General features: G+C 57.0%; 12 protein-coding genes and 2 long non-coding RNA genes across 44 annotated transcripts in view; 5 read left to right on the top strand and 9 right to left on the bottom strand.

The window, feature by feature from the left end:
• Window positions 1-13,046: 13,046 nt before the first annotated feature.
• RPS4X (ribosomal protein S4 X-linked) lies at window positions 13,047-17,382 on the bottom strand. The gene is made up of 7 exons (XM_055727672.1): window positions 17,248-17,382; window positions 16,972-17,049; window positions 16,243-16,423; window positions 15,733-15,830; window positions 14,550-14,721; window positions 13,771-13,928; window positions 13,047-13,205 (listed from the first exon to the last, which is right to left on the bottom strand). Exons 1-7 carry the CDS (start codon window positions 17,248-17,250, stop codon window positions 13,104-13,106), a joined length of 792 nt encoding a protein of 263 aa, XP_055583647.1. The 5' UTR covers window positions 17,251-17,382; the 3' UTR covers window positions 13,047-13,103.
• On the top strand, window positions 17,343-21,313 carry LOC129737429 (uncharacterized). The gene is made up of 3 exons (XR_008735282.1): window positions 17,343-17,451; window positions 19,824-19,896; window positions 21,179-21,313. It is a non-coding gene; the product is annotated as an uncharacterized LOC129737429 (long non-coding RNA).
• On the bottom strand, window positions 20,753-59,077 carry HDAC8 (histone deacetylase 8). Of its 2 annotated transcripts, none has more exons than XM_055727668.1 (11): window positions 58,947-59,077; window positions 58,402-58,454; window positions 56,902-57,032; window positions 54,823-54,964; window positions 51,729-51,841; window positions 50,610-50,687; window positions 50,077-50,185; window positions 44,026-44,198; window positions 42,447-42,541; window positions 27,952-28,057; window positions 20,753-21,286 (listed from the first exon to the last, which is right to left on the bottom strand). In XM_055727668.1, the coding sequence occupies exons 1-11, from the start codon at window positions 59,025-59,027 to the stop codon at window positions 21,264-21,266; spliced, it is 1,104 nt and encodes a 367-aa protein (XP_055583643.1). In that variant the 5' UTR covers window positions 59,028-59,077; the 3' UTR covers window positions 20,753-21,263. The 2 variants fall into 2 exon arrangements, with proteins under 2 accessions (XP_055583643.1, XP_055583644.1); XM_055727669.1 differs by having other exon boundaries at window positions 58,990-59,072.
• Window positions 59,078-60,682: 1,605 nt separating this feature from the next.
• On the bottom strand, window positions 60,683-84,048 carry PHKA1 (phosphorylase kinase regulatory subunit alpha 1). Of its 8 annotated transcripts, none has more exons than XM_055727659.1 (33): window positions 83,040-84,048; window positions 82,690-82,862; window positions 82,184-82,231; window positions 81,468-81,636; window positions 81,011-81,093; window positions 80,731-80,811; window positions 80,198-80,296; window positions 79,937-80,083; window positions 79,564-79,617; window positions 77,943-78,065; window positions 77,732-77,827; window positions 76,906-77,013; window positions 76,624-76,702; window positions 76,064-76,198; window positions 74,887-74,996; window positions 74,073-74,217; window positions 73,073-73,151; window positions 72,503-72,678; window positions 70,408-70,584; window positions 69,959-70,053; window positions 69,625-69,764; window positions 69,322-69,478; window positions 69,078-69,157; window positions 68,799-68,877; window positions 68,583-68,712; window positions 68,107-68,208; window positions 67,581-67,696; window positions 67,250-67,288; window positions 66,117-66,161; window positions 65,699-65,869; window positions 65,123-65,176; window positions 64,780-64,980; window positions 60,683-64,530 (listed from the first exon to the last, which is right to left on the bottom strand). In XM_055727659.1, exons 3-33 carry the CDS (start codon window positions 82,214-82,216, stop codon window positions 64,357-64,359), a joined length of 3,477 nt encoding a protein of 1,158 aa, XP_055583634.1. In that variant the 5' UTR covers window positions 82,217-82,231; window positions 82,690-82,862; window positions 83,040-84,048; the 3' UTR covers window positions 60,683-64,356. The 8 variants fall into 8 exon arrangements, with proteins under 8 accessions (XP_055583634.1, XP_055583635.1, XP_055583633.1 ...); XM_055727660.1 differs by having other exon boundaries at window positions 81,468-81,632; XM_055727658.1 differs by having other exon boundaries at window positions 82,704-82,862.
• A 4,637-nt stretch (window positions 84,049-88,685) lies between these two features.
• Window positions 88,686-90,293, bottom strand: BMP15 (bone morphogenetic protein 15). Its single transcript, XM_005435811.2, has 2 exons — window positions 89,975-90,293; window positions 88,686-89,461 (listed from the first exon to the last, which is right to left on the bottom strand). The coding sequence occupies exons 1-2, from the start codon at window positions 90,291-90,293 to the stop codon at window positions 88,686-88,688; spliced, it is 1,095 nt and encodes a 364-aa protein (XP_005435868.2).
• A 3,289-nt stretch (window positions 90,294-93,582) lies between these two features.
• Window positions 93,583-105,966, top strand: SHROOM4 (shroom family member 4). 8 transcript variants are annotated; one of them, XM_055727644.1, is made up of 11 exons: window positions 93,583-93,755; window positions 97,135-97,286; window positions 98,477-98,608; window positions 99,147-101,133; window positions 101,341-101,402; window positions 101,814-102,413; window positions 102,655-102,770; window positions 102,924-103,077; window positions 103,162-103,345; window positions 103,959-104,231; window positions 104,310-105,966. In XM_055727644.1, the coding sequence occupies exons 1-11, from the start codon at window positions 93,630-93,632 to the stop codon at window positions 104,577-104,579; spliced, it is 4,056 nt and encodes a 1,351-aa protein (XP_055583619.1). In that variant the 5' UTR covers window positions 93,583-93,629; the 3' UTR covers window positions 104,580-105,966. The 8 variants fall into 8 exon arrangements, with proteins under 8 accessions (XP_055583619.1, XP_055583618.1, XP_055583617.1 ...); XM_055727643.1 differs by having other exon boundaries at window positions 99,189-101,133; window positions 102,655-103,077; XM_055727642.1 differs by having other exon boundaries at window positions 101,847-102,413; window positions 102,655-103,077.
• Window positions 105,967-110,751: 4,785 nt separating this feature from the next.
• On the top strand, window positions 110,752-132,438 carry LOC102052029 (diacylglycerol kinase delta). Its single transcript, XM_055727685.1, is given in 30 exon segments — window positions 110,752-110,892; window positions 111,103-111,347; window positions 120,706-120,816; window positions 120,934-121,014; window positions 121,240-121,344; window positions 121,564-121,696; window positions 121,889-121,995; window positions 122,439-122,564; window positions 122,709-122,811; window positions 124,776-124,938; window positions 125,022-125,130; window positions 125,317-125,456; window positions 125,597-125,678; window positions 126,158-126,249; window positions 126,496-126,595; window positions 126,891-127,131; window positions 127,436-127,534; window positions 127,636-127,735; window positions 128,227-128,334; window positions 128,894-128,990; window positions 129,076-129,183; window positions 129,362-129,475; window positions 129,677-129,811; window positions 129,904-130,070; window positions 130,180-130,297; window positions 130,386-130,507; window positions 130,509-130,698; window positions 130,789-130,894; window positions 131,412-131,542; window positions 131,991-132,438. Coding segments are annotated over 29 exon segments (3,561 nt in total). The 5' UTR covers window positions 110,752-110,892; window positions 111,103-111,149; the 3' UTR covers window positions 132,066-132,438.
• Window positions 132,439-132,711: 273 nt separating this feature from the next.
• On the bottom strand, window positions 132,712-137,338 carry CCNB3 (cyclin B3). 2 transcript variants are annotated; one of them, XM_027800523.2, is made up of 12 exons: window positions 137,233-137,338; window positions 136,573-136,721; window positions 136,406-136,489; window positions 136,117-136,235; window positions 135,544-135,625; window positions 135,102-135,200; window positions 134,852-134,944; window positions 134,440-134,577; window positions 133,833-133,988; window positions 133,370-133,519; window positions 133,047-133,177; window positions 132,712-132,887 (listed from the first exon to the last, which is right to left on the bottom strand). In XM_027800523.2, exons 2-12 carry the CDS (start codon window positions 136,660-136,662, stop codon window positions 132,815-132,817), a joined length of 1,215 nt encoding a protein of 404 aa, XP_027656324.1. In that variant the 5' UTR covers window positions 136,663-136,721; window positions 137,233-137,338; the 3' UTR covers window positions 132,712-132,814. The 2 variants fall into 2 exon arrangements, with proteins under 2 accessions (XP_027656324.1, XP_027656322.1); XM_027800521.2 differs by lacking the exon at window positions 137,233-137,338 and having other exon boundaries at window positions 136,573-137,207.
• Window positions 137,339-141,279: 3,941 nt separating this feature from the next.
• Window positions 141,280-151,390, bottom strand: LOC102049809 (protein eva-1 homolog C-like). 2 transcript variants are annotated; one of them, XM_055727228.1, is made up of 8 exons: window positions 150,111-151,390; window positions 146,851-147,050; window positions 144,472-144,595; window positions 144,103-144,255; window positions 143,793-143,936; window positions 143,568-143,639; window positions 143,134-143,223; window positions 141,280-142,434 (listed from the first exon to the last, which is right to left on the bottom strand). In XM_055727228.1, exons 1-8 carry the CDS (start codon window positions 150,190-150,192, stop codon window positions 142,049-142,051), a joined length of 1,251 nt encoding a protein of 416 aa, XP_055583203.1. In that variant the 5' UTR covers window positions 150,193-151,390; the 3' UTR covers window positions 141,280-142,048. The 2 variants fall into 2 exon arrangements, with proteins under 2 accessions (XP_055583203.1, XP_014132738.1); XM_014277263.3 differs by lacking the exon at window positions 143,134-143,223 and having other exon boundaries at window positions 150,111-151,389.
• A 1,002-nt stretch (window positions 151,391-152,392) lies between these two features.
• CLIC2 (chloride intracellular channel 2) lies at window positions 152,393-161,835 on the top strand. Of its 2 annotated transcripts, none has more exons than XM_055727230.1 (6): window positions 152,393-152,666; window positions 157,547-157,656; window positions 158,115-158,240; window positions 159,294-159,409; window positions 159,825-160,006; window positions 160,174-161,835. In XM_055727230.1, exons 1-6 carry the CDS (start codon window positions 152,610-152,612, stop codon window positions 160,333-160,335), a joined length of 753 nt encoding a protein of 250 aa, XP_055583205.1. In that variant the 5' UTR covers window positions 152,393-152,609; the 3' UTR covers window positions 160,336-161,835. The 2 variants fall into 2 exon arrangements, with proteins under 2 accessions (XP_055583205.1, XP_005435866.1); XM_005435809.4 differs by having other exon boundaries at window positions 152,423-152,666; window positions 159,294-159,400.
• Window positions 161,836-172,232: 10,397 nt separating this feature from the next.
• LOC106630930 (interleukin-22 receptor subunit alpha-2-like) lies at window positions 172,233-180,897 on the bottom strand. 11 transcript variants are annotated; one of them, XM_055727222.1, is made up of 9 exons: window positions 178,201-180,897; window positions 177,615-177,735; window positions 176,644-176,819; window positions 176,425-176,530; window positions 175,680-175,732; window positions 174,931-175,084; window positions 174,504-174,628; window positions 173,731-173,753; window positions 172,233-173,471 (listed from the first exon to the last, which is right to left on the bottom strand). In XM_055727222.1, the coding sequence occupies exons 1-9, from the start codon at window positions 178,253-178,255 to the stop codon at window positions 172,710-172,712; spliced, it is 1,575 nt and encodes a 524-aa protein (XP_055583197.1). In that variant the 5' UTR covers window positions 178,256-180,897; the 3' UTR covers window positions 172,233-172,709. The 11 variants fall into 11 exon arrangements, with proteins under 11 accessions (XP_055583197.1, XP_055583199.1, XP_027656316.1 ...); XM_027800515.2 differs by lacking the exons at window positions 173,731-173,753; window positions 176,425-176,530 and having other exon boundaries at window positions 172,234-173,474; window positions 175,554-175,732; window positions 178,201-178,372; window positions 179,994-180,897; XM_055727221.1 differs by lacking the exons at window positions 173,731-173,753; window positions 176,425-176,530 and having other exon boundaries at window positions 172,234-173,474; window positions 175,554-175,732; window positions 178,201-178,372; window positions 180,043-180,897.
• A 139-nt stretch (window positions 180,898-181,036) lies between these two features.
• FAAH2 (fatty acid amide hydrolase 2) lies at window positions 181,037-188,858 on the bottom strand. Its single transcript, XM_055727220.1, has 11 exons — window positions 188,649-188,858; window positions 188,424-188,506; window positions 187,946-188,079; window positions 187,422-187,631; window positions 186,868-186,987; window positions 186,213-186,348; window positions 185,269-185,386; window positions 184,409-184,528; window positions 183,336-183,447; window positions 182,771-182,965; window positions 181,037-182,114 (listed from the first exon to the last, which is right to left on the bottom strand). The coding sequence occupies exons 1-11, from the start codon at window positions 188,823-188,825 to the stop codon at window positions 181,939-181,941; spliced, it is 1,581 nt and encodes a 526-aa protein (XP_055583195.1). The 5' UTR covers window positions 188,826-188,858; the 3' UTR covers window positions 181,037-181,938.
• Window positions 188,859-189,055: 197 nt separating this feature from the next.
• Window positions 189,056-194,305, top strand: LOC106630932 (uncharacterized). 2 transcript variants are annotated; one of them, XR_003558699.2, is made up of 4 exons: window positions 189,056-189,413; window positions 189,985-190,091; window positions 191,093-192,856; window positions 192,952-194,305. It is a non-coding gene; the product is annotated as an uncharacterized LOC106630932 (long non-coding RNA). The 2 variants fall into 2 exon arrangements; XR_003558698.2 differs by having other exon boundaries at window positions 189,985-192,856.
• A 46,625-nt stretch (window positions 194,306-240,930) lies between these two features.
• Window positions 240,931-245,108, bottom strand: part of TSC22D3 (TSC22 domain family member 3) — a 16,650-nt gene continuing 12,472 nt past the window's right edge. Inside the window, exons 1-3 of one of the 2 annotated variants that reach the window (XM_014277274.3) lie at window positions 243,090-243,276; window positions 242,773-242,824; window positions 240,931-242,192 (exon numbers count right to left, since the gene is read on the bottom strand). In XM_014277274.3, the coding sequence (XP_014132749.1) occupies window positions 241,947-242,192; window positions 242,773-242,824; window positions 243,090-243,211 (420 nt within the window). In that variant the 5' untranslated portion in view covers window positions 243,212-243,276 and the 3' untranslated portion in view covers window positions 240,931-241,946. Of the gene's footprint in view, window positions 242,193-242,772; window positions 242,825-243,089; window positions 243,277-245,108 lie in introns of those variants that run through there. The other variant, XM_055727469.1, reaches the window with a different exon arrangement.

Genomic DNA, 245,108 nt, shown 5'->3' with positions numbered 1-245,108 from the left:
AGGATTTAAAAATGGAATCAGGGAAGGGGGATGTGTTTGGAATTCATGTACACATGTTCTCCTTTACGTTTGTCAAGAGATTTTGAAATGGCTTTTGCCAACTGAAATAACAGCTAGAAACATACTTGACATTTCACTTATTTTTCAGTATTTGTAACCTTGGTGCAAATGTTTCATCTCTTAGATTATCTTGTATGCTAGGATGCAGTTCATGAAAAATTGATCTTCTGTGTTGCATCCAATATTTGGAGATTATACCACCTGGAATCTACTTATTCCAACACACCTGGTGCTGTCTCTCTTTTTAGCCTGTAATATGACTTAGCTTTGCCACTACCATGAATCATAGTTTCTGGGCTGTAGAGAAGCCTGTTTACTTTTTTCCCAATGTGTTACATACCATATAATGTGGAAAATGACTGCAAATATATGGATACCATGAACTCCCAGTGTGATTCTACTGGAATTTCTCTGCCAAGGTGAACAGGACTTTTGTTTTCTATTTTTTATGTTTGTTTCATAAATGCCAGCGATGGTGAAAAGGACTAGGCACTTTCAGTATCAGAAGCCAAACTTCTGTTACCACTGAGTATCTTAATTGTTTTGCTTTCTGTTTACTTTCACTGTTCTCCAAGCATTTCCTCATCAGTACACTTCCAGAAGAAACCACAAGTCCTGAAATAAGAGGGGTTTTTTTCTACAATCACATGACAGAAGGTACTTAAAACCCTGTGCACCTTAATGCAAGTCTTATTTTGGCAGCTCATATAAATTCCCTCTGCTAGGACCTGAACATGAATGAAGTAATTGCTTGAAAGCCAAATACCATAGAAATCACAAACCACACAGAACTGAATATAATGTACATCGTTAGAAGTAACACTAATCCATTTATCATCTGGTGATTCGTCTTTGCCCTTCATTTCATTACAATGGAAAACAATCTGTGATCCTTTTCCAATACTTTGCCATTATAAAGTCCATGCTACAATATTTTATCAGTCCACTTTTGCCTAGCCAATTGTTTTTCAGGTCATTGCGTAAAGAAGTTCAGTTTTATTTCAAAATTGCCAAATGTTTAGTATAGAGTCCAATGAATGAAAAAAACCTCTCACTACTACTACCCAAACCCAAATTTTTACATATTATTTTTTTAATCATTCTCTCTGTAATTTCTTCCTATTTCTTATGCTGTCTTTCTGCTATTGGTTTGTCTGGCAAATAAATTTTAAATCCTCACAATTCTGTCCTCTGTTTGTTCACAAAGAATTAATAAAATGTAATAGGTGCATGTTGATCATCCATTTTGCAGCAAGTACAGGATTTTTTGGCCTGAAATATTCCCTTGATGGTTTGGGGGGGGGGGGGGGGTGTAGATTTTTTTCCTTCAGCCCTAATGGAGGTTCCAAAGCAATTTGTGAGAACATTTCAAGGTTAGTTATTTGGGGCTAGCCTTCCTGAAATACTTCTGTTCTCATTTATCCTGTATCTTTAAATCTTTTAGCAAAGAAAAAAAAGTTAGTGGTAATCAAGATTCTGCCTGAACACACACTACTTAGATCTCCAACACCAACCTCCAATATCATCAAGCTCCCACTGCAAAGTCATAGCAGTAACCTACAACACTATAACATTCATTCTCTTGGTGTCACCACATCTTGACTGTCACACAATTCAAGCATGTTGAAAGTTACAGTAACTTAACACCCACAGTTTCATGGTTGCTGCTCCCATCAGGCTTCATGAGTTTGACCACTTCTTTCTTAATGAGCACTTGCAGGTCTAATAGAATGTCATCCCTGGTCAGCTTCCTTATCTGCTGTATCAAGAGTTGTTCCCAATGCTCACGTGAGATTTGGACTGTAATAGTGGCTTTTCCAGCAGATGTTCAAGCTGACAGTAAGGATGAGTGCTTATAATCATGACGCTTTCTCCAGTTCTCCAAAAAAAGGCTTCATCTAGTTTTTCTTCTCGATCAGACTGTCTATAGAAGATGCCCACCAAAATTTCACGCATGCTGATCTGGTCCTCAGTCTTAAGTTCCCAAATGGCTCATCATCTGTTCTGAAACACAGTGTCCAGGCTCCTCACTGGACAAAGCACATCTCGTCTTCACCTTCCTGATCCTTCCTAAATAGTGCGTATCTGTCCAAAGCAGCACACTAATTATGTAATCTATCCTACCAGCACTGATTCCAATGAGATCATAGCTTTGCAACTGTGCATCAACTTGCCATTCCTCCTGTGAGTTTTCCATGCTGCACACATTCATGCACAGCATAAATGAAGCTTAATAAAGGGAAGTGCAAAGTCCTTGCATTTGGGATGAAAAAACCTGTTCAACAGGACAGGCTAGACAGTATCTCATAGAATCACAGATTCACTTAGGTTGGAAAAAGACCTCTGAGATCATTAAGATCATCCAACCATTAACCCAGGACTGCCAAGCCCACCACTAAACCATGTCACTAAGCACCACATCTACATGTTTTTTAAACACCTCCAGGATGGTGATTTCACTGCCTCCCTGGGCAGCCTCTTCCAATGCTTGAACACCTTTTCAGGGAAGACGTTTTTCCCAAAATCCATCCTAAACCTCTCCCGGTGCAACCTGAGGCCATTGACTCTTGTCCTGTCACCACTTATCTGGGAGAAGAGACCTGCCCCCACCTGCCTACAGCCTCCTTTCAGGGAGCTGCAGAGAGCAATAATGTCTCCCCTGAGTTTCCTTCTCTGCAGGCTAACAACCCCAGTTCCCTCAGCTGCTCCTCATAAGACTTGTGCTCCAGACCCTTTACCAGCTTCATTGCCCTTGTCTGGACAAGTTCCAGCACCTCTACATCCCTCTTGCAGTGAGGGGCCAAAACTGAACACAGGATCCCAGGTGTGGCCTCATCAGTGCCAAGTACAGGGGAATGATCACTGCCCTGGTCCTGCTGGCCACACTGTTTTGGATACAAGCCAGGATGCTGTTGGCCACCTTGGCACACTGCTGGCTCATGTTCAGCCAGCTGTCAAACAGCACCCCCAAGTCCTTTTCTTCCAGGCAGCTCTCCAGCCACTCTTCCCCCAGCCTGTAACGTTGCGTGGGACTGCTGTGACCCAAGTGCAGGACCTGGAACTTTCCCTGGAACATCATGCAATGGGCCTCAGACCATCTAGTCCAGCCTGCCCAGATCCTTCTGCAGAGCCTTCCTACCCTCAAGCAGATCAACACTCCTTCCCACCTTGGTGTCACCTGATCAACACTCCCTCCCACCTTGGTGTCACCTGCAAACCTACTGAGTGTGCACTCAATCCCCTCATCCAGATTGTCAATGAAGATATTAAACAGGACTGGCCCCAGTACTAAGCCACGGGGAACAGAATTTGTGACCAGCTGCCAATTCAATGTACCTCCATTTACTACCATTCCTTTACCCCAGCACAGAGTACACCCATCCAAGCCATGAGCAGCCAGTTTCTCCAGGAGAAAGCTGGGGGAGATCGTGCCAAAGGTTTTACTAAGGTCCAGGTAAAGAAGATTCACAGCCTTTCCCGCAGCCACTAAGTGGGTCATCTTGTCATAGAAGGAGATCAAGTTCATCAAGCAGGACCTGGATTTCATAAACCCATGCTGCCTGGGCCTGATCCCCTGGTTGTCTTATATATGACGCGTGATGGTGCTCAGGATGATCTGCTCCATAAACTTCCCTGGCACCCGGGTCAGGTTGACAAACCTGTAATTCCCCAGATCCTCCTTCCTGCCCTTCTTGTAGATGGACATCACACTGTCTAACCTCCAGTCTTCTGGGACCTCCCCAGTTAGCCAGGAGTGCTGATACATGATGGAGAGTGGCTTGGTGCGCTCCTCTGCCAGTTCCCTCAGTACCCTCAGGTGGATCCCATCCAGCCCCATAAACCTGTGCACATCTAAATGGAGCAGCAGGTCATTAACCATTTCCTCCTGGACTGTGGAGACTTCATTCTGCTCCTCCTCATCCCTGCCTTCCAGCGCAGGGGGCTGGGTACCCAGAGGGAAGCTGGTCTTACTGTTACAAGCTGAGGCAAAGAAAGCATTAAACACCTCAGCCTTTTCCCCATCCTTTGCGGCAGTGTTTCCTGCTGCATCCAATAAAGGATGCAAATTATCCTTGGCCCTCCTTTTGTTTCTAATGTATTTTTAAAAATATTTTTTGTTATCTTTTATGGCAGTGGCCAGCCTGAGTTCTAGCTGGGCTTTGGCCTTTCTAATCTTCATCCTGCATAACCTCATGACATCCTTACGGTCCTCCAGAGTTGCCTGCCCCTTCTTCCAAAGGTGGCAGACTCTCCTTTCCCCCTGAGTTCCAGCCAAAGCTCTCTGTTCAGCCAGGCTGGGGTTTTTTCCCCACCGGCTTGTCTTTTGGCGCATTAGCACAGCCCACTCCTATGCCTTTAAGACTTTCTTCTGGATAATGTCCAGCCTCCCTGGACGCCTTGGCCCTTCAGAACTATCTCCCAAGAGATGCAGTCAGCCAGTCTCCTAACCTACCATCAGGCCACTGCTGGGCTTCAGGCCTCTGACATACCTGCCCCCCGTCAGGCCGTTGCCGGACTTCAGGCTCCAGCATACATGCCTCATCTGGGGACTTCGCCAGGCTTCAGGCCTCTGACAAACCTGCCTCCCGTTGGGCCACAGCTGGGCTTCAGGCCTCCAGCGTTCCTGCCTCCCCTCGGGCCACCACTGGGCTTCAGGCCTCCGACGTACCGGCCTCACTTTGGCCCTTCGCCACGGTCCAGGCCTCTGACGTACGTGCCTCCTGTCATGCCGCTGCTGGGCTTCAGGCCCCCCATGTACCTCCCTCACCTCAGGCCACAGCCGGGCTTCAGGAACACCAGCTGGGATGATCCCGAGCAGCAGAACCGGAAGGCCCAGGGTGACGGGGGACATGGACAGGGGGAAGGCACAGGGGGAGGGTGGTGGGTGAGATGGACACTGCTGAGGGAGGGAGGGTGTTGTGTGTGTAGAAAGAAGCATGGATAGGGGCACCGTAAAAATAGGGAGTTTTGGTTTGGGGTTTTTTTGCCTGAAAATGCTTTCCATCTACACAAATCCAGGGAGATCTGGCTTTCCTGGGAGCTCCAAATTGTTTTCCCCGTTGCAGACCCAGAATCAGGGGGGTTGGAATATTTTTGTGCCATGGAACTGGCTCCCACTCTGTGTGTGCATCCCTGCAAGGGGAAGTCCCCATTTAGGGAAACTGGCCACCAAATCAGGGTGGCATAAGGGTGAAAAGGAGAGGGGGCAGCTTCTGGAAGTGCTTTTCTGCCTTCAATAGAGAGATATTTAGAGGGGGCTTGAGTTTTTAAATCCCTTCTGTGACTAGAGTTTTGTTGCATTTTAAAACCCTTCTATAGCACAGACATTTACACATAGGGGCAGGGAAACGGCTAGGAAGAACCATAAGAAGAAAATTTTAAAAGCAGCAGGGTACAAGAAACACAGAAAAGCATTGAAATATAAGGAGAGAAAGACAGAGGAGAAAATTAATAGACAAAGTGGTACAGGGCAGAGCTGGCAGAAAAGTCACAAGTTTTGGGGAGCCAGAAAGGTAGGTAGGCTGGCAGAGAGGGAGACAGAGGCGGCGAGCGATGGGCAAGGGCAGCAGAGGTGGACCCAGACATGCACGAGAGAAGGCGAGACTCACCACAGCTCCTGGCACCGGCAGGGGATGTTCACTGCCCCAGTGCTTGTCTCTCCACCTTGATGTTCCTCTGCTGTGAGGCTTCCCAGCAGCTCACGTGTGCAGCTGGCAGAAGTGGCTCACTGCAGGGCCTGGCTGTTCCTTGCTGGAGGCACCTGCCTGCATGACCCCCTTGGAGTCCCTCCCTCAGCCAGTTCCCCTTTGCCAGCTGCTTTGGGCAGGGGTGCCCAGGCAGCCCCTCTGCAACTGGAGCCCTTCACACAGTGGGGCTGGCCTCAGCCTCACTGGGTGCACCTGGGGCTGCCCCAGCCCCAGCTGGAGCCTGTGGGGAACAGAGGCCATTGCCCCAGCCCCACAGCACAGCGGGGGGGGGGGGGACACACAGGCATAGAGGGCTGGGTTTTAGGGGAACTGGGGGACCCATTAGGATCAGGGGCCACTGCCAAAGCTCCACAGCACATCACCCCCTGCTCTATGCCCAGGGACAGCAAGCACGTCCAGGGGCACAGAGGAGGCAGGAAGTATTTGTTAATTAATGGACATGAGATACTGGCAGTGAGTTGGCCACAAGTGCCCAAATGCAGCAGCACAGGGAGAAAAGATAAAAGAAAAGCAGGAGGAAGGACAGAGGGAGCTGGAAAATGGGATGCTGCAAACAGGAAGGGGACAGGGAGTAGGACAAGGTTGTCAAGAGAGGAGAGTGGAGATACTGAGCAAATAAACACAGAGAGAGGAATAAATAAGAGATGGAGAGGTGAAAAGGACCAGCAGGACAAGAGACAAGACAAGGGATCAGGAACAATTCTAAAGTGAAAGGGGAAAAAAAACATAGTCAAGAAATGTAAAATAGGAATGGGGAGCTGGATAGGGGTAGATGCAGAAAGAAAATGTTGAAGAGCAACAGGGTACAAGAAACACAGGCAAGACCTAATGAATAGGGACAGGGAGGCAGGAAGAGTGAGATGCAGAAAGAAAATGTAAAAAGTGACGGGGGTGCATGACTGAGAGGGAAGAATTAAGTATTCTAGGGAGACAAGACAGAGGGAGATGGAGAAAGACAGTTCTGAAAGCGAGAGAACGCAGGAATCAGACAAGAATTAAAAAATAGGTAATGGAGCTGCATAGAGGAAGATGTAAGAAGGAAATTTGAAAAGCGACTGGGCTCAAGAAACAGGCAAGAATGAAAAAAATAGGGATGGAGAAGCAGAAGAAAAGTTTCAAAAGCAAAAAGATGTAAGAAACATAGGCAAGAATTAAGACAGGGACAGGGAGCCTGATGGAAGAAAACTGATGGGTTGACCTTATCTGGCTGCCAGGTGCCCACCAAGCCTCTCTATTGCTCCCCCGATCAACAAGATGGGGAGGAGGAGGAGAAAATCCAACAAAAAAGCTTGTGGATCAAAATAAGGACAAAAAGATCACTCGCCATTTATTATCACAGGCGAAACAGACTCAGCTTGGAGAAAGTAATATAATTTATTGTCAATCAAAATTGGAGAAGGACAATGAGAAATAAAAGCAACTCTACAAAACACCTTTCCCCTGCCTCTTTCTTTTTCCTTGGCTCACCTTCACTCCTGACTTCTCTACCTCCTCCCCCTAAGCAGCAGAGGGGGACAGGGAGTGGGGGTTGTGGCCAGTTCATCACGTTTCTGCTGCTCCTTCCTCCTCATGCTCTTCTGCTTCTGTGTGGGTCCCTCCCACAGGTCCTGCCAGAGAACCTGCTCCAGCATGGGCTCACAGCTTCCCTCGGGCACATTTACCCGCTCTAGCGTGGGGTCCTCCATGGGCTGCAGGTGGGTATCTGCTCCACCATTCACCTCCACCAGCTGCAAGGGAACAACCCGCCTCACCACGGTCTTCCCTATGGGCTGTTGAATCTCCACTCCAGCACACAGAGCACCTCCTCCCCCTCCTTCTTCACTGACCTCGGTGCCCGCAAGGCTGTTTCATGCTCAGATTTTCTCTGTCACAGCTTCTACGCAGCATTTTTTTCAGCCCTTCTTAAATATATCACAGAGGTGCTGCCAGCACTGCTGATGGGCTCAGCTCTGACCAGCAGCAGATCTGTCTTGGAGCTGGAACCAGCTGTGCCCAGCCTGGGGGCAATTCCTGGCGTCTCCTCACAGTAAACCACCCTGCAGCCCCTCCCCCTCCCCAGCCCAGCTATCAACCCCCTGCCACGTAAACCCAATACAACAGCCACCAGCTACAGGGCACAGAGCAGGACTGAAAATAGGGAAAGGGAGCTACTGAAAGAGGCAGAGGGGGAAAGAAAATAATTATGGGCTACAGGCCAGAGAGGGGGAAGGGACAGGGAACCAGACTGAAAGAGATGGAGAAAAACTAAAAACAGCGATGGGCCACAGGGCAGAGAGGGAGGAATAAAGAAAGGGGAGAGTGAGCTGGACAGAGACTGAGAAACAACAAAAAAACTTGATCAGCTAAAGGGGAGAGACATTGGAAATAAAAATTAGGGAGCCAGAGAGAGAGTAATAAAACTGGGGTAGAAGGACTGAGGGATGTAGAAAATGGGTGAGGGCAGGGGAGCCAGAAGGTGGGATACTGCGAAAGAGAGAGGGACAGGGAGCAAGGCATCAGGCGACAGCAAACGGGAGCAAGAGAGGACAGAGGTGTGGCATGAGAGAAGCCAGGGACAGCGGGCAGGGACACGGGAGGGGCCGAGAGCCGGGCAGGGAAAGCCGGCGGTGGCTGCAGCCCCGGTCGTTCGAGGCAGCTGCGGCTGCCCCTGCCCACACCGGGCAGCGCCCGGCCGCCCCTTCCCGCCCCACGCCGCGGGGGGGGCCGGGCCGGGCAGGGGCAGCCCCCGGTGCCCCCAGGGCAGGGACTGGCAGCGGCACGGCGCCGGGGCGGGAGAGCAGCAGCGGCCGCTCGCAGCCAGCACAGCTCGGTCCGGCTGGGGCCCTCCTCCAGCGGGGCTCCGCAGACGCACCTGGGGCCCAGGGCAGCTGGGGGCTGCGGGCCCGGCTGCAGGGGAGGGCCTGGGCTCAGCCGCGGGGGGCGAGCGGGGCGGGGGAGGCTCAGGCGGACTCTGGGGGTGCCCACCTCAGCCCGCAGGACCCCCGGGCCAGCCTGAGCCAGCTCGCCACCACCCGAGGGCCAGGAGCCCACCTCAACAGGTCCGGAAGCTCCGCTTGCAGCCCCCACCGTGCAGGCGGCAGGCAGGAGCCCCCGCGCCCCTGGCCCTGAGCCTCCACCGTCCCACCCGCCGCCGAGCACCCGAGCACCGGCTGGCGTTCCCCAGCACACCGGCCGGCCCCGCGGCCGCCCTGCTCCTCCCTTGGCTCACGCCAGCCCCACGGTGGCCACTCGTGCCACGGCAGCACCGCTACAGGCAGGGGCCGCCGGCACCAGCCTCCCCCCCGCCCCGGCCCTCAGCTGGAGCCCGGTGGGGCCGGGGGGCCATTGCCTGACCCCCGCAGTGGGCCCTGCGCTCCCCTCGGGGCCCCTCACCTGGTGCAGAGGGAGCGCGACCACAGCCGGGAAGGCAACGGAGAAGGCTGGTGCTTGTTCAGTTGCAGACGTACTGAGTGAGTGCCGGGAGCAAGCCTGCTCTGGGGTTCAGGCCCCAACTCTTCCCCTTCCTCTGCTCCCGAGACACCTCGGCATCCGTTCCCGGAGCCACACTCAGTCTGACAGGGAGCTGGCAGTCAGCCGTCTGGCTCCTGGGGCGGTGAGCAGAGGTGGAAGCTGCCAAAACCGAGGAATAGGGCACAGGACCCTAGAAGGGTGGAGAAAAGTCACAGCTGGCTGTGCTGGCTTGTGCGGCGAGAATGTATGTGCCTTAAACTCACCCCACGGGGAGTGGAGGGGCTCACATGCAGGCGCGCTATTGGGATGGGGTGACCCGTGAACCTCTTCTAGAACCTCAGTCTAGATGGTGGAGGGCTAATTTGGAGGGCCCAGATGCCCACGTTCCCCCACGATGAGGCAGGTGGGCACCTCAAATCAACGGGGGAAGGGGGGTGGGTGGAGGGGCTTGTACTCCAAAACCACTTTGTGGGGGTTGGGCGGGCTCATACATGGGGGTGCTGTTGGGATGAGGCAACCCCTAAACCCCTTAACCCATCTGTGCGAGGGGAGAAGGGGTGTTGGGAGGCTGCTCTAGCCAGATGCCTAGGTCTCTCAAGCATGACAGATGGGCCTGGCAGGATCTGGAGGGCTTTGCCCCAGTGCACCCCCTCCCCCCATTACCCAACCCCAATCCCTTGGCAGGGGGGAAGTTGTTGCAAGCAACTGGGGCAAAGGCAGGGGAGTGCACTCAAACGCCTGGGTCCCTTGGGAAACACCCTTAATTATTTGGGGAGGGGGGACACCTAAATGCCTTGGTCCCCCCTTGTATGTCCCCCCAGAAATGGGGGAGCTCCCCTGTACCCTGAATCCTTCACCCCAGGATGGGGCAGGGAATCCATGGGACAGGGAGATAGATCCACAGCCATGAGCAGCCAGTTTCTCCAGGAGAATGCTGAAGGAAATAGTGCCAAAGGCTTTACTGAAGTCCAGGTGGAAACATCCAAAGCCATTCCCTCATACACTAAGCGGGGCAACACGGCCCCAGAGGCCCACAAATCACTGCAGTTCCCACTCTCGGAGGGAGTACCACACACCTCTTGCTCCCACAGCACAGGAGGCGGTGAAGGAACTGGCTTCTCCTCTCTTCAGCAAGCAGGGCACAGCAGCACAGACAGGGAGCCAGGCACCTGCCCCACACAGCCCCACAGCCCACACCGTGGCTCTGCAGGACGCAGCCCAGTGGGACGTGAGCAATGTCCTGCACAAGACTGGGGCTGGGACACAGGAACCCAGCCAGCAGCCGGTGGAACAGCGGCACTCGGCACAAAGCATGGATGCGGCGATGGCAGTAAAACCACGTGCAGCAACTGAGGATAGCGAGTCTACATTGGCTGCAGAGCCTCGGGGAGAGCCCAGCACAGCCTCTCCTGTCCCAGACGAACGCCAGGATGGAGAACACATGGCTTCTCCCATGTCTGGAGACCCTCCAGGAGAGGCTAGTGCAGCCATCGTCTCCCCGGCAGCACACGATCATGAAGGGGCTTTTTTGTTGCCTGAAAATGCTGTGGACAACACCGCCACACCACACCTTGCCCCAGCAGCAGAGAACGGAGACAATGAGACAGCTTGTCCCCTGCCTTGGGAGCCTTGGCACCAGGTGAGCCAGGGGCGCGTGGCCAGCACCGAGCATCCCCAGGTACCGGAGGCAGGCGCGGCGCCCGGGGCATGTGTGGCAGGGACATGGCTGGTGGACATCCTCTCCATCTCCTCCCCACCACCACCACCCCCCCGGCCCCCGCCCCCGCCTTTAGTCTTGCTCTCCCCATGCAGGCGACCTCCCAGCACAGAGGCGACACGCAGCCCTCCTCTGGCTGCAGGACCGTAAGCCCAGCCAACCCGACACCTAACACTGCCAAGCCTACCACGAAACCCCATCCCCAAGCGCCGGTTTCTCCCCGCATCCAGTGACGGATGCTTAGCTCTCCCTTTGTTGTTCCTGTTTTTATAGGAGGCGCCAGGGGTCTTGGCCAAGGAGGACGACAAGTGGGAAGACAGCCTGGAGCTCTTCCAGGACCCCCACGCTGATCCCCCGGAGGGCCAGGCAGCCTCTGAGCAGAGTGGCAACACATCGCCCTGCTCCGGCTCCAGGGATGAGCCCGAGGATGAGCCAGGTACGTCCGAGTCGAGCGCTGCCTCGGCCAGGGCAGGCCCGGTCCGGCTGTCCCGGCGCCCTGCACCCAGGCCAGGGCGGCAGGACTGCGTGCAGAGGGGCTGGCCGCTCCCTGGACACCCCTCCCTGGGGAAAGCCCTCGGTGGTGGGGAGCAGGCAGGACCTTGCCCATTACCTGCCCAGCCCCTTGCCTACAGCTCTCCTTCTTCCACAGGCATCGCCGCCCTGCCGCACACCCCAGCTCGACGGCGACGGCCCTCCCTCTTCCGCAGGGTGCTCAGGGCTCTGCGCAGGGCTTTCTCCTGTACCTGCATCACGGCACAGCGAGAGCAGCAGCGCCCTGCTGCCAGCGGGGCCCATGAAGGTGCCGGCTGCCCCTGAGCCCGTGCTGCATGCGGAAGGTGCAGCGCAGGGAGGCACTGGAGGGATGGCTGCCGGGACTGCGCCCCACGCATTCAGCTGCCCTGAGGACATCGTGGCGCCAGCCTCTGCTGGGCCCTGCATGCTTTCTGAGGCCAATAAAAGCTGACCATTTTCCCCCAGGGCTCATGTGTGCCTGCTCCACCCTGGCAGAAAGACCCGCGCAGGCAAGGCCCACGCCAGCAGGCAGAGCTGGAGAGCCGCTGTGCTCCCTCTTCTCCACGCTGAGCAGAGCCTGTGCCCTCGGCCTCTGCCCATGCCGCTGGCATTCCAGCTCCCAACCAGATGGGGCCTCCGCTGGCCTCGCCCCACGGGGCCCGTGTCTGCCCGGACTCGCGCAGCCGCAGCCCGCACCCAGTGCCCGGGCACGCACTGCCCTGTGCCCATGGCACAGAGGAACCCCTTCCCCGCAGTGCCGCCTGTGCCCTCGCTAGCGCAGCCCGGGCTGCGGAACTGCCCTTGCTGCCCGGGCACGCCGCACGCCCCTGCCCACCTTGGCCTCTGGGGCCTTTCCCACAGGCACTGCTGCTCTCCAGCCACCCGGCCACAGCCACAGCCCCTGGGCAGGGGGCATCAGCCCATCCCCGAGCCGCTGCTCAGCACCTGCCTTTGCTGGACTTCCTGGGGCCCGCAGCAGCCCATGCTTCTGGCCTGGCCAACTCCCTCCCGAGAGCTGCCAAGCCTCCACCACTGCCACTGCCACCCGCAGTGCGGGGGCCTCCCCTGTCCTTGCTGTCATTGTGATTCCTTGCATGCTCCACCTCCAGAGGAAAGGCACTGAAGAGCAACCCATGACCTCCCCAGTAAGCAGCTGTCAGCTGGGCTCAGGATGCTGAGCACCGCCCCCCGCCAAAGCCCAACTCACCGGCCAATGCACCACCCACCCCTGGCACTGGTCACGGAGCCTCCCCTCTCTGCTCAGTCCCGCGGCCAGGGGCAATCCCAGAGAGCCTCAAGCCTGTCTGGCACCACTGGCCCCAGGGAGAGCCCAGCCGGCTCTTCCAGAGCCCTGCTCCTCCAGCATGGCCCTGGGAACGGTGTCCAGGAGCGTTTCTGCCAGCACCTTCCCAGGAACGGACCAGCCTGGAGGGTCTCCTACCGCTCCCCCTTGCCCTTCTGGAAGATGGTTCTGGTGATTGGTCGGGTCACCAGGAGTCTCCCCGCATCAGCAGGCCCTTCTAGAGAGCGGAGTGTGGCTTCACACTGGCACAGCACGGCTCCCTCCAGCCCTTGGATGCTCCTCAGCCACTCAGACATTTGGTAAACGGTTTAATTAATACACTGAAAGGACCACGGCTGACCCGAGCTGGAGCTCACCCACTGCTCTGCTTGGCTGCCAGTCTCTTGTCTCTTTCTTCAGCAATGGTCAGGCGGATACCCTTTCCACGGGGCAGGGAGATCCATGGCTTGTTGCCCTGCAGGAGAGAGAAGCACCACCTCACATCATGAAACACAGGCTCTCCCTCTTTGTGGGGGGAAAGCAGCACAAGCCCCTTAGGAAGGTGCTGAAGGCGTACAGGCCTACATCTGCCCCTTCTGGTCGCGTCCATCAATTACGCACTTCAGCCAAGACAGAAACGCCACCCCCTTCCAACCTGGCAGGAGAGCCCATGGCAGACAGCGAGACAGCAGAGGCATCGCAGGGGAAGGGCGCTCTCAGCCAGAGCAGCTGCCCCGGGCACACCCAGAGCCCAGCGCTGCTCGGCTCCCAGTACTCAGAAGGTTTAGAAAACCACAGGGCTGCTCCTCGGAAACATCCCCATTCCTACACTCATGGATGCTTCCCCTTCCCAGAGCGCTCAGCCCGGAGCAGGCAGAACCACCAGGAGCAGAGCCACAGCTGATGCCAGTGCTGAAGCTTCACCGTGTGGGAAGGCAGCTGCCCACGGACAACACCCACGCCTCTCGGTGTCAGCCAGCAGCCCCCAGCAACGGGAGAGAACCCACGAACCCACCCGCATCGTGTCCGTGCAGGCTTACTTTGCCAATAACGAAGATGTTGGAGAGCCTGGTGGCAAAGCTATTGCCATTGGCATCCTTCACATGAACCACGTCAAATGAGCCAGGGTGTCTCTCCCGGTTGGTGATCACCCCAATACGGCCCAAGTTGGCACCGCCGGTCACCATGCACAGGTTACCTGGGGTGAAGGAAGATGGGCATGACAAGAGCTGGCACCAGGGGATCTGGTGAAGCCCTTCTGCTTGGGCTCTTTGAGGTGCACTGCTTGAGAAGGGCAGGGAGACAGCTGCACTGGCCCCCAGAGCACCTGGTGACACCTGTATCCCACAGGAACCTCATAGAGCCAAACCGCTCTCTGAGCCCAAGGCCTGTACCAAACATTCCCCAACACCGTCTCAGTTGCACGAGCACCAAGGAGGTGCTCCCATACCACTTGTCCCAGCACTGCTCATGGCTCTGCAGCTGAAACCTCCCACAGCAAAGACAGGAATCTCCCTATGGCTGCCCAGAGCCACAGCCCTGTAAGAGCCAAGCTCAAGCAACCTTTCCACCAGCTTCCTGCTTCTATATGGCATCTGCTTGCTCTCAAGATCACTCCAAATCTCTATGCCAAATGCCTCCCACTGCCAGCACATGGCAATGGGAGAAATCCCTGTTCCAGCTGGATATGCCTCAGGGAAACAACCCCTTTCCCAAGGCTGTCACCACTCTATTTCAGAGCAAATATCTGGCATTAGCATTTAACTTCCATAGAGCTCTCCACAGTGGGCAAGTGTTTTACATTGGATGCAGGACGTACCTGTGTCAAACTTTATGAAATCTGTGATCTTGCCTGTCTCCAGGTCAATCTGGACTGTATCATTCACCTTGATGAGGGGGTCTGGATAGCGGATGGTGCGGGCATCATGGGTGACCAGATGAGGGATTCCTTTGGTGCCCACAAAGATCTTCCTTACCTTGCACAGCTTGTACTGCAAACAAAACCCAACACTGCTCAGCTGAGGCAGCAAGCGGCACCACAGACCAGAGGACTATTGTCCCCCAGAGAGCCACCAGCCACAGCAGGCCTCAGACCCCAAGCAAAACACCTAGACACTCCAGGGCTTGCAACAGGAGCCTAGGCAGTGAATTTCCCAGGTCACTGCCCCAGCAATACCAGGGCAGTTTCCTCATTTTGCCCTGAAGCCTGCAGTCAGACAGTGGAGGCAGACGCTGCCTTTCTTCAGGACCTGAGAGAGATCAGTATCCCTCCTCCAGGGCACCCTGGCTTCCCCCTTGCCCTTCACCTCCAACTCCTTCACAGCCACTTTGGGACTCATGGGTCAACACAGAGCGGTAGCCAAAGGCAAAAGCTTATGATGGGGGAGTGAAAAGGCCCCAAACACACATCATACCTGGCTACAGCACAGTCAGCTCTCCCCTCAGCATCACTGTGCTCCTGCACACCCTGCCCTTAGGAAGGACAGGCGAAGGAGAGTGCACTCTCGCAGCTCAGGCACATCACATGCTTGGGTTGGAATATATATGCAGGAGCTGCTCCCCGACAGCCAGGGTAAGAGGGCAGTTTTGTCAACACTTCTACAGCAGACTGGGAAGGAGTTCAAGGCTTTTGCACCACAGGCAGTAAAATGTTTCTGATCCCTGTTAGCCTGTGGAGCCCTATGCTAAGGCTCACCATGCTGCAGCAGAGCCATCCCCACCCAAAGCTCCCTGTGAGGATAACCCAGCCCTTGCCAACAGTGGTTATTCCAAGCACCAGACAATGCACCTGCAGTCATCTGGGAGTTGCTCTCGTGTCACAGATTTCCACCCACCCAAGGCTTCATACCCCAGCCCTGAAGGCTTTTATCTTCTCAAGGGTGGCATAGACACAGCTCTCAAGGAAGACAGCCAAAAGCCCCCATTCAGGAGATACCAAAGAGGAAACACCACCCTGACCAAACCAAACTGCACCCACACTTGCGCCAAGCTGAAGCCCCTACCTTGGCCTCTTCAGCTGTGATGCGGTGAACAGCAAACCGGCCCTTGGTATCATACACCAAGCGGAAATGCTCACCTGTCTTCTCGATGCTGATGACATCTGATTTCAGAGGGAAACAGAACAGCAGATGTTATCAGCTATGTTATCCCACACTGTAACTCAGCACACATTTAAAAAGAACTAGGGACAGCTAAATGCTTCAGGCTTGAATGATGGCTCACACAGGCTCACACCTTTGACTGTGATACAGTGCAAATTAGGAAAAACTGCCACAGGCTGAAGTCTGAACAGCAATTTATGCATATGCAAGCAGGCTGCAGTTATCGGCTACAGATATCTGGCTTTGGTAGTTGTTGCAGTGCACAACTCCAAACTAAAAACTGCTTATATTTATCTTCAATTCCACTGGGAAAACATCTTCCCCTCCCCCAATCGTGCCAGCCCACAAAACATCCCTCCACCAGTGCAACAGAGCGGCCTGGGGTACCTGCCCCCAGTCCTCCCCGCTCACCCATGAAGCCCGCAGGGTAAGTGATGTCTGTGCGGACTTTGCCATCTATCTTGATGAACCTCTGCATGCAAATCTTCTTGACCTCATCTCCTGTCAGGGCATACTTCAGCCTGTTCCGCAGGAAGATGATGAGCGGAAGGCATTCTCTCAGCTTATGAGGGCCTGTCGATGGACGGGGTGCCTGCAAACAGAAGTCTTCTGCTGGATGTTCCAAGCACAGGAGCAGCATTGACGGTCCCCAGGAGAAGAATGCTACCACCCTGTCAGCTCTTGCAGCAGCACCCAAGGACAGCTGCATGGAGCCTAACTGCTAAGCAGGCAGTGATAGGCTGGAGATATCTTTTCTTGCTATTCACAGCGCCCTTTTGCAAAGTCTTGCCAGCCTCACAAGGCACTGCTCCCAGCACAGTACAACCATCTACTAACCCTCCCCCCTGTGAAGGAAAACCACAAGCAGGTTAAAAGAGAGCAGCCAACCACACCACTGCCATATCCCTTGCAAACGGGGGAAACACGGAAGCCGTTTGCAAAGCCCCTAACCGCATGCGTCCCCTTCTCCCGGGAACTGGCCAGCTGCCCCTGCGCACTCCAGAGCGGCATGCCCGAGCAGCGCGGCTGAGCAGTCCCTTGGTTAGACCGCAAAGCCGCCTAGGCCCGCAGACAGCGGGAAAGGCCGCTACCACGGACAGCCCGTCCCCAGCCCCGTCCCCAGCCCCGTCCCCGACTCACGAAGACACCCGTCAGCTTGTCCAGCATCCAGTGCTTGGGCGCAGCCACGCGCTTCAGGTGCTTCTTAGGTCCGCGGGCCTAAGGGGCAGGACAGGACGCGTTACGGGCCGCGGCCAGGCCCGGGTCCCCCCCCGCCCCGCGCCGGGCCCGGCCCGCCCCGGCCCCGCGCCGGTGGGCTCTCTCCCGCGCCCCTCGACGCGGCGGGACAGCGGCAGCCCGCAGCGGACGGTGGATGGCGGCGGATGGCAACGCAGAGCGGCCGCGCCGCTCCCTTACCATAGCTGCGCTCCGCCGGAAAGGGCCGCCGCTTCCGGGCCGCCGCTGATATCCGTGAGCGCGGCGGTTACGCCGCGGGGCGCCTCCTACCGGCCCGGAGGTCCAGCACCGCCCAGTGCTGGGGCTGACGGGGTGCGTGCGCCCTCCCCGCGGGACAGGCCCGGCGCTCCCCGCGGTGCCCTACTAACGTGCTGCCCACGGGAGGTGAGGGGGGGCGGGCATCAGACAGGTGGGGTGGCCCCGTCGAGGCCGCTTGCAGGGGGGAAGGGACGGGGCGCCCCGCTTCCAGCAGCGGGCGGCTGTCCCGGTGCCGGGAGGGGAACGGAGGCGGAGGGCGGGGGACCGGATCCCTCCCGGCCCTGCCGGTGCCGTGGGACAGCCCCCCACGTTGTGCTCCAGCGGTTTGGGGGAGGTGTGAGAGGGGCGGGGGTGGCGCGCGCATAGACACCCCCTCCGGGTCGCAGGGGCTCGGAGACTCCGGGTACCCCAGCTGCTCCGGGAGCCGAGCCCGGGATATGCGTGCCAGGCCACCGCCCGCCCCTCGCCCACGGATCCGCCCCGGGGTGGAGCTGGGACCCCACGCAGACCCTCGAACCTGACTCCGGGCCTGAGCGCCCGCTCTCGAAGGCTGCTCGGGGGCCAGCTGTGCCCGGCTGGGCTCCCCGAGTAGGCTGGCGTGTGCCCCCGCGTGGAGCGCCCCCCGCAGCATCACTCCCGCAGCGGGGCGCAGGCGGGAACAGAGGTGCCATCCTCGGGGGTGACATGGCGGGGACACTGCAGATGGCACCTCTGGCGCCACCATAAAGCCGGGAGGAGGCACGGAGGCTGTGGGGGCAAAGCCTCCTCAACCCCGGATGGGCCATTTTCCACGGGGTCCCCCGGCAGAGATGGACCGCCCTTTGTCCCCACGTCCAACGCTGAGGTGAACAGGGAAGGGGGCAGAGGGTCCTTCCAGATTTTATGAAGACAGCAGCTTGAGACCTCTGCCTAGGCGGCTTCGCGTTGGGGCGGGCCACCCCTCCTCCAGCCCCGAGGTCGAGAGTCCCCAGCCTGCCCGCAGCGCCGGCCCTCGGCCCCGGTGGGGCAGCCGGGGCGATCCCCGCGCCCAGCGGCACCGACGGCGAGTCTCCCGCTGGAGCGACGCAGAAGGCCTCCCCCCTCCCCAAGCGCCCTCCAGCCTCAGCAGCCGGCGTGCGGGGAAGATGAACTCGTGATGGGCGAGCCAGGGCTCTGGTAGCTCGTCCGCTCTGTAGAGGCCAAGCTCCAGCACCAATGCCCTGAGCACCTCCTCGTCCACCGGGTCCGAGTTGATGATGCCGGGGCCGGCGGTGGCGGGGGGACGACCCCCCGTGCCCCGCAGCTGCATCGGCTGGCCCCAGCTGGGCGGCGAGCCGGACTGCTTGGGGCAGCGCCCCCCCGCCCCCCCCCCCCCCCCGCGGTGCAGTGCTTGCTGTTGAGTTTCTGAAGGGGCACGCTGGCCAAGAGATGGACACCCGCCCGCAGGACCACGGGGGCCGGCGGAGCCCCCCCAGCAGCGGCCGGCAGCTCCTCGGCCCCGGTGCCGGACGGGTAGCGCAGGGTCGCCGCCACCTCGCGGTCCTTCGTGCTCCGGGGGGCGGCCCGCAGGGAGTCCATCTCCTCCGGGGCCTGCGGGGACACGGCAGCGCTCAGCGGGGCGCGAGCGCCCGGCCCCCCCGCCCTGGACGGTTGAACGTGTCCGACGGGGTCCCCAGCCGGGGTGGGAGGCTGGCGCGGGGCGGGGAGCGGCGCCCCGGCTCCCCCAGCGCTTACCTGGGCTCGGCCTCACGCCCCGCACCGCCCGGGCCGCCGGCGCCGCTGGGAAGGGCGAAGCAGACCGAGGCCAGTGGGCAGCCTGGGAGGGATGAGACGGGGCGGGACGGCTCCCGGGGCGGTACCAGCACCGCCTGCCCCTCCTGTGCCCGGCCGGACCCCCGTGCACCCCGCTTCCAGGCTCAGTCCTTCCGTGTCGTCCCAGTTCAGGCTGGGACCTCTCACGCTTCCCCCATCCAGCCTGGACACCCCTAACCCCCACATGTTCTCCCCCTTGCCCTCCAACATCTTGGGCGGGAACCCCCATGTGCCCCCTGTCCAGGCTGTGCCCCCTGTCCAGGCTGGGGTCACACTTGTAATACCTATCTAGGGTGGGGGGCAAGAAGGGGGTTCAGTTGGTGCCAGGGCTGACAAGGGTGACATATGTGGGCTAGTGCCCTCAGCCAGCTGCAGGGGAGATTTGGGTGTGATGGGGCCAGCTGAGGGGGCACTGCCTGTACCCCCCAAACCTTTGTCCCACCCTTTGCAGTTTTCTTGGTTTGCGCCAAGCTGAGCTCCAGTTGCCTCTCTGCTTTCAGGGCTGTGGATGGAGACAGTGCAGGGGGTGCTTTACCCCCTTGCCTCCGCTTCCCCAGCTGTCTGTGGGTGGCCAACCTTCCTGGTTTGGGGTGCCGTGTCCCTGCAGTCCCATCCCCAAGTACAGTTCTCCCTGCACCACAGCTAAACCCCATTTAATGCCACAATGCATGACACTTGGGCTTTTTCCTATTTATTTGTTTTCCCAGTTGTGTTCCCGAAGCAGTGCCTGTGCTGAAGCACCTATGCCTGGTGCAGGGACAGAGCCCGTGTGGCCCTCAGGTGGGTCGGAGGGAGGAGCCAGCCAGCTTCTCTGCTCTCTCATACCTCACTTTTCTCCTGGCTGAACTGTCTCCAGGGCTGACATCTCCCCCAGACACCGACAGCCTTTGCTGTGCCAGTGGCAGTGCCAGCCTCCTGCCAGCTGTCACCAAACAAGGCCAGTCTTCCGCCACCCCATCACAGCAGGTGTGGGGGGCACATGGGGGGGCAGCAGGGAGGGGGTCGGGAGTCACTGTGGGGACACCGGAGCTACATCCAGCTGAAATCCCCCCATGCTGGATTTCCTGTTGTTTGGATTGGCAGTGAAAAGCAAGAGATCAAAACAAAGCCAGACCAGGCTGGGAGTCCCTTCATCTTGCTATTTATTCCAGCATAATCTATTAAAGCAACAGGAAATATACTTTCCCACAGTGACTAGACATCTTTAAAAAGAAACAGCACAAGAAAGCTCTGCGGGCCAGGCAAAGGAGGAGACAAGGTACTGGGAGAGATCTGCCCCAGGTACCTGCCTCCTCGCTGAGAGGTTGAGTAGCAGCTCTCAGGGGGTGCTGGGATATCTGGAGGTTCATCTGAGACCTGGGACAGGAACTGCCCCCCTGCCCTGCATCTCCCTTGACATTCTGGCTAGCGTGCCTGGGGTCTGGCCCCTCTGCACAGGATTTCAGGAGCCCACCCATCACCCTGGGTGGTGGTCTGTGCTGCCTTACGTGATGGGGCTTAGAAGGGACAGTCACAAACGTGACTGTTAGATCTTTGCTTTCCAGCACTGGCTGGACCTCTGCTGAACACGTGAAGTACTGTGGAAAAGAGCACTGGCAAGCCAGGGTAGGCTCCAGAAGAAAGGAAAGGGCAGGAAGAGTATTTCAGATACTTTATTTTTTTAAAAAAATCCCAGTTAGAAGCACAATGGCTGTGCCTTTCTGTGACTGTGAGGCACAGCCCATGTCTCAGGCCCTGGATGGTCCTCAGCACTGCTCCCCAGGTGGGCAGCTCAGAGGCTGTGCTCCTGCCAGAAAGCCAATGTGGCACTGGGCTCCAGCTGGGGAAGGTTCACAGCTCCAAGAAGTCCCTCTCTTAAAAAACATTTAAAACCAGTTGTGAGAATAAACTCTGTGGTGTTAAGACGAAGGAGCAAGGGAGGCTCTGCTGCCACTGGAAGGCTGTGGCTGAAGGGCCCACGCTCCTGCCTGGGTAAAGCCACGGTGCTTGTGGTGCGCAGCAGCTTTTCTTCTTGAAAAAAATCAACCAACCAACAGTAATTTCTTCCAAATTTCCCCTGCAGCCACAAGATTCACCAGCTGCTCACATAAACACACTGTCTTCCCCACCGGAAATGCTCTTGTGGAAACCTGAGCCTTTCTTCTCCACTAAACAACATGCTTCAGATTCCCTGCAAATAAAAGGAGGCAGAAAAGGATATTTCCACTGATACTTCAGCCTGACGGCCTGGTTGGGGCAGGGGTGCCACCCACTTGCCTGATGGATCACACAGTGATACAGGAATGCCAGCCTCGGTGCAGACCTGGATCCCTGCTGGCCCCTCACTCCTTTCGCAGAGGTTGTGAAAAAGACTTTGGGAACTACCAAAGGGAGATCCTGCCACCACTTCCGTCTCCTGCAGGCTGATCACTGATTTAGGATTCATGGGCAAGCACCAGAAAGGCACGTGTTCCCTGCTGCCTCATCCTTCCTCCAGGCTAGATGCACTGCCAGGAATGCACACCATAGATGCCTGCCTTGCAGCTCTGGAGAGATGCTCTTCCTCTCCTCCTCTCCACCCTAGTGCCATGGGAACTGGTCCCAAGGACAGTACACATGTTCCTGCCAAAAGCAGACCAGGGTCTCACCTTAGGCTTGAAATAAAAAAATTTTAAAAATTTAAAAAAATTAAAAAATTTAAAAAATAAAATTTTAAAAAAGAGTAGCTGCGGTTTTGTGGGACCCCAGGCAAAGCACTGGGCAGTCAACCCTCAATTCTGGAGCAGCTAAGTGTGCTAAAGAGAGCCTGCAGGCTGGGCTGGCGGTCCCTGTCCTCTTCCTGCTGCCTCCCACCCATAGTTTCCCTTTAAACACGGTGGTTCACATCCCAAGCAGATGATGATGACTTTTCCTGCATGCTGGGGGACTGGATGCTCTACACTTACATGAGCTGCAGCTGGGGCCACAGATGCTGGAGAATCAGGGGATGGAAAGCCCAGCAGGCAGCAAAGCAGCGCTGGGAGTCAACAGTTAAGAGCAGGAGCCACAGCTCTACTGGTGTCAGCCTGTTCAGCACCCAGCAGGCCTGTTCTCCCAGCACTGGTGGTGCCACACACCTCTGTGCAGCCTGGGGTAGGGGCTGCAATTCTGCCTTGCTCCATCTGTCGCCGTTTCACTGCCAAGGAGGATGGACCCTTCTCGCCCCACTCGCTCCTGTTGCCTCCAGCATGGCCGCGGCAAGCCCAGTGGAAAACTCACTGCAGGGAAAACCAGTCCTGGAAAGCACTGGGCTCTTGGACCAGCTTCTGTGGTGGCTGTGGAGTGAGGAACAGGGTTTCTCTGCTCTCCCCTCTGCCACGGGTGTGAGTTTTCCTCTCAGCAGGTGGTGTGACAGAGGGAATCTCGCTACCCAGCCCCTGAGCTTCCTGCTCCATTTCAGCCACACGTGATGCTGGCTGGGAAGCCTTTGGGTGCTCACCCACAGGTCTGGATGTGCATGGGAGGTATCCTGGCCACTGCGCAGGAAAACGCAACATTGCCTGGGACTAGTAGAGCACTGAATGCAGGGCTGACCAAACTTGGGGTCTCAGACCCCTTCCCAAGCAGACAAGCAGCCCATCCGCACCACTGACCACGCTCAAGCCACCTGGTCTTCAAGTACACATCTGGCTTCTTTGACAAGTACTATCAGGAAAGACAAAGATGTCTGGGATCCACCTGTCTCCCTCCCTCCCCTAGAAATCCACAGCTACTAAAACCATTTCCTTCCACAAACATGGAAGGTTTCCTAGGCACAAAATATACGTCCTCATCAGATGCAGTGCTTGCAGCAGCTGTGACATTGCAGTTCCTTCAGGAATGTGCTCAGCTCCCAGGGGCAGTGGCTGTGAGCTGAGCTGCAAGTGTCACTCGAGGGTGTGGAGGTGCCATCCAGGCAGAATACAGCCTGCAGTGCCCTGCTCCCAATGCTCAGGGGCCCTGGTCCTTCTCCTAAGTCTGATGTTGAAGAAAGGACACTAAGGAGGGCATGAATTTCCAAGCCTTTTTGCTCCTGAGACAGTCTGTTGAGGTCTGACAGCAGAAGAGAGGGGTTCTAGTTAAGCTGCAGTTGGGAGATTGTAAGTCAAGCATCTGTAGGGAACAGGGTTTATAACTGCCTCATGCCCCACACAGCATTTCTAAATATGACAGTAAAGAAGACTTATCTTTTCTGACATGACAGCAAAGGAAACAAAAATTATCATGTGTAGCAGAGAAAAGGAGTGGGGGAGCTATATGTAACAAAGTGCAGCAGTTGTGATCAGGTGTTGGACCAAACATTCCCAAAGTGTTTCAACAGACCCACACTGAAGTCACCTGTCTCCAAAGGATGGGCACAAATCAGTTCTGCAGGTTTGCACCTCCTAGGAGGCAGCGGTCCCTCGAACAGGCTGGGGTACAACTGCCTGAACGTGACCCAGGTGCAGCTGGTAGTGTGCCATGTTACAAGCCCATTTCAGCAAGCATGGCGTCTAACCACTTGCCTGTTGTTCATCTCTCAATAAGTCACTACAACACATTGTTGCTTCCATTGAGTTGAAGTACTCTCTTGGGAGTAAAGGATGGGAACATTGCTCCAGAGCAAAGCACCGTCTCAGAGAAAACACTTTCACTAGGGCTGACTCTGTGCCAGAGATATTTCTGCATTGCAGGGTTCACTCTAACTGACAAGCTCCAACCAAACTTGCACGTAGGAGGATGTGAGTTTATGGCATAAACATGCAGAACTTGGACTTCTGATGAAACAAGTGGCAATTTAAACCAAAGAGGCAGAGGGGGGCAAAATACTCTGTCAGGCTTTTAACAGGTGATGAGTGTACGCATGGCAAGTGATAGCTCCCCAAGCTGTGGTAATGGGATTATCAGCAACTGGGAAGCATGCCTAGGAGTCAGCACTGGACTGGGGAAAAACACTGCTGGGGAACTGAAAAGCTGGTCATGGTGCAAGGGAAGAGGTAAGTATGTAAGCTCTCCTCTCCTGAGCTCAGACACTGTGGTACAAAAAGGAATGAAAACCATGCATCAGAAGCAGCTGGAACATATTCCCCTGAAAACATCTGCCTCTCATTCAGCCCTACACAGTCTCCAGGTCTTCCTGCACCCAAACATCAAACCCCAGCTCAGGCAGTCCACTAAGAGATTTCTCTCTTACTGACAAGGTTAAGCCATGGTACCATCGCTGTATCCAGGCTGAGACCTGGGCTCACACGCCCAGCTTTTTCGGTCTAGCTGTATGTAGTTAGCTGCCCTCCTCTGCAGGAAGCCTCTGTATGGGCATGTCTGAGGCTGATGACACTCACAACCACATCCAGAATTCATTTCATCTCATCAAATGAATCACAGAAGGGTTTGGGTTGGGATGGACCTTTGAAGACCATCTAGTTCAACTCTCCGGCCACCGGCAGGGACATCTCGCACTACATGAAGCTGCTAAAACCCCCCCCGCCCCCAGCCTGACCTTCAGCAGTCCCAGGGATGGAGCATCCACAGCTTCTCTGGGCAACCTGCTCCAGTCCCTCAGCCCCCTCATCGAAAAACGTTTCTTCCCTATGTCCAAGCTGAATTGCCCTCCTTCAGGTCAGAACTGTCGCCCTTGTCCTGTCGCTACAGGCCTGGTAAAAAGTCTCTCTCGGCCCTTCTTCAGATGTTGAAACGCCGCAGCAAGGTCTCCCCGTGGAGCCTTCTCCAGGCTGAGCAACCCCGGATCTCTCAGCCTCTCCTCCTAGCAGGGGGGTTCCAGCCCTCGGACCATTTCTGTGGCCGCCTCTGGCCCCGCTCCAACAGGTCCGTGTCCTCCTTGCGCTGGGGACCCCAGAGCTGGGTGCAGTGCTCCCGGGGGTCTCACCAGAGCAGAGCAGAGAAGGAGAATCCCCTTCCTCGACCTGTTGGCCACACTGCTGGTGATGCACCCAAGACAAAGCTTTCTAGGCTGCAAGATCACATTGTTGGTTCACATCTGTTTTTTCATCCATTGTCTCCCTGAGTCCCTCTCCGCAGGGCTGCTCCCAACCCACTCATCCCCCAGCCTGTATTGATACTGCGGGTCACCCTGACCCAGGTGCAGGACCTTGCACTTGGCCTTGTTGAACTTCATGATGTTCACATGGGGCCAGTCCTCCAGCCTGTCTCAGTCTCTTGGGAAGGCATCCCTTCCCTGCAGCGTATCAACTGACCATTCAGCTCGGTGTTATCTGCAGACCTGCTGAGGGTGTAGTCAATCCCACTGTCTTGTCATTAATAAGGATACTGAACAATATCAGTCCCAGTGCAGACCCCTGAGAGAACACCACTCATTACTCATTTTTACTTGGACATTGAGCTACTGACTACAATTCTTCGGATGCGCCCATCCAGCTGATTCCTTATCCATCTAACACTCCATCCATCAAATCCCTGTCTCTCCAGTTTAGAGACAAGGATGTTGTGTGTGACCAGTCAAGAGCCTTATGGAAGTCCAGGTAGATGACATCAGTTGCTCTTCCCTTATACACCAATGCAGTCGCTCCAGGAGTCACCAAATGAGTCAGGCACGACTGGCCTTTTGTGAAATCATGTTAGCAGTCTCTAATCACCTCCCTGTCATCCAAATGCCTTGAGATAGCTTCCAGGAGGATCAGCTAAATGATCTTACAAGGTACAGAGGTGAGGCTGACTGGCTGGTAGTTCCCAGGGTCATCCTTTTTACCATTTTTAAAAATAGGCATGACGCTTCCCTTTCTCCAGTCACTGGGAACTTCACCTGATTGTCATGATTTTTCAAATATGATGATGATGATCATATTTTTCAAGTATAGCCTTAACACAAGAAGGGGTTCTTCAGACACACGAGCAGTAAGCAGAAGCCCAGGGAAGACACAGGCCCATTGGTAACATGGGCAGGGAAACCAATGACTAAGAATGCTGACAAGACAGAGGTTCTCAATACCTTCTCTACCTGTCTTTACCAGCACAGCTGGATCCCAGATCATAGGAACATCTACAATGCACGTGTCCACTCACCAGCAGTGTTGGGTGGTCCGTGACCTCTTGCAAAGGTTCAACCAACATAAATCTATGTTAAAAGAAGTGTCTGACGTTGTTTGCAAGGCCACTGTCCACAATATTTGAAAAGTTGTGGAGATCAGGGGATATCCCCGATTACAGGAAGAGGGCAACTGTCACACCCAACTTACAAGGAGGGCCCAAAACAGGACCCAGAAAACTAGAGGCACATTAGTCTTACTTCAATCCCTGGAAAAGTCACAGAACAAGTCCTCCTAGAAACTATGAGCAGCCTAAAATCAAATTAAGCAGGTGATTAGGAAAAGCGAGCATGGATTTATCAAAGGCAAAGCATGACAGGGTGATCTGGTCATCTTCTACAACAAAATAACATCTTTTGTTGCCATGGGGGAGAGCAGAGGATGTTGTTTACCTGGATTTCAGCAAAGCATTTGACACTTGTTTCCCACAGCCTCCTCCTGGAAAAACTGGCAAGATACAGATTGGACAGGTGGTCTGCAAAGTGGGTAGGGAGGGAACTGGCTCACAGGCAGCACGCAGAGGGTGGTGATCAGTAGTTTTTACTCAGGCTGGCAGCCTGTCACAAGTGGGGTCCCCCAGGGATCAATACTGAGCCCCACACTGTTCACCATCTTCATAAATGATCTGGAGGATGGGACTGAAAGCAACCTCACCAAGTTTGCTGCTGACACCAAACTGGCTGCTGAGGTGGACACGTCAGAAGGGAGAGCAATCTTACAAAGACCCAGACAAGCTGGAAGAGTGGGCTAACAAGAACAGTATGAAGTTTAACAAAGACAAGGGCAAGGTCCCACACCTGGGACAAAATAACCAAAGAGCCTAGTTCAGGCTACGATCTGCGTGGCTGGGGAGCAGTCTTGCTGAAAGGGGCCTGGGGTCCTGGTGGACAGCAAGCTGAACATGATCCAGCAGCATGCTGCTGCAGCAATGAAGGCAAGTTGGATCCTGGGCTACATTTGCAGGGACTTTACTAACAGAGACAGAGACGGGATCAACTCACACGGTGCTTGTCAGCCGCACCTAGAGCGCTGTGTCCAGTCCTGGTCCTCACAAATCAAAAGAGACATGGACAGACTGGAGAAGGTCCAAAGGAGGGCCATGAAGATGATCACAGGGCTGGAGAACCTGACCTATGAGGAAAGACTGATGGAGCTGGGCCTCTTCTGCCTGGAGAAGAAAAGGCTCAGGGGGACCTCATCACAGTATTCCAGTACTTGAAGGGCAGCTACAGAGAGGAGAGAGGTTCTCTCTTCACAAGGAGTCACATGGAGAGGTCAAGGGGCAATGGGTATGAGTCACACCAGGAGGGGTTTCACCTCATTATAGGAAAGAAATTTTTTACAGTGGGAACAATCAATCACTGGAATAACCTTCTCAGGGATGTGGTAGAGTCCCTACCGCTAGAGGTTTTCAAGATGCAACTTGACAGGGGGTTAGATAATCTCATCTAGGCTCCCTTTCCCACAAAAGGTTGGACCAAATGATCTTTAACATCCCTTACAACCTGGGCTGTTCTATGATTCTAACAAGGATGAGGCCTTGTGCTCCTCTGCCCAGCCAGAGGAAAGGCAATGGCCACTTTTGCTGACAGGGACCCACAGCTCTAGGCTGATGTGCTACTAACATTGAGAATCCCAAGTGAAGCAGGAAATGGATGATGTTGTACGCAATGAGCAGTCAAGTGAATGTGGTTCATCTTTCTAGTCAGCAAGAAGGACTCCAACAAGCTTTCCTGAAGTCTTCTCTAAAAAGACCTGTAAGCCTGAAGCAGGAGCTTTGGCTTGGACAACTCACCTTTGATAGTGTTAAGAATTTCTTGAATTCTCTGTGGTTCGTTGCGGTCTGGTCTGCAGCTCGGTGTGATCTCCAGCACATAATCAGGACCATACTCTGTGAAGAACTGCAGGAAAGAGGAGAGGAGAGTCAGCAGAGAGGTCTCTGGCTGGCTGAGGCTGGAGTGAGGGCTCCCCATGAGTACCTGTTTGTAAAAAGGCAAAAACCTTTCCTCCGTCTGACAGGTACATGTAGCTTAACTACATGAAAGAGGTGCTTCTGCAGTGTCTGTGCACACCTGAAGTTTACAGCTGCTGCCAATTCAAGAGCTTGGGAAGCAGAGCTCAGCGGTGCACATAACAGCAGTCAAATGTCTATCCCAATGTTTTATTTGGGAAAGCTGTTGACACTAATTTCACACATGGTTACCTGCAAACCAGATTTTTTAATGAACAAAATTCAAGTGCTGCCTATCAGATATCCTTCCTTTCATCTCCCTGCCCCACGTTGCAGAGCACTGCATTGATGTGACTGAAACACCTGGAAAGAGCAAAATTAGTGTGCTTCAACATTAATAATGTGTCTTTCCTGGCTGAGTGCTCCAGGTATGCAGCTGAGTCTGAATGAGAAAATCTGCAGCACATGGCCTCTACATGGTAACACAGAATCACAAATTATTGCCAGCAGTTTTGTTTCACAAGCACACAGTGCTGAGCAAAGCAGCAGGCACACCAGGGTTAAAAATTCAGCACTGAAGTTGCAACAGGTTCTTTTGCTGCCCCCCCGGAAAGCTTCACCCCATGGAGAGCTAGTCCAGACTTAAAAGATACTGTACCAAAGACAGGGAAATTCACAGCATTACAGTCTCCCAATTATTAATGATCCAAAGGGCTGGGGTTTTCTTTCAGGGTGAGATTGGAGGTGGCAGATATTGCATCCCAGCACTGACACCTCTGCACTAGCAGGGGCAACGAGGGCTTCTCCAAACAGACCTCAGCATGCTAGGACTGATGAGGAAATTAAATAGCTCCTGAATGCTGCAGGTTACAGTCCAGCATTTGAAAGCAAACCTGAAATCACACCGAGTTTACCACCCTGTGAATCACAGCGTTAAGGAGCTGCCCACTCTTTAAGCACATAAGCTATTTACACAGAATGGGCAAGGCAGCTGGGTCAGGACAGGCAACATGCTGTCTGCCCAACTTTTTTGTGGGCCAACACAATATTCCACTAAAAAGAGTGTAAAAGGCAGATTTTGACAGCTGCATTGTCTCATTTGTGCAGTGCTCAATTACTGTAGACCCAGCCAACTGATTTAAAAAATGGGGAAGTATTTCCTTTTTAAGCAAGTCAGGGTTTTGATCTATGCTTTCAATGCTGTGAGAATGAGATCTCATTTGTCCCCCAAACCAATGTGGGGCAGCAGGAAGCAGGAAGTACATTGTGGCTGCTCTTAGCTCATTAAAAAACTACCATGACTATTCAGAGCAGAGATGGACCCAGGACCAGCCTGAATTAAGAGCCTTATCCAGTGGTATCATGCAGCATGGGAGCACATGTTTAGCTAATTAGCAGGCTAACCCTTTTTCTTCCAAGCTTCTCCATGGCCAGCCCAAGGACTGATGTCTGTTTTTCAAGGAGACTACTTTCACAGTTTTCTCAAGTAGTCTCCTTGATAGCTAAACATTTTCCTTTCTTCACCTCTGCCCAGAGACTGCTTTGGAAAGCCCCAGCTGAAATACAGACATGAGAGAACACTGACATCTTTCCTTCTTAGAAAGCCTGCAAATGGCTGGAGCAGAAGCAACCAACATGTTTTGGGAAGTCCTCACTGAGAGCTGATGCCTCCAGTCAACTTTTTTGCTCTTATGGTGTGACGAAGAGACAGCTACTCCCAGAGCACACAGGTTCTACTGGCAAAGCCCACTGAACTCCACAAACCAAGCAAGCGGCCTTATTTGCAGGAAAAAAGGGAAATGCACATAAAATCTGGACTGCAGCATCTGTGAAAGAGCACAAGGAAAACGCACACCTCTCAGTAACTCGTCTCAGCTGCACAACCTGCTGATTACACAAGTGGCACAGCGGATTTTGTACTGTGGGTCTAGCACATCCAGCCTAGGAAACAACGAGGCACAGTTAAATCCTATTGAAGGCATCATTTTGTACTTCCTTCACCAATACAGCTTCATGCAACTGTTTTTCAAAGTCTATGTTAAACGGCAAAAATACCTGGGTTTTTGCACTGATGTAGTTTGTAACAGTTGGGAAGCTTTAGGTATTAAATAACTAAAATCCTGTAGAGCTGCTCCATGCAGTGGGCCACCCAGTACGGGTTGCAGAGCACTGTCACGCAGAAGAGCTTGGGGCCAGCAAGGTTTTACACCATCCACCGGAAAGCAGGTCAGTAGGGCAAGCCTGGTAAACCTTGAACTGGCTTATCCAAGAGCTCTGATGCAGGTGCTCTGAAGCAAACAGCCCCAGCTGTTCAACACCTTCCTACCCCTCCACAGCAGGTTCCTGTGCAGGTGGCAGCAGAAAATACATGTCCAGCCAACCCAGGTCACAGACCAAGACACAAGGGCTGAGACGCAACCTGGCAGGGCACAGGGGCAGCGGCAGGAGCCCCTGCTCCCTATCTGCTGCCTTGTTCCAGTGGCAGGGTGGCTAGGGAGGTAAGGACAGGACCACTTCTCCTTGCAGCAGCTAGAAGTGCTTATTGTCTCTGAGGAAGCACTAACAAAAGAAATTACTTCAACCACTCATCAACTGACAAAAGCAACAAGCAGCACCTGGGAATCAGCTGAGTTTTGACCCACCACAGGGACCCAGAGAGGCAAATCCACCCAAACTAACCAATAACTTTGATTTTCACTTTGAGGTGGGAGGCCTAAGCCTCAGTATTTCTGAAGACAGTATAAACAAGTCATTTGTACAAGCACCTTGTACCCACGCTCTTGCTGCCTGGAGGGGATACAAAAGGCGGTTTTCAGTGCTCCAGGAAAGACTTTCTGTTTCTATATCTCTCATAACAAGGAGGATGTTACAAGCAGGCAAGCTCATGCTTCAGCAACACAAAATGCCACGCTACTCATTCATCCGTTTATTTGTGGCAGGGGAAAATGTATCTTTTTCATCCCTGCAAAAACCCTGTCATTTTCAGCAATGAAAAAAACCAGCATTGAGAACCAAGACTCACAAAGAAAGCTAAAAATCCCCTCCTTATTCAGCAGCTCACCTGGAAACTTACAATTGCTCCCTTCTAAAACACAGGCCTGCCAAAACTGAGAGAATCACAAATGTCCAATGCACAATCCTGAAGCCCTGAGCAGGCCAAAAGGAGATGAAGTTTGAACCAGAGGGAGGCATACCTGGAACTGCAAATGTCTTCCCTCCCATCAGCAGGTGTCCCAGAGAAAGGAGCAGTGCACGACCACCAAGTGCTTTGGTGGTCTGAAAGAGGATGGGCGTAATGGTTCAGGAGATGAGAACATGGAACGACTGAAGGGAAAGAAGTGTTGGAGGAAGAAAAGAGTAGGCATAGAGGCCAGGAAAAAAAAGGTGAGAAATGGAGAAAGGAAAAGGTAAAGAGGAGAAAGAAAAAAAAAAAAAGAAAGAAAAAAAAAGGCTAAAACAATAATGTTCTTAAAGGGGAAGGATATTTTCTCCTGAATAATGCCAGATCTGACAAAAGTACTATGTCAACAGCAAAAAAATTGGGCATCTTATATAACACTAACTTCCGTCACTGATTTTAGTACAAACAGTTCATGGGTGGACACTGCTGCAGAGGGACCATGACCCACTGCACCATTAGCACTGGATGTTCAAAGAAATTCTATGTTGGTCCTTCCAGACATCCTAAGACTATTTAAACACCATTACAGTTTAGTCTCAGTCAGATGCTTTGTGAATCTCAAGACCACAGCTGTGCTGTTTTCAAGCCCTTCTCTACAAACTCATGAACAAAAAAGAATGACCAAAAGACCTCCATGCTTCTGAATCCTGACTTTCTTTCATAGTGACTTGATTCCAAGACCTGGAGCTGTAAAGAACAACCCCAAACCCCTCAATGGTGGAAGAGAAGCAAAGAGCTGAATGTAACTGGGTAGAATTTGGTCCATCATCACCAAAAAAACATGCCAAACCTGGCTGATGGAAAGAAATGCATTAAGAGCAGCACAACTCAGCCGCTTCACAGCAAGGTGCTTCAGCAATGCTCTGTCCCAGGCAACACTCTCTCACAAGTTTCCTTGTGAGGTGAGCAGAGCCCTGGGGTTGTACAGCAGGAAAGCTGTGCCTAGACTGCCTTCAAGCTGCTCACAGTCAGGAGCTTGCACTGGTCTCACCAAGCTGACTGGTCTGACAGCTCAATTTTCAGGTTTCATGTTAATCAGAATGGGAATTCCTATTTAAAGCAAAGCAAACACAAAATTATGAAGTACCAACCTTTGATTCTGTGCACAGGCACTACTAAGCTATTAAACCATTAGTGTTTTTTTGCCAAAAGCAGCAAAAAAACCCCTGGAAATCTGACAAAGAGACATCAGCCCTATGCGTGCACAAATACATACATACACATATACAAAAAGCACATGCTGTTTCCCCTTCAGATTATCGCACAGCTGTGTAAATATTTCATACCCACTAGCTTCCAAACCAGTTGTCTTCCTTCATGACTTTTCTTCCTGCCAAATCTGCTTCTACCACTTCACCTTAAATATGCTGCCCCATCCCAATAGCACAATGCAGGCAGCCTGGAGCACCTCGTGGAGAGATTATAGAGGGTGAAGTATACTGATTAGCTGGACTCTAAAAAGACACAAAACCAGTCAGCTGTAGCTTCTTTGGGAGTTCCTGTTAAGAATCTCTGCAGGATTAATGCAAGATGACGTTATCTCATTCTTTATCACAGAAAAGGGGCTACCCCACAAAGTGCTAGTCTGAAACTTGCACCAGCGGCAAGGTGAGGAACTACGTTACCTTTGACTAGTTCCATCTAAAGGAAAAAATAAAGCCTTCTCTAAATGCAATGACTCATGGAATGAGAGAAGGGAACAGAAGAATTCCCAACAAAGTGAAGTGCCCCATACTGAATACATAGTAAAACACTCCTTCCTCTGCAAATCTGACATCTGTAAGGTTTAAACCAATTTGACAAGTCAAAAATCCAGGTGCAAAAATCACATAGGAACGTCCCTGTCCAGGCTCTGGAACAAGGCAATGGCAAAGCACTGCCTGGCATCTGACTGCTCTCTGTCACACTCTGATGCAAGAAAGCCTGCTAGAAAAGATAGATAGCACATTTTAAGTTCAACAAATAGCAAAGCAAGATGGGCTATGGCTCCCAAGGATGGTGTGCAAGTACTAATCCAAACAGTGTCCTCCAAAAAACATATTTGCCATCAACCATCTTTACTACCTTCTGTTCTGACAACTGTGACCAGCACAGACCGGTCTTCCAGATAGCTCTGTTGTAAAGCAGAGCCGTGAAGAGGAGCCAGAGAGCAAAAGGTCCTCAATGACTCTGGACGTCAACTCCAAAGTTGGCTTCTCCCTTCTACAGACAGCTTGCAAAGAGCTGTTTGACTTTAAACAGACTCGGTTCCCCTCGTAGAAAGCGCAGCAGTGCAAAAGCGGCAAGCTGCTTCCCAGAGTGCTCCGTGGGCCTGTCTGCATTCACATCTGTACCCAAGGCAGCTGATAGAGATGCTGCCCTGCACTGCACACCCTGCCTCCATCTATCAGCGAACCTGCCTGATAGCTGGGAGCCTTTTCCCTTAGCAAAGGCCAAGAACAGAAGCTTCATCCTAACTTTGTCCAAGCACCTCCACAAGGCAACAGTCATCTTATGGATGTGGAGCTGGATAAAGCTTGCTTTTGTTTACACGAGGCTTTCCTGGTTTACTCCATGACTTTTTAAACAGAGCCAAGTCTTGATGTGCCCCTCTCCGTGGTTCAGAGGAAGCCAGAGGACATGCCGCCATCCCCACATCCAAGCTGAAACACAGCCAGGCAGGAGTAGGGCCCCAGACAGACTGCACAACACACGGACACCCTTGAGGGAAGGCAGAGGACACCTGCATCCTGGGGATCAAATTGCTTGATGGAGCCTGCCTCTTCCACATAGTCACCCACCCATGGCATCTCAGAGTTAAGAGCCCCAAACCAAGTCTCCACCATTCTCTCCTGAACATTAAGTGGGGGAGGGGGGGGGGGGCGGGGCATGTGCTGCCATGCTCATGTGCAGCTCTTCATCATGAAGGGGCTGGCAAGCAGTGGCACAAGAAGCCAGGTTTTTATGCCCTTAAGCAGTACAGAGGTCTCAAGGAAGCCAGGCCTGAGATTTTTCTCCCCATCAGCATTGGCACAGGGAGCGACGTCGGCACACTCACAGCAGAGAGTGCTCTCTGCAGTGACTTCTCTCCAGACAAGTACCAGCAGTTACCTTATTATAGGGGCATCTCTCTCTGCTAAAGGCCTTTTCCGCATGTGCCATTGGACATGGGTACTTCTGACTGTGCTGTGTCCCAAAGGCAGGGGTCAGCAGCAGGCTTCCAAGAAGAGACTGGTATCTGTACATACCTCACAGCTTTCATCAGAAATCAGGCTTGTTTCAGTGTTCCTGAGAAGTGGGAGGTTCCCAGCCCTGGAGGAACACTCTTTCTTGAGGGAGAAGCACAACATGATCCAGTACAAGCTATCCCACGCTGGCATGAAGGCAGGGTTTGCACATTCACCCAAGGGTGAGTGGCTAGTAGATCTCAAACTCCTGCTCTTGTGCATGCCAAAGCCCATGCCATCCCTCACCAGAAGACACAGTGATATGCCGAAGAGCTGAACCGCAGGAAGCCCCAACATGGGGTGTACAAGGACTCTCCCACGAGTGTCATCAACAAACTGGGATTCCCACATCAAGAGGAATAGATTCACCAGGCATAGATTAATACACACAAAGGCTGGGATGTAACAGAGGCAGAGACTGCAGTTGCTAAAACAAGAGTTGGGAAGAAGTCACACACTGGCCCTCACATGCTCAGGCTACTCATGCCCCCTGCAAATGAGCAAGGTAGAGGATTTTCCCAGCTGGCCCCTCCTGGTCCCAAGCTCTAACCATCACATCCAACACAAAGACCGGCCTTTTCACAGCTTCACTGGTTTATCAGCCTTGGCTATTAATTTCCTGCTGACAAGTAAACAGATCCAGTTGGCAGTGTTTCCAGTTGACTGTTCTTCCTCCATTAGTGACAAGACCATTTTGACAAACTGTTTTAACAAAAGTTACCAGTTTGAGCAAAGCAGCCACCAGACTGTAGCCTCAGTTGAAAGCCCACAAAAGAGCAGGATTGGGCAGTTTGCTCTGTGTGGAGAGAAGCCAGCTTGGGGACAGCATCCAAATTAAAAAGGCATTAGCTGCAGCAAAGACAAGCCTACAAGTACGTGGGATCTGCCATGGCTTCTGATCTCATGGAAAACAGGACAATCTGTGTGAAATGTGTTCACTTGATTCGTGTCAATATAGAACAATGCTAGGACCGCATGATGAAATGTAACCTTCTGTCTTACATACCCTTGTATAACCACATGCTTAAGAAAAATGGAGTGATCAATGTGTATAGCTCCTGTATCTTGCAAAGAACACCTGGCTACATACCTAGTTCCTGTATCTTACAAAGGACATCTGGTTACACACCCTGACATGCAGGCTGAGCTGCTAACCGCATGGTGTTAGGTAAGAGAAGTTTACAGGGCGCATGCGTAAAATCTAGGGTCATCCTAAGGGTGAGCCGAGGAAGACTGCTGACTTCATCCACCGGCCACCAGATACCCTCGGAGACAGAAAGAGCATGCGCCACGAAGTACACGCCTATTCCAAGGATCCATTCACATAAACCAACCCTTTCTTAGAAATAGCTATGAATATGTATTAGTTTAGGAAATACAAACCAAAAATAAATTTTGTACAGAGCGCGTCTTGATGGAGTGGAGACTCCCGGTGCACCCAACGCTGTTTGCTTGCCTCCATTTGCTTAATAAATTGCAAACTTTGATTGTAATCCTGTTTTGGGACTAAGTTATTTATACAATCGGTAAAAGGATGTCAGCTTCACTGTAGATCACCTGTGGCTGGCTGACTGCAGCAAGGTTCCTGCCTCCTGCATACGGCAGTGTCACTGTGTTGAAAGGAACTTGCATTTACCTAAGCACCCAAATTTAGACTGGATCAAGAGGGGATTTTGTAAGCTGAGCTTCAACAGAGCCTTCCACTCTCGGAAAACAATTTTTCTGCTCCTCAGGCCAGGGCAGTCTTTAGAAACCATGTCAAAGAAGGTGTTTATTGCTGCTGTTATGTTATTACAAAGCCATTCTGTCAGACACCCTCAGCTAAACATGGGACCAAGTAATCAGAAATTGTTGTATTTGTCTCTACCTCAGAGACATAACAGCAACCCCCAAAGCAACTTTCTTCTAAGAGACATACAGGCACTGACCCAAACCACCGTCAAGCAACTGAGTACAAATCAGCTGGAGAAATCACTCTCAGGTTTGCTGCACATCTGTACTGCTTTCCATTTTATTTCAAAGTACGAAAAAAGCATAAGCTATAAACCCCAAGACGCAGTTTCTAATGAGACTGAAAGCTGGCCAGAAAAGCTTTACCAAGGAAGAAAGGACGGGAAGAACAAAAGTTTTACACTGCAACAGGAGCTGCTGGAGTCTCCAGCTGGGAGGTCTAAGCCCTGAGAGTTGGTTAAAAACAGCCTAGATGGCACTAGGGATACTGGGACAAAACCAAACTGATGGAATCAACCAGAAAATCTGAGTGTTTCCTGCAACAGAAATATTTTTGAAAAGTGGAACTTCCTAGAGGAAGTGGTAGAAGCCTAACTGCTTCCATTATCTCAAATCAGATAAAGCCCTTGAATGTAAACAAAAAGGAACATTCCTGTATTTGGTGCCAGCTTACTTTGAAAGGGGAATTTTGACAGCCAAAAGTAATTATTTTTTTCCATATCCAGTTTTCATTAAAATCCTGGTAACTGTTACTAGCCCAGTATACCCCACCCCATAGGTATCTTTTAGTAATCCTCTCACACAGAAAAAACCCACCACATTTTCTCCACACTGTAAAGAGTCACATGCTGTGTAATACACAAGCTAGGGGGCAACGGGCAGGAATACTTACCCATGACTCCTTGACTGTTGAAGAGTATCCAGAAGACAGAAAACTTAGACAATGCAGACAGACTGCTGCACATATGTGAATTCAATCCATTACAGGGGTATAGACCTTTGCATCACCTGAAACTTCGGTGCTATGGACAGTGGACCCATCACCCTCGTTCAATGAGGGGGATGAACCTGCTCCAGGTAAGTCAGGCCGAGGTGGCAGAGCAGTAATGCCCCTGCCTCATTTATAGTAGGTAGGATTTTAATGAAGAACTGTGCGATTAAAGCCTTTTGTGTCACCACATGCAAGGTGCATATCAGGTCACAACTTGGCATACAACCAGGCATCTTCACCTTGCTCCAAACCAGAGGCTCAGCAAATTCAGCCCTGTCAAATACCAGATGGAGCGCAAGGAATTACAGAAACCAAAAGGACGTCCCCAAACATGCCACCCTGAAGAAGCAGCTACCTGCTCTCTTGCATGTACTCAGCAAGGCGCGTAAAGCACACCGTGAACAGCTAGTTGCTTGCCTTGTGCTCTTCTTTTTGCCCAGAATCTCACTTGACCAGGATAGGTTTGGAGAAGTGCTGAACACCCACAGCTGCCCCCAGGACCAGCATAAACACGTAAGTACCATAATAACGTTGAATCACAAACCAAGCCTGACACGTTACCAATGGGACAGAGACAGCAGGATACTTCTTGGCCACACCACAGAAAATTGGAAGAACACCCAGAGAAACTCTGTGTTTGTACTTTTCTTTATACTCTTCTCCCTGCATCTGCTATCAGCTACTGTGGCAGAGAGGAGACAGAGACTGACAGCTTCCTGGACAATACCGCTTACTTGACATGGTGAAGGAGGTACCATTCTCCAGACTGCATACTCCCATGCTACGTAAGACCATCGCAACATGCCAATCAAGGAAAGTCTGGTGTCCAGGCCAAGGGAGAAAGAGAAACACACACAGTGCACATAACCATGACACAACTGTTCCTTGCAGCACATAGGGAAGAAAGCTCTTGTGAGCTGGGAAGGGGAACTGGCTTATGCTACAGAAAGCTCAACTCCACTTCCTAATTCTCTTCAGCTCTGCAGAACAGCTGTTGCCTTTTGGCAATTGCTGTCTGCAACACCAGACACCCAGCTCCACACCACCTGAGTGGCCAGCAGACACTGGAACATGCCCAAGCAGACAGGCAAGAAACAACAAAAGAGCTTCACTTAACCATCAGGGCTTTGTGACAACTGCCGCCTATGCTCACCCCCACCCCCCCAAATGCAAGATGTCCCACTTCCTGCCCCAAGCCCCTTGCATTCCCTCGGAAAAGCCTGGCCTCCTGTTCACTCACTTCTGGGAGCAGTGATGGCAGTTGGTGGAGCTGGGGGTGGAGCTGAGGTTGTTCAGCAGGTACAAAGTGCTTCTTGTTCCCTCAACAGGGCTGAGCTGCTGCTGCTGCTGCTTTTAACCCTCCTGGAGTCCCTGGGAGAAGGGGCAGGGGCAGTTCAGGAACGTGACTGTGTTCAGTTTGCAGTTTCTTAGCAGGGCCACAGCTTGCCTCTGATGCCCAGCCATGAACAGCACATAAAAGACTGAACCCAAGAGCCAAGAGTAAAGACCTTTACAAACTGGCATAGACTGTCTGCCCCAGCACCTCCTCCCACAGTAGCAGCACCCTGTATTACCACCACCACCCCCTGTGCTGGTCACTGGCTGGTGGTCCCTTTCCTTTAGCTGCCCACACCTCTCCCCTCAACACATTGCACTCAAAAAGTGCCCTGCGAGCACCACTCCAGGGCCCCAACACCAGACATGCCACAGGCTTGGTGCTGCCTGGATGTACACAGTATCTCACGCAAAACACTTTACTCCTGCAAAAGCAGGATCACACTGAGGCAAATCTCCCCAGCTGGGTGCTAAACAGAGCAACTTTCAACTCCTCCCCAGTAAATAATCTTCAGGAGGGCAGCGGCAGAAGCCAGAAGGCTGGGGCTGAGAGCACATTGCTCTGCCTGATGAGCTATGGCCCACCAGGCCATCTTGCTCACACCACACACAAGGATGCTGTGCTCCCTCAGCCTTCCTCATTTTGCAACCCCCACCAAAATGAAATCACACCTTATATAAAGATCTCAACATTGTTTATGAAAGTATTTCACACTAGTTTACTAATGCTTCATTCCATTTCCGTGTGCCCTATATCTGGTCACCAGAGAGATCAGCATCTCCCCCTCCACTGCTCTCCTTGATGAAGTCGTAGACCACAATAAAGTCCCCTCTCAGCCTTTTCTTCTTCAAGCTGAAGAAACCAAGCGATCCCAGCCACTCCTCCTAAGTCTTATGGACATTCAGAAGCCGGTTCAGCACTGCATGCTGCACTGTCTTTAGTGTTACGCTATGTGTAGCAGCCTGAGAGCAAGTGTGGGTCAATGTACCCCATGGCTGCTAGGCACAGCTTCCCAGGCTCAGCGCGAGCAGCCAACCTAACCCTTCAGCTAGCAAAGTTTGGACATCTCTGTTTCAATGCAAAGAGCCTCACTGCGTACAACAGGAAGACATAAGAGGGACCCTTACTCCTGTGCAAGTAAATACTATGTTCAGCATTATGAAATAATCCAGCTGAGGAGGAAGGAGGCAACAGGTAACTGCATCAGTTATGTTAAAGAAAACAAAGACAATCCTTCAATATTCTTGTCAAGACAGCTGGTTTCAGAAACTGCTGATCTTGGTTGTGGTTCAAGAGCTAAAACCACAGACCAACAATGATGGGAAGAAGTAAGAAAACATTAAAAACTGATAAAGGAAATCTCTTGCAAAACTGTAAGCATCAGTCTGTGGCTTTGCCTTTCAGCGTACTTGACATAAACTGCTTAATGCCTTTCAGAACAGGATTATAAATGTAAATGGAAAATAACATCTGGTGCTACTGGCGAGGCTAGAAATGAAGCACTTGATCTCCTGCCAGAGGATATGAGCTAGTACCCATCTAGGAGAGACAAAAAGTTCACACCTGACCAGGGACACCCACCTTCCTGACTGTGAAGCAGCCTGCAGTGGCCACTTGCAGGCCAAAATACAAGTGTGGCAGCTGGCTTGCACCTTGGTCCAGCGCAACCCCTACACGGCTGCAGGGCGTTCTGTGCTCCTGGGTAACACACTATAGCCCAAGATCACCCCTTCACCTGCAAGACAGTCCCAACCACCAGCAGGTTCTGTAGCAGATAATAATGGCATAAATCTGTTGACAGGGAACACCCGTCCAAATGCCTTTTAATTGGCAGTTCATCAATGCCTCAAAGCCAGGGTGCATACATCCTTGTTCTACTACTTAGGAGCAGAGCTGTAAGGAGAGAGTTTCAAGAGTTTTGTATGCCAACCTAAGGGCCATGCTTCGGGGTACTTTACCTCCTGCTATTCAAACACAATGTCACCACTCCTCAACCCTGGGGAATCTGAACCTCACTGCAGTTTGCTTACCCACTTCTTCCAGGTCCCAAAAGAGATGCAGATTCCCTGAAGGCAGGCCACTGCTCCCTGCTTACTGACATGAAAATCTTTTAGCTGGTGTCTGATCCAGAACCATTCAATTCATGTACCAAGGCTATTTCTTATTACCAAGGTCACTTTATCACCAAGGCTACTTTATTACCTTTGACAAAGACCGTGGCTACAGGCTTTAAAACAATCGGACAACTCGCATGCCATTGTCTCCAGCATTCTTTTTGGACCCGATGTATATTCTAGCAGAGCATTGTGGACTTCTGACTGTTCCCAATTCAGCTACAGCAAATTCCATTCACCTAAGAGCCTTCTAGCTATGATGAAGCATTCAGTAAGTGCTGCAGCTATTTTACTGATCTTCAGCAGCTGCTTTGCTGGCTACTGTCACCACCCCAGAGATGATTCTTACTAAATAAATCCTCTCCATGATGCAGGAGTCAAGATGCACCTGCTTATGGCAGGCACTTGGTTTTAGAAGCCTGCCATAAAAACTCTCCTATAGGTGCCCAAGTGGGAATAGCAGCGCTTGGTGATTGCTTCATCCCAGGCGGCCCACATCTCCCCTCCCTCCAGCTCATTTCTCTTCAAGTGCTGCACCAAAGCTCCAAAACCGAGGCTGGCCTGATCTCCAGGAACTTGTTCCTCCAGGGTAAACCCTGAGCAGCTCATCTCACCTCTGGAAACAAAACCATAAGCACAGTTTCACTGCAAAGGGAACCCGAACAGGCGGCCACCAGCATCACCACAACTTGCTCTGCAGCCCAAGCGCTGGCCAGCCCAGGAGGGGATACCAATACCTTTGAGAAAGAATAGCCAGAGCAATCAGGACCCCACCGTGAACCTTGGGACATCCTGCAATCAACTCATTCCCACACTGCTCTTGTCCTTCAGGGCAGGAATCATTAACACAACAAATAAATCATTCAGGGCAACAACACATAACCAACCACCTTCAGCAATTAATTCTTACAGACAGCCTCGCCCTTTGCACTTCCCACATATAGGAAAAATCCAGTCTTGTTTAAAACCTGTTTCTGCAGGAAGTTGGTTAAAGGATCATATTTAAGCACAATACCTCTCAAGAAACACCTTGCATGTCTAATCACCAGGTTCTGTAATGACGGATCTCCAGTTTCAATCCACATAAATGCTTTACTTCCTCATGCATACTGGTCTGTGAGATCCTTAGACAAAGGCAAAACCATAATTCTCCTCTAGTCGCTGTAGGTTTGAACTGCTTTTCACATGCAGGTTTGTTTCTGCAGGGTCAGTAATAATGATCTGTAGTTTGAGACCTAATGTGAGCATCCTCCACCCCAATTCAGTCTAGATTGTGTCCCTCCAACCAGCTGTCCAGCCCCACTCAAGACTTTAAAAGCATCAGCACTAGACCTGAGACAACTCATAGGTGATCGCAAACAGCACCCGGCACCATGGCCCACTGCGAGACTGCTGGTCAGAAAATCTTCATAGTTGCACCTGGTACCTTCTGTAAGCTGATGAAAGCAGGGCTAAAATTTAAAGCCTTGAGAAAGGCCTGGCTCTTTCCTGGCAAAAGCAAGTGCAGATCCTAAAGAGCTCTTTGAGCAAACAGGTGACTTCCCCTCCCCATTCTCTCTCTAATTATCTGAGAGTGGAGTTTATTGGCACCTGAGATCCCTTGCAAAAAGATACGGCCAGCCTCAGGTTTGGGGAACAAGCATCCACTATGCTGCTAGGATACTGTGTTATTGTTACAGGACTGTCTCAACAAAACATTGAGCAGCAAGGATTCCATCTGGATTAAGGAGAACAACTCAGCTCTCACACAAGGAGTGGGAAGGGTTTCTCAAAGTTTTACCTCGTGATCAGGGATCTCAGAGGACAGCGTTCTCCCAAGGATGACCCCAGTCAAGTATGTCCAGCAGCGAGCTGTGTTGGCAAGGTTGTAGCCTCCTGTCACCAGCAAGAATTGTGATTTGGAGGAGGAAAAGTGGGGAAGGGGAAGAGAGGAAGAGATTTTAGTGGAAGGAACAAATTGCAGGTGCAACACATACAGTTTACGTGAATTCAGTTTACTTCATCCACTCAAGCTGTGCCCAAAATCTGCATTTTGCACCTACTAGTTCAGGAGGTCAGGTCTGCAAGGGCAGACCTCCCAAACTGAACCCCAGTCATACTCAGCGTGGCACAGGCCAGGCTCTTCCAGCCACCATCTCAGACCCAGCATGAGCTGCCGGCCCCATGTGCTTGCCTCTCCCCAGGTAACAAGGAGAGAAGAGCAAGGGCAGCTGCAGAGATGGGGGATTCCTGCTTTTTAATGCCACCTTTGACCCACAAAGGATAATGCACATGCCCAGCCATTTGCTGGTGAGCTCTTCAGCACTGTCATGTTTGAGAGGACAAATGTGAAGCTCATTAGTACAACTTGCAACTGCTTTACAAGTTAATGAGGTTTCAGCCAGTGTGGTAATGGTCACCTCCATGGTAACAGTACACAAGCCCACAAGAAGAAACCTTAGCTGAAAGCAATCCTGCAAGAGATTCAGAATAAGATTTTTTTCCAGCAAGGATGACTAAAATAGTAAAGAGAGAAAGCCACATTTAAAAAGAGAGGGAAACCATATTTTTCACCATTCCCTCCCCTTCAGGTTGGGCTGGTTTGGAGGGTTTTTGTGGGGTCCCCCCGCCAAAGTATTGGCTCCTCCCCCAATTTCCACTTCAACAAACTGCAGTGGTGGGAGACTCCTTCGATGTTTTCATGAGTGACAAATAGCTGTTCCCCATTTTTTTAACAAGGGTTTTGGGGTTTCTTTTTTCCTGACAGGTGCCACCTCCAGCATACCCAGACATGCCACAGCAGGATTGAACACTCTTAACCTTTTCAAAACAAAGTGCATTAGGCACACTAAATTTTAGGCTTAACATGCTATACCTGATCTCCCCCGTCTCAAAAAGGACAACAGCTAGAGCCAACACAGCTCAGGGACAGAACTGGGGGCTCTCCCTGGCACACAGTGGCTCTTGTTGATCTGAAATGTTCTGTTGCAGAAAGTCTTGTCTGTCCTGTGCTCTCCCTCCTGGACAAGCACCTGGTTATGCAACATGGCAGAGCTGTGTCAACCTTAGCTTTCACGGGATATCACAGCCCTGCTGCACTATGCAGGCAGCCATTCCTTTTCCCAAGCCTCTGCTTGAATCCAGATGAAATCATTCATTGCCTGATGCCCGAGGTAGGTTTGGGAACACAGTGCTCATTTTTAAAGAGAAATGCAGAAGGGCTGTTCAGCAGAGATGGGAATTAACATTAGGGTTAACACTGCCCGGCAGTCACTCTGCCAAACTCCAGTCAGTGCCAAGCCCAAGGGTACACACTTGAGGAAGGGTCACAGGACGACAAATCCATTTCCTTGTGAACAGCAGGATGTGCATGCACTCACCTCCTCCCAGGATGAGAGTTGCTAGCTGCCACTGCAGGACATACTTCAGGCACTTGCTCACTCCCTCGGGTGTCATGTTGAAAGAGCACATGGGATCTCCAGCGATGGTGTCTGCCCCGAGCTGCAGCACAACTGCATCTGGGTTGAACGCAGCATACACCTCCTTCAGCACGCTGTGGAGAGGAGAGATAGCGCTGGTCACCGCTGGTAGCATGGTCTTAGTTCTTCAGATCCACTGATGCCTTTCAAGGTTTCCACATTCTCTGCTCCCACTACCCTCATACCACTTACGCTCCCCTCCTTGCTCCCACTTAGTCTTCTGCCTCTGCTACTCTCCTGCAGTAAGTTTCACTCTCAAAGTGCTCATCACAAGGCTGATGAAAGCAAAAGCATCACAGAGAACATGGGGGAGGGGGATCCAGTCCTGATCAGCTTAGTGGTAGAACCAAACCACACATTTACATTGGCCGCACTGAGCAGAAGGGCTACAAGCCAATACAGAGGCTTTTTTCCCCTGTAAAATTCATGGTGAAGAACACAGTCTGGAAAAAAACCAAAAACAAAACACAATCCCTAACTCTCAGACAACTCTCACCAGGACAGGACAGAACAAAGAGAGCAAGGCTGTCTAGGTTCTCATTCTCCTCTCTCCTGTATGGCTCCTGAAGCAGGAATACCTTTCCCCCGGCTCTAGCAGATGCTAGGGTGCAGCAGAGCCAGTGATCTGGAGATAATTAGAACTATTCTCCCTTGCAGAAGGCAATCAGGCATGTCAGACATTTGACTTTGCTCCAGGAGATTTTTAATATTATAAACACCACAAAGAGAATAATCCTGTTCTCAGCACTGTGCTCCAAAGCCCCAAATACAGGGCAAATAATGGAGAAAAGCATGTTCCTTTCACAATAGTGTTTTTACTCTGCTCAAGTAGAAACAGATGTGATCCCTGAGATAAATGCTTTTGCCTTGGTTAAGAAAATCCAAGCACTGCCAGTTCTTATTTGATAGGCAGTTAGAAACCACTGCAGTGCCAAATGAGAGCTGCTTCCCTGTGACAAAGAGGTTGCATTTACCAGCAGTCACCCCAAGAAACTTAGCCAGTCACTGCACCCAGACAAAGAACCCCACTGAGCTTGGTGCAGTCTGCCAAGGCAGATGCCTGCAGGGCTGAGGCCATCAGCTCTACAAGCACCACAGATTTACTACTGAAACACTGGCGCACACTGGGGAAAAAATCAACACACCCCCACCTGAGACCAACCATGGGAGCCTGGGGGGAAACAGGATTTCCATTTCCCCTCGGGTATGGCAGCACTGCCTGAACACCCCAGGTACCCAGCAGGGCCAGGCAGCCAACAGCTACTCACATCACTCATGTTTTGACAGCTACCAGGCTGTTGTCCACACAGTCCCAACAAACTAAGCAAACTGAGGCAGATGGTGAAAATCAGAGTGCCAAGGAAAGAGCAGTCAAACTGGCCTAAGCTTCCTTCTTGAAGTGGACTTGCAGGCAGCCTCTCTTTGGCAGATGTCAAGGACAGGATGGATGACAGGGGCTTCTACCTCTGCCCAAGGCCTATGTTGTACCACCCTTCCCTGGAGCAAGGAGGACCGAACCAGCCTTCTTCAAACACTGTTTGGCTCCTTGACACTGTCTGCTGCCGGTGAGGGCTTTCACTGCCGGCACTCAGACCTCTCTGCAAGCACATCTAGCTCCTGTGAGCTGTCTCTGGGTCTCTCTTCCCCCACCTCCCTCAGACACACTTCTCTACTTTTGCTAGGCAGGCAGCTGACATTAGCCAGTTCCACCAGCTCACTTTTTCTCTAGGAGGCTTCACACTCCTCAGGGATCCATCATAAACAGGCAGATGCATATGAAATAACAGAGAGAGAGGAAAGTTTATCTATCATTAGCCAAGACTGGGAGTCCCCTGCCCCCTCACCAATCTCAATCTGCAAAAACGGCCACTTCACCAAAATGCAGTCACTCTCATGATTCCTTCTATTATGTCCCCTGTGAAACTCACTTCAGGCCAAGGTTTCCTACTGTTTCTTAGCAAGGTCTCCCAGCAAGCACTGAGAAAAGTCTTTTGGCTCATCCCTGCAGGTTTTTGCTTGGTTGCATGAGGAGTTTTAAACAAATTTTACTCACTCCCAGGGCTTTTCATTTTCAAAGCATGCTGCAGACATTACCCAAATGATAAACATCTCCTTGATGTGACAGCATTTGTCTGTAGCTGCTCGCATCTCCCTTCTTGCTGCACACTGTGCTCAGCACTTTTCCCTGGGTTAAAACCTGGGACCTTTCAAAAGAAAGCAGGGGTCTGGAATTTCAGCCCAAGTTTCAGAATTTCTTCCCAAATCATTAAAAACTCAGAACATGAAATTTCTGCAAAGTCTGTGGGACTATGGATGTATTGTTAACTTTTAGAGTCTGGAAGAACATTGCAGATTTGTTCTCTGCTGCACAATGAAAAGCAGCCAATGAAGTCCAGATGGTGGGCTAGGTCTCCCACACCCACTGCCCACCCCATACTGTATTCAACCCTTACAGCAACAGGATGTGAAAGACCAGTCCCTTCCAAGAAGATCCCAAATCCAGCTGTCAATCACATCCCTAATCTCCAGAGCTTCCCAACAACACAGTCTCTCTGAGGTCTGTACAGTTCAGTGCCTACACCCAAGGACCAGATTCACAACCAGCCTCACATATTGCAGGACTTCCAGGCCACAGGGTGATTTTCACGCCACGTACACCCAGCACCTAGAGGGAGCAGGCACACTCCCCAGAAGTCTCCATTTATACCTGCATGACATGAAAAAGTCTTGCTAGATGCTGACAGTCACACAGGAATAGCTTTTTATCACACACTCCATTTTTTGGATCTTATTTTCCCCCACCGTTGTCTGCTTTAGCCTGACAGTTCACTGGGAAGAGGCCGCTCACCTCTCTGCTGGCCTCCCCAACACTGAAACAGGGGAAAAGATACATCAGTAGACACCTTCAACCCATCATAGCTAGGAACAGGCAAAGCTGGATGCACTGTGAAAGCAATACTGCAGCCTCCCAGAAAATAGCAGTCTCTGTTTTTAGTCTTATTCTTGCAAGTGGGAAACTTTTGCTTAAAAAAAAAAATCCTAGCCTCGGTTTTCTCATCTGGTGCTTGTCTAAGGGCTTCACAAGACGCACGAAAAGCCAGAGAGCTGACCATCAGGAGGCTGAAATTGGACCTACAGAGCCATGCTGGGACCCTGCAGGTGCCCACATACCGACAGAGGTTGAAAACCCTCACTTAGAAGGATTTAAAAAAACCAATTAAAAAGCCACACAAAATATTCTTCATCTTGCAAAAAGCCTGCAGAATAGGAAAAAGCAGATCAGATCAGAGGAGGGGGAACTGGCCTCACTGCTCCCGTACTGTGCCCTGAGAACAGTCAGCCTCACTCTGCCTGTGCCACTATGGGGAGAGGCATGACAAGACACCAGCCTGTGGTCCCACCAGAAGGCAGTATCACACATGCTACATCACACCTATGGCAGCTGAGGCCAAAGGAATTGAAACAGCTGGCTGCTGGGATGCAACGCATCCACCACAGTCATCCTGTTTTCCTTTACTAAGACATTGTAAATAGAAAAACTATCTTTCTAAATAGCAGACAAGCCTTTGGTGCCACAAAGGTCCCACATGCTTTCCTTGTAAATGACCCATGTTACTAACTGGGTTTTCCACCAACGTTATGGACACATCACAACTTCCACCTGAGCAGATCTTCGTCACACAGTCCAGCCTCACCAGCTAAAGCACAGTTTTGCTAGATCCATGCCTACACACTAACACAGCTCCCCTGCATCACTTATAATGACAGGTCACACAGCATTCAGATTTTGGTGTGTATTTGTCTGGGGGTTTTGTTTGGTTTTTTTTAAAAAAACAAACATTCTGGACAATACTAGAGAACTAATCAGCTATTTGTCATCTCTTTCAGCTATAATTAATTGTGAGTTTATCAAGGAAAACACTACAGCCATTTAAAACAACTCAGATTTCTCTTTGTGTTTGGAGCAAAGATAACGCTTTTGAACGTCTCTGGACTATTTCTAAGTTTACTTTTCTGCACTTGCAATGTTTCTCACATATTGCTTTTTTTTAAAAAAAAAAGTCTTCAAAAGGTTAATAATATTACCGACATCTTTTCATAACAAATTTCCTTCATTAATTTGGGCAGTTTTGGAAGGTGATCAAGGAAATCGGCTATTCCGGATGCTTACAATTAGCCAGACCCATCACAGCTTCCTCTTTTGATGGAGACACTATGTGAGCAGGTAGGCTCCCAGAGGGCTCTTAGTGGGAACATGCCTTGGGACACACCTCTGCACGAGCAGAGCATACCACAGAAACTCAGCATCCAGCTTTGGTGTTGTCTCTCTCATGGCATCTCAAACTTTTCATCCCTGGTTGCCTCTGTCTTCAAAATTTTAAGGATATCAGACTTCCCAGAAAATACATAATGTCACATTTTGGCCCCCCTTCCACACAGTAGCTATTAGTAACAACGTACTGCAGCAGTACATTTGGAACAATTGGAACCTACATTGTTCAGCTTCCAGAAACAACAGGCAATTATCCATGTGCCACACCACCTCAAAAGCAGGATAGTTTATCTACTAGAACAAAAGCAATCAAACGTAAGTCCTGTAACTTACAGAGATGTAAGTTCAAAGTGCACATGCTCTGAGACTCCAAGTACAAACTTCCTACCCACCTATTTATATCGCTCTGCTACAGCAGAGCAGCCTCCACCGAGACAGGGGAGGCAGTTGCCCCCCAATGCCAAGGGAGGTGCGACTGTTTTGAAGTGTCTCCCGGGCTTTTTGCTTGGGAATGCTTGATCTGGCACCACCTCAACAAGGGGCAGAGAGCTGCCTGGGAGCAGGTCTCCTCTCACCATGAACATGGTGACACAGCAGAAGAATTTGAGGAAATGCTCTGCACAGGGTGTAGCCTGTCTGCAGAAACCCAGGTCAGAGGCAGTCACACACTCCAATCTCACCATGGGTTTGGGAGGCTCAGGCAGTCATCCTCAGACATTAGCTGGACGAGACACCCACAGTCATGCACACGACTGTCTCCCAATCAGGACAGAACTTTCCGTCTTTGCCCATGAGATGTCAAAATTTCTTTGTAGATGCTTTGGTTATGTACAGCTTGGAACCTATGGTAGGTTTTGGAGTCCTTCACCTGGGAATACATGGAGTGGGCTCCTGACTGGGCCCCTAATCCCTACTCAGCCCCTAAGGCTGCCATGCCTTTTGGAAACACGTCCCCTGGCAGGAGGAGGGATGCTTTACCACCAGCAGTGACACGCACCAAGAAGCTAGCAGGAGGCATGGCCACAGCATGACTGCCCTAACAGGCTACAAGTCTGGAAAGGTTTCAGCACTCAAGTGTTCAAGCTGAGAGATGGATGTGCTACCATGTCGTGCAGCCCTGCGCTGAGGCTCCTCTCTTGAAAACAACAAGCCCAGCAGCCCAGTTTTGACATGGGCAATGGCTTGTGAGGTCCACCACCAACTGAGTGATAGTGGAGCCTGCCAGGAGGCAGCTCAATCACTGGCAGATGTTCAGCCTTGCATTTCTCCAGCATAGACAAAAGGTGCTTGGAAAACACTTTTACCTCAGCCTCAAAGCATATCTTCCACAGATGGTCAGGGCTCAGAGCATTTATTTGAAATAAAAGCATCTAGTCCTAAGTCCACAGCTAAAAAAATACTTGTCCCTTCTCAGTCTCTCCTTAAACACAGAAGGCTGGTCCATGGCAAAGAGACCCTCCAGCCACCCGTAAACGCCTCTGTATGTTCAGTTTGCCCACGGATTTTGACAAGACCCCTAAGACCTCTTTAAGATCCATGTTTGTTGCAATCAAAAACTGTAACAGGGGAAGGAGCAAGCCTTAAGGAAGGACTGTAATTAAAAGTAGTAAATAAACAAAATCTGCGCAGTCTCTGTTCTCTAAAAATCTCATCCAAGTAAACAGAGCAAGAGGGCTTACGTTTCACAGATCTGGTAATATTTCTCATCCTGAATGCCATCTTGAATAGGTACATTCACGCTGTAATAGCGACCTTTCCCCAGACCAACATCTGTCACATCACCTGTGCCTGAAAAACAGAAACACCCCATAGTTAATTACAAGGGAAAGGGAATCAGCAGCAAGAGAAATGTGTGGGATGTCTCAGATGACAGCAGAGCGCCAGGCACTCTGGCTTACTTATGGAGAAGTTCACTTATCACCACTGATAAAGGAGGGGTTGAACAGACCTGGTTCTTGTCCTCTGCCCAGTTCTGTCATGCAGCTTTCAAGGGCTGCAGGTGGCCACCCAGCAGTGGCTCTGTTCAGATCTTAGCCACAGCCAGAAAGGGGGAAAATGCAACCATGTTGTTCCTCCCGCTTTCCTCCTCCTGCGACAACAGGAGAGGCCCCAAGACACCTCTGGTGGAGAGATGGGATGGGATTTGCCTGGGCTGGGGCCTCGTCAGTGATGCGTGAAATCAATTAGCACAAACCTCACAAGTTCAACTTGCCTGGGAAAAATCCTGGTGAAAACTTGTGGAGCGAAACAGTCATGACTTTTGAAGTAAAACTAAAGGCATCTTCAACACCTATCACAAAAGGGAAAAGAAAAAACTTTTCATACATTGTTCACATAAATGACAAAGTCTAAACACACAAATGAGTCACTCAAACACAGGGCAGCAAGCAGAGCAGGAACAGAATGAACAAAGCAGAAAACCAGATATGGCTCAATTAATCCATCCTTAATCAACAGAGACCTGAATTCACCTGCAGCAAAGGTCACACAGAATTTGGCAGGTCTCATGCCAATCAGTACTGAATGGATCTCACTACCTCAGGTCAACACCCACATTAGCAGCCCTCGCCTGCACTGCTTGGCCTGTGAGGCTGGCTGAGGGACCTGAGCAGGGATGCCTTGGCCAGAGCTTGGCTCTGATTAGAACCAGAGTTATCGGGCTCTCTCATTTTTTCCCAGAGCTGCTGAGGTTCAACATGCCTTTTCTTTTCCTTAAAGTTGTATTAAAATAGTAGGGGTGAGGAGAGAAAAAGAAGTGACAGAAAACTTAAAAGAAACCAAATGTGAGGAGAAAACGGAGCAAAATGAAACACACCGTAAAATTTAGGAGAGCAGGAAATGTTAAATGGTGTTGAAATAATGTGCCTGAAGGAGAAAGCAGTTTCAGCAAGGCCAGCTCTGGCTTTAGTTTTATAGCATCAAGCCTTCTTTTAAAAGCACTGTTTACTACTAATTGCTTCCCTCTTGCACTAGTGGCATTAAACAATTAAAACCCTGTCAGCAGCTATTCTGCTGGGATGGGAAACAAGGGGCTAAGGGAAGTCTGTTGGAGAGCCACTGGCCAAGAGGATTACTGGAATGGGAACACACGGTTTGTTGTTTTAGGTACAAGACTGCTGTCTAGACCCTCGAGAGGTTTGATGAGCTGCACAGGGCAAACCCATAAAGCAGGACAAGGCAGAAACGGACTGAAGGAACCTGACTGCATGGAAAGGAGGCAAAGCCATGGCTGTTGCAGCAGGTAAAGCCCTACTGCCCTGACAGGCTTTGACTTCCCCCATTCCTCCGAGTCTGTACGGCTGTGCCATTTGCAGCCTGTGCTGGGCCTTACCATCCCCATGATGCAAATCCAAATCGATATAAAGGACACGGTCAAATTTCTGGCGTAGCCTCAGAATCCCCAAGACAGCATCATTCAGGTAACAGAAGCCAGAAGCTTCATCTCTGTGAAAACAACATCTGTGAGGATGAATATTGCCAACATAATTGCCACTGACCTCAGTGTTGTCATTTTTACTTTGCCAGTCTCCACCTCGCAGGGGCACAGAGGAGGATGAAGAGCCTTGGCCAAAGGCCCAGCAGCAACCAGGAGATGGGGCAGGAGCAGCTCAAAGCATGGCTGGGAAGCACAGAGAACATGATTGCTTGTGCCTATTGCTTCTCAACCCTGGGCTTGCTGCAGCTGGTAAAGCATCAGCTGCCTCTGCTGCAGAGAGGCCCTGACCCACGGGGGCTTGGCAGGGTACCGCTGACCATTTCACTGCCGCACAAATAAAATGTTAGCTTTCTGCACCTGAGACATTTTAAAGAAGTTCAGAGCCACTTGACCCAAAACCACTCTCTGCTGTACCTCCTCTCCCCCTGCAGCCAGAGGACAGGCCCCAGGACAGTCCTGCTTGGCCATCTTCCTGCAAATGACAGACAGGGACAGGCAGGCAGCCACTCCACAGCTGCTGTCCAGGTCACAGCTCCCAGGAAGGTCCTGACAGTGAAAGGCAGGTCTCAAGGCAGTCACAGCATTCTGCCACTCTGTTCCAAAGTCTTGGCGTATAAAGGTTAAGCCTCTACTCAAAGCACCACTCTCCCTTCCTCCCCATGAAAATGCAAAGAGGATGCCCCACATGCAAGCCCTCACAATACAACTCCTGGGCTCAGCCAGAAGAGAGCCCCAGCAGCTAAACAGAGGACAGATGTTGCATGGAAAGGTTGATCCCTGACATACATCAGGGGGCAGCTTCTGCACTGCTGGCATCAAAGGAACAAGAAAGTTTCTTAATCCCTGCTCCAGACTTGCTTCAATGTCAAGTTCCCATCACCACTTGGCACCAGCCCATATACACTCCTAGGTCAGCCCTGGACAGCAGATATAAACCAAAGCTTTATACTTTGCAACGGGAGCATCCAAACCCCTCTTCCCCAGGCTCAAACAACTCCAGGAACTAAGATGTGCCTCTTGGAAATGCTTCTTGACTTTCACCCACAGCACTTGGCTCTTTTTCCCCAATACTTCTCTGCTCAGCCAACAGCTGGAAACAGCAAGGAACAAGCACAGCGTGGCAGAACTGCACTTGTCTCGTTCCCTGCAAATGTCACAGAGCACAGATGCTTCCCAGTGATTCTGTTCACTTACAGTGATGCTGAGAACTGCGATGTTAGCAGGTATGTTGGGAACCTTCCTTAACTGTGACTACACACCATAGTCCTCCCCCCCTTCCCAGTTTGGAAGGAAGCAAAGTGAACTATGCCATCTCACAGATACTCTCTCCATGCTGTAACACACGATCTCTTTCAAACTCAAGGCCAAGCAGAGCAGGACACCAGCTCAGAGGCTGACCAGCATCAGAGCTGCAGCTCCGGGCCAGCACTTGGGACTTCAGCCCCCTCCAGATCCACGCAGCAGAGCTCAGACTGTCACTGCTGGAAGGCTGGGCAGGGCTGGGTCAGGAAAGGCACCAGGTCAGCATCTCTCCCTCTGTTCCAAAGGCATATCAGGGAACTGGGAGCTTCAAAAGCCCCAGGTGGCACTGGTTACCACTCTTACCTTTATGACCTTGGAAAGTAACTAAGCCACCAGACAGCAGGTCTTTTTTAACAAAACAATACATATTTTGCTAGGATGCAGGTCCTAGCACCAGGCACCTGCAGCTGGGTGTCAGTCTGGCTGGACCTTCACGCCAGACTGGCACCTACCACAGCTGCTGCCTACCCTGCAGCATCCCACGCCACCTCACTGGAGTGACTGGGAAAGCTCCTTTGGGATCAGTAAACATTAAACACATTTTTTAAACAAACTGTTTGCTTCCCAGAACAGTGCTAATAGCACAGCTCAGCAGCAGGAACACTGCTAAGATTTCTTCTGTTACAGGCATTTTGCAAACCATGTAATCAAAGACAAAAGAGAACAGAAGGTTTTTAAAAAGCCATCCCTCCTGTGAAGAGCAAGAGGGCTCAGCTCAGCCAGGCTAAACTCTCTCCTTTCTCAGCAAGCCATAGCTGAACCCACACTTGGCAAGTGCTGACAAGGAAAAGGGTCCTGATGAGACGTTTTCATTGCTGGCATTTGCACACCACTGTTACATCTCCAGAGTTTCTCTGCCAGGTCAGAAAAGTCACTGGAGCAAGAAGACAAACCTGTGCACTCAGGTACAAGTTGTGAGAGTTAGACATGTGATTCATGCTCATTTCTGGAGCTCCCCAGGGAAACAGAACAGCACTGCAAAGGCCAGTTAGCTGGGGGTGGGAGTGCTTTCCTGTCCGCAGTTGCAGGCAGGTCTCATGTTTTGGGAGATGGGAGACCCAAGTTAAAATAAAAAAATACATCCATGGAAATGGGGAAGCTATGGAAACAAATTATCTTGCCACTACAGAATCACAGGATTCAGGGGTGAAATTTTTACTACTTCTCTTGTTCTGGAAGATAGCTACTGACATTACAGTTCAGAGCAAAGAGCCACTCACAGAGCATGGAGAAAACCAGAGGTCAGTCCTGCACTGTTTCAAACAAAAAGTGCCACACAAAACAAATTGGACAACATTTTACCATGTTGCCATTCTCTTCTAAGCTGGGAGCCACACCAATCACTTGCCGCTCCACAGCCCTTCTCTATGGACTTTGCAAAATCAATTCTCACTTGAACTCCCCAAGATAACCAAGTATCAATGGATGGCAGGACACCTATGAACATGTCTGCCCTAGACCTGCCTCATAATCCATGACAGCAGCAGGACTGAGCAGTAACCAGCCTACTCTCAGGCCCCTGCCCTACACTCTGCTTCTTTCCTATCTGCCTCCTGCCTTCCCTCACCCCTCACTCTCTCTTCCAGCTGGATTGCTGCACCCTGAGGGTTCACAGGGAAGCTGGGAGCTAGGAGGCAGGGTTCAGACACCAGGTGAGAAAACACAAGGGAAGAGATTGTTTTCTTACTTCTTTGCATGATGCCACCCTCCAGGCCAGTTAATTGCTACCTTGCACTTGCCGTCCAGCAGGCATTGGGCTGCGGTGATGGTGGCTCCTCCCACAGCTGCTGCATACTCAAAGATCCCTTCAGTAGCTGGACAGTCATAACCTGCAGGTAAGAGTTGGTGTGTCAGATAGAACAGACCTTTTCCTCTGGGGACAGCACATTCTCTTTGTCTTGAGCTATATCTCTTTGACCACTGCTATAACTTTCTGATTCAGGCACAATAAAAAAGCTGCAGCATAAAACCGTCAGAACAGGCACCAGATCTGGACTCGCACAGCAGATTCAAGGGGGTGAAACTAGGACAAAAAGTTGTATTTGGTTTGTGTGGCAAACGAAGGGGGCACAGGGGTGGCTTCAGTGAGAAGACACCAGGAGCTGCCCCCATGTCAGACACACAGCTCTAAGACAGACTCGCCACTGGCCAAGGCTGAGCCCACCAGCAATGCCAGTGGCACCTCTGGGATAACACTGAAGAAAGGATAAAAAAACCTGCAGAGCAGAAGTGAGAATATATGAAACAACTCTGCAGACACCAATGTCAGTGCAGAAGGAGGGGGAAGAGGTGCTTTGAGCACTGAAGCAGTGATTCTCCAGCAGCCCATGGTGAAAACTAGGGGGAGGCAGGCTGTACCCCCTCAGCCCATGGAGGTGAATGGTGGAGCAGATATCAACCTGCAGCCTGAGAAGGACCCTGTGCGAGAGCAGGGCAATAGTGTGAGGAGGAAGGAGCAGCAGAGACAATGTGTGATGAACTGACCACAACTCCCATTCGCAGCTCAAGGGGGAGGGAGGTAGAGGAGCTGGGAGTAAAGTTGAGTCTGGGAAGAAGGGTGGATGAGGGGGACTGTGATTTTAGTTTTGTTTTCAATTCTCACTATCCTACTCTGTTATTAATTGGCAATAAATTGAATTAATTCCCCTCAGTAGAGTCTCTTTTGCCCATGGTGAGTAATCTCACTGTCCTTATCTCGACCTCTGACCTTTTCCATTATTATTTCCTCCCCTACCCTATTGAGAAGGGGGGAGAGAGAGAGCATCTTGGTGGGCACCTGTAGGCCAGCCATGGTTTAACACACCACAAAAATCAATAATTAACACGTTACCTTGCCCTCAAATCATCCACAGATGGGTCTTGAACCACGTTCTGATCTGTGTGCCTGGTTCACCCAACCTACTGGTCCCTCATACCAGTCTTGCAAAACCACCCTCAATTCTCTGGCTGCTCTACAAGGAAAGCCCTGACACGGTCACTGGTCTATCTCCCCAGTAAAAACAGACATCCACAAAGGAGACGGGCCTAGGTACACTGCAGGTCTATAGCTAGAATATGATCTTCACCTATAGCAGCTTGCCTGGAGCCATTCTCCAGCAAGATGTGACCCCAGGGCTGCTCCTCTGCCTCCAGACAGATCAGCTTCAGAAACGTAAAGGACAGATCTAGGGGAGACTCATGAGATCAGTGCAGAACCTGCACCACTGCCTCAGTGCTGGGTCACTCCTCCTGTTCCCAAGAGTAAAGACAACACTCACAGCCACCTCGCCTGCTTTAACTACTGCATCACTCAGGCTGTTTTAAGTTCAGGCAGGCAAGAGCCCTCTGCTCAATATGTAAGCAAAGCCACCAGACAAAGAGCAGCCACTCTGGTCCCTGGCTGTAGCTTCAGGCCATTGCTCACACGTGCTGTCGGCCACCGCAGGCTTGCAGCAGCCCATCTCAGCTCTGTTCCAAGGGCCTTCTGTCCTGCCAAAGATCCTCAAAGCAGCAGCAGCTGGCTCCCAGTACACAAGGGACAGGCTGAGCTGCATGGAGCAACAGTTTGAGGCTGACAGTACCTTCTGCTGGCAACAGTGAAAATGCCAGCCTGACAGGTGATTGCTGGGTGTCGCAGTTCAGCAACACCCCATCAAAGAGTGTTTCCCTCCACAAAAAAAACCAGCAGCCCACCTGAGCTCACCCCCCTGTCTAACCTCAGCTCCAGCAAAAAAGCATCCTGGACCCAACGCTCAATTAATCTCTCACTGAAAACATGCATCCTTACCCAGTCCATACTCCACAGACTCCGGATGGTCATCATCCCCCTCCTCACTGACCTTCTGCAGGTGCTGCAGGTAGGCATCTGTGTGGAAGCTCGCCATCTCCTCCATGGAGGCCACTTTTGGCTTGACTATCCTAGGTAAAGAGCAGAAAGGCAGCATGTCAGGACAAGAGGCTCTAGAGTTTGCCTGGAACACCCAGATTTAACCTCCTCAGATTAGAAGCCTTCTTTCAGCAGTCACTGTTGAAAAAGCAAACAAAACCCCCTCCTCCTCTTGCACTGAACTATCACTTTGAGTGAGAAAGCTATTCACTGAGCTGGAGTAGGCCTTTCCCCCAGCTTGGCACTGTCTGCTGTGGCCTTCCCAACAAGGAACTGACTTTGTTCACAAGGTGCTGACTGCATTAACCTTTCCACTTTGCTTCAGTTTTTTTTCCCTTTTCTGCACCCCCAGCAGATCCAACATTCTGGTCACGCACAGAGGAAATAACAGAGTAAAAAAACCTAGAGTATGCTATCCAGGCCCAGCACACTGCTGCGGCAAGACACCAAGTGCTGGGTCAAGAGCTGAGCAGCACTTCCACATGCATTCAAAGCAGAGACCATCTCCGTCCTCACCAACTCGCACACCACCTTTCCCAGGTTTGGGCACTTTGCAATCTGCCTAAATAAATCCTACAACATGCTCAAGCCCTCTCCAAACCTCAGACTCCAGGGGTACTGTCAGGCAACCCAGTACAGCTCCACTGCTACTGGAAGAATGCAGAAGCTCCCAGCTCTAGCTAGCCCAGGTGCTGAGCACTTCTCACCCCATGCCAAGGCAAACAGCAGCCATTTCCCAAGCTACCAAATTGACCAGAAAGAAAAAAAATCCTTTAAAAGAGGAAGAAGTGCCAACAGGACTTTGTGGCCCTGCTGAACTGCAGCATGGTCTTTTTTAAAGATTTTATGAGATGCTACGCAAGAAGTTGAACTAAGCCTTCCTCCCATCCCTCTTACCCCCTTCATATCCCCCAGCATCAAGGGCCTAATGGGGCAGGAGGGTTCTCACTCTTCCACCTCAAATTCATCTGGTCATCCCTCCTGACCGCTGCTGAGACCTCACAAAAAGTCTCCCAAACCAATCGCAACACAGCAAAACAACACAGTCCCTCTCAGCATCAGCACTGGCCAGTGGATTCAGAGCAGCACCAACGAGGACAGTTAGATCGGTTCTGCTCAGAGCCACAAGAGCACTGGGTGACAGCGTGCTCTAAGGAGAAAGCACAAGGCAATTTGTACTCCACTGGACCAGGAAGGGTAACCCTAAATTGCACCTGCCATAACACCACAATCTTGCCCATTTAGCAAAACAAGCAGATTTTCCTTAGGTCCTAGAAATATACACTGCGTGGGGTCCTATAATCACGCTGCCAGCAGGGACAGTTACTTGCAGCAACTCAGTTACTTCCAAACCTTAGCAGAGAAGAAAACATTCTCTTCACGGAAAACGAGAGCACTTACTTCATCTGGTCAAGTAAGGAATATGCTTCAATCAACGAATGTACCATACTGGCCTAAAAAAGATGAATAAGAGCGTGAGAGCAGCTCTAGGGTAGCAGGCAGACGCACAGCGACCGGGGCTTGAATGACTGGCGGGGAAGGCACAACCGTGGCTGCCCCCAGCACCGCGCCTGCACGTGCTGCGCAGGCCCTGCCCCACGGGGGGGGCGCGGGGCACCCCCGGCGTGGCGGGAAAAGGCGCGGCAGCGCGCGGCGGCGCGGGGCGACCGGGGAGCGCCACTTCCGCGCGGCAGCCGCGCGCTGCCGCCCTGCCCGAGGCGCGGCGAGGGGAGAACCGAGCCCCCTACACCGACCCCGCGCTCCTCCTGCCCGGGGCCGGGGTCGGGGTCGCCCCCACCGCTGCCCCTTCCCCCACGCTCCCCGCACCCTCCCGCTGTCCCGGGGCCGGCGGCCTCCCTGCGGCGCCCTCCGCCCTCACCGCCGCGCTCCCAACGCCCCGCTCCCCCCGCCGGGGCCCGTTAGCCGCCCCTCGGCGCGGCGCTGACCCGCTTGGGCACTTTGCAGAGGGAGTCGCAGAGGGCCACGTACTCCGGGCTGTACACATAGACCGGCGGCGCCGCCGCCATCGAGGCCGCCACGCCGGGACGCCCGGCACAGCCGCCCGCGCGGGGCACGCCGGGACGGCCGGCTCGAGCCCCGGGGCACGCCGGGAGCTGTAGTCCCGGCCCGCGCGGTGCGGCAGGCAGCGCTCGCCGTGCCGGTGCCCCCCGCCCCACGGAGCCCCGCCGCGGGACAACACGCCGTGCGCTCGCGGGAGAGCCGTTTCATGGGGAGCCTTCGGCCCGCGCAGCTCGAGGGGGCGGCTTTCCGTTAGAAACGCGGTAACCGGCGTGAAGAAAGGCTCGAGGCCAGCAGGCGCCCCCCCAAGGGGCCCCGTCGGCGCCCAGCGCTGCCCGCGGGGCCCCCGCGCTCGGCCGCAGCCGGCCCAGGACGGAGAGCAGCGTGCCCGGGGCGGGGGGGGGCGCCTGTAAGCACGGGCGTACGGCACCCGCAGGGCAGGCGCTGCCGCCGGGAAGCAGCTCCGAGGGACTACGCGGGAACCGCTGCACGGCCCAGCCCCGAGGCCAAACGCGCGGGGAAACATCAGCGGCAGGGGGGGAGCCGCTCCGGGGCCGCAGATGCGCGCGCGTGGGGCCGTGGCCACCCCGCACCCGCCAGGAACGGCCCCGGGGGCACGTGGCACCTGGCCAGCTCAGGGGGCAAGTTCAGCTGGTGGCCGTCACCCCCAGGGGGTGCTTCGCGGCGGCATCCCCCCGGCAGCGCGCGCTGTGCCCACCCGCCCGGAGGGGGCAGCCCCGTGGGAACCGCTGTGTGAGTGCGGCCCAGCGGACGGCCTGTTCAGCCGGGTGGCAGAGCTGCGGGAAGAACGAGGAAGGTTAAGGAGCATCAGGCGGTCAGTCTGAGAAAGACCTAGACTAGCGGAAACATGCTCCACTCTCCCTGAGGCAGCAACAGCCACCGGAAAGAAAAGATGACGACCAAGGGGATCCTGTAATCCCCTTGCCAGGCCAAAGGCAGTAGCTTAAAGGAAGGGAGCGAACAGAGGCAAGTCCATGCTTGGGGCAGCAGGCAAACTCCCTCCTTGCCCATCTTGCCTTCCCAGGTGCCTCTGTACAACAGGTATGAGTCTCTAGATGTGGAAGGCCAGTCAATGGATGATCGTCCATCTACACCAGAGGCGTTGTCAAGGTCAGAAAGGCCTACCCCTGCATCACAACCACCTCTCTAAGGAAGAAAAGGTCGGTTATAGTTGTGAGTCCCTTCTGAGGGGAACAGAGGGTCCAACGTGCCCAGCAGACCCTCATCTTAAGGAAGCCTGCTGCCTCCCTGGGGCCTGGGTTAAGGACATCACTAGGAAAATTCCTAGCCTGGTACAGCCCTTGGACTATTACCCATTACTGTTTTTCAATCTGGGTGGTGATGAAGCTGCAGCACATAGTCCAAGGGCTATCAAAAGAGGCTTCAGGGCCTTGGACAGCTGGTGAGGGAAGCTGGAGCACAGGTTAGTTTTCCCTCTGCCCCTTCAGTTGTGGGTAGCAACGTTGGAAGAAACAAGACAGACCCAGTGTATTAATACATAGCTCTGTGGCTAGCATCACCACCACAATTTTGGGTTTTCCAATAATGGGATGGCCTGCCCCCCTGTGCCACTCGAGGGGAGAAGGTAGACAAGTTGGGAGTAAACTTAAGCCTGGGAAGAAGAGAGAAGGGAGAGAAGGTGTTCTTCAGATTTTGTTTTATTTCTCATTACCCTACTCCATATTTGATTTGTAGTACATTTTCCCCAAGTAAAGTCTTTCTGCCTGTAATGGTAACTGGTGAGCCACCTCCCTTGTCCTTATCTCGACCCACAAGCCTTTTGTTATATTTTCTCTCCCCTGCCCAGGTGAGGAGGGTGGGTGATAGAGTGGCTTTGGTGGGCACCTGGCATCCAGCCAGGGTCAACCCACCACAGCAATCCAGGAGACTCCTGGAATACATTGAGGACGACTTCTTAAAGCAGGTAATAGACAGCCCTGCCAGAGGGGATGCAACAGTGGATCTGATGGTCACCAGCGCAAGTGATCTCATCAGTGACTGCGTCAAGACTGGAGGCAGCCTGGGCTGCAATGATCGTGCACTGGTGGAGTCTTCACAGTCTTGAGGGATATGGGTCAGGCAAAGAGTAAAGTCAGGGCTCTGAATTTTAGGAAAGCAAACTTCCAGCTGTTCAGGGAGTTGGTCGATAGGACCCCCTGGGAAACTGCCCTCAGGTACAAGGGATCAGGACAGAGCTGGCAGATCTTTAAGGACATTTTCCACAGAGTGCAAGAGCTCTCAGTCCCTGGGTATAAGAAATCAGGAAGAGAAGGCAAGAGACTGGCATGGATGAGTCAAGACCTGCTGGTCAAACTGAAGGGCAAGAAGGAAATGCGCAGGCAGTGGAAGCAAGGACAGGTATCCTGGGAAGAACATAGGGACACTGGCTGGTTGTGTAGGGAAGAGGTCAGAAGGCCAAAGTGTAGCTGGAGTTGACCTTGACAAGGGATGGGAAGACTAAGAAAGGCTTCTACAGGTATGTCATCCAGAAAAGACAAGTTGAAGAAAGCATTCCCCCATGATGAACATGACTGGCAAACTGGTAACAGTGGATGAAAAGACAGGTGCTTAACAATATTTTTGCCTCAGTCTTCACTGGTGGCCTCCCTTCCCACACCTTTTAAGTAAACAGACTGCAGGACAGGGACTGGGGGAGCAAAGTCCCTCCCACTCTAAGAGATCAGATTTGTGACCAGCTGAGGAACCTGAATATAGCCAAGTCTATGGGACCTGATGACGTGCATTCCAGAGTCCTGAGGGAACTGGCCAATGTAGTTGCCAAGCCACTCTTCATGGTATCTGAAAAGTAACAGCAGTCAGGTGAAGACCCTGGAGATACTAAAAAGGGGAACATTGCACCCATTTTTAAAAAGGGTAGAAAGAAGAAGGTGGAAACTACTGGCCCATCAGCCTCACCTCTGTGCCAGGGAAGATCATGGAACAGATCCTCCTAGAAGCTATGCTAAGGCACATGGAGGACAGGGAGGCGATTCAGGACAGCCAGCACGGCTTCGCCAAGGACAAGTCCTGCCTGACCAACCTACTGGCCTTCTATGATAGAGTGACTACATCAGTGGACAAGGGAAGAGCTACTGATGTCACCTGTCTAGACTTCTGTAAGGCCTTTGAGACAGTACCCCACAATGCATTTCTCTCTAAATTGGAGATGGATTTGATGGATGGACTGTTCAGTGGATGAGGGATTTTGGCTGGGTGGTCACATTCAGAGGGTAGCAGTCAACAGCTGAATATCCAGGTGGAGACTGGTGACAAGCGGTGCCCCTTGGGGATCCGTACTGAGACCAGTATGTTTAATATCTTCACCAATGCCACAGATACCATGATCAAGCACACCCTCAGCAAGTCTGCAGATGACACCAAGCTGAGTGAAGCAGTTGGACATGCTTGAGGGAGGGGCTGCCATCCAGAGGGACCAGCACAATCTCAAGAAGTAGGCCCATGTGAACCTCAGTAGGTTTAAGAAGACCAAGTGCAAGGCCCTGCATAGGGGTTGGGGGAAACCTTGGTATCAAGACAGGCTGGGGGATGAAGGGATTGAGAGCAGCCCTGCAGAGGAGAACTTGGGGATACTAGCGGATGAAAAGCTGGACATGAGCCGGCAATGTGTACTTGCAGTCTAGAAAGTCAACCATGTCCTGGGCTGCAAAGTGTGGCCAGCAGGTTGAGGGAGAGGATTCTGCCCCTCTACTCCACTCTCATGAGACCCCACCTGGAATACTGCATCCAGCTCTGGGTTCCTCAGCACAAGAAAGACATTGGCCTGTTGAAGCATGTCCAGAGGAGACCACAAAAAATAGTAAGAGGGATGGAACACCTCTCCTGCGAGGAAAGGCTGAGAGAGGTGGGGGGTTTCAGTCTGGGGAAGGCTCCAGGGAGACCTTATGGCAGCCTTTCAGTACTTAAAGAGGGCTTATAGGAAAGATATAAGATAGAAAGGGGACAAACATTTTAGGACCTGTTGTGATAGGACAAGGGGTAATGGCTTTAAACTAAAAGATTCACACTAGATACAAGGAAGAATTTTTTTTACAATAACGGTGGTAAAACACTGGCACAAATTGCCCAGTGTTTACAGATGCCCCATCCCTGGAAACATTCAAGGTCAGGTTGGACGGGGCTCTGAACAACCTGATCTAGTTGAAGATGACCATGCTCACTGCAGGGGGGTAGACTAGATGACCTTGAAAAGTCCCTTCCAACCCAAACTATTCCATGACTGTATAACCCTACTCCCACCATCACTTTGTGCTGTGTACACCTGATCCCCACCAGTCCAACCACACTATCCTATGTGGGGTTTGACCTGCAGGATAAGAGTGGAGCTGGGACTCACTTCTAAAGTCACCACCCTTCTCTTGTGCAAGGCTGTGGAAGCTGGGGCAGAGGCCAGAGCTGAGCATTAACAGCACATCTGTGATGGGACAGCTAATGCTGAGCCAGCCGCCAGCTAAATGGTGCTTCACAGGGCACATACAAACTCAGAAACCTGCAACTTAGCCATCAGCAACACTGCCAGGCACAGAGCAGATGGCATGGAGGTGCTGCCATCGGCATACCCCACCCAGCCAGAAGCCCTGTCCTTGTAGCTTAGTAGTAACAGGGATCTGTTACCACCTTGGGATGTTCCTGGCTCCCACAGCCTTCCCAGCTCTGCACGCAGGACCCCTGAGGGGGAGCATGATGGGCTGCCAGCTTCCAATCAGCACAGCAGTGGCTGGGTTGAACTGTTTTGATTTTGGGTCTGCTGAGAGAAAGGCTCAGGCAGCAACCCCTTTTCCTCTAATAAAGCCTTTCCATCACCAGCAGGAAGAGCAAGAGCTCCAGTCTACCCTAGTATTAACCCTGCAGATTTGGAATAAAAAGCAGCACAGAACAGGTTAAAAACCTCAAATCTGCTGGAGCCAGGGAGACTGTGAGCTGGCCGGGAAGCACTGCAGTGCTGAGCACACAAGCCTGGTGAGGGGGGCCCTTTCCATCTCCCTCAAACACAGGCCCCTCTGGAGCTGATGGCCCAGGAGAAACCATGCAGGCAGACACTTAGAACGCAAGCAGGCTTCAAAGCTCAGCCTTTCCTTGCCAGCCCTTGCTCCACAGTCTGCACACAGGCATAGGTCAGCTTTGCATGCATGCCTCCCGTGGAACTCCTGGAGAGAGCCATTCACCCACCAGAGGCCAGGACTGGGAGGAAAGATGGCCACACAGGCTGCCTGCAAACTAGCCTAATGCTCATCTTTAAAAGGTGTGTGAAACAACTATCCTGTGGCATCTGCAGCCTGGGGAAAGGAGGTGTGAGAGCTACTGCATGGAGCAGCCATCGGTGGGCAGGAAGTCATACACGTACATGGCCACCGACTTGGACAGGTAGGTCATGGTGCCAAACCGACCACTCGGTGCACTGTCGTACAGCAGGCTGCAGATGCCCGTCGTGGGATCCCTCTCCAGCATGTGGTCATCAGCACCCAGGGCTTTCTGGATTTTTGACAGGGAAAGAGAAAGGCAGCATTAAGAATAAGGGAAGCCCCCTCACCAGCTTCTACCCCAAGCATCCTCCATTGTACTCGCAGTGTGACACATCAGTGGTGAGCACCAGGAGGACACTGCATCTTTGCTGTGTCCCATGAACATGATGGGGGCAACAGGCAGGTCCCTCCAGGTGCGTGAATCCTGTGCAGCTGTGGGGAACACAGACAGCAGCCCTGGGTGAGGCCTAGCCCCTACCTGCTCCTCATAGAAGAGGTCGTTGGCTGTGTGCAAGATCTTTTCCACAGCTATGATACCGCCAATGGTGTGCACCTCCATGTCCACCAGCATGGTGAGAACTAAGATAGCCTCCACCAGCAGCTGCCTGTACTCTGGCTGGGGCACACGGTTGAGAACAGACTCAACATGCACAGCAAACTTCATTTCCCCTGGGGTCATCTGTGAGGAAGGAAAAACAAATGCACCTAGAAGGCCATATCATCAGCACAAGTCCTGAGCTATGCTGGACATTCACCCAGGGCAACCCAGCACCCACCACCAACCCACCTGCCCTGTTTCCCCTTCACATAAACCTTCCTACCTCTCTCGTTGTTGAAGAGGGAAGAATGAAGCCCTCTACGGAGAGGCCATGGCACTGCAGAACAAGGAGAGACTGTGATTACGGCCTGGAAAAGCACCACACTAAGACACATAGGCGCAGCCCACCAACCCACTTGAGCATTAGTGTATGCTGCTCACATGCTTCACCTCCACCCCGACTCTTTGCACAGCAGCACTCCTTTCTCATCAGTTCCACATCAGCTGGAGCCCTCCTGCACACAGCACAGGGCTCTGCTCCCTGGCTTACCATGCCAAGCACAAGCCGTGGCCAGAGCTGCTTCAGCTGAGGCTCCAGCACTGCGCTTGCCTGGTGAATGCATAGAGAACCTGAGCAGACCTAGCCCTGCTCTGCAAGGGTCAGAACAGCATAAGGTAGGTCCCGCATGCCTACAAAGCAGCTCCAGGTCCTCCCCAGCTTTCCATGGCCAGCTGCAGGCCTTGTCCACAAAGCATGTATACACAACATTGGGGACCAGCCCCAGATGCCCCTCAGCAAGGCTAGTGCCTGAGCAGGTTTACATGCATGGAGAGGAGCCAGCCAGACATTTAAGCTCACCTTCTGTAGGACCTTCCAGACATTCTGGTAGAAGCCCACAGGGACACGGTTGAGGGCCCCATCCAGCCGCCGTCTCCGCTGCCACTGGCCCTGGCGGCTGTCCTTGCTGCCCTGGTCTTCCAGCATGCTTGAAAAGGAGCCCTTGCCCAGCAGCTCTGAGGGCCCATCAGACTGGGCAGACAAAACAAGGACCACAGAGATTGCTGAAAAGTTAAATATCCCACAAGAATGCAGCCCACTTCTGCCCAAGAGTTTATGCTCACCCAGCCTGGCTCCCAGGGCAAAGCTGTCACCCCCTGCCCCCAGCAAAGCCCCACCCTGCAGCCCTGGCTCCCTGTGGCTCCCCCTGGAGCACAGCTCCTTTCTGCAGCCACAAACAGGACAGACCCCATGCATACAGCCAACAAACGTAGGTTACCAGAGAGGACTTCAGGTCAGCGTCCCCAGACTGCAAACTTAGGGGCTGAAAGAGAAAGGGAGAGACAAAAACCATACCGTACCAGAGCAAGGCAACCATCACGGCAAGCAGAGCAGCAGCAGCAGCACAAACCAAGCTCAGGTCATGGGGCAGTTATCCCAGGGGCTGCAGTTTGCTGGAGACTGAGGGGTAGTTTTGACAGGTGAGCTGCAGAAAGTCATGTTAGCATCAGAGGGGAAGGACTGTGCTAGTGCATGGAGCAGCTGTGGGGCCCCAACACGTTACTGCTGCAACAACAGCCAGCTTGTGCTGGCTGGCACACAGCAGTAGGGCTGTTACTGCTCTGTTGGCATGGGCAGGTATTTTAGTCTCAGGCAGACTGGAGGGCCAGCAGCAAGGTGACTGCCCACAGATGACCCTCCTCACCCCATACACAGTCCCTCTGCAATGCCAGGTTTCACACTGCAGCAGGTTGGCCATAAACCTGCTCCACCACCCTGGTCCCTGCAGGCCACCTCTCTGAGAACAGGACCCCTCCTGGACAAATGCCAGGCACCAGAGAAAGTCCTTGTTATTTGTAGCTGGGCAGGAGCCTCTGCCCCGAGAGAAGAAATTGCTGGGGAGGCTACAGGCAGGATCCAGAGATCACCAGTGAACACCAGTGACAGGGCCACTGCTAGTCAACAGCACTGGAAACATCGTGCCATCCTGCTCAGCAGTTTTTTGTGGGTATAATGGAATCTATTCAGCCATAGCAGCTATGGAGCACAGCTCCCAGCTGGTTGTAATGCCAAATACACCCACAGCTTAGAAAGGCCTTCCTCCCTGCCAGTCCAAACACAGCAGGCCCCACTCAAAGGGGAGCTCCCCGAAGGCTGGGGGCCAGTGCCAGCTCTGGGCCCCCCTCAGCACATTAAGCCATGCCAACCTCTTCCCAAGGAACCAGCCTCCCCCCCTGCACTGAACAGAGCAACCTTGGGCCTGCCAAGAGGAGAAGCCAGCTCTTTGCTGCAGTAGCTTGCTCAGTGGGTTTGTTTAGGAAAGCTCATTAACTCATGCATGCTCAGAAGCTGGCCTGGGATGTGACATGAGGGATGAAAGCAGAGGCTGCAGGAAGACCAGGATGGCTTCACCTTACTCCCGGTCAGAGACTGCCTACGTTTATCCAATTGCTGCAAGAAAAGGAGGAAATTAAAGTTTCTGCTGATGGAAGAGGCCCACCAGCCATACCTGGGACACTGCGTGTCCCCACCCCCATGCCTTCTCAAGCACCCCTGTGCTCCCCCTGTGCTGCACTGCCAGAGCAAGCCCTGCTAACAGATTTACCCCAGTTCTCCCCCCAGGGCAGGACTGGAGCCCAAAGCAGCTCCTGGAAACAGATATAAACTCTCTGAAGCCCAGAAGCAAGCAAGCTTCTGCTCTCCCATCAATCCTGCCTGTGCTGCTTGCACTACCTGCCCTCACCTGTTTGATTTCACTTTTCAGCCTGACAATGCCAGCACGCTCAGGCTTGGTGGCCCCAACAGCCCCCACTTCACAGATGGAGATAGCAGGGGTGAATGACAAGTCGGCCGATCGCACTGGAGGGGAAGAGAGATCTAGAGTGGGTACCACGGCTCAAGAGCACAGACATCCCTCGTTGCTGCTCAAGCACTTGTACTCTGCACACCCTTGCCCTCTACCCCAACCAGCACCACAAATCCATAAGCACAGCACAGAACCACTTCAATTCAGGCCCAGCCAGGCCAAGCACCAAACTAAGCAAAGCCCCAGTAGCCACAGATCTCAGGCTCAAACCCTGGAAATAAACTCAGCACCACCCTGCCAAAGAGCATGGCTTCTTGCTGTACTACTGCAGTGCATAAACAGCTGTGCTGAACACACAGGGAGATGGGGACATCCCCCAAAGGCAGGAACCCCCAGAGCTGGCCATGCACCACACTAGGACCCAGCTTTGCCCAGAGAGTCACAGCCCTGCTGAAAGACTCACCGCTCCTTTCCACCGCAAACTCCTTGCCAGACAGAATGTGGTAGAGAAGGCTCTTCATGTCTGATGGGCTGAGATTCATCAGGTTCTCAGTGGCTTCTCCAGCTGGAGAGAACAGAGTTGTCGCACCCCACTTCACAGCCCTCCTAGGACATTCCTACCCTGCATCCCATCCTGTTAGCAGGGGAAGCAGCGGTATAGGAGCTCATCCTCGAAGGATGTACGCTAACACGATGTGTTGCCTACAATGGGGACTCTTCCTCATGCCAGCCCAACACATGCCTGAATAGAGATGGCAGTGAAGTGCCCCACCTGTGCTGCCTGAGAACAGTCCCAGCTGCAGACCCTGACACTTTCATGCAGGGTCTCACGCTGGCCCTGAGCTGCCCCTTTTTAACAGCACTTTTACTTCCTGGCTGACAGGGGCCCAGGCACTGCAGCACCCACACCAGCCCGAGTGCCATCCATGCCACACATACCTGAGCAGCGCAGAGAGTGCGCCAGCTCTGTTGCCATCACCTGGATGATGAGCCCGATGCGGATACGGAACATCTCAGCAAACAGTGTGGGCTGTGTGCGCATGTACATGGCCAAGTACACCATGATCTCCTGGAGGGAAAGAGGCAAATCATCCCACTGCTGCTCCCCAGGGCAGATACCCAGCAGTGGGGTCCCTCGCGGCCCCAGCCCCTCACCTGCGTGAGGATGGACACGCTGAGGTTCTTCTCACTGGCTTCATCAATAAGGCGAACAAGCTCCTCATAGGGGATTGGGCTGGGAAGGGAACAAACAGCAGAGCAGGTGAGAGGCAGCAGAGTGAGCCCTGCATCCCTCCTGGTCTGTACAGCTCAGAGAGGAGAGATGCAGGCCTCGTAAAGCCACCCAGAGCCGCTCCTGCCCTTGGACTCCAGAGCAGTGGTCTCACATCCAGCCCCAGCACAGCACATGTGCGGCAGGACAGGTGCCACACTCACGCAGAGATCGTCTTCTCACGTGGCTCTGGGGGCAGCCCCACCGTCAATTGCTTCTGGTGAGACAAGAGGTCAGTGCAGGCCTGGGGACAGAAAGTATCACAGGCATCACCAACAGCTCAGGGCTGGGGGTCTCAGCACAAAGCAGAGGGAGACAGAGCTGATGCAGCCACGGTTCGCCTGCTTAGTCTGCTGCCTCCTCCCTGACAGACCTCAGTCTGCTAGAGGTCAGGTACAGAGTCATTACCTCGTCCAGAGCTTCCACCTTCTTCTTGAGTATGCCAGAGATGTAGCGGATCAGGGCCCACTGGCGTGTGTCCCCCACGCGCACATACAACTCAGTGAGGAGCTCCTTGACGGTGGGGCCAGGCTGGCTATCAAGCCCGGTGTGCCACTCAGGCCCCCTGCAGTAAAGGAGATGCCAGGTTACAGCCAGCGATTTGTCCTGCAGCAGCTTCCTGGCAGCCCCCAGGTTTTGTGGGCTGGGACACGTGCACAGCTGCGCTGGCCCTCTGCTCAGCGAGCCAGCAGGACTTGGAGCTTATTGTACTTGAGAATAAGGAGCAGGTAGAGGATGTCCGCTTGCTCCTGCGGTGTAGGGCAGACACGCAGCTGGTCCACCAATGCCTTGCAGTTCACATTGCCATCCTCATCACGGGGCAGGTTCATCTCTGCATAGACTGCGTGGCTCTGGGGGGAGACCCACGCTCCTGGTTAGCATGCCAGCACCTTGCACCAAGTGCAGTCTGGTTACGGAACCATTTCACCCGTGGATATTCCCCGTTGACAAACACCAAGCCTTCCCCCTGCAGCCCTGCAAGGGCCCTCTGGCTCCAGCTGAAAGGATGGCACTGCTCAGCCAGCCCAGGAAGGACAGGGCTCACCTTGCCATCCGTGTCATGCTGGTGGGATGAGCTCAGCAGCTTGACCGACTGCTGGGACGCCTGGAAGATCTTGCTGGGGACATACATCCCAACATCTAGAAGAAAGCTAAGGTTGGCGCAGACACTTGTCAACCCCAACTACCACTGCTGTGCCCCAAACCACCTCACATCTGACACTCAGCTCCCCTGGCAGCCCCTGCTCACCCAGTTAAGAATGCCATGGGGAGCTACCATCCCTTATCATTCAGCAGTTTTCATGAGGACTGCAGACACCAACTCCAAGATACTCCATGGCCAGGACTAGCATGGTGGACATAACATGCCTTCACCCAGGCAAAGGCTAGGCTGCTCTGCAGTCCATGGGGTCACCAGCATTGCACAGCTGGGAAAGCTCTGAAAGCACCTCAGCCTCACCCCCGGGCTTGAGCAAAGGTGCTGGAGTTACTCACTCTGGACATGAAGGTCCTTGGCCTTGGACGCTAGGGACATGAGGTCACGGGTGGTATGGACAGCAGCCCGGAAGCGGGTCAGCCCTCCCCGCTGGGCAGTGGGAGGGAGGTTTGACTGAGGAGCCGTGTGCTGCAGCAGGTGGTCCAAGTACTGAGCAACCTCATCATACATGTCCGCTGGAAAGGGAGGCAGAAGAGGTGGGGACTGAGCTGCTTTGTACTGGGGCACCCCCAGAGCTCAGAGAGCTCCCCAGCTGTGCCTCAGCAAGGGCAAAGCTTTGCTGCCTGCACAAAGTGACAATGTGAGCTAGTGCTGGCAGCCAGCCAGCCAGCACCAGCAGCTGGGCTCACAAAGCATAGCAGCCACAGCACCCCTGCTCCTGCACTGCTCCACTGCCTGGGGTGCTGGTTGCCAGCCAAGGCCAAACTGGGGCTCCCTCCAAGTCCCACCTGGACAAAAGAAGCAATGGGGCTGCAGCACATGTCTGTCCAAGCCTGCACAAGGACAGCAGGGTCTGCTCAAACCCTATGGTGAAATGCTTGTGCTCTTTCCCTCCACAGAAGAAGGGTAGGTGTGCCAGGGACTGCTTGTCCAAGCAGAGACCACTTAGGAGCACCCCAGCATAGCAAGGGCCTCATCCAAGCAGGACTCCAGCATGAGAGCAAGGCAGGATGGTTTTGCCACAGTTATTTCCAATTAGAAGCTACCAGTTATTCCTGATTAGGCGCTAGAGGAGTTACAGCTCCTGCCCTGTTCTTTGCCCAGCCTCCAGCAGCTCCCATTGCTCCCAATGCCACATCAGGAGCGCCTAAGCCACCACTCAGTAACTGCAGCATGGAGGGTGCTCAGAGGCCACACCTCTGCTCAGCCGGGAAATAACAGCACTGCCCAGCAGTGAGGGGGATGCCTTGGCAGAGAGATACCCCATGCCAAGGTAATGCAATACAACACAGAGCTGTTGATGCACTTCCAGCCAGTAGGGCAGGGCAAAGCCTTGCTGCTCTCCAGCTGGCAGACAAGCTCCATGGCAAGCTGCAGACTGCATCTGAGGTCGATTGCACAGCATGCTCTTTCTACGCCCAGTGGGGATGCCTCATGCCAGTGCCTTGAAGACTCGGCTGGAGTCACACAGACATCAGGCTTGAGAACATCATCCTGCCTGGCTTCAGCACCTGACCACAGGAAAAACTTAAAATTGAGCATCTTCTAGCAGCCGTGGAAAGGCCAGGCAGTCCCTGTCTCTCATTGCAGCTGTGGAGGAAGCAGATACCTTGGAGACGCCTAGGTGCAGCCTGCAAGCAGACCATAGGCAAAGCAAGAAGAGGGCAAGAGAAAAAAGTATTCAGTTACATGAGCGCAAACATTGGCTGCAGGAGCAGCAGAGGCAGAGCAGACTGATGGGAAGGCTGGGAAGATGGCCAACACTTGTCAGGCAGGAGGAGGATATAACCAGGCCTGCTTGCAAGGGGAGTAGCAAAACCGGCAGCCCACCATGGCCTCAGGACATCCATCACCCTGGGACAGGCCAAGGCCCTCTCGGGCTCCCTGTCTACAGCAGCAAGGCCTCAATTTAGCACCCACTGGAACAGTTCTCCCCAGGCAGGGTCAAAAGCTACAGGAAAACAACACTTCAATTGCTTGAGGACATGGTGGTTCTTTCCTGCTGTCTCGGGTACTGTACCACCACTTTCTGCACCATCACTCGTGCATCAAAGATTCTCAACCAAATCTCCTAAGCAGAGGCAGGTTTGCCAACCCTTCATCTCTTCCCCATGCAATAGCCTATGAAGGTCAAAGTGGCTTGTTCCAGAGTGTCCTCCATGCTGTCCACAACCATGTGCACCAGGTCAGTCCCATCTGGCTGGGAAATCCCTCTGGCTAGGGGGCTACAACAGCTGCATCAATCCACCCAGTCCCACCCCACTGGTGTCACCCAAAAAAGGTTAATTGATGAAGGGTCAGATGGGACTAGAAATATGGTGAAAACCCAAGTGTATGAAGAACACAGTGGTGGACGCTGGCAGGGAGTTTGGGTGTTATTGATGAGTTTGACATTCACCACACCACAGCAGCTATTGGCCTGTTCCCCCTTACCATCCTCGGCTACCTGCAAGCCATGCAGCCACTTCTCGGTGTCTAGCTCCTCAAAGCTGTCAATGCTGAGCTTGTAACTCTTGGCAAAGACCTTACCCTCTGGCCCAGGGTCCATAAAGCTGAGGTGCGTTCGGCATGATGTTGTCAGGAACTCCGACAACTTACCCGTCTGGGTCCTGGGCAAGAGGAGGGGAGGTCACACAGTAAGGAAGGGAGAGGCAATACCCTTGGTTTTGCCACCTGGATCCAAGGCAGGTCCTTCAGCAGGAAGGGACGCAATTGCCCAGGACCATACACATGCCCCAGTGCCTGCAACTCCTCCAGCCACAAATGGGCATGGCAGGGCTGCCCAAAAGCTATCAGAGGGATCCTGCAGCCATGGTTTAATGATGTGAAGAGATACATCCTCTTTCACATCTCCTCTGTTGGGACTGTAGCCCCAAGGCGCACTTACAGCCTAACACACCCCAGTGTATCCTCCCCAACAGCCAATGCTCAGGACCCAGTATAACCAGGCTCTCCGAGGCCACGAGCCCTCTCCCCTCCTGCACCCCAGGAAGCTGCACTCACCTTGCACCACCGAAATACCCATCCTGCAGCTTCCGCAGTGTTGCCAGTACTGTGGGGTGCACACTGCTGCCAGTTTCATCTGTTGGTTACAGACACAGGTAGTCAGGCTCACCCACTCAAACAGGCACCCAGAAGGTAACACAGGGCCAGGTGGGCATTCACACACACAAAGCACCATGGCATTGGCCAGACCCTTGCTTTGGGGTGCACAGCCAGGCTGTGGCACAAAATGCCCCATCCAAAAAAGGAAATTCAGGACTGTCCAGGTGGATTCCAGGAAAGCCAGGCCAAAGACGCCCTCCAGGCTTCAGGGATTTCACCTCTGACTGAAGCTGACAGTACCAGACAGCAGCACCCTGCTCTGTCCTTGGCTCTCACACAAGGCAGTGGAAGGGGGTGCCATCAGGGGCAGAAGACACCACATCTAAGGGCACACCCAAGACACTAAGGGGATTTCAAGTACACAAGGAGAGCCAAAAAGGCCTGAAAGCAGAACAGAGTCCCTTCCCTGCACCAGGCTCATGGGAAAGCTCAGAGCTGCTCCAGAGAAGCCAGTTTTTCTCTGCAGCATCACACAGCTATTTGCTCCTTCTGGCTTGCTGTTTTCCCCTCCCTGTTGTTGAGGAAAGCCTTTAGCAGGTAATTAGTGAAGAGTCAAGGAGCAGGAAGAGCCCCAAGAACACTGTAACAGGGGGATTTCTTTTTTGTCTTGCTTCCAAAAGACCTCCCAGCAAGCCTAGCTGCCTAGTGACTGAATGCCTTCGTGCCAGCAAACATCCCTTGAGCTGCAGGCACTAGTACTTGGCAGGCAGCCCTGCTAGCTGCCAGGGTGGCTGCCAACTCAGTGTGGCTGCTTTTTTACAGGATGTTACTGGCTGTTCAAGCCCCACCATATCCTCGTCACCAAGATGGTCCCACATCTGCCCACCCCCTTCCTCCCACAGAGACAGCTTCCTGGGCTGCTCTAGCCAAATGCCTTGCAAGGCCAGAGGATCTATACCGAGCATAGTGCGGGAGATGGGAAAGGTGACGGTCGGACGCCCAGTCATCCTCCAGCGGCTGCAGAGGTAAGAGAGGTCCGTCCTCAGCATCTCCACAATCATCTTGTTGTCAAGAGCCAGGTAAAACTGCTGCTGGTCTATGAACTGCAAGGACAGTAGGAGACATGAGCAGCCCTTCCCACAGCCACCAGGTCCCTTTGATGCCACTCATATTCTCCCACAGGCGCTCAGCCAGGCCCACCACACAGTGCACCCAGGGGACATTGATCCTTTGCACCAACAGCTCATCCCACCTTACCTACTAGGTGCCACCACAGTCTAGCAAGGGACCCTCAACCCCTAGGGCAGCTACAGGCTGGTAACAACTATAAGGAGGTTAACGCCACAGCTCAGCAGCAGCGTCATCCAGGCCCCACACAAATGGTCTGTGCTGTGCCTATCCCAAGTGAATACAGACTTCTCACAGTGCCAGGCTTGTGACCCTGCTCGACACAGCATGTTAGACACAGGGGACAGAACAATCCCAGTCCTGCCATCAGCCTCCTCCTGGTGTCCTTGTCAGGGTAAGCAGAGATTTTCACCCAACACTGATCATCAGAAGGCTGAAACCATCTCCTTCCAGCAAGCGCAAAGCCAGGACCACCAACTCTGCTGCTTCACACCAAGGAGCTGGGGCTGCTCCAGCCTCTTAGGCTTTTCAGAGGGTGTTGGGCCACCCCTGAGAATAACTCAAGCACTCAGCCAGTGGAGAAACCTCCAGCCCAATTCCAGGTCACATGACAGCTGGGAATGAGCCTGTGCAAAGCCACCCACCTGTGGGGTAAAGGTAAAGATGTTCTTCCTGATTTTGTAGAGCTTGGAGGTCCCAAGAACACCCATGTGCCGGTAGGGCCGTCCAGTCAGGCACATCTGCTTGTTACAGCCTGGGGGGGTCGGGGCACAAGGAGGAGTTTTTAGTGCAAGCCTCCTCACAAAAACAGGATGCAGCAGCAGACAGAGACAGGCTTCTCTGCTACTAGCCAGCAGGAGCAGGCTAGTTTGTGGTTGGGGTACCCCAGGACCCTGCATCGAGCTGGCACAGCTCTAGGGGACAGTAATACTCTGTCCTGCAGCCCTGCTCAGGGGGCTAGGTAGACCCAGGCCATCCCCACAGACTGTTACTGGAACAGGGAGGGACATACAGCCTCTCCTGACCTCCACAACATGCTGCACCTCCAGGTCTTTGGGGATGTCAGAAGCTGGGGCAGGGCCAGGGACTCCCCAAAAGCTGACAGCTGACAGCATCCCCATTGCTCCTGGATTGCTCCCAGAGCCCAGGATGGTGCAGTAGCAGCATTGCCCCTTGGTCACGTCAGCGCTGGCAGCTGCTAGTCTACTCCCCGCCCTCTTTGCCCATGTCACACTTGACCTTTTAGTAGCTTAAATTAGCCAGCATGTGCAGCTTACAGTGGATCAAGTTTCTCCTTTGGCCCAGGCTGGGTCTCCAGTTCCTGCACAACAAGCTCCATACCAGAGGGGTTGCAGCATCAGGAAAGGAGCACACAGAGCTGAGCACACCCAAACGCTCCCCTCGCACTCAGCCCTGCTGACCATCCAGCAACAGCTATTCCAGGTTCTGTCAGCCAAGGGGACCCTTCTCTGGGGTCTGACTTGCCTCCTCCATTGAGATCTGAGTACAGGAACAAAAGGTGGCTCCTGCCTACACCAGGTCCATTCCTATATGGATCAGAGCCTCTGTTTGTCCCTGGAGAAACCATACAACTGCAATGCCAAAGGTTTATCCCTTTCAGAACCACCCTGAAGAGCACTGCCTGCCCACCCCAGCTCCTCTTGGGCAGAAGTAGCCTCACTGGGCCCAGGAATGGGTGTCAGAGCCCTCATCAGCCAGGCAGACAGCAGCAGGGCAGAACATCAGTATCCATGAGCAGGAGTGCCAGGGGATGGGACAGACCCTCCTCCTGTAACACTTTCACTGTGGAGCCCAGCTCACCCAGCCGGGCGTAGATGTGGCTAAGGATGCGAGCAGGCTGCACTCTGATGGGGTAGACGTCCGCCACGGTCTCCACGTCAATGTCTTCCTTCCTCAGGACAGCCTTGATGTCCTCTGTCTCTGCGAGGATGCACACTGGAAAGGGAGGATGACATGCTCAGTGCGGCAGGGGCACAAGCATCCCTGGCCTTTGGGGACACATACAAGGTGTCACACCAAATAGAAGCAGCTGCCTGGGGTCCCTTTGGGAACAACTTCCCATTGCAGAGGTCTGCCTTGCTCCTCCTAACACTCTTTACACCCAGCCTTCCCTGCTGAGCGGCAGGAGGGCAGGACAGTTTGCAGAGCTGCAGAGGAGGCTGTAGCAGGTGATATTTCCCTGGGGCAATGCAGGATGGGTGGAAGGACTTGCACCTCATCCTATAACCATCTTGCCACGGTTGAGATCTGGCTGCACCAGCAGCCACCCAGCAAGCAGAGCCACCCCTGCGAATTCCGCAAGGGTAGAGTCCCCAGACCTGCCAGGCCACAGGGGTTTGGGACCAGTCCCTTTCCCTCACCTTGGACCACCACATCAGGCTTGGGGACGGTTGCAAACCGGCGGTTGAGGGGATCTATTTCACCAGGAGCTAGAAACCCCTGAGGAAAAAGAGGTATGAAGAGATGAACATTTCATGGGCAGGACAGAAAAGGTGATGCCTATAGACAACCCACATTTAGGAGTCTGTGGGGGATGGAGGTCACAGCTTCCTCATGGTAGGTGTCTCAGGGTGGCAGCATTTGCTCTTTCAGAGCTCAAAGCCTGACCCCACAGCCCTCCCCAGCACCAGGGGTGACCATACCTCAGCCATCAGGCAGCCCAGGATGTAGAGGGACTGCCCCCACATGAGCGGAAGCTTGCCCATAGGTATCCTGTCCACAGTGTGGGGGTTCCTGTACTCCTCATCTACCTGGAGGATAAACCAGGAGTTTAGGGAGGGATCCAGACACAGGATGCTGAAGGAAACATCACCACTGCATTTTGAAGCCCAGCAGTTTAAGGCTTAAAACAAGAGCCTATGAAAGGATTTGCCACAGAAGGTCCAAACCATGCTGGCTACATTCCTCCCATCTTCTTTCACTCTTCTGCACGATTGCCCCAGGCATCTGCGTCAGACAACAGATCAGCTGCTCAGACTTTGTTTGGGTTCCCAACATGGGTCATCTCACTGGAACAACTGATGTGCTGACTGACATCCCCTAGGAGCACTAGAAGCACCAGGGTGATGTTCTTGGATGCTGACAAGAAGAGCATCTCTCCTGTACCACCTGGGCACCAGGAGGCCATTGCTCTCAGCCCAGGCCCACACAAACACTCTCAGCGCTGAATAGGAGCTCAGCACAACCTCCTTAGTCTAGGTCCATGTGTTTTGAGCTATCAGAGGACTCCAGGCTAGCAGACTGTCAGCAAAGCACCCTTGTGTATGGGACAAGAAATGCTTTGGGGAAAAAAACCCACTTTATTTATTCAATATGGTTTTATAACAGCTCCAAGCCACGCTTTTTTTACATGGGGTTTCCACACACTACATGTGCTGTTTTACCAACGATTTGGATAAATAAGCAGTTAAAGCCTAATTATCTGGCAATAAGGCACTCCCACTCCCACCATAGCTCAGGACTACTTACTTTATCTGGCGGGACGCTGTACAGCTCTGGCATCAGGCACACCCCATTCTTCCCCTTGATGAGAACCCCCTCAAGGGCTTCCCGGTACTCCTGCGCCTGAGGAAAGAGGAGAGGGGATCTTCCCCAGTCATGGCTGCCTGCATCCTTCCTCCACATGCCTCCCTTGCCAGGGACTTCTTTCCACCAGCCTGTCAAGTCCTACCTCCCTTACCTGCTCCATGTTTCCACTGAAAATTCCATCAATGATCAAATACGCCCAGAAGAGAGGCCACTCACACTCGATGTTCTCAAACAGCTTCAGCTCAGCAGGTTCATAGTAGAGGCGGTTGGGGTCCTGCAGGGAAGGAACAACAGCCAGGGAGGTGAGGAGTGGCAGAATCCCCTCAAACTGACAGGACTCCTGCTCCCCCTGAAACCACAGCCTCAAATGCCCTCCCAGTCCTTCTCTGCAGATGATGGCTGAGACAGAGTCGAAAAGCAGTTTCACTTCCAGGCTGTGTCCTTGCCATCAGACATCCCCTCCCAAGCCCCCTGCACTGACACCAAGGGGACTCACCCTTCCTGCGCAAAGAAAGCCTACCCAAGCCCAGAAGAGCACCCCAGACCCTTGTACAACAGCACATCATCCCCCTTGCACTGGGGACATCTGCATCACTGTTGCCTCGCCTGCTCTGCCCCAGCATCACCAGGCTGGGCCAGCTGGGTGTGAGGGCTTGGGCTGGTCACACGGGGCCAGACAGCAGGGTCCCTCTTGCCATTTGGTGTGGCTGCAAGCCTGACACAAAGGAAGTGGTCAGGACAGAGAGCCACCTTCCCTGAATCCTCCCACCCCAGATGTGCAGTGTTGTGCCCTAAAGGACCTATGCTCGAACTCCCTGCTAACAGCTTTTAACTCTGTTTGCTACACAAAATGGGGAACACTGGCCTTAGTGCAAAGAGGAGAGCAAGGACAGAGGGAGCAGATGTTTTCTGTAGTGCCTGCACATGGGCCACAAGCTCCCAAACTGACTCCAGCCAATTGCAGTGCAGTGCCTCTGCAGGCAATGCTGCCCTTCCCGTGCCTCACAGCTCCCTGGAAGTAATCCACAGCTTTGCAAGCTGGCAAAGCTCATGAGTGATGGGAGTCAGACTGGAGATGCTGCTCTGGCGAGACGCAGCCACAGATGCTGCCTACTATGGTCAGGTCTGAGGAGGCACAGGAAAGCAGCATTTAGAGGCACCAGATTATTCTACCAACAGCCGCTGATGATTTAAGAGTCTCCAAGTACCATTTCATGGTTCTGTGGTTATCAAATGGAACAGTTGCTTACAAAATGTTCCTGTTTTCCCTCCCCAGAGCAGCAGAAGAAAGTCTCTGCTCACTCCAATGAAAGCCAAGTGTGGCAGCACACAAGCTGCATGCTGGTTCCAGGAGAGGCAGAAGCAGCTTTGTGGCCTCCAGTGCTGCCACAAAGCCAAGACCATCAGGGAGAAGCACTGCAGTCACCTCCACAGGCTTCCACCCTTTGCTCAGGGCTTGTGCAGCCCCGGGAGAGCCAGGGAAAGAGCCCACTTTGGCAGGACTCCCATACAGGGCAGTGGTCCATCTTCCCACGGCCTAATTACTACAGGCATGGGTGGGATTGTACCACCTCTGCAAGGGGCTCTGGCATTTTGGGAAACCTTGCCCAGACCCATGACACTGCCTGGGACTACTCAGGGCTCTCGTTTTCCCAGTCCTCCCCACCACAGCCTTTGTGCTGCAACCTGGGGGTGCTCGCTGCAAATGCTAGTCAGGTCAGCTGCTGCTTGGCACTCAAGTTCTGTCAAGTGGCCAGGCTGGGGACACTGACCTCTTTGGGGGTCCTGTATCCATCCCGGAGAAAGCGGCAGCAGCCATAGCGCCCCTGGAAGGGAGGGAAAGAGGTGATGAGCAGGAGGCACATGGTGAGATACCTTGTACCCTCAATGCAGAAGCAGGGCAGGGGTCTCCTCCAGCCAAATATCCCCTCACTTGCTCACCTAGTGCTCAGACACCATGACCACTGTCTAGGGCCACAGCACACAGGACAGTTTCTTTGCTCACCCCCTGCCACAGGTCATGAAGACTGGGAAAGGACATGCCTCAGCAACGCCCTCCCCAAGCATGTTTTTGGGGAGAAAAGAGCGACAGTTTGGACTGCAACTGGCTCCTGGGCAGGACAAGACAAAGGCAGAGCCACTCACCTGCAGCTTCGTGATGATCTCTTGCTTGGTGATTTCCACCAGCTCACCATCCTCCACAGCAAACGCCGGGTAGGAGATGACAGAGAGCACACTGGCATCCACCTCCTTGGATGTGGAGGCTCTGGGCAGCATCGAGTGTAGGATGGACTGGGTAAAGGGGAAGGAGGGCTGGTTAGGTTGCCAGACCAGGCATCATTCACAGTGCAACCCCAGTGGATCACAGTTCATCCTGCAATGGCGTAAAGCCTGCGCAGGCCTCACCTGGCAGTGCTGCACCTCATCTGACAGCACCCGTATCACTGACTGCGGGCCTCCCTTTGCTCCAAAGAGATCCAGCTCATCCAGTGCCTCCAGGGCAGCCTGCAAGCAGGGCAAGACCCAAAGCAGCAAGCACTTCACCACGCTGCTCATCTGTAAGAGCTCTCGCCCCATGCCAGCCCCTCTGTGTAACACACTGCCCAAATTTAAGCAAAATTTAATCCCTGCTGTGGCTGCAGAGCACCCCTGGTCAGAATGAGACATCTCCAAAGCCACAGGTAGCCAGACATCAAGAAGGCCCTGAACATTTCTGCCACACACCCCAATTAATTTCTCACTCTGAGTTCAGACAAAACTTAGGCAAGAGGGGCACAGTTTTATCCCCGCACACAAGAAAGGTCTTCCCCCTGCAGGAACCTGTCACTGCATGGGGCATTGAGCCTCAGTACCTCAACATGCCCAGCCTTCCCCATAAAAAAGCAGCATGGGGCCAGCAGTGCTCTCCGGCACTTGCCCAGCACTCCTCCCTGGCTCACCTTGGCCATGCCGACAGAGCTAGCATTCAACTCTGTGATACCCTGGTTCGTCTTGTCCCCGCGCTCCCATATCCCGAAGTCCTGTGCAGAGACAGCAGCACATTGCAGCAGGCAGCATTTCAAAGCATGCCCAGAAAGGCTTTGAACCCCACACCCATCGGTGGTGCTCCCAGCAGGTGCCATGGGCCTCTGGGATCCACTGGGGCTTCAGAAGGGGCCAACCAGCCCACTCGCCTACACCCCTGGGGCATGCTCCCCTTCCCCAGCATGGGATACCCACCGCAGTTTTGTAGGCTGCTTCAATGTAGAACACGAGGTTCTGGATAAAGTTGACTTCATCCAGGCTGTGAATTATGTGGAGGCCTGAAGCAGGGGAAGGAATTCATATTAGTCGCTCCAAGCCCACAGGCTTCCCTAGGAATGGGCTGCAGTAACCCAGGCCAGACACCTCTCCTCATCTCATGCCTGCCCCACAGGAGCCATGTCCTGGATGGCTCCCATCCCTGCTCCCATCCCACTATGGCAGCTCTGGGGCTTCAAGCAAATGGGGGCTTTTAGAGAGACAGACATCAAGGGGCCCACATCCACCTTGGGTGCTGTGAGTGTAAGAAAACAGCAAGGTCAGGGAGGTCATCGCAGCGGCTGGGCACCCAGGAAGCTGCACCCAAACTGAGAACATGGAGAGCCCTGCAGACTACCACACTCAAAGCTGAAATGGCATCCCCCAGCAGCATCACCTGAGGCCGTCATCTGTGCCAGCATAAGCAGGTAGAGTGAGGTGGCATCCATCTGTAGGTGACCCCACTCATGGTCCCCCACCACGGTGGCACAGGTGCGGGTGTTGTACTTGGCATGCAGGCAGTCCTTGGTGCTCTGGTTGTACTTGAATGCCTCCACCTTGTCTACCTTGAGAACAGCAAGGAGATGCAAGGGTTTATCAAACCCTGTCTCCAGAGAGGTCTGGCAGCACCAGAGCCAAAGGCTGCCCCATGCCATCAGCCCAGAATATGGAACCATGCCCAGCAGGGCAGGAATCCTATAGTCCCCAGGCTGAACCCCTCCACAAACCAAGGTGGTGAGCACAGGCTCATGTGCCACCCTAGTGCAGGGCTGCAGCTGCGGGGGGCCCATAGCCACAGCTGCGCTGCATGGAGAGAAAAAGGTCACTCCAAATGCCCTCAGGGAGATCTGCAGAGTCCCAGCACCAGCCAGGCCACAAGACAGAGAGCACCTGGAAAAGGCTCCACTGGCCACCAGTCTGCAGCACTGGGACTTCCATCACACCAGGGACCAATGCCAAACTGGAGCATATTTCAGACTTACTGGAAGGAGGCTTCCCTTGCTCTCAAGGAAGGCTAGCAAGAGCTGGCACAGCTGGGACCGACACTGTTTGTGGCAGAGCTAGGCCCTGAGGAGACCGCTCGACTCTCAAGAGGCGCTCCCCAGCCCCTACCTGTCTCATCATGCACTGAAGCAGCCCCCGCATCAGCTTCACCACACTCTGCAGGAGCAAGGAAAACAACCTCGTTAATCCCCACGATGCCAGAATTCCTGACTCAGGATCAGCTGGCCACTGACCTTTGCAGAGCCCCAGCTCACATTTCCATGGCCCTGGCCCCAAGGCAACAGCAGAGGGAAGTGAGATTTCTCAGCCTGCCAGCATGGCCAAGCTGCTGTGCCACGCAGGGGGAGGGAGAGCACAGCTGCAAGGATGCAGCTCCCCAGCCCTTGGGGTCTCCCTGCATCCTCTGACCACCCCAGACCCAGAGGGCTGGACCCTCGGCTGGGCTCCTGCGTGCTCCAGGAAGAGTGGACTCCGACATCGCCTGGGGACAGCCCTGTCCCCGTACCCACCACGTGGCCTCCCGCTGCCTTTTGGCTCCAGGGCTGGCTCATGCCAAAAGCAGACCAGCCAGGTGGCTGCCGGCGGCACGACAGCCACGGCGGGCTCCCTCTCACCGGCTCCCCGCTACCTGCTCCAGTTCGTAGGCTTTGGCCTTGTCCTCGTCGCGGTCGGCATTCTTGCGGTAGGCCAGGCCCAGCCCCCAGACAGCCAGGATGCTGTACACGTTATCCCGGACCCAGGCGTCCCGGTGATCAGCGCTGGCCGGGAGCAGGCCAGTCACCGCGTCCTGAGGAGGGGACACAGCGGCGGGGGACGCGGCCCCCCTTCCCAGTTAATTCCGTCCGATCCGGCCTGCGGGGCCGCGCGGCCCGCCAGGCCCAGGGGCCGCCGGGGCGCATCGAGACCCCGAGGCCCGCGGCCAGGCGGACCCCGTCCCTCCTCCCCTCACTGGGGCGGCCCCCACCTGGTGCCGGAGGATCGTCTGCTGCACCAGGCGCGCGTAGCCGTCCAGCCGCACACCCGAGTTGCTCCGGCTGCGCATGGCGGCGGCAGCAGCGGCGGCAACGGCCGGACCGGACGAGAGCGGCCAGCACCGGCGCTGAGGCGACCAGCGAGCCCCGCCCCGGATCCTGCCAGCGCCCCGCCCGCGGCACCGCCCACTCGCTGCCGCCCGCAGCGCTGCCCCAGGCGCCGCGCCGCCTCCCGAGCGGCCTCTCCTCCCGCGCTGCCCCGCGGCTCCCCGCCGCCGCCGGCGGTCCCGGTCCGCGGAGCGCTCGCTACCGAGAGGCCAGGAGCCGCCGCCGCGGCGGCCCGGCCAGGGGGAGGCGGCGCGCGGCGCCCCCTGCCGGGCGGAGGCCACACAGCGCTGCGGGCAGTCACACGACCACGCGTGCGCGGGTACGGAGCCGCGCGAGCCGCGGGGTGCTGCCGAGTGCCGCGGGCCGTGCGGGCAGCTGGGCGGGGGGACGCGCTGCACGGGCGGACGCGCACGCACACCCGACTCGCGTGGGCAGGCGGCACGGGCAGACCCCGGCGCGCACCGCCCGGCTCCTGACGCGGCCGGTGCTCCCGGCAGCTGGTGCCGTGCCGCGCGTGGGGCTCGGTGCGAGGCACCGCCGGCCGCGCGCTGTCGCCCCGTGGCCGGTAGCAGCCGCTTGCTCTGAGCCCTCCCGATCCCGCGTGTGCTGCCAGCGAGCAGGGCCACAAGGGGAGGACGCAGCCAGCGCAGCTGACCTGAACTGGCCGAAGGGCTATTCCATCCCACAGAACGTCATGCTCGGTACCTAAACTGGGGGGAGCTGCCCGGGAGCCACCGACCGCTGCTCGGGAGCGGGCTGGGCATCACTCAGCGGGGGTGAGTAACTGTGTTGGGCATCCCTTGGGGGTTTCCCCGTGGGTTTCATTCTTTTCTCTCCCTGTCCTCTTCATTCCAATTACTATTGTCGTTGTTGTTTTACTTTATTTCAATTATTAAACTGTTCTTACCTCAACCCCCAGGCTTCACCTTTTTTTTGATTCACCTCCCCATCTCACTAGGGGGGGCAGGGAGTGAGCAGACGGCTTCGTGGTAGTTGCTGGCTGAAAGTTAAATCACGGCACACACGCGTCCATGCACGTGCATGTGTACACACGATGCATACATACTTTTGCATTTCTATGTATACACAGCACATGCGCAGCACATACAGGCACACACGCATATGCACAGGAATCCATATACACATCTACACATGCATAGACATACATACACACAGGCACACACATATTTCCTGTGCACATACATAATCTATGCATGTATGCAAACACATAGGCACAGGCATATATATCCACACACATGTATAGGTGCAGGCAGACATTCATGCATATGCACATTCACACACACACAGAGGTACACCAGCAGTGAGTGGATGTGGTGGGCTCCTGGGGACCCCAACATCCCTTGCCCTGGGGACACATATGGGCAGGTGGGGGCCAAGCAGGTGCTGCGACAGACTCAGCACCCATCGGGTGATAGGCAGGAGCCCACGGGTGCCACGTACCCCCCTGTGCCACCTTCAGGCACGTGTGGCCCTGGCACCTGTGTAACCTATCCTCACACAGGTGGGCAAGGGCAAGAAGCTGCTGGATGCGGGCAGGGAGGCAGTGGGTTTATTGCCTGCATAAAGCATCCAAAGAGGCTGAGCTGCACCATTGCCCTGGGGCCATGGGGGCACAGTCCTTCCCCCACGCAGCCCCATGGGGTGCATGTCTGCCAAGGAGTCCTGTTCAGGCAGTGAGCACACAGTAAACCCTAGTTTCTGGTGGTCCCAGTGCAGGGGGTGCTTTCCTGGGATTGCCAGTGTCTGTCAGCACTCATCCTGTGGTGGGGCACGGCGCCCAGCCCTGTGGGACAGAGCAGCCATGAGCATTGTGCCAGGGTCCCTGGAGCAGGGGCATCCCTGGGTCGGGGGGGTAAAGCTGGGCTCTGCTGGGACTCAGCCATAGGGCGTACCTAGGCTAGGGACAACGGGACTGGAGGACACGGGGATTGAGGTGCATGGGAGGTCCCTGTGCTGAGGGCAGCGGGGAGTGGTGTAGGGGTGGGAGGTCAGAGGATGCAGAACTCCCAAAGCTTAAGAGGCTGGTGGGGTTGGGGTACTTGTGGGGCCCCACAGCTGGGGATTTTGGGGTACATGGGGGGATCCCAGGGCTGGAGACACTGTGGGAATGGAGATAGGTGTGGGGTCCCATGGACATAGACTAGGCTGGGCAGGGGGTGATGCAGGTGGGACGGGCAGGGGTCCTTGCTCACCTGCAGGCCCTGGTGACGCACTTGAGGCTGTGCCAGCAGTGGGCACCCAGGGGTCTGCTGCCCACCATCCTCCAGAAGGGTGTCAGGCGTGGCAGCCAGGTGGCCACATGCCCTCCCACCTCCCGGGGCTCCCACAGCACCCAGAGGGGTGGATGGGGCAGGGAGGGGGGGGGTGAGCCCCTTGGCCCCCAGCGCCCACCCCCCATGCCCAAACCCACCCGGAGGGTGCTGGGGAGAAGCAAGAGGAGGGAGAGAAGCAGCACCAGGCCGGTGGCAGTGCATGGGTGGGCAGGGGAGGCCCTGCCACCTTGGCCAGTGCTCAGTGCAATAGCAGCTGAGGCTGCCATGGTACTGGCAACTCTGGCCGTCCCATGCCTCCACTGGGCACTGCTCCTGCCCGGTCATGGCCTTACACAAATATGGCCCCCACCCCATCTAGGGGCTGCCAGCATCTCTGCAGGGCACCTGTGAGGGAGGCATCTGGAGCCTGGGCATCACTGTCTGCCTTCTGCTACAGCTCCCAGCAGGGTGCCTAGGGCAGGGGGCAGCTGCGCTCCGCAGCTGGGTAAGCTCCACACCCTGTGCCCCTGCACCTTGCCCGGCCCAGATTTTCCCCAGCACTGCTAGGGCATGTGGGGCAGGTCACCTGCTCCCTGCCAGGTGTCATCCCAGAAGATGGGGCATATGAGGTGGCAGTGCCCACTTGGGATGGGTAGCAAGAAGGGTAGTGACTGGGGACCTGGTGGAGACAGAGCAAAGCCCCAGTGTGGGTTGGGGGCAGGAGAAGGGGCTTGGAGCAGGGCAAGAAGGGCCAGGGATATGCTGGCTGGCCTAGGGGAGAGCAGGGGGCCAGTGCAGCCCCAAGTACAGGCGGCAGCCCCACAGGCAAGACTCCTGCCAGAGCATGGGGTGGAGGCATGTCCTCAAAGGCAGGGCTCCTGGTGCTCTCCACAGGGCTGACGCCAATGGGGTGCCAGGCTGTGCTTGGGGGATTCACACAGCTGTGGGATCCATGGGAAGAGCCACCCCCCAAGGTGCACCAGGACACTGGGCTGGGGGCTCCGCACCCTTCACCCAGCTCTGCCCTGGCAGCCCCGGTGCTGGCACAGTGCCAGGGTCAGCCGAGGGACAGCAGCTTTTTCCCTGAACTGCTGCTCCTCTGTCCCTTTGGCAGTGTCTGCCCCACCACCAGTGCAGAGATCACACTGCTGGGGCAAACCCTTGGTCCCTGAGGGTATCCTAGGAAGGGGTCCAGCCCAACAGGCACAAGATCCCACCAGCACAGTGCATATGAGAGCACAGGGCTGGGACAGACAAACCCAAGTGCCCATCTGTCTCTGGGCTCCTGGCAGATCCGAGGGGGGGCACAGCAGTCTGGGGTGCAGGTCCCTGACAGGGCCAGCACTGAGCACTGGCACCCAGCGGTGCCCAGAGCTGGGACAGTGCCCAGCGCCTGCATCTTTCATCATCACTTGCCTGGATGAGTCGACACTACGTGCTTAATGATTGACAAGGGAAAAATCTTTCCCCTGGGGTCAGGTCCTCGAGATTCCAAAGAAGCTGAAGACAATCCCTTCCCCACAGTCTCCTGGCTAGAGATGGCCAGGATGTGGCCAGATAGGGACAAGGGATAGGAGAGGAGACTGGGGCTCTGCAGCTCCTCACACTGCCAGGACACAAGAGAAACTTTGGGGCTGGCAGCCCCCTGCCCCACAGCAAACACCCACAGGAGGGAGTAAGTGCTGAAACATGCCCACAGAGCTTGGACCAGCAATATTACATGGGACTGGAGGCCAAGCAAGGGATGAGACCCTGGAGAGAGCCATGAGATAAGGATGCAGAGGCAGTACCCAGCTGGTAATGCCACCAAGCACTGGGAACAAGGATTTCTGCTGCCACCTATGCCTGCCTCGCTGCTCAAAGAAGGGTAACTTTGCCCCAGCTTTACAAACACGGGGCATCATGCCCAGGAACAGGCAGGTTTGCCTCAGACACCTTCCTAAAATAGCCCTGGAAGCCAAATGCCCTGATACAGTAACAGATAGCCTGGGGAGACCCAGCTTATTGGCCCCCTGTGGTCCCCCAGGAGCTGCCCAATACAGAGGGATGTGAGGCATCTGATCCCCAGCCCCACTGAGGCAGCTGCCTGCAGCCACATCTGGTCCCCCCCACCCCAGGGCAGGTCTACACTGCAGAGGAGGCTCTTCTCACAGCTCCTGCTTGAACAAGCTGGGATTTACCTGCTTTCGCACAGCAGGAAGCAGCACCCACCCCTGCAGTGCAAGCACAAGGAGTGCTGCACAATGACACAGTCTGTACCAGCCTGTCCCAGGGGAGCAGGGGGAGCCTGCCGTACCCCAGAGACAGAGCAAGAGCAGGCCAAAATGGTCTTTAGCAAAATCCATCAATTTATTTATTTACAGTCAGCAATAAATAGAGGGAAGCCAGGTGGCAGGGGTGCTGGGAGTGGGACTGACCCCTCCAGGAACAGGCCAGGACACCAGCAGATCCCAAGGCCCATGGGACAGCAAGGGTACCAGAAAGCAGAGGGACACCATGACAAGGGTCTAGCCCCTGGGATAGGGTGAGACCCGAGCCCTGCTATAGGGCAAGCCCAGGAGTGGCAGCAGCAGCAGTGAATGGAGCCCAGCATAGGCAGCTGCCTGGCCTCTGGCACTGGGAGAGGAGCTGACAGCTCAGGTCCCTCCAGTTTTCACAGCCCCCCTAGAGCAAAACTGCAGGGGAGGAAAGGGTTTTCCCCCCTGCCAGCCCAATTCCCAGCCCAGTGAGATGCCACTGCAGCTAGGACTAGACAGGATGGGGTGCACGTGAGCTGGGAAGGAATCCCGCAGGCAGGGTTACACCAGATACAGACAGCACCAGCTTGGTGCCAAGCATGGGGACACCTGGACCCCTTGTCCTTCCAGCCCCAGCTCCACCAAGAGACACCCAGCCACCTAAGAACTTTGTGCTCCAGTCCAGGGACCCAGCTTATCTCTGGGAGCATTGGGCCAAGCCCTGCCTCCTGCCTGCCCACCCCCCCCCAAAAAAAAAAATCCAACAGGCAGTGGCCATGGGGCTGCAGGAAGGACAGATGCCATGGGTCAACTGCCCCAGCACAGACTCCTGCCTTTAAAAACCTACAATTCACATAAAATTGCCATCGTAAAACCTTCCTGCAGAGCAGTGCCACACAGGGCTGGGGTGGCAGGGGGTGGGGGCAGTGAGCCTGCCCCAAGTGGAGCAAGACAAAACCCTGAAGTCCGGATCCAGCAGGCATAGGCAAAACCTGGGTGTGATATGCCCCGGCAGTGGGTGTTACCGGCAGGTGCAGGCCTCTGCAATCATGTTCTCATACTCCTTGTAGAGGATGCCACCGTCACGCTCAATCATGAGGACGCTGATGGGGCTGTAGCGGTAGGGGACACAGGAGGGCCAGGGCACGCTGGCATCCACCAGCTGATGGATGAAGCTCTGCACCACTGCATGGTTGGGCACGTGGTAGTCATAACGGAGCAGACGGGGACAGGCACCCTTACAGTAGCGTGGATTGTAGCGGTGGGGAGCAATGATCCAGTGGTCCCAGCCCAGCTGGGCAAAGCTGACGGGGAACGGGCGCAGGGAGCAGTCACTCTTCTTCTCTCCCTGCTCCCGCAGGTAGCCAGGCAGGTCATGGGCCAGTGTCCCCATGTCACGCCGGTGCCGACGGTTCTCCACTGCTGGAGGTGCCAGTCCAGCCTGTGTGTCATTGAGGTAGAGGAGGAGGAAGGGGTGGCTAGGTGCCACTGGGGCATCACGATCCCCCGCCCGGCCAGCACGCACACAGACATGCCGCAGCTCCAGGTTCCCCATGCTACCATTCCCTGGCACCAGGTAAGGGGTGACATCTGCTTCAGCCCAACCACGGCGAGGGTGGGCAGCAGGGCTGAGCAGCACCCCGGGTGCCTTGCTAGTGGCTGCCAGCTCCAAGGTGCAGAGCAGGTGACCATGGGCCAGCGGTAGGCTGGGCAGGTAGACTACAGTGGCTCGGAGGAGGTGCTCGGCTTCAGGTTGGCCCTCCAGGCGGTAGGTGAGGGGCTGCACATACCAGCGACCTGCAGGGAAGCAACAGCCAGTCCACCTTTAGGTTGACACAGGAAGCACTGTGCCAGCACAGCCCTCTCCCAGGGTGCTGCGGTGGCCCCACACAGGGCAGCTGAGCCCATGACAGCCAGGTGCCCCAACGGAAGGCAGGAGCCTTAGCAAACAGCAGCTGTGTGCCATGGCTCACTGCTGGGGTGGAGGGCAAAGAGTGGTTGGCGCAACTCCCATCCTCTGCACCATCACCACTGGCCTGACATAGCATCAGGCAGGATGGGATGGGGTGAGTGGCACACAGGGCCAGCGATGCACTTGCCCATCTCACCCCAGGGGCAGGGCAAGCCTGGCCCACCCACCAAGGGGGACCCCACAGCCAAGGGCAGCCCCGCAGTTCACAGGATGTGCCAGTCCTGGCCAGGACACTGAAGAGGGGAAGGAGGCAGGCAGAGACTCCCCTCAGGGCTCAAGTCCACCCCACTGGCTCTGCTAGGCCCCCACACTGCCCTTGCTGCCCAGCTGCTCCTTACCTGCCCAGGGCTGACGCTCATGGGAGTTGGCCTGGACCAGGCGGATGGTGTTAGTACCCAGGCTGCGGCCATGGCGCGGTCGCCCTTCACGATCAGCAGCACGCCAGTACAGGTTCAGCATGTAGCGCAGGGGCTGCCTGTTTGCTGGCCCAGCTCGCCAGCCCTGGCTGCCTGGTGCCCGCACTTGCAGGGCCTGCAGGAGGGGCAGGGGGGGGATGGCAGGCAGGGAGCCAAGGGGCAGTGGGGGCTGGTTTGCAGCCTGGGAAAGGGGCACAGCAAGGAGGAGGAGGAGGCTGATGAAAGGATGGAGCAAAGCCATGATAAGTGTGAGGGTGGGTGGATGAGCACTACAAGGTGAGGCTGGCTGGCAACAAGATTAGGGGGAGCCTGGAGTCATACTTCTTTCCCCTGGAGAGGCAGACCTGGTTGTAGCCACTGCAGGATGCTGCCAGCTGCTATCAAGCCAGGACAGCCATGCCAGCTGCTTCAGCTCAGCACATGAACAGAAAAGTGGGGGGGCTCTGTATTCAAAAAGGAGCGCAAATTACGGACTAAAACCCAGACCAGGGGCCAAGCCAGCCAGACTGAAGCCTGGCTATGGGGGCTGTAGAAGTGCCAGGGTAGGGGGGTAGGGGAGAGGGGGGTGAAGTGGGGTGCGTGGGGAGGACCAGCTCACTCAGCCCACCTGCTCCTGACCAGCCTCCTCCTGCAGAGTAAGAGGCCCTAGCTCTCAGGGCCCTTTTAAAGGCATGGCCCCAATCGGGGTTTAAAGGGCCAGGAGCTCCCTTCATCCCAGGGGAGAATGGCTGGAGCCCAGCACTGCGCTCCACGATGGTGAGAACCCCTCTAGCTCCCCCCACCCCACGCAGACTCTCTGGCAGTGGGCTTGGCACCTTTGTGCCCATTGCTGCGAGCTGGCATGCATTGCCCAGAGCAGGCACAAAGCCTGAGGGTCTGCTCCCAGGCCAGCCCAGCAGCACAGCCAGGCTGCCCAGTAGCTTACTTAGCCCAGCTGAGGGATGGGCATCAAGCCTAGGGACCATGGCACTGAGGCCCACAGGTGGGCAGAGTGACCCAGACTCCAGTGTTGTGGAGCACAGGCGGGTCAGCCAGTGGTACCCATGCTGTGGGCACCACCATGCCTGCAGCTTTACTGGGCTTGGCTGTCCCAGCTCTGAGGTCTCTGCTCGCACTTGCCAAAGGTCGAGAATTTGCAAGGGTGATGCCCACCCTGTTGCTGGCATGGGTCATTTGAGGCATTGCCCTTACAGGGGACATTGCCCCCCAGCCCTGGTGCTGCTTCATGGTGCTTATTTGAGGCAGGCTCTATGGGCACACCACAGGGCAAGGTGTGGGCAGCTACAGTCCATGCCCCTGGCAGGGCACCTGGTACACTGCCCAGCCCCACAGGACGGTGCTGCTCTCCTGCTGGGCTGGAGAGGGTCAGGGGAGTTGATGCTCTGGTTGGGAACCACCGGTGTGGGCACAAGGACATGGGGGCAGCTGTGGCATGTATTGATGCCTGCCTTGCCCTGGGAGCTGCCCACCCTCCCCAGTGCCAGCTGGACACAGCAATAAGGTCTGGAAGGGCCGTAGCGGGGGAGGCCAGGGCAGGGAGGGATGTGGTGCTTAATGGGGTGTGGGGCCACACGTGAGCCAGGGTGCAGAGCCCTCACGCCTGGCCAGGCAGCCCTGGTTACTTATTTGAGAAAGGGCACAGCAGCAGCCAAGCCCACTGGAGTCTGGGAAAAGTCCCAGGCATGGCAGGCACTGGCAGTGAGTGGGGGGCACAACAAGGGGGGGGGGGGGGTTGGCAAGGCCAGTGGTGGACATGCCGAGGCCATGCAAAGGGGGGCCGTGTGTCACTGCTGGATGGGCTTCAGTGCCACAGTCTGAGGACCGCCCCACCCTGGTGCCCTGGGACCCCCCAGCCTGTGCAAGGACCGGGCTCATGGCCTGGCTGCCTGCCCCCAGGCTGGGCTGGGGTTTGAGGCAGGCACCGGTGGACAGGGCTGCCAAGAAAAACTCGAGGGACTCTTCCCGCGCCAGGGCTGGGCATACCCGGGGGTAGCTCGCCTGCCCCGTACAGCAAGCCCACCCTCCCGGGCCACAGCGCTGTGCCCGCCCAGCCTGCCGGCATCCGGGGGCCGCGGGCGTTGCTGGCAGGGCTGAGCTTTCCCGGCCGGCTGGGCTGTCTGCAAAGGAGATGAGTAAGAGCCGGGCCCCGGGCGGGAAGGGGAGGAGCGGGACTCCAGGGCTCCCCGGGGAACCAGCGCCGATCCACTTCCACCACTCCCAGCTGCTGCCCACTGCTGCTTTGCCCTGCCTCAGTTTCCCCAAAGGGGCACAGCAGCCCCTCCTGGACCTCGTGGGGGAAAGGCAGAGGTGAAGCACAGCCATGCTGCCACGCCTGCCTTGGGGCACCTGGCAGGCCAGGGTGGGGGCCGGAGTGGGCAGGCCAGACAGGAGCTGGCATCGCGTGCTCATCTGCAGGCAGCAGGGCTCAAGGCGCCAGCGTGATTGCTGGGGTGGGGTGCCACGGGGAGCCTTCTGCCCCAGGGAGCTGTGGTGGGTGCTGCATCACTTCGCTGCCACTCAAACAGGCACCTCTTGCACCTGTATGAGCACTGCCAGGCTGCTGGCCACACCATGCTGCTGGGCTGGGCTAGGCTGTGCCAAGCCATGCTGTGCCATGCCATGCCAGGCTGAGCTGTGCTGAGCTGGCCCTAATGGTGCTGGTCCCTGGAAGTACCATACTGTGCTGGGCGTAACTGGGTCACGCTGTGCTGAACCATCCCAGGCCAAGCTAAACCAGGCTGGGACATGCTGTGCCAAGCTGGACCATGCTTGTCTGTGTCAACCTGAGCTGAACTGCACTGAGCAAAATCAGACCAGGCTGAGTGGAGCCAAACCAGGTCAGGGCCCTGGCCGTGCCACGCTGTACTGATTTGAACCATACCAGCCCTGTGCTGGGCCACACTGAGCTGAGCCAAGCCGGAACACACCAGCCTAGCAGAGCTGCACAGCACAATGCCAGGGCTGAGCCATGCTGGGCCAGCCAGCCCATGCTGGCCCCCTTGCTATCCCATGCTGAACCAAATTGTACCAGGCTGAGCTGTGCTGTGCCAGTCCTCCATGTCACACCATGCTGGGCTAAGCTGGACTGAGTTGAACCATGCTGGCTGGGCTCTGCCAAGCTGAGCCAAGCAGCTCAGTGCAGGTCCCTGGGTCCAGCTGTGCAAGGCCAAGCTGAGCTGAACTAAGTAGCACAGTTCTGTGCTGTGCCATTGTGTGCTGAGCTGTGCCAAGCTGTGCCATGCGCTGTGCTGAGCTGTGCTATGGCTGTGCTGAAATGGGCTGAGCCAAGCCGTGCCAAGCGAGGCTGTGCCGTGCCATGCCATGCCGAGAAGTGCCATGCCGTGCCTTGCTGAGCCAAGCTGACCAGCGCTAAGCCGTGCCGTGCCTATCCGAGCCCAGCCGTTCCAGCTCAGCCGATCGCAGCCGTCCCCCCGCGCCTCATTGGCGGCGGCGGCGGAGCAGCCCCGGTGCCGGGCCGGCCCCGCCCCGTGCTCGGCCCCGCGCCGCTCAGCCCGGGCGGCGGGGGTGTCATTTCCTCCGCGGTGCGGGGCCGGGCCGCGATGGGGCAGTAGCTGCCATGGAGCGGGCCGAGGGCCGGCCCGGCGCCCCCCAGTACGTGCATGTGCAGCTGCAGGGGGGCGCGCCCTGGGGCTTCACGCTCCGCGGCGGGCTGGAGCATGGCGAGCCTCTCATCGTCTCCAAGGTAGGCGCCGCCGGACGCGGTCCCGCGTGGGCTCCGCGGCATCCCCCCCGCGAGGGGCCTCCGACCCGGGGCGGGGCGGGGCGGGGGAACACGACACCCGGTGCGCGGTGGCGATGGGGACACGGGGAGTCTCGGCCGTGGGTTCGCATGTCCCGGCGCGGCGGGGCCGTGGCAGGCTCCCGCACCCACGTCCCCCCGCGACCCGCCACGCCGAGCCGCGGGGGAGAGTGGGAGCGGGGACCGTGGGGGCCGAGGAGGCGGAGGGACAGCCCAGGCCCGGCGGCAGGAAGAAATTCCTCCGGCACATCCGTTGGGCTGGCGACGGGGGGGCCCCCCCCCGGTCCCGTTCCACGGGGCGCGGCCCCTCCCTTCACGTGCTCACCCGTGGGTGCCGCGCCCCCGGGCACCCCCGGGACCGGGCTCTGCGGGGACGTTGGAGGTCACGGTGGAGGGGACCGGAGTCCGTCCCGTTCCGGCACCCCCTAAGCGCTTGGGCAGGGCCGTGCCCGGGAGAGAGGGCTGGTGTCGGGGTGCGGTGCCGCGCCGGGGGGAGGCGCGGGGGTCCATCCCGCCCCCGCGAGCGGGGAGGGCGAGGGTGGGGCCCTTACGGCCGCAGCGTCCCGCCGCGCGGGGGTCACCGATGCCCGTGGCCCCGCCGGGGCATCGACCTCCTGGGACACCCGCTGGGACCCGAGCGGCAGCCGGGAGTGCGTCCCCCGCGCCGCGGAGCTCGGCCGAGACCTTGTCACCGGGCGGTTTGGCCGCCTCCCCGCCCGGTGCCACTGTCCTGCCGGGGCCAGGGTGCTGCCGGGCCGGGCTGTGCCGCGGCCCCGGGGCTGCCTCCCTGCCCCGAGCCGGGCTGGCTGCCCCCTCGGGCCCTCCACGCCCTGCGCCGGGACGCGGGGCAGCGCGGTCTGGCTGGGGGAGCTGGAAAAGTGACTCCGGTCCCTGCCCTGCGCCCTGGGGTGGCACCGGCGGCGGGCGGGAGCCAGAGCCCTGCCGGGGGCTGGGGGCTGGGGGCACTGCCCGCCCCCCCGACTCGCTACCGGGCCTCGGGGTGGGGGCTCCCGGTGGGTCCGCCGGCTGCTGGCGGAGGGGATAGGGGGGGCAGGGGATGCTCCCGACTGCCGCTGAGAATGGGGGGTGGATCCTTGCGGAACGGGGGTGCCGGCTCCCGCGCTCCCCCCCCGGTCGGGCCGCCGCCACCGCGTGTGCTCTGCAAACAAAGGGGGCTTGTTCCAGCGCTCTGTGCTTTCAAGGGAGGGTCCCCCGGGGCGCCCACTCCGCCGCCGCGGCCAGCCGAGGTGTGTGCGTGCTGGCCCGTGTGGGGAGGGCGCAGCCCCCACCGGCAGCACAGGGGCCCCCGCGCCGAAAAGGGGAAAGGGGTCCCGGCGCTAAGTGGGACAGTTTGGCCCCTGAGCCCGCTGCGGGCGGGATCCCTTCCTGCGGCAAGTCCCATGGCACGCTGGATTCTCTGTGGAGCTGCCAAGTGTCCCCCAGCACAGGCCCCCTCAGGCACGTTGGGAGCAAGGAGGGAGTTCTGTGTGGGGCAGGGTGGGCACAGCTCAGGAGCTGCCACGGCTGCTGTGCTTTCTAGGACAAGTCTCTCCTGGGGCAGGCAGATAATCCTGTGAGCCAGCCAGTGGCCACCATTAGGGCCCAGAGTGAACACCGGGGGTGATGTCAGGGAAGCACTCAGGGCTGGCCCAGCCAGGCAGGGCAGCAGGCAGCAGGGTTTGGCTGCCAGCGCTGAGTTTACTGGTGGTGAATGCAGAACAAGAGGCTGTTTGTGCCAGTTTTAGCTCCTGGTGAGCAATGCCAGGGCTGAGCTGTGTCTGTCCGTCCTGGCGTGTGTGGTGACCCAGACATGGGTGCAGACCCAGTGGTGTCCTGCACTGGAGGGGGACCTGTCACAGCTAACTCAGCCCTGTGGCCATGGCAGGTGGGACTGGGTGGGCGCTTGGCTGGGCAAAGGGCTGGGGTGAAGGTACAGCCTGCCCTGCCAGCCCGCACTGCTGGAGCAGCCCAGTGGTGGGCAGCAGCATGGCAGAGGTTAAGCCCAGGTGCTCCAGCCAGTGCCCTTGCAGGCAGCTGTGGACGCGGTGCCCAGGAAGGCATCCCCACAGCTGATTCTGGGGTGGGAGGGCAGCCTACCGGCACAGGTAGGCGTGTCAGGCTGTGCCCAGCCTGGGCAATGCATTGCAGTCCCCAGGTCCCTGAAAAAATGGGGAGTTGTGGGGTGCTGGGCACAGCTGTGCCAGGCAGAGCCATGGGGCAGTGCTACACTGGGCAGGACCGGGTGCCATGTTGCCCGTGGGCAGCAGGTTGCTCCTTGAGCCCCTGTCCAGCACCATGGCTGCGAAGGGGTGCCCAGGGCTGTGTGCCTGGTGGCCAGCCCACTGGGAAGGTGCAGGTGCCACCCTGCAGCAGGGCCTGGCTGCCGAGATGGCACCACAGGCATTGTAGGCAGAACATGTTTCTCTACTGGACTGGACGTGGCAGGGCAGGGTGAGGAGCTCTGTCACAGGGCAGGCCAGCTTTGCCCGTCACCTTGCGGGCAGCTGTAGGGTCTGGCCAGGTCAAGCTCCACATCCACACTGGGCATGGGGACTTGCACCCCAGGTCCTGCCCCATGCACCTGCATACCCCATGCCACTGTCACCATGCAGCCCAGCAGCTGGGCTCGTTTGTCCTCCTTGCAGTGTGAGGGGCTAGGCACGGTGGTACCAGGCCATTGAGAGTGGCAGGATGGACAGAAATTTGTGTCAGCCCCAGACACTCTGCCTGTCCCAGCTGGGCACTGCTCACCCCAGGACTGCCCACACTGCACCTACCTGCTGGGGCAGAGGGGACTTGTTGGGACCCCCCAGTTCTGGCAGCGCTGTGTCGTCCACGCCATGGCAGTATGGGGTACCAGGCTTATTTTGGCTGTGGGTGGCAGGATGGGGTAGGCATGTGCCAGGGCCAGGCACAGCTCGGCACTTCCCCTGCTGTTGGCTTCACTGCGTGCACACAGCATGATGGCATCCTTCAGGCACTGAAATAACTGCGGGTGCCCAAGCAGGGCTGACGTGGGGCTGGGAGCAGCAGTGGGGGGCTGGCACCCGTGCTGGACAAAGAACCCTTGTGCTACCCCCGCCTGCGGGGGAATCTGCTGGGACAGGACATTTTTCTTCTCCCCCCGCTCCCTGATGCCCTTTCCTTGCTCAGAAATTCATGTGACTGGGGCAGGGGGGGAGCCTGGCGCTGCAGATCCCTCTGCAGTGCCTGGGGTGCAGGCACCCCTTTCTGAAGCCTTTTTCTCCCCTGGCACCACCACCCCCAGGGTGTTCTGGGGGCTGTATCCCCCCCCAACACCCCACCCCTCTTTGTTGCCCAGGTGGAGGATGGGGGCAAGGCTGCTCTGTCCCACCGGCTGCAGCCAGGCGATGAGCTGGTGAACATCAGCGGGACGCCACTATACGGGTCCCGCCAGGAGGCCCTGATCCTCATCAAGGGCTCCTACCGCACCCTGAAGATGATTGTCCGCAGGTTGGCTGCGCTGCGTGTTGGGGGGCGGGGGGGCGGAGGGTGGTGCCAAGGCCTGGGAGGCATCACCTGCCTGGGGCGCTGGTAGGAATCTGGCAGTGCCCCCGTCCCCAGCCTGGAGGTGCTCCGTGCTTTGGCGTAGGACTGAGTAGGGTAGTAACTGGGTAGGGGGCAGCCCCACCATGGCTGCCAGCACCCCTTGGTGGGCGGGACACCAGCCCAGGGTGCTGCCAGCAGAGCCAGGGCAGTGCGGCAGGCTCGCCACCCCCTTGCTAGGCGGTATCCTCAGAGTGTGGCCGCTCCTCTCCCTTCCTGCCTGCCTGCCTGCTGCCTGCCTGGGAAAGGAAGGAGAGGCAGGGCTGGGCTGTGCAGTTGTCCGTCCACCCCCCTGCCGACCCGCATCCACTCCCTTGGCTGCATCCCGACCGGGCTCCTGTTCCAGCGGTCCCTAGGGGTTGGGGCAGCGCAGGGCGCTGCCCACGGGACAAGGGGTGCCATGGGGCTGTGCTGGGGCTCAGCATCATCCATGGTGAGTCTGGGGGCTCCGGGCAGGGGGTGGGACCACTGTGCTAACCCCACTGCTCACCCCTGTCACCCAGCAGGTGTTGGGGCAGCGCTGGGCACTTGGCGGGTACAGGAGGTGGCATCTGCCCGTGTGTCTGTGCAGTGGCACTGGACGTCGCTGCTTGTGTGCGCTAGGGTGGCTGGAGACCCCCACAGCTGCTTTACACAGGGGGTGGGACAGGGCTTGGCACCTGGGGACCCCTCCCTGGGCACACAATGTGGCCAGATTGCTGCAGATGCTGAGGGACTGAGGAACAAGGGGGAAGGTCAGGCTTGTGCTGGGGACACAGATGTGGCCCCAGGGTCCTTGGCATGGCTGCCATGGATGGACCTTCACCCTGCCGTGGCATTGCCTCTGGGCTGTGCTGGGGCCATGTCCTCGGTCCGCTGCTGATGCTGGCAGTGGGGCTGCTGCAGGCAGGGGAGCCCCATCAGCGGTGGGGGGCAACCGTGGGATCCCACTGCCCAGCACTGGGTGCTGGCAGGGCTGGACGCTCCTCCCTGCCGTCCTCATCGAGCGGGTGCTGGCCTGGGGGGGACAGGAAGCCCCGTAGGAAGTGACTTCAGCCCTGGTTCCTCGGCCCAGCTTCCTCCCCATTCTTGTCCTCTCCTGCTGTTGCTCTTGGCAGGAGGAGCGTGCCCGTCCTCCGGCCCCATTCCTGGCATGTAGCCAAGCTCACCGAGAGCCGCCCCAACGCCCCTGCCATGCACTGCCTTGCTGATGCCTTCAGCCTCTCCTGGCCCTCGGGGTGTGATGTCAGGTGAGACCCCCTGACCAGCCCCCAGGGGCACCCATGGGACCGTACAAGGGGAGGGAGCTGGCAGGGCACCTACTTGGGTTGGGGCGGGAGGGGTGTGGGGTGTGCGCGTGCTTGCTTGCCCCGCACTGCTGTCAGGCATCACCCCGTGTCCTGTGCCTGTGCTGCCCTTTCCCCTGCCTGATGACTTGCTGGCTCCGGGCAGGAAGGGGCGGTGGCTCCATCGGAGTTGGCCAGGAGCTGCCGAGTCCCTGTGCCCCTGCTGCCGGTGTGGGCAGGGCCTGAGTGGCTGGAGCCACGCACACCCTGCGCCCCTGAGCCCATTCCCCCTGCCAGCACTGGGGCAGTCTTGGTGCTGCCCCCAAGCCCGGGGATGAAGGGCGGGCGAGGGCTGCACTGGCCTGTGCCCTCCCCATCCTGGGGGGTGTATGTGGTGGGAGGGCATTGGCTCCCTGGGATCTCTTGCCCACCAGAGGGGCTGGCAGGGATCAAGATGGGGGGTGGCGGGCACCCCTAACACCGGCATGGGGCCGGGTGGCAGCGAGCTGTCCCTGCAGTGGAACCCACTGTCCCGGCACTGCAGCACCGACCGGAGCAGCTCCATCGGGAGCATGGAGAGCCTGGACCAGCCTGGCCAGGCCTGCTATGAAGGCGACCCCTCACCCATTGACCAGGGCATCTACCACAGCAAGCGGGACTCAGCCTACAGCTCATTCTCCACCAGCTCCCTCACCTCTGACTGCACTCTCTCCCTCCGCCCTGAGGAGACCACCTCTGTCGACTCCAGCCTCCAAGGCTCCTGCAAGCCCCCCAACGGGCGCTACCTGACCACAGGGGCTGAGCCACCCACCAGCCAGCACCCCGAGGCCTGGAGGGTGCCTATGCCCCCCCAGCCCCCTGTCAGGAGGGACAGTCTGCGGGCAGCCCCAGCCGGCAGAGGGGACAGGCGCTGGGTGTCAGTGTCGGTGGACATGCTGCATGCCAAGGGTCGATGGATCTCTGACACCTTCCTCTGCCAGAGGGATAGGGAGGCAGAGGCAGCAGGTGGGAGGATGCCAGTGCCATACCCCATGAAGGACCGCCTCTCTGCCAATCAGTATTGCACGCTGAGCTCCCACCCCAACCGATGCCCAGCCGAGCCACACCGGGGGGAGGGCACGGAGCCTGGTGACCAGCTGTACCTGGATGGCAGCATGCACCAGGTGCCGGATGCCATGGCAGCAGGTGACAACCTGCTGCTGTCCCCCCTCAAGGGCCATGCGCCACACCGGCACAGTGCTCCTGAGCAGCTGCTGGCCTCCCAGCTCCGCTCCCTCCAGGTGGGCTCCAGCAGCGGGCGAGCCTCACCGGCCCCCGATGGGCACCACTGGACCCTCTCCCCGCTGCACCCTGAGGGCAGCCGGCCAGGGACTGCGGTGGCTGCCCAGGACCCCCAGCTCTGCCCAGAGCCATGCTGCTGCCTGCCGCCCTGCCGCTGCTGCCCTGAGCTGCAGCGAGCCTGTGGGCAGGATGGGCAGGGGGCCAGCCCAGTGCGTGGTAGTGAGGGGCCGGCAGAGGAGGAGAGCCGGGCAGGGGGCCGGCGGGCTGGGGGCCCACCCCACCGCTCTGCTCAGATGCGCCGCCGCAGCGACCGCTTTGCCACCAGCCTGCGCAACGAGATCCAGCGGCGCAAGGCCCAGCTGCAGAAGAGCCGGGGTCCCGGTGCCCCGCCACCTGGTGAGGAGCCGGTGGAGGAGGCAGAGGAGCCCCCCGAGGGCAGCGTGCTGGTGGAGGGACCCCGTGCCCCAGCCAAGCGTCTCAGCCCTGCGCCAAGCGAGGATGGCAGGAACCCCAGCTGCTCGGAGGACCGGGGCATCCCCACCCCTGACCCACTGCCGGTTCCCAAAGGACCCTCATCCCCGGAGCGGGTGGTGCGGACGGGCGGGGGCCACTGGCGCTGGTCCTCAGAGCACAAGCTGCAGTTGCAGCGCTCGCCCAGTCCTGGTGAGCTGGAGGGCTACAGCCAGGGGCCTGCGGCCCCCAGCTCCCCGCCACGGGGCACCGATGAGGCCGTCCTCCTGCCCTTTGCCGACCGCCGCCGGTTCTTTGAGGAGAGTAGCCGGCCGGTGCCACCCCGGCACAGCAAGCCCTCGGCGTGTGATCCTGGTGCCTTCCAGCCCCACGGCCCCGAGCGCCGGGACATCCGCCACCTCTCCATGGACCAGACCTATGGCCCCCCATCACCCAGCCAGCCGGCCTCCACCGGCCTCTATGCTGAGTGCTGCCGGGAGCAGCCCCCCTGCTACAAGCCGCAGGGGAGGCCGGGCGAGCTGGAGTACCTGCGGGGCTTCTACCCCTGCGGGGTTCCCCTGTGCCCTGAGCCCTGCCGCTACTGTGGCAGGGACCTGTGCACCCCACCACTGCCGCGCAGCCACACCTGTCGCTGTCACCCCCAGCCCTGGGCACGCTGCCCCGACTGCTACTGTCCAGGCCCCCGCCCTGGGCGGGAGGAGAGTGACGCCTGGCCCCCCCGGAGAGCTTTTGCCACGGTGAGTGAGCCCCCCAGTACTGTGCTGGGGAGCAGCACCGGCACCACCCTGCACTCCCAGAGCATGACTGTGGGTTGGGGTGGGGGTGCTGTGACCACAGGGTGCCCTGCAGACCCCATGCATGCCTACTGTGCCTGGGGGTCAGGGGTTGCTGGAGAGGGGAATGCTGACCCCGCTTTCACACTCCCTCTCCTTCCAACCATGCAGGAGTTTCCTCCAGATGAGTGGGAACCACCGGCAATAACCAGGAAAGCCAGCCAATCCGTCAGGTGAGCCCATGCCAGCTGCCAGGACGTGCATGCCACTCGGTGGGGACCTCTGCTAGTGAGGCACAGGGACCACTGTGATTTGGGTGATGATGTACAAAGTGCCTCCCTTAATGCCCTGGCCGCAGCTGTGCTGTACCCTGAAAAGTGGGGGCGCGTGCCACCACGGGCAAGCAGGGCCTGGGGGTGTGAGGAGGTGCCCGTGGCGGGGGAGTCCCTCCATACCTGTCGCCAGGGGGCTAGGAGTGTCTCTGGGGGGCTGTATCCAGCACAGGGGCACTGGGAGAACCCAGGCTTTCCCCACTAGTGGGACTGGGTGACTCCAGCTGGTGAAACTGCGGCAGGGGTGGGCATGAGCTGCTGGGGGTGGGGGGTGACTATCCAGGGGGGATGGGTGCCCCTTTCTCTCCCCAGTGAGCTCTCCCACCACCAACTGGGCTTCCCAAGGCTTGGCCCCTTCCACCCGTGCTTTGAGAGCACCGAGCCGGAGTGGACACCCTGCTACCGGGCCACATCCACGCACGACCTCTCATGGGATGGTGACCGCCTGGCCTGCTCCCCCGAGAGTCCCCCGGATCCCCTGCACCGCCCACTGCGGGGCAGAGCCTTCTCTGAAAGCCACCTCAACTTGGAGCCTGCTAGCCCCCGGGGCCGCGACCAAAGGAACCTTCTCCGTGACAAGCTGGACCCCTCTGGCATCCCCAAAAAGAAGGGCCCCCCACCTCCCCGCCCGCCTCCCCCCAACTGGGAGAAGTACAGGCAACGCCGGATGTCCCAGCGCCTGCTGGATGGTTCTGGGCATGGCTCTGCCTTCACCGCTGCCCCTGTGCCAACCTACAGCATTGCTGAGGCTGTATGCGAGCGGACCCAGAGCCTCAGTGGGGAGCAGGGGGGCTGGTCCTGGGGGCATGCCGCTCGCTCCCCTGCCCCACCGGGTGCCTGGCCCCGACCTGAGCCCCCCAGGTCACTCCACAGGATGCCTGAGCCCGATGCTGGCAGTGCCGAGATTTGCAGGCAAGTGCCGCCATGACGTGGGGGTGGGAGCGGGGCTGTGGGCACAGCCTGGGCACGGGGTAGCTTTGGGGACATGTGGCCCTTCGAACCCTGTGTTGGAGCATCCTAATCCACCCCTTGGGGCAAGCTATGGGATTTTTTGGGGGTGGGGGTGTCCTTCCCTGGGGTGGGCATGGCCCTACATGTCCCCCATGGGTGGGCAGGGGAGCTGATGTGGGTGCCTCCACATGGGTGTTGGCAGGGTGGCAGGGGCTGGGGAGGAGCGGCCGAAGGTGAAGCGCCCTTGGGAGACGGAGGAGCAGCCCCAAAGTCTCAGCCGGAACCAGGAGCGGGGCTGGGCTGGCCCCCATGGTGTGGGTGAGTGCTCCCTGCCCCTGCATGGAGGCCCCAGCCCTGCCACCCCAGAGGCACCCAAGCCTGTCCCTGGCAAAGCAGAGGGGGTGAGCTGCCAGGGGGGCCGGCCCCAGCCCCACCATGTGGACTCGAAGGAACTGCTGTGGGATGTGGCAGGCAGGGACCGCTCCCTGGCTGGTATCCTGGCCCCCTCGGCCCCCCTCAGCACTGCCACCGAGGTGATGGGCGAGCTGCTGGTGGCGGGGGAGTGGCAGCCCCGGCGGGAGCATTTCCGGCGGGACTGGCGCCTGGAGGCCCTGGCGCAGGACAGGTAGGGCTGGCGTGGGTGTACCGGGCACTGTGCTGAGGACAGGCGGTACCCCACTGCCACGGCGCTGAGCCCGTGTCCCTGCAGGCAGGGCTTCGAGCCCATCTCGCCGCCCCCTGGGAGCACTGCCAGCTCTGCATCCTACCCAGCATATTATGGCATGGCATCGGGCAAAGCTGAGCCGCTCAGCAAGGTAAAGGAGCTGCCGGAGGTGGAGAGAAGTTCAGAGGATGAGGAGGAAGAGGTGGACCATGAGCTGGTGGAAAAGAAGGTAAAGTGGGCACTGCTGGGGACGATGCCCTCGGGGTTTCCCACTGCAATCGCTGGGTGTTCTGGAGACCAGACACATTGCTGGATGCTCACAAGGAGTGGGGCATCGTTACTTCCTTGCGGGAACTAGGAGCATCACCAGATCCTCAGGGGAGCCAGGGACATTGCTGGGTGCTTGCAGGGACCAGAAGCACTGCTGGATGCTCACAGGGGCTGGGACATTGCCAGGTGCTTGTGAAGACCGGGGGTGTTGGGTGCTTCTGGGACCTGGGAGCGTCACCAGCTGCTGCTGAGAACCAGGAGCATCCGCTCAGAGGAACTGGGGGCATTGCCAGATGCTCGCAGGGACAAAGGGCATTGCTCAAGTGTTTGCAGGGACTGGGACATTCCCGAGTGCTCACAGGGACCAGGAGTGGCGCTGGGTGCTTGCAGGGACTGGGGACATTGCTGTATGCTCACGGGGTCTGAGACACTGCCAGGTGCTTGCAGAGATCGGGGACATTGCCAGATGCTTGCGGGGCACAGTGCAGCATGGCACCCCTGCACCCAAGTGCCGGTCCCCAGGTCCCAACAGGGGGTGGCCCCAGTTGCCCCTGACCCCTTCCCTCTGGCAGCTGCAGCTGATTGAGAGCCTGAGCCGCAAGCTGGCCGTGCTGCAGGAGGCGCAGCGGGGGCTGCAGGAGGACATCAGCGCCAATGGGGCACTGGGTGAAGATGTGGCTGCCCGCCTGCAAGCCCTCTGCACCCCAGGGGAGTTTGACAAGTACCGCCTCTTCGTGGGCGACCTGGATAAGGTGGTCAATCTCCTGCTCTCCCTCTCGGGTCGCTTGGCCCGGGTGGAGGCTGCCCTGGGCAGCCTAGGGCCGCATGCCCCCACTGAGGACAAGGTGAGCACGGGGCAGGGGGGCACCTGTGGGGTGTCGGGGTGCGGGACCCTGTGCCATTGCTGCCCATCTTGCCCACAGGTGGCCCTGCGAGAGAAGCAGAGGCTGCTGGTGGCACAGCTGGAGGATGCCAAGGAGCTGAAGGAGCATGTGGGGCGGCGGGAGGAAGCGGTGGGTGCCATGGTGGCGCGATACCTGCCTGCTGAGCACCTCCAGGACTACCAGCACTTCGTCAAGATGAAGTCAGCCCTCATCACCGAGCAGCGGGAGCTGGAGGAGAAGATCAAGCTGGGCCAGGAGCAGCTCCGGTGCCTGCGTGAAAGCCTCGGCCAGGCCCCCAAGGGCTGCTAGCCCCCTGACCAGCCTCCCCCCAGGACCCTGACCATGGCCCCAGCTTGCTGGCCCCTCAGGGGCTCTCCTTGCACCTGTCTGTCTGTCCAGCCCCTGCCTTTTATTTATTTTTCCAGTTTACTGAGCAGGGGAGGGGGTGGTGCCCGCCAGGCACAGGCCAGGGCGGATCGTGCCACAGAGCTGCCCTGGGCTCTAACAGCCACCCAGCTCCCCGTGGCCCATGACGACCAGGGGGATGGATCTTGTCCCCCCCTCCCCGGGTCTTTCTGTGCCTGCAGGGGACCCTCTACCTTGCCCTGGACACCAGTGGCTATCCCGCAGCTGGTGCTGCACCGAGTGCCTTAAACACCCCCTGGCTGCCTCAGAGCATCCCCATGCAGCAGTGCCTGGAAGGGTTAAACCATTCTTGCACTCCATCATGTCTTATTTGTCTGTCATGTCTGTTTGTCCAGTTCTGTCTGTCTGTCCGATGGGAGCTGAAAGAATTTCGGCCCCGGGCATCCTTTTCCTCTCCATTGTGTCTGAAACAATGGCCCTGGTTAGCAGTTCTTTAACCCACTCCCGGCCGGCTGAGGAACTGCAGGGGGCCAGCGCCGGTGCTGGTGAGTGCTGTGCACCCCTCTACCGGGGGACACTGCGGTGCCCTGGCATGGTGCCCTGCCAGAGGAGGAGGTTCTGGGAGCAGTAGACCAGGGGCTGTGAGTGCCCCCTGCCACCAGTGCTGTGGGCACAGGGACCACCCAGCCTCATCTAGCCCTTGCCTCCAGCCTTTGCCCCAGCACTGGGAAGGATTAATAGAGGAAAAACCACCCTAAGGATGAAATGGGGTACCTGTCCCCTTCTTCTGTGCTGCAGCAGCCCCAAATAGCACTTAGACCTCACGCTGGGTCATCCCATCTGCCCTGCCGCTGCCTGTATGCCCCCATGGGCCGGGCAGGTGCCTTGCTGATTTTGCACAGGGGTTTCATGGAAGCGGCAGCAGCTGGGGGTGGGCCCCAGCCCCTTTAGGGGTGGCCATAGCTGGGCAGCCCAGCCCCAGGGTGCAGGCGGCACCCGTGCCTACCCACTTGGCACTGCAGCACACACACCCCGGTGTGGCTGCCCACGCCCCTGAGCCCGTTGAACACTATGCCCCACACCTACCTGGCCCTGCCCTGGGACAGTGCCTGGCAGGAATGGGGTCCCCCGCATGCCCCCCATCTCAGCCATGCCCTGTGCCTGCCCAGGAACACTGCTAGGACCAAAGACTGCACCCAGTGGTGGATATGCTGCTCTTGGGGGGACTGGCATCCCTTACTTAGTAGGTCACTGTGCTGGTGTCCGTGCCTTGCCGCGTGCCATTGTGCCTCTCTCACACTAAATGAGCAGCAGCAGCTGCACAACTGTTCCAACTTGTGTCTCGTGTGGTTTGTCCCTGCAGCCCCAGCCAGTGGCACTGGGGCTGGCCAGTGACTGCCAGAGGGGCAGATGCCCCAGCTAGACTGAGCCAGGTCCTGTCAAATGCTTGGGACCCAAATGCTCCCGTGGCACCACAGGCACCAGGGATTCAGCCATGGGCAGGGAGTCCTCTGCACTCAGTGCCACCAGGCTGGGTCAAGGCAGGGGACAGGGCCTGGACCCCTCCCCAGGGGCACATGGAGGCGGCACAGTGCTTGGGTGACAGTTGTAGCATTGTCCCTGGCACTCACAGTGACAGCATCACCTCCAGAGTTTTTGGGGTGGAATCAGGGCCGGGGGGGTGTCTAGTGGGGGTGGCAGTGCTCAGCGGGGTGGCACGATGCTGCTGCTGCTGAGCTGGCTCCAGGGTGCCCCAGTTCACCCCAGCACACCAGGGCAGCATGGGTGGGCATGGCTGCCGTCCCCTTGCTGGCAAAGCACCTTTCTCGGGGCCTCTGTGTGCCAGCCGGGCACCAGGGAGCAGGGCCTGGTGCCTCATCCCCATGCCAGGGCAGCGCTGGCCCCTGCCCACGCGTGGCAGCCCCACGATCCCGGGCAAAAAGGGGGGAGCCGCAGTGCAGGGCCAGTGTCGGCCGCTGGGTGGCACCAGCACACGTGTGTGAGCAAGCGCGCGCGGGGTGGGCACGTGTGCACGCACACACAAGCAGATGCATGAGAGCAGGTGTGTGAGCACACGTGCGTGTGGGTGGGCATGGGCATGCATCAGCGGGTGACATGTTGGAGCACATGCACATGCGTGTTGGTGCAGAAACACAGGAATGTGCTTGTGTGTGAGCCCATGCATGTGCTGGTGAGCACATGTGCACAGGGGTGAGTGTGTGAGCACACACCAGGGTAATGCAGGAGCATGTAGGTGCATGGCTGAAAGCATGCTGATTGTGAGCACGTGGCTGCGTGAGGGAATACAGGCACATGCGTGTCAGTGCACACAGGTGAACACATGCGTGAGCACAGGTGAATGCATGCGCACACGTGAGAACACAGCTGAACGCGCACACACACAGGTGAATGCAGGAACACGCACCTGAACGCACATGCACAGACAGATGAGTACACACCATACATGTGAGCACACGTGCTGGGAGGAGCACAGCCCCATGCCAGGGAGCACAAGCACCAGTGGCGAGTGACTGCCACATGTGGGTGGACACACAAGGGTGAATGTGTCCATGTATGTGTGTTGTGCACATATGAATGCATGCACATGTGTGTGTGCACACAGGTGAGCAAATACACAGGCAGGTAAGTGCACATGGGTGAATGCATGCATGTGTAGGTGTGTAGGTGTGTGTGGGCACGGCCACACGTGCAAGCCCATGCATATGGGTAACTGCAGGCATATGGGGAGGGGGATGCATGTATTTGTGCCCCATAGTCTCCATTCGAGACTTGCTTGCCCCTCCATGCAGCTCCTACTGCTGCCAGGCAGGACCATGGACACAGAGCATGGGATGCAGCCAGGCTGCGGGGTACCAAGACCCTCAGTGCCTGCGCTGGATGCAGCCATGGGGTGGGGGTCCTGGGGTTCCCTGTGTGGGACCCCAGGGGAGCTGCAGGCCAGCAGGCTCACTGTAGCATGCAGGGCTACTGGGTCTCCCAGAGGTGCAGAGAGAACCCAGACACACTGGGGTAGCCCCTGATCATGCTGTCTGTCTCACCATCACTGTAACCGCTCCATTTTACAGTTCCCTAGTCCATATCCCTGTATCCCACGCCCTCGGTCCTGAGGGACCAGGAGGTGGGGGAGGATGAGGACATGGGGGGGTAGCGATGCTCCAGTGAGAGCCAAGCCCCCTGCCCCCCCCCTCCCCCCGTGTGAACCAGGGAGTCCCAAAATGTGGAGGTCCAAATCCCGCAGCAGGTCCCCCTGCCCCCTTGCTTATTACAGCCCAAAGAGCAAAGTCACACACAAGGTGGGGGATGAGGGAGACCCAGGCCCTCTGCCCCTGGGTGTGGCCCATGGCGGGGTGGGGGGATGTGGGACTCTTGTCCAGGCCTGGTCATTTGCCAGCATGGAGGTCACAGGGCAGCAGTGGTTGAGGGCTGGGCACCAGGGGCTATGGGTCCCCATACTACGAGGCCAGGGCCATGTGCATGCTGTGGGGTGGAAAGAGGAGGGCCAGGCCCTCTCTCCCTCCCCATGGTATTTTTGGGGGCACTCCCATATGTGTGCACACATGCATGTGAGCTCCATATACACACCCTGGAGCGTGTTCCTATACAAATACACCTTTGCAAGGTGTCTGCATGCATGTGCACCATAGAATCGCAGAAGGGTCTGGGTTGGGATGGATCTTTGACCATCTAGTCCAACCCTCCGGACAGGGACATCTCGCACTAGATGAAATTGCTCAAACCCTGCCCCCCACCCCCAGCCTGGCCTTCACCAGTCCCAGGGATGGAGCATCCACAGCTTCTCTGGGCAACCTGCTCCAGTCCCTCAGCCCCCTCATCGAAAAACGTTTCTTCCCTATGTCCAAGCTGAATTGCCCTCCTTCAGGTCAGAACTGTCGCCCTTGTCCTGTCGCTACAGGCCTGGTAAAAAGTCTCTCTCGGCCCTTCTTCAGATGTTGAAACGCCGCAGCAAGGTCTCCCCGTGGAGCCTTCTCCAGGCTGAGCAACCCCGGATCTCTCAGCCTCTCCTCCTAGCAGGGGGGTTCCAGCCCTCGGACCATTTCTGTGGCCGCCTCTGGCCCCGCTCCAACAGGTCCGTGTCCTCCTTGCGCTGGGGACCCCAGAGCTGGGTGCAGTGCTCCCGGGGGTCTCACCAGAGCGGAGCAGAGAGGGAGAATCCCCTCGCTTGACCTGCTGGCCATGCTGCTGGTGATGCACCCTGGCTGTAAGTGCACATTGCCGGCTCATATAGTTTGTGTGCGTGTGTGTGTGTGTGTGTGCACACAACTAAGTGTGTGGAGGCATCAGTGCATGTGCTCATCCATGCCTGTGCATGCCCATGCATGTGTGGCCATATGCATATGTAGTTGCATAGAGGCAGTGCGCGTGCTTGCCTATGCCTGGGATGCGTATGCCTGTGCATGTATGGATGTGTGCAAACATATGTGCATGGCAGCAGTATTTGTGCTCACCCATGCCTGTACATGTGCATGCATGTGCCTGCATGGGTGTGGGCACATGCACATACATGACATCAGTGCATTTGCTCGCTCATGTCTGAGCACTGCATGCTGATGCATGCATGGGTGTGTGCACATGTATGTGCATAGCCACAGTCTGCATACCTGCCTGTGCCAGCCATGTGCATGCCCTTGCATGTGTGGGTGGCGTACATGTATGTGCATGGTGGTGCCATGTGTGCTCACCCATGCTCATGCACATGTACGTGCACGGATGTGGTACAGGTGCCGTCCCATGCCTGGGATGTGCATGCTTGCTCATGGGTGCCTGCATTCACACATATGGGCATGGCAGCTATGTGTGTACTTGCTGATGCCCACGCACGCGCCTGTCCATGCCTGCGGGGACAGTGCACATATATGTGCGTGGCCATGGTGGCTGTGCTCTCCCCTGCCTGCACATGTGCTGGCCCTTGCCTGTGTGGGCGGCACACGCATGTGTGCATGGTGGCAGTGCGTGTGATCGCCCATGCCTGTGCATGCGCCTGCAAGAGCGGTGCACCTGTGTGTGCCCAGCGGCAGTGCATGTGCGTGCCCATGCCCAGGCTGAGCATGCCTCACACATGTGGGAGCACGCACATGCATGTGCCCGGCGGTGGTGCATGTGCGTGCCTGTGCCAGGGGTGTGTGTGGGCGGTGCACACGTATGTGCGCGGCGGCGGTGCGAATGCCCGCCCGTGCCCGCGTGCTTGGGGCCGTGCGTGGGCCGCCCGTGCCGCGATGCGCAGCAGCGCCCGCCGCGCCGGAGCAGGCCGGGGCTTGCGGCGGAGGGGCAGGGCCGGGGCTGCCTGCAGAGGCACATCCCGGCGGGGACGCGCTGCGGGGCCGGGGAGCGCTGCGGGGCGGCGGGCGGGGGCCGGAGAAAGAACGACCTTGCACAAGCAGCAGCGGCGGCTCGGGGTGTGCAAGGTGTGTGCGCGGGGGGTGGGGGCAGCCGCTCCGCCTCCCCCTCCCGGGCGTGCTGCGGGATGCTCGGCGGAGACCCGGCAGCCCCGAGCTTGGTGGGGTGTGTGTGTGCGAGGCCCGCAGCGAGGGGGGGCTGCACCCAGGAAGGGGGGGGGGGGGGGGCGGCAGCGCTGCGGTGCCCTCGCTTCCCCCCCCCCTCCGAAACGCTTGTTGCTGCGCGGGGATACGGCACCACGTTTGCCGGCAGCCGCGGCGGGGGGCGGCGGAGCTGGCCCGCGGGAGCTGCGTGGGGCCGGGCACAGCGCCGCGGCCACCCCGGGCCCGGGCCCGGCAGCCCTGCAGCCGGCCAGGTTCGTTCGCCCAGGTAGGTGCCCTCCAAGCCCGCCTGCAGCCCCCGGGCGGGCGGGGATGCCGTGGGGAGATAGCTTCCCCCGCATGCGGGGACTCCCGCACCGCACCGCCCCCCCCTCCCACCCCAGCCCCTTACCCAGCCCAGCCCACCCGCAGCCACCTGCTTCGGACTGGCGACCCTCGCGCGGGGCCGGGAGATGCTCCCAACCCTTTCCGGCTGCCGGAGCAAGGCGGGCGGCGGGAGGCAACTGCTGCTTTTCATGGAGACCCCCCTTCTCCCCTTCTCCACCCCCCCACCCCCGCCGCCCCCGCCGGCCACGAAGGGCAGCCCACCGCCCTGGGGACGGGCACCAGAGGAGGAGCTGGCGCAGGCTGGAGCAAGGGAGGTGCACTCCAACGTCGGGCACAGGGTGGCTGCAGTCTCCCACGGCGGAGCAAGGGACGGTGTTGGGATGCCAGGCAGGGTGAGGAAGAGTTGGAACACCGAAAAAAGGCGAGGAAGGAAAACTTTGCCTGCAAGCAAGCCACCCTGAGAGGCATTCCTGGACGAGGAAGCGCCATCTCCCCTGATTTCCAGGATTGCACCTCCCAGCTGGCTGAGCCGTAGAGTGTGAGGGGCTGTGCAGCCCCTTTCAGGGATCTTCCTCCACTCCTGTGTGTCCTTGTCCTCCCAGGGCTCTCACAGGAGGTGGCAGAGACCTGAGCCAAGCCAGGTGGGAAGATGGCCGAGAAGCTGGTGCCTGGGGACCTGTTCCTGAGGAAGATCCGGGAATCAGTGTCATCCTTGGACTCGGACAAGCTGGCACCCATCTCACCTGAGGCGGGTGGTGAGGAGTCGTCCGACAGTGAGGGCGAGCAGGAGGACAGTTCCCACAAGCTCATCCGGAAGGTGTCCACCTCAGGGCAGATGAGGAGCAAGGTCAGGGGTGCGGGGGGCTGGGGCGAGGGGCTGGCTGGCATGCAGGGTCCCTGCTGACAATGGGGGTGCGGGGATGGGGGTTGCCCACTCTGGGGTGTACATCAGTGCCAGGCACTTGATGTTTGCAGATCCAACCTAGCCAGGCCTGGGGCAGTGCCAGGAGGGATCTGGCCCCCTGTGGAAGGGCACATGGAAAAGGTGCAGACCCCATGGTGGCAGGGTTAACATTGGTCCCATGGGGCCGTGGAGCATGGATTTTACCCCACTGTTTTGGAGACAGTTTCTCTCATACCCAGACCATGGACACACCCCCCCCCCCCAGCCTTCATCCCATGTTGGTATCCCCTGGGTTCCCCCCACCTGCCCCTGGAGAAAGGGGGCTCTTTCGGGAAGGCTCTGCCTCATGGATGCTCTGGGAGTGAGATTTAGAGTTATTGTGGGGCCATGGGCTCCTGGGATCCCACACCCTCCTGCTGGCATTGTGCATGCCAGGCCTTGTGGGTGGTAAAATGGAGCCAGCAGCTCTCCTGGTGCCCCAGATTAATTCAGCAGTGCCAGCTCCCCTGTGATCCCCATTCCTGCAGCCTCCAGTCACCTGTAGTGGTTTGCTGGGTAGATGGGGACACCTCTGAAGTCAGATGTGACACTCTTTTGCCTCCCAGCTGCTGGCATGAGGGCAGCTTGTGTGTGTGTGTGCAGCTTGCTCAGGGGAAGCTATTTTGGTAGGACCTACAAAAATATGGTGTGTGGGGTGCCTTCTGACCAAACAGAGTGGGTGGCCATAGGTGTCCTAGGTGGGGATGGTGAAATGGCCAGGCACCTCCTGCCTAAAAGTTCAGGGGAGAAGTAGCCTGGGCTGAATGGCCAGGTGGGAAGGGTTTGTTCGAGGGGAGGAGATTTGGGGATGGCGTTCTGGGGAGAGGGGATGTGGGCACGACTCATGGAGGGAGCAGAGGTGGATGCTGTGGGTGACATGCTAAGTGAGTGGTCCCCTTGCATCCACCTCTTGGCTCCAGGAAGGAGGCAGTGGTGTGAGTCAAGGCAGTGCCTGCAGTGCCAGCGGGCACACAAGGGCTGCCGTGCTGGTGCTGCCATGCTGAGAGGGATACCCTTGCCCTGGGCTGTGCCAGAAATCCAGCTCCCATCCACGCTTCGTTGTGCCAAGCTTGGCACACTGGCATCAGAGGGGCAAAGGGCATTTGCCCCAGGGTGCGGAAGTTGCAGGCTCCCAACCCAGCACCATGGGGTTGTCCGGCTTGGTAGGAGACATTTCCAGGGTGGGTGGTGCTGAAGGAGGCTTTTGGCGAGTCCCTCTTACTGCTCAAGGAATGTGCCTCAGTTTCCCCTTCTTTGGAGCAGAGTATCTCCTCTGCCTGCTCTGACCTGGCTGCCAGGTAGGTGCCATGGGCTGTGCCAGAGTGCAGGGTGCTGTGCGGTGTACATGGTGGGAAGCCCCACTGGTGGGCAGGGTCCTGGGGATGCTGGGTGTTGTGTGCGAGCCCTTAGGACCCTCCTGGAGGGGCGGCAGCAGCCACTGGGGTTTACCAAGTGGCATTTGCTGTGCCATAGGGTTTTACCATTCCGTGGAGCACGGGGAATGTCACAGGGAGTCATCGATGCCAGGAAGCTCAAGAGAAAAGGGCAGATGGCCAGGCCTGTGCCGGTGTCCTGCAGCAGCAGCACGGGGACATGAGTGCGCTGTGAGCCCCCAGCCCAGGCATCAAAGCGCCTCTGTTGCCATCAGCAGGTCTGGCCTCGCCAGCTGACAGGCTGCGCATGAGGAAAGGCTGAGCTGCCAGCTCCCTGCCTGCCACGTCCGTTGCCTGCATCCTGCCTGGAGTTGGCAATTAGCCATGCAGGAGGTGATGCCATGCAGTGTGCCGGGGGAGGCAGGCATTGTGATGGATGGGCAGGCGGAAAGGACGCAGTTGGGTTAATGGTCCGTGGAGCTGGGAGAGAGGAGGAGAGAGGGGTGAGAGCTGGGCAGGGCTGGAGCTGGAGGGGGCTGAGTGCAAGCTGTGTGTGCACACCCCCCCCTCCCCAATTTAGGTGTTTTCAGTGTTGGGGTTCAGGGGTTTCCCTGAGGATCCCTTTGCCTTGGTCTGGATGGACAGGACCATGCTTACTAGCCTGGCTCCTCACCGAATGGGCTCCTTCCTTCCCTATGGAGATAAGGATTTTGGGAAGCAATTGCTACTGCCACCCAGGTCAGTCTGTCCCTGTCTCATAGCTGTGCCATGGCACACACGCTGCACATCTCTCCGGCCATGACCATGCTGCAGCCGGAGGGGTAGGCAGCACATGTGTTGCAGCAGGCAAATTTCCAAGCTTCTTCAACATCCCTGTGCATCTGTGTGGGGTTGGGATGGTGGGGGAGGCATTGCCAGCACCCCAGAGACTGGAGCAGGTACCTAATTAGCACACAATTAATGAGGGCTGCAGTTCCTAAGAGATAACTGGATTAGCAGTGGGGGGCGGGAGGGGCAGGCTGGCCTATTTTTTGGCCATCGGTGGTGGCTGGGGTGCTGGATGGGATCTATAGGAGCCTGCCATGTTGCAGGGCTGGGAAGAGTCGGGACTCCCACTCCACTGCCCACCCACACTGACCAGGGGGACCCTGGTCCCTGGTGATGTGAGCAAGCAGCTTCCCCCACTCCTGTGTGTTGTCCAGCCCCATGGGGACAGGAACAGGTGAGGATCATTTTGGGATCTGCTGAATCCATCCTGACTGCTGGTCCCTATTCCCAGCACCACCCTCCTCCCAAAATGCCTGTTCCCCCATCCCTCCTCAGACGTCCCCATCAATCATGCCTCCCCACTCCACACCCCCAGCCTGGCTTTCTCCAGACTGTAATTGCCAGGGTGCCCCATGGGGTGCTTTGTGCCAACCCCATGGGGTGCTTTGTGCCAGCTTCGGTGTGGAGGCGGTGAGGCCATTGTGCTCAGTGACAATGACAGCAGCCAGGCACAGGTGCCCCTGCTGGGCTGAATGGCCCCAGGATGGATGGGGTCTTGCTGCCACCCCCTCCTCCTCCTCCTCGCTGTGGCTGGGAGCTGCCGGTTGCCTGTGCCAGGTTTTGGGAGTACAAGGGCAGAGCGGGAGGGGGATGCTGAGCTGCACCCCGGCACTGTTCCCGTTAGGGCTGAGCATGGAGGGAAGGGGTGATGGGGAAGGAGGGGCACTGGCGCTGAGGTACACCAAGACATTTCAGGTGCTGGCAAGTGTGTGCGTGGGTGTGGGGGACACATCCTGCCCACGTGGGCTCAGCTCCCGGGGGCGCTGCCCCGGGACGGGCTCTCCTGGCAGCTGAGTGGAGGCGGGGAGTGATCCGCCAGCCCTGCTTAGTTTGGCTCTGGCTGCAAAGACCTGCAGTGAGCAACTGGTCCTGGGGTGCTTGTAACAGAGCTGGGGGGCTGCAGGCCCCAAGGTGGGGTGCATGCCAGGTATAGGAGCATTGCCTACAGGTTGAGCACAGCGTGCATGGCTGTGATGGGCAGGGGCATGGCTTGTCTGCCGTTTAGAAAGGGGCATTGTGTACCCAAATACCTGATGCTGGGGGACCCAACAAGCATCTTCCTGGGGGCTGGGGGAGGTCAGTGGGATTATTGCTACCCTGAGGAACAAGTGCTTCTGGTCCTTGCTGGAGGCACTGGGCACCCTGCAGGCTCTGGGTGCCCTGGGGGTGGGGCGAGCAGTGTCTGTGGCTATAGGCGTGCTGGCACAGCTGCAGGGGCCCTGGTGGAGTGGTGCTGCAGAGCCAGGCTGTGGGGGGTGCTGCCTGCCGAGGGCTGGATCCGGGCTAAAAGACAAGGAAAGCAAGGTAGGGCTCCTGGGGCCAGGCCTGGAAACCTCCATCCTGCAGTGGAGGGGTGGGGGGTGTCATGTGGCTCCCAAGCAGTGCACCCTCCTGGCTTGACACTGGTGAGGGGCTGGAGCGTCTCAGATGGGGAGGGGCTGGGAGAACTGGGACTCTTCAGCCTGGAGCAGAGGCTAGAGCCAGAGGGGCCTCAGCAATGTGGATAAATATTTGAATGGGAGGGTGCAGCAAAGAGGGAACGGGGCTCTTTTCAGTGGTGTCCACCCATGGGACAGCAGGCCCAGACGAAAAAATTGGAAATTGCAACTTAACACAGGAAAGCACTTCTGCTGTGAGATTGGGCAAAATGCTGGCATGGGCTCCCAGAGCAGCTGTGTGGTCTCCGTCCATGGAGATATTCAGAACCCACAGGCTGAGTATCTCCATGATCCTGGGCAGCTCCAGCTGACCCCTCGCCAAGCTCCATCCCCAGAGCTCCCTGCCAGCTGGCACCCCAGCTGTGCCCCACATTGCTCCCAGCCTGGTGGCGCATGGCCTGCCAGGGGCTAGCAAGGGGACTAGCTGGTCACTGGGTCACCCCCGGCAGTGGAATCATACCGCAGGGCACAGTCATGCTGCCTGGTACCTTCCCTGCTGAGGAGGCTGCAGCAGGGCAGGGGAGGTTGGGCTTGCTTTCGTTAATCAGGGCTTGCTGGGCTGGTGCCTGGGGTATAAAGATAACCCCAGTGTTGTCAGCCGGATGTTTGTGAGGTTTCTCAGATGCACTGCCCTCTCCCTGCTCGCCTTTTCCATTATGCAAGCACTACTCTCACCGTCAGTGGCTGGGCAGGGTGGGAGAGCTGTGTCAGTGCCCACCGCTAGCTGGGCATGAGGGGCAGGGGGGACTGGCACGGGGCGGGCTGGTGTGGGATGCCTGTTGGCAGGATGTTTGGGGATTGATGTGGTTGTAGCTAGGGAAGCACGAGCTAATTGCTAAAAAACAGCTGAAGGTCATGACTGCTAAAGAATGAGGTATAGAGGGGATCGCCCTTCTGGGGGTTCCCTCCCTCATTCGTTCCTCTCCTCCCTGTTAATCCTCTGATCCCTTTTGATGGCTTGAGCAGCGCATCCTGGCACCATTGTAATGGCATGTCAGGACCAGTGCTGGAATCTCCTTTCAAGGATCCCCCCAGCACTGGGAAGGGAGATTTGGGGTCCTGCAGTAGCAGAAGGCTACATTCTCAGGGAGCACAGTTGCAGTTGAGCCTGTGGGGCTGTGATACCCTGCAGGCACTGAGTCCCCCAGCTACCCAGTTCCGGAAGAGCTCTGCCGTGTCGCAAAGCCTGATAACGTTTCCAACCGACTCCAGCCCACAGGGTGCCCAGCAGATGCTGGCGGCCCTGCAGCTGGGCTCTTTCATGCTGCCGGCTCTCCCCTGCTGTCCTGGCACCCGCCAGCTCGGGGTGGGGGATGAGCTCTGACCTGACTGGACCATGGCACATGCCCAGTGGGCTGCTGCGTTTGGAGGAGGGCAGCTGCACGAGATGATGCTGGTGCAATGCAGGTCAGTGTACTGGTGGGTGTTTGGTCCCCTCTCTTCCTCCCCTGATGAGACATTGTGCTGCCATGGGGCCAAGCAGATCCCATGGCTGCCACCCACCCAAGCTGGGTGGCAGCTAGTGCGGTGCTCACCAGCCTATGTGCCAGCATTCCTGAGTAACAGCCTTTCTGGCTCTTCTCTGGCAGCTCCTTCGCTGTCCCAGCTGATTCCAGCAGGAAGGCTCTTCCGCTTCAGCTGTGGTCAAACCTGGCTGCGCTACGGGTTCTTCCTGGGGATGGTGGTGGCAGAGCTGGGAGAGCAGGGTGGGGGTTCAAAGCAGCATCCTGGGGTTCTGCCTTAGGGCTGAGGGAAGAGCTGGCCTTTTGGGGTGCACCCTGGCCTGGAAGAAGGCCTGCTGGGGTGTGGTACCGGAGGGAGGCGAGCTGCCCTGGGCTGCACTTTAAGCCCCCTTGCTTGTGTCAAGCAATCAAGGCATGATGGCGCCTGGGGACCAGCCCAGTCCTGATGGGGCACATGGCCAGTGGCCAGCCATCCTCCCAGGGCTGTTTTGAGCTGTGTCCCCTCCAAGGCCCTGGCGCTGGCTTGCACTCCACCAGCTGTGGCTGAGCTGGAGGTGGCAGCTTCTCCACAGACCCTGGGTGGTTTTGTTCTTGGCTTCACCTCCCCACCCTACGTCTCTGGGACCCTGCCAGTGCTGGGCACATCCCAGGTGGTGCTGAGCTCCCTGGGTTGGAGAGAGCACGGGGGGTCCCTGAGATGGGGCCAGGGAGGGCTGAGGAAGAGCCCTTGCAGAGGGGAGCTGGCCTCAGACTGTGGCCAGGCAGGTAGCGCATCGCTCTGGGCATCAGCATTCCAGGTTGCCATCTCTGTTGCTGGGATGGAGTCAGTGCTGGCTTCACCATGGCTCCCTGCAATGCTGGATGGGGCTCACCAGCCAGAAGAGCTGTGGATGGGGTGAGTGGATGGGCCAGGGCTCAGTTCGGGGTGCAGGTGGTGCGCTGCCCATGGGACTGTGCAGTGGCCAGCACAGAGTTCCTACTCTAGTGGCTGGGGGCTATCAGTGTCCCCAGAAGTTTTCTGGGAGGAAGGGGCAGCACCTACTTTTTGCTGTGGGTGCATGGCTCCTGCTCCTGGGGGCTATAGGGTACCTAACCCACTGCTGGCTCCTCTGCAGACCAAACCAGAGCTCCAGGGTCACCACAGCAGGGGCCATGCCACCCTGGCACATTCCACTTGCTGCTCACCCTGGGTGCTGGCCTTTGCCTTCCCCACCCCTTTCCTGATTGTGAAAGGGAAACAGCAGGCTCACTCAGTGCTGCAGTGTGGCTTCCCACCATATGGCTGGGTCTGCTGGTGGCCTCAGCTGCTGGTGACCTCGTCTGCCAGGTGCCTCCCAGGTCTCCTCTTGTCCCTAGTGCCAAAAGCAGGGGTCCAAAACTGCTGAGCCACTTGGGGAGATGCTCCCAGCACATGACAGCACTGGGTGCTCCTGGCAGAGACCCATGAGCAAAAGATCAGGTTTGTGGGGGTGGCTCACCCCAGCAAGACACTGAAACAACACTGTGTCACCCCAGGTAGGGTGACTCGTGCCTGCCCAGGCAGCGTGGCATGGCCAGGCTTCATGGCTTGTTTTGGAGAGGAGACATGCCTCATTTTCGCCAGGGAGTGAGCTGGCTGGCTGGCCCCATGCTGGCAACACTGGTACTGTGCCCCATCATGTCAGTGCTGGGGGTGATGGAGCCTGGACAGGCAGCTGCAGACCTAAGGGGTTGTGTGGCAAGATGCTGTGCATGGCAGGGCAGAGGTCTTGGGCTTTGCTGCCATGCCTGGGGTGCGCCAGACATGTTTTGGGAAACACCCAAGGGTAGGCATAGGGAGAGGTGCCCACCAAGCTTCTCTGCACTAGCTTTGCCACCCCATGCTGGGATGCTGGTGATTAGTTAGTCTGCACTAGGGGGAAACTGAGGCATGCCCCCCCCGCCCTGCCCCAGCAACATCCGCAGCACTGCGGGTGTTGTAAAACTCTAATGGGTGTTGTGGTGGAGGTGGTGGTAGCTCTGCCTTAACCTGGGGCTGGGGCAGTGGTGGCAGCTGTGTCGCTTTCCCTGGAACGGCTGGACTGACATCCTGGGGCTGGGCAATGCCTTGTTGCCTGTGGCTGCCAGAAGAAATTGCTGCAGTGGTGCAGCTGGGGGCATTTCAGTTCTGGCCCCCTTGCAGGAGGGGATGCTGTTCCCCTGGGCAGCCTTCCTGTCTGCATCCTGCCACCTGCATGGCCCTGGAACCGGGTAGAACTGAGTGCCCATGCCTTGCTGCAGCCACCTGCTGTGACAGCACCAAGCCACCATCACAGACCTGTCTCTTCTTCCTTCTTCTTGTGATGTTCTGCTCCTCACCACCATGGGCTCCCCTACAGCACTCCTTGCCATTACATGCTGCCTGTCCTTTGCAGCAAAAGCAATGATTGCAGCAAACCCAGAGCCTGTGGCTGCATCTGCTGCATGCAAACATGTACGGTGGAATTGGCACTTGTGGCTGGATCCCACCTGGCCATGGCAGGACCCTGCCCTGTCTCCTCCTCATGTTGGGCAGGGACTGCTAGGGTGCATGGCTTGTATGTGCATTTGTGGGTGGCAGCTGGACCCCCCTGACAGGCCTAGCTTCCCTTACTGGCTGTGTTGCAGCCTGGGCTCAGGGCACCTCTGGATTCACCATCTCCTCTGTGTGCTCTCACAGCCAAGAGGCTGGGGAGGGGACTCAGTGGGTCCTTGGGTGCTGGCACTGGGGACACCAGAGATGTTTGAACCTGCACCGACACTCACAGTCAGTATGGGGACCATCCATCCACAGTCAAACCCTGCAAGTCCCAGGGGGCCAAAGCGTTGACAGGGAGCGATAAAGGGGTAAAACATCCCTTTCTGAACTTGGGGCTGCAAGCTGAAAGACAGCTGGGGACATCCCAGTGTGTGCCCCTGGTGGGCTCGGGGAGGGGTCAGGTATATGGGGGAATTGAGGCTTGGGGAGCATCCCACGTGGTGTTTTGGCTGCTTTGTAATCTTGGGGGCTCCTGCTACTCCTGGTGCTCTGGCCATTTTGTTTGGAGTGGTGGGGCAGTGGGTTAATGCCGAGGCCAGGGGCTGGTGTGTTTGCAGGCTGGTGGGTGCCTAGGTGCTCTCTTGCAGCACGTGCGCTGGGCATGGGAGCACGGACCCCGGGGCTGCAGTTGTCTTGCGATGCCCTCAGTGCCCAGTGCTAATTTGCTATTAAATGTGCCTTGTTGTCATGTGCTGGGATCTGATACAACCTCTGTTGCAGCTAATTGCAGAGGAGCAGCTGAATGGGGCTGCCGGCAGTGTTTAAAGAAGATACAATCAAAGATTAGGCAGTGCCAGAGCATCTCTGCCACCCCACTTGGCACAGGCTCATAGCCACATTGCAAACACTAATTAATTGAGCCTTGTAAACACCGCTGTGAGGAGGGTAAATATTGGCAGGTGCTGAGGATCAGGGAGAGCAGAGGACTGGCAGCCAGGCTGCAGGGATGTGCTGCGCTGCAAGGGGATGCTCTGCCTGTCACGGGCTGTCCTCAGACCCAGATTGTGCCCTCTGCATTCCGGCCATCTGCTCCCCAGACCAGAAAAGCAGCTGGGGCCACAGTGCCTGGGTAATGCCACCTCCAGGACACAGTCCTGGTGGCTCTGGAGCATTGGTGTCCCCTCCAAGGGAGCTCTCTTAGCCTCAGCTCGGCCCTTGGCTTCCAGGGAGCTGCAGCACTTCAAGCAGCTGCACCCAGCAGCGTCCTCCTGAATCACATAAAGTGCCAGTGCCCAGGGTGTGGTGGATGATGGACATCATCTACTCTGCTACATCCAGCACAGTGTGAACCCCAGAATGTCCCATCTGTGCTCTGGGCACTGCTTAGCTCCTGGGGACCTAGGGGCTGGCATCACGGGGGGGTCCTGGGGGCTGCGGGAGCTCACAACCCTGTGGTCTCTGCAGAAGAGCGTGAAGGAGGGGCTGTTGCTGAAGCAGACGAGCTCCTTCCAAAGGTGGAAGAGGCGATACTTCAAGCTGCGGGGCAGAACGCTCTATTATGCCAAGGATGCCAAGGTGGGCTGGGGTGGGGAGGCTTCTAGCATGCTCAGCCAGGGGGGCTCGAGCCTGCAAGCCTGGGGAGGAGCCTGAAATCCCTGTGTGGTGACTGGGGCTCTGGTTTCTTCCCTGCAGTCCCTGATCTTTGATGAGGTGGACCTGTCTGATGCCAGCGTGGCTGAGACCAGCACCAAGAACATCAACAACAGTTTCACGGTGAGGGAGATGCAGGGCTTACTGCTGTGCCCCCAACCTTGGCACCTTGTGTGGAGGCACTGCAGACCCCCCCCTCCCCACGGATCCATGGGACACCTGCAGCCTGGCCTCGTGCTGCTGGGGGTGGCCCTGGTGGCAGTGCACTGGGTTTGCTGGGGGCTGCTCTCCCAGGGGCTGGCTGCAGCGTGGCCTCGCAAGGGGACACGGGGCTGGTGGCTGTTGCAGGTGATCACACCGTTCCGGAAGCTCATCCTGTGCGCAGAGAACCGGAAGGAGATGGAGGACTGGATTGGTGCCCTGAAATCTGTCCAGAAGTGGGAGATCCACGAGGTGACATGGGCTGGGGACTGCTTGTCTGCAATTGGGTACTGCTCAGGAGCAGAGGGTGCCTTGGGCTGCTGGACAGGAGCTGCTGCCCTTGGCACAGCCGCGTGGGGAGGACAGGAGCTGGGAGTGGGGCTGGGTAGACTGAAAGGTCTGGGAGGGAGGGAGAGAGTGCCAGCTGTGGGTCCCAGGGGACTGATGGGGCAGGGCTGTGCCTCCCAGCAGGCCACGCAGTTCAACATGGAGCACTTCTCGGGCATGCACAACTGGTACGCCTGCTCCCATGCCCGCCCCACTTTCTGCAACGTGTGCCGCGAAGCCCTCCCAGGGGTCACCTCTCATGGCCTCTCCTGCGAAGGTCAGCACTGGGGTCCTGCTGGGCAGTGGGCTGGGGCCAGGACCAGGGCAGGGAACTCTCTCCAAGGCTGACCTGGAGTGTGTGGGGTGATGCCCACCAGCTGCTGTCACCAGCTGCGGAGGGGTTGGGGACTAGGGCTGCACATCCCATGGGGACCATCCCTGCTCTTCACTTGCTCCCTCCCCCATGCAGTCTGCAAGTTCAAGGCACACAAGCGCTGTGCTGTCAGAGCCAACAACAACTGCAAGTGGACAACCCTGGCCTCCATTGGCACTGAAATCATCGAGGATGAGGATGGGGTAAGCGAGGGAGTTCCTGTGGGTGAGCCTGGTGGGGCAGAGCCACCAGCAGAGCTGGCCTTGCTGTGCCTGCATCGGGAGCAGGGGGGACCCTGGCACCTAGCTGTCCTCTGCACTCTGTGGCTTCTGGGCTTGGCTCTGCAGCGACATGCCCTGGGGACATCTCCTGCACCACCCAGCATCGGGATCCCTTATTGCTCTCCAAGTCCGGCCGCACCCAGATGTTTTCTGGGGACACCCCTGCCCTGCCCCACATGCTGGCAGGCAGGCAGGGACAAGAGGGTACGGGAGGGGTCCCAGGGCTGCCTTGCCTCGATGTGGGGCATCATCCCCTGTCCACCTCTTCCATGGTGCCTGGGGAAGGGGGTGGCCCGTGTCACTGTCTCTCAAGTGTGCAGGGGCAGCAGGGGTGGTGTGCCGTAGGCGACTGCCCCTCTTTGCAGGTGGCCATGCCCCACCAGTGGCTGGAGGGGAACCTACCCGTCAGTGCGCGCTGTGCCGTCTGTGACCGGACCTGCGGAAGTGTCCGGAGGCTGCAGGACTGGCGGTGTCTCTGGTGCAAGGCCATCGTAAGAACGTGTCTGTCCCTGTCATCCCCCCACATGGCACAGACAATGCTGCCCCTCCTGGGTGCATCGCTGGGGAAACTGAGGCTGGGGGCTTGGGTGCTGCATCCCCGAGCTTTGCTTATGCATGTGTCCCTGTGTCCCCAGGTTCACAGTGCCTGCAAGGAGCTCTTTGGCAAGAGGTGCCCCCTGGGCCAGTACAAAGTGTCCATCATCCCGCCAACTGCCTTGAACAGCATCGATTCGGATGGTGAGTCATGGAAAGGACAGGGCTGAACTGCAGGTGGGTGGGACAGGCTGTTTGTGGACAGGGCTCTGAGCTCCTCTGCAGGCTTTGACTTGTGGCACTGTGTGTGCTTTTCTGTGGGGTACCAGAAACACCACCATCAGAAGGCTCCAGAGTCAACACCCCTCCCTGCCACAGGCTTGGCTGAAGGCTGCTTGTTGCCTTGTGCTCTGCCCCAGGGTTGCAGTGGTGCCATGCTTTGGGGTGGCACTTCTTCCCCACATGTGGCTTCAGTTGCTCCTGCCAGGCTGCCCCTTGTGGTGGCCCTGGTCATGGTCCCTCTGTGCTAGGGTCGGCAGTGCCATCCCTGAGCCCCTGACATGGGGTGCCTCCCGTTGCAATGGTTCAGCACCTTGCAGGGAAGGATGAGACCCTTGTCTGGGTTATTGCTCAGCGTCTGAAACTCAGCTGGTTTTTGGTAGTGCAAAGCACAGCTTCCCCCCTGATGTGGGTGGCTGCAGGATGCTGGGGGGAGAAGCAATACGTGGCCTGAGGGGACACCACCCCCATCCCCCACCCCCCCTCCTTGCTACCATCTCCCTCGCCCTCTCCGGAGGTGCCCAGATGGCCTCCGCTGAACAAAATATGTTCTTCTCCTCCGGATATTTCTTTCCTCTTTAATGATTTTCACCACTCGGCTCAGTCAGTGGCTCATCTGCTTCATGTTACTCATCAGGATGCTGTCAGGGTAACCATCACGCAGCTTCTCCTCTGGCTTCAGAGCTGTGGCTGCTTGCGGCTGGCTTCCCCCATAGCGGCTCTGCCCTGTCAACTGGTGTCAGCACGGCTATGGGGCTGGTAGCTGTGACTGACGCCAAGCCCGACTGTGCTCTGCTACTGTGGGAAGCAGCCTGGCAAGGCCTCAGCCCTGCTCCTCTTGTGGTGCTGTCCCCTCCCTGGCATATGGGTGCTGTTGGCAGTGGGCTCTTCTGCACACCCACGCTCTGACTCAGTGGCTCCCAGTGTTTTGCTTTGCCGCTCTGCTCAGCCGGGTGGGGAGTGGGGATGGAGTGATGCCTGCGCTGGGTGGCGGCAGGCTGCGGGGATGCTGCTCCTCATGCAGTGGAGGCACTGGGGCTCCTGGTTGCACCCTGCAGGGCTCTGGGCGCAATGGCTGTGGGGCTGATGCTTTCCCTGCCGCAGCGTTGCTGATCTGCCAAGGGAAGGAGCCAGCAGCGGGCACCAGCCTAGGCCCGTGGCCCATGATGGCCAAGATGTGCTTGAGGCGGGTGCAGGCTGTGGGCCAGCTATTGATTCTCCTCTGCCTCGGGGACATTTCATTCCTCATCTCATTTCTTTAAAAGCATGGTGCTGGCTGCCAAGCCTCCCAAGGCTTCTTCTTCATTTGCACCCACCCCACCAGAGCTCTGGTATGAGCAGGTGGTGGAGCTGAGGGTGACAGTACAACACCTCAGGGCTGCGGCTGGTCCCTGTGGTCATGCTGGCTGCCAGTGCCACCCCTGGGGAGCACCCCTAGGTGGGAGCGTGCCCTGTTCCGATCTGGTTTTTCTGGGTCAGTCCTGGCTGGGCTGTTGGCACAGTAAGGAACTGATCCTCTGTGTGCCCACCACCACTGTCCCTTTTGGAGTGGGAGGCCAGGGACATGAGTCAGCTCAATGACACACTCTGTGCCTGCACGGACAATGATGGAGCAGGAACCTAGTTTGGATCTGCCCTAGTGCTAGCCTTGCCCACCCCTATCCCACCACACTATATTCCCATACCTGTTGCCATCTCTTACTCTTCCTCCCACCCCTCACCACCCCTGGGAACCCTGATCGCTGTCCCTCCTGCCTGGCCCCAGCACCTTGTGGGCTGGGCACAACACAGCGTGTCCGCATGGCCTCTGCTCTCCTAAGATGTCTCTGTCAGTGGCCTTGTGGGGTGGGACCCAGGGCTAGGGGCTCACATGCTTGTGCTCGCTGCAGGTTTCTGGAAGGCCACCTGCCCCTCGACCTGCTCCAGCCCTCTCCTGGCCTTCATCAACTCCAAGAGCGGGGACAACCAGGGCGTCAAGTTTCTGCGCAAGTTCAAGCAGTTCCTCAACCCGGCCCAAGTCTTCGACCTCATGAATGGGGGTCCACACCTGGGGTAAGCACTGGCCTGGGTGCCCTGGGGTGGCCCCAATGGGTGCCCAGCACAGCCCTCAGCCCATCCCTCCTCTCCCCGCCCAGGCTGCGCCTCTTCCAGAAGTTCTCCACCTTCCGGATCCTGGTGTGTGGGGGAGATGGCAGTGTGGGCTGGGTGCTCTCTGAGATTGACGCCCTTGGCCTCCACAAGCAAGTGAGCAAGAATGCCTGGTGTTGCTGGTGCAGGCTGGCACCATCCCATGCTGGCACCCGCTGTGGCTGGGAGCCCCCCATCTGTGTGTCCCTGTGTGCTGCAAGTGATGGGCACAGTGGGGCTGGGGGTATCATGGGTGCCCTTGGGAGCTGCTCTGAGCCCCCCAACCCTGTCCGTATCCTGTAGTGCCAGCTGGGTGTCCTGCCCCTGGGGACTGGCAATGACCTGGCACGGGTGCTGGGCTGGGGCAGCCTGTGTGATGATGAAACTCAGCTGCTGCAGATCCTGGAGAAGCTGGAAAGAGCCACTACCAAAATGCTGGACCGGTGAGCATGGCGTGGGGCATGCCTCTCTGCTTCCCCTCGTCCTCAGCACCTCTCGGGCAGCCTGTCCTTGTCCCTTGCCCATGTGTCCCTGTGCCGGGGTGCCAGGAGGTGGCAGGCAGCCTGTGGGCTCTGCTTGGCAGGTGGAGTGTGCTGACCTATGAGGCCCCCAAGCAGACCCCCCTGGCCCTGAAGGAGGAGGAGAACGGGGACTCCAACATCCAGGTGGGCACCATTGGGGTTCGGGGGCTTAAGATGGGGGAGCACAGGCTAGGGGGCAGGTTCCCGTTCACCCCATCAGCTGGCTGGGGAGCACACAGAGTGGGATTGCACAGGGAAAGGACAGGCTGGAGGTCCCTCGGGACTGGGGCTGAGAGGGGGCTGGCAGCCAGCTGCATGTGATGAAATGAGTCTGGCAGGTCTCAGCCTGGCATGTGCACTTGGAACAGGCAGCAGGGTGAGGCAGAGCTGGCCTGCTACAAGCAGGCTATTTTGGACTCTTCTGTGTGCTCCCCCTCAACCTCTTGTCTCAGTTTCCCATCCCCTCTGCCTGGCAATGTGGGCATGGCTGCCCTCGGGGCTCAGGGAGTGGGCCAAGGGGGGCTGTTCACCCCTGCTCCAGGGCTGACTGGGCAAGACTCCATCCTGGAGCGGGGCATCTGGCAGGGTGTCATGGCTCCAGATGTCACCCCCTGTGCCCCCAGGCCCAGATCTCCCACTACGCTGACTCTGTTGCATTCCACCTGGCCAAGATCCTGGAGTCGGACAAGCACTCGGTGGTGATCTCCTCTGCAAAGTAAGGGAGGGGGCAGTGATGGGGTCCAGGAGCCCCCCATGCCAGGCTGGGGGCATGTTCTCAGGGATGCTGAGCCCTGCCCAGGCCAGGCTGTCCCCTGTCTGGCCACCAGTGGCTGCTGTCTGTGCTGGTACACAGTGAATAGTGCTGCCCCTCTGGAGCCGCAGCAGTCCCCTTCCAGCTGGCATCTGTGCCCAGCTCACCGTGCTGTGCCCCCCTCCACCCACCTGTTGCTTCCTTCGGCAGGTTCCTCTGTGGCACCGTCAACGACTTCGTGGCCGAAGTTGGCCGGGCTTACAAGAGGGCAACGGAGAACAAGCAGGAGGCAGAACTGATGGCACGGAAGGTGGGTTGTTGGGGAGCTGGAGGTCTGGGGTGTGCTAGATGGCACAGACACAGCGGAGGGGCTGGCAGGGTCTGCTTCAGTGGCCTGTGCCCTTGCTGTACATGCATCAGGGTGCCCAGGCAAGCATGAGGAGCCAGGCACTCAGGGTCCCCAGCCAAGCACAGAGTGTCCAGGCAAAGATGAGATGCCCTCGTGCTTGGGATGCCCAGGTGCTATGGGTGCCCAGGGAAGCACCCAGCACTGGTGGGGGGCAGTGGTTTGTGCCAGCGTGCTGAGTGTGGTGGGTGTCCTGCAGTGCGCCATGCTGAACGAGAAGCTGGACTCACTGGTGCGGGAACTGAATGAGGAGGCTCAGGCCATTGTCGTCCCAGAGGGAATGGTGCAGACCACCCCTGCCAACACCAAGGACCAGGAGAAAGGTGGCAGCTTCAACCCCAACCCCATGCCTCGCATCTTCAAATCGAAGGAACAGCTCATGCTGCGGGCAAACAGCCTGAAGAAAGCCCTACGGCAAATCATTGAGCAGGCGGAGAAAGGTGAGGGGGTGGTGGGGGCTGGCAGCTCACATGGCACTGCAGCAGCCTGGCACGGGCTGCGCAGCCACCGCAGTTTGGTGCTGGACCCGTGCCTTGGTTTCCCCATCTGGATCCTTGGGGTAGCAGCAGTGCTGTGCAGTCCAAGGGCATCAGCCCTCTCTGATGCTTGGCACAGCTGGGGGAGGCCCCCAGAGTAGGGCAGAGGTGCCACCCTGGGCCCTGCCTAGCATGAGCCCACCGGGCTGACACAGGGATGGAGCACAGGGCCATGCTCAGACTCTGTTATGCCCCTCTTTGCATCCAGCTGTGGATGAGCAGAACAAGCAGACCCAAGCCTACCGGGGCAGTGTGGGCCCCAGCAAGGACAGCTCGGAGGAGCTCAACAAGGAGGAGGAGAAGCTCAGTAAGATGCCAATGGGGCATGTGGGGTTTTGGGAGGGCATGGGGGTGAGCTACAGCTCAGAGTAAGAGCCAGTTCAGCAGCTGCCTCTCCCCACCGGCCAGGCTCTCAGCAGGAGGTGGTGACCTCCGTGTCTTCCTCCATCATCCTAGACCGGCCGGACACCTTCAGCAGTTTGCAGTTCCCTGAAGACTCCAGCACCCTGTGAGTCTGGGTTCCTGCTCACCCCAGGGACCCTGGCTCACCTTTGCTGCCCATCACAGAGTGGGAGAAGGGCTAGGACCATGCTGCCTCTTGGACGCAGCTGCTGGGGCATCCTCTGCTCACCAGTGTGGCAGCCCTGGTGCCCAGGCCTGCCTGGCCTGGCGGTGCCTGTGCTGGAGAAGCCAGCATGTGCCCAGTGCAGGATCCCTTGCTGCCACCCCCTTGGCCAGCATGGTGCTCATGGTGGGAGCTTGGGACATCATCCACCTGCCCAGTGTAGGCAGGTCCAGGGTGTGCCACGGGTGTACCACCACAGGGACTGAGAGGGTCCAGCTGTCCCTGCTGGCTTAGGTCAGGCTTCCCAGTGCCAACCCCTCCAGGAGCTCACACTACAGCTCTAATGGGTTTTATACCCTGTCCCCCAGTGCCAGTCCAGTGATTGCCTGTGGGCAGCATCCTACCAACCCACTTGCCCCGTTTGCTGCTTTCAGCCACTTCTCGGAGAAATGCGTCATGAATAACTACTTTGGCATTGGCCTGGATGCGAAAATCTCTCTGGAGTTCAACAACAAACGGGATGAGCACCCCAAGAAGTGCAGGTTAGCTGAAATCCCCCCGATTCCCCCAAGAAAAACGTGTACATCTCCCTCCACCACAGCGCTCTGGTGCCTGCAATACGAGGGACCATCAGGATGCTGAGAGCCGTGGGTTTGGCTCGGGGCTGCCATGCCTGGCTGGGGATCCCTTCCTGTGGCAGGTTTTCCACCTGCCCCCAGTGCCACGGTGCTGGGGTGAGCATCCCTGGGTGGGCAGCAGACTGCAAACACCCTCGGGAAAGGGGAGGAAGGCTGCTGCAAAGTTGTAGCTGCTGATGCCTCCTGGGTGCGTGAACAGGCACAGGAGGACTTGGTGGGGTTTACCCCCCCTGCACCCAGCTAGAGGAGACACTGCCGTGCTGGTGTCTGTGCGTCTGGGTGCCATGTGCTACAGCCTGCATCTCACGGGAGGCAGCAGGCAGCCCCCCTGTTCTGGGAGTGTGGAAACCCAGACAGATGCAGGGCAAGCAGTGCAGGCCCAGTGCCTCGGGGAAGGTGCAGAGCCTGCGGCAGGCAGGGGAGAGCCCACAACCCCTTTCACCTGTCCTGCTTTGCCCTGCAGCAGCCGCACCAAAAACATGATGTGGTATGGGGTGCTGGGTACGAAGGAGCTCCTGCAGCGCACCTATAAGAACCTGGAACAGCGAGTGCAGCTGGAGGTAGGGGGCCAGGGGGAACGGGGAATGGGGGGGGGGGGCGGGGAGCAGCGCAGTGGCGCCCCCCAGGCTTAGTCTTCTCTTGCAGTGTGACGGGGTGCCCATCTCACTGCCCAGCCTGCAAGGCATCGCTGTCCTCAACATCCCCAGCTATGCTGGGGGCATCAACTTCTGGGGAGGCACCAAGGAGGACAATGTAAGCACCAGAGCATTGGGGTGGGGAGGGGGGCACAACGACTTCCCAAAGTCCCAGTGAATCTGGAAGCCCTCAGGCAGGGGCCTGGGGTGTCCCTGCCTTGGGCGCACACAGGGGAAAAAGCTGGGTCCCAAAACAAGCCCAGTTTCAGGGTCTCACTTGTACTGGTCCTCTACAGAACTTTGGAGCTCCATCCTTTGATGACAAGAAGCTGGAGGTGGTGGCTGTCTTTGGCAGCATCCAGATGGCTGTGTCACGGGTCATCAATCTCCAGCACCATCGCATTGCACAGGTAGGGGCAAGGGACTCTGCGGGACCCTGTGAGGTGCTAGAAAGCTTTTGCTGCACTAGCAGAACCTGGAGCGATGCGTCTCAGCTTCACTCCTAGCTGGCACTGACATGGTGCTGGGAGGCTTTTCAGCCCCAGCAGAGTGGCTGAAGCCAGTGGCGCAGTGCCAGCTGTGATGCCAACACTAGGCTGGCTGCCCCACAGTGCCGAGTGGTGAAGATCACCATCCGGGGGGACGAGGGTGTCCCTGTGCAGGTGGATGGAGAAGCCTGGATCCAGCCACCTGGCATCATCAAGATCCAGCACAAGAACCGAGCCCAGATGCTCACAAGGGACCGGGTGAGCTCGGGGTTGCACAGGCTGTGCGGTGGGGCCATGCCAGGGCCTGGGGAGGTGTGACAGGCTGAGGGGGCCACCTCTGTCCTTCACAGGCATTTGAAAGCACCCTCAAGTCCTGGGAGGACAAGCAGAAGGGGGAGAGCTACCGAGCAGCTTCCCGGCCACGGCTCAGCTCCCAGCAGTCCATGGAGTACCTGACCGAGGAGGAGAGCAGCCTCTTGCAGCAGGTCTTGCAGGTTGCCGAGACCCTCATTGCCAGGTCAGGTTGCAGGATGGGGAGGTGGTGGGCATGGTGTGGAGGGAGCTTCACTGTGGCCACCCAGTTACATGGGTCTCCTAGTCCCAGCTCCAGCTGCTCTCACCGACAGGATCCACGAGGCAGCCAAGGCTCATAAAGCCATGGAGCAGGAGCTAGCGCATGCTGTCAACACCAGCTCCCTAGCGCTAAGTGAAGCCCTCTCCAACAAAGCCACAGGCACCTCAGAGGTGAGCTGGGGCTGGGGGTGCAAGGCAGCCTTCACCCAGCTGCCCCAGGGTCCTGCCACTCAAGGCATCACCCCTCCATGCCCCCCAGTTTCTCAGCAGGAATGCGGCTGTGGAGGTGGTGCTGAGCATCAAGGAGCTGTATGCTGAGACCAGGGCATTCCTGGAAGGGAAGGTGGTGAGTAGGGGGCTCAGGGTGCTCTCCAGCCTCCCAACAGGTGTCCGTGCCCTTGGCCAGCTCCTTTTGGGGTGGCAGCAGGGCTGGGGATGGTCCCTGTCCCCCACAGCTGGACTCGCCCCAGGAGGAGGAGGCACTGCACAGCCCCCTGAGCATGCTGGGCCAGGAGCTGCAGAGGCTGCTGGACATCCACTGGCTGGGGCCCATTGCTCACCCTGCTGAGGAGGTGGGTGCACAGGGACTGGGGCGAGGGCCATAGTTTACTGGGTGGACCCCAGTGAGGCTGTAGCACCCTGCTCAGCCTGGCTTCTTGCAGGAAAGCACTGGTAGCACCAACAAGGGAAGCTTCAAGCTTCGCCTCAACATCCCCAAGCCCAGGAAGGACAAGGTGCAAAAGCAGAAGACCAACAGTGCACTCCCAGGTAAAGCAGGTGGCACACTGGGGAGGGGGCAGGCACAGCCCACACTGGAAGGGACCCCCACATGCTGACCTATCCATTGGCCTCACGTACTGGGCATGCTGTGGAGGGACAGGGGAACAGAGTATGTCCTGGCTGCCTGGGGATGTCACCAACAGCCCCTTAGAGCTTAATCTTTCTGCTAACGGACATGCAGAGCCCCCTGCCCCTGTAACTCCACCACCCCTGCAAGGGGGACAAGGGGGCTATGGTACAGCTCAGCCCTTCAGGTAAGTCCCTGCCCCAGGGCTGCGTGGCTTGTTGTGGGGTAGAAGCTTGGATGCTCCATAAGTAAGCTAAGGAGAGGAGAAACCTCTCCAGCCTGAGCCTGTGGTGTCCTCTGGCCCTGCCAGAGCTGGGGGTGGGAGCAGGGATGCTGGCCGCAGCCTGCCACCACCACTGCCCTCAGCTGCCTGCTCTGCTGCATCCAGCTGCCTCTATGGGGGCCCAGTCCACCTCTGTGGTTTTTCCTCCCTGCTAGCGGACAAGTGGGGCTCCGAGGAGGTGGCAGCTTGGCTGGAAGCACTTGGTTTAGGGGAGTACAGAGACATTTTTGTCCGGCATGACATCCAGGGCTCTGAGTTGATACTGCTGGAGAGGAGAGACCTGAAGGTACAACTCCCTGCTTGTGCCCACTGAGGGATCCCCAGCCCTGGGGAGGACAGTGTCCTCCATCCCTCCTCTCCCCATCCCTCATGCAAAGAGGGGAAGGCAGGTGCTGACCCTATCCCCATCCCTGCAGGGATGCCCTGCACCACTTGCTTGGCTTGCACACAGAGGCTGGAAGCAGGGGAGGGGGTTGGTCCTAGCCCTCCAGCTTGCACTATTAACATCTGCCCAAAGTGGGATCAACAACACCATGTCCCCTCCTGCACCCAGGCAGGGGGACATGCTTGCAAGAGGACGGAGGGCTCCTAGCAAGGACCATGTTCTGGCAGGGAGAGTGAGCATGGGGAGCTGGGCTTTGCATCCTCATCCTCCACCCTGCGCCTTTACTGCCAGCAGGAACCAAGGGCTGACCCCCTACAAGCATGTCAGCTCCCTTCTCTCCTTCCTGCAGGACCTGGGGATCACCAAAGTGGGCCACATGAAGAGAATCCTCCAGGCCATTAAGGAGCTCAGCAACCCACCCTAGGCCAGTAGCAGGGCAGCAGCCTAGCCCAGGTGCTGCCCCCCTAAGGACTGGGGTTGGGCAGGGTGGCTCCAGGTCCCCGCCATGCCCCATGTGTGTGGAGCCCACCTGCTTGCCTCGCTTTGTCTGTTCATCCCCTGGTATCCCTGGAGCCGCTGCTTCTCCCCAAGCCCATGGGGCTGGAAACACTAAAGTGGAGGTCTAGCCCTGCAGGCAATGCGGCATGACCCCCTAGTCCAGCCCATGGCAGGGTCACTACAGTAGCCTGGGCTGCCATATGTGTGCCCAAGCTGGGGCCAAAGCAAAGATCCCCCTTCCCCACGTGGGTATTTAAGCTGTGTAAATATTTGGAGAAAAGATACTCATTGCTGCTGTTTGTGCAGTGTCATTACTTGGGGGAAGGTGAGGGGTGTGGGGAGGGTGATGGGGACATGACCCCTTCTGGCTTTCACCCCTCAGCTTCCAGCTCTCACCCCTTCCTGCTCCCCACCATGTAACACCCCCTACTTGCTCTCTCCCCCAATACAGCAAGGGGAACCTGGACTCAGGCAGGGGTTCAGCTTAGTCTCCTGTCCTAGCAGCCACCACCAGCACATTAGACAAACAGCATTTTATTGACAGCTCAACATAACTTTTTTCTCCCCCCTCCCTCCCCCCTACTCCTCTTCAGTTAAAACTGCTATCATTTATGTACATAGTGCTCCCCTGCCAGAGAGCACATCGCTATTTACAGGCCATTTACAGAGACAGGGCTAGCAGCTCTTCAGTACCTCCTCCAGCTTGAGCATGTCCATGGGGGTGACTTTGGCAACCTCAAAGAAGACCCTGGAAGGAATTGCATTGGCCTGGAGCTCAGCCACAGCCCTCACACCCATGCACCAGGGCCCCCCCTCCCTTGGTTCTCTGCAGCACCCAAGGGTGTGTGCTGGTGGTGTGACCCTCAGCAGAGGGGGCAGACACAAGGCAGAACCCCATGATACTCACCTGTGCGAGTACTTTGTGCGCACAGCCTTCAGATTGTCTTGGGGCTGGTACGTGAGCAGGAAATTCAGCCTCTTCACCAGGGGATGCAGATCCTGGGAGCGGTACCCACTGTAGTACTCCAGCGTGGGAGTCTGCAATGGGACAGTGGGGCTGAACTGGGTTGTCTCAGTGGCAGTAGTCATCATCTTCCCTCTCCAGCCCCCCAAATCTGAGCATAGCTCCAAGACCACCATCCCTGCACAGCAGCCCCATCCACCCCCACACCCCCGTGGTGCCTCCCAGGGTGCTGCAGCAGGGACACGACAAGTTGGGCAGGTGGTTACCCAGCCACCAAGGTTCTTCATGGTGAGCGCCAGCAGCAGGCAGCTGGCAGCCAGCTTTGAGGGGCTCTCCTGGGCATAGTCATACTCCTGGAGGGTCATCTCGCAGAGGAAGCGGGCCAGCGTCAGAGTCTCCATGGTGGCATGGGCACACTACAGCGGGACAGGCAGGGAAAAGCTCAGCCTTTTGTACAATGCTGCTCCACTCCCACCCCCACAACCTCCTTGGGATCTAGAGTACTGCCCCTGGAGCACAGGATGCAGATCCCACACCCCCAGCCTGCCACAGACCACACAGAGCAGCATCCCCACCCCTCAACTCTGTTGGGGGGGGCGCTGGCCAAACCCTGCTTGGCTGCCAGCTGGGAGCCCAGGGCCCCAGGGGTGTGCTCCCCCAGCCCAGGGAGCCAACGTAAGGGGTGCCTGGAGGCACCTCAACACCAGCCTGCCCTCCTGCTGCACCCACCTTGGCAAAGCGTCGCAGGAACCGGTATGGGATGGGGATGTTTATGTCAAACTTGAGGGTGCTGAGGATGCTCATCTCCATAGCAATGAGCTCTTCCCGATTGTAGGCATCATCGCAGATGTAGAGGAAGTCATCCACACATGGTGGGCACCGCTCCTGCTGGGGCACAACTGCTCAGCACCCTGATGGGGGCTCATCCTGGCAACACTCAGGAAATCCTACCAGTCTGCAGACCCTGTAAGGGCTTGTGCCCTGCCAGATCCTGCAAGGACTGTTAAAACATCTAGTGGAGCTTTGTGTTGTCATGTTGTCTGCCCCAGCCCTGGGCTCTTAACTCTAAGCCTTGCTTGCATGAGGTGAACTCAGATAGCCTGGTGGTCTCTGCAGAGCAGAGAGGAACCAGGTCTCCTGTGACCACCAGCATCCAGCCTATCAGGACTGCATTCACAGCCTTTGGGATAGGAAGGGTTAACCTGAGGACAGATAGGGCACCTCAGCCAGCTCTTGGGGCAGTGGCCAGGCACCTGGCCTTCTCCAGTAACCCACGGGAACAAGATGGCACAGCCCTCTCTGCCCCATCACGCCAAGACAGTGCACAAGGAGTCACCTCAAATTTGGAGGCAATGAGGATGGCGGTGGAGCCAATGAGCTGCAGCTTGTCCCTCATGCTCACCACCTCCACCAGGTAGTGGTCCACCAGCTTCACAGCCAGGTATAGCGTCTCATGGTTCAGCTCAAAGTTCTCCTGCAAGGACATGGGCGGGGGGGACAGAAAGGGGTGTCAGGCAGAAGCTAGGCCCTCCTCCCCCCACCCCAGGTTCTCTCACAGGGGCCAGAAGTGCCCCCAGGGCCATGCTCAGATGGAAGGGATGTGGGCTTGTCCTCAGCCTGGGAAGGGGAAGGATCAGGTCTACACTGGAGACGCTTGCCGGAGCCTCTGCAGTATGCTTACTGAGGTCCCACATGCAGGGTGGGGGCTGCTCCGCAGAAGGCCATGCCCCCTCCCCATGCCCATATACCTGCACCTCCACCATCCAGTCCACCAGGATGGCACGCATGTCCCTGCTGATGTCTGGCTGCTTCTCCATGTAGTCGGGGAGCATGAATTTCTCCTGCCAAGGCACCAGCTGTCAGGGACTTACCAGACATCACTGTCCTCAAATGAGGCCCCTCCCACCACATGCAGGTCCCCACCAGGTGCTCAGAGCCTCTGGGCAGTGGGTAGCCCTGCCTGCACAGTCACACATTCCCTGGCCAGACATCACCCACCTCTCTTCCCCGCATGTATTCAAAGATATCCTTGGCATACTCTGCATTGGCATAGGGGTCACCCAGCTGCTCCTTGTCTATGTCCTCCACTGCTGGTACCTGGTGGGATGGAGGCAGTGGTAAGGGGGAGGCCCTGAGCTCTGTGGGTGCTGGTCACCCCTTCAGAGCAAGGCTGCTGCACCTCAACTCCCTATCTGCCCCCATCACCCTGTAGCCCCCACCCCACTCTTTCCCACAGGAGATCTTTTGAAGGAAGAAGATAGGGTGGTTTACACCACTCCCCAGCTTCCCATTACGCTGGCCCAAGTATCTCCAAGGACCAAAGAACTGCCTGGTGCCCTGGTATCACCAGCAGCAGCCATAGACCAGCATCATCAGGATGAGACAGGGAGGCCAGACTACAGCCCAGGTTCCCCACCCTCTCCTCAGAGGGCTTTGGTACCTGCACAGGCACTGTCTCTGCTGGCACATGGTCCGTCTTGGGCTCTGTGGGGGCCTCTCTTGGGGGAGTTTTCTTCAGTGACCTGGACAGGACAAGAGCATAAATCATTGCTGCCAGGAAGCCACATCTCCTGGCTGAAAGGGGTTCTCCAGAGCCCTTGCTGCTTCAGAAAGGGACTAAAACACCCCTAAAATATCCCAATAGAGACCCTTAGAATCATTTAGTCCAACCCTTAACCCAGCATTGCCGTGCCCACCATTAAACCATGTCCCTGAGTGTCACATCTATGTCTTTTAAATCCCGCCAGGGATGGTGACTCCACCACTTCCCTGAGCAGCCTGTTCCAGTGCTTGACAACCCTTTTGATGAAGAAGCTTTTCCTAATACCCAATCTAAGCTTCCCTGATGCATCTGGAGGCCATTTTATCTACTGTCTGCCCTCCCCACCTGGCTCATGGTCTCCATCACCCAAAGGAAGCCTCTACCACTGCTTGTTCTTCCCCATGGGACAGGTTTGCAGGTGCTGGCCCTGAAGTATCCTCTCTGCCCCAGTATCTGTCCCCATACACTCACTTTTTCAGGTTGATCTCATTGTTCTTGGCCACCCCCAGGGCAGCATGGGCCCTCTGTGCCTTGTGCGGTGCCACTTTCACAGCCTCCTTCTTCCCTGCCACCCCATGGTTCTTGTGAGCCTGTTTGGGACAGAACAGGGGTACACAAATAGGTGCACAGACGGAAGCGAGGTATACCCCACAGGGAGACCTTTCTTCCAGCGGACAGGGCATGGGACACCCCCTGCTCTGCATTCCCATGGTGGGTTCGCAGGGAGCACCCAAACCCCCACCCCACCAGAAGCACTCACATTGGTGATGTCCCCAAATGCCGACCTCTTCTTGGGCCCGCCCTGGGGCGATGATGGAGACCTCTTGGCTTGACAGTTCTCCTCCTGCAATAAAGGTTGTTAGAAGATGGGGGCACAGCTCCCCGACAGGAACCTCAACCACACCCCTTGCCTGGCTTGGGACTCACCTTCTCAGGGTTGGCGTTCTCTGCAGCAGAGCCCACCTTGCCTGTGCAGAGCTGCCTGGTGGTCAGCATCTTGGCATTGCGTGACGACATCCTCTCCCTCGGCCTGTCAGCAAACTGGGAGCAGAGCAGGGCTTGATGCAGGCAGCTACCTGCCCCCAGGGACAGCCTGAGGGGCTGGGGGAGGACAGGGCAGTTGTCCCTCCTAGGACGGGGAGTGCAGCAGGGACAGACCCCCAGCCCCTCCCTGAGGCAGCCCCGGGGAGGGTGCAAGGAAGGGCCGGTGCGCTCCTCCTCCGGGAGGGGGGAACACGGAGCCCCACCACCCTCACCAGAAGCACCCTGCTGAGAGGCTGAGGAGGCAGCTCCCTGCCCCCTGGAGAAGGATGTAAGGGCTCCCACTCCCTTACGCTCCCAACACCGGGGGGAAACTAGGCCGAGGGACACCTCTGCACCCCAGAGGAGCAGGGGCTCCCAGCGCAGGGGTCTCCACATCACCCCCCGCCAGGACCCCGTGAAACGAGCCGAGGTGGGGGGGAAGGGGTACACGAACGACAACAAGCCTATAGGGGGCAACGGCACGATACCGAGCTTGGGCAGGTGGTAGAGGGTGATATGATCCCTCCCGGGAGAGACCCCAGCCCCCCACAGCGCTCCACTCACCTGCACTGCCACCCGCAGCCGGCTCCGGCTCTTTTGAAAGTAGCAGGACGGCAGCGGCCGGCCAGCACTGGCCGAGCGTTGCCCAATCAGAGAACGAGGCGGTGCCGAATACGGCCAATCGGCGAGAGGGTAAGATACAGTTGCTAAGGTGAGGGCGGCAAGATTTAAAATTCGGCCCCGGCCACCAATAGAAGGGCGGGCTTGCGAAGGGGCGGGGCGGGGCGGGCGGCCGGCGCGGGCGGTGATTGGTGCGGCAGGTTGCCGTTTAAATCTGTCTCGTGGGGTGCGTGCGGGACGGGTGCGGTGGCGGCCGGTGTGGCGGGCGGGGACGGGCGCTGGTGCGGGGTGGCAGCTCCCGCGCCACCCCTGCCGTGCCCTGGTGGGGCCGGGTGCGCTCGGGGGCTAGCCCAGGCTCTCCCGCCCGACTGGGTAGGGACGGAGCGGCCTCCGCGGGGCCTCCACGCCGTTCTGCTGCCTGCGGCCTGAAGCCGGCGCCGGGGTCACCCCCTTTTCCCCCGGGGCACCGGGGCTGCCCTCTCACTGGGGCTGGGGGTCGTGGTTCGAGGGGCACGGTGTGCCCTGGCCTAGCCATGCTGCTCTTGTGACCCGGTGTCACAAGCGGGCGATTTAGATCATTTAAAGAATGCTGCCTGAGGTATCAGCAAAAGTGGTTTTAACGTGATGTTGTAAAAGTGCGATTTAACAAAGTTCAGTGTTTGCTCTGTGTGGTCATTTTAACCGTGATTCAAAACTACCAAGGCAGTGTCCAAGTTACCAAGGCAAAAAGTTACCAAGGCACGAACCGGAGTTAATGTAATATACTATGACTTCCTGCATGGTACCAGCTGCTAACGAAAGATCTGCTGTTGGGGAAAGGTCTCTGCCCCGAGGAGCAGCCTTGAGGGCATCCCAGCTCCGGGGGAAGATCGCTGCCCCGCAGCCAGCCTGCTTAGCACAAGGGGCTCAAAGAAGGCTCACTCAGGCCGTCATGGGATAAAGTGGTTGGCTGGTAGTCAAATTGCATGCAACAGGAAAGGTGAGTGTGAGACTCCTTGTACCCGCGACTGTCTTTGTTCCTTGATAAATTAATCTTGGAAAAGCCACACACTTTTCATGTGTTAATCACATGATCCATGTTCTGGGCTCATGTGCGTTGATGCTCGCTCTGTCACTGGGTTTTCAGAGAACAGACTGGATCTAGAGAAGTTCTTGGCTCGGGTGCAGCTTCAGCCTTTACCTCTTTTAGAGCCTGAACCAAACAACCGCAAGTTTGGTTACGGGGTCAAGTGCATCTGGCACACCTGGCCAGCCAGGAATGGCACCAGCAGCCACCACTTGATCCCTGTTGGTTGAACTCCGAGGGCTACAACCTTCTGCTGCAGACACAGCCTCCAATGGGGCATGAGTGGGTGTTGTTTAATATGTTGGCCAGGGAGAAAGCCCCTTGCCCCAAAAAACCCTTGCAGCATGGCTGAGGAAACGGATTCATCCCTCTTGCCTCCTTCCCTGCCCTCTGCCCCTGCCTGCTGGGCTTGGGGGACCCAGGAGGGTCCATCTTGGGCACTTCCACCAGCTCAGTTGCTCTCAGATGGTCTGTCTGCTTCTCATCCCGTCAAGGTCCAAAAAAGGGGGGTTGACCTCCCCAGTAAGGAGCCCCCAGCCAGTCACCCCCTCCCTCCCCAGTGTCCTGTTTTCTGAAAGGAGGATGGAGGCGTTGGGTAACATCCGTTTACAGCTGTCCAGACCCGGGGGAGCAGGAGTGGCAGCAGCTGCCAGGAGGGCAGAGGTAAGCCCTGCCTGCAACTCCGTGGTGGGAGGCATCCACCCCATGCCCATTGCCTGAGCTCAACAGGGGGACACTGAGCTGGGCCGGTGGCAGCAAAAGGTGGCTCCGAGGGCAGGAGCTGGCCTGCTTGTGCGGGGTGGTTGTCACTCGGCAGCCCCTGACCTACCTCCACACTGGCTGAGCTGCTCCTGTGGTCCCAAAGGCTTTGGGAAATGCTCTGAGCTGATCCCCATTCCCTCAGGGATTGGGATGTGGCTGGCACATGTGCCACCCCTCATGCAGAGGTCCCTTCCCCTCTCCAGTTCTTGGGGGCTTTTAGCATTGCACCAATCTTTAGGCTCAAAGGAAACCCCCCAGTCGAGGTAAGCTCAGCAGGGCTCAGCGCTGCAGCAAAGGAGAGCTTCCCTCAGCTGGCAGTTTCCCAGCAAAACCTTTCAGATTCCTAAGTTTAACCCAATAAAATCCTTTTAGATAACCCCCCACGCATGTGCTGCTGTTGCCAGTGGGTGAACCCCTTGCTAGGGAAACATCCCAGTGCCAGCATCTGAGGGGACTTAACTGATGCTGCCCAGGGACCATGTGGGCAGGATCAGTCCTTTCTCCTTGCTGACGGACAGGGTGGCTCAGGCTGCGTACAGGCAGCTCTGCCATGGCTCGAGCAGAAAGACCTGGGGACATCAACAGCGAGGAGCAGTGGAATGGCTTTAGGGTGTGGCATGGATGAGGGGTGCTTGCAGGGGTGGGAGTTTAAACTTGGGTCCCACAGATCTTGTGTACCTTCAATCCCCAAAATGGGTCGGGGCTGCTGTGGCTTCAGCCCATCTTGTTTCCTCTTTGGCCACTTGTCCTCCTCAGTTCAAACTCCCCTTGTGCCACCACTGCGGGCCCCAACTTGGGGGCTTCCCCAGGTTTGCTCACCGTCAGTCTGGGATCCTTGTGGGATCCAGGTGCCTGCCTCTCCTTATGCATGTTGGAGCAGTGCGTACTCCAGCCAAAAATATGAGTCAGGTGCACTCTTGCGAGGCAGAGCTGGGACGCATCCCATTGCCGATGGAAACACAGTGCATCAGCCTGTGGGATAAGATCCTCAGCCAAAAAATCCCATCCAAGTCTGCCTGCAGCTCTGTGGGGGCTTGGGCAAACTGCCCACTTTGGGATGGGTTTGCGTCTGCCCCTCCTGCCCAGGCTTGGTAGGGGGAAGCTGGCTTTTCCAGTCCCGATGGCACTGCTGTGCTGGTGCTCCTCGGGAGGCTCTTGGGAAGCGCGGCCCTGCTGCAGGGCCTGCAGCTCGCACCATGCATGCTGAAATCCCATCCAGTCACCGCGTGGGGGGGGGGGGGGGGCTGGAGGAAAGATGGGGGAGCAAGAAGCGGACCCTGCAAGGTGAACACCGTGGGTCTGCAGCAGGGGCTGTGCCAGCTGCCCAAGCATGAAGGCAAGTCTGTGGTCTCAGTCCTGCCCATCATCTAAGGATGCTCAGGGACAGTTTGAGGAGAGAGCCCCCCAAAATCTCCTTGGGCTCTAGCATCCGTCAGCAGACCCCTAACTCAGGGAGGATGGCAGCCACCTCATTGGAGCAGGAGCACAAGGCTGCTGCGTTGCCACAGCACTTGGCTCTGCACCACGAGAGCATTCACTGCAGAGCACAGCACGGCTTTATCTGGCCCCCAGCAGACCACCAACGCCAGCTGGGTTAAGTGGTGCACTGATGTCCTCCACAGCCCTCTCTTGCTGCAGCCAGCCCAGGCACGTCATGTGTGGTGGAGGATGGATAAACAGACACCACTCTGTGCTAGCTCAAGAGCATCGGTGCCTGGAGCATCCCTATCATGAGAAGAGCTGGGTCGCTACTTCCATCCAGCCCCTTCCCACAGCACTATAGAGCCTGCACTGCCTTTCAGAGCTGGAGCAGCCCCTAGAGCTGGCCCGGCTCCCTGCTACGGTGGGGCTGCTGAGAAGCCCCTCTGCATGGCATCTGGGAATCACTCCAGGATTGCTTACCAGACAGCCTTAGGCTCAAGAGAAGCAAGGGCAGGGAAGGATTGTTCATGGGATCCACATGGACTGCTTTTCCCCCCTTTCCCTTCCTCAGGCTAAAACCTTACCCTTTCCCATGCTAAAACAGGCCCAACTTGTTTCTCCCCGTGGCCCAGTGCCAGAAGCACCAGTGGGAGTCAAGGCACTGATCCACACGGGGAAGGCTGAGCTTTGCTGCTTCCATTTTCCTCCCTTTTCACTATTAATGACAGTGGTCAGGTAAGGACATTGTGTATATGAGCTGTTGCATTTATTTACTGGAAAAGCCCCAGCAAGTTAACCCCAGGGCTCTTGGGTCAGTGAGGGAAGCATGAAGGAAAGCACAGAGCAACTCAGAGTGACAGAGCTCCTGAATGCCCGCAGGGAGGTGAGAGCCAGCGCTGTGCCAAGATGCTGGCTGCCCCAGACCTGGGGTGCAGCTCCCATGGGGGTACCAGGGCTGCAAGGCATGTGGTGTGGTAGGGCTGTGCTGGGTGATGCTCACAGCACTTTCCCACCCGCTCCGCCTGCAGCCTCCCCACATCCTGGCCATTTCTGCATCTCCACTGCTGGCACACTGCAGTGTACTGGGGGGTGTTTGCAGCACCAGGGTGGAAGCCAGCACCTGAGAAGAAACAGGAGCAAGCAGCCTGGAAAGGCTCAGGGCGGGCTCAGTGGGGCCGAGCAGAGTTAAGTACTAGAGCCAGTCGATGCCAGCTGAGAATGGGGAGGTTAGCTCAGGGTTAGCGGCGTGACTATGGCAAAGGAGCCAGTGGCTCCACAAACCATCCCATATCCCCTCAACACACCCAGGGGCTGTGCCTTACCCTAGGGTTAGAGGTTTCCAAGCTGGTGGAGCCAGCTGGTGGGTTGATGGCCACACTGGGGTTGTTGTGGCCCTGCTGCCACTCAGGATGCTCGCTCACCCCGAGGAGCCCAAACTCTTGTGTCTCTGCTGTTGGATGCTACTTAGCCTCCACGTCCTGCTGCTCTCCAGCCATTTTCTTCCAGTTCTTATTTGGTGGCTGATTTGATCTTGTGGATGGCATATGGGCTTGACTCCTTGGGCATCCAGATCTCCTCCCCGGCACAGCCCTGGTGCTCCACTGCTCCCTCCATGGCCGCTGTCAGCTCTGGGCTGAAGATGCTGTCAGTGGCCCGGTAGGTGCGGGTGAGGTGGCGAAAGGAGGAGTCTGAGGAGCTGTCATCAGGAAGGTCTTCGTCCTGCTCATCCCGCAGCTTGGTTCTGCTCAGCTCCAAGCTGCTCTCCAGCTCTGGGTCTTTGAGAGCCTCCCCCACCTCCTGGAGGAAGGTTGTTTTGGGGCTGATGATGCACAGCAGGACCATGAGGCCTCCTGAGACCCCGCAAAGAAAGTAGAGGCCAACTTTCTCTGGGATGCCTGGGGGGCAAAGAGCAAAGAGAGACATCAGGGTACAAACCACCTCTGTGCAGTACCAGTGCCTGGAAAACCCCCTCTGCCCAGCACGTAGGAGGAAGAGGAGGGGAGCAAGGGCGCCCTCAGCATCCAGGCTGCAGAGGCAGGACAGACCCTGCCCCAGGGATCATGGAAGCATCACCCAGAGCCTCATCAGTACCCACCAGTGTCCTGAAATGCCCCTTTCCCCCTAGGAAATCATCCCTTTGGGATGTGAGGTAGGCAGGGCAGGGGGAGGAATCATCTATCCAGAGAGTAATTTCCCCTATCATGGGAAGTTTTTGCCCACAGAGTGGTGCTCTCCATTCGTGCCCCTGCAGGCAGGGCAGGAAAGAAGACCCAGTGGGTGACTCAGCCCCTTGGAGAAGGAAGGTCCGGTCCATAGGCAGGACTCCAGCAACATTGGGACCACTGATGCTACGGCGTCTCAGGGCTCATTCAACCACTGAGCTCCCGCCCTACATGTCTTGTCCCTCAAACCCAGCACGGGTGCTTGGTGCCCTTCTCCCTTACATGCCGGCCGACCCTGCTGGAGGCGTCTGGGGTCTGGCTGCCTCTGAGCCAAGCCCTGGGCTGAGCGGGAGGCATCACAGGACCCAAGCCACCCTCCCAAGCCTGTTTTGCTTCCCTGGGTGCTGCGTGAGAGCTGGTGAGGGCACATACCCCAAAGGTGGGCAAAAGCTGCCAGAGAGCTAGTAAAAATCATCCGGTCTTCCCGGAGCCTGGAGAACCTGGGCCCTTTGTACCAGCCACCTGCAGCAAACAAGGGGATGCGGGCTGAGGCGTGAGGTGCTCCCCAGCACCCCGCTGCCTGCCTGCCTGCCCCTGTCTGCCTCCTTCCCTGTGCCACACTCCCTCCTTCCTGCGCAAGCACTCCTCTGCCTTCGGGGATGCTCCCCTGTGGGTCCTCCTCTCCCCTGCTCCCTGCAGACCACATCTCTCCAGCCCCTCAGACACGGGCACCGACCAATGGGTGGCTTCAGCCACAGGACAGCAATGCTGGGATGGAGCTGCAGGGCTTGTGCCAGCAGTGGGTATCACAGATGCAGACAGGCCATGGAAGGGGTGGTTTTGGCATAGCCTGCCCCCAGTATTACCATGCATGTAGTCCGAAAGCAGGAAGGGGTCTGAGGTGTCAGGGCCCACCTCCTCCAGCAGCTGCTTGGGCACTGCAAGGAGAGCACACACTGAGCATCACCACCCCACTCCTCCCCAGCAGCCTCCCCAGGGAGCCCCGCGCCCCTGCCTGCATGGCACAGAGTGGGCAGAGCAGGGGCTGAGCCAGTGGCCCTCGTGTCCTCAGCTCTGCGGGTGGCTCTCACCACATGTGTAGGAGACTCGCAGCTGTTTCTTCATGCCAGGGAGGCACGGATCCCCAAAGGTAGCCTGGTCAGCAGCCACAGTGCAGTTCCCCTTGCGGTGGCACTTCTTGGAGACCCTCCTCAGGGCGTCTGGAGCCAAGCACTCTGCAAAGACATGTGGCATGGACCTGCAGGCAGACCTGTCTGCCCCTGCCTGCTGGGCACCAGCTAGCTAGGGCCAAAGGGCACAGGTGCAGCTCGATGGCATACTTGTTCCACACTCTCTGCATGGTTTCTGGCCCCATTTCTGGCCCAAACTATTCTGGCATACCTATATGGGGTCCCCCAGTGTTCAGGGAATCACACTCTGGTTTGCCCCTGAGGAATCGTCCATAATTTGCAGAATAAATCGCCAGGATGGATTTTGGTCGGCACTGCAGCCTCAGCTTGTCATTCTCGCACACAGTCTTGACCCGATGGTTCCCTGGGGAGTGACACTGCAGAGCGTCCCAATGCATCCAGAATCACCTGCAGCCCCCTCCTCCCTTAGCCCAGCCAAGGGTCTGAGATCTGCCAAGGGCAGGGCTGGAGGAGGGCTGCAAGATACAGGAGCAGCTTGGTTCCCCTCTCTGTCCTTTTCTGAGCAGGTGAGGCAGGGAAAGAGCCCACACAGCGCTGCCCAGACCCCACACCACCTCACCTGGCCGGCACTTGTAGGAAGCGATGAGGTACTTGTGTGTCCCAGGGCACGGGTCCGGGCCAAAGACTTGGCTGTGCACCAAGAACTGGCACCACTGCTGGTCCTGGCACTCAGCCAGCAGCTTCTGGAGAGGAAAGCACGGCAGATGTGAAGATGTGTGAGGAGTCCTGAGTGTGTTCTCACCTTCTCTTCCGCGGTACCATCACCAGACTGAGGGAGATGTACTCTAACCCCGCAGAGGTGCTGCTCGTGCCCTGCGCCTCTCCGCAGTCACCCTGCTTCACGTGTCAGTTCCTGAATCGGTTCCTCCCCTGCACCCACACGGAGCTGTGGCAGGTCTGCCAGTACCTGTGCTGGCACTCAGCCACGCCACACGTCTGCAGCACCCGTGCAGGCGTGCACACTGACACGGCTCCGTGCAACACCCGTGCGGGCGTGCACACTGACACGGCTCCGTGCAGCACCCGTGCAGGCGTGCACACTGACACGGCTCCGTGCAACACCCCTGCGGGCGTGCACACTGACACGGCTCCGTGCAACACCCGTGCGGGCGTGCACACTGACACGGCTCCGTGCAGCACCCGTGCGGGCGTGCACGCTGACACGGCTCCGTGCAACACCCGTGCGGGCGTGCACGCTGACACGGCTCCGCGCAACACCCGTGCGGGCGCAGCCGCAGCGCGGCTCGGTGCGCTCAGGCCCCCGCCAGCCGGCTCCGTGCAGTGCCCACGCGCGGCCACAAGGTGGGGACGAGGGCTCACACCACCGGGCCGCCCGGGCAGCGTCCCCGCGGGGACTGGGGCGGCCTCTGCCGCTGCCGCCGCCCGCCACCCAGCCAAGCCTGCGGCTCCGGCCGGGCCCCCCGCGCAGCCTGGGCCGGATCCGGCCCTGGGGCTGGGGCTGCCGGCCGCCAGCGCGCCCCGCGGTGCTGGGCACGCTGCAAGCCCCATCAGCAGGCAGCCTGCGTCCGAGCAGAGGCTGCCGGCGGCTCGGCGGGGCGGGGCGGGGCGGGGCCGTGGCTTGTTCCCGAACCCCGCTGCTACCGCTCTGGGAAACTGCCCTGCGACTTGGGCCCTGGGATCCCACCACCTGAGATGATGGAGCCCCTTTTCATCTCTCCTTCCTCTCCTCTGTCCCTGTTCCCCCCAGCCCGGGACTTAGCCTCCTCTTGGTCTTCACTGGCTGCCAGAAGTTCAATTGAAGGAGGAAATGTAATTAATTCCTCTCTCTGGGGTTTGCCTAAGCAGAGCTGACCTGCAGCAGCAGCCTTGCTTTCTGCTCTCCAGACGTCCCTTCTCCAACGGCAGCCTCCAGGCAGTGGGGAACCCAGTCCTATTCGACCACAGTCCCACAGCAGGAGTGGCTCCATCTCGCTGCAAACCTGAGCCACACAAATCCTCCTCACAGACCCATCCTTCAGTCTCTGCATCTGTGCTGGACCATATTCTCCGTCCTGTGCTTGACACACAAGCTCTGGGAACCCTGACTGTGTTTGCAGGGTGGTTTGTGGGGCTGGCTTGGCGCCATGCCAGCAGTCTGGCTCAATGCTTGCAGAGCTCTGGGGATGTGTGGGATGCTGGGAGGGGATATGCAGCTGGACCAGGACCAAACAGCAAAGCCTCATGAGCTTCCAGAGCAAGGAACTGCCCCTCAGCTCTTGTTCCTCTTCTCCGGCTCCATGTTCCCCTTCCCTACAGCCGGCTACAAGCAGCTGGGTTTGCTGTGGTTTTGCCCCAACCCTAGCAAGGAGCTGGAATAGAAAAGTAGCACAGGAAAATATGCGCCCATCGAGGGACCCTCCTGCCAGCCCCCACTACATGTTCTGGCTGCCCTGGGTTTTTCAGAGCCCTGTGACTCCTTTCATTAATCTGCTGCTTGGGAGCTACCAGCATGGATGGGTGCTTCTGGCTGGGGAAGAGCCAAGCTCTGTGCTAAGCCCAGGGGATGCATCTGCAGAGCTGAGTGCAGCACCCCAGCATCCCTTGTAGGACTCTGTGCCACTTCCCAAGCCTGGCACCCTGGCTGCTGCAACAACCGTCTCCTGGCACCCAGCCCCAGCTGCAAGGGCTTCCTGCGAGCCTGCTGCATCCTGCAGGATTAATCAAAAAAACAGCTCAAGATGCAGCAGTGCCTCCTTCCAGGCTCCTCTAGCAGGGCTGCCCCACCCTGGGACCCACGCCAGAAGGTCTCATCCTCCCTCGTCTAGCAAATACGCTCCAGAAAAAAGACCCCAAGGGTGAATCTCAATGCTGATGGCTGCAGCCTCCCCCAGGGCACAGGAAGGCTGCAGTGTCTGCAGCCACCCAGGCCAAGCAGGCAGCCCGGTGACCTGGGGAAGGAGGGGTGTGCCTCCTGGTCGCTTGGGACCCCTGCCCTTACCAGGTGGGCCGTGGTGGACGTGCACTCCGTGCTCTCCTGGGAGGCATTGCCAGGACTGGGGCAGAGGTTGGGGCTGGGCACACGACGCCCATAGAAAGCACCAAGGATGCTGATGGTGGTCTTGTGAGGGCAGACGATGAGGAGCTGCTCCCCGTCACAGGTGTGGGCAGTATGGTTCCTCAGCACCTTGCGCAGGTACCCTGGAAGGGGACAGCATGGCAGGCATTGGCCAGAGGAGACACTGGGACCATGGTGGTGGTGGTTCTTGGGCTCCCAACAGCTGGTAGCAGTGAGGATGTCCTGGGCTGGGCACTTATGGGGTGAACAGGATCAGAATGGGGCTGCGGCAGAGAAGGTGGGCTTGCAGTAAATCTTATACCCAGTGTTGCAGCCAAGAGGCTGGAAAGCAGCATGGAGTAGCTGAGCTGGTTAGCAAATGGAACTGAAAGCTGGAGGTAGGATGACAGGTCAGAAGAAACACATACAGAAGAATCCCATGAGGGGTTTAGAGAAAATGAGGCTTGTTATGGAGACATGGGGAAAAGAGAGCAAGGGTGAGCCAGAGATGATCACTGGCTTTGGAGGAGGATGTAGTCTGTCACATGGTTCCGAGCCATGAGCTGGAGGAGAGAAGGGTCCAGTGACTGCTGCAAGCTCCCATGGTTGGCTGGGTCAGTGGGAGAGCCAATGGATGAGCATGAACCACCAAGTCATCATCTGAGCCCAGCTGACCCTGGGTCTCTCTGTGGGAGAAGCCCAGTGCATCAGTGTGAGCCATTCCCAGCCCATGGCCTTTCTGATGGGCACTGGCCTTTCTCTCCCTGATTTCCTGGCACAGGGTAATTCTCTTTTAATCCTGCTGAGTTTGTGTCCCAAACTACTTACCCTGTTGTTTTCCCTACAAGGAACAGTCAGGTGGGGCTGTCCTGCCCAGCCTTTAAGAGGGTTTATCATAGAGCTATCATCTCTGGCTGGTATTAGCTGTGCTGGATGCTGGGTGAGTGAGGAAGCCGTTTTAATAAAATCTCTGCAAGCTTCCAGGGGTGCTCTGAGCAGGCACTGGCTGCTGGAGGAGGCTGAGGAAGCAGGAAAAGCTGACAAAAAATGAAGCGTAGGGCCCTGGACAGAGGAGTTTCCCTCAGGCCTTTGAATTAAACAAAAGCAAAGGGGAAGCATGATTTTGAGGCTGGGAGGTGGGGACAGGCAGGACCCTGGGCTGCTGGGTGGCTCACAGACCTCAATCCCCAGCTGTGGCATCCCTGGAGGGACTGGCACCCCAGCCCCAGGCCAGTGCTGGGGTTTGAGGCAGGACACACCCCCTGTACCCCAGCCCCCAGTGTGTCAAACTCCCCCAAAACAATACAAGAAGATGGGAGTGCCAGCTCTGAGCCCCGTGCTTGTCCCTCCGTGCCTCTGCAAACTGGTGCCAGGCTCAGCTGCACAAAGGGCGCCTTTCACCTTCCCTGCTGCCACTAACCCTTTGGCATCTGTGGCTAGCATCCCTTCCTGGGAGAAGTCAGAGGATATGGCAGGGAGCTGCCCCTGCTCAGAGTTAATCCTTACCTTGAACATGGGCAGCTGTTAGTATTTCTCTTTTTGAAAATGGGATGAGCTAGTGGGAGGGCCACAGCCCTTTGCAAGCAAGCCCTTGCTTGCTCTTCAGTGCACTGGATGAGAGAGGGAAGGAGAGGCAGAGGAGGGTGGATGGAAGCAGGCAAGCTGTTTTAGTCAGGTCAAAGCTCCAGCGAAATGCAAAGATGCTCCTTGGAGGTCACAGAGATGGATCAGCCCCCTGGGGTGCAGTGCCTGCAAAGAGGGGGGCAGAACAAGCCCCATCCTGCCCCTCTCCTCTGGTTGCCCCATATCACTGGATGCTGGGGGCCGTGAGGGGCACAGGACCCTGCCCAGGCTGCTGGCCCTCACCTCCTTCCTCTCCAGGCCTGTGGCAGCAGCTAGGCTCTTGTGCAGGCTCCAGAGCTGCCCAGGGTTGACTGCTGGCGTTGACTCCAAACCCACCTGCCCATACCTAAGAGGGCTGGCAGTGGGGCTGCCCAAACCCCCTGCTGCTGGGCCAGCCCTGGGCACAGTGAGCTGAGCCAGATCCTGGGGGTGGTGGGGGATGTGGGGAAGGAATAGGGGAAAAAATATTTTTCCCCAAATCCAGCCTGCCTTGCAGCAGACACCCTCCTCTGCTGCCATGCTGGCTGCAGCACTGGCAGTTTTTATTTTATAACTGAGGCTCAAGGAGCGCCACAGGGACAGAGGTTTCTCCATCACTCCATTTTGGGGCAGGGAGCAGTTGTGAAGATTTTTTTTTGGGGGTGAAACCATAGCAAGGAGGCTGCAGGCAGATTTTGCAAGTGGTTTTCGTCGCCTGCTGGTGCTGCTGACTCAGTCCCTGATGTTGTGGTTGTGCTGTTAGCTCTGCCCAGATGAAATCACATCCTTTCCACCACAGCCCGCCCTGCTGCGCTTGGCAGCATCATGCCAGGCTCTCACACTGCCCAAGCCCAGCAAAAGCAGAGAGGAAGGTGTGCATGGCTGTTTCTAGACAATCCCTCAGGGGAGGGAATGGCAGCCCCCAGGCACTCAGCCTGCCTGCACTCATTCTGGGTGTCCCAGGCACTGGGGCACAAGGGATTGTGAATTTCTGCCTTGGCTACATCTATAAGACTCACTGGTGCTGCCTGCAGAGAGAGGATCTGGCCCTTACTGTGCCTTGGGGCAGTGTGGCCTGCGGCCCCCTCTACTCACACACAGGTGGCTCTGGCTGGGGACCACAGCTGCCGGCTCTGGCCAGGGACTCAGTACAGCTTCAGCTCATCTCTTCCCTCACCTTCTCAGAGCATCAAAGGCTTGCAGGGGAGCCCTGGGTGTGCCAGGAGCCTTCAGCTCCACACATGCCCCAGCACTGAGGACATGAGCATCATGGCCGGGGGGTCTCAGGAAAGCTCGGAGGCTGTCTTAAGATTCGTTTGTTTGCATTTCTGCCTCCAAACTGCCCAAGGGAGCCCAGCAGCAGCACAGGGAGCTGCTCCCTTGCTCACACTGGGGCTGTGGGACATGCACAGGGTGTTTTCAGATAACAGCCCTGCCATGGGGATAAAAAATATCCCAGTTTTTTTGGCAACCTCCCTCTGGCCTGCACTGCTTTGTCCATATACATGCAAATACCCCACCAACCAGCTGTCACTTTGCCCTTCCCTCACACCGGCACTGTCCCCAGCATCCCTTTCCACCCTGACTGCGCCCCGACTCACCAGAGAGCTCCGGGCTGGCCTCCAGTCCCACAGCTAGGCAGAGGAGGACCAGAGCTGCTGCTGGCCCTACCAGAGTGACCATGGTGCATCTGCTGCTGGCTCTGCTGTGTCCTACCAGGCAGCCTCTGCTGGCCCAGTCCTCGGCAGTGGCTGGCGCTGGGGCTGGCAGCGTGCGGGGACAATGGCTCACTTCTCTGCTCTGCCAAAGCACCGGGGCTGGGCAGGCGCCTGTGTACCCGCTCTTTGTCTGCTGCCCAGGGCTAGGGGCTGCTCTGGACAGCTGGGACACTCTCAGCACAGGGACACCTCCCACGGGGAGGGAGGGGCGTGTTTCCAAAGGCGCTCTGTGGTGGGTGAGTGGGTGCCATGCCTTGGCATCACTGTTGCCGGTGGAGAAACCGGCAGCTGTTCCTCCCGAGCAAAGGGTCTTGGCAAGCTTTCCAGTGTGCTCCCTGCTTTCTCACAGACGTGGTGAGGCAGACATCCAGATACACATGTACCATAATCTCCATCTCAGCAAATGTCCGGCCATTCACCATTTGAAGAGGAAGGGAAGGGCTGCCTGTGTGGCCTCCCAAGGTGCCTGTTCCTGCAGAAAAGGCAAACGCCCTCCCCACATGGAACACTGCAGGCAGGGACCTCATTGCTGCTGCTATTCTTCCCCTGCAGCCTCCACAAGACCAGATACTGGGGCCTCTGACATCTGGCAAGGAGAGCACTGTGCCATTCTTGTCCCCCCCACCCCGCAGGAGTTAAAACCCTGCCCACTATTTCAGCTGGCAGCTGGGAGGGAAATGCAATGGGCAGGAGCTGCTCAATCTGGCAGTGCTAGGAGCCGGCCCGGCTCCCTGCAGGCTCCTGCATCACCCTGGCAGCACACATCACCCAGGGGTCTGCAGTGGGAGCTGGGGGGAGGGAGCAAGATGGGCACCAAGCTGAGGGTGCTGCTGTGGCCCTGCTTGGCACTTGCAATGCTATTAATTCATCCCTCTTGCTTAGGAGAACATCAGGCAGAGTTTCCTGTCCCACCAGGTGGAGTTTTAAGTTCTCCAAAAGCTTTGATGGGGCAGAAATAAAAATGCTCTCCAGCCCCTCCTGTGCAGTCACCAGTGTAAGCACCACTCCAGGCTGTGCAGCAGGACGCAGGAAAAACATCTCCCTTGGGGAGACTCCTCTGGGAGCTTGCAAAATCATTTCCCAGCCTTAGGGTGGATGCTTTCTTATCAGGGTTTGATTATTTTCAGGAAAGTCTGGGCCTACCTGAGCTGGTGTGGGGGTGTGGGTGTGTGTGTGGGGGGATAGCTGGGTAGGGTGGGGGTGTGTGTGTGCACGCGTACTGAGTCAAACAATCAGGATCCCCATTTTGTGCAAAGCTCTGTACCAGCTACAGGGTCCCAAGGTGCAAGACGGGACTTGCCCAAGAGAAAAGTTAAGACTGTTAGGTGCTGGGAAGCCATCTCTGCTTGGACAGCAGCCAGGATGATCTGACAGCGACTGTTTCCCTCCCATCCTGGGGAGAAAAGCAAGCTGGTCATCCTTCCTGTGAAACGACCCAAATTCCAGGAATGGGGCCCTGCCAGGGATCAGCCCTGCAGACATCCCTTCCCATCATGGTGCCATGCACGACCCCAGCTGGGCTGCTGCCAGCAGCACTCTGGGGTTCCCCTGCTGCACTCCAACACGCTCCAGCCTCTTTGCTTTCCTTGCTTGGCCATTTCACAATCCTTCATGCCCAAGGTCTGCACCCTGGCAGTGCATGGCTGGCTGCAAAGAGCCAGTGGCAGGCGGCCAGGCTGCCTCGCTTGGCTTCCCTGAACCCTCGCCCTGCTCAGCCCTGGCTCCTGCAGCGAGGGGTGTTCAGGGGAGCCCACCTGGGGGGACCCCTGGGGGTGGTGGGCAGGGAGAGGAGCTGTATCCTCCCTGCTGCCAGCTGCCCATCCTGATGCAGCAGTAGGAGGTGGGAAGGCAGTGCGAAGGTCAGCTCGGTTCACCCCAAAGGGTGACACAAGAAGTGGTGAGCCCTGGGGCACCAGCGCCTGGGTGTAAGTGTGGGAGGGTAGCGAAGGGGCCAGAAGACCAGACCCGAGCAGCACAAGGAGCGGCAGGCCAGATGCTTCCCCTGCAAAACCCCCCAGCTCCCAGCTGTGAGGTGACAGCAGGAGGCCACCAGCCCAGTGCTCAGAGGCACCAGTGCCGTGCCTGGGCTGGTGCGATAGACTGACTTGAAGGGGACCCGTAAACACGTCCAGATAGACCCGTGCTGAGTCACGGCTGGGAGGCCCCGCAGCTTCCCCCTCCCCTCCGGGAGGTCCTGGCGCGCACCCCATTGCTCCTCCCTGCTTCAAAAGGAAGGAAAGGGCAAGCCCCAGCCCTCCGAAAACGCAGCCGAGGTGCTTGAGCTGCCAGCCGTCTCAAAGCGCCCCCCATTCAAGCTCCGCAAAGGACTCACCAACTCACCACAGCAGTAGGTGGCCAGCGGTTCCTCCCCACACCGCCGGGATGGAGAGTCGGCAGCACAGCACCACCAAGGAGCCTGAGATTGAGCTGTTTGTGAAGGTGGGTCTCGGCAAGGGGGCAGTTGTTCTTCGGCAGTTCCCTGCAGGCTCATCCTCACCAGGCTCCAGCTGGGCACAGATGGTGGAAATTCATGGGTGTCTTCATGTTTCGGGAGGCTGGAGATGGATGGGTACTGACTTTGGGATCGCTTGCCATAACGGGTGGCTAAGTGCGTGTCCAGAGGAGGGGACCAGGTGCGGGGTGGCGCGGGGACTGATGGGGTGTCACACCATGGGACGTCTAGGATGCTGGTGTCCTAGAAGATGCCCTGGTCTCATGGTGGTTGTGTACCCCGGGCGAATGGTGCTGCTGGAAGCTGGTGTAACAAAGGACCAGGCACACATGCGTCTCTTGAAACTCAGATAAGACAAGCCCCAGCCTGGGCGCAGCAAGCAGGAAGGCTGAAAGCAGCCACTTCAGCTTCTCCTGCAAGCCAGGGTTGCGAAACAGAGTGCGAATGGCTTGGGGAGCCAGCGTGGGTGCCCACATGTGGGTGGGATGGGGTGACTTCACAGAGCACCCCGGGGGGATTATTCACTAGAAATGGTGGGGTTTCCCCTCTCCCCTGTTAAGCAATTTTCTTAACACTTCCTCTGGAACATTTTACCACTTGAGTTCAAAATACCTGCAGCAGACATGCGGGTTGACATGAGGAGCCAAAGCTGGTGGCTGATAATTGTGTGTGCCAGCAGCGATGCCAGCAGGGCACTGGGACATGCTGTCAAGTGACAGTGGCTGGGGTGAGTGATGCCTCCCTGTGCCACCACATCAGGGTTTTAAGGGTGGTTTCCCTGTAGCTGCTCAGTTCTATGGGCTTCGCTCCTCTTCTCCTCGAGCAGCTCAGTGCCCAAAAGGACTGCAGTGCCTGGCCAGAGGCACCAGCTTCCCTGGCACAAGCAGCGGGCAGTGCTGGGCGCTGCTTTGCTTGGGTTGTGGTTGGATATACATGTTAGAAAGGATTAGCTGAGCCTTCATGGAAGGAACCTCCCCCATTTCACTTGCCAAAACTGTGGCCATGGTGGTGCCTGGCAGGCACTGAGCTCAGCTGAGACAAATCCAGAGTGTCTTTTCTTGGTGAAAGTAATTCAGATCTTGAATTCCCTTCTTATCACCGCTTTTTCCCCAGAGTGGCTGAGGAGAAGAGGAAAACGATACATGAGGCGACTGCAAAGGTGGTAGCATGTTCAAGGGGATTTTCAGAGGGAAGGGAAACAGAAACCAAAGCAGCAGTGTCGTCATGACTTCCCCTATACCTTAATTTAGCGCGAAAAAACCCTTCTGGCTTGTCTTTTAACAGACAAATTGATGCTATACCTCCTCCTCCTCCTGCCATTGAGGACCCAGTTTTACCAAAGTCACAGCAGCTGCTGGCTGCAGACAGGCACCCTCCCACGCCATTGGCATCTCCCAGCTCTCCTGGGCCGGGGTCTGCCCTAAGATGTGGATGCCAGTGCAGCCCACAACAACTGTAAATCACAGGGAAGCAAGTGTGCCTGCAAATGCCTACTGGCATGCTGCCCCTGCCCAGCTTCCACTTTGGCAAACGCTGAACTTAACTCGGTGAGGATGGGGAGGGTACGAAGCAGCTCCTGCATTGCTTTGAATTTGGGGCAGGTGGTCCTGCCATGGTCTCACCCTGCCATGGTCCCACTGAGACTGTCATCTCACCGTCTGGGAGGCCCTCCCTGTCCAAGAGGAGCCTCTGCCCCTCAGCCTCACAAGACATTTAGCCACCCCCAAAGCTGCTTCCCAGCTTTTTGGGTGGCTATAGGAACCATGGGCAGGTCCTGGTGGGTGCTGAACACTTAGGAGTGCCCTAAGCATGCAGAGCTGCTTCCTCCTCTTGCCACATTTCATGCTGTTTCACTGAGGGGGAAACCACAGGAACTGCTAAGTAACTTTGGGGTTTTAATGCCTTGTGAGGCCTCAGAGGACTGAGGCTAAAAACCTGCACCTCCCTGGAGATGCTGTGCTAGCCCACACTTGGGTTTATCCATTATCTGGAGGGAAAAAGAGTGAGGAAAGTCAGTCTAGGGGGGCTGTCAGCTCTGCACCCCCTGCCCTGGTCCCTGCTGCAGCGTGGGGAGACGCTCTTTCCACAGAAGGAAGAGAAAGGCTTCCCTGCTGTGCTGCTTGGCTTTTGCTGGGGAGGGTGGATATGTGGCTACAAGTCTCCGCTGCACTCCCCCAGCTCCCGAAGGGCTCTCCCCACAGCTAGGTGGGTGCCAGCAGGGCACTCCCCTGGCAGCGCCGGAGTGCTGGTAGAGCTTCCCTCCACTTCCTCCAGATAATTTGGCTCTGAGCATCCTAGGATGGGCCTGGCTTAATTTTTTTCCCCCTTGCAGAGGCCACCCTGATTTTCCTTTCACTCTGGCCCAAAATTCCCCACCTCTCCACTTCTAAAAGACAAGGGGGAAAACCAGCCTGAGCTGCTTAGAGGCTGGAGCTACAAGACACGCACAGAGAAGCCTGAAGCAGACGAGCGCAGCCTGAGCCCAGCACAGCCCCAGTGAAGGACATCCACCCGACTGTCCCCTCCAACACCACCACTGCCCCTCATGAGACTCTGCCAGAGCCACTCACTGCCTTGGCTCAACACCACAGCTCCTGTGGGGCCAACAAGATAAATTGCAATTAATCTCCCTTGATCCTTGCGCTAAGTGAGGAAAGCAAAGGGGAGTGCAGTCGGCTGGCTGCCCTCTGCTGCCACCAGTGAGGGCCATCTCAGGAGAGCAGAGAGGAAAGCATGGGTCTTTATGCTGGGCAGCCACAAAAACACATTTTGAGCTGTTGCTGTTGGAGATGCTCCAAAGGATGACATTAAGTTTAGCTTGTAGGTGCCAGCAACAATGGGTAAGGGAAGGGGAGCAGAGATGCCCTGCTCTCCTGCCAACGGGTAGCCCTTGCCGCTGATCTGTGACTCACTCCTGCAGCTCCCTCGCAGGATGTCCGATACACACAGAGAAGCCTTATTTGTTATAAGCTGACACGGGACACTCCTGAGCAGCAGCTACCCAGGAGCATTTCTTATTAATAGCCAGCAAAAAACCTCATGTGTGAATTCAGCTTCACTTCTGAGTATATCTCACAGAATCAATATGTTTCTCAGTTCCCATTTCCTTTCTCAGGAGCATCATCTCATGACAGCTGAGAACAGGAAATAATTGTTAAAAGTAATTTTATTCCTCTGGCAGGACTAAAAGGTGTTGGCAAGGGGAAAAGCAGACCATCACCTCCAGCTGACCACTCAGAGCATCGGGGTTTTGTTTTAATCAATTTACCATCTCCCTTAGGGTGAGTTTGAGGCTGATGTATCTCTCCTGGAGAAGCTGAGCACTCCAGAGCCCACAGGTTCCTGGGCACCTGTAGATACAGACAGGTGGCTTGTAGCACTTACCTCCAGCCCAGGAGAGCCAGGCACAGGTCTCTGCATCTTCTGCTAATGAAGCATCCTCAGCCATCCTGTCTTTAGGGCCCCAGCAAGGTGTGATCTCTGGAGACAGCTCCACCTGCCCACCCTGGATGTTACTGCCACTACTTAACTACTGCACCACCAGACTCTCCCAAATCTCATCCTCCTCCTGCTTAGCCTCTGGACTTCAGCTTGCCAGCTGGCATCAAGGCTTAGCACAAAGCCAGGGGGCACGAGCCATCCCACCAGGGCTCATGTGCTGACACAAGCTGCCCTGTGGAAGCAGCACCCCTCTGTGAAGGAGCTGGTGTGAGCCATGCTGCTCCTCCCTGCAGTGGCAGGATTGCCTCGTGCACCAGAGGACCATAGTTCACGCGCAGCTGAGGAACCAGTTAATTGTCTTAAATAAGTTGAGTTTCCTGTGAGCCATTTTACCTCTCATACCAGGGTGCAACTTCCCCCTTTGAGCCACATCTGTGCCAGTCCTCATGCACTGGGGCAAACCTGTCCTGTTCCTCTTGACCAGACTCCTTTAAAGGAGTTTCAGTCCTTTTTGCAAAGGCTATTTTCAGCTGCTGCATAGCAAGGAAAATCACTCCACCTGCTGCTGCTTTCCCTTGGGATTGCTGCATGGGCATCATCTGGGTGAGACCCTGATGTGGGAGCCCTGGTGGGACTGAGGCAGGTTGTCCAAGCTCCTTGCTTTCCCATGTCCCTACTGCTGTTTGACCCCATCCTGGTGACAGAACCTCCCCTTAGTGTTGACATGCTGCGGCTGTGTCCATGCAGAGAGGTTGAAAGGGACTGTCTGCACATGATTGAAACTTTAGGAGCTGACACGTGGCTTTGTGCCCCACTGATGCTGGGTGGGATGCCACCACGAATCCACATCTGCACAGCCCTCCCACCCCCAGCCCCTGCTCCCTGAGGCTGAGGAGGCTGCTTGGGTGGTTCTTGGCCATTATCAGCCCCGGGAAGTCATGCTTGGGTTCATTAAATGCAGGCAGATACTAACAGTACACGAAAACAAACCGCTCTTTTCCTGGCAAACATGAGCACATTTCCCTTCTCACCACCCTCTCCAGCCTGGCCTTCCAGCCAAGCAGACCCTCCCTTCCTCCACATCTATCAGCAATAACCCTCCACCTCCTTCCCCTGCCTCCTTCTCCTGTTCCTTCTGGCTTGATCTCAGATTTCTGGGAAGGATCTGACCCTGGGCATCCTGAGCATGCTCTCTGATGCTTTCCGGTGGCAGCAGGGCCATGGCTCAGGGAGGGGATCCTACAGCCTAGCTCCTGGTGCCAGGAGGGGCTCCCTGCAGCATGCAGTGCTGGGATGCTGGGCCAAGCCCCCTATGTGCCTTCCTCCTGAGACCAGCTCTGGTGGCTCTCCACCTCCCAGGCATCCCATCTGGGCGGGGTGGGCTCAGTCAACAAGTTAAATGCATGTTTCTCTGCTTTCCTGGCAGGCTGGTCTGGATGGAGAAAACATTGGAAACTGCCCCTTCTGCCAGCGCCTCTTCATGGTGCTGTGGCTCAAAGGGGTCAAGTTCAATGTCACCACAGTGGACATGACCAGGTGAGATGGCACTACAGCCCAGCTTTGTGCCAGCAGTGGGGTGAGACACCCCTGGCACAGCCTTCCCCATCAGCACTTTCCTCCCTCGTGGCCACGCTGCAGTCAGTGTGCCACTGGGAGAGGGATGGGGTGACAACCCCTGCCTGCACACTGCCCATCACACTGTGGGGTGCAGGGGGTGAGCCAGCAGACTCCAGCCACACACCAACACAGGCATGCGACAGGGACCCGCTGTCCTGCTGGATGCGGTTATGAGACTGAGGCACCACAGGGCAGACTGGGAGGCTGAGGGGGCATTTCTCAGCCCCTCCCAAACCCACAAAAGTGCGCAAGTGGGGGTGCTCCCAGGCCTGTGCCCCCTCCTACACACCCACCTCAGCCTTGTCCATTTGCCCTGGGGAGGCTGGCAGATGCAGACAGGCTGCAGGCTCTGACCCCACTTACTTTCTCTACTCTAGGAAACCTGAAGAATTGAAAGATTTAGCGCCGGGCACCAACCCACCCTTCTTGCTGTTCAACAAGGAACTGAAAACAGACTTCATTAAGATTGAGGAGTTCCTGGAGCAGACCCTGGGCCCACCCACGTAATTGCAAGCTTGCTCCTTTCCCCATGCACCGGTCAGGCACGCCACAGCATTGCATAGTGCTTGGCAGATTGGGAAACCAAGGCAGGGTGCTGGGAGGTGCCAGAGACCAGCTCAGGGAGGGGGCTGATTCCCCACCCAGCACCCTGAGCCATGCTTTGCAGGGCCAGGGGTTGCAATGCTGAGGGGCTGCGTCCCCCAGGGAAGGTGGCAGGTTGGGCTGCAAGGGGACTGGGATGGGTTAGAATGGAAAACAGTGGGAGGAAATGCACTGGTCTCTTGGCGCAGGCAGAGCTGGCGGGAAGAGGGAGAACACAGGGAGGTCCCTGCAGGCACAGGGACCCCGAGAGCTGGTGGTTTTGCAGCTGGCTGTGGCAGTTGGTGTTGAGGTGGTGGTGGTGGGAATGTGAAGCCCCCATTGCCCGTGCATATCTGGTATGCTCAGCTAAGAAAAAGCAAATGCCCTTGCTTGAATGCAATGGCGCAGCTGGCCAAAAGGGCTGCTGGGGGAGCTGGGGGGTGGTACCCCCTTGAGCTTATGCAGGGCCCTGCCTGCAGCTCACCAAGCCAGCCCGTGCTGTGGCGACAAGCCCTCCCACCAGTGCGAAAGAGGAAGCTTCAAATGCATTTGTCATCTGCCGCCTTGGACATGTCTGCCCTTGCAGTGCGCCCTGCATCAGCAAACAAAAGACTGTTCCTGAGGAAGTCACGGGAGCTTCTGGCTTCCCTGGACCCCTCCCGTGCCAATGCATGTCCTCTGGGCTGGGTCAGAGCTGTCTGCAGGCAGAGCTCTGCTCCGGGGCTCTGCTGCTACCAGTGTCCTCCAAACTGTGGAGTTTCTGCCCTGTGATTGTTCCCCCTAGCAAACGCCCAAGATAATGCAGCTCTCAGGGTGGCAGCTGTAGTAATTTAAAGCATCATCATTGTCCCACAACCTTCATCCTCCAGTACCAGCCCTGGGCACTATGGCCCAGGAGATAATGCAGCTGACGACCACGCAGCTGAATCTCTGCTTCCATCCTTGCCTGCACTGATGTAAGTGTCTCTTTAAAGGTATCCACACCTGAGCCCCAAGTACAAGGAGTCCTTTGACGTGGGGAGTGACATCTTTGCCAAGTTCTCGGCGTACATCAAGAACCCACGCAAGGAAGCAAATATCAGTAAGAAATGTGGCTGGGGGCTGCAGGGCTGTGATCTGCCATGCTGCTGTGGTGGGGAGAGATGCTTTTGTCTGTGGGCAGATCCTGTGACCGTGTTAGGGCTTCTGCTGCTGTCCCCACCAAAGCCTCCTCGGCAAGTGGAGGAGCGGGAAGGAAAGGTGAAAGCAGTCCAGTGCTCCAGGAGGCTAACAGCCCCTTGTGCAGGTGCTGGGGAGAGGGGTCCTGGAGGGGAGCGTGGGGTGATGCTGCTGGCATCCCCTGGGAGCAGAGGCTCTGGCCAGGGTCCTGTGCTGTACGTGACCGGTGTAGCCCTTAGGGCTTTGTCCCTGTATGCAAAGCCTGGGAGAGTCTGAACCAACCTGGCACAGCCCTGCTGGGAGCCCAGGGCACCAGGCTAGTTGCACTTGTTTCCCTGCCCACCCAGACTTCGAGAAGGCCCTGCTGCGGGAGTTTCAGCGGCTGGATGTCTACTTAAACACTCCCCTCCCCGAGGAGATTGACCAGGACAGCATGGAGGACATCACTGTCTCCAAGAGGAAATTCCTGGACGGAGACCATCTGACATTGGCTGATTGCAACCTCCTGCCCAAACTGCATATCATCAAGGTAATGGCACTGGCTCCCAGGGCCAAGGTGCGGACCCACTCCAAGAGGGGATGACAGGGTGGGGTAATGTGAACAGGGGCCTGGGGGTCTTGTATTCATCCCCCCCCAAGCCAGAGAGCGAATATTCTGTGGTCCAGCAAGTCTCAGCCTCCTCCTTTTCTCTCTAGATTGCAGCCAAAAAGTACCGTGACTTCGAGATCCCAGCGGACATGACGGGCGTCTGGCGCTACCTCAACAATGCCTACGCCTGTGATGAGTTCAGCCACACATGTCCCGCAGATGAGGAGATAGAGCACACCTACTCCAGTGTCTCCAGGAAGATGACCTAACGCCACTGTGGGGTGCACCAGTGGCACTGCCCCTGGCCAAGCCCTCCACCTCCACAGTCCTGACACAACCAAACCCTGGCTGAAGGAGGGACTGGAGGGGGTTTATGGCATGGCTACCCTTTGCCTTTCAGAAATAGCGCCTTGCTTCACAGCTCCCTGCTGCTCTCTCCTCCTTCTCCTCCTCCACTGGCTGGCTGCAGCCCCCCTCCACCATCAGTGCTGACCGCACATATGGATGGGTTCCTGCATGGCTGCAGTGGCAACCGCATCCCTACTTCCCAGAAATGGGTCTCACAGCCTGTGACCACGTGCCACAGGAAAAGCAGAGCACTAGCCTTCCACAGCGGCACTTTGGTGGAAGAGATGAGACCTCACTCCAAGATGGCTGGGCCAGCCCTGCCTCTGCATCGGCTGTTGGAGCTGCTGTGCTCTGCCAGCCCTGCGCGGTCCCAGCCATCCCGTGCATTTGGGAAGAGTCATCCCAGGATCCCAGGGCATCACCTGGGCTGGAGCTGTCTGAATTTGCCTGGTCGCCCTTCTGCACAGCACCCTGCAGCTTGCATTTGGGCAAGCCCTCTCTTCCACCAAGGCATCCAGGCTCCAGCTGAAGACACCGAAAGGCTCTGTCCCCAGTAGTTTGTCACAGTGACAAGTTGCTCTCACTGCCAGAGAGTTGCTATGTGCATCTATCTCCCTGTTAGGACATGGGGGCAGGTGCCTGGCATGAAAAGTACCAGGACCTGCTGTGGGAGGGAAAAAGGGATGCAGGGTCTTGCAAAGGGCTGAGGATGGAGGGCTGAGAATCAGGGCATCCCTCCCATGTGCGCCAGCACCCAGGGCCATGTGCTGCTGGCTGCAAGGTCTCATGTGGCTCCTGTGAGGTACTAAATCTCTCCCTGCCTTGTTGGACATCACAGGAGATGGAGCCATGGGCAGCTGTAGCTCCACCACTCCCTTCCCGGTCCACACAAACACTTCAGGTGCCTGACTGGGAGACAGAAGCACGGGGTAGGACATCTGCTGGTTTCCACACCGCAATACTGGGCAGCCTAAGCGAGCAGGCAAAAGCTGCTTTGCAAAGCGCTTTGTCTGTAGGAAATATGTGGGCAGGTTTAGTGCTCCCTGGCTCAGCATTGTGCCTTTCCAATGTTGCTGATGCAAGAGGAGTCAAAGCTGCTCTGCACAGCCATGACATCCCATCCTCCTCCATCCAATACCCCCAGTTCCCCCAAGGGCTCCTGGTAGAGCATGTGAACTCAACCAGCCCCGTGGGCAAAAAAATACTGTACAGTGAGTGTGGTGGGTCCTGCCAGGACACGGTGACAGCAGACCCCCCCCCCTCCAGCCCTCACTGCCATTTCCCTCTGCACTAAAAGGTGTGTCCTTGCAAGCCTGTATCTGATAGCACTGGGTTTGGGGACTGGTTTTGTTATTAATGGGTTTTGGTTTGTTTGGGTTTTTTTTAAACTAAAACCAGCAATAAACTATATTGTAATATGCCTTGCTTTTGTACTGTCAGTGCACGGGCCAAGGCCACTGGGCATGGAGAGTGCTGCAAGGGGTAGAGAGGGCTCCTCTGCAGTGGAAAACCTTTTGAGATTTAGCTTAAGTGGAGCAGTAGCCCCCAGTCTCTGCTGCCCTGGATCACTGGAATGCATGTGGCAGCTCCTGTTCTGCCCGCAGGAGAGATGCCCCCTCCCTGAGGCACATGCACTGTGATCTGCCCATGCCACGCACATGATGGTGCGAGGATGCAGAATGTTGCACAGTGTGGGGTTGGAGTAACCACAGGATACTGCTCTGGAGCAAGGGATTTATTCAGCTCCTGCTGGCAGCCAGCATGTCCCTGTCAGGGCACAGTGGCAGCTATGCCTTGACATGGGTCCTGGAGGCCTGCTGATATGGGAGAAACACTGCCCACCACCCTGAATCCTCATGGGATTCTCCCCCTACCCCACAACACCCCTCTTCTGCTGCAGACCTGCTTCCCCTTTTCCCCACAAGGGACCAGAGACCATTCAAAGCTCTGTGCAAAGCAGCCCATAGCGAGGCATGGGTCATGGTTGGATGGGCCTGCTGGAAGGCAATGGGATAGTGGTGGCAGGGAGCAGGCTGGCAGGTAGGAGGCAGGCAGAGCTCCTTCTGTACCCCTCATTTGGAGACACAGTGTTTCCAAGCTGAGAGAAAAAGGAAAAGATACCCATGTGAGGGGCTGCAGCAGTGCTTGGCCCTGCTGTGCTTGGCCCAGGGAGGGCATCTCTTCTCCCAGGCTTTCCTTTGTCTTTGAAGTCAGTTCTAGGAGCACAGCTTGGGATCTGAATGCCTTAGTCTATACCATGAGCATCCTCCACCCCAGTCACAAGCACCTTCCACCCTGAGTCATGAGCATACTCCACCCCAAGCCCAGGCCCTGTTTGTCATGGCCTCTCTGCAGGTAAGTGGTGGTTTGGGTCCCAGGACCCATTGGGAGCTGGGCACTAACCTCTCTTGCTGGGTTGCTGAAGAGCCTGGTCTGTCTGGGTAAACCCCTGGCTCTGGAGCTCACCCACTGCCACCATCTTCCAAAGGACTGCATCAAGGTCTTCCACCTGCCGTGGCACAGCAAGCTCATCATGCGTGTGTGGTGCCCACCTGCAAAACCAGCCCTCAAGCCCCTTTCCCTCACTGCTGGACCAGGGAGAGAAGCAGTGTTGGCAACTGAGCAGGACTGTCTCAGTCCCCATTGACTGAACAGCAGGGACAGGGTTTGCTGGGAGCCCGTGGAAGTCGCCTGCCCGGTGGCATCGCTCTGGGCTGCCCTCCCCTTGGCCAGAGAGACACCCCCACTCACCAAGTGGTCAGGGACATCCTCCTGGAGAGTGCCTTTATTTCCTGAAAAAAGAAATATATGTGAAATACCATGAGCACACAGGGGCTATGGGTCCAGCATGGGGGGCAGGAGCCAAAGGAAGCTATGTCAGGAGGAGAAGAGACACAGCACCATCACCTGCTTCTCTCCATGCTCCCCTAGGGCACCTAACCCCCAGCACTCCTTCGTCCTTGATGCAACCCTTCACCTCTTCACAAGTATCCTAGTTCCTGCCTGCCTCCCTCCACGTTTGCCCCACACCAGCCCCATCCCTGGGTTCCATTCACCTTGAGCTCTGGGACTCACCCTTGCTATGAGCTGCTTTCTGGTCGTGGCTCACTCCTTCCCTTGGTGCAGACAGAGCCTGGTTCAGGTTCCTGGATGTCTGGAGACCTGCTAGAGGCTTGCTGTCAGCCATGAGGCCAACTGGACTGAACCAGGTTAACATTTGTTGGCATAAGATCTGGATTGAATGGGGAGACAGTGACAAGGACAAAGCAGATCATTCAAGGTGTGCTTGTTCCTCGGGCAGTGGGATAGAGAGCCTGAACATGGGCTACAGATCCCAAGAATGTCAGCCAGGTTGTTTAAGGGGGACTAGGGTTTGTCTCCTCACGTGGCCATGCATGCTAGTCTAGGCTAGGAGTCAAAACGCTGGCCATGGCACTGCAGGTGTTGCCTCAGCAGTGCCGAGCAGAGGGGAAGGATCCCCTCCCTTGACCTGCAGTGATGCTCCTCCTAATGCAGTCCAGGACACTGCCACCTTTGCCGCAAGGGCACATTGCTGGTTTCTGGTCAACTTGGTGCTGACCAGGACAGCCCTGGTGTGTCCTGGTGCCTGGTGGGGTTGTTTGTCCCCAGGGGAAGGACATGGCTCTTCCCCTTGCTGAACTGCACAAGTTCCCTCTCAGCCCATCTCTCCAGTTTGTTCAGGTCCCTCAGGATGGCAGCATGACCCTCGGGCACTGTCAGCCACCCCTGCCAGCTTTGCATCAACTGCAGACTTGCCGAGGGTGCACTCTGTCCCATCATCCAGGTTATTATTAATGAAGATGTTAAACAGAACTGTCCCCAGCACCGACCCCCAGGATGCACCACTAGTGCCTTTGGCCGGACTTTGTGCCGCAGATTGCAGCCCTCTGTTTGGCCAGGTTTCAACCCACCTCACAGCCCACTCACCTAACCCTGACTTTGCCGTCTCATCCATGAGGATGCTATGGGAGACAGTGCCAAAAGCTGAGGCAAGCAATGTCTGCTGCCTGGCGTTGCCTTCAGCCTGACTGCAATGGGCAGGCAGAGAAGGTCCCCATTAGCCATTGGGGTTCCCCCTGCCGCAAAAGACCCTTTTGAAGGCAGCTCTACGGCACCCCTGCCTGGCATCACTTAGCCAGGCTGCTGCACCGGTGGGAGCTGTGAAGGGTTAAGTCCAGACCACTGTTGTCCCAGGTAACACCTCAGGTAACACCAGGCAGAAATCTTCTCGGGGGAGTCTGTCCCATGCCCGGGTTGCATTGCTCTGAGGAAACAGATGCTCTAAGGCCATCACAAAAACAAAAATTAGACACATAGCTACGACTAAGGCAACAAGTCCCTTGCTGTCTGACTGTGTTTAATTGGAAACCAGCAGGCATGTCAGGGGCTTTCCAGCATCTTACCCTTCATCCCATCCCTCCCCCAGTGCCTGTCTGTGCACATCCCCTGGGAAGCTCCCACCAGGCTCTGGGAGCTGAGCAATCCCAAGCACTTGGCCTTGTATTTCCTTTGCCTCAGACACACGGTCAAGCTACTGAAGCTCTGGAAGTCCCCGTGCATCAGCTGTGCAGCGAGAGGAGCGCCCGTGCCTACTCATTTCCCAGAAGCACCAGGCAGCGTGCTGCACCAGGCTGCTTGCTGTGGCCACTGTAGCGGATTGTGGGGCTGGGCTCATGCTGTCCTTCAGGGCTCAGGCTCTGCCCGAGTGACTTTTTCTCCAGCGTCAGGAAGACCAGAGTGTCTGAACTGGTGCTTACGCTGCTGGTCAGTACTAACAGGTACGGACCAGGAGCACAGGGTGGGTGCAAACAGGTGCCATCGGCCCCAAGTCCAGCAGACGCCAGCTCTGTGGTCCCCTGGGGCACTGACTTGCACACAGTGATGCATGGCAGGGCACCATGCTGCAGCAAAGCCCCTGGCACACCGTGCGGTGGACTGGCATCTCAGTGCCAGGTCTTGTGGCTGCTGGGGAGGCTTGTACCAGCCCTGTGAGCATAAGTGCAGCTCACCCCACAGCTTGCTCCACATGTGAGCTGCAATTCCCTCATCTCCATGCAGGGCGTTTGTATGCCCCAGGCTGGCTGATTCCCAGGGCAACACTGTCTGTCATCCCAGAGTACCTGGACACATGCTGTCTGCAGGTCACAGCAGCCAAAGCAGTCCCTTGGGTATGGGATGGTCCTCTCTTGTCTGACCTGGCCACACTAGGAAATGGGTTTAACCCAGCTGGACATATCCTACTCCTAATAATGCTGAGGAAAACCTTCCCCAGGCCGGAAGGTCTTTCTGCCCAAAAAGAAATAGGGGGAAGCTGCTTTGCTCTACATGTCTGCAGCAGCCAAGCCCCCATGAAACAACACGTGAGCCACATAGCTTGAGCCAGCATTCAGTGCCAGCCATAAAGCAGTGAGCTGGGACAAACCCCACCTGGTTTTCAGGCACAAACACCCAAGTCAGTTGTCCTTACCTTGGGCACTCTCGCTTTCAGGGGAGACAGGATAAACACTGATGCAGCAAGCCCCCAACAGCAGTGCTGAGGTGATGAACATCCTCTGGGAAGGCATCTTCTCTTCTTCTCCAAGCCTTGACCGATTTCTTAGGATCTTGTGAGTGAGGGAGTGTGAGGCGGTTCTTTTATATCCTCCAGCTCTCTGTAATTGATATGCTGTCATCAGGTGGGTTGTCTTTGTTGCTGGGTTGGCCATCCATCCTGATGACAGGAGATGACTGGTACTGCTCTCCCCACAGTTCAGTCTCTGTCACTCTTGAATGAGGGTGCCTGATAAATGCTTGGATGGGTTTTCAGAAGCTCTGCTGTTTACTGTGGTTGTGCTAGGGAAGGAAGCGCTATAGAAGGCTGGGCAGGTTAACCATGACTCTGGTGGGGTCTGGAGGAGGATCAGAAGAGAACATGGGGCCAACATCTGGACAGAACATGTGGATTCACGCTTTCTTTTTGTGTGATCTTCCTTCCCAAGGGTTACCATGTGTCTTCCGCTCCTTTCACATCTCATGGCAACACAAGGGCAGTGGTAAAGCCTTTGGCCACCCAGGCATCCCGAGCTGATTTTCAGTGGGTGCCCCAGTCCCCAATGACAGGACTCAGCAAGGGATGAGGCTCACCCTCTGCAGCCAGCAGCAGCTGAAGTTTCCTTGCTGGAACAGTGTTTGACATTGCTGGCATTTGAAGGAGGCTGTCTTCTTACCCCAGAAGCTGGCAGCGCAGTTCCCACTTCTGTAGGATGCGTCTGTAAGCTCCAGACAGCCGATGTACTCCTAGCCCTGCTTGGCTGTGGACATCCGGGCCAGCAAGTCCCTGCAGACTGAGGAGACTCAGACTGGGCTTCACAACAATGTGGACGCGGTGCAATTCAGAGCCAGCGCTGGAGTCTGGGTAGTTCTGGCTCAGAGTTAAATACATAAATAATAAGTACATAAATGCATAAATTTCTCTCTGGAAAAAAAGGTAGCTAGTGATGAAGGCCTTGCAGCTGATGTCCCAAAGCAATGTCCGTGAGACAGGGTCATGACAAGTGGCTTTCCTGGGATAATAATACAGAGGTGGTGCACACCCTTCTCAAAAGCTAGAGTACTCTACAGGTACAGAGGCAGACCCCAACCGGTCACTGTGTCAGCAGGGACCGGCCCAGCTGTCCTGTGTCCAGGTTTCTCCAATTCCTATTTGAGACCCTGTCTTATTCACAAACTTAACTTTCAAGTTAGCACAGTATCAGCCAGCTGGAATTGCTTCTAATGAAATCACTTTTCCTGGAAAGCTTAATTCAGAGAAACCCAGTGGAAACTGGTCCCTTGGTGACCTCAGCCAGGCCACCTTTGCTGCGACACCAGCTCGCACCCTTGTTTGTGTAGTGCCATGCATCCTGGGAGCGGTGAGGAAGAGTTTGGCAGACAAGATCTTAAGCTCTCAGGAGCCGCAAATCAGCATTAGGTGTTATTTGTCGGGGAGAGGAGGCAGAAGTTCGTTTGGTGCCCTTTCCTACCCCTACCAATGCTGGGGCTCAGCCAGGTTGAGAGGTACCTGCTTCAGAGGTGCCATGAGGAAAGTCTTTTTGAAATCTTGGTGGGAGATACATGTTTCTTAGTCTCTTGTGTCCTCTCTTCTTGTGGAGTGGGACATCATGGAGACTTTCCTGGGGAAGATCGGACAGGGTGCTTGGGAGCCTGGGTTTTTTAACCATGAGGCTGACCGCAATCCTGTTGACCACAAAACAGGGAGACAACAGTGTCTGCGTGCCCAAGTAAAGGCTCTCATTTTTCATAAAGTGGTCGAAGGGGTATTAATGAGAGATCATTATTTCTGTCTGCAAATCCCTGTCTGTCAGGCACAGATCAGACTGGGAGACAGATGAGGTGAAATGTTCATCCATCCCGCCTGGGCATGCCACTCAGCTGGGACCTTTCTCCTAACAAAAATCCATATCTAGCCTGTTTTCCAGCTGCTCCCATCCCCTGGATGCCAGGTTTCATACCATATAATGAAAAATCCTGAAGGCAGGCTCCTCACTTCTGCTGTCAGGACAAGGGCAGCAAGCACAGGCTGGTGAGGATGGCCACAGGGAGAAAGCATAAAAAAACCCTCCCAACTCACGTGTGCATCGCATGAGATGATGTGCACCAGCTTAGAGGGCAGCTCTGCTTGTGCTGTCTATCACTGGGAGCATGAGTGGTATTTGTGGGCAGAGAGCTACAGATCAGTGTGCCTGAAGCGGTGCAAGGGAAGCGGGAAGGCACCCAGCTGAGCCACTCAGTCCATTTCTTGTCCCCAGACCAGAAATCCCCTGCCACGTGCATCAGGAGGATGGGGAGCACAAGGACCAGCCCTACCTCACAGACCCTGTCGGCGCTCGCTGCCGGGAAGAGCAGGGGCGAGCTGTCAGGCGCCTCCAGCTGACACAGGGGAGCCCAACATGTGGAGACAGAGGACCTGGTGATAGAGTTGGGTGACATGTGGCTCGGCTTCAGCAGGGCGCCCATGGTACCTTCTGAATGCAGACACTTGCCACACGTTCCCAGACGAGGGCACTCCCAGACCGGCACATGAAGTGGGAACAGATTCGCTTTGCAGCCTCCCAGCCTCAGAGCCTGGCCCTGGGGTGACCTGGGCATCCCCATCACTCTCCGAGGCTTGGGTCCCGACTGGCTGAGCTGCAGGAGAGCTCCCGCCTGGGGAGGAATCACCCTGGTCTGAACCAACAAGTTAACATCTCTGTAGTCTACCAGCCCTGCAGCCCTTGCCGTGCATACGCTCCAAACACGTTACACTTAGTCTCCAGCTTCTGGGGCTTCTGCAGTCTTCACCTACATCCTGCTGGGTTTCTCAGCCAAGCCAAGCAGCTAAGACCACCCATTTCCTGACCCACTGGCCCAGCACTGTGGGGACTGATGCAGCAGGCACCAGTGGCCTGGGTCACGTTGCAGCTCAGACCAGTCAAACCACGAAGCCTTTCTGGGCTGAAGGACAGGGTCCAGCAGGACAGCTCTGCAGCTGCTGCTCTGTGTCACTCCAGGGACCCACCTGGAGCTACAGAGCCATTGCAAAGGCACCTTGCACAGGGGTGGCTGGATAACAGGGAAGCTGCAGTAACAGTCAGAGCAAGGTGGGCACAGGGCCAGGGCAGATCCAGGGGGTGAGCTGCAGCCCAAGATGCTCCTCTCTGTATCTCTGCCTCTCATGGCTTTCAAAGGCAAATAGGGATATTCCTTTATTCCAGCAGCCTGAAGAATATCAGAGCTTCATTTTCCCCCATCATTTCAGGAGCCGCCCTCTCCCTCATATTCATTAGGTGCTATGTTTCCTGTGTGGCAGCTCCAAAAGTCCCATTTAGCCTACGCATAGCAATTTTCCACTCCAATATGTTTATAGGCTGGCAGCTCAGCTCTTTGAGAATTAGTAATAAGAAATACCCTGTTGCATAGTCTTATAACTGCTGTTTCTAATAAAGAGCTGCTTTTAGCTGCATTCCTCTCATTGCTTTGATCTGGTACTGGCAGAAGCTGAAACCACCGACGACAGCATGGAGAGCAGCCAGGAATGAGCCTATCGATCACAGTGAGTCAGAGCTTTCACAAGCCTCTGCACCAAATACCTCCAGGCACGGCTTTGTGGCCATTGGCCTGAGGCCAGCATGAGAAACAGCAGCTGACCTCCAAGATGATGGGCACTGTGGGGCTGGGTGGGATGGCTGAGAACCCATCACTGGCTCACCCATCTCCAGGCTGCTGGGGGAGCATGGGATGCCTGCGAGCACAGGGTGGGAGCCAGCTGCATGCACATGCCCGAGTGCTGCAGCAGTGATGGAGGGACCCAGCCAGGCACCCTGCTGCATGGGCTTAGCTGGGACTGCGGACCTGCCCCTGGACCCAACTCCATCATCCAGCACAACCCTATCCTGCTCAATGTGTAACGCCCAGACAGACAGACCAGAGCAGGGTGTAATCCAGATACGCTTTACCCAGACCCTGAGCTGTGCACAGTGGTGGCAGGTCCCCGTCAGGACATGCTGGACCTTCACTCCTGCAGTAAGCATCATTCTTCTTGCTGTGGTTCTGCAGAGCCCCACACGCTGCTTGCATATCTGAAGTGAAGCAAAAAAACCCCTCTTACACACCCACTTGGAAACTTCAGCTGCTAAAATGCCATCTTGAAATGTCACAAGCCTGCACTAACATTTCTGTTTCATACAGAACAGGGACATCTCAGCTGCTTCAACCACACCCTGGGTCAGGATGAGTCTCCGCTGCCAGTGAGTAACTTGCCTGAATCACCTGTGAGGATCCCAGCACAGTTACCCTGCCAGATACTAAGAAAAGAGCCGGTTTTCTCCTGAACTTTGGAGATTTGGCAGGCTGTTACAACAGCGCTGGCTGTGCCCTGCTTCAGCAGGGTGGCTGTGGGAGCCAGCTCAGTCCCACCGTGCTGGTCCAGCAAACAGCCCCGGTCTTGGCTGATGCAGCACGGGCTGGGCTGGCACAATGCATGGTCTTTTCTTGGCCTGGAGGACCTCAAGCTTTGTGTCTCTTTCCCAGAGTCTAATGGCACAAAAACCGGGGCAGCTTTGACCAACACTTCTGTTGAACAGTTCCCTGCATATGCCCTACCACCATGCAATGACCTTCAGGAGCGGTGGTGAGGCTGGCAGCCCCATCAGTCCTGCTGGCCGTGTGGCCAGTCACACAGGGCTCCGCGGGTGTAGGGTTTTTACTGTGACCTTGAGACACACCAAAGACTATGAAGCACAAAGGGGGTGGTGACCAGACACCACAATGAAGGATGGGAAGAGAGCAAGCCCTTGGCATGTCATCTCTGTTCACTCTTAAACAACAGCCCCAACTTCCTTGTCTTGATGGCCAAATGCCTCCATCACCAAGGACAGTCCAGGACTGCTGCGGGATGCTCAGAGCTGTGTTTTGGCTCCTGTGTTTGCCTCAACTCCTCTGAAGTCTGCCTGATTTTAGCATTGGTGAATTCTCCTGGCTTGGCTTTTTGTTTGCTTTCTAAACACCTGAAAATTAAAAAGGCCATTTCACACGACCCAAAATTATGGGAGATACCTGTTTCCCAATTTTTCATGTTATTAAAAAGAGAAAGTGAAACAAGTTAAGGAAAATCAGACCCTTGTATCAGCTGAGCCTGAGAGGAACTTTCTTGACAGCAAATAGCATATAGATAACATGCATGTTCCTTTCAGTAGCTTTTGGGACCACCTCTGTCTTTAAAAATTTCAGCTCAATCTATTGAATACACCACATATCCTCACATCATCTGTGGTGGATTGACCCCAGCTGGATGTCGGGTGCCCACCCAGCTGCTCTGTCACTGTCCTCCTTAGTTGGGCAGAGGAGAGAAAATATAACAAGTCTCTTGGCATGAGATGAGGACGGGGAGTTCACTTGGCAATTACCGTCCCAGCCAAACAGGACAGATGCAAACACGATACGTCACCACTAATACGTCACCACTAAGAGAGATTTTACTAACGAGATGCACAAAGCACAGCTGCCTGCTTTGGGGCAGGGACAAAGCTCTCCCAGCAGCATTGCAGCTGGGGACAGGACACCTCTTTGCCCTGGCCTGGGAGTGCTCAACAGGGCAACCCCACTGGCCCCGCTTAGCTGCCGGAAAGCCGCAGCCAGTGTTGCTGCAGGTCTCCGGCTGAGTTGGCCATGGCAGCAGGAAAAGAGGGAGGCTGGCAGCCTGGCAAAGGCAGGCACAGCCACTCCCAGGGGCTGCATAGCTGGGCTCTCAGCGATGACTCACGGGGCGTTGGAAAGTGGCTCCGCACAAGGGCCCCAAAGGGTTCCCTAAGGCTAGCAACGCTGTCCCCTCTGTCCCCTGCACCAGACGCTTGGATGCTGGACACCAATTTCTTACCTGTTCCCAAATCCATCTTAAATCTTGTGAATCCAGGAGCTTGGATTTGTCTCTCAGAGGTGGAATCCATCAGTCCCAGCCTGCTGCAAAGCAAGATGCTGCCCGATGCCAGGGGAGAGGGCTTTCCCTCGCCTCATGGCTGCAAGTGCAGCCTCACAAACACAGCCCGGAGAGATGACTCCAGGGCAGGGCTCCTCAGAAGGAAATTGCCCCAGTGCTGGTAGAAGGAATAATAAAACAATCCAGCTGTTGCTGAAGAACCAGCCTTTTCCCCACATGACAGCAATATGCAGACCAGCTGCAGGTGCATTTTTCTCCCAGGGAAACCCCAAGTTTTCCTACTGCATTTCCCAGATGCTGCTCGGTCAGGGCAGTGCTGGCTCTGTAACACAGAAAGAATAAGCACAGAAGCCAATTTTCCATAATAAATTAGTGTTATTTAAAAAACAGCTCCAGTGCACAATCAGTGTTTCCATTAAAGTAAATTTTTTTTAAAAAAATCTCCTCTTTCATAAAGAGGTTTATATATATATATGTATATACATAAATTTCTATTAGTCTATATAAGGTACACACAGATACATACATATATAGATGGATAAATAGATAAAAGTTTTGGGCCTTCAACTTTGGTATGTATTCCTTATGCTTTGGTTCAAGAGCACCTAAGTCACAGAGGAAAGCTCTGAAGATCTCTCCCATCAATGGCAGCTGCACCCAGTGCATGCCTGTGCCTGCCCGTGCGGGAGCTCACCCCAGCCCTGTCCCCAGCAGGGCACAGGCAGGCCTGAACAGGCAGCCACAGTGCCCAGGGCAACTCCAGGCAGCTGCCTGGTGCTGTGATCCGGGTGCTGGAGCTCCCAGCGTGCCCCCGCCTGCCTGCTATGGCTCACCATCAGCTGGGGGATGTGGCTCATAGCCAGAGAAGGGAGCTGCCTGCAGAACATCGGGGGGCAACTGGGGTAGCTCGTAGGGGCGGGGGAGGGGGACGTCCAGCGCTGCCTGCTCCAAGTTGCCTGGCTGCGCAGTGCTGTCACCAGTCCCATGGCCATGCAGGGGCTGGAGAGCACAGACAAGCTGTCCTCCATCCTCCTCCTCGCTGGCTGGCAGCTTCACAGAGCTGAGCGGTACCCAGTGCCCTGCTATGCCAAGGCTCTCCCGCAGGTCCTCCTGGCTGAAGCCCCGGCCTGGTGTGGGCAGAGGAAGGCAGCTGCCTGCTTCCAGGGCTGGGCACTGGCACTTTGAAGAAAACTGGCTGTGCGGGGAGAGCCACGTCTCGGATGTCCCATAGTCCCTGTCACCTGTGTAGCTGTCTCTGGTCAGTCCCACTGGCATTGGCTGCTCCAACTCACCCCCAATACTCACCTCCCCGACCTGGGAGGCATCAGCATGCCCTGGCTGGCTGTGGGTGCAGGACGTGTCCCTTCCCTCGTGGCAGTCTGGGCCAAACCCGTTGGCACAGTAGCCACTTGTGCCCTGGGAAACGCTTTCTCCGACGAGCAGCTGGACTGTGGGTGCTGCATGCTGAGCTGCAGGCAGCACATGGGAGGGGAGCAGGGTCTGCAGGAGCAGGGTGAGCGAGTCCTCCTCAAGCTCGGGGGTGGACACCCTGATGGGCACATTCAGCTCTTTGTTTGGGAGAGCCTGCTGAGAAACCAGCGGTGAAGCAGCCAGCCTCAGCTTGCTGAAAACTCCACCAGCCTGGGGGTGATGAACCATACACCCTGGGGAAGGGGACAGTGCCGGCCAGCCCGTCTGCTGTCTCACACCCCAGAGGAATGCAGGCAGGGCTCTGCTCACTGCAGCATTGGGGGTTTTGATGCTGGGGCATGGTCACATCCTATCACACTGCTGCTTTTCAAGCTATGCCCCACCTGTCAGAGGCTGATGGAAGAACTCTCACCTGCTCAGAGATGCAAGCAATCCCTGCAAAGAAGCCAGGAAGAACAGGAAAGCAAAGGATGCTGGCATTGAGCTGGGCCAGCAAGTGGAGCCACAGACCACCTCCTCCCTACCCTGGCGCAGGGCACTTCTTCAACTGAGCAAGTTGGTTTTGTCCCCAAAGTGCTCAACTGCTGCCACCCCCAGCACTGGGAGACTGGGACACAGGGGGAACTGGGACTCAGGGAGAAAGGCTATCCCGGCAACTGTTTCCAGACGGCTCAGTCCTGCCAACCCAGAACACGTTCTGGATCAGCTCAGCAGGGCTGCAGCCCTGGGAGCCTCCCTGAGCCTCAGGCTGCGTTTATCCCAAGGCCAGAGCAGTGACGGGCTACTTCTCACTCAGGCCAGTCTGTCCCAGGCTAGCAGCCCCACTGTTTGCTTCTCTTAGCTTCTTTCTCCCCTTCCAGCTGTTGTAGAAGGACATGTAGCCAAGCAAAAGCTAACCATCTAAAGCAGGAGGCTCCTAGCGCTGAGGGCTCTACTCGCAGGCTACGTGCTACCCAAAACAGCTTCTTCCAGTGTGACCCATGGCTGACATGTATCACACCAGTATTGTCTCCCATGCAGCAAGGCCTGGGGTTATGGTGGGTCAGACAGCAGGGGAGGCACCAAGATGGTTTGGTGGCACAAGAGGTGGAGGGAAGGAGGTGTTGAGCCCCCTGCAAACACAGGGGACCCCAGCTTGGCCACAGCACAAACAGGGAAGAGGCTAGAGGAGGATCATTCACTTACAAGTGTTTTTGGTAGGTGCATCTCTGAGGGGCTGGGGAAGATGTGCAGTTGGATGAACCAGAGCCCGGCCACACCCAGCAGCAGGAAGACACCACTCAGCACAGCAAGGAGGACCCAGGGAAAGCCTGCCAGGAGGTCACAACAGGCTCAGGGATGGAAGGACCTCAGCTGGCATCCCCCCCCAGCCCGCTCTGTGCCAGTGCTTCCCCATAGCTGCCACAGCAGGCTGGGATGTTCAAGGAGGTGATGCTGGGCAAGCCCAAGGCAGATGGCAAGACAGCATCTCCCCAGGAAAGGTCCCCACAGGGTGTTACTGAGCCACCAACCCTGACCAGAATGGCTAGGGGGGGAGTGACCCACACCCACACATGTGTCTGTGCTGCAAGCAGGACATGAGATGCAACTGCAGCAGCGAGAGAGCTCCTACCTGCGGGGTCTGCCGGAGTCACTAGGCACTGCTCGGCCTCCCTGCTCTGCTCCCTGGCCATGCCCACGGCTGCTGTCCGGATGCAGTACTGTGTGCTGGGCTTCAGGTACCTGAAGGTGCACGGTGCTTCCTCCCTGCTCCGTTTGCAGGGCACCTGGAAGCAGAGGGGCTGTGTAGCCAAGGCAGCTGGAGGTGGGGTCTGTGCACTGCTCCACTCCCCAGTACAGCCTTGACACCCACTTGCCCCACGGTGTGGAGCACAGACACTCCCTCCCTGCTCCCCAGCACTTGTTTCTTCACCCCAGGAAGTGCTCAGGTCGCAGAGTGTCTCGTTAAACAGCTACTGCATACTTTCATCCGAACAGACGTTGTTACAGGTTTTTCTTATTCACACATTCTAGAAGATGAAAGGGACCTCCTGCTGCCCTCAGGCTGCGAGCCCCTACTTGGGAGTGCAAAGTGTCCCATGCCTGCTTGCACTGCTGGGTGTGGGCAGGACCTGGGTACCTCCACAGGCACAGGCACTGCCCCGCCAATGTAACTGAATCACGGGCATCTCTGCTGCACCAGGAAAGCTTTTGCAAGTCCCATGCACTCTGAGCCTTGCCCACCCTGCCACCTACTTGCTGAATGAGCACATCCCCTTCATACAGGCTCAGCCAGTACCACAGCTTGAGCAGCACTTGGTCAACCGGCTTGAAAGAACTGGTTTTGATTCTGTAGGGAGTGAGCGGCATGGTGATATTTACGGTGAGGATGTGACCCTGGAGCAGCCAGGACAGCTTGGGGGGGCCGACAATTGCTGTAGGGAGGGGAAAAAGAAAAAAAGAGGAGGAAAATTAGGAAAATTAAGCCCTTCAAAACATAAGGCAGGCCTCTAGTTTCTCTAAAATGGTGGTTTTCTGTTGGACATCCCGCTCCCAGCATACAGAAACTTTCTTAGGTCTAGCCTGATGGCACTTGGTGCTATGAAACCGCCCTAGAAATGGCAGCCACCATGTCTATGACACCTGCAGAGCACAACAATTGCTCTTTTAGCTAAGTGCATCTATTTCCATGCCAGCTGGATGCAGAGGGAATGAAAGAGGGGACCCAGACAGCCGACATACATCTCATTTTAGCCACTCACACATTCAGTTCATTGCAACAACCCCTTATGAGGTGGGGAAGGGGAAGGTCCTGAAGTTTTTCCTCCCTCCAAAACACAGCTAGGCTTACTGGACAGGACAGCTGGCCTGTGACTGAGAAGAGGCACGTGCCCACATCTCACAGACATGGCAGCCAGGCAAAGGCAGTGCTGCAGGGATTACTTCTGCCTTCACCAGCCCACACCAGCCTTATCTTGCAGAACAAAAATGCCCTTTCCCAGGGGATGCTTTTAAAAGGCAAGCCTGGAGGGGTATCCTCTTTCCCAACTCATCTCACTGTATTCTCCAGACCCCTAAATTCTCACAGCACCTTGGTGGCCTGGGGTCTCCCACTCGTGGTCCTCACCTCACTGTGTCTCCTCCTCTGTCCCCTTGCTCTTCATCCAGCCCTTCTCCAGCAGCTCTGTTCCCATCCCTTTCCTCCTGGTCAGGGCTCTTGGCACTTTTCCCACCTTTATTCACATGATTTCCCATCGTATCTGACCAGGCCTCTCCAAGGACCCTTCTCCCCATCAGCCCCCCAAGAAGAGCAGGAGCCCAGCTGAAGGAGCTCCCTGGTCCTTACTGTCTCTGTACAGCTGCAGCTCACTGGAAGAGGCCCACTTGGACAGCTTGCCTCCAGCCACCGCTCTCACCCTTGCCCAGTAGATATCGTGGATCTTGTCAAAATACAGCTCACATGCCCAGGAGGAGCCGGTGCTGTTCCCCCCGCAGGTGTCTGCCTTGGTCCAGGGAGAGGTTCTGCCCGTAGAGAAAATGCAGGGATTTATCCTTTTTGGCGCCTTCCTAGCCAAAAAGGCAAGGCTGCCTAGCCATCGCCATGCTGCCCAAGCAGAAAGCATGGGAGAGCACAAATACTGGCTAACAGCATCCTGGGCTGCATCACGAAGAGCATTGCCAGCAAGGCAAGTCCTCTCTCACAGGCACTGGTGGGGCGGTGCTTGGAGTGCTGAGCCCTGACCTGTGCTCTCCACCAAAGAAAAAAAACCGTCCACACCAGAGAGAGCCCACTGAAGGGCCAAAAGATGAGGGAGACTGAGTGAGTGGGGACTGATTAGGCTCAAAAGAAGGTGGCTTAGGGTGGGGGGTCTTACCAACATGATGGAGTAAAGAAGATGGAGACTTCTCAGCAGTGCCCAATGAAAGGACAAGAGGCAGTGGGCACAGGTTCAAGTACAGGAAATCCCCTTTACACATAAGGGAAAAAAACCCAAACCAAAACACAGCCCCAAAAAGCAACACCTTTTGTTTTTTTACTGGGAGAGTGATGAAAGGGAACAGGTTGCCCAGGCAGGTTGTGGAGGCTCCATCCTTGAAGGTGGTCAAAGCCCAACAGGACACAGTCCTGAAGTGACCCTGCCTGAGCAGAGGTTGGATGAGCTGGTCTCCAGAGCTCCATGCCAGTTCTGTTGTTCTGTAACTCTACAATATTTACTGCCAGGTAATAATCCTCTGGCTACTGGAGTCCCCTGACAGCCCTTGGCCAGGGTGCGGGGGGACAATCCACCTCCATCCCCTCCTCCTCGCCCCACTTACCGTCTCCTCCACTCCACCTGGTATGTGGCACTGCTGGGTGAGCCAGGGTCTGGCTCCCACCGCAGGTGGACATGGAAGTTTTGTGCCTCCAGCCTCACATCCCGTGGAGGCAACGGCATGCCTGGGGAGGGGGGAAGCAGACAGGCATTAGGCAGCATCGCTCTGCTCCGACAGGGCTGCTCCTTCGCCTGTCACTGCTTGGCCATGCTGCACAAATCTCCCCGCTTCACACAGGCATCATGGGGCCTCCCCTCAACTCTTCGACACCCAGCTTTGGTCCCACACCGGCAGACACGGACTCCCTGCCAGGCTCAGGCAAATGCTGCCTGCCAGCACGGGGCTCAGCGTCTGCATCCTGCCAATCTCTCACACAGCCTGCAGCATCCTAGCTGCAGGCCTGTGAAGGCACTGACACCCTGCTGAAATTGCTAGTGACCCTGGGGTTTTCTCTCCCGTCACACCTTGAAGACCACTCAGTCCACTCCTCCCTGCAGGTACTTTCTGTGGGCCTGAGAGGTGTCCCTGTGCTTCTCCTCACACTGCGGCCAGGGCCAGCCCCCAGCAGCAGCTCCAGAGCAAGACTTACCCCAGAGCAGGGTGCAGCTGGCCAGGGACAGCAGCAGGCTCAGGGCAGGGCTCATCCTGCCGTGCCCCGTCCATCTGCCCCCAGCTCTACACTGCCGCGCTGGGGGACATGGTGAAAGCACAGGCGTGCTGGAGCTGTTCCACCACCTGCGAACACGATGGGTAGCTGGAACCTGTGATTAGAGAAAATATTTTTTTTTCCTGAAGCTGTGGCCAGTGACGCCTGCAGCAGGCATGCCTTGCACATGGAGGTAGCGTGCCCAGCTGTGGCACGGAGGGGCCCACTGCAGTGTGGGATGGGGGAAGCAGCAGCAGGGCAGGTGCCCTCCAGTCTGCAGTGACAAGGAAGCCCGTGGGGACAGTGGGAAGCTGCCATGCTCTGCCACGGCACTTTGCTGCAAGGACCTCCTGCTGCTCCCACCTCTAGCTGGTTCCCAGTGGCATTTGGTCCCTCCTTGAAGGCAGCAAGAAGTCACACTGCCAGTGTTGCCGGGACATGGGTCTGAGAAAGCTCCCAGCCTGATGCTCACACTGCTCCAGCGGTGACTCAGCCCTGCTCCTGGCATGACTCACACAGGCACAGCCAGTGATACCACTGCTGCGACACCTCCAGCCCCGGGGAGAGTACCATGCATGCCAGCACCCAGCTGGGAGAAACAGGACACCCCAAGGCACCTATTTCGGGTGCTGTGCTCCGAGTATAGACCTCAGTCCACATGAACCACAGCAGAGGCCAGTCCCAGGGAGCACCCGCACTGCAGCCCTGGGGGGATGCTGGGGCAGCACCACCCAGCTTCCTCCTCCCTCTCTCTGAAACCTGTCCAGTACCTCCATACCTTGCCTTGCCCCACCACTCAGCTACTGGGGAGTTTTTTTGCCCTGATCTTGCTGGCTATGGAGCTTGCTTGCCCTCTGGAAAGAGATGTGCAAGGGCTTGGCTTTGAGGCCACCAACACTGACCTCCAGGTTGTGGGGACACGTCTCTCACCTGGGATCACCTCCAGAGGCAGGTGGGCAGGAGCATCCCCCTGGTCAGACCAGACACCTGTAGGGCTGACTTGCTCCTACCTATTGCCTCTTGCTTTTCCTGTTTTATACTGACTTCACACCAACATTATGAGTGTGACCACCTTGGCAGGTGTGTATAAAATGCTCTTCCTGTGTTTTATGTCCCTTGCAAGTGTTCAGAGCTGGAAACAAGGAGGAGCAGCCAGCAAGTGGGGATAGACAGCTGCAAACTGTGAGCAATGGCTCTGAACCTTGAAGCAAGACCGCTGAAATGCCAGAGCCAGAACGTGGTAAGTGACTTCACGGCTTCCCCCTGCCCCGATGCCAGCCTGAGCCCTCCCAGCTTGGCAGCAGGCACCTGGGGAAGACAGCCAGCATTTCTCCCTGGGGAAGGGGTGCTCAGAACTTTTCCCGGGACTCATAGAGGTGCAGAGGAGAAAGTAGGTAAGCTGAGGAGACCCCGGGAGCTGGCTGCCTGCACGGGCAGACAGGGCTGCTCCTGCTGCAGGAGGCACTGGGCAGGTGGCCACTGCTTCCACAGCAGCGAGCATGGCCACAGGATGGTCCCTGCCAGCCCCTGCTGACCCCAGCACACTGGGTCCCATCCCACCTTGGCCAGAGGGAAAAACCCAGCACCCCTCCCCACGTTGTGGTTTCTCTAAAGATACGGTTTAGTGTCTGCCCTGCCAGCTGAGACTGCAGAGATTAAACCCCCTCTCCTCTGCACATCCCCTTCTTCGCAGGTATCCCCCATCACCACCCTGAAGCACCAGCTGTCCCCCCTACCTTGGGCCATGCAGTTGCTCATCTGACCCCTGCCATCACAGGAACCCACCAGAGCAAACACGGCGGCCACCTGCGCTCGCCACACTGCTGAACGCAACCACCTTCAGCTCAGCAATCCCCTTTGGCTCCCAGTGGTCCCTGAAGCATCGTCAGGGTCTGTCCAGCTGCCAGGCTCCTTCCAGCTGGGCGACGGGCCCCCGTCCGCTGTGCCACACACGGCAGGCTGCGGCAGACACCCCACAACACGTGATCTCGTGATCTGGCTTTGGTGGATCATACCTCTTCCTGAGTCAGGGTTGGTTTTTCTTGTTTCTTCCTTCCTTGTTGCTGGTGCCTCACCTGGCTGCAGGCTCCCGAGCCAGGCAGCCCTCGGCAGTGCCCTCTGCCTGCTCTCAGCACCCGGGCTGCACCCAGCGCCGCCGTTCCCCCTTGCGGGGACCCTCAGTGGCTTGGGGACAGAAGACAGCAGCACAGGGAATGGGCCGGGACCAGGGGAGACACGTGGCAGGACATAAGCCAGGATGTCCCCGCAAAGCCAACACCAGGAGGTTTTATCCTTGCCCACATCAGTGCTGCAGGCTGGGTGCACAGCCCTGGGACCCCACGCCTGCTCTGCCCTAGAGACACCAAGGAACCTGCACATGGTTCATCATCGCCCTACGAGCCCCAAGCCTTTGGCAGCCCACTGGGAGGAGAAAGCAGCAGGGCTGACGCTTCCCAAGAGCATAATGCTGTGCGAACTAACAAAGCCATTGACCGCAGCACCGCTGGAGCTCCCCAGCACCCTTCAGCTCTGCCAGGAGCCAAGCAGACACTGCTGAGTCCGGCCATTTTAAAGCAAGAGCCTAGCAGTGGCTAAGTGCCACCTTTGGGGCAGGTGCCAGAACCTTCCCTGCTGTCCCTGCGCTGCACCCACAGCCAGCAGCACTTGGCAGCCTTGGCACATCCCACGGTGCGGGTGGGAATGGGGCCAGCACCTGGGGGACTGCAGCCCCACAGCCTGCGGAGCAACAGCCATCGGGAACGACGACGCAGCCAGCAGCAAACTGGACAGACTCTTTAATACCACCCATGCTGAGAACATCCTGTGCTTGCTGCCCGCCCTGGGAACAGCCAGCTGCCCGAGCCTCTGCCTGCATCCACTCTGGGGGCAGAGGGGCCGGGCAGCTTGAGAGGGCAGGGGACACCAGTCAGGCTGGGTGATCGCCTGGGACAGAAAGGAAAGACACAGGCAGGAGATGCTTTAGCCAGCTCAACATAGAGAAGAGCATTTAAGAGCTCTTCCAGTGCTGCTAAAGCTGCACAAGAGCAAAAGCCCCTTTCTCCCTTGCCTGCCAGCTGTGCACCGGGCAGAGCCCAGCACCATCCACCCTACAAGGCATTGCTGGTCACGCTGGCATATAGCTGCCTCCAGCACCCTCTCCTTTAGAGTTAGTGGGGGAAACCCTGGGGCAGCTCAGGGAGGCTGCAAGGGCCAGCAAGCCTGTGTGCAGGGCAAGGCCAAGGAGAGGGCACCCAGGGTCCCCAGGCCCCAGGGGCAGTGCTATGTGGTTGTCCCCCAGCAGTCTGGCACCTTCTTTCCCCAGCCTTCACTCAGCATCTTCAAAGCAGCAAGCGCTAGAGACTGCCATCTCCACACCCAGGGGAAGATCACAGGTGCCCATTGCAGGCAGGATGCAGGCAGCACGCTGTCAGTCTGCGGCACTGGGGTCTCGCAGGGCCACGGGATGGGCAGGTGTCTCCCCTGGCAGAGGGTGCTGCAGGGAGGAGATGACTCCAGCAGGAACAGCCCAGCTTGCCCAGGGGCCGGAGGCACTGCTGGCTGCTCGCAGGAGGGTGCAAAGTGGGGTGCGGAGGGAGTGGGTAGTGCCATGACAGGACTGCCACTGCCTCGCTGGGCACCACCATCTCCGTCCCTGCCTCCCTGCAGTGCAAGGGGCCCAGGCTAAACTTTCCCAGGTAAAACCCATCCTCCGAAGGCCTTCTCCAGATACCGGGCTACTGCCAGAGTTAGGTGGTCATTGTAGGAAGCTGCTACTAGCTGGATGCCCAGTGGCAGGCCCTCACTGCTCAGGCCCAGCGGGCACTGTGTCACCGGCAAGCCCAGGACGTTGAAGATAGCTGGAAGAGAGAAGGCTACATCAGACAAGCACAGCAACCGGGTAGGCAGCTGCTGCCAGGCATGGCACCAGGCTCCTGGAAGCTGGTCCTTGATGGCGCGGCACAGTTGTGGCAAAGAGTGCAGAGACATGACAACAAGGGCACATCACTGTCCAGAGATTCTCAGCGCTTACATCACATGTGCAAACTGCACCCACGAGTGATGACACATGCATGTGGCACCTGCTGTGGCATGCCAGGATCTGCTTTGGGACATTCCTGCCCCAGACACCATCCCTCCACTACTCCGAAGCCAGACAGTATTGCAACAGTGCTGGCATCAAGGAGCACACAGGAGCTCTTGGGTGCCTGCTAAACCACAGCACTAGCTGTAACAGTGTGAACGCGTTCTTCTGAGGTGGGGCAGAACACCCCCCCTCCCCAAGATCAGACATCTCAATCAGACCTGCCTCACCGTGGACAGTTTTAAAGCAGGGCCATAATCCTGGCCTCATGTTCTGAAGCAGCCAGACACCCCTCTGCACTCCAAAGCCCACTGTCAGTGATGGAAATACCGTGGGCAAAACACTCTGGCTCCCAGCCTGCACTGCTGCAGTGGGTGTGGGCATGCCTGCATCCCCTGCCTGCACCCCAGTGGAGGATTCAGAGCTGCTCACCTGTGTAGGCGAAGTTGAAGGGCATGCATATGGGGGAGTGGTGCCTAGGAGCTACGGTGGGGTGGGAGGGGTAAAGAAGCACCCCATCCGGCCCCAACAGGGCCTCCATCTCTTCCTGCAGGCTCTTCCCCATGCTCACCAGCTTGGCATTCCCACCAGGGTTGAGTTTCATCACCTTCTCTGTCAGCCCCAAGGCTGCGGGGTAAGGGCATGAAGAGGAATAGAGAGTGAGAGGACTGTGGGTTAAGCAGGTAGAAAGCGCATCGCACAGCCACACGCAGCATCCCCCAGCTCCATGTGGGGCCTCCCAAGTCCCCCTCCCTGCTGGCACACCGGCTCCCACAGCAAATTGCCCCCTGCACGTGGCATGGCTCTGCAGGCAGTGTCTCCCCAGCTACACCACTACACCAGGCTGGTGTAGTGACACCAACCGTCACTACAAAAAAAAACAAACAAACCAGTCTGAAGCTGCTCAGCGCAAACCACGGAGTCCCTTTGCGAGGCACTGGAAGGAAATCATTTTCATCTAACAACTCGCACGCCCTGGGGCTCCTCCCAGCCTTACCGATAGCTGGCAGAGTGTGGGAGGACATCCCCACAAGCCACTTCATCAGCTCCCACAGCGGCCACACCGGCTTGCCGTGATCCCCCAGCAGGTCCGTGAATAGCTGTGCCTCCTGTAACACACACACACGCTTCCTCCATCAGCACCACCAGCTAGCGCACCATGGGAAAGAACAGGCTGATAAAAGACGGAGAAATATCCAGCTGTCCAATTATCCTGACACAAGCTGTTCCCATTTTCAGACAAGTGATGCCCATCACGAGTGTTATGCAGCTCTAGCGCTAAACCAGAGCGGCAGCAGGAGCATGTCTCCCTGCCAGAGACAGCAAGAAGGGGACCTCACTCTGCAGAGGGAGAGCCCCACAAAGCAGGACCTTTAAGTCCCTTTCCTCTGACAAGATGCAAGGGATGATGCTCTAGGTAATGTCTCCTGGGGGCATTTATTGCTGTTATATGGTGTGGGATCAGGAAAAAGGAGGCAGAAGGGGCCTCTTTAGCAAGGTGGGGTTGGTTTCCCTTTCACTGATGCCTGTGTGGCAGGAATGCACAAGGCATAACACTCCTGAGAGTTTATTTTTGCTACAAAATACTTCCATGCATGCACAGAGCATGGTGCAATGGCTACAATTCAAGGAAAGAAAAAAAAATAATAAAAAAAAAAATCACGCATGCAGGCCTGCTGCTGAAAAGCTGCTAATCCACCACCTCAGTCCTGCCACCCTAACAGGCATTAATCCCAACCTACAGCAGCACAGAGGTCAGAGAGAGGCAGGATGCTACCTGCTTGGTTCACTCATGAAATTGCACAGAAAAGGTCAACGTGCTAAAGTGGCCTCTCCCTCCCTAAACCATGTTGCTCCTCTGCTGGGAGCCACATCATCACCTCATGGGAAAGCAAGGGAGAAAGGGCTGTGTAGCTTTGGAAAGAGACGAAAGGACTGGAGGGACAAATGGAGCAGAGAAATCCCCTGGGCAGGTCTAGGAAGCCTACAGCTTTCCACGGCTGGCTCCAAACAGCTGATTCTCCTCTGCTGATGCCAAATTTGTGCCTTTGCCAGCTTGGTCTGACATACCTGCCCATCGCTGTCCTTGGATGACATCATGGCTGACCAGATCTGGAAAGAATACTTCATCTTATGGATCACCACGCGCTGAACTTCGACCCCCAGCTCACTTTCAAGGTGCTCCACCACCTAAGGGGAAGAGTGGGAAGGGTTTGCTTCCACAAGGACATGATGTGCTGCAGTCAGTCCATGGAAACTAGGGACAGAAGAGAGCCCAGGAGCAGCTTCTTTTGACTGCCAAGCAGGGGATCCTGCAGCTCCTGCCTGCTCCCCTCTGCCCTGAGCAGTGACACCTCCTCCATCCGATAACAACCTTGGAGCTCCATGAACAGCCCTCCATGCCACCTCCAGTGATGCTCCAGAAGAGCACCGAGAGCATCAGAGAAGGTTTAAATGAAAACCGAAAAAGTCCTTTGCATGACTAAATGCCAGGCAGCAACCCTAGGAAGATTGTGAACACACACCTGTCCCTTTGCTGTGTGATGTGCCCCCTGAAGGTCTCCATAAAATGGGCAAGAGATGTTACGAAAGCAAAACACGGCTATCACAATGGAAATTGGACCAAAAGCTTTGCACACCCCAGTGCACTCTAACATAGGTGTTGTTGGCATCTGCCACTGCTCACAAGACTTCCCCCTTGCTTCTTCTTTAACACAGAAGAAGAAAGAGTTCTTTCTGCCTTTTTTCCACTGGTAGCATATAACCAGGACTCAAGGCTGCCTCCACAGCAGTGTAACCTGCAGCCCTCCATCCCGAGAGCCCCTGCAGGAACCATGCACAGAGCAGCTCACCTTGCCCCCAGGGACTGGTCTCCCCAGGTTTTATCTCCAGGCTTACCCCAGTGAGGGTCAGCCTTCATTCGTTCTTACCTTCTTTTGGGCCTGCAAAATCTCCTTGTCCACAGGCGACACAAAAATGGACCCACCATCATGATCCATGCAATGAAATTTTATTTTTTCTAGTGATACCTCTTCATCCAGCTTCAGCCTGGGAAAGGAACAGCACTTTGCTCACCAATCTGTCCTTGCTCCTCCCCTGGCTGCCAGAACTGCTCACATGCTTTGTTAACACGCCCTCAGGAGACCTGATCGGTCCTCAGGACACCCTGCACTACTCATCAGGGTGGGAAGGAGAGTCCCAGATGCCTGCTGCCCACAACCCACCCAGCTGCTTGCCCACCCCATCAGTCCCAGCTACTTCCACACATCTGTTGCGGTTAGACAATCCTCATCTCTCAGGATGGACCTTGTAATTAGATTGCGGCCATGACTGAGGTTGGGATTGCACCACAAGAGCTGTGGAGAAACAAAAGCAGTAACGGAGAAAGAAACTGTGTGCAGGCTGCAGCAAGAAGCAGGACCTGCCCAGTCTGCCCCATCTCCACTCTGCTCCTTACTGGTACCTGTGCATAAAGGGCCGCTTGGTTGCGCAGACCTATGAAGAGATCAAATGGGGCCATGGTGTGGGGTGTAAAAGTAATTATTTGGCAACAAGAAAAAGTACACGTGAAACTCAAAAGAAAGGCCAGCCCCAGGAGGGAAGGACCTTGCTGATGGCACTGGCTGGAGCAGCACGCAAAAGAAGTCTTCCTCCGAGGAAGACCCGGCTGACCATGGCTGCCTGTTCCCCAGAGCACATGGGTGGTGGGAAGGACAGCCCTGGCTGCAAGGGTCCTGCTGAAGCCAGGGCTGGAGGAACAAGCAACCTGGGTGGTGCAGACCTGTCTTGTATGCTAAATAGGGACCAATATGCTGTGCTGACCAGAAAGTACCCGAGGCGAACTCAGAGGCTCAAAGCAGTGGGAACAACTTACTTGTTGACTCCAGGACCAGCCATGACCCTCAGCATAGGCTCCAGGTCCTCCGCATAGCGGCACATGGGCCCTGTGCACAGGAAGCTGGTCCGCACCCCTTGAGCGTTTGGGAACTGACCATCATTGGGCACGACGCCTGCAAGCACAGAGGGAGACACTGGGTACAGCCCCGTGAGCATCTGCAAGCACTCAGGAGCATCCTCCAGCTGGGGCAAGCTGTGCAGGAGGGTGGCCTCCAGGTGCAGAGGGAAGCCGTCGCCCCGGGATCACATGCATCAGCAGTGCTTGCAAGCTGACGGTAAGGTGCGTAGGGTGAGGAAAGGAGATAAAGCACCCAGCCAGGACACCAACTGCCAGGGAAACACCCCAGCAGCAGATCCTGACCTTGGGAAAACATCCCACGCTGAGGATGCAATACCAGGGGTAAAACACCTCCCATGTTCTTGGCCTTCTGCCACCAAATGGCTTCCCACTGCCAAAGCCAGGCTGTGCTCAGGCAGTGGGCTTGTCCCGTGCAAGTAGTTGCCTGTGCCCTTGCAGCAATCCCACTAGAGAGGAGCACAGGAGTGCCCCAAACAGGTTCCTTCCACACCCCACATCCCCACCTCCCGACATTTCTGCTGAGGAGGAGAGGAGATCCCCACACCTGCTTTACCTGTTGTGGGTTTATGGCCGAAGACTCCGTTGAAGAAAGCAGGCATCCGGATGCTGCCACCGATGTCAGAGCCCACACCTATGACTGAGCATGCAGCTGCCAGGACACCGCCCTCCCCACCTGCATGGGAGAAAATACAGCAAAAATCCCACAGGCTCCTAGTACAAATCATCCAGCAAAGCAGAGCATCCCACAGCGGCCACTTCACTTTGCATGCAGATGGGGTGGGAGCTGCCTTGGGTTTAGCAGCATCTGGGGGACAGCTGGGGAATGCGGGCCAAAGGGATTTTCCTGCTGAAGTGCCACACCAGCACTGCTGTTTGTGTGTAGAATAAAACAGAGCGAGCTGAAGCGATGCTGGGTATAACATCCAGGAGGTGCGAAGTCATCGGGCCTCCAAATGGCCTACTGCACTGCCCAGGAAAGAGGCCTGCTGGCTCTCCAAGAGCCCACCAACAAGTTAAAGCAGCATGCAGATGACCTGGGGGCTCTCCTTCCTTGCTGCATTTTAACCTGCTGCTTGTGCAGGACTATGCTGAGGTGCTGGAGCTCACCTGAGCTGCCACCCACGATCCTCTGCAGGTCATAGGGGTTGTTGGTCCGGCCGTAGACCCTGTTGCTGGACTCGTACCACATGCACAGCTCGCTGCAGTTGGTTACGCCCAGCGGGATGGCACCAGCCTGCTTCAGCCGGGACACCACCATGGCATCCGAGGTGGCAATCACATTGCGGCGGCTGACCAAGCCAGATGTGTTGGGCATCCCTGTGGTGCCAAGATCGAAAGACGGAAGCAAGTGTCAGGGCCAGCTCCCCCGAGATGACCGTGGAGGAAGCAGGCTGCAATAAGCACGTCTGCAACAAGGGCTGCTCCTCTGCAGCGGTGCAGCCCCTGCAGCATTTGGGTGCTTAAGGAGAACACGGACACAGGAGCCCAGGCAGGACGGGGTGCAGGCCATGGAAAGGGAAGCTGCTTCCCCCTAAGCGCCCCGCCACAGCCACCCACCTCCCTGGGAGCATGCGGCCAAGAGGCAGCAAGTCACGACCTGTGCAGCTGGAGAGAAGCGAGGGCAAACCCACCGTGCAGAGAAAAGGCCTCCTTGACGGTGATGGGAACCCCTAGGAAGGGGAACTTCTCCTCCAGGTAGTCGTCGCCGGGGCCCTCCGAGAGCAGCTTGTCTACCTGCCGCGCCTCCTGCAGGGCCTCCTCAAACCTGAAAGGGAGCAGCGGGGGGGGCTCTGGCGCTTCTCTCCAGCCCGGCGGGACTGGCAGCGGGCAGCCGGCTCCGCAGGCCGGGCAGATGCTACGTGCACCGGAGCAGGTAACGTGAAGGTCAGAGTCCCCGGGCTTTAGCACAGACCGGCGCCTTTGCAACGGCCCCAGGTCTTTGCTTCTGCGCCCGGGCAAAGCGCTGCCAGCCGCGCCGTGGGGCGCGCCCGGGCTGCACCGGACCCGCAGCAGCCCGGCCCGGGGCGGGCAGCGGGGCCCGGGGAAGGCAGTGGGGCCCGGGGAGAGGCAGCGGTGGCGAGCGACCGTCCCTGCGCCTCCCCGCCTCACCTGTCCTTAACGACGGCGTTGATGAGGGGATTGACCTCCCTGATCCTCTCCACGTACGCCTCAACCACCTCGACGCACGTCACCTACAACGGCAGGCAGAGCGGGGACCGCGGTGAGGTGCGCGCTCCGGAGGGTCGGGGGGGGGGGGGGGGGGGGGGGCGGGTCGCGGGGCGGCCCCGGCACCCCCCGCCGCTTCCCGGTGCCGCTTCCCGGTGCCGCTCGCACCTGCCGGGCGCGGAGCCGCGCCGCCAGCTGCCGGGCCGGCAGCAGCAGGAGCGGGCGGCGGGGCGGCGGGACGGCGCGCGGGGGCGCGGCCGCCACGAGCCCCAGCAGCGCCAGGCAGGCGCGCGAGAGCAGCCGCAGCAGCAGCGCCAGGCACCGCTCCGCGCGCGACAGCGCCATGGCCGCCCCAGCGCCGCCGCGGCGGAAGTGACGCCGGCGCCGCCCGCGTTGCCGCGGCAACGGGCCCCGCCGCCGGGCCGTGCGGCTGCGCCGTGCGGGGGCGGGGCCGACTCCGACTCCGCCCGCCGCAGGCCGTCCCGCCGGGCTGACGCGGCCCGCGGGGACTCGCCTCTCCCCGCTCGGGGGCGGCGGGCGGCGGGCGCGGGGCGCGCACAGCGGCCGGGGGGCGCGGCAGCCCGGTGAGGCGGGGCCGGCGCCATCCGCCGCCGCGGGGAGGCCGCCGCCGCGCTGCCGTGGGCGAGGCGCGGCAGGGCCTGGGGGGCACCCGGAGCCTGGCCCCAGGGGCGGCCCCAGGCACGCCCCTCTGCCAGCCTGCGAGGCCTGGAGGCTGCCCAGCTTGCAAGGTGCCATCTGATTACGTTGTTCCTTTGCATTTTAAACACCGAGCTTCGTTCTCAAGCTTTTCCCCTTAAAGAAGACAGCCACTACCATGCTTATTTTCAAACAAGCACCGAGTTTTGTCAGTCGCTTGGTCACAGGACCTGGGAGAGCACTGGACAACCCTCAAGACAAAATTTACAAGAATCGGTAATACCGGGGAAGAAAAATCATGTGTTTTAAAGCAAGTATTTAGCAGCATCTGAGCTGGCCTTATCTCTCTTTCCTTCCACATAGTTGGCAATTAGATTATCAGTGAAAAGCAAGGGAGATAACGGGAGACGTTGTTTGTGAAAATCTTTTATGACTGCGAAGTCAACAAGTTAGTCTTTACAAAAATGATCTGCGGCGCACACACCCTAGGAGGATATCGGGCTGACCTCTGTCCCATAAAAAACAAAGCTGAACACAAAAGGAAAGTCATCTTGATAATAGCTCTGTTTTTTACAAACTCATCAAAAAGACTTCCCCCCCCCCCCAGGTCTAATGCAAATGGAGGAGAGAAGGAAAGGGAAAGCTGCTTTCCCTGCTTGGCATTTGTTTCCTTTGCCCTAGGAAAGCACAGAAAGCTGCTCCATCCGCTGGTGGGTCCAGTCCCAGATAGCTCTGAGGGGCTCAGGAAGGCACCTGCAGCTGTACAAGCTGGGGGAGTCCTGTAATCCCATAAGCACAAGGGAAACTTTTGTCCCCCGCTGATTTTAATCACCCTTTTCCTTGGCAGGTCTGCCCTGGCCATGCACACCAGTCAACCTGGGGACAGGTTGCGTGCAGCACTGCGCTCGTTGCTTCCTCAGGAAGGCCAGCCTGTGTGTGGCTGACAGCGCAAAGGTGGGTTAAAAGCTGCTTTTTCCATTTCCCTGACATTGCTGGAACACCTGTGGCCTTATCAGGATCCTTATGTAGCCTTTGCCTTTTGCCCCACGATATCTATGCACTTGCACACCCTCAGATTACAATAGGTACAGGTTGGAAAGGTTTGTGCCTGTGCCCTAACCTTTCCTCACACCTGCATCCCTGTGCAATCGTGGCTTAACAGAATCCTAAAGTCACCTCCTTAGGAGAAGCTGTAAGTCGGGACTTGTTAAAACCTGGCTTATGAAATCTTCTGGCAGCATCAGCAGCTGCATCTTCAGTTTCCGAGATCTGGAACTAGGAATGACCAGGCTTCCTCCAAGGACGCTCGTCCTGGGTAGGTCAGCTGTCCCACTGATTTCTTCCAGAGCTAGAATGGTAAAATGGGTCCTCTGAAAGGAACCAGGGAGAGAATGTTTCTCCTAAATGTAATTGCAGCACTGCTTTTGTCATTTTTTCCTCAGTCTCTTGGTGAGTTTGCCATTTTTTCTCCCTCAAGCCCTGCCAAAACGTAGGCAGAGAGGGGTACAAGCAAAATCACTTCTGTCCTGCGTGTCTGCTTCCTTTGCTGCTCAGGAGCTTTAGCAGAGATCTTCCTGAAGCAGCCCAGTTCTGGTGTCTTGTTTTCTGTGGAAAGTATCTCCCTTAATCTTTGTCTTTCAACTTTCAAGAACAGAGCTTTGAAATTCATACCAGATCAGCTGCCACATACTTGGCATGACCTCCTCGAATCCCTGCTAATCACACTGTATACCAGCACTGCCCCAGATAGCAGATCGTGCTGTTTCTCATTAGGTCAAGCTGGTGAGCTTTCTGGGAGTCGAGCCAAAAGAACAGTTACCATAGTTTATGGTAGCCCAGTGGAGCTTTCTTTCCATGAAAAATGGAAAAAATGGAATAGAAGGTGCTCTAGAAATAAATCACCGAGATCTGGAAGCCTGAGGTCAAAATGATTAAGACTGCTTTTCAATTACCAGAACCAACCAAACAAGAAAACACCACCCCATACACACACTAAGAAGCCGGTTAATTCAAATCTGATTAAAAAGCAAGCAGCCAAGAGCAAGGACGTTGGAAATACACAACGAAGCTCACACGTCCAAATCTGTCCCACTGCTTTATCCTAAGGTACAGCAGCTGGTAAGAAGGAAAACATGATTCAGGGTCTTGCGCTCCTGGAGTTTATTTGTGTCATTATCCCCAGTCGTTTCATTATTACCAAAAGCTTAAAAAACCACAAGAGATTAGCAAGACCGTACGGGAAGTTGGAGCAGTTCTGCTCGCTGTATGTATGTATGTTGTAACCACTAATTGGCCAGGAAACCATGAAATGGGCTCGGCGGCTCAAAGCTGGTGGGAAGCAAAGAGGCATATGCTGATCAACAACACCATGTTCTGGCTGCCTTCACTGAGCTCACCAAAGCTGTTTTGGATCTTTTCCTCAGAAAAAAATACCTTTTGGGAAATTAAAAGACAAAAAAGTGCCTGACAGCACAATTCTTTCCTTTACAAAACGAGTAATTTAAAACTTATCCTTAAAATAAAGCTTCAAAAGGTAACTGTGTTCTGTGTAGGGCAGTGCTGGGGTGGGGGAAGAAGGGAGGGACATTTAAAGGTTCAAATTTAAACCCAGCAACTCAGATGCTTAATTCCCAGATAATCCCAGAATAAAGTTAAAATATGGTTCCTGCGAGCCTGCTCTTAACCAGATCCACCACTGAGGGATGCTGTGCTCTGCGTCTCAATCAGCTGTCGTCTTGCCAGCTTTTCCAGGAGGCCGGCTGATGTGGTGTGGCTGTTGAGCACCCGTGTTGTGACACCCAGGCTGTGGAAAGAATGGTCTCTGATGCTGCCTTGCCTTGCTCTCCAGCAGCAGTCACAGGCCCTAGCATTGCACAGGAAGGCAGCTGCAGGTCCTAGGTGCACACAGAAAGGTGCTCGGAGGCCCCTGGGCTGCACAGAATGGCCCTCGGAGGCTCCTTGGATGCACAGAGGGGCACTTGGGGCACCTTGCATGCACAGAACAGCCCTCGGAGGCTTCTTGAATGCACAGAGGGGCACTCGGAGGCCCCTGGGGCACTTCACCAGTTTCTGCAGCCTCCAGTGAAAGCAGGATCTGTCAAGCTGCTCCCTCTGAGGCTGTACATCTTCCCCTAGCTGGGATGTCCAGGGCTGCGTAGGGTGGGAGAGAGGGCTCCAGGGAAGCCGCTGGATTTTCCTTCTTGCAAAACAATGTCTGAAGTGAAGTGGCAGACCCTGGCAGGCACACATGAGGCATTTGTTGCTCCGTGTGATGGGAGCAACCTGCTTTCTTCAAATGACCCTGACGTGCCTTGGGAAGGGGATGAAGACACACTGCTCCTTTTGGGAATCTCAGAGCCCTGCTGCCCGGGAGCGAGACCTTACTTTGCCCAGGGTGGGGAAGGAGTCTCCTGAGGGAGCAGGCGAGGGTTGGGATGGGGCCAGGAGACTCTTCCTGCTTTCCAGGTTGGATTTGTAACGCCCTCCTGAGATGCAGGACAGGCACACCATGCACCTTCAGAGCAGTGAAATATCTGTCCTGGAGCTGTGGCCACGTTTGAGGAAGACAACTCCAAGAGCCTGTTTCAGAAGCCCTGCAGGCAGAAATGTTGCCTGGAGCTCCCCTGGGCCAGGGCCAGCAGTGAGGGCAGGAGACAGGGGACAGAGGAAAGAGGCAACTCTCTGGGGAGCATGGAGGAAATTTTGTTACATTTATTCAGGTGCTTTGAAAGCAAATATGTTTCATCTGTACTTTTGACATCGAGCTGAGTAAGCGCAGAGGGAAGCCAAGTTGTTTTCTCTACCTGCATTGCAGCCTGTCATGGGGATGGAGTTGCCGGAGGTGTTTGGAGAAAGCCCCCCTGGATCTGGAGCATGGAGCAGCCCCTGGGGACATCTCATGGTCCATTTGCTCCCTGAGACTGTTTGGGAAGCTGTTCTCCTTTGCTAAAGGTGTGGGTATGAGTGGGTGCCCATGCTTGCCCTGCAGTCCCCAAGAGGTGGAAAAAGTTTTGCCATCAACACCCTGCGCTCTGTGGCGATGTTGGAAGCACATTTGGAGGGCCTGGCTGTCACTGAACCTGGTGGGGATGGTGCAGCCCCTGGTGAGCGGCGCTGTCAGCGCTGGGAGGGAACCCTAGCCTTGATTGGCACTGGGCTTTGGAGCTGCTGGAGCTGTGGGCACAGGGACACCATTTCCAGTTCTGGTTAAAGATACAAAGAGTGGCTTTTTCCCCCCCTGAGACCTTGTCTGAAGAAGCAGGGGCTGGGCTTCAGCTTCATATACCTCCAAGGGCTGCCACAGAAGCTGGGGGCTGCATATGTGTCTTGATCAAGAGCTGCTCCCAGAAGGAACTGAGTAGCAGCTGGGCATGGCAGCCACTGCTGGGCTGCTTTTCTTCCAGGAAATAAAAACTGGAGCAAGCCACAACTGAGACAAGGCGGTACTTGATTTATTTACTGCATTGTTTATTTAACTGCTGCTAACAGCTCTGAGAAAGAGGCACCCCCTCCTTGGCTCTCCAAATCTTTGTCTTTTCCTGCAGCAAGCTCTTGCTAGCTACCAGGCTGCCAAGTTATCCAGCTTGTCACTCTGATGGGTGACGGCAAGTCCCCCAGACACATGTAGATGATGTAGTTGCTGCAGGAAAACCCTGTGATGACCCACCAGGCCAGAGCAGTGGGGTCTCGGCTGCCAGGCACAGCTGGTGCCTCCTCCTCACAATCTGGATGGGTGCAAGTCTGTCTGGTTGTGGGGCAGGCTGTTGCTGTGGGACAAGGTGGTAGTGACTGGCATCCCCCTGCCTGTTGCAGGAGCTGTCTTTGCAGGGATGCTCCCCAGGAGCTGATCTGGTGCTGCACAGGTCTGGGTAAAACACTGCTCTGGGGCCACCACCTGCAGACCCACAGGCAGAGCAGCCATGAGTTTTGCAGCCAAAGCTCCCCCAGCTCGACCACCATTGCAGCACAACTGTAGAAGGGATGGGCCAAACCAAGCCTTGCACGGCGCGGCTGCCGGTGTGACTGTCCTCTGGGATGCAGCTGGACCCGCTGGCGGCGGGGAGGACAGCTTCGCTCCAGCGCACCGCTGTGGGTCTGGGAAGACAAGCGCTTTCTGGCTCCCCTTGCCCGCTGCCACCTCCGCGGTGCTGCTGAGCGCCCCGGGCCGGGCCGGTGCCACGGGAGGTCGCTCTGCCACCACCGTTCAGCATCCCCGGCCCCTGCCCCGCCGGGCCGCAGCTGTTCCGCTGCACAGAGCCAGAGTACACTGTGTTCGCCCAGAGTCCTTGATTAAACAAAATGTTTATGCATGCCTCTGCTCCGACGAACATCTTGGCTGGCTTGCACGAAGGCTGCTCTTTGCTGCAGCTTCAGCTGCACTGGGGCATAAACCCCAGATGCTGGGGGGTGGGTGGGGAAAGGTCCCTGCTCCAGGAACCCCCAACCTTGATCCCTGTGCCCGCAACCCCATGATGGGCTTTGGCTGCTGGGATAGGCTGCTGCCCTGCAACCCCTCGGTACTAAGGGGAGCTGCTGGCCCCTTTGAGGGTCTGGGGTGGGAGGCACACTGTGCTGCTTTACCCTGGGGGGGTGGTGTGGTGGTGTTTGACACCCACCCCATTAACCCACTGCCCCTTTCTCACTTGAGCAGGGCTTTGGGGTGCATCTCGAGATTTGAGGTACAGCTAAGAAATTTCCTGGGCTCCAGGGTATCTCCAGCAGAGCAGAACACTGTTCCTGATGCTGTGCCTTCTTAACCCTCCTGGTGACCAGCTGCTGATCGTGACCATGCACATGCACTATGGGGTAGGGTGGGCCATCTCCAGCACTAGCCAGGGCAATGGCAGGGCTAACCCTGGTTTTCAGGGCTGGCCTGACTGCAGCTCCATGCCCCCTGTCCTGTCCAGCCAGCATCATCTGGGATGTGCCTGCTTCCTTCCCTGCCCGAGGGCACTGTTTGTGCCGTTCTGGACATCTGAAGTTAACTGGGGACAGATGGGATCTCTTGTTGTGTCATCTCTCAAGCAGCATGCAGCTGCCTGGCCTATGCCTGCACCACAGTGCTCAGCCAGATGTGTCATATTCATGCTGTTGCTCCTGCTGATACCTCCAAACCCCTGAGGGAGTGGGGAAACTCCACTCCCCAGCCATTTCCTCTATGGGGAAGGAGCACCACACCTTGGACAAGGAGGGACCCGCATACTGAGGTCATTTGCAACCCCACCAGGTGTAACCAAAGCCAAGGAGAGGTGTCTGGAGGTTTACAGGGAGCTCTGGATGCAGATGTGACTTGGGGATGGATACTGGAACTGGGACTTGCTCTGTGGACCCAAGAGTTGAACAGGGCCTTGGAGACTGGCACTATCCCGTGTTTGTGTACATGCTAGGGTGTGCTGGAAGAGCTGCGTGAGATGGAGCATCCCAGTTGTGCAGAGTTTAACAACCTAATACCACAGCTAGGGATGGGCAGGCAAGGAGGCTGAAAGAAACTGGTGGGATCGGTGCCAAACTCTAAATCTTTTGGCTGGTAGTTGGGTGATGGGCACCTAGCAAGAGACCAGTCCTGTAAGGAGCAGGGAGAAGGGGTCTGCAAGACTGAGACAGGCCCAGTGGTGACGGTGGCCCTGCACTGGACTCCCAGCTGTGACTCACTGCCCAGGGCAGGCTGCAGGATTGTTTCCCAAGAGCGCTGGCTTTCAGCTGAGCCAGTTGCCCAAGTGCCTTGTGTGCCCGTGCCAAGCTGTGTGCCATGGCCCTTGCGAAATGGTGTTGATAAACACTCTGGGACATGCCAAGTCCTGTGAGACCACAGCTGATGTGCTTGGGCTGCAGGGAGTGCCCGCACGGTGAGAGGAATTTTCCACTGTCTCCAGCAAGCGTGTCTGACCCTGCTGCGGGACTGTCCCCAGCAAGGCAAAGACTTACTTGCTGGTGTCCCTGCTGCCCCTGTCTGGCCCTATAAACCCTGCCATGCAAGGGCTGTCCTAGGCACAAGTCAAGGCAAAGGGTGGTTGGGTCACCTGGGGCATGATACCACCTGACAGGACTGGGCTGGGGTGCCACCATCCCCAAGGCAACCCAGCCACCTCCATCTCGCCACAGGGCTGCTCTTCTGTCCTGGTAATGAACTACTCATTCACTACTTTCCCTTTTCAAGTTCATGGCCCAAGCTGGGGTGAGCCCTGCACTGCTCCGGTCCCTGTCCCAAGGACTTGCCTTTCAGTGATGCTGGTCCTGTTCACATGCATCCTCTGGGGCACTGGGTGACCCTTTCCAGGGCTCTCCAGGCTGCCTGGGTCAGCTCTGCCCTGCTATGTATATTGGAAACATCTCAAAGACCAGCAGGTTTGTAGTATGAAAAGGGTGTGTGCTCCATGCTAAAGCCCAGTTTAATTTGACCAGCTAATAGCCTGCAGTTGCAGCTTGCTTCATCTGCCCTGCAATCCCACTGTGCTGTCAGCAGACGCATATGAATCTCTCTGTAAGTGAAGGCTGAGCTTTCTCCAGGGGCTGGTCCGGTGCTGGGGAGGGTCGTGTCAGGCAGTGCAGACCTGGCTTGTGCATGGTGCCACGTGTGTCCCTGGGCAGCTCCTCTCCCCCATTGCAGCCTGGCATGTGCTGCACCCCACATCTGCAGGGCACTGGCATTTCAAACCCTGACATCATATCTGGCTTTCCATGAAGTGTCCCCAAGGGGCCAGAACTGTGCTGATGAAGGAGGAATGTAAAGGGCATTTGGAAAGCTGCATGTCCCTGCCGATTGCCATAAGCGAGCACAGCATCCACAGCTGCCTGGGCAGCAGCAAAGTCCAGTTATTTGGAGCAATGTTTGCAAATCATCATCAGCTGACCTCTGGCACAACGTGACCCTTTCCAAGGGCCTTCTTCCCCACACCATTCTGCGGAAAGCCATCAGCATGAGGACACACATGAGCCTGGCTGGGGTGCCCTGTGCTCCCAATAGCTGCAAGCCCTGGAGCAGCATGAGGCTCTCCTACCTGTGTCCCCCAGGCTGCTTTTGGAATGCTGTTGCAATGTGTTTTCCAGTGCTTCAGCTAGCTTGATTTAAAGTGGCCTAAGTGACAGAGATCCTGGCCATTTTCTTAGGAAAGTATTTCAGAGCCTGATGTGAAGCCCTAGTGTTTGCTGCAAGGCTTTGTTGGTACCGCTTGGTTTGCTGCAGATGCAGCTCAGGGGGTTCCGCTGTGGGTGACTGGTATTTGTTGATACACGAAACTGTCCCATGGAGGCATTTCTGCTTTCTCTCAGGTAGTGAGGTGGGGATGCACTCCTGTTCAGCAAGCTGCAGGATGACCTAGTGCTTCTGGGGTGCAGCAATGGCCCCACAGGAGTTGTAGACCTGCTTGGTTGGGGCTGGAGGTTTCCTCAGAGCCTCATTGCTCCAGCAGGGACGTGCCTGGGAAAGGCATAGCTTGAGTTCCTTCTCCATCAATGGGCAAAAGAGCCAACACCAGGCACTGGCCTGGAGAGAGAAGACATAGGGGATCACAGGTCTCCTGTTGCAGACAGAACGCCAGTGTTAAGGGCTCTGGGAGGACTCTCCTTCCCCTGTTTTTTCTTCCCTTCCTCCTTGCCCCACCCCCCCACCCCCACCCCCCACCCCCTTCCCTCCATCCATCCACTCTTCCCATCGCTTTCATTCCCTCCTTCTCTTTCGCTTCCTCTTTCTGTTTCTCCTTCTCTTTCCTCCCTTTCTTCCCCTTTTTTGCTCCCTCCTGGACTTGCCCCTGCTGCCATCCTTGTGCCCCTGTGCCCATCCCTCTGGTATCTGGGCTGGCAGCAGCAGAGCTGCTCACAGCCCAGGGTTGCTCATACCATTTTGCACCCAGCTTGTCCCCCCGCCTCATGTGTAACGGCTGTACCAGCCCAGCTGGGCACTGCTACGGCAGAACAGCACTGCTGCCTACTCTGACACTGGTGGCAGATCAGGCTCCCCCAGCCCTTCCCAAGTTCCTGCAGGCTTGAGGCTGGTGGGTGCTGGATCTGGGCACCGTAGGAGCCAGACCCTTGCCAAGACAGCGGCGGGGTAAGGGATGCACTCGCTGAGGGTCCTGCTGGAAGCACTCCCTGTGAAGGGCACATGCTGGCCCTGACGCTGTGCGGGGAACATGGTCTTTCGATGGAGACAGGGCAAGAGAAAGGGGGAATGTGTGGTTTGCTCATGGTGGAGAATGGCTGGGAGCAGCGGAGAGGCTTTTTTCTCTTGGCCCTAGCTTCTGGCATTGTGGCTTGTGCATGCAGGCAGAGGCAAGGGCAGGTGGCAGGGCACCAGCTGCCTGCACATTCTCCACTGGAGAGAGACAGAGCTTGGGCAAAAAGAGGCAGCAAGCCCCGTCCTGCCCCCAGATACTTGGGACATGGTGTTCTCTTTAAGCAATGATAAGGACAATCAATAATAAAAACAGGCAGCTGGGACACAAGCCCAGCCTCCAGCCGGTGACCTTCAGGAGCTGGGTTACTGGAGCAAGCGCAGGCGTTCTTGGCAGTAGCGTGAGCAGTGCCTCGTCGGGAGCAAGCAGAGGGTAAACACTGCTGCTGGTGGCTGGCAGCCCCATGGCACACCCCTAGTGCACAGCCCTTCACACCTCGGGGTAGCCTCCCCATGCAGACGCTGCTGCAGGAGCTCATGCACAGGCACACACATGCTGTGCACCTCAACAAAGAGCTAGGACAGCACAAAGCTCCCACGGATGCACAGGGGTGTGTGTGCTCCTTACCCTGCTAATAGCGCCGGCGAGCAGGCAGGCAGTGCGCCATACACATACGCACAGGGGAAGGCAGGGCAAAACAAGCGTCTGGAGTAACCCTGAGCACTTACATAACAATTTGCATTTACAAACCACTGCACAAACATGACCTACTCACAGAGATCATAGCCGATCTCAGCAAGATCCTGATAAAGCAGAAAAAAACCCAGGTCCTGGACCCAGCTGGTTGGGACTGTTTGGGTCTTGTGACGTGGGAAGGTTTGCAATGCCCTTGCTGAGCAGGGGCGGTAGGGCTCCAGCTCTGTGTAACAGTCTGGAAGGTTCGAGCTGGCTGAGGGCTGATGTGGGCGTCTGTCCTGCAGCAGGTTCTGGCTCTTTCAGAGCTTCTCGGAGCTGCAGCAAAGCTCAGGGTTTTGCAGTTTTCCAGGGGGAAAAGGGCTGGGGGGCCACACATGATACCAGTGTTACTTTCTGCCCCAGGAGGAGAGAGTCCCTACTCAGCCCCACTGGGATGAAGTGGCCTTTTTGGGGGGCTGCAATCAGAGGACCCCAGCCTCAGGCCAGACTCTTGCTGCCTGCTGAAGATACAGGCTATTTCTTTTTTTTGCTGTCCCAAGAGCATTTTCTTCTCCTGCACACAGCCATGGCAAGGGGTTCAGGATGTGCTATTTCGTGTCCTGTGTTTTGGGGACAGGGCAGCATCACCCTCATCGGTACTCTCAGTGGAGAGGCTCCAGCCATGGCACACCACAGCACTGGTGGGCACCTTACACTGTTCTCTCCCACTTAGGGTTCCATGGGGGCAGGTCCTTATCCCAGGCCTGAACATGACACCAGCTGACACCAGCTCCGCTGGCCCCATCTGTCAGTCCCTGCACTGCCACAGCTGTTTGACCCTCTCTGGGCATCCTCAGCCCTGTACATCTCCCTGGGTCCTGTCCCATCAGCCACCCTCAAGCAGATGTCCCTCCCTGTGCCTTTGCACCCCAGCCTGGGCTGCATCAGGACCAGCACAAAACCCCCAGCCCTGCTGGCATCACATGGAGGAGCTCCCTTGGTTGGGCTTTGGAGAGGTGAAGGCTCTTACTGGTATGGCTGGGAAGACATGGGCATCACGGCTCCCCTGGGGCAGGGCCAACTCTTGCATGCCACTGCTGCATGTGAGAAGATGAGCTTGCTCCTGCATGCAGCACAGGGCAGCTGTGTTTACCCAGGCGTGTGCTTTCCCCGTCCAGTTTGGGAAGCCCTCCGTCGTCTTCCCGGCACCTCCCGCCCTGCACATCGCTTCCTCTGGGCAAGCGAAGCAAGCCACCTGCTTCAGCCCTTTGAAAGTATCTGCAGCAAAGACCCACTGAGAAAAAGCCTAAAAATAGCCTAGAATAGTGGAGGGGGAGGGGAAAGGGGCTCTTTATCACTCAGCAAACTGCAGAACCAGTTGCTGCCTGGCAAAAATGAGAAAGGAGCTGGGAGTTAAAAATAACATCCGCTCTCAAGGAGGCAGCCCGGGCCACTGAGTTCCCAGCTTTTCTGCCGGCAGCCTGCTTACACGGGCAGACCGTGCTTGTGAGAACCCTGCTCACGCAGTGTCTGAATGCTGCACCCTGCTGAGCTCCCATCTGGGGGAGCAAGGGGACATGGGGACCCATCCCAGTGTTGGCTGGCTGCTCCCCATTGCTGCAAGGACAGCTGTTCCCTGCAGAGAGCAGTGGGACAGGGTTAGTCCCAATACACCAGGTACACCTGGTACTGATGAGCACAAGCTTGGGCTGCTGGGTTTCTAGCAGCTGCTGGCACGGAGAGCAGGGATGTGGCTTGGGAAGCCTGGGAGAAGCCATCGGAGTGAGGGGAGCTGGGCTGTGTGTCCCCCCAGCTGTGGGACAGCCTGCAGGCTCCTTGTGTAGCCATAATGGGAACAGCCCGTTCACCACTACAGCACCCTGAGTCTCATCTAGAGGATCTGGTGCTGCCTCGTGAGGTTCTGTTGCGGGAATGAGCAGCTTTTCATGGCAACTGAGGGAACCAGCTGCTTGCAGCCCATTCATAGCCAGCAGGCATGCGGGCTTTTGGATGCCTGTGGCTTGTCCTTGGAAGGTGCTGGAGGCAATCAGAAAGCAGAGTTACATGAAATCTCATTTACAGAGTCTGGTCAAGTGGATCCAGCAAATGCCCAGCACACGCTGACTCTCCTGTGGTGTGCAAAGGCCGGTTCATTGGGGTATGGAGCAGCGTGCCTAAGGTGTCTGAGAGCTTTGCTGAGCCGCCCCCACCATGGAGAACAGTGAAGCGAAGTGCTCCTGATGTCGGGAGTCTTTCCTCCGCTTGATCTCAAATGCACCTGCAGGCCCAGAGCAGCGGAGGAGGGTCTGGGCGAGCCCAGCTGCAGCAGTGATCCTTATCTCCCACTCTGTGCTGTTGCTTTGCTCCTCCCAAGGAGCAATGCAGCGTGCAAAGTGGTGAATAAATACCAGCGCTCTGCTCCTCATCCCGTGGCACTACGGAAACGCATCCCTCAGGAGCACTGCTGTTTCTGGTGTCCACAGAAACTGTTCCCGAGCCTGCAGGCAGCAGTCTGAGCAGCTCTGCCTTCCCACAGCCAGGACAGCCCGGAGCACTCTGCACCTTGGCTTCCTCTTTGGAGGAGCCTTATAGCTGGGAACGAGGGGACTTGAGGCTGCAGAAATGGGCTCTGCGGGAGACTAACCTCATTGCTTTTAAATCCTGCGGGCTGGGTTTTCGTTCCTGCCTTACACTAGCTCAGCATCTGGCCTGTTCCTCTTGTCTCCCTGCCAGGGGCTCCTGAGGAGCTGGTGGAAGTCATGAGCAAGTCAATAGCATCATGTGGTTTCTGTGGCGCTGGTCTGGGAGTATGCAGGAGTGGATGGAGGGTGTGCTGCTGGCACAGGGGAATGCAAAGCAGAGCTGGAGCCCGAGTCTGTGCCCAGAGCTGAAGCCTGAACCTGCCCTCATCTCAGACAGGTTGAAAAAAAGTCTACCCTGAGGCCACATGAAAGTGCATGAGCCTGTAGCTTTCTTGCTTCTCTGATCCTGTCGGTTCCCCAACATGCTTGGCGCAGAGCTGCTGAGGTTGCGCAGCTCCCCAGGACACCATGTTCTAGGTGAAGGCAAACCACACCGACTGCTGCAGAGCCTACCTTCACCTTTAAAACCCTGGCAGAACATGTGCCACCCCATTCCCACCATCGCCTGAGCAATCCATGGGGCTTTCTTGGTCAGCCCCCGGGGCTCTCCCCAGCCCCTGCTCATGGGGAGGTTGGTGGGCAGCAGGAGAGATGCATTGCTGGAACATGGTGGCTCCTCAGCTGGATGCAGAGAGTGGGTGTTGTGCCAGCCCAGGGGCAGTTTTTGGAGCATGGTTTTGGAGCTGCTCGTCTTTGCTGGCCTCTCTTTCCTTCCAGAGAAGCTGTGCCACTGCTTTCCTTGCCCATCTCACCCACTCTAGCTCCTGGACAGGGCTGCAGCACACCCTGCTCCTCACCTGCTGCTCGGTTTCAGCCTGGGGGTATTTCATCCCCCAGTGGCTTGGCACTGGGAGAGGGGTCTTGGCAGACTCCAGGGTGATATGCCTGGCTCCTGCTCAACAGACACCAGATCAGGCCCTCACCACAATCCTTTTGACAAGGGCAAAGCCTGTGGCAGTGATTCAGCCTTGACCCAACCTTGCCTTTGTCCCTATAGCTGCTTGGAAGCCCCCAGTTACTGCTGGGAGCTGGGACTCCGTGTCACTGGTTGAGATGCTCTGACAGCTGAAAGGAGATGTGATGCAGACCAGTAAGCAATGTTGGTACCCAGCTGTGGAAAAATGCCCTTCCCTTTGATTAAGTAGAGGTGTCCCCCTTTGTGAGGTGGGCTTTGTGCCACCCGAGGGGATGTCAGAGCTGTCGATCCCAGCCCTGGTTCAGACTCAGGTGCCCAGCCTGCACAGCTGGGCAGCTCTGCTGCCAACGCTGCCGTTGCTATCGCTTCAGCCAGGTGCAAAGGAGTGGAGCAGCCCTGGAGGGTCTCTCAGTGTCACTTATTTCCCTCTCCTGCCAGAGAGCTCTATGTGCCCCATGTCCTAACCTCCTGGTGGCTGGGAAACTGAGGCACAACACCACGCTGTGTCAGGCAGTGGCAGCTTCTGCAGGCTCAGGTGCTGTGTGGACCCTCCTGGTTCCTGAGTGGGTGACACCCGGGTGCTGCAGCCCCAGCAGTCCCTCCTTGCCTGGGGAGATGAGGCTGCCTCACGCATGGGATGCCCAAAGGTAACCCAAACCACTTCCCATTGCTGTCGTTCGGCAAAGCCGAGCCAGCACGCTCCCTGGCGCGTGGCCTGCCATGGCCTTGCCGTCCTCCGTTGTTCTCTACCCCAGTTCACAGCAGCTGCGTGTAGGGCAGATAAGGGCTGTGCAGGGGGAGGACGTGCTGCCAGGTTGCACAGTGGTGTTCAACCCTTGCTCCTTCCCTCACGCAGCCGGCAATGGCTGGGTGCAGGGTGCAGCCCGGCGGCTGCCCTGCCCACAGGGGTGCCCACAGTGGTGCCCGGGCAGCACTCCTGGACCCACCACGGGGCTGGGAGCATGGCCAGGAGGTGGCAGCAGCCCCTCACCGTGGTGCCAAGCCTGGGGTGCAGGGCTGAGACCTCTGCGAAGAAGCAGTCCCACTGCTCTGGTCCCTTCTCTGGCAGCAAGGAAGGCACAGGGAGAGGAAGGCAGAGCTCAAGGCAGGGCTGCGAGGGCAGATGGGCCAGAGGGAGCCTTGGTGGCATGTCGCAGGATGAAGACCAGGGGACACAGTGGCTCTCTGCATGGCACCTCTCTGAATGGGCACATCTGGGCTGTGGTTTAAGCACCTCACCACCAGGCCTTGCAAGGAGGCGTGGTTTGAGGCAGCAATGTGTGGAAGTCGGAAAGAACAAATTGTTCAGGCGCCAGTCCTTCCAGCTTCTGCTTTCGAAGTTATCTAACAGCCCAAACAAACACAGAAAGCGCTAGCTCAGCCGCAGCTGGCTGGCCCAGCCCAGCAGTGCGGGCCAGGCACAGCCCACTCCGTTCCCATTCCCACAGCCCAGCAAGCCATGCTGGGTCATTGCTTGCTGCCACTCTGCAGGGTGGGCAAGGGGCTCTGCTCCCCGGTTCCCCACTGTGACTGTGCACCTCCTTCCAGCACCACCACAAACGGCACTTGCCACAGGGCAGGTTCTTGGGCACTGGTCTCCAACGATGGCTGGCAGTCACTTGTCCCTGCAGAGGCGGACAACCTCTGTGGCTTGGGAGGGGTTCCCTGGCACTCTGCTCAGCCCTGTTTGGCCACTGGCAAATGGCACAGGATGGCTGTGCTGATGTGTTGTGTTGGGATGCAAGGCCAGGCTGGAAGGACTGGCGCCAAGGTGCTGTGGCCAACCTGTGTGAAGAAGGAGAGCACTGACCCACCGCCCCTGGGTGCTTCAGTGCAAGCTCTGGAGATGGGCGCAGGCTGCTGGTGCCTGCAGCCTGGGGAGGACCCACATGGTTCATCCATGCATGGGGACAGGGACAAGCCTTTATGTCTCCAGGCAAGCTGTGGGACCAAGAAGATGGCAGCTTGAGGGATGCAGGAGGTGACTGCAAACGGTCAAGAGAGGGGGAAGCTGTGCCTGGAGCTGGGCAGCAGCAGAAAGCCCTGAGCAGACTCCCATGGGCGGCCCTTCCAGCCCCGGCCCGTGGCAGAAAGGGGAAGCTGCGGGCTGTAAGCAGCTCTGAAAAACAAGGCTGTGTTTTGGTGTCTTGTCACAAGTGCCGAATTCACACGCAGGGGTGCAGGTGGGAGGGGGGACTCGGAAAGGGGTGGGGAGCCCTGTTACGTAGAGTGAGTCCTCCAGCCTTCCTTCCTGTGGCCACGGGCTGAGGGTATATAAACAGCTGAGCTATAATTATCTAGCACTGGTGAGCATTGAGCCTGAGCTCCCAGCTGCCACAGGCACGGCCATGGGGCTGCTGAGCTGAGAGCTGCCCCACGGCCTGGGTGGGCTGTGCCACTGGGGAAGAAGATATGGCCCCCAGCATGCTGCCTCTGCAACAGGGGTCACGGGGCTGTGGGGACCCTGAGGAGGACACAGATGCTGTGTGGAAGGAAAGGTCCCTGGGGGTGCGTGTGGAGTGGGAGTGGGAGGCTGCTGGTTGGTTCTTCATGGGGCAGGAGGGCCCATCAATTTACACCAGGCGGGGTGTAAACTGGGACTGGTCCTCATCAATGTGTTTCCCATCCAAAATTGCCACCATTTGTAAAAGGCTGGTGGTAAAAGGCACCTGCCTCTGCAGTTCTGTTTGCATTTTGACCATTTTGATCTGTCTTGTGAATCCTGTTCCTCGTCCCAGGGAAGCCCCTTGCTCCGCACTCCTGATGCTCCCAGCTGGGAAAATGTGGGGAGCACCAAAGACCCCATCCCCCTCCCCAGCGAGGAAAGGAGTGTTCTCCTCCAGACCTCAGGTGCAACATCAAGAGGTCTCTTAGGCAGCTTGAATGAAAGCAGGAAATCATGTTCAGTTGGTTAAAAAGAGCCCGGCAAAGGCAACACCCTGGGGAGATGAGAGGAAGACCCCAGGGGGATGGTGTGCACCCTGGCCTGCTCAGATGCCACAGAAACCTCTGATTCAGGCTGCACAGCCAGGCAGCTCTGCCTGCAGCCATCTGCACACATTCCAGCTCCTCCAGGAGTTTTTCATTGTAGGGTAGTTTGGCTCTTTTCCATCACACTAAGGGGATCCAGGATGCTCCGTGTTTCAATGGACAAAATGGACACCTGAGAGTTTTACTGGGTCTTGATCTTTACAAAATTTGTTCCAGAGGCACTCCAGGAGACATTCTGAAGGCACCAATATCTGTGAAGGTGCCCGGCATGTCTGGGTGCAGGCAGATGTTTCCCCTGCTCACAACCAGCACACGTTCACCAAGGGTGGGAGGAGAGGAGAAACAGCAGATAAGGGTCCAGGCAAGGCTAGGAATTGCTGGGGAATTTGGGAAGGTGAGAGGGTGTTTTGGCTGGTCCTTGTGTTGGAGAAGTGGCGGTATGGTGGTAAGACAGGGCAGAGAAAGAAGGACCAGAGTGAGTGTGGAGATTGTCCCCTGGAGCAGGGGTGCATGGTCTGGGGTCCCTCTGAGGGCACACCTTGGCTTTCTGCTCCCACGTGTGGGTCACATCGTGCCAGACCAGGCTGAGATGACTCTAGTTTGGGCTGGGATTTCTGCAGCTAATGGGAAACAGCAAGCTGGGAGTGAGGAACTAAGACACAGCATGAAGACACCCGGTCATTGCAAAAGACTCACCCAAGGCTGGCTGTAAGTTGTGGAAAGTGTTTTGGGTTAGTCTGTGCCTAAAATTTCCAGCTCCTCCAGCCTCCTCCCTCTCAGCTGAGCATGTTTGCTTTCACTTCCCTGCCTGGTCTCCAAGACAGACAAATGCTGGGAACTTTCTACGTCCAAAACAACAAAAACAAAAGACATGCAAGAGAAAACAGTGTTCAGGTTTAAAAGTAAAGGAGGAATCCATCATTTTGTACCCAAAACCAATCCACACTTGGTGGGGAGCTGGGTAGTGAATGGTAACAGCCACCTGAAAAAGCTGAATTGGTCACCAAACAGCTCCTGGTGGCCCAGCTGGGCTGCACAGCTTGGTGCGGGTGGTCTCTCTGCTCACCCTGTGAAGGCCAAAGGCTGGGCTGTTGGCCCCAGAGAAATGTTTGCGGGTATTTTAGGACATTTTGGAGCAGGCTATTAGCTTTTGAAAGAGCTCCACATTGGTAAAAGCAGGGCTGGAGGTTGCAGGTGAGGAGGTGTCAGGCTGTGGCTTCAGTGTCAGTGGTTGCTTGTCACAAGGAGACAAGCTGGGTCAGGCATGGGCACACCTCCTCATGAGGATGTGCTTCTAGCTGTAGCCTGGGGTGGTTTGAGGTGGCTCTGGCCACCCTTGAATTTGATCCTCTGCCCTCTGGCTATGGATTTCTCATCCCCTTTGCTGGCTTGAGCCACTTGCATCTTGTGGGGGGGTTTCAGCCCAGGCCCAGTGCTGCTGCACAGGAGCTCCTTACTGTCTTCCAGGAGCTCAAGAGGGTTGGCAGGTCTCAGATCCCCCTGTCTCCATGCCACTTCCCACCCTGCTGAGCACTGGCTGAGAACAGCCTTTAGCTACGGACAGCAACCCCAGGGGTCCTGAGATATCAAATAGATATCAGAGATATCAAATGGCCATGGCAGGGACACGCTTGATGACAGGACTCCAGGGCTTGACAGAGAGAGTCCTCTTCCCCTTGCAAGACAGAAGGGGACAAACCACCGTGTACAGGCTGCAGTCTGGATGGATGCAGGTACAGACAAGGTCCCTGCAGACAGTTTGCAGCAGGGTCAGAGCAAGGAGGGGCTCCTGCCCTGGCACAGTGGCCAAGTGCTGCCACCTGGGAGGGCAGCACAGGATTCCGCTGAGCCGTTTGGGAAGCAAGCCAGCATCTGCAGCCCCATCTCACCTGCCCTGCTCCTCCTCTCCTGCGGGGAAGGGCAAACCTGGGATTAGCTGTTCCCAGCACATTCCAGGTATTTACCTTGTGGTACTCCCGCTCCGAAGACCTTTGCTGATGAAAGACACAGACCTGGAACAGGGGTTTGGCTGATGAAAGACACAGTGGAAGTTGCCAGCAGAGCAAGTTCCCTGTGTACTTGCATCAGGCTCCCAGGTTTCACTGGGGTGAGAGGCACAGCCAGCACCCTGTGCCCTGCAAAGCTTTTGTTTCATGGACCTCCTGTCCCAAAAACAGATGAGAGAGCTGCCACTGCAATCTGGACCTGCTAGGGAGACTGGCAGGGAAGCTGGAGAACAGAGATACTCTGCATGAGTATCATAGAAACAGGTTGTTTTCTTTGGTCCTCTTCCCCGCTTGGCTGCCCTGGGGATAGCTGGAGCAGGGATGGGTTTTGGCCCAGGTCTGATGCAGGACCTGTGGCTGGAGGGTAAGGGGTGAGCAAGATGGGAGGATGCTGAAGCCAGCACGGCTCCGGGGGGGGGTACTGTGCCACAGGCAGAGGCAACACCCTGCAGTACCAGCACTAGCTCATGTGTCCGGGTAAACACCTACCCAAACAGGCAGACCAAGGATGACATCTCCATGGGCATAAGCAGAGGGTGAAGCTCTCCCACTGCAGTGGTGTAATCCCGAAATCACACCTGAAGATGCTCACCCAGACTCAGCTTTACAAGCTGACTCACAGTTTGGGGGATAAAACTGCTTTAATTTTGGAACACACCATGCCCACAGGGTGCTTTTCTCAAGCAGCTCTGGTGGCGAGTGTTCCCTGTCAACAAGCCCTGCAGTTATAAAACATCCCCGAAAAAGCGGCAGAACCTGCTGGGTGTTTGCCGAGCAGCCAGGAGTGCACCAGGCATGCAGGCGGTCGGGTTGGGCTCTTTGCATGCCTGCAACCCTGCGGCCCTGCTGTACCCCCCACCTGCCTGCTCCCAGCATGGCATGCTGACCTCAGCCTTACATAAATCTCTTTGTGGAGTGACAGGGAAAAAGGAGAAACAGCCAAAAACTGTGGAGACTGGGCAAATTTTTTTACAGTGTCTCCATCCAGCTTGGACCATGCAAGGAGGCTGGAGGGATCATTGCTTTGCTGGGCATTAGGCTGAGCAGCAAGGCTGATCCTGAGCTAGGACCATGCATGGTTGGGTATTTAACATAATCCAGAGCTGCAATGAAGCATTTGTCCTCTCCACTGTCCTGTGGAGAGGACAGGTCCCCAGGGCAGAGATGATCTCCTGCTTGTGTGAGCAGTGCTGGCTCTGGAGCACAGCGCTGACTGGGGCTGGGGGCAGATTGGGAACCCATAGGTGGCCCTGGCAGAGGGGATCCCAGAGGATGTTTTACGGTCATTGTGCGACTGCCTTGGCCTTGGCTTAAGGGTAGGTTTTCTGCAACCTGGCAAGAAGAGCTTCCCTGGTGATACACCATCTCCTCTTCAAGAGCCTCCCTGTCCTGGCACAGCAGGACCTGCCCATTTCACCCTCAACCAAGGCCTGTCACAGAGGGGTGGCATGTGGGGTAAGCTGCCCCCAAAACCCAGCTGTCTTGGGTGCGAATGCCAGTTCCATGCCTTTCTTTCACTTACGGGTTATTTTCTCCCGGCACAAATACAGCTGGACTGGCTCATGGGCTCTGTTTTCTTCTTTGGGCAGAGAGTTGTGCCAACAAAGCAAAGCTTCTTCCTTATCCCTCCCCGTTCCAACTGTTTCCGTATGGATCTAATTTCACCATGTCCCAGAGCAGGGTTGGGTTCCCTGCTTACATAAAGTTGAAAACAAGGGGTGAGGCACTGGCTGTTGGCAGGAGAGCATGTCCACCCTGCAATGCCCTCGGAACATAGATCAGCTTCCAGGCTTGGCTTTTCCAGGTGCCCGAGACCTGTGGTCCTTCCCCAGGGAAAGAAAGACTGGGGAACACTCCTGTTGGTGCAGCAGGGACTGAAGCAGGGCTAGAAAGCCATAGCTGGGCTATGTGCTTTGGCATAGCTGAAGACATAGGTTTGCCCGGGCTGAGCCCTGGGCTGGATGACTGTGGACACTACGCTGCTAACACTTCTCCTACCATCTTCCCTTGGGGGCTGGGTCACTTCTCCTGGGGCAGCCCCTTGCTCAGAGGTCGCTGGTGCCACAAGTGCCCACAACCTTCCTGCTCAAGTCAGACCCTGCAGTGGATTACGAGGGTGAGGGCCAGCTATGGGGGGTCGAGTAAAGGGTGGCATTGGGGTGCACTTTCCAGTTGGGGTTCCTGCAGTGCCACATTTACCCTTGGCAAGCCCTGGGTCTCCCCTCTACCTGCTTGGCTCTGTGGTGCCTCTTCTCTGTGCACTGCAGCTGTACAGGGTGATAGGAGGAGACACCATGGACCTAGGATGGCCTGGTGATGCCAGCTAACATGTCCTGAAAGAGAAATGGCAAGCCTGTTTGGAAAAGGCTTGAGGCTTTTTGCATTTGGTTTCTCTTATGTCTTCACAGTCTCCTGGCACATGCTGGGCTGTAGTGTTGGTCCTCTCAGAGGAGCAGCATCACCTGGCTGTTTGGGATCAAGCTACAGCTGTGGGGCTGTGGCACACGTGGCAGATCAAGGAGCAGGGGATGCAGCAGTCCCTGGCTGTGCACAGGGACCGTGGAGGGAGACACGCTTCCCCTGCACCTGGCAACCACCGTGTCTCCCTGCAACTCCTGCACCGTAGTTTGTGCATGAGCCACGCTGCTTGGCTGGGCGGCAGCATTCCCAGAGGGATGGGCCCCTGGCTTTGCGTGCAGACGGGGCTGGCTCAGCTAAGTATAGCTGTAGCTTGCACATGGCCCCAGGCGTGCACTGTACTGTTTGCAAACAGGAGCTTTGCTGACTCGCAGACTGTTGCTTCCTCCCCCTCCACCATCCTGGCCTGGAGAAAAGCTAGGCAAGGCTGCCTGCCCTCAGCTAGCAGCCGGAGGGCGGCCGTAGAGGGCTTGCACTTGGCATGAGGCTGGCTCTGGGACCTGGCATGGCATGTGGCGGTTACTGGGTTCACCTGTGTCCGGCAAGGTGGCTACGTGACCCTGCCTGCTCCTTGCCTGCCCAGCACAGACACAGAGAGGAGAGTTTGCCCTTCCCCAGGTCACGATCCAGCAGCGTCCACTTGTGTTTACTTGAGCTTACAGAAGCCCTACGGTCTTCACAGAAATCCTGTCTCCAGAAAGAGGGATCATTGCAGAAGGCATTGCACTGCTCAGAGGCTGGGTGCTGGTGACTCACTTGTGATGGGCTTCAATCTCAGCGAGCAGCTCTGTTGAGGGTCTGGAGCTGTCTGGTGTTCTGCATGGCTTCCTGCCATCCCTATATGACACCTTTCTCCATGAACTTGGCACTCCTATGCACCTCCCCCTTGGCAGATGGATTGTGTTTTGAGGAAACCTCAGCTGTCCTACTGCTGTGCAGGGGAGGGGTATGGGAGAGGAGCTGCCCCAGAGCAGGAGGCTGGAAGGGGACAGGGGCTGATGTTTGGGCCAGGCCTGCAAAGATCCTGTGAGACACTAGTTAGAGGCTACTAATGGAGACCTGGCAACTGTCAGAGCAGTTCCCAGTTTCCTTCAGGGAAGGTCAGGAAGCTTCTTCCCATAGCTGGTGAGGGTGAGCTTCTGGAGTTTTCTTCAGCCAGCTCTATCATTTGACTCCTGTTGGCTCTTTGTAGCTCAGTGGCAGCTGACATCTATTGCCCCAGCTGCCTGCTGGCCTGGGTGCTTGGGGAGCAGCACCTGTGCTGGGGGCAGGACTGCAGCTGAGATGCGGCAGAGGCGGGAGCTGTCAGCACCCCAGGGGTGCTTAGGGTCTCGGAAACGCTGCTCGGGGCTGTGCAGCAGTGGCGTTGACTTGTTGTGGGACATAATCTCTGGTGCCAGCTGAATGTGCTGCCCCAGCACATCAGAGTTACAACACAGTTGGTGTTGCAGAGAGAGACTGTAGCTGTGCAGGTGCAGGGCTGCAGCTGTATCTGATGCATCTCCCTGGGCTGATGGAAGATGATGGCCTCACTGGTGGGAGATCTTCTCTGGTTGAGGTGAAGAAGCCACAGGAGGAGTTGAGCAGACTGCACACCATTGAAGGAGACTCCAGTGACGCAAAGGGTTGGAAACCTATGACCTCTGGCAGCCCCTCCTACACAATGACTGTGGTTGCAGACCAGATATAGTGCCCTGGTGGGGCAGATGATCTCCCACCAAGAACCATATTTGAGCCAGACAAACCTGACCCACGTGTCCTTGCCAAGAGGAGGTGTTGGGTGACAGTTGTCCAAAATTCTGGGGATGGAGGCACCAACCTGCTGTCTCAGGAGGTTTGCTGCATCGTCCAGATCCAGAATGCTCTGATCTGCTGGAGCTTAGGAGGAGGGAAAAAGCTGCTCTTTAGCAGGACTAGCTCTTCTTTAGTACTCTTCTCTGGAATGTGCAAGGGTCTCTGCACATGTGTATATGCATCTGGGCCCTCTGACATTTGTAGCATCCTTGCAATCCATCCTAAACTCACAGAAGTGTATGTGACCACCAGAAGGTACAAGAAGGGGTGTGAACTTCATTTTTAGAGAAAGTGTGATGTGTGTCTGGTGTTTTTAGTAAAAAATACTTTTTCCTGCTGTCATCCCCCACAGTGACTATTTTCTGCCCCTGTCTGAAAATCTGACTGTGTTTTGCACCCACCTTCCCTGGGGATGGAGCCCTGGGTCACAGTTTCATTATGCTGTTCTTCATGCTTCATGCTCCTCCAGGGGCCAGAGAGTAGCCGAAACCTCCTCTTGCAGCTTGTGGGGGTGCCTGGGGCTCTGCAGGGCTGTGAACCAAGGTGGCTGCACATCCCTCCTCCCAGATAGTGGGAAGGGAGCGATAAAGGGGCAGTGTGATAGAGCAGGACCCCTGTACAGGGCTCGCACCACAGAGCCTGCACGGGTCTACGTGGTGCTACTACTCCTAAGGCAACAGCTCCCAAGTGCCAAAGCTGGCAGGGCTGCACCCCCAGGTCTCTCCATCCCCTTTGGCCCCTCAGCAGACATTGCTGCTGCCAGACCAGGTGGGAGTCAGTTTGGCTGGGCCATGCAGTTACAGGAGCACAGCAGCAAGTCTGCCAGCAGAAACCACCGTGCTGGCCCTCCTGCACCACGAGTCCACATCCACAGCGTAAGCAAGCCACTGCCTCCTGCTTGTTGGTCACCTCTTGCCCTGCTTGCCCAGCTCCCATCATGGCCCACCACAAAGGTGTGATGTCTGGCAGGTGGCACCATGGAGAAACCCTGTGTGCCAGCTCCCACAAGCAAGGGAGTCCCCAGCAGTGCTCCCAGCCCAGGGGTCCGCACCGCAGGGAGCTGAGCAGGTCTGAGTCTGCCTGCAGGGGTGGGGAGGTGGGTGCTGCCAGCAGTCGGTGTGACTCAGTGGGTGCTGCTTCACCCTGCTATCACACAGTGCTCAGAGGCGCCAGGCTGGCTGTGGGGTGTCGAGTCTCTTGCTCAGTGTAGTTCGTGTGGCCACGAGGCATGAGTCACACCAGTGGGGAGACAGGGCGGAGCAGGGCTTTTGGGATGGAGCAGGGATTTGGTGATCTGTCAGAGCTGCGGAAAGCAGCTGGCTTCCAACAATGCAACCTCCTGGGTGCCATCCAGCTTCGCCAGAGGTGAGACAGTGCTCCCAGCACTTCCCATGCACGGGGCCACCCATGCAGCCCTTGTCTGGGGTGGCTCTGGGCTGACCTGGCTCCAGGGGACCCTAGGCCATGCTTGGGGAGCCGTGGTGGTTGCAGAGTTGGAGATGCTCAGTGGCTCACAAAGACCTTTCTGTCTGTGGAGGATTCGTACTGCTATTGTCTCCTGTCCCAGTTTCAGCGCCGGCTGCACACACTGCTCATCTTTCTAGGTCAGTGAAGAGGGCCTTTGTGTGCCAACAAAAGTGGTTCTCTCCCCATGCAGGGTCTTCCCCTTACTCCTCAGATCATGCTGCTTTGTTTGCACTGGTTTTGACCAGACCATGAAGTATCTTTTCACGTGCATCCATCCTCCTGCTGGAGCTGCCAGGCCTGGCACTGCCAGGCAGGGAGAGGTGCTCCCCGTCTGATTGTCTCTGCCCAGCAGTGCCTCTGCCTCTATCCCCACAGCAGGAGTGGGCAGTGCACGCTGGCTGTGCTGCTTAGGGATGCAGATCTTAGGAGAAGCAATGCTCTGGGCAGCTCAGGTGTCCTCTGAGGACAGTGGCGTGGTGGGAAGGACAGGGGCAGGGCAGTATGAACTTTGCCTTTGCCACTTGAGCTTCCTGGACATGGAGGGGCTGGCAGGACTCTGCCATCCAACCTCCCACAATAGGGCTGTGGGGATGATGAAAGCTCCATCAACCCAGAGCTGATGTGGAGCAGGGACCACGGGTTGTGGCTGTCTCAGACCCCTGGCTGGCTGGAGACCACCTACAGGACTTTCCTGGGGAGTCCAGAGAGCCTCAGCCCTGGGTGTCTTTGAAGTCAGACCTTGGTTTTCCCAAGGGACAATTTGCCCTGAACCAGGAGATGCAGAACTACCCACCACCAACCATCCTATGATTCTATGATCTCAGGGACTGGGATTATCCCTGGTGTCTCAGTGGGATGTGTGGAAAAGCAAGAAAGCAGGACCAGATGCAATCAGAGGTGACAGCAAGGGAGGGCAGAGGCATAAGGCAAAGACAGAAGGGCAGGCTTGGGAGAAGGCCAAGAGACAGATTTTTGCTAGCAGCAGGCTAGCTAGGGCTGTGAGCAAGGAAATCTGTTCTTTTACCACCTGGTTTGTTCTGGCTGGGCTCAAGGACAAGGCTCTGAGGACTTCCCTGGAGCATGATAACCAGCTCTGCTACACACTGTGCTTTGCAGGAGCCAGGCTGCATCTGTGCACCACAACACATGCCTGTGTCTGTTTGTACACACGTGCTGCCTGTAGCTGGATCCCAGGGTATCCACGCACCATGTGAGAACGTGCGTATGCACGTGTATGCACACATGCCCTGTGTACGTAGCTGGATCCCACAGGATCTGAATGCCAGCAGGAAAGTGAGTGTGGGTGTTTGTGCGGGCATGCTCCCTGTACACAGCTCAGCCCCCATGCAGCTGGCAAGAATTGCTGCAAGACTGTTCTCTCTTCTATTATTCCTTGACTTTTTTTCTTCTCCTCAAAACCCAGCATTTAATCATTTCACAGGAACACCACTGCTTTCTCTCAGCAGCTAAACTGATGCCCTGTGTGGGATGGGGGGAATGCGAGGACTTGCAGGCACATGGTCCCTTCCTTGTTGGGCTGTTTCCCCTCTCTGTATGCTTCTCGTTGCTGTGGCAATGTGACACGATGTGTAGGCAGTGTTTTGAAATGTGCATCTGATGGAGATGTACAACGAAAGCTGGGAGCACCAGTGGCTATTCACAGCCCAGCATCCCCCACCTGCCTTTGGCCGGGCCCGAGGGACACCGTGCCAGTGGGCACCATGACTTTGTTGCTGCCGGTGATGGAGCACTGAGACCTTGAATGCGGCATGCCTGCCCAGCCTCAGCCCCGGGCAGAGCCGAAGGAAGGCAGGCACGTTGTGGGGAGGGAGCTGTCTGCCCTGCCTCGGATGGTTGCACCAAGGGGGAGAAAAGGCCCTTTCCCAACATCAGCTACATGCCGTTGTTTTTCAACACAGCCTTCAGGGGAGAAATCCTCTCTGCTGCGTATGTGTGTGCAGGCACACACACACACACAGTCCAGCTTGCCCTGTGCCCTGGTGTTCCAGGATCCTCCCACGTCCCCGGGCTGCAGCAGCACCTTGTGCATCCTCACAGGTCACCCCAGCCACCAGGACATGTCCGGCTGCAGCTCCACAGCTGGTGGGGACACAAACATGCACCCTGCTCATCCCCACGGGCCTCTCTCTGAGGGCACCCTGCCACCCCTGCAGCACCCATTTTCTCTCTTCCTTCCCGTTTATTTCTTAAGATTTCACCCTTATTTCAGCAGACAAAAGCAACCACCTTCCTTGCACCTCCTCTCCCTCTTCAGATCCCAGCTGTTCTTCCTCTTGTTTTCAGCCAGCTACTATCCTGGAGCTAAAAATAACAAGGGATTTATAGGCCTCGACCTTGAACCCGGCCAAGTGCAGCACTCCTGCTTTATGCTGTGTCAGCAAAGTGCTCAATGGCTCATCCTGGGTTTTCCTCACATCTCTGCAAGTCCTTTCCCCTGGGGGCACAACATCAGGATCCTTGCTGGACTGGCATTGGCTGTGAGAGATGCTGCCAGCTGGTCATGTAAGAGGGATGAGGCTTGCCATATGGGCACAGGGGAGTTGAGCTATGTGTGATCCCAAGAGATCAAGTCCCCAGGACATCATAGGATTTTGATTTTTTGTCCTTTCAAGTCACGTATTTTCACCATCTCTCTAGCAAATTTCCTTTGCGAACGTTTTTAGCATATATTTAGAAAAGTTTCCAAGTTTTCCCCACCATAATTGGGAATGCAGGAAACTCACTATTTCTGTGTCATTGTCTTTAAAAGGAAAGCTGAGGTTGTCACGTAATCACGGGACTCCTGCAACCAAAACCTTCAAGGAAGTCACCCCACCCAGCTCCATCAGGTTTGCAGTCCTCACTGCTATTTCAGTGACATGACGAGTCTCCATGTCCATCTGCTGACAAAAAGGAGTTTGAAACCTGCTTCCCCCTGCCATAAGGAGGATCAAAACCTCACAGATCACTTGGGATCTGCCCTGAGTCTGTGCTGAACGAGGGCAATGTCTAACCCTGCTGCAGTCCTGCTAATTGTGGAGGCTGCTCAGACGCTGCTGCCCATCACAGCTGGGCTGTTTCAGGGCTCCAGGATAGCTGTGATCACCAAATCCTCCCTTCCCCCTGTCTTCTCCGTGTCCCCATCTGTCCAACCTACCAGACATGCCCACAGCCCAAGTCAGCAGAAATCAGGTAGTTAAGGGTGAATTTAAAGAAAAGTACAACAGTGCTGGAGCTGTACTTTTCTGAAGTCGCTTGAGTGCATCAGAGCCTCCGTCTCGCCCACAGCAAGGAACATCATGTATTGAAACCACGTGCTTGTTATGTGGGGCGGACCTGGTCTGACTCGGGCAGGACTCTGTCAGGTTGGGTTGTGTGATGGAGACAGCGAGGTCTCACAGCTCTGCCAGCCACCCTGTGGCATCTGTGGGACACAGACGCACCTGCTGACACACCAGTGTGGAATGCAGCATCCAGCCCCCTCACTCTGCCCTTCATCCCCCCAAAAAGGGGTCACTGCACATAAGCTGCATGCCCAGCGCTGGGAAGGGATGGAAAGGATCAACCCTGGACCTGCCAGCGTCAACGTGGGTTCCAAGCAAGTGCAGAGCGGGAAGCAGTGCTGCTGCATGGATGAGGGCAGCCTCTGGGGAGCACCCAGATTCTGGCAGAGGATGGAGCAGAGACCACAGACTTAACAGGAAGGAATGTTCCGCTCTGCTCCTGGCTGCTTTTGAAGGCCATGACACTGAACTAGATGGATATGTTCATCCGTCTAGATGGACATGGCGTAGTGTGACCAAACCTTCCCCTTCCCACGGTAACTGTGGTCCTGCTGAGGGGACCTGCCAGGATCCGGTCCCTGGTGTGGGACAAGACTGGTTCCTATACCTGGGTACCCAGTGACAGCACAGTGTGAGGCTTTGCCATCCTCCCCCTGCCCCAAATTAGCATGCACACTGCTTAGTTGCTTCCTTGTGGGATGAACTGGAGAGTGTTCATATCCAGCAAGGGAATACACTGACATTACTGTGGGTTGATGGCTCTGCCTTTACTGTGAAAGTGAAGCCAAGAGCCCCTCCAGCAGCTCAGTGCTGGGCTAACTTCAGTTAGTAGCAGCCTGCCTTCCTCCGTCTGGCTATGCCTCCCAGCTTCCCAACAGGAGCAAAACCATGGCTGGCTGTCCTCTCCCAGCTACGGCTAGGGGGGCTTGCGAGTAGCCCAAGGCACGGCACGGTGTTGCAGCATGTTGTGGTGATGCAGGACCCCATTCCCACCCTGCCCCTGTAGCCATTCCTCTGTCCCTGCTGCGAAGTGAGTCAGGCGGGTGGGGAGGGCAGTGAGCAGTGGGGCGCTGGTGGGGGTCCCCAGCTAGTACCTATCCAGAGGGGCACTCCCAAGGCAGCCTCTCCTTGGGCCACTGCTTGCCTGTGAGTCAGTGGTATGTGGGCACAGATCAGCTCAGACTGAGCTCTCTGCTTGCCAGCTTGAACCCTGTGGTGCGTAGTGGCTCTGCCTATGTCCAGGGATTATCTGGGAGGTGGTGGCTGTGGCGGCAGGGCGGCAGTGGCCAGGCATCAGGACTGAGGAACACACACCCCCATCCCTGGAGGAGCAGCCAGGAGAGAGGAGCCTCTTACCTTTTTCCTCAGTTTCCCCACCATGGGCATGGGAGTGTATCTGGGACAGCAGCAGTGGGAGGGATGCAGCAGCTCAGCCCCATGGTCAGGATATAGCTCGGTATTCAGCCCAGGACAGTGGTGCCAGCACATGTCCCTGTCTGCGGGTACCTGTGTGTGGGGCCAGGCCATTCCCAGCTGTGTCTCAGCTGGAGCTTGAACAACTGCCACAGTGACCCACAGGGACACGAGCTTTGGGCACAAGAGATAAGCAACTCCTGGCCATGCTGGTCACACCACCAAGGCTGTATGTCACCCCAGGAGAAGGGACATCCCCATGGGATAGGCAGGGGCTGTATCTTGCTCTGTGCCTCCAGGACGGGGCTGGTACCCAGCCAGGGTGCTCTGAGGTGCTGAGACAGGGGCTGTCCAGTCCTGGGGTGCTCAAGGGGAGGGCTGGGACGTGAGTGCAGGATGGTGCCCCTTTCCATCAGCCTCATGGCATTCGTCTGGCTTTCTGCTCAGCTGTTAGCATCGGTCTTTGCTCCTGTGGTCCATCTCATTCTGGGATGTCCTCGCATCCTGCCCATGGTGTTTGGAGGTGGGGGACGTGAAGTTGTTTGAAGCAAGCAGCTTTGCCTCATCTTGCCCGGCCCAAGCGCCTGACTTTAGATCCTGAAGATCTTGCTCCAGATTTTGACTGTGTCCAAATACACCAGGCGGCCCCAAGAGTGCATAGTGAGCATCCAGTTCCTACTGATGGGCAGCGTTCCCACTGGGATGCCCAGGAGGATGAAGCACTAGCTGCAATCTGCGTGACATGGTGTTTTCTTTTGAGGCTGTGGCAAGTGGCTGCCCCACTGTTCCCCATTTGGCTGCTGACGTGCCTCCTGCTGATGCTGGTATCAGCTGTCACTGTTTGCAGCCATCACCGTGGCCTTGGGTGCTTTTAGGTCCCCAGGAAGCTGACCCTGCTCTTGCCTGGTTTTAGCCAGCAGCAACCAGCATCCCAAAGGGTGGCTGCAAAAGGTGACCTTGCATTTTTCAGTCATAGCTGCTTCTAGTACCTGTTGTCCTCTCCCCCATTTGGCCTGGGGAGGCCAGGAGAGGGGAGCTGGAGGCCATCCAGTTGCTATGGTTGGGAAACCTATGAGTCAGGGAGCCCGGGGATGCGGCACCAAAACACCAAGCAGCTCCCTGGCCGTCTGCGGAGAGGCTGGGTGTGCTGGGAAGGGTGTTGAGGCTGCGGGAAGGGTGCAGGCAGTCAGTGCTGCTGCTGTTGCTCAAGGGATGCTGCCTGGGTATTTTTTTGTCTGTGTTTTTTTTCCCAGAGCTGGGGCAGTGAGGCTCAGCTCACAGGAAGGGAGCCCACAGGGAGAGGGAATGATTCATCAGCTGTATTAAGCAGATTTACGAGGTTATTTCTCAAATGAAGCCTGAGAGTGTGTCATGCCATCCTGGCCCAGACTGCATCACAGCACTGCTGCCAACAGAAAGCCTGCCAAACATCAGCCCTTCCATGAAAACAACTTCAGTGGACAATAAAACTGGGATAAACATGGAAGCACCAGCTTCAGAGCAAATCCGTGCATAAGGCCATGTGTGTTTGGTCCCCAGAGCCAGGCTGTCTGTTCTTTGCAGCCATTTGTGGTGTCCTGGGTAGAGAAGGTAGGGACTCACCCAAGGTCTGAGGATTTTGAGCTATGGTTGGGGATTTCAAACTGGGGAGGAATTTGCTGGGGAAAAGGTGTGATTTTTCCTCTCTCCCTTGTCTTTCAACATCTGAGTTGCCTGACCAGGAGCTGGCAGCATGCTTACTGGGAGTTGGGGGCCACTGCTCTGCAGAAGAGATGTCCCAGTGGACATGCCATTGGGGCCACAAATAGTCCATGAAGGATGCACTGCCAGGAGGTGTGGTGGCTGTGGGAAGCTGGAAAATGACCTGTAGGATCGTACCAGTCCCTGGGCACCAGCAGGGAGAGTGGGAAGTACCCATGAGGGGCAATGCCTGTTTCCAGGACAGGGAATTGCCCTTGGGTCCAGCTGGGACCCCATTGCTGGGTTTGGGCAGTCCCACAGAGTGTCTACTCCTGGTCCATGCCTGAGGAAGGGACACCATTTGGGGGCAGGCCAAAGGAAATCCTCCAAGAAGTCAGGCAGTATTTCTGCAGTTCATTTCTCTACCAGCACCACCTCTTAACCACGAGGGTTAAAATTCGGTGTCCACCTAGCCCCTCCTCGAAGGTGCTGAGACTTCCCTATCCCAGTGAGCTCTCCCAGAAAACATCAGGCATCCACTGGGATGAAACATCAGGGTCCCCCCAGCTGCTTCCCTGCAGTGCCCACCGCATTCCTGGGCCCACCGAGGCTAGCCTGGCAGCACCACCTGGCTGGGGACAAGCCCATGAGCTGTTTTGCTAAACTAGCAGAAAACAGGTCCTGGGACATTCCTGCCTGGGATTAATTTTAAAGCTACTAAAGAGGTTACAACCTTCCAAGAAATGTGTGTCTGGGAAGCTGCCCAGTGGGAAAGAGGACAGACCCAGAACATCACAGCAATGAGGGATAATTGAAAACGAGTTAGGAATAAAAAAAAATGACTATATATATAAACACACCAGGCAGAAAAGCCAGCACTTCAGCCTGTGTTCTTCATTTGTTGTTGTTGTTGTTAATCTTTGATTTGGAAACTTGCTGCTATTTATAGCCCTCCCCTTTCCCCGCAGCTGTTAGCAGCACTGATCTCTTCCAGATGTCAGTTCCTTACAAGCCTGCAGCCTGTGCTGGCGCGGCCGGGGGTTGCAGGGCCGGCTGGAGCCTTGGGGAGTGGGCTGGGAGTCAGGGAGGAGCTCCAGCACCACTGGCCCCCACCAAAAGCCAGCTCTAACAGGGGATGGAGCCCTCTGCGATCCCACTGACCTTTGGGGGGGTTGGGGATAGTTTTGCAGCACTGCAAAACGAGGGGCTTTTACAGCACTGGGGGAGGGGGCTGGACACACCCCATCAGTGTGTCTGCATTAGGGTCTGGGGGTTGCCAGCTGCTCGGGGAGTCACAGAGGATGCCCAGGGAGCTCAGGCTTGGATTAGCAAGCAACATTTCTTGCTAGGATGTTTTTTTGTGGGCTGTTGTACCTTTGCCAGCTCCCAGCTGATGGAGGCTGAAGAGCTCCCTCCAGAGCCCCCAGCCCTTCCCAGGCAGCCCCAGCCCCTGCCTGCGGTGGGGGCTGCCTGGCAGAGCTGGTTCCTGCTCCAGGAGGCAGGGGGCCAGATGTGGGGCTGGGGAATGCCCACCAGACCTGCCTCATAGCTGCTGGCCTGACTCAGCCCCTTTTCTGTAAGTGCAGCTCTCTGTCTGTCTGGGTGAGAGGAAGGACTGGAGGTGATGCGGTGCCTGCAGGAAGCCTGCTTGCCCCACCGTCTGCCTGGCAGCAGTGAACCTGCTCACCTTTCACACGGCATCAGGATTCTTGTGTAAGCTGGGATCCCCACTGCACCGCATGTCCCACCTCGGTGACAAACTCCCATGTGCAGTGGCTGATGCAGGATTACCACGCCACTGCTGCTGGGTCGGTGCCTTCCCCAGCTGATGCCTGTTCCCCATCCTGGCCCATCTCCTGCCCTCTCCTTTTTCCATCCCGAGTGGAAGATTTGCAGATGAGCTGAATGCGGGAAGAGGAGATGGGAGCCTGTGAGGCAGCAAAGGGATGGGTGTTCAGTGCAGCATGACCAAGCAGCATCCCCAAAAGGATGGAGGAATCCTTTTCCCCTGCAGCAACTACCATACATCCCTGCATCACAGCCCTCCTCTCTGTATCCTCATCTGCACTGGAGCTGCTTTCTGGACAATGAAAGCTTTTGCTACTGTTTGTTTGAGAGCCGTTTGGCCCCACTTGCCCCTAAGGGTGCAGGGATTTGGCCAACTGGCAGCAGACTGGCTTTACTATCAGAGTGCAACAGCATGTCAGGATGAGTTGCATCCTCAGAGCCTGGGATCCTGGATGCCTGTGTGTCCCCAGATTGCTCTCAGGATGGAGAGGCTCTAGCAAGAGCCCCGCTTGCACAAACTCTGGCTCTCTGAACCACCTGCACTGAGCTGCTCTTCCCACAGGCAGTCCTGACCACCCAGGGACTGAATGCCTCCTGGGGCAGCTTGGCACAGATGTTGCCTCCTGCATATAGGCAAACATGGAGCCTTGCAAACATCACGCTGTCCGACCCTGTGCAGCCTGGGTTGCCTGGCTGTGCTACAGAGTGGGGCCAGGCATGCTGAGCTTTGCTCTGGAGACACTTTCCATCTACTTTCCTGGCTCTGAAGGGCCAGTGGGGCATGCTGGGGCTGGGTGGAGAGGGGTCAACCCTGTCCCCAGCTGGTTTGGCCAGGCTGCACATGCAGCTTTCCAGGCAGTTGGTGTGCGGGGTTTGCAGCAGGGACATGGGCTTGGACCCTTGCTGGATGGTACGATCATCCCAGAGGGGCTTACACTGTGGCTCTGGCACCCATCAGCCCTAGGGCAGGTGAGATACATCAGTGCCAAGGAGCTGAACTACTGAGCCAAGCCCTGAGCTCATGCTGAGGCACAGCAGAGCCACCTGACAGGTGACATCTTCTGCCTTCCCTGGAAAAAGCTGGTGTAAGGCTGCAGCCGTGAAGTGATGGGCACCACTCGTCACACCACAGCCTCACTGCCAGCCCCTGTTGCCCAAGCTTTGCCTCATCTTGCTGGTGTCTGAGATCACTTCCCCCAGCTGCCTGTTCTGCAGCCAGACCAGGGTCTGCCTGGAAACACTGTGACTCTGGGGCTGGCAGGGCACAGGGCTGGTGGGGTCCCTGTGCATGGGGCTGGGGAGCACAAGTGCAGGGCAGGCAAGGACTTGGGGATGAAGATGCAGCTGAACGGATGATGGAGCAAACCATCCCACAGCTGTGTTCACGTGTGCACCTAAGCAGCCTGTGGCTGCACGGCTCCAGAGGAACCCCAATGTCCCTGCAGAGCTTGGATGTGTCCTCAGCTGCTCCTGGTACAGGCAATCCTGGTCCCTGGGAGGTCCCTGCTCTGTATCACAACCTGTCAACATCTCTCCCCACATCGAAAGTTTGAATGAGTTGTAGGGTTCCCATGGAAAATATGAGCCCGGGCTTCCCTGCCCACGTAGGGAGGTTTTGTGGTGACTCAGTGGCTGGTAACCAGGGCAGCGGCACACAAACACGCAGCGCTGAACACGCCAGGGGCGAGGGGATCCCAGCTGGACGAGAGACAGATGAGGAAGAGCCAGGGGGACCTGGGGAGCTGGTTGGTGGTGATTCCCAGCCCCTTTACCCACGATAAGGAGAGATTCAGGCTGTCTAAGGGCTCTGCTCAGTGATGGGGTTCCCAACAGCCCTGCAGCAGTGATGGGCCAAGAGGGGAGCCGGCAGCCGTGCCATTAGTACCGCTCCATTGGATGGAGGCGGTGAACTGTAAATGTGGGACAGGGACATGGAGCGTTATGTCCGCTGGAGATGGACACATGCTGGGGAGAGGCAGCTCAGAGGAACTCTGTGTGCCCTGCCAAATGGAGGGACCTCTGGGCGCCTGGCTGGGGAGGCACTCTCTAGTGGGGGATGACGTGTGTCTGGCTCTGGAAGGGTGAGGGGCACAGCAGGATGGCCCAGCCCCTGAGACTGGCCCGGTGTCGGAGATGGCCGGGCTGCGGGAAGAAGGGTCCTCCAGTGGCGTGGAGCAGGGAGAGCAGGAACCAGAAAAAGATACTTTTATGTAATCTGGATTTAGTAGCAGGGGATTAGCATTCACTGGGGAATGCCATGAACATGCCAGGATTGCTTATTCCTGGGAGGCAGAGGGCAATCTGCTCTATCTATGCCCATTTTACATCAATCCTGCTTCCCTGTCTTGTGAACCCCTGACAGCCTCCAGCTCGGCAGCTTCTGTGGGTGTTTGACAGTGGAGCAGGATTAACCTGAGGGCACTGGGAGGCATTTTGCATCCAGAGAGGATGCTTCAGGGAAGCAGAGTCCCTGCCAGCTGCCTTGGCATGCCCAGGATGGAAAGGGAAGGCAGGTGGAGGTAGCCAGGATAGAGGTGGCTGTGCCTGAGTTGCCATCACTTGCACCGTGGTGCCACGCCGGGGGTGATTTATGCTCCTGGCTAAGCCAGAACAGGACTAGAGGGATGGAAACACCCCCATCTCTGAGCCTGAACATGCTGAGTGTGATCCAGGCTCCACATCCCGCTACCTGATGGGTGCTTTAGGAAAGCTAGAGATGCCCAGGCATGATGAGAGGGTGACCAGGAAAGTCACGTTCTCATCCTGGCCAGGGGCCAGGAGGGGCCAGGGCCAGTGGCCAGCACTGAGTCATGGCCAGGAGAGGCTGGAGCCACACTCGCCAGTGAACAGCAGGCTGCTGACGTTGCGCTCACCTCATTTTGTGGGAGGAAACAGAAAGCACTGAGCCATTGCCACTGCAACAGCTGTTTTCCTGCGCGGCCCTGGAGGAATCATGCTCCCACAGGATGTACTTTTTTGGGCTGGTCCCTCCACTTGCCCACCCTTACCCTTGCACCCACTCCTACATCTTCCTCAGGATACTGAATGGGTTGAGTGGGCAGTGGCAAGTTATTTTAGGGCTTTTCAAGCTATTTTGGGCAGTGGCTGTGAGACACCACGGGCAGACAGGAAGGGCCCGGCTTTGGTTTCTGTTTTCAAAGCAACAGGCGAATTGGGGATGGGGATGGCCAGGGCAGGGCAGGGTGGAGGAAAGCCCTGGGGTGTCCACAGAAAGCAGCTGAAGAAGGGCCTGGGTGGTGTAGTGGTCAGGAGGGCTGGGAAGACACCCATGGCCATGCAGCTTGGTGGGGAAATGGGGTGGGGGGAGTGCTGGGGAGGCTCCCAGGTCCTCCAGGAATACTGCTCTGGCAGCAAGGGTTATGGGATCAGCTGCAGCAGACCAGCAATGCTGGCCGCTCCCCAGCTGGATCCAGCAGCCATCCTGCCAACAAGGGACTGCAGGGCTGTGGAGAAAGTCCTTTCAGGGCAGCCCGGAGTTTTGGGGTTGTTTTACAGATTCTTCCCCTCCCACAGCCTAAGTATCAAAGGGGGATGTAGCTGAACACAGCTACGGTGCCTGCCCAGAGTGTGGAGGGACTTCTGCTGCAGACACCATGTCAGCATGCCACCCAGCCTCACCCGTGCCTCGGCTTCTCCACTAATCCTGCCCCCATCCATGCACTCTGTGAGGATGAGCATGCAGACTGGGAACATCAAGGCAGAGCAGGGGGAAGAAGTTGCTCAGAGGGTTTGTTCTTAGCCTTCCTCATTCTGGTGGGCTTGTGGTGGCATGGGTGACGTGTCTGTCCCCAGAGCCCTGGGGCTGAGCAGGCTGAGCAAGGAGCAGCATGGCTCCAAAGATCCCTTTCATCTTAGCACCACTCCCCAGCAGGCAGAGCTTCCCACACATGGGCCCGAGCTGCCTGCTCACCCACCCTGCAAGCACCAACCTGGCTCCAGCACCCATTATCAGCACCCGGGACACCTACAAAGCTCCTTGAGAAACACTCCCCAGCAATATTGGTCCTTAATTTATCTCATGGCTGCAGCCCACTGCTGCCAAGCCCTGCTGTGCATGGTGCTGCTGGCCCTGCCATGCACGGTGCTGCTGCTGGAGCAGGTGCGTTGCCTTGCCACAGATGCCATTTGCTGTTGCCCAACTGCTTCCACCTAAGTGCATGCCCCGGGTGCTGGGACACCGGTAGCTGCTTTGCTCAGCCACTTTCTTCCTCTGCTCAACTCCATGTTCAGGAAATGTGTAGTTTTCACTTTTGGTCTTGTATAAAAGCTATGTTTTGCCTGCTTGCTTCCAGACAGGGCTTAAAACCACTGTGGAGGAAGGGGAGGTGACACAGCCTCCATCCCACCAACGCCAGCAAGGACAGAGCAGCCAGGCTCTCCTCTCCTGCCATGTGCTTCCTTGGCACCATGCATAAGCAAGTGAGCCAGCTGGTCCCAAAGTACCCCCTCTTTGTGCAGCCACAGCGTTTCCCCCAGCCCTAGCACCCAGAGCTCAGCTGCCTGAGCAGGTATATGCCCAGCCAGGCAGGCTGTGCCAGTGTGGGCTGGGCACAGCTTCCCAGCAGAGCTTTGCTAAGGGTAATCCCACTGCTCAGGGCATGCAGGGAAGAAAAAATAGAGGCAGAGGAGCCTGATTCAATGATTTTTTTCTCTCTCATCTCATTTTCTTTGTCAAGCCAGATGTTTTCATGGCTGAGAACTGAGTAATCCAAAAAAAGTTTGTCTTTTCAGCACAAAATCAACACTTCACAGCAAACAAGCCTGCTATGATGAAGTCTGTGTGGCAAGAGCTATCCCCTGGCATCTGCAAGCAGCAGCCCCAGTGCATGGGTTGTGAACAAGCCCCCTGGGTTCTCTTGTACCATCATGGAGCTGAAGGCTGGGGAAACCCAGCACCCATGCCTATTCCTCTCTGCATGTCTGCATCTCTGCCTGGTCTGATACAGACTGCTTCTTGGTGGCATGTGGGTGAAAGCAGTCACCTGGGGAAGCCCAGGGGCGTCCCTCTCCCCTCCCTCATAAAGGGCATGGTGCCAAGGATGCCAGAGGCTGCAGACATCACCAGATGCTGGGGATCAGGCAGAAGAGCAGCAACTTGTTGCTCAGCCCTGGGGATTTTTGCACTGTATTTGCTGCACTGCTATTCCAGAAGTGGGTTGGTTTCCAAGAAGTGTCAATGACAGGAGCTCCACCAGCCAGGCATGTGAGGGAAGACATGCCAGCCGCTAGCTAAGAAAACCAGCAGTGGGATGGGGCCATAGCCATGCCGTGGGCACAGCTGGCAAAGGGTGAGAGACCGTATAGTGTCAAAATTGAGTAAGGAAAAAAGAAGTTGCTAGGCTGATCCTCCTCGGATAGGGTAAAGCTGCAAGAAATTACCTGCTTTGGGGCAGCACACCTGGGTCTGCCTCTGCCTTCCCATGTCAGCCTGGGCACATCCCTCCCCAGGGACTCTCCCGTGCTCAGCGGGAGTCCAGCGAGCTCCTGCTCCGAAGGGAGATGCTGTCCCTCGCAGGCCCCGGCAAGAGCACGGGAGCAGGTGGCAGGGCCAGCCACACGCAGGGGCACGCTGGACACAACACAGCTGCCATGCTGCCAGCCGCAGCTGGCACATGCTCCTCCTGTTCCTGTCCTGTCTGTGTAAACAAGTTCCGGGAATGAAGATCTGAGTCATCCGCTGGCTCGAAAACACCCAAACATGGTAAGAGGCTGAACAGCAGCTCCTCCGGCAAGGCTGGACCAGAGCTTGGCGGGGGGCCAGGCGTGGAAGTGGCTGTGGCAGGGGCTTGGTGTCCACGGCAGCCAGGGTTTTGCAGGACCTTGCACTGGGAGGATGCAGCAACCATTCCTGGGGGCATGTCCAGGCAGAGTCATCCAGTGGCACAGCACGTGTGCCTTGAGGCACTCCTACATCACACTGCTGTCATCTACAGAGCTGGGCACAGAGCAGGATGGCCTGATCCTCCAGCACTGCTGCACATGCACAGCCCTGGGCACACATCTTGCATCAGCCCCTGCAATGCAAGCAGTAGCTTCACAATATGTTCCCTCTCCAGGGAGGGGTACAACAGACATGATGAATATTATCTACATGGAAAACACCTGAAGATACCAGCTTTAAGCAAAAAATAAGCTCTATTCTGAATTACTTTCTTCATCAGCACCGTGACACTGCGGGGGGGCAGAAGCTTGTTGGATGCCTCAAGGCATCTTGATCTGGAGATCCAGAATTTAGAGGGATAAAGCAAGGTAGGGGAGTGTCCAAGTTCTAAAAATACAAGGCACATCATGTCTCAGCTTTCAGCCCAAAGGTCTGAAAGTCCCCACTAGACTTTCTTCATGTTAGTCAAGCATCGTCTGTTGGATCTTTTAGACCTGAAATTTGGGGGATTCCCAAAAGAAACAAAGTTAGCTGAAGCACAGTGCCTGTTTCCAGGTTTATAGCTTCAGTTAAAAATAATCAGTCCTGATGCAAAAAATCAAGCTTGAAACAGGAAGAAAATGTTCTGGTTTTGATGTGTCTGAGGGCTGATCCCTCTTGGAAGTGGTTTGAGCTGGAAAGTACCTTCAGGTTCTTCCTCAGCCCACCCAGGCACCAGTGTCTTGGTCAGTACATGCGAGTACATGTGTTCCCCACTTCCAAATGATCTCTAACACATCTGGATGGGATGAGTGGGGGTTCAGGGTGCCTGGGTGCTTTTGAGCGCTGGCTCCTACCCCAGTGCTGAGATCTGTCTCTGGAAGCTGCCCTGGAAGAGATCGCCCTGTGCTGCCTTGCCAGCTTTCGGGCTCACAGAGGGTGACAGAAGGTGTGAGAGCTGGTGAGCAGAGTGAGGCTGCTTAGAAGCGGCTTGCAAGCTCATGGGAGAAGGAAGAGGCTGAAGGCAAGCCTGCACTGCTGGCTGAGCCGTGGCAGTGAATAACCTGTCAGTGATGGGTTGCAGTGGAAGAGGCTGGGAGTGGAGGAATTAGGCCAACTTTGGGGCTCAGTTTCTCTCCCCAGTCTTCCCCATGAGCTCTCCAGCTCCATCAGTCCTGCTGCCCTGGGGAGGTAGGAAGAGAAAGGCATTTTTGGTTTGGCATCCACTTGCCACTGTGATGGGAGCAGCAGGCAGAGACCAGATGTGCTGGACTTACACAGAGTGCTGTGCCTTGCTCCTGGCACCTGGGTGCCCCGGATACTGCAGGGATGAGCACACCAGGCAGCTGGCCCACAGCTGGGGTGGGATCAGATCACCAGGGACCTCAAAGCACACTCTGGGCTATGAAGCAATCCCTGGCTCCTGGCCCCTCTTGGCTTCTGAGGTCTGAGCTGAAGTAACTCCAGGGTGGTAGAAGGGGAGCAGGGGACAGTTCTTCCAGCCCTGGGCAGAAACAAGTCACCCTGAGCCGTGGGGCACAGGGATGGGCATGCTGGCTGCCAGACCCAGGTGCTGGCTAGGTACCCACACACTGCAGGGGCATTTTCTCTTCTTGTCTGAATCCCTGCTGGCCCTGGAAGACCTAACCTGGCCCCAAGCCAGTGCCTGGATTAATTGGTATTACAGATTTCCCATAGTGCAGCCCCGCTATTCTCAGCAGCCTCTGGCTGCTTCATCACATCCAGCATATGTGCAGAGTCAGGCTCCTCTCACAGCCTGCCTTGCTCTGCTCTGCTGTTGGTGCCCACGGCTCACCAGCAAGGAAAGCTTTTCTGCCATGCAGATAGAGGGAGGGGAGCTGGCAGAGATGACTGGGGTGGACTGGGAGCTGCTGGGCTTCAGGACCGGGGAGGTCAGAATGTAGCTGGATAGAAACATTCCAACAGAGCTTGTATTTTGATAGCAAGCACATTTTGTACAGGGCTGGGATGTCTCAGGAGAGCACTGGAGGTGCCGGCGTTTTTGTATTGGGGAAACAGAGAGCACAGCTCTGCCATGTCAGAGCGGTTAAAGGGACATGTTGCTTCTCTGTTTCCCCAATACAAAACCACTGAGAGGTCACAGCCTCAGTGGTTCATGCGCCAGTGGGATGCCCAACCCGAGACCCTGGTGCAGGGTCTCCGTGTGTGCTCACATGTCCTCGCATGTGTGCTCCTTCCCCCCTCGGCGTGATGCTGCAGCCCTGGAGCAGCAGGGAGGGCTCCTGGGGTGGACCTGCTGCTGCAGCAATCCCCTTAGCGTAATCCAGGTCCAGCTCAGAGGAGGAATTTGCTCTCTGGGCTGGGAAGGACCTTCCTCTCCTCTGCACAGTGACGTTCAGCAGAAGGCGTATGTGCACTGTCACGGCTGCATTGCACGCAGCAGGGCAGAGCTGGGGGCTGGCCAGAAATGCTCTAGGGTGCTGCTGGGGCTCAGCCCTGCAAGGGACAGCAGTTGCCTGGCCCTGGGCTCTGGCTGCTTTGCTCTGTGTTGCGAAGGAAGCAGGCAGCCAGAGGCAAAGGCAGCAAGGGCAGAGCAAGGGGGATGGCCTTTGCTGGGTGTCTGTGTGCTTCTTGTAGGTGTGAAATTAGGGAAGTGAACAATTACAGGAAGCTTGGGATTGTTTCCCATTACTCAGGGCAGCTGGTAAGTTTTTGGGCAATATTAATTCCCAGGCACTGCCTCACCACACCAGGAGGTTTGCCCCCCCCATCTCAGTCTCTAGTACAGCTGGGAGCCCCAGCCATGCAGCAGGACCCCTCCGGGACCTGCTGGTCAAAACAGGGAGGTGATAGGAGGGAGAGAGGCATGCATCATTCCTGCTTCAGGTTCCTGAAGGGAGCAGAGCCCAGGCGCTGCTAGCCGGGTTGGACGCCAGCGCTCATGGGGCTCAGCTCTCTGGCAGCCCCAGGCCTGGCTGGAGAGGTGCTGGCATGAAGCCACAGTCCCAGGGTAATCCCTGTCCCTCAGCAGCCCACAGACCAGACCTGCTTACTGCACAAACCCGTAATTCCCTAATAATCTGTCCATTAGCAGCAATGTTTGCTGGGGCAGGAGGAGAGCTGGAAAGCCAAGCAGTCCTTTCCCATGAGCGGGGCATTCTCCCTGGCAGAGACAGAGCTCTGGGCGGTGACACCCACCCTGGCTCTCCTCCAGGTGACACTCTGCCAGGCCCCTGGGGACAGGGTGGGCTCCTGGCAGGGCGCACAGGAGTGACCCAGGGAAGAGGCACAGCGCTGGAATCAGCAGGGTGCCTTGGGGCTGTCAGTCTGGCACCAGCCTCGTCTGTCTGCCCTGTTCCATCCAGACACTAAGACATGTGCAAGCAACAAAGCGGGGTCCCGGCTGTGAGTCCCTTGGAGAGAGGGCACAGAAGAACATGCGCTTGCACAGGGTGGGTTCCCCTTCCCATGGTGCTTCCTGGCCTTGGGACAGCGGTTTCCAAGTGAAATGCTAATAGCGATGATGCTGGGAATGATGCAACTGTAGCAAGTAGTAGCTGTTATTGTTACTGTTATTGTTATTGTAATAACAACAGTAGCAATAATTACCCTGCCTGCCAGAGCCTTCAGGTGGCCAGTTGTTCAGTGTTTTGCCATCCGTCTTCTTCGCAACCCTGCTGCCTGGATCCCAGCCCTGCTACCTTCAGGCCCAGAGCACTGGGGCTGTGGTGCAGGTCAGGGCTCTGAATGATACCAGCACGAGTGATTTCCCACATCTGCCACTGGATCTGAATTCCCAAAATGCTGTCACGGGCAGCTGAACTGCTCCCAGCCTGCTCCCTTGCAGCAGGGTCTTACTTGCATCTCTGGAGCCTTTCGCCATCCCAGAGGCGTTGTGTGGGGACAGTGAGGCTTTGGTCCCTCTGAGTATGGGGCCACGCATGTGCCTGGAAGCAATGTGTGTGTGCGCTGGTGCACAGGGGTGCAGGGCTGTGTGCTGTCCCTGTGTGTGCAGTGTGCACAGTGCTAGTGACACCAGTGTCAGCAGCAGCACTGCCACCAACAAACGGGCTCTGCCTGCCGGCCAGCCCCAACCCACATCCCCCCTGCCCCCAGCACTCTCTCCCTGCGCTGTGGGCTGGCACAAGGACCCAGACCCAGGCATGTGTCTGTGCACTGTCCCACCCAGCACGGGATGCCTTGGGTCTGTCTCCATGGAGTCACAGCCCCAGGAGTTTGCTGCAGCAGGACCTGAGCATCCTCCCATTAGGCAGCGCAGGTCCCTGCCAACGTGCCTGTCCTGGGTTTATGGCAGTGCAGCTCCTGTGCCCTGGGGTGAACATCTTGGCCCACCCGGCTGCTGTGCCTTGTGCCCACAGCACAGGCTATGCCTGCAGATCTTCGCACAGGAATTCTCCCATCCATACTCCATGCCCAATCTCTCTGATGTTTGTTGTATGCTGGGACTGAGCTCCAGCAAGTGGAAGGGTTGCCTGGAGCAGGAAGATGCCCATTTCCCCAGCACAGCCAGGGCTGGCATGTCCCCGAGCTCCAGTCCCACGGGGGCCCTGGCCCGGCCTCCCTGTCTTCCCTGCTACTCCCCAGCCAAATCCCCTCTTTGTGCCTGGCCAGGGGTGGTGGTGAGCTGAGGCAAGAAGGGCTTTGATGTGCCACTTCACTCGGCACCACGGCTCCTGGGCACAGCGGGCTGGCACCGGCGGGACCCGGGCTGGGCGGCAGCTTCAGAGGTGCCTCCGGCTCACATCCCAGCATGGCGCTGCCTTGTTTTTGCTTGGTGAGGCCAGGACAGTCCCTGGCGCTTGGCCCCCGCTGGGATATGTTCCCAATAAAGCTCATGGAGAGCAGCAGGGCCAGTGGTGGCACTGCCCAGGAGGATTGGGGCCACGTGTTCTACAAGAGAGCAGGTGCTGCCCCAGGGATGGAGAGGGCGCTGAGGGGGGGATGATGGGGGACAACAGGGAGACCCTGGGGGTGGCCCGTGGGGCTGCACAACTACAAAGCCTCTGGCTTCTGCATCGCTGGAGCTGTTCAAGAAATTGGTTTAATTGGGAGCCTCCATGGGAGAAAGCTGGTCCCAGCTGGGAGCTGAGGCAGCCGACAAGCAGCCACAGTGCCCAGCGGTCCCTCCCCACTGCCAAGCACAGGGCAGGAGCTGCTGCTGTGGCCATGTGAGCACAGCCCGAGGCTCAGGAGTCAGCCAGTGGCACTGGTATAGGGTCTATACTGGGATGGAGACAGCCTGGAAAGACCCAGCTGCTTTCCTGTCCTGCATGAGCTCTCTGCAGTGGTCCTCAAGTTGCCCGTCATGCTGCAAGGAGCCCCTTCACACCAAAATGGCATGGCACCACAGCTCAGACCTTCCCAAGACAGAGGCAGGGCTCCGCACGCCCTGTGCTCACACGCATGCAGCCTGCACATGGGTTGCAGGGGTCTGACCTCCACACTTTGCTTAGCCCAAGCTGAGGAGGACATGAGTGAATGGGGGAGCTAAAAAGAGCCTCTTGATGTATGGGCTTTGCTCCTGGAGGAGATATAATGCATTCAACCCAGCCCTACAAATGGGCATCCCCAGCCTGGTGGACATGCCAGCAAGGGAAGCTGCACAGCCAGATCCAGAGCCTGGACTCTGCCTTTGCCCTTGCCCTCCCCAAGCCTTGAACCTTCCACAGTCCAAAGGTCTACTCCTGGAGAATGAGTAACAGGGTGCCGGCAAGGCAGCAGCCACCAGTCTGGTGCCTGCAGCTCCTATCCCCCACACACCTCACCTCCCACCTGCGGGAGCATCTTCCCATGGCACCAACCCAGCTGCAACACCCCTGCCACTGCATCTGCACATCACCTGCAGTTAGCTTGCACAGGGGAGTACTCTGGGGTGCTGCAGGGAGGGCCAGGGGCAGCCAAAGGGCTCCAGCACATACAGACCGTCCTGCCTGCCTGCATTGCCCAGGCTCAAGCATCCTGGTGGGCCTTCTCCCAAAAGCATGGGGCAGCAGTGGCTGTTCAGGCAGCAGAAGCAGCGTGGCTGTGGGAAAGTGTTGATGCTTGCACTAGAGTTTGCTGCTTAAAAATGGGAACACACTGATGTTTCACACTCCAGAGCTCCAGATGCTCCTGGCAAGTCAGGAGCCTCATTTCATACCTCTAGGATCTCCCAGAAAGGAAGTTTAGCTGTGTTTGGCTCAAAGGTGGCCAAGGACTATCTTTGACCTTGCCAGTGCATCTTCTGCTGTAGGGGCACAAAAACATTACCAAAATGATTGAGGGGAGAGCACAGACAGGTTTGGGGGAAGTTTCTCCAGGGGCAAAGGCTGGAAATGCTGTGTTGCTTTGCGCTGGTGCAAGTACAAACAGAGCCCACACATCCTCCAGGAGGATCGTGGCCTCTTGCAGACCATCTCTTGACACCTCCCCCGAGCCTTGGGTGCCCCTGGTGCTTGCCACAGCAAGCAGGGCTAACACAGCCTTTCACCTGGGGACTCCTCTGAAATGCCAGGGAGGTTCCGCAGCATAAAGCAAAGACCAAAACCCCTGCCTTGGAGTCCAGCTTGTGATCCCACAGCCCAGGAGATCCCACAGCCCTGGAGATCTCTTGCTTTGAGTCAACCCTTCACCCCACCAGGGTTACAGCAACTGATGGCTTTGCCGGCCATGTGCAGTTGCACGGGGTGGAGGACGGCTCAGACAAAACAAACACGCTTGAAGCCAGGCTGCATTGCCAGCCAGCTCCAGGGCCTCTTATCTCTGCCTGCCCAGCAGCAGTCTCTGACCCCACCGGCTGCAGGGGAGGCTGCTCCCTGGAGGTGCCTCTGCAGCCCTGAGTCGTCCCCTTTACAGGGTCCCCTCTGCCCAGTCTGGGGCAGGAGCCCTGGGGGGGTCCTGTCTGCACAGGAGCTGCTGAGCTGCCGTGGGGTGGGGGTGTCAGGGCATGGAGGCTCCCTTTACCCCCCATGCTTGGAGGGCAGAGCAAGTCCCCTCCCAAGGGACAGGGCTGCACTGCGAGCATTTCAGTGGCGAGGCAGCTGTTTTTTGTGCTGTCCCCTGTAAAGATGCAAAGGAGGGAAGCCCCAAACCGCTCTTCCTTCTTGAGCCAGGGTACCCACTGTGTGAGCAGGAGGGTTTCCTGGAGGGTCTATGGGGTCAAGAGGAAAAGGGGAGATCAGGAGCCCTGGTTGGTCCTAGCCCAGCCTTGGGGCAGCAGGGATGGGGTTAGAAGCAGATTTCCAAGGCAGCTGCTCAAGTGCTGAGGGACTCCAGGGGTCTCTTCCCCCTTGCAGGGGCCACCCCAGCCAGCCAGGACCCTGAAAATCCAGCATACATGAGCTGTGACAAGGGCTGATGACAGTAAAGGCAATTCACAGTGGATGATCAGCTGCCTGACCCCTCTGAGGTTTATGGGCACCTTCGCCACCATCTCCGGGTCCCCAAACAGGCCAGGGATCATGGACCAGCTGTGACACAGAGCTGCCCACCACACTGGGAGCAAGCCCCAAGCAAGGGATGAGACACGGCCATTCCCCAGAGCCAGGGGCTGCTGGGGAAGGTGCCTAAGTGGCCCTCAGTTTGCCAGGGTGATGCTGGGGTGATGGGGAGGCAACAGGGGCAGGGTGTGCCCTGTACCCATGTTCCTCTCCTTGTACAGTACCTGAGTGGCAGACAGGTGCCCTCCTCTCTGCCATGCCTGCCTCGGCAAACACACATGCACAGAGGAGGTGACAGTGGATGCCCTGGGGCAGCACTGCTGTGCCACTGCCTCTGCAGGAGCGAGCACTTTCTCTGGGAGCAGAGAGGGCCGTCATGGCTGATCCACCATCGCAATGGGATATTGGCTTTGCAGGGACAGTGAGGAGGGTCTGACAGTCTGGGGTGTCTTGTCTGTCCCACTGCAGCAGATCACCCTTGGGTGGCACCGGCTGTGTCAGAAAAGGGCCGTTGCAGGAGCCAGCAGTAGCTGGCACCCTGCCCTGGCCAGGGCTGTTTGTGTTTGTTCAGGGATATTGTGCCTGATCCATTCCTGTCCCAGTGGCTCTTGGGCAACCTCCTTCCTGGGTAATCATTGATGGGCTTTGGAAGACTGGCAGGACCTCAAACACTGGCCAGGGAAATCTGAGTGCTGAGGTCAGGGGAAATTTCCACAGCAGTGTTTGGAGATGGTGTAAACCTGGCACAGAGCTGTCCCCAGCATCACCCACAATGAGGTCACCAGCCAGCTGCCCGCTCCTTCCCCAGGCATGGTCCTGGGCTTGGGGTGGCAGTAGGATGTGGAGGGACAGTATGGAGAGGTCAGCCTTCCCCATGGTGCAGATGAGCCCGTGTCCCTCTGTTCTCGCCCTGGGCTGCTTTCCAAGTGTTGCCCCGGGTCTGGACAGTGGGCAGCTTGCCCGCACTGGCAGAGCACGGGGCAGCTGGGCTGACATCAGAGCCAGGCTGTGGGCAGCTCTTGGGGAGGGTTCGTGGGACAAGATGAGCCACTCATCCTCGGGAGCCTCAGCACCTCCTTCTGACATGGAGGCAACCCCTCCTTGACTTGTGCTGCCTTGTAAGCCCCAGCAAAGTCCTCCCAGAGCCTGGATGCCCGGATTTCCCACACTGATTTTCCTGGGGATTATGCTGTTTCTAATGATCAATTAAAGCAAATTGGCCAGGTCCCACAGGCCCCTAAATCCTGGCTAATCCCTGGCACCTTCTTTAACTCCCATTGCTCATTCATTATGTAGCAGTCCCCTGGGTGGAAGTGTTTACTCCAAGCATGGCTTTTCCTATACGAAAGCCTTCCGGGTCCCTGGGTTTGTCTGAGTTCGAGAACTTGCTGTTTCTAATTGTTTTATTTGTTCTGGTGCTCTGAATGAATCTCCCTTTCTTGGCAGGAATGAGGAAGTTCGCTTTCTCAGGAACATTTTACTGCTTAGCAGCCTCCTTATCGCCTCTAATAGATCCCATTAACCTTGTGGAGCAGTCACACTGGCTCTGGCACATACAGGCGGGAGGAATCTCAGGCTGTTTGTGCATCTTGTGCAGTCTTTTCACCCACCTGCATGACCCAGCTGGTTTTCATCTTCCTTAGCTCTTCTTGTATCTGATGCTGTCATTTGACATCATGTCCCACTTCAACACAACACTCACATGCTCCCTCCTTCCCTCTCTCTTGCTGTTCGTCTAAGCTCAGCTCCTTGGGGCTGTGTAACCTTGCTCCTGTCTGGAAAGCTAAAATCCTTTTGCGGCTGTGCAACAGCAGCTCCCACCACTGTCCCAGCCCTGGGAGGTGTCTATCCAGAGTATTGTCCCAGCACACAAAGCCACCTCACCAGGGAGGACAAAGCTGTGGCTCTCCACATGCTGACCCACAGCAGACTGCAGGCAGATGGCTCGTCTCTGGGCTCCCCTTTCTCCAGCTGGCTGGGGATGAAAGGATGGCCAGTGCTGCTGGCTCCCCAAAGGGTGACATCCCTGTGTCTTAAGGGACAGCTGGACCCAGATCATAGCATTTGACCAAGGTGAGGACACAGCTGCAGCCCACAGGCAGCAAGCCATATAGGTGTTCAGAGTTTTTTTTTCCCCCCAATGTGGAAACTCATCCTGTAGTCCATGAGGATGTTGGGAGGACACCTGAGAGTGGAGAGGAGTTGTCTGGGGTAGAAGCACCCTGCCTGCTCCTTCTGACATTCCCAGCAGTCCACAAGCAGACAGGGAGAGGTGCCATGCCTGAGGGCCAGCACAGTGATGGTGCCTCAGCCAGGGGCACCCTGCATGCCCAGCACTGCCTGCAGTCTTGCTGCCAGGCGACTGCCTGCTGTTTGTTTCACTTCCTGATGCTGACAAACGCCTGTGGCTGGGTGTCAGGGCAGGGTGCTGGAGACCACAAGCCACCGGGGAACATGGTATACCCACCCGAGCACCCCTGCCTGTGGCCTCCACCCCCACACAAAGCCCAGTCCCAGCGGCATGCAGCTTCTGCCCTCTGCGGCAGGCTGGGCTCTTGCTCTGGCAGGTCTCTCTCCCGTTGAGGCTGTTCAGGTGACAGGGTGGCAGTGCACCTGGAAGGGGGAAACAGCTCTGTGACCTGCCAGGGGACTGAAAACCCTGATGGGGCTCAAGGCTGGCACTGCTGGGTCCCATCCCAGGAGGCCACAGGCCTGGGCTGGTTCCCTGTGGTTGTATAATGGCAGCACAGTACATGCCAGGGCAGCAACAGCTTCTCCGCAAGGACTGCATGTGCTGTTTCAATAGGCGCTGCCTGCATCCCACAGGTGCCAGTGCCCATAGGCAGGCAGAGCTGGCAAAGGGTACAGCTGCAGCATGCCCGCCGTGGACAGGCTTGCCAGCAGCTCTGCCAGAGCCTGGTACTGGCACGCATGCACACTGGAAACAGCTCCATTCCCGTCTGCCTGGCCTGATCCTGGGGCCTGATCCTGACCGTCATGTGGCCCCTGCAACCCCATGCCCAGATGGGGACTGCCTGTAGCAGCAAGTATCTACACACACTGCACTGAGCACATGTGCAAATCAGCTACATGTGCACTCCCCCTCTCTGCAGCAAAAAGTTCCCTGACCCCCTTCTCCACCATGACCTGAAGCTGAGCCAGAGTCCTGGGGGGATGGAGCCCTGGCAGCTCAGCCTGCCCCAGCAGGGTGGGAGAAGAGGGACGCATCCTCATCCCAGCCCCTTTGCTCTCCCGCTCTCCCTTCCAGCCCCAGCTCACCTCCATCCCTATCTTCAATCCCCATCCCACCACACCTCCACTCCCATCCTCATCGTGCCCACATCCATACCCCATTGCATCTCCGGCCCCATTCCGTTCCATCTCCATCCCATCCCATCCCCTTCCCAACTCCAGTCACGCCCGGGCCCAAGGACAAGTGGGAAGGAGTGGGTTCACAGTGCCCCCTCCTCCCAGTGCCACATTGCACCCCCATGCAGGTCAGGGTGCGGGGGCCCGGGGGAGTGGCGTGGGGGCCAGGAAAGCCCCGCGCTGCCCAGCAGCAGCACCAGCAGCAGCACCACCACCAGCAGCAGCAGCAGCGCCAGCAGCTTCTCGGTTTTTCTCAAACCGGCCGTTTCTCAGACGCTTCCTGCCGCGGCGCGTTAACCCTCGGGGCGCCGGGGCAGCGGGAGGCGGGGGCAGCCCGCGATGGCCGCCGTGCAGCTTTAACCCTCGGCTGCCCGGGCTGCTGCTGTCACCCACGTCCCGCCGTACGGACTGGCCGAGCCTGACTCGTTCCCGGGAAGCAGGGTACGGTGAACTACGGGGAGCTCGGGGCAGCCCCTGCCGCGTCCCGGGGCAGAGCTCAGCCATGCCTGCCTTGCCTTAGGGCCTGGGTCAGCTTCCCCTCCTGCTGCCCGTGGGTTGCCTCTTCAGCAAGGTGCATCCTTGCTGGGGGGGGAGGAAGGGGGTCTGATGGCGAGGGCTGGTGAACCACGCTGCCCCGGCACCCGGCTGCCCCGGCGGGGGGCTTATCTCCTTTTGGGTGCTGCACAGCGTGTGCCACTTTCTCCAGGGTCTGCGGCACAGCGTAAGAGGACATTGTGTGCAGGAGGAACAGGCAGCCTGGGAAGGGTATTTCCAAGCTTTTTCCAGAACCAGAGGGCCTGGGAAAGACACAGGGTCTCTTCAGGTGCCTAGGGGTGACAAAGCCCTCCTCCAGCCCCCAGATGCATCAGGGGCTGGGGCACAGACCCTGTACCCCGGGGGGAGAGGGTGGCAGCCCCTTTCCCTTGGCTGTTCCAGCCAGGCTTGCTGGGTGCTCGGCCCAGGGGTTCATCTCCTGTCCTGCTCCAGGAGATGCCAGGGACACCACCACGGCTGGGCTCAGCCTTGCGCAGCAGCTCTGCGGTGACATGGGCCAGCGGCAGGGAGGGGTTTCTGGTGGGGCTGCCCTGTGCCATTGGCTGGCACCGTGTCACACCACACTGCGGGGACAGGGAAAGGCTCTGCCCACCCGTGGGAGGAAGGCTGATCTCGAGTAAGTGGTTTGGGCGGGTGGGTTTTGCAAAGCGGTTGTAATAGGCCCTTGTGCCATTGCCTGTCACTGCTGCACAAAGGCATGTGAGGGCTGTGGGGCATCCCAGCGATGCAGGGAGGGGACAGGGGATGGGGAGAGGTGGCGAAGGCAAACAGGGCTCCAGACTCCAAATGCCATCACTGCGTCCCTGGAATGCAGCCATGGTGTGGGGTGTAGCAAGGTCAGATGGGGTACAGAGCTCATCACTGCAGCCCAAACCCTCCCCAGAGGGTTGCAGAAGGCTGGGCAGACAATTTCCCAGCAGGTGGGAGCCCAGTGGCACCCCAAACACCCACTGCGGTGAAATGGCCAGCACAAGCGCAGCAAGTACCCTGGGAAACAGCCATTCCATGAAACTGTATTGCCCCAGAGAGTGGCAGCACGGGGGATGCCCTGTGTGTGTGCGTAGATGCCCTTGGCCTGCATGTGCAAGGGATGCACGTACACACTGTAGGGGGTGCCTGTACCTTGTTTGCACACACACACAGAGCAGGGAAAGCAATCAAACACAGTACTCACACACCCAAGGCACACACATGTGCATGCCTAATTCTTGCACTAGAGTGTTGGCAGAGCTGCCTGTGCAAGGCTGCAGTTGGGTCCCAGCCCTGGGACAGACAGGGGACAGGCACCCTGCATGTTTTCGAGCTCCTGTGGCCTGTGTTTTGCTGTTTACCCACCGTTTCCAGGGTGTCAACCGTTCTCAGCTCCCTGGTTTTGCGGTGACTCACATCGGGCTGGGGCCAAGTCACCCGCACTAGAGCAGAAACCCAAAGCAGTGCAAAGCAGCTCTGCCAGCAGCGCAGGGCACGGCCACCTACCAGCTATCGTGGGCCTGGGGCATTCCCAGCCCCTTCTCTGAGCTGGGGCTGTCTCCAGCTGGCTGAACAGCCATGACCGTGGTATAAAACCCCAGGGGAAGACACTGCACCTAGCTTCAAACTATCCTGCCAGCCTGGGGCTCTGCTCACACACCTCCTGGTATCCTCCAGCCTTCAACCCTCACCCAAATGCCATAGCCACCCAGCATCCTCAGAGATGGAGGGTTTTGGGGGTTTTTTTCCCCTCTCCCACCTACCCCATGGGGTTGAATCCAAGGCTGGCTGTACCCTAGGATAGTGCCGGGGCACGCTCAGTCCCCATCCAGCACTGTTCAGTCCGGCTGACCCATCCTCTGACCCTCACACCTTGTTTCAAGATGGTTCAAAAAGTAGTAAAATAGAAAAGTCAGTGATGTCTGTGAGAAGCAACAAACCAAAAACACTGGAGGAAGGGCAGAGCTAGACTGGGGGTGCATACAGTTCCACAGTCTGAGAAAAAGCTTCCTCCCTACTCGCCCCCCTCAGCCTGCCCTGCACACATCTCTCCCCTGTCACAGGCATGACAGAGGCCAAAGACCCGGAGGCTCAGGGCACCTTTCCTTACTGTACACCTGCCCCTCTGGGAAAAAGAAAAAGGCACCTGCTCACATTTCCAAACTCCCATCCTGGCTCAGCCAGAGCAGTTGGGGGTGGGGCAGGGACGGATGACGACTGACCCCCACCTCTGCTGAAGGAAGTGAGCTGCCAGGTTTTTTCAGCTGTGGAAGCAGCACTGTCCTAACCCCAGCAGGTTTGCAGCAGAGCATCCTCACCAGTCTCATCCCAGCAAGTCCCAGACCCTTCCTCAGCAACCCACACTGCCCCTCCCCCGACAACACCTCTCCCTTCCCAGCCACGGGGCGCACACTTGTATAAAAAGTAGAGTTTATTGCCATTTCTACCTAGATTTACACAACTGTGTCACCGCTTCTGACGTCAAAAGGGACGTCCTGTCACTTCCCAGAGAGCTGGTCAGGGAAGGTGAGGAACCCAGGAGCATGGGCCAGCTCCCTGCAACCCAGTGGGCTGGAGCACAGCCCCTGTTGTGCCCTGGTCAGTCCAGATCCTCCCAGCGCTCTTGCATGGCTCTGTCATGCTGGCTGCTAGAGGGGGGTGAATCCATCCCCTCCGTCATGCCGCTGGCAGCACTGGCCACCCAGTTACAGCTGCTTGCCATTCCAGTCTTATGTCAAATCCCCCAGCTGTACAGAGATGGGCATGGCTGGCCCAGAGCAGGGCACCACTCATGCACGTGTTTATACATAAATACAGCTACAGAAGATGCCCAAGCTAATAAAACAAGCTTTTTTTTCCTTGTAATCTCCACACTGATGTGCGTACAGCCATGCACTACACTGCAACTGCCACCACCGGTGCTACTCAGTCAGGTTTGGGTTCCAGCATGCTCCTGGGTGGCTAGTGGGACAAATCTGCATCGCTCACGAAAAAACGTTCTTCCTCCAACGTCAGGCTTTGCCAGAAAGAGACAAACCCCCCTGCACAGTGCAGCAAAGGCACAGGACTGTGTGCTCTCCTTCCAACCGTGGATTCCCATCAAAGTGCCAAAGGGTGCCTGGCACTGCTGGGGTGTCGTAGATGCCCAGGTTCCAGCAGCGCCTGGGACAGGCAGGCCAGATTTACTCCCAGCACATGGTGGGTGGTTGGATGGGGAGGGGTCAGCTGCCCACGTCTCCCTTGCAGAAGAGCACCCTCATGCAGGAGATGGCCACTGGCTCTGTTGGCTGGCCAGGCTTGCCCGGGGGGGGGCACGGCTCCATGCCGGGGTCAGGCAGTCCTTCATGTGAGATGAAGGCGGAAACGATTTTGCAGGAGATTAAGTAGAAAGAGTTCTGTGGCTCTGCCCACCCCAAGGACAGAGCCACCTTACACCGCAGAGCCCCCTGAGTGCTGGGCCGGGGCAGCTGCCCCAGGGCTCTGCTCCTCCGGGCACAGGACCTCCGCAGGGAGCCGGGACTGGAACTTCTCCAGTTGCTCAGGGCTGGCGAGGGTCTTCAGGAGGCTGTTTTCACGTTCTAGCTGGGAGTTTTTCTCCAACAGTTCTTTGATTTGCTCTTTCAGGACCTCAACCTCCTCCCGCACTGCATACATCAGGTGGTTTTTCACAAGATCCTGCAAAAGGGCATTGAAGAGACTGATCACTTGATGATTACAGCCGGGGGGTTGCTCCCACCCTGCTCTGCAAAGCTCTGCCCCTAGCTGCTTGCCAAGTAGCATAAAGGCTTTTTCCAAAGGCTGTCCCTCCCCACCTCACCCTTGGCACCCTGGCCAGGGCTCAGTGCTCACCCATTGCAGACCCCGCAGGCAAGCACCCACAGCATCCCTAAGGTCCACCTCCCAGGTCTCGCTGCCGCCGAAGCCGTTCTCCAGCTCCCCTGCCCCCTCGGGGGTTTGGCAGACTGCAGTTCCCTGTCACCCATGGGACCTGGCTTGGTTACCCCCACCCCCCAACCCCGGAGGGTCCTTCCCAGGTTCCCCCCCCAGCAGGCTCCCTGCGCACTGCAGCGCTGCCAGAGCCAATCAGCTCAGCCACCGGCGGGCAGACAAAGCAGCTGCTCTGCCGGCAACAGGCTGGGGAGCGGGGATCCCCCCTCGGGCAGAGCACCCACCCGGGGACCCCCCCGCCCACCAAATAAGAGCACCGGGGGGGTCACGAAGCAAGGTGCGCGGGGAGAGCAGCCCTGCGGCTCACCATTGCCTGCTCGATCTTGTTGTCGATGGCCACCACGCTGGCTCCGGAGGCGCTGGAAGAGAGCGGAGAGGCAGCGCGTGAGCAGAGGCTCCCGGAGCACAGCCCTTCCCGGGGGTCCGCGCCCACCGCGGCTCCCGTGCACCGGGGCCTCCCCCTTTGCCGGGGTGGGCGCACCGGGCCCCCCCGAGCAACAAGGCAGCCGGAACCCCCTCAGCACGGGCACAGCAGCAGGCGACGCGCCGGCCAGCCCCGGGCCACAGCGGAGAGCGGCGGGGCCGGGCGGACCGCACCGCGGCCGGTACCGGGGCTGCCCCTACCTGTTATCGAGCTTCACGGAGACCACGTCCCCCCCAAGCAGCGAGGAGAAAAAGGAGATGGAGAAGTTGTGGAGCTGGTAGACAGCCACCTCCATGGGGGACTGGTACATGCCGGTGCTCATGGCTATAGCCGCGGTGAGCTGGATGCGCGGGCGAAGCAAAACCGAACGCAATGCAGCGCTGCCCCCCCCCGCCCCCGCTTATATCGGCGGCGTCCGCCCCGCCGGGCGGTGCCAGCGGTCCCGAGCCCGCCCGCCGCCCCACAGCGCCGCGCCCGGTGTCGGCCCGGTGCTGCGCCTGCTCCCCAGCACGGCACCGCTACCAGCTGGTAACGCAGCCTGGCACAGCCCCCCGGCACCCTGGCACAGCCCCCCGGCACCCTGGCACTGCGCCCCGGCGCTCCACGGCCGCACTTCTGCGCCTCCCAGTTGCACCCCAGCACAGCGTGGCCCCCTCCCAGTGCAGGACCCAGGCTCTCCAGCACTCTGTCCTCTCTGCACCTCTCATCTGTACACCCACCCATCTTCTGCAACGAGAGTCCTGCCACCCCACCCCTCAACCCCACATTCCTGCGCGGCCCCCATGCCTCAGCACCCCCTTCCTGTGCTCCCCACGTATAACTGGGATGGGAGTTCAGCTGTGCGGGGGCCCCGCTTGAGGGACTGGGAAAAGGGGAAAACGCGCTGTGCCTTTGGGGTACGCACGCCTGCAAGCCCACGACCACCAGAGCCCGCCCCGGCTGCAGAGACGGGGCAGAAGGGAAACGGGCAGCCACGGGCGTGCAAAGCAAAACCAGGAGTGCAACCCCGGAACGGGCGTGGAAAAACAACACAGGCAGGCAAAACACGACCCGGAGTGCAAAACAAAACCGGACTGCAAAGCGAAAACGGGAGAGCAAAACAAAACTGGCGTACAAAACAAACCCAGGGTGCAAAACAAGCCCAAGACCAGCGGGCGGCCCGCCCCGCCCTTGCGTAACCGCCGCCGGCCGGGGGCGGGCGCCGCCCCGCGGCCCCGGCCGGAACTGCAGCGGCCCCGGCCCCCCACCGGCCCCGGCCCCGGCCCCACCGCTGCCCCCCGAGCTGCGGGCGGGGGGCCACGCTGCGGGGGCGCGCAGCGGGCTCCGACACTGTGTGCGCCGAGCCGCGTCCCCGCGGGTGCACACGCCCGGGCAAGCACTGGGGTCACACCAGGTCGGCCACCGCGCCCCCGGAGCGGCCCGCACATGGGGGGGAGGCAACTTCCCGTCCCCCCAAACACCCCTAGCAACATGGTGAGGCTGGGGCTGGCATCGCCCCCCAGGTGTGACGCTCCCCTGCGCTCGGCCGTCCGCCAGCTCCAGGGCTTATCTCTGCCCTCCGGACCGGGACCGGCAGGACTTTGCTCAGCCCCAGGCGCGCACTCCCCCGCCCCACTGCCGCCGCCTCCATGGGGCTTGTCCTCCCCAAACCAGGGTCTGATGCTAAACGAGACCCTGAGGGACAGCCCGCAGCACGGTGCAGCACCCGAGAATGTGTTAGTGCTGGCAGGAGCACCTGCACCCCAGAGATGCCACAGAGGACCCCAGATCCTCTGACCCAGGGGGCTGAAGGTGCCCAGCACCAGGCTGGTGGGTGCCAGCACGGAGAGAGGCCAAGGAGCCACAGCCGGTGGGCACGCTGCTGTGCCCCTGTCTTAGGGAAGGGGTGAGGGTGGGTGGACCGGTATCTCCCTGTCACAAAGGGAAACTGAGGCACAGTGCAGCATGGCTGCTGCTCAAAGCAGTGCCCTGCCAGCTTGCTCCCCAGCAAATCGGAGCCCCACCTCCCAGGATGGGATGAGGGCCATGGTGTCCTGAGCAGCCTGAGATGCTGTGTGGCCCATAAACTGTGGCCAGGCACGTGCAGGTGCCCTGAGACACACAGGTTTGATGGGGGGTGCGAAAAGCATCTTCTCCTCCCCGGTGTGGGGGTTGTGCAAGGGATGGGTGCTTCCTCCCCGGGGGGCACGTGTGGGACCCGTTTGTCCCTCTCTCTGCTG

This window comes from Falco cherrug, chromosome 15, assembly GCF_023634085.1.
Source record: "Falco cherrug isolate bFalChe1 chromosome 15, bFalChe1.pri, whole genome shotgun sequence".
Lineage (NCBI taxonomy): Eukaryota > Metazoa > Chordata > Aves > Falconiformes > Falconidae > Falco > Falco cherrug.
This window is presented reverse-complemented; position numbering and strand designations above follow the sequence as displayed.

What these genes read in the sequence shown, in the direction of transcription:
- RPS4X (XM_055727672.1), bottom strand. An exon ending in ACAAGCTGACGGGTGTCTTC is followed by an intron (nt 16,424 to 16,971) that starts GTGAGTCGGGGA and finishes TTCTGTTTGCAG; the next exon opens with GCACCCCGTCCATCGACAGG. An exon ending in TTACCCTGCGGGCTTCATGG is followed by an intron (nt 15,831 to 16,242) that starts GTGAGCGGGGAG and finishes CTCTGAAATCAG; the next exon opens with ATGTCATCAGCATCGAGAAG.
- HDAC8 (XM_055727668.1), bottom strand. Translation starts at nt 59,027, where the DNA reads ATGGCGGCGGCGCCGCCGGTCTATGTGTACAGCCCGGAGTACGTGGCC. An exon ending in GTCTGTGGAGTATGGACTGG is followed by an intron (nt 54,965 to 56,901) that starts GTAAGGATGCAT and finishes TCTTACCTGCAG; the next exon opens with GTTATGACTGTCCAGCTACT. An exon ending in TTCACCAGGATTTTTCCCAG is followed by an intron (nt 50,186 to 50,609) that starts GCAAGTTGAACT and finishes TCTGTTTTTCAG; the next exon opens with GCACAGGTGATGTGACAGAT.
- PHKA1 (XM_055727658.1), bottom strand. Translation starts at nt 83,117, where the DNA reads ATGCGCAGCCGGAGCAACTCGGGTGTGCGGCTGGACGGCTACGCGCGC. An exon ending in GGCACAGATGACGGCCTCAG is followed by an intron (nt 81,094 to 81,467) that starts GTGATGCTGCTG and finishes CCCCTGCTTCAG; the next exon opens with GCCTCCACATAATTCACAGC. An exon ending in AGCATGACACGGATGGCAAG is followed by an intron (nt 69,765 to 69,958) that starts GTGAGCCCTGTC and finishes GTCTCCCCCCAG; the next exon opens with AGCCACGCAGTCTATGCAGA.
- BMP15 (XM_005435811.2), bottom strand. Translation starts at nt 90,293, where the DNA reads ATGGCTTTGCTCCATCCTTTCATCAGCCTCCTCCTCCTCCTTGCTGTG. An exon ending in TGAGCGTCAGCCCTGGGCAG is followed by an intron (nt 89,462 to 89,974) that starts GTAAGGAGCAGC and finishes GCTTCCCTGCAG; the next exon opens with GTCGCTGGTATGTGCAGCCC.
- SHROOM4 (XM_055727641.1), top strand. Translation starts at nt 93,630, where the DNA reads ATGGAGCGGGCCGAGGGCCGGCCCGGCGCCCCCCAGTACGTGCATGTG. An exon ending in AAAGCCAGCCAATCCGTCAG is followed by an intron (nt 101,403 to 101,813) that starts GTGAGCCCATGC and finishes TTCTCTCCCCAG; the next exon opens with TGAGCTCTCCCACCACCAAC. An exon ending in GAGGCCCTGGCGCAGGACAG is followed by an intron (nt 103,078 to 103,161) that starts GTAGGGCTGGCG and finishes GTGTCCCTGCAG; the next exon opens with GCAGGGCTTCGAGCCCATCT.
- CCNB3 (XM_027800521.2), bottom strand. Translation starts at nt 137,064, where the DNA reads ATGTGGAGACCCCTGCGCTGGGAGCCCCTGCTCCTCTGGGGTGCAGAG. An exon ending in CAGAGACAGTGCCTGTGCAG is followed by an intron (nt 135,201 to 135,543) that starts GTACCAAAGCCC and finishes CCATCCCACCAG; the next exon opens with GTACCAGCAGTGGAGGACAT. An exon ending in TGAAGAACCTTGGTGGCTGG is followed by an intron (nt 133,178 to 133,369) that starts GTAACCACCTGC and finishes GTCCCATTGCAG; the next exon opens with ACTCCCACGCTGGAGTACTA.
- LOC102049809 (XM_055727228.1), bottom strand. Translation starts at nt 150,192, where the DNA reads ATGGTCACTCTGGTAGGGCCAGCAGCAGCTCTGGTCCTCCTCTGCCTA. An exon ending in GGCCAGCCCGGAGCTCTCTG is followed by an intron (nt 147,051 to 150,110) that starts GTGAGTCGGGGC and finishes GTCCCCTTCCAG; the next exon opens with GGTACCTGCGCAAGGTGCTG. An exon ending in CACTGGGGGACCCCATATAG is followed by an intron (nt 143,937 to 144,102) that starts GTATGCCAGAAT and finishes ATGTCTTTGCAG; the next exon opens with AGTGCTTGGCTCCAGACGCC.
- CLIC2 (XM_055727230.1), top strand. Translation starts at nt 152,610, where the DNA reads ATGGAGAGTCGGCAGCACAGCACCACCAAGGAGCCTGAGATTGAGCTG. An exon ending in AGATTGAGCTGTTTGTGAAG is followed by an intron (nt 152,667 to 157,546) that starts GTGGGTCTCGGC and finishes CTTTCCTGGCAG; the next exon opens with GCTGGTCTGGATGGAGAAAA. An exon ending in ACCACAGTGGACATGACCAG is followed by an intron (nt 157,657 to 158,114) that starts GTGAGATGGCAC and finishes TCTCTACTCTAG; the next exon opens with GAAACCTGAAGAATTGAAAG.
- LOC106630930 (XM_055727222.1), bottom strand. Translation starts at nt 178,255, where the DNA reads ATGAGCCCTGCCCTGAGCCTGCTGCTGTCCCTGGCCAGCTGCACCCTG. An exon ending in GCTGCAGCTGTACAGAGACA is followed by an intron (nt 176,531 to 176,643) that starts GTAAGGACCAGG and finishes ATGTGAATAAAG; the next exon opens with GTGGGAAAAGTGCCAAGAGC. An exon ending in AGAGGAGGAGACACAGTGAG is followed by an intron (nt 175,733 to 176,424) that starts GTGAGGACCACG and finishes CCCTCCCTACAG; the next exon opens with CAATTGTCGGCCCCCCCAAG.
- FAAH2 (XM_055727220.1), bottom strand. Translation starts at nt 188,825, where the DNA reads ATGGCGCTGTCGCGCGCGGAGCGGTGCCTGGCGCTGCTGCTGCGGCTG. An exon ending in GGAGGCCTTTTCTCTGCACG is followed by an intron (nt 187,632 to 187,945) that starts GTGGGTTTGCCC and finishes TTGGCACCACAG; the next exon opens with GGATGCCCAACACATCTGGC. An exon ending in GATCGTGGGTGGCAGCTCAG is followed by an intron (nt 186,988 to 187,421) that starts GTGAGCTCCAGC and finishes TCTCCCATGCAG; the next exon opens with GTGGGGAGGGCGGTGTCCTG.